The following is a 288,358-nucleotide window of genomic DNA, read 5'->3' on the forward strand; positions in this document are numbered from 1 at the left end:
AAAAATAGGGTAACATATCTAGGTATACAAATTACTAAAGATGAATGTAGGTGTTCAGCAAACTTCAAACCTATCATTACCAAAACACAAAAAAGATGCAATTGCTGGTTACAAAGAGATCTGTCCTTAAAAGGCAGAACGCTGCTCTCTAAGGCAGAGGGTCTGTCTCGTTTGGCCTATGCAGCTCAGTCTCTGTTTGTGGACAAGCCCACTTCTAAATTAATTAATGAGATCTTAATAAAATTCTTATGGAAAAATAAGTCCCATTATATGAGAAAATCAGTCATAATTCTTATAATAATGGTGGTCTGAATTTTATTGATTTTGACTCCCTCAATAATACATTTAAAATTAATTGGCTGAATCAGTACCTAACCAAACCATCTTCTATTTGGAATGTTTTTCCTCAACTGGTTTTTTCACGACTTGGTGGCATTAATTTTCTCTTAATGTGTAATTATGATATATCCAAACTCCCTATCAAACTCTCCAACTTTCATTGTCAGGTTCTCTTAGCATGGGCTTTAATTTATAAACATAATTTTTCACCACAGAGATGTTTTATTTGGAACAATAAGAACATTTTATTCAAGAATAAATCTCTATTTTATGATAATTGGTTCTGTAATGGTTTATTTCTGGTGGAGCAGTTGTTTAATAAGCAAGGTCTTTTGTTCAGATACTCTGAATTTCTTTCCGAATACCAAATACCAGAGGTGGGCTGTCAGGGCCATCAGGGCCTTCTCTGCTGGCCCTGTCAAAATCTAAAATATATATTATTTTTATTTTTTATTTTTGTGAGGCTGAGATTAATTTTCCATATGGCCCTGTTAAAACCTTTTTTTTTTTTTTTTTTTTTACGATTATATTTCCAGAAAGAATGTGGTTATTTTTTGTAAGGCTGAGCTGGATTCTCCAAATGTCATCTAAAGGCATCACAGCTCCGTGGACCAGCACTAGTAGTATAGCTAGCCTTCCGTTGAAACTGACATTTTCCATTTGATGATAACTTTGACTGACGTGTATCATTAGCCAATCAAATTTGATGTTCAGTGACAGAACGCCCCAGGGGGCCAGCGATGTGTAGGCGCTAGCCCCCGATGATGTCATCAACCGTTTGAAATTTTGGCGGGTTGTGAGGGATGTCAGTGAACTGAGTTATGGCCGTTGCCTTTATACCTCTTATCGATTCTGTTTTCGATCTCCTTCGTGTGCCTTTTTCAAGGCGTTCGTTTGGAGAGAAGAAAGATATTATTACAAAAGGAAGATTCACACCTAAGCTGGATGGGCTGACCAAGGCCGGAAAAGGTTTTGTGCGGCACTTCACTGATAGTAACTACGACCGTTATGACTGGCTAACAGCTAGCACTGAGCGGAACAAGTTATTTTGCTGGCCGTGTTTGCTTTTTAATACCTGTGCGGGAACATGGAACAGCACGGGTTTTAACAGCCTTAATAGCTTCACCAAGGCAGCTATCAAACATCAGGCATCCGAGCGTCACCTCACAGCAGTGGTACATTTAAAGACCTTTGGTGAGTCCAGGGTGGATTTGCAGCTGGATGACCAGCGGAGACGAGAGACAAGCCTGCACAATGAGAGAGTGAAGAAAAACCGGGACATACTGAAGCGTCTCATTGATTGTGTCATATTTTTGGGACAGCAAGAATTGTCTTTCAGGGGACATGACGAGGGGAATGAGTCGATGAATCGAGGTAATTACTTGGAGTTACTGTCTCTGCTATCAGAATACGATGCTGACTTGCGACACCACCTTGCCACGGCCACCGTTTTTATGGGAACATCGGGGAAAATTCAGAACGATCTCATAAATGCTGTTGCTGATGTGCTAAATGATTCCATCAAAAAAGAGATTACCAACACCAAGTTTGTCGCAGTTATGGTGGATGAGACCACCGATTGCAGCAACGCTGCACAGCTGTCATTTGTACTCCGGTATGTTACTGACATCGGAGTAAAAGAAAGATTTTTAAAGTTTGAGGATGTCACAGGAAAAAAACGAGCTCACGATCTAGCAGCTTCAGTACTTGAAGTGTTGGGCAGCTACGATTGCAAAACAAAGTTAGTGGCACAGTGTTATGACGGAGCCGCTGTAATGGCATCCGGACTGAATGGGGTACAGGCGCGCGTAAAAGAAGACATTCCTCAGGCTCTTTTTGTGCACTGTTACGCACACACATTAAATCTTGTGATGTCTCAGGGAGCATCAAAAATCAAGGATTGCAAGATTTTTTTTGCGAATCTGGGAGGATTGTCTGCATTTTTTACACGTTCTCCCAAGCGCACAAAACTGCTGGATGAGTTTTGCGAGAGGCGGCTGCCGCGGGTCTCTCAGGTGAGATGGAACTTTAACTCCAGGTTGGTGGGCACGGTCCATGACAAAAGAGCTGAGCTGGTCATGCTTTTCCAGCACATCCTCGATCACGCGGAGGATTTTGACCGTGAAACTGTACATTGTGCATCAGGACACTTGTCACAATTGAAAAGCTTTGACTTCTGTTTTTTTCTTTTTTCTTTCATCGACATTTTTGACTTTGCTGATGTGCTCTTCGGAATACTGCAAAATAAGAGCTTAGATGTGCAATTCAGTCTGTCCAGAATTGCAGATTTTTGTCTGATTCTTGAAGATGAGCGTGGAAAATTTGATGGCATCTATGAGAGGACAGCGGAGGCCGCGGGACAGCCGAGCGCAGGCAGAGGCCGAACAGACGTGCGCGCGCACTACAGAGAGCTACACACAGCACTAATCGACAGCATCATCACACAAATCAACAATCGATTTGAGGATCACAAGCGACTACTGTTTGTTGCATTGCTGGATGCACAGCTGTTTGCAAAGTTCAAGCAGACATTTCCTGAAGCAGAGCTCAGGAGCCTCGATGAGAGCTATGGCGCACAGTTTGACCTGGGCAGACTCAGAGCTGAGCTCAAAGTGATGTACAGCATGACAAACTTTCAGGGAAAGAGTCCAAGTGACCTACTGACATTTCTGAGGAGCACGGGGCTTGCAGTCAGCATGTCACAGCTGTATGCCCTCACCTGCTTGATCGTGACCATACCAGTGTCCACCGCATCAGTTGAGCGATCTTTCTCAGCTCTCAAGCGCATCAAAACGTATTCACGGAATACAACCGGACAAACACTACTCTCTGCACTAGCATCTATTGCCATTGAGAAGGAGCTGCTCATTCATCTTAAGCAGGATGCGCAACTGCACGATGAGGTCATTGAACGTTTCATCAGAAAGGATCGGAGGATGGATTTCATTTATAAGTAGGCCCAGGCCTAATGGGTGAGTGTCTCACTGTTTAGGAGAGATACAGTTATTGTGGTATTTTATACAGCATTTTTGTTATAGTTTTAACCGATTGGTATTGCTGGAGTTTGGGCTGTAGATGGTGATGCTGTGTTGATGTGCCTTAGTACTCTTCAGTACCAAGAAAAAATCATTGTGTGTGCAAGCACACTTGTCAATAAAGAAATTTTTTATTCTGATTCTGATTCTATATAGCCTACCTGTTATAATACAGTGCGAGGTGTGCGCAGAGGCGAACCAACACTGAGTGGGGGCCCCAGGCAAAATTAATCAATGAGGCCCATATATATATATATGTGTGTGTGTGTGTGTGTGTGTGTGTGTGTGTGTGTGTGTGTGTGTGTGTTTGTGTGTATGTATGTTTTATATATAATATACGTTTTTTTTTTTTGTTAATATATCTTCATTACCTAGAGATATTATTATACAAAATTCAAAAAGTCAAAACACTAACAGAACATAAGTTGTTTAATTTTTACATTAAATGTGCTTATTTTTTTAATTAACGAAATGTCAATCTTCATCTTCATAAAAGAAGATACAATAGAATAATACAACAATCTTCAAGATACAGTAAATCTTCAAATGTGTAACAGATTGTCACCTTTAATCGTTTTTATTTGGACATATCAAGGTTTGTTGACTAGTTGATCAGTGTTCCCGGTCAAAATTATGGAGTAGCCTATTTTAAGTTGTTTCCACTGTTTATAGGAAAATGCAAGTAATCGCATCGGCGCCTCCAAGGCGCAGTTCGCGCGATCCACTCTCCGCACAAACACGAAATGTTCTGATCTGCTTTTGCCTTTTATGTTTTTTTATTATACTTAAAATAAATGTGTATATTCGTTTATTTATTTATTTTATTTTAAAATAAAATGTATGACTTTTGGAAGTGCAATTTGATTACCATATGCAGTAAAGTTGAATTAACGTAACCTTCTGTATTTTAAGCAGGAATTAGACATACGATCTCTTTTCTGACACGATATCTTCAAGTTTTCTTGTAAATGGTCTGAAGAGCGAATTTTATCCTCCACAAGGGCAAGACATTTAGGCTATGTTTGATTTTGCGCTGCCAGAGAAAGAGATACTTAAATGACGCGCTTGTGTGAAACGCGGTTAATAAATAAACTTGTTAGTGAAGGCCCTGACTGAAACCCCACGGTACGCTACTGCCAAATACCAATAACCCCAAAAGAATTTGCCACAGTAATGGGAGCTATTCCTTCTGGTTTATGTATGCTTTTTAAAAACTGTAATTACGTTTCCCCAGTATCTACTGCATCCTTTCCCAAACCTTGTGATACCTCTGTTGGTCAAATCTGTTTCTCTGAGTCGAAAGCTAAAAACTATAAAATAAGATCTTTATTTCTTAAGGATTTGATTTCTGCTCCACCTGTTATTTCCTTTTGGAATAATTTGTTTGTTAACCTTAATTGGAAAAAAATCTGGTCTTTACAACAGAAATTCTTTCTTACAAATAAAGTGAAGGAAATTTCCTTTAAGCTCATACACAGGTTCTATCCTGTTAAGAAATTTTTACAAAGATTTAAATCTGACATTGAGCTAACATGCTCTTTTTGTTTGAATTCTGATGAAACAGTGGTTCACTTATTTTGGTCATGTCACTATACTCAGAAGTTCTGGAATGATATTGGTATATTTGTTAAATGTAAAATTTTGCCAGGCTTCTCAATACATATGAGGAACATTATATTTGGTTATTTTGACTCAGACCCCACAAACGAAAATAGCTGTTTTGTTATTAATTTAATCTTTTTCCTGAGCAAATTTTACATTCACAAATGCAAATTTACAAACTGTAAGCCTGTCTTCTCTGTCTTCTTAAAAGAGTTGGAAAATTATTTAAATATGATTTCAGTATCTACTAATAAGAAAGCTATAAGGACTGTTAGGATTTGCACTACCTTTGATCTCTTTATGTGAACATTTTATGTGATGTAATGGCCCTCTTCTTCTTCATTTTTTTTTTTCTCTTTCTTCTTTTTTGTGGTTGTCTCATTTATTATTGTTGTGATTGATATTATGTGATGTATACTTTCTCTTTGTATGTTCCCGTTATCAGCAAAAAAAAAAAAAAAAAAAAAAAAAAAAGGGGTTATGCGCAACATACTTCCGGGTTCTACAAATCAGATATAACTACTTCCGGTCGTCAGCTACTGAGGTAAACCTAAACACAGCGTAGGAATGGCAACCTTTTATAGCCAGTGTTTACAGGAGCTACCCATTCTATCCATTTCAGATGTACATCGTATTGCCAAACGGACTTCCAGAGCCTCGAGTACTCCGTTAGATAAAGGATTTAAGTTTTTACGCCTCCTCATTTATTCATGATTATGAAGGTATGTAAGTTAGTATATGTAGCTTTTGCTAATGGCACCCGATGTAGAGTTAGCTAACTATCAGTAAGTTAGTTTTGACTTGTATGCTATCATAGTAGTTTAACCTTTTATATTTGCTTGCAGACGATTAAAACAATCAAATGAAGACTGCATTTAATTTTTTTTATAAAAAATTCGTGACATTCTTAAGCATTCGTGACATTTCAATTAAAACATAAATAAGAATTGTATTCTAAAAAAAAGCGCAAAATAAGTTACCTCAGAGATCATCTACCGCTGCAGATGCGTATGGTAATGCAAACCGGAAATGTTTATACCTGTTTTCCGGTTCGAACGTTGGGCGTTCCGCATAACCCCTATTGTGGTTAAAAAGTATATTTTTTTGGGGGGGGGGATGACCTGTCCTTGAATAACCATCCTCCAAAGCATTCCACAAACAGTGTCTGCCTTGCAACAAGCAGATATTTGGGCAAACAAACAAAGCCCAGATAAAAAAACCGGTTAACTATATTTTACTGCTAACATACAGGAACAATTTCAAACACTGGTACTGAAAGGACTTAAAACACTGCAACCGTAAGTAATTTATTCATTTAGAATGATTCAAATCTGATCTAAACTGAAAATTATAACAAATAACACATTTAGAAATTGCGAATCATCAAATACATTATATTTCTCTAAGTATTTCTCCTATATGTGAACATTTGAGAAGTGCAATGTCTCCGTGTAATGTGCAAGGTGCACGTGCTATCTTCACTACCATTCTCTCCCAATGTTGTAAAATTACAACAAAGACATAACAAGCTAAAAATCTAATTTGATGCATGCATTCCACAATAACAAAGGAATTACATGAACGAGACATTCTAACAATCACAACAAAACACAATATTTCTGGGTTTTTACTTACTTCAATGTTGAGATATCCAGTCCAATGAAACAAGGAGATGCGCTTCCAGGAAAGTTTGTAGGTTGTATGAGTTCATGGCCTTGTGGCATGACCTATATACACATTTACTATCGATTGGCATTGCAAGGCTTAACAATAGGACCCATTGGCTATGTAAATGTGGTCTTAAAAAAAAAATAAAAAATTGTAGATGTGGTTTTGGAAGAGCTAAAAGTGATGTTGTAATTTTACAACCACGAGTCTTACAGGGTCTTGGCAGACTCATTTTTTTCAGTGTGAGTATCATACTGTATCTACATATAATCATGTCCACAAACATTTTGTATTTACAATGTCTAAATGTTTATTTCTTCATTCAACAGAGTTATCATGGGTATTAAATAGCAAAATGATCAAAACAAACAAGTAAATGAGCTATCGACGGATGTAGTGAGAACAGCTGCACAGGAAACCCAACCAATCCCAGCTTTCTGTCGAGACATCCTTCATGTTGGACAGATGAAAATCCCTGTGTCTCTCATGTGTCACTCACGATAAACTCAATATTTCATGTTCTCATAGTTTGTGAGCAGCACAAAGCCATACTGCCCAATCAGGACAAGGTTTCAATGAAAATCACCCTTCTTTGGTTTTTAGGCCTACTGGTTTATGTGTCAGGATCACTTATTTTACATTTTTGGCATTGATATTTAAACAGAAATTTAAACTCACATTTTCCTTACAAAAATCAATTCATCTTTACTTACAAAAATCAAACTAGAGATGCATCTAAATTATTTTTTACTGAAACACTGAAACTGAAGTTTTAAAACCAAAATTCTAATTTGTCTATTAGTCAATTAATTAATCAATCAATCAATCAATCAATCAAATTTATTGAACAATTAACACTCACATATAAACTGAGTTGTACATGAACATTTAAATTGCAGTTTGTCATGGCAGTTTTATATCAACTTTTTTATTGATATAATTAATGTTTATAGCCTACTCCAATTCGTTGTTAAAATATAAACATTTAAATGGTGGCTGTAATGAAAATATATCAGATTAAGTAAAAATATACAGAATATAAAATATAAAGAAGAATATTTAATATAGTGAATATATCTAGAATTATTTTTAATTCTTTATTAATTAACTGATTTATTCTTTATTTTTTACAAAGTGACTATCGATTTGATGGTCATTGAATGGCTTTTCTGAGGTAAATGTGACGTTCCGTGACATAATGTTTACAAGCTGTTTTATTGTTGTCTTTCTGCGGTTGAAACACTAATTGAGTGATTACATGAGACATGATTAAAGTTGGACTGTATCTTTCAACACTCCTTTATTCATATTTATTTGGTGCTGTAACTAGTAGTAAAGAGGAAGAGATGATCGGTTCACATACCGCCTGAACTGAGGCGCTACAGCGATCTATTAAGAGCACCAAAACCACATTTATTGTTTGAATTTCATGATAAATTTGACACAATTTGAAAGATCAGACTTTGTTTCATATCACAAGTAACATAGCACAGCACTTTCTGTGATTATTTGATGGGAGACGGGCAACAAATAATGTTTGGTGAAATTTTGTTGAAGGATCAACAGAAAACAGCACAGTGTTCTCACAGCTGACATGTTTAAAACTCATTTTCATCTAAATATTTTAGGTTGCCTAAATTTCAGTGCATCTACACAATCTACACATTTAAAGTACATGAAAGGGTTTCCTATTAAAGTTGTGTTATCAGTTTTCTTTAAACTGCTAGTATATTCTAATCCACTATACACTATAACTCCAGAGACTGATATCTCTGTGTTTACAGTATTAATAATCCTGAACATTCATTTATTCTTAAAAACAAAAAACAGTTACACAATAAAATGGACACAGAGATACTGTATATTACAAAGATAAATAAACTCTGATCTGAATGAGGCTGGAATACTGGATGCATCAGTTTGACTTAGTGAAGTTCAGTCTGACACTAGCTGCAGATCTGAGGTCAGTGTTGATCTGAGCCGGTGATGCTGATGTTAAATCATGAGGTGAGCCAATGAGGCTGCTGGATTCATTGCACGTGACCTATCTGATTTGCCTAGGTCTGTCTTTGTCCCTGGCATATGTGGCACAGCTGGAGCAGCAGAAACTGGAGTAATACTGGTTGGAGCACAGTCGCGCGTACACTATCAGCTTACAGTTCGCCAACTCAGGCTGATCCACACAGTCCGCTGGCAAGACCTGGCTCCCGTCCAAGTCTACAGAGAGAGTGAGACGCAGAATGTAACAAATTAAAATGCATTCACAAGTATAGGTGATCATAAGATGAGGATGTCCGCATAGCAACTGTTTATTATGGCAACTCTGCAAATGTGGAAAACTTGCAGAGCAGCTTTTCTTTAGCCGCGTTTCCATTACCCTTCAAATTGTGAAATTGAAATTGCGAATTAAAAATACGCCCAATGGAAACACGTCAGTAACACAAAAACCATTTATTGCAAACAAGTTTTTACGCTCACATGAGGTGGTTTTTCAGGCATTTCGAAAAAGGAATATTTCGCAAAACTGCAATGGAAACAGTTTTTGGGCGTTTACAGGTCAGCTGACGTACGTAACAGTCGATCACTCTTTAAAGATGAGACAGAGTTCTTTATTAAACTCATAAAAGACAAAAGTATCATGGGAATACTGGATCCTAAACCTCAAAGAAATGTCACAATTTATCAAGACCTTGAAGCAGAAATGAGGGAGAAACACCCAGAAACTCCTCATATGTGCCGCTCACAAGTATAAGGGTCTTTCCTTACCATTAAAGCTTGGATAACACACCTACGTCTCTTTCCATTAATAATGGCTAGTGCGGCGGCTGGGATATACATAAACCTACCAACATCCGTCGCCATGATTTTTGTAATGACTTATCGCGAGAGGAAATGACGTTTCGTCGCATAACACCGGTTAATGGAAATGCCGTCATTTCGCAGTAGTTTTTTATCGACATTTAGAAAATATCGCTAAAGTATTGAGCAAATCTGTAATGGAAACGCAGCTTTTGTCATCTCTCGTTCTCCTCACTTCACAGACCTTGTTGAGGGGATTTGGCCAGTCGCACTTCAGCCGCTGCACTGACGGAGTACGTCCCAGTGTAAGCATTGCAGGTATACGTCCCCTCATCCATCGACTGGACATTATTTAGTATGAGCGTCCCGTCTGCCGACACGTGCACACGAAGTCCGTCGGGTCGCACTGGCACACCATTCCTGTCCAGAGAGATGAGGCGCTGTCATGTTGGATGTACAATGTAGGCTTTATTCACACTTAAATACAAACCGTGTTCTCTGAACTGACCTTGACCAGCCAACCTTCACATTTTCTCCTGTTACTACACAGGGCAGTTGAGCAGTGCTGCCCTGCGGCACATTGGTGTCTGTGGGGGCTTTGGTGATCCTGAGGTCCCCTAAAGAAACAGGAAAACATTACAAGCACACTGCAGAGACCGGAAACTGAGAGTATGTTGAAGGGCTGTGTCATTGATCAAAATAGTACCAAACTCTTGATATGTATTAGTGTGTTTATTAAATCGGAGAGGTTGCGATCTAACTGAATAAATCCATGCGCTGTGTGTTTCAGAGTGAAGCGCAGCACTTCATTTACACACAAGCAGCTCATGATCTGCCAATGTTTTCAGCGTCTCGTTTCACAGTAAATGCTTTTGAGCAGAGGTGGAAGTAACGAATTACAACTACTCACGTTACTGTAATTAAGTCGTTTTTTGGGTACTTGTACTTTTTTGAGTATATTTTTAAATCTGTAATTTTACTTGTACTCAAGTACATATTAAGATAAGTAATCTACTTCGCTACTTGTAAAATCACATTTCGTTACTGAGTACAATTTGAATTGATATTCAAATCTTTGAATGGCATTTCGGTAGCCAATAAAAATATTCGATCGTAAACGGACCAATAAAACCCCTGATATTTGGACTGAATGAAAGCCGCCGCAGTCGCAGCAGGTTTTGAAGAGCTGATCATGAAGGAGGCGAGGAGCTCCTATAGGAGTGATTAATGGCTGGACTGAAAGTTTGGAACAACAAACTACATAGTAGTACTGTCAAAATATCTATATTTTGATACATATCAATACTGAAATATCTGTCAATACTCATTTTGGCCTATACACCAATACGATACCAGCTGCGCGTTCTCATTCTCTCATCTCAACGACAGCGAGTTTGACACAGCCGCCTCCCCTCAGCGCGGGATTGCAGGTAGGCCTATTACGCATAATTTTATTAATACCTGCAAGTTTCTATGGCATATTTTAATGGCAAATGTCACGAACAATATTATAACGCGAGGGCACATTCATGTAATCGCAGAAAACTGGACGCGAGCTCTCAAATGTAGGCTACGAATGAACTGGACTCGGATATTGAGTGTGCGCTCTCGGACTGTGTGTCATATCATATGTAATCGCGAATCTCTCCAAGTGGTTCTCACTGCAGACTCAAATGACGTCCAGCTCCAATCTCTCCATGCTCTTGAATTAAACGCTGTCAAAAGTTATGAAAAATCTAGTCTTTTTGCAAATTAAATTCAGTTTGAATTGAAATCAAGCTTCCTTGTGCTGTGTGTGAGCTATTGCAACAGTTCACATTACCCTATTGTAAAGACAAATACACTGAGTGAGTAAATATTAGATTATTGTAATGGTTATTGATCAATGTTTAAATATGTAAACAAAAGCCTAAATTAAAATCTCACCTTATAAAGTGGACGTGTCTCTTCAGAAGACTTGAATTAAACTTTTCCATTCAAATAGATTACTGTTACAATGAGTGTTGTGCTTTTCGATGCTTGAAAATAATGATTGCCTTGACAAAATGGATGGACAAAAATGTAGATATTAAAATATTTAGTATGTAGTAGTTTTCCCGATGGTATTAAAAATTATAGGCTAGGCCTACTGAATATTGACATATTTCAAGGTGTCATATTGAAGTTAAAAAATTCCAGTATCCACTAATTAATGTCCTTCGACAATAAGGTAAAAATGTGTTAAAAGTAGCTATTTTCTACATAAATCTATGATTTGGTTGTATATTTTTATTGGTAATGCATTAACTATCGCCAGCTAAAAAGTAATTAGTAACTAGTACTCTGAGTAGTTTTTGAGAAGAGTAATTTGTACTTTTACTTAATTACTTTTTTGACACCAGTACTTTTACTTGTAATTGAGTATTATTTCAGCAATGTAACGGTACTTGTACTTGAGTACAAATTTTCAGTACTCTTTCCACCTCTGCTTTTGAGTCACAGTTTCAGTCGATTTAATGTGCATTTGGGAACAAAACATGCACCAAACATTACATACTTGTAATGAGAAGTGCTTATCAACAAAAGAGAAGCTTTAAGGGCTCCTGCGGTTTTCCCTCAAAATAAAAGTTTAATGGTTTAATGTTTGAAAACGAAGAAATTAAGATATTTTATTTTAGAAAATAAAATTATTTTTATTAGTTTTCTTAAATACTAAAAGTAATGATAATAATAATAATAACAAAATAATAACATAAATAATAACAATATTAACTATGTAATAATAACAAAAATATGTTTTTAATGATAATAATTATTATTATTTTATAGCCAAGTTGACATAAAACCATACAATTCTGGCCCAGCAAACAATCACAACAAACCTTTTTTTTTTTAATCATATTTTAAATCAAAATTGCAATTAGATTTTCCTCCAAATCATGCAGCCCTAATATTGTGCTTATTATTCAAATACACAAAAATAGAGAATATAAAACACACCAAAAACCCTGAGCTGGATTTGACGTTCTTCAAACTTCTGGGTGTCCGTGACTGTGCAGGTGTAAACCCCTGAATCATCTGACGTCAGCTGGTTAATCATTAACGTGCCATCAGAGTGTTGAGAATGCCTGCATTAGGAGACAACACTCAACGTCTCATTAGATGTCACAGAATAATAAGTGACCACAGAGAAGGAAATCCCAGAATGCACTGCAGTGAAAAAAGTTGATAATGCATTTCCTTGAATACCACAAATTATCAGGGTTATTATCTTTAACTAAAACTAAACCCATAAAAAACATTTTTATTAACATTAACTGAAATAAAATCCAAACTAAAAAACGTACACTTACTTTATATCAAGTTGATAATTAAATAATTAAAACTAAGTTAAACTATAGTTTGAATAAAAAAAATTATAAAAATGACAAAACAACAAAATTACTAAAAATGTTACTTAAATTGAAAAGAAAACAGAAAATATAAATTTAGTTCATTAATTCAATAAATTCAATTAATCAATTAACTAATTAAAGGTATTAACAAAAACTCTAACAGTATATTAATCGTACTAATTGAAATGCAAATTATTGCAGTGTTGTTTTATTTTTATTTTTATTAAAACATATATATATTTGGGTGTTCTTTGTAGTTTTTAAGCTAATTAATATGATAACAGCGGAATCTATTAGAGCCGATTATGAACAGAGTCTCTTGTGCACTTTGCTATTTGTATGACACAGAGAGCAGCTTCATAATTTTAGCGTTCCAAGTCATTCACTTATAAGGTTCCATAAGGAGGGTAGGATGCTGCTTTAGACGGCTTTGAACAGAAATGAAGATGAAGATACCTGAGTGAGTTGAGTGGCTGTCCAGCTCTGCTCCAGTGAATGGTGACCGCATGCATGGCAGAGACCGGCAGCACTGTGCACTGCAGTTTGGCTGTCTGACCTGCTCGAGCCTCAACCAGTGACGAATGGTCAATGTTGAACCTGAAAAAACAAAACAAGGGCCATGATGAGCAATGTAAGTATGATTGAGAATATGTTCTGCATAATTGCACCAACAGTGTGTCATTTAATGATTGATGTCTTGTACCTGGAAGATGAATGTGATGTGAAAGATTGTGAAGAATCCACCTCTGATATTCCTGCACCATTTTGGGATGTTCCTGTATTTGGTAGTGAAAGAAAATATTCCTTGTGTAAGAAAAAAAAAAATCTATTGTGTTGTTGTTGTATTGTGTCAAAAGATGTTATTATCTATTATATTATCAGACACCAGGTAAAATGTTATCCAGTAAGACAAAAGCTAAGAAAAAGTAATAGCACTCTCACCATTAATGATTAATAGTTCAAGGGTTTGTTTAAATCATTGACCCTGCGATTTATAGTTATAGTGACGGTTGCAAGCATCAAATGAAGTATAAATGATAAGTAAGTAAATAAACAGATTGGATAGAGCTAACCTGAGACAGACAGGTAAATGTAGCGGTGATCTCTCTCACGGTCTTTTGTGGCCACACACAGAAACCATCCAGAGTCCTGCAATGTGATGGGACCCACCAACAGAGAGCCATCTGACTGCTGCTGATGCCTAAATTATCAATGCACAGTTTTAAGCAAGCTACTACAGGTTTGTGTGTAGTTGAGCTACAGTCTTCAATCCGAATGAATCCAATCTGATAGCAGATTCTGAAAGTTTTGTTTATATAAACATTGTAATCCTACTCTCATAGTCGATTATATGTGCATTACATGTTCCCTTTCAAGGGAACTCACGTTGCGTCTGAATTTTTGAAACTATGGGAACGCCTTGAAGCACGTGTCCAATGGAATGAAGGCGTGTCATAGGCAGTTGACGTCTTGACCAGGAAGCTATAAAGCGCACCCAGACCAAACAAAGTCAGCTTCTGTGCCTTCAGCAAGCGTTCTGTGTGAAACTGTCTGTCATATTTAGTATTGTCTGTCCAAAGAGCACTATATATATTAAAAATGGCGAGCAAACAGTCATTTAAATCGTGTGTTACTCCCTGACCTCACTACATGAGCACCTACATAGAGGTCTACACGGAACACCCGAGACCCGAGGACCCGGGATCCAACCCGGGACCTGTACGGGTTCGGGTCTATATTTTAAATGGTCAGCTGGTCCGGGTCGGGTCCCAATCTATTACTTTGGGTCCCGGGTCTGTTTAAGATTGTGTGTAATACCAGAGTCGATCGGACTCGGAGAACACCCGGCCGTGATCAGAGTCAGTCAGCACTTATTTTAGAACTTATTTCTCTACAGAGAAAGAATCTTGGTTTTTCATCGTTACAAATAAGGATAGGGGGTTGTGTCCGATTCTAAATCTGCGCCATCTAAATCACTCAGTCAAGAAGCTCAAGTTCAAGAATGTTGACTTTGAAGCAAATCGTGACTCAAATCAGGTCTGAGGACTAGTTTGTCACGATAGATCTCAAGGATGCATACTTCCATGTATCCATCCTTCCACAAGACAGGAAGTTCCTCAGGTTTGCTTTCGGGGGTGAAACATACCAGTTTTGGGTTCTTCCTTTTAACCAAGCATGGCCACCCCATACTTTCACAAAATGTGGGGATGCTGCACTGGCTTATCTGCAACTCCGGGGCTTTCGTGTGCAAAACTATATTGACGATTGGTTGATATTAGCTCACTCGTCATTCTCGCCCACATGAAAGTCTAAGGCTGAACGCCAAGAAGAGTGTTCTATCTCCAGCACAGAGAACCACCTTCCCAGGCGTACTATGGGATTCGGTGACGATGCAGGCACATCTGTCCCCTGCTTGTATCGATTAAATCCTGGGAGCCATGACCGAGTTAAAGCTAGGCCAGTCACGCACTGTCAAGCAGTTCCAAAGACTGTTGGGTTAGAAGGCAGCAGTGTCCAACGTTTGGCCTGCTGTACATGAGACCCTTACAGTGGTGGCTCAAGATGGGGGGTTTTCCCAGAGGGGCAACCTGTTCTGCACAATTAATGTTATGCGCAGATGCCTTCGTACCTTGATTATATGGAAGAAGCTCTGGTTCTTGTCCCAGGGTCCTGTGCTGGGAGCACTTTGTCATCGCAAAATGCTTACGACAGATGCTTCTCTCACATGCTGGGTAATCCTAGAGGGTCCCTCGATTCTAGGTCTGTGGAGGGGTCATCATCTCTCCTGGCACATAAACTGCCTGGAGATGATGGCTGTTTTTCTGGCACTTTCTTGTCCAGACAGACAATACATCGGTGGTCGCCAACATAAATCATCAGGGGTCTGCGGTCGTTTCCACTTGCCCTGAGGATCTCCCAGAGAGAAGCACATATCCCTGGGCACCGAAATCAGGGAGCAGACATCCTGTCGAGGCAGGAGTGGAGACTCCACCCCAAAGTGATGGATCTCATATGGAAAAGATTTGGCCAAACGGAAATGGATGTATTTGCATCGCAAGAAACAACACACTGTCTGCTACGGTTCTCTCTAATGCATGCAGCTTCGCTGGGGCTGGATGCCATGGTGCAGACGTGGCCAAGGCTGCGTCTGTATGCATTTCCCCCGATTGCTCTGCTCCCGGGAGTTCTAGAGAAAGTTTGCCAGGACAGGACCCGTCTCTTGCTAATAGCCCAATTTTGGCCGACCCGAGTGTGGTTCCTCTGGATCTTCTGTCTCAGGCAAGAGGCTTAATCCTTCACCCTCGCCTAGAGTTATGGAAGCTGTGGGTGTGGCCTCTGAGGGGGCCCAACTCATATCTCTTAACCAAGATTGTTGAGATCATTCCCCACTCCAGAGCTCCATCCACGAGGTAACTGTATGCGCCCTGAAGTGGAAAGTATAAACTTCATGGTGCGGGAATCGTCAGCTGGACCTAGTTAACTGCCCGGTTGGTACAGTGATGGAGTTCCTGCAGGATCGGTTCTCTGCAGGGTTATCCCCACTCGCCTTTAAAGGTGTATGTGGAGGTCATGGATGCTTACCACACTGCTTTAGGTGGTGTGTCTTTGGGGAGAGACCAATTGATATCTCGTTTCATCTGAGGTACTTTGAGGCTGAGGCCCACTTACAAGAGGGTGCCGGCCTGGGATTTGGCCATGGTCTTGGAAGGCCTATCAGCGGCTCCCTTTGAGCCTATTGAAGAGGTTCCAGAAAAATGTCTAACTCTGAAAGCTTTGTTTCCTCTTGCTATCACGTCTCTTAAGAGAATAGGAGACTTGCAAACCTTGTCAGTATCCCCTCTGTGTTTGGAGTTTGCATCAGGCATGGTGAAGGCCTTCCTTCACCCTAGACAAGGTTATGTTCCCAATGTTCCCACTAATGTGGCAAGATCTACTGTGTTGCAGGCATTCTGCAGGCTTGCCTTTCGGACGTCGGACTAGGAGAAGTTGAATCTGCTATGCCCAGTCAGGACATTAGATGTGTATGTCCACAGGGTTCCCAGGTCCCAGATGTTTCTGTCTAAGTTGTGCTTGCTTGATTTCACACAAGACAGGCACTTGTCAGTACAGCGGAGTGGGTATAAATGTTCCCATAGCGTCGTAAACTTCTTTGAAAGGGAACGTCTCAGGTTATGACTGTAATCATGGTTCCCTGAAGAGGGAATGAGATGCTGCGTCACCCTGCCATACTTCCGACGTGCCTGTGATTGCCTAGCTTAGTCCTATCAGAAGCTGTCATTGTTTGGTCTAGGTACATTTCACATGTGATTGCACCGTAAACTTCCAACACAGCGTCTCGTTCCCTTTTCAGGGAACCAGGATTACAAGTTGTAAACTAAAACATTTTCCAAACAAAACTTCAGCATATACGCATTGGCTTATTTGCCCTGAAAGTAACCTTGATAATATTAGTATCTCAGCGGTACTTAAAGTAAATATCTTAGAACAAACGGGTTCGGCTGACAAAAAAATTGGGGGTTCCAAGTTTGGGAAGCAATGGCAATAAACGGCCAAGGTCTTCCAGGTTTTAAATATTTTTTGACCATATTTAAGAAACAATAGTGAAGATCACTGGATATGATGAAGACATAGTATTTCACAGCTACATATCAAAATATAATAATGTAATCAATAAAAAAGTAACTGTAATCTGATTGAGCATTTTAAAACTTAATATAATCTGGTTACAATTACTTATTTTTTGGGACCTGATTATGTAATCCAGATTACATGTAATTAATTACTACCCAGCACTGTATGTGACATTTGCAAAAACGTTCTATTTAAGCAGAAATTATCTTAAATGATTGCACAATACTTTCATGTTTAACAGGTTATTTAAATTTTTTATAGTGTTTACAAGCTGCTTAAATATTAAATGATGCAGGTACTCACCTGGCGAGGTCAACTAGGACACCGTCGCGTCTCCACTCGACAACCACAGTGGAGGAGGGCCGTGGGGTCACCCTGCAGGGCAATACTACCTGCTGACCAACCAGCCCCTCCACCGTGGAGGGATCCGTCTTGTCTATACTCACACCTACAGCTGTCCAACTGAAGTAAATGAGTACAGAGAGCAAGAGGAAAAAGACACAGGTACAGAAACAGAGAATGGAGGGAACAGAGACAGAAGTGATGGGGTAGAGACAGATAGACATGCAGAAAGAAAGAAAGAAAGAAAGAAAGAAAGAAAGAAAGAAAGAAAGAAAGAAAGAAAGAGAAGAGAAGAGAAGAGAAGAGAAGAGAAGAGAAGAGAAGAGAAGAGAAGAGAACATATGACTTTATGCTGTACTATTGGGAACAGCAAAGCATTTGTTGCAGTCACCACAGCAAGCATAAAGATCAGCCTTGACCGGGCAACAGCTGGAATACAGGATCCCAAAAGAACAACACCAGTCCAGCATGCTGACAATTCAATCAAACGAGACCACAGGAAGAGGCTGGAGAACTCAAACAGTTTCCAACCTATACAGATGGAAAGGATCAACACCTAAAAATTAACCACTCACCCCGTTCACACAGATCTGCGTAAACTATTAAAAACGCTGAATTCTGCTGCCAGGCCAGTAGGTGGCAATGTCACTTTGTAAAGAAACACTAAGCGCCTATAGACTGAACACATAATACACATATGCATGAAGTCACTGTTTTCAATAATTCATGTTTTTGTAGTTTACATGGAGACGATAATGGTATAATTTTCAAAAACTTGCCCTTTGAAACCTGTTTCAAAAGTTTGCGTTTTCAGGCCCCCAAAACACCATTATGTAAACGAATGGCCAAAATTCATTAAAAAAATTCAGTTTTTAGTTGAAAACATTATCGTTTAAATGGCCCCTATATCTTCTGTCCTTACTCTCAGTTAGGAGCAAAAAAAAAAAAAAAAACGTTTCAGTTAGAGCGACAGCAAAATTATTTTTTGTGGCAAAACAGTTTTTGTGCCTTGTTTCATTTATACTGCTTAGTGTTTTTTTTTTAAATGCATAAAAATACAAACAGACGAGAAAATTAAGGTTTTAAAAGCCGGAGTAAGGTTTTTTGTAAGTTGCATCAAGTTTTAGACTCTCAGGATAAGATGGTCAGAAACAACAAAATTACTTCCTCACAGTCATTGTTTGAACCATTTGACTACTTCACCAATAGCCTTTGTGAAATGAAATCAATGGTGTTGCCTTGTGGAAGTGCTCTTCAGGGACGTAAACATGATGACTAGAATTACTTATAACATGGAAGAAATGTACTTTTTTACGTGATGCTTTATTATATTTAGGACTTGGTGTTAGCATTAGGATGGGGAAATAAATAAAATGCAGTCAACAGTTCAACATGTATTGTTGGCCCTGGAACATTCAGAGGAAATTATTTGGTTGATGAGCAAGTTGATCAGGCCCCAACGTCACCCCTAAATCTGATTGGTTGATTGGAATTTTGTTCCAGGACCAACAAGGATGTTGATCCATGAACGCTTGGCGAAATCACAGCAAGCATAAAGGCCCCGATTTACTTGCAACTTGCATGACGTCATTTCGAACAAAATCAGGCCAAAATGAAGTTCGTTTTGAGTTTGTTTCAGGAGTTCAGAGCAGCTTGCCAATGGAAACTCTCTGGAAAAGTTTGCTCTGGCTGGTAAACATATAATAGGTGGGTGTGGCTCTGAGACTCCGCCTTCTTTGAGGTGTAAACCTTCACCAGTTAATTTCTTCTGTTCAGTTCGTCAAGGTCAGATGCAAGTAAAAACATGAGCACACTGGAGAGCTGTTTTATAGTAGAAACATAAGTTGTAATACTAATTTAAAACAACACTGATTTTATACTGTAAAGTTGCTGCTTTAAAGCAGTCTATTATATAAAGTGCCCTGTAATAAATGTGATGTGACTTTACTGGAGATCTGTATTGCAGAGCTGGTGCAAACAAATCCACATCGCTATGATCAGATGCTTTCTTAACTGCTGTTTTCTCACCAATGTCATTTTTGTTTATGTATATTTTGTAATTTTGAGAGGAAAGTGTGCAGTAGGAATTTCAAGCTTCTTTTTACCCCTAAGCAAAGAACCACAAAGAACTCCATCGTAAGTATATCAGGGCCTTAAAGGTGAGGTGTTCTACTCTACAACATTCTGTTTCACACATTTACAGTCTACTTGTATCAACATACAGCTAATTTGTAAGGGCAGGATTTGGGAGAGACACAGAGAGATAGTCAAGGATGACTGGGACCCCACAGCAGATTTTATTAATCACACTAATGAAATCATGTACCACACACAGACCTGGGGATGGGAAGGGGAGGTAAACTAAAAGTAACTAAACAAAACTAAAAGCATCAGAGAAAGGAGGTTAACAGTCTGAGTCAGGGCAAACAAACCAGTCCCGAAAGCACAGCATTGTCCAACACATCACAGTGAGGGCTGTCAACTTCTATAGGGAGAGCGTATGTTGATGCAGTAGATTAGTATGATTAAGAAGCGTGAGGCAAGTCATAATACATCAAATGACATTACACTGCATTAGAATTGCCAGACAAATGTGTTTTAGATAATGTTATGAGTGTGTACATAGGGTCCAAAATTAACTCCGGTAACAAAAACTTTCTAGTTGGCCAGTGACTTTTTAGAAACTTAACATCACACCTGGTTAAAGTCGAACTTTATGAATGATAGTATAATACTCGCTGATTGCGTGTGGAGTGATTCCAATCAAAGACATACAAATATTGAAGTTTAATTGTCATACATTTATCTAGGATGCTTCAAGTTTTTCTTTATCTCCACTACTCCAAATGATGCCACATGTATGGAATATTCCTCACATTAAGCCACCAAATAAAAAAATCAGCTTCATGACCATCAAGAATATATACGATATTCTCACTCACCACTGGCAGATTGAAGTTAATTTTGGATCCTGTGTGTACATATGCTGAACTGCTGTTAGTGAAGCAATGCTCACTAAAAAAGCATATGCATTTAACACGCCTATGTAAGTCTCTGTGCATGTCCTGCGGGCTCCTCTCTTGGCTCTTCAGCAGGGTGTGAAGGGCAGACAGCAAAAGAGAACTTGCAGGGGCTTGGGATTGGGCCTGGGAGAGGAGTAGAGTGATCCAGGGCAAGTTGGATAATCTTACCTGGCAGCTGGGCTGCTCTGCTGCATGGCACTGTGGGCCAGTCGGTGAGCCCGGTGCCCATGGGTCGCACCGCTAGAACTGAGATTGATACGTGCAGGGAAGCGACGTCCACTGTGCTGCAAGACATGCGCCTGGTCCCGCTGGCTTAGCTCCGATCTCAGGCACATCTTCTGGCATTCCTCCTCCGAGGCGAAGTTGTTGCTGTTGCCATGGCAGCCACCATACCAGAAGTGCACGCATTGTGAGGCAGAGCGGTCATAGTAGTAACGGGACGCCCACTGATCGCATGGCCCAACCATATGGGGTAGGTCACAAGACAGAGAACGCTGTGCTGAGGGGCAGAGGGGTAAAAGACATATGCAATATGACAATAATCTGTTCTAAAAACGTTTGATAGGTCAGTAACTTTCCTCAAACACCAGTGTTGAGGTCCAACTAGGTCATTCAAGTCCAAGTCAGGACCAAGACCAGAAGAGTTCCTTGGCTTTGAGTATTTCAATGTCTTGGTCTTGCTCATATTTTCATGATGTTGGTCTTGGACTTTCCTTTGTTCTGGTCTTGATCTTGCCTCAGACTCAACTGAGCTGGTCTTGACTTCAACCATTGGCGAAACTTTGTTTTAAAAAGTGGGTGGGACAGGAGTGTGTGTGTGTGTGTGTGTGTGTGTGTGTGTGTGGGTGTGTGGGTGGGGTGGGGGTGGTGGTGGTGGTGGGGGGGGGACATAGAACTCATGTTTAATGTGATAGTTTCATCCTTACATCTATTGTAACCCAATATATTGTTAGTACCGAGAGCCTACGAAAATTAAAAAAATACATAGATCCTCATTTAATGTTCGTGTGTCCTAAAAGTCTGGTGGTAGAATTTTTGTTCTAAGGTTCTTGGTTCTAATCCGCCCTTGTATAGTTTTCTTAATTAATTACATTTTAAAAATTAAAGAGATGATCACTTTGTCTATATTGTGACTTACTATCGGTGGGGGTGTTCAAGCACCCCTCCCCATGAGTACCACCAGCTGCCGTCACACCATCATAGCAGCAACCGTAGGTGGATGTATGGCAGTCTGTGGTTGCAGATGGTATGGTATCTGACTTTGTAGATAAAATACAAGAAACAAAAGAAACAGACAAAGACAGGGCAAGACATTAGGGAATATCTTTCAGAGGGTAAATGTCCAAATTCAAATTCAAATGTAAACAGCATATCATAAAGTCTGAATAATAAATGTAACCCGGTAACAAAAGTAACTCACAGTTCAACAAAAGTGGTTTCCAAGCAATAGATCCATAAAGTAGTGCCAGTTAACTTTCCCAAAATAATCTTTAATAAAGAAAGAAATCTCTTAGATCTTAGAAACTTTACACTACGCAATCTAAGAGCAAGACTGTCAAGTCAGCATGACCTATTTCCTCAAAATCCCCAAACAGTGGACAGCCATCAACCTCCAGAATATGTACAAAAAATATGTACCAACAAAAATAATTACAGCCAGGGAGGGCAAGACCTCGAGGAACATACGTAGGAAGTGAAAAGTCTGATGAAAAACAAAGCTCAATCACAGACTGCTGGACATTGAAAAATAATGTGGTGAGAACATATTTGAGACCATCTTAAGGGGTAGCTTTTTGGTCTGGTGCTGATCTGTTTGGCATACAGTCAAGCTGCTTGCTTTCTTTAAAGCGACTGTCTGCCAGCCAACTTCTCTTCCAAAGACGTATATCATCACCCTGGTCATGGGCCATGTCCATCTGGGAGGTCATGTTCCCTTGCTGCACTGCCTCCAAAGTGTTCTCTGGGGGTTTGATCTCAGTAGTTCGGTGGCATATTATTTAGTTTCACTCCAAATGGGAGAGTGTACAGTTTTGCATTACTCCACTGAATTTACACCTTGATGGTTTCCTGATGGCAGCTCATTGGGATCACTTCCTGTATGGGCCTGCAGGGGATATTCTGAAAAAGGTTTAGCCATGAACTTTAGATGCAATATGATGATCTGGAGCAAGGGTTTCCAATCCTGCTTCTGAAAGGCCAACTTCCTGCAGAATTTACTTCCAACACACCTGCCTTGAAGTGTGTAGTGACTCTGATTCACTGGGCCCCTATTGTCAAGGTCCTCAGTCCATTGCTCAGGCTCCAATTCTCCCTGCATAGAGTCCAACCCATGAGTTTTGTGTTCAATGTCTCCCTCACTGGGAGAGAGATGTTGGGAAACATAGGCATGGATGCACCTTACTATTGTCTGGAGAATGCTGTTTATAACAACGTCATAAAAAAATTGTATATCAGAAACAGGATTGTGTGTCATTTAGTTAGTATATTTTACAGCATTTGTTATTTTGTGAAATTAGTTTTTTATAAACCTCTAAAGTCTGTTTATTCACCAGACCTGCTCTGTTTTACTGTTCCTTGATTTTGTCTGACATGCAATGGTGATTGTGCTTTTTCTGTTGCAGCTCCTAGACTGTGAAACGGGTTGCCATTGAAGATTGTGTAATGCTGGTACTGAGCTGTCTGGACTCAGAGAGGGCTACTCTCTGAGAAAACAAAGGACTTTTCTGGAAATTAACATTTTATAACATATCACACCTCAGTATTGTCTTATCTGCATTTCTTTCCCTTCAATCTCTCTTCCCCTCTTTCTTTTCTCCACATACTGAGATCACCCTGATCAACTGAAACTCACCCAAAAATCTATATGGTTTAATGTGAACAATTACCATAAAGCACTATACATGTTTGGTATCATTTAAAGTGTCTCAGTGCAACTGGTACAATGGACTTATCCCAATATTAGTAACCCAAATGGTACTCAAGGTTTTAAAATTTTAGAGCTACTTTGCTTACTGTGAAGGATGAGCCCTTTTCCAAGGTCTATCATGCTAATTACCTTCTGTACCCAGTAAGGTGTAGTCTACCCAGGTCTGGGACCTTGATAAATATTTATTAGTTAATTCCCTCATTTGGAGGATGTTTTGTTTTGTCTTTGTCTGAGTATTTAAAGAAATGTTGCAAAAGGCTCAGCGCGATTCTGTAGTGACTTATTGTGACTTACTTTTAAATGATTAACTTTAGTAGATTACGTTACGTCAAGAGTTAAATTGAATAATCAAAAGTCTAAATAAATGGTTATATACAGTAAGTAAGGGATAATGCACATCCAGCCGGTTGTTATCTCAGAATAAACCCTGGCAGGGTGATCAGAACTGTCTTGTCTGGGAATAACATACCGCTAGATGGCGCGATTAACCAATCAGAATCAAATATTCCACAGAACCGTGTAATAAATGGCCAAAAATCTATTCGCGTTTCAACGTAAATTTGAGGTTGTGATCAGATCAAAGTTTAATGGGAATAAAATTACTTTGAAATTTCTTTCAAATGACAGAATGCACAGGCAACTTTCAGCCACACCATTGCAGACCGTCGTTGGGCCAATTGGGTGGACCTTACAACTGAATCTGCTTGTTAACTTCATGTGCGAGTGAATGTATTATCGCGAGAGTCTACAAGAATGTATTATCGCGTGAGTCGGCGAGACTTGTTGTTTCTTCTGTGGTTTTTGCGGGAGAATAGAGTGTGTGGAGTAATAAAAAAACTTTCTGTGGAACTTCGTTGTATTTTTGGCTATTTTCAATGGTAGCAGAGGATGGTTTCCAACTACAGAGTACCGCCTAAGCTTGATGAAGCTCGACCATACGAGTGCTGGAAAAATGAAGTTAGTATGTGGAGACTTGTTACGGACTTAGAAAAGAAGAAGCAGGCACTCGCGGTGGTGCTGGGGCTCGAGGGGCGAGCCAGAGAGACCGCTATGGAAATACCCGCGAACGATCTAAACAAAGATGACGGTATGGAAACCTTGCTAGCTAAGCTGGACGCGATATTCTTGAGAGAAGAAAAAGACCGGGCTTATGAAGCATACTCTCATTTCGACTCGATTTCCAAAGACAGTGCGGTGTCCATGACGGACTACATTATAGACTTTGAGCAAAGATACAACCGCATGAAGAAATACAACATGACCCTGCCTGACGCTGTGTTAGCGTTTAAACTCCTGGACACGGCTTGTCTCGAGGAGAAGAGTAGGCAGCTAGCACTTACAGCGTGCACGGATCTGACATTCGCATCCATGAAGTCAGCGCTGAAGCGGATTTTCGGAGGAAAAACCAGTGGAGCAAGCGGCGGCAGCGAGACTCAAGATGCGGCGTTTTTCACGGAGCAGAGGCCATCGGGCAAATTCAGATGGAACAGCGGCCCGTCACAGAGCAGACAGCGGCAGCCACAGCAAGGTACAAACCCACTCGACAAATATGGTAAGAGAACAAAATGCGTCATTTGTCAGAGCACGTACCATTGGGCCAAAGACTGTCCTCATCGGAGAAATGAAGTAAAGCTAGCAGAAGATGTGGAAGAGTGTAACATTACACTATTTACAAAAGTCATGACGGACTCTGAGATCTTTCTAACTGAATCACTGGGATCAGCTATCATTGACACTGCATGCACACGTACAGTTTGTGGTGAGAAGTGGCTGGATAGTTACATGAAAGACCTGAGCCAAAGCCAAATAAACAAACTGCTGCAAACAGAATCTTCAAGCAGCAGACCTTTCAGATTTGGTGACGGTCAGATGGTACAATCCAACAGAAAGGTGAAGCTTCCTGCTAAGATCGGACAAACAAAATGTCACATTGAAACGGAAGTTGTTCCTGTTGATATTCCTTTACTGCTGAGCAAAATGTCTCTAAAGAGAGCAGGAACTGTTTTAGACATGGAGAATGACAGAGTTGTCATGTTCAAGCAACCAGTGCCTCTTGAGCTCACTAGCTCGGGACACTATTGTGTTGACATTAGAGATGATAATACTGAAGCGAACACCAATGAAAGTGAAATCCTTGTCGTCACAGCAGAGATGTCTACAAAAGAGAAGCGTAAAGTTCTCCTGAAGCTCCACAAGCAGTTTGGCCACGCCTCCGCAGACCGGCTGCAGAGGCTCATCCTCAGCTCTGGAAATACTGACAAAGACTGTCCAGTTATTCTGCAAGAGATCATCCGTGACTGTGAGGTATGTCAAAGATATAGCAGGACCAAGCCCAGGCCTGCTGTTGGTTTGCCTTTAGCCTCAGAGTACAATGAGACGGTGGCAATGGATCTACATGAGCTGGAACCTGGCGTATGGTACCTCCACATCATCGACCACTTCACACGCTTCAGTGCTGGAAACATTGTGAGAACAAAGAAAGCCTCGGAGATCGTCAACTCCTTCATTCACTCGTGGATAAGTGTTCATGGTGCCCCCAAACGAATATACACAGACAACGGTGGCGAGTTCAACAACGAGGAGATGAGAGAGATGGCAGAAAAATTCAACACTGAGATGAAGACTACAGCGGGATACAGTCCTTGGAGCAACGGGCTGCTGGAGAGACACAACATGACACTGACTGAGATCCTCCTGAAGGTGAAAAGGGAAAACGGGTGTGGCTGGCAGACTGCTCTAGACTGGGCTCTAATGGCCAAAAACAGTATGATCAATGTGCATGGTTATAGTCCACACCAGCTTGTGTTTGGTCACAGTCCTAATCTTCCCTCAGTTTTGGTTGATAAACTGCCTGCTCTAGAGAGCACTTCTATGAGTACTAGAGTAGGACAGCACCTAGCAGCATTGCATGCTTCCAGAAGAGCATTCACGGAGGTGGAATGCTCAGAAAGAATAAGAAGAGCTTTACGAAAGCAGCTCAGGCCTACAGATGAAAAGTATGAGACAGGAGACAGAGTGTACTACAAACGAGCTGACAGTACAGAGTGGAAAGGCCCTGCTGTAGTTATCGGTCAGGATGGCTCTGTAGTGTTTATCAGACATGGTGGGATTCTTGTCAGAGTACACCAATCCAGGCTGAATAAAGTCAATGCACAGGATGAGGATAAACCTGGACTACCTGATATTCCTGAAAATAGTAAAGAAAAGGAAAATGTAATACACACGGATGTGTCAGAGAATTCAGATGATGAAATGAGTGTTAATGGAGACGTGCAAATCCCTGAAAACACAGAAACAGATGATAGAGAAGACATGAGACAAAGTAATGAGACAGAGAGTGATGCTACTAATACAGTGGGTTTCACTGGTGTCAAACTGAGAATAGGTCAGACAGTGACGTTTACAAACAGAGATGATGGTACTAAGCACACTGCCAGAGTTTTAAGCAGAGCAGGAAAAGCAAAAGGGCAATATAAAAACTGGTACAATGTGCAGTATCTTGAACCAAATGGCAGCGAGGGTCAAAAAGAAGCTTTAGACATGTCACAAGTTGATGATCTTCTCACTGAATGTGATAACACCGATGCTGATGTACTCATTACCAAAGACATCTCTTTTGATGCTGCTAAACAGCAAGAGATTGAAAACTGGCAAAATAATAATGTTTACGAAGAGGTCACAGACAGGGGTCAGAAATGTATTTCTACTAGATGGGTCTGTACGTTGAAGGAGACTTCTAATGGTATTGTTCCCAAAGCTCGCCTTGTGGCGAGAGGATTTGAAGAAGTCAATAATCATGAATTACAAAAAGATTCTCCCACATGTGCATCAGAGTCACTCAGGCTGCTGTTAGCTGTTATTTGTCAAAACAAGTGGAAAGTAAATTCTATGGATATTAAGTCTGCCTTTTTGCAGGGAATGGAACTCTCAAGAGACATTTACATTCGTCCTCCACCAGAAGCAGGCGTGGACAATGCATTGTGGAAACTAAAGAAATGTGTGTATGGACTTGCAGACGCTTCTCTCTACTGGTACAACAAGGTCAAAGAACTCATGCTGAACAGTGGTGGTAAAATGTCACGGGTTGATCCTGCAGTGTTTTATTGGCAGAATGAGCAGTCTGAGGTGACAGGAGTACTGGCATGCCATGTGGATGATTTTTTTTGGGCAGGTTCAGAGCACTTTGTAACTAACGTCATCCCTGTACTTAAATCTGCATTTCACGTGGGTCGTGAAGAGCATGGCAGTTTTTCATACGTGGGGATGGACATTGCAACTGTGGGTGGTGTAGTGCAGGTGCATCAGCACAGTTACATTGAAAACCTACAACCAGTTCACTTACAAGCAGCACGTGCTGTACAGAGAGAGGCTCCACTAAACGAGAAAGAAAGAGAACAACTCAGGTCCAAAATAGGACAAATTCTGTGGGTTGCTAAACAGACAAGACCAGATGTAATGTTTGACACATGTAGCTTAGCAGCCAACATTAAGAATGCTACTGTTCAGTCCATACATGAAGTGAACAAAGTGATCCGTAAACTTAAGTCAGAGCAGGTCACACTTAAGTTTCAACACTTGGGCAACAGTGATGATTTGGGTTTGGTGGTCTTCAGTGATGCTTCACTGGGCAATCTTCCAGATGGAGGTACACAGGGAGGGGCTTTAATTGCTCTCATGGCAAAAACAGGAAAATTCTCTCCCCTGTTTTGGCAGTCTAAGAAAATCAGACGTGTGGTTAGAAGTACGCTGGCAGCAGAAACCCTTGCCATGTCAGATGGTATTGACAATGCTATGTTCTTGACTATGCTCTACTCTGAGCTTACCACTGGTAAAGCTGATCTTAATGCTCTCCCCCTTATTTGTGTTACTGATAACCATTCCCTGTTTGACGCACTTAAGTCTACAAAACAGGTCACAGAGAAGAGACTAAGATTAGAAATAAGCGGTGTCAAAGAGCTCCTACATGCTAACAAAATCAAAGAAGTGCGCTGGTCAGAAGGAAAGTCACAACTTGCTGACTGTTTGACGAAGAAAGGTGCTTCCTCACTTATGCTTCTTAAAGCGCTGTATGAGGGTGTATGGAAACTGTAATATCTGGACTATTGAGCATTTATCTTGGTACAGTTTTTTTGTTTAAATACTCAAGCTCACTTAAATGTTACTGTGTTCTGAAAATCGTTTTGTATTTGGTGACGATGTTTAATATGTCAAAATCACCTGTTCATTTTTTTATTTAAAGAAGAGAGGGAGATTGTTAACTTCATGTGCGAGTGAATGTATTATCGCGAGAGTCTACAAGAATGTATTATCGCGTGAGTCGGCGAGACTTGTTGTTTCTTCTGTGGTTTTTGCGGGAGAATAGAGTGTGTGGAGTAATAAAAAAACTTTCTGTGGAACTTCGTTGTATTTTTGGCTATTTTCACTGCTGACTCATCTGATGTTTTTAAAAGCAGTCTTAAGACATTTATTTTCATTAACATTTAAATAAGTTTATATTGGGTATGCTGATTTGGCTGGTTGGTTTTATTTTGGTCTTTCATGTAATGTTTTGTGTAATTGTTTCCTTTGCTATAAACAGCACTTTGGTTTACCTTGTGGTTTTGAAAGTGCTTTATAAATAAAGTTTGAGTTTGAGTTGATTTCACAAAGAGCAGGCAAGTGAGTTAGGACTGCACTCTGTAAGAGCCGAGCCGAATATGTTACCTCTACCATCATCCACCACTGACTATTGAGGACACATAATGCTTACTGTAATGAAAACTGAAGGAGCTTCTTAATACACTTTCTAAATGGAAACAAAATGGAACAGGCAAAAACTGGACAGGAGCAGCAGCTGGAACACTGTTCTGGATCATTCCAGCCAAATTTGATATCAGCAAATGGTATACTCACTGCTGGAGACCAGTGTGGCCAGGAATCTGGACAGCCCTCCTTGTTGGGGCCTTGGGCAATGGTCACACCATCATGACAACAGCCGTACCTGAAAGAAGTGTTGATATGCATTTGCATTACATTTCTGGTAAAACACATAGTTGTAAGCTACTAAAGTCACATTATTCCGTGTAGGACAATAAGCATTGTGCCACAATTATTGTATTGTATAGGATTGGGATTATATTGAGAAACCAGCAGATTGTTTTGTTTCAGACATATAAATGTTTCTCAATTAGTGTCTGTAATAAACTCATCCAAGTCTGTGTGTACCTGCTCCATGTGCAGGATGCTAGGCCTTGGTCCTGGGGACAGCCTTGGCGCTGAGGTCCACTGGCTGGGGTACTTCCATCAGGACAGCAGCCATAGTGAGTCTGGCTACAGTGAAGGGTGAGAGTTGTGCCATGAGGACTGTGGACTGGATTGTTTTGATGAGTTTCTGTTGTGTTGGATAATAAAAAATAACAAGGACCTTATTAAATGTTTCCTGCAGACAAAGAGCTTCTTCATAAAAACAGAAAGTGTCTGATAAAATGCATGGGTCACTTGAATGTCATCTTTTAAACACCTTATTACAGGATCCTAAACAAATTTGATCAGATTTGTCAAGTGGACAGAAGAAAAGTTTATACTTTGTAGTAATTGTGATGGTGGGAAAACCTATTGAGATTATTAACATTTAATTGGTTTTTTTGCATGTTCATAATTTCTTTGTATGACATCCTAGCCAAAAATTATGTCTGCACAATCTGCTTACAAAATCTCTAACACATTTTTATAAAATATTTTATAAAGTGAAAACATAAATTTTCCAAGGCTGGTCAACACTTTTGACCACTACTGTATGGCAGTTCATTGACTTTCCAACTGATCTTCAAACCGTGAAGCAAAGGAAAGCCGCTTTTATGAGGATTGCAAGCTTCCCTGGAGTTGTTCCCAGGAGTCTAAGACCTAAGAGTCAGTCTTAGACTTTGGTGAAAGTTGCTTTTAGCTTCTTTATAAATAGCTCCTACCCTTAAACAAGTCCTACTTTTAACTAGGAATTTTTTGACACTTAGGTCAAAGCTTAAGCCTATTCTCAAGAGCATTTTTGAGAAGTTTTATACGGCCCCAGATCAAGATCAGCCTTACAATGAGAAAAAAACAGGTTGTGTATGGATGGAAAGATGACAACTATTACAGAAACAAACCTAGTGAGGGATCCTCAAGGACATACGGCAGGAAGCCCTGAATGGTGTTATCATAACCTGTCGGGTCCTGCATGCTGGGCACCTCTGTTCATACCAATATATGAGAGAGAGAGAGAGAGAGAGAGAGAGAGAGAGAGAGAGAGAGAGAGAGAGAGAGAGAGAGAGACTTAATGAATAATCTGGATCAAACCCATTTAATCACTTTAGAGTTCTGTACATCTCTACACTAGTTGTCAAAAGTTAGGAATAAATACGATCTTTTAATGATTTTGACATCTATTTTGATTAAACATTTATTTGTTTAAACATTTAATGATTAAACATTTATTTGATCAATATATATCAATATAGTAAAAATAGTAATATTGTGAAATTATATTACAATTTAAAACAACTGCTTTCTATATTAATATATTTTAAAAGCTAAATTTTCAGCACCATTAACTCCAGTGTCAGTGTTACATGATCTTTCAGAAATAATTTTGTGAGAAACATAAAACTCTAAATAAGTCAGTAAACATTTTTTGAGATCATCATGCATCATGTGTTAGATGGTTATGCAGTAATTTATCTACTTATGTACCCAGAAGTGAGTTAAACCTGACAAAATCTTCAAAAACATCCTTTTGGGGATGTCCTCATTTGTAATAAACAGGTTTGTTTGTTTGTTTGTTTTAAGTTTTCTTTTCTTAAATTGTAAAAATGAAGAGAGTTTTCTGTTAGGGTTAGGTTATAGTATTTATAACTACCTGTATATATAAAACAATAGAAGTCTATGCAATGTCCCCATTTAGACAGCTAAGTAAATATGTGTCTGTTACCATGAGCGGAAATCTTGGGAGCATATAAAAGGCCTAAAATGAATGTGCTGAGGCGCATATGGGATATGGAGAGGTGTTGTGTACCCTGAGGCCTGTAACAAGGCTGAGCGTTGCAGCTTTCAACGGTGGGAGGTTTGGGTTTGGCCTGGCACTCCTCTACCCTGTACAGGTTTCTCTGTCTGTCTGAACAGATCACCTGCCGTTCCCGCAGCCCCGAGCCACAGCTCTTAGAGCACTTGAGAGAGAAAGAGAGAGCAGGTAAGGTTGTCATATATAATTAAGAGGGAGGGTACATGCATTTCCAAAGGTTTGTCTTTACTTAAAGGCACAATATGTAGTTTTTCACCGCTAAAGGTCGCCTATTCAAAACAAAGGCATAGTTTGATGACACCGAGATTCAGCATGGAATAATGAAAGTTGTTGTCTTCACCTCACAGCCAGTGGAAAAGAATCCGACGGGACTCGGGCAGAAATAATATTCATGGATGAGATTATTAACGTTACTGTGGTATGAAGCAGAGCAGGGCCGAGTGCTGTGGGAGTGGAACGAGGCCGCAGGAGCGATTGCTAATGAGAGGCTATGAGACACTTGTTTCACACTGCAGTAAAGCTAGATCGATATTACAATATCATATGAATAAATGCTGGATGACTTGTGTTGCTAAATGGCGTGCAATTCATTTTAAAACATACTGTATGACAGAGATAATGCTGCATTACTGTTACTAAAAATAAAGCTGTGTCTGATTATGTTATGTTAGCCACTTGACAAAATAGTGTTTTTCTCTGAGGCATGGTAAAAACACGGTACTCTGGAAAATCAAGAAAACAAGCGATTCAAACAATAAGACTGTATTGAGCTGTATAACAATTAGCTTTCTGTCGATGAATGTATCCAAACAGTTGTTCCCTTGTCTAATAAAACATATAATATATTAAAGTGTCTTTGTTTTTCCCATGGTTTCTGCAAAATATAACCGGAAATCGAGGGTAACGCAAGTATAATGTCATTGATAGGCGACGCAATGACATGGCCCGTGTACTGATTGAAATTGCGTATTTCTCTGGATTTAAACATTATTGGAAACATCTGGGATAATGTAAGTACACAAGTCAACAAAATAAATACCAGTGTTCTGGTTTTTGGATATTTTAATCCCAAAATCTGACATATTGTGCCTTTAAGGCGTGGATTATTGCTCACCAGGCCCCAGTCTCCTATATGCCAGCCAATGGGGCTCCTGCAGACGGGCATCTCACAGTCCTGTGTCCCGGGTGGCTTTGGTTGAGTCCCGCATGCATAGTCTTCCAGAGAAGCTCCGTCTGAACCCACACACACTACATCTCGCATCTGTTTCCCAGAGCCGCATGTCACAGAACACTACAAAAACATCAACATCTTTGAATTTGAAGCAATGGCATACTAGCAATGTTTTTGAAAATTAAACCTGCTTAAGAACCATTAAGATGTTTTCACATTGTGACATTCATTTTAATGATATCTAAGCACATTTTCTTTACAATTGTTATGGTATACCTTTTACAATAACGTCCCATTAGAATAGATAATGCATTACCTAATATTAACTATTAATGAGTACTACATTTGTTACAGTATTTAGTAATCTTTGTTAATGTTAGTTAATAAAAATACAACTGTTCATTTTAAGGTCATGTCAGCTAAGGTCAATTCAATAATATTAACAGATAAAACTTTTGATTTTAATATTGTATTAGTAAATGCTGAAATTAACATTAACTGAGATTAATAAATGTTGTAGATATGTTTTCATTGTTAGTTCACGTTAACTAATGTAGTTACTTAATGTTTTACTTTCAAGTTATTGGAAATTCTGGCAACACTTATTTTTCAGTGTCCTTATTGCATATGTTACACACGGAAGCCTTAATTATTTTTTCTTTCTTGTTTTCTCGTGATCACGACTTAATTTTCTTGTGATCACAACATAACAAAAGTTGTTCTTTTTACTATGACTGTTTGATTCTGAAACACTGCACCAGGAGTCTAGACTGGGTAAACCCAGCCAGATCTGCTGGCGATTTGATTTGGTTGAAGGATTATCCAATTGCGTACAGAGTCATTTGCACTATGCCTGTTGATCAGGCCTCTTGTGCAGTAGAAAATACAAAGCAGACTCCCCAGACCAATGTTCAATCTTAAAAGATTGAGCTTGATCTGGTGATAGCCAGACTACCAGGAGTCTACTGTTACTATAGTTATGAACCCCAACTCACATCTGACTGACAGTTAAACCCATAGATAAACTACATTCCCAAAAGTATTGGGACACCCCTCCAAATCATTGAATTCAGGTGTTCCAATCACTTCCATGGCCACAGTTGTATAAAATCAAGGACCTAGGCATGCAGACTGCTTCTACAAACATTTGTGAAAGTTGTGTAAAGCACGCCGCCACTGGACTCTAGAGCAGTGGAGACGTGTCCTCTGGAGTGACGAATCACGCTTCTCTGTCTGGCAATCCCATGGATGAGTCTGGGTTTGGCGGCTGCCAGGAGAACAGCACTTGCCTGACTGCATTGTGACAAGTGTTAAGTTTGGTGGAGGGGGGATTATGGTGTGGGGTTGTGTGGTGGAGGGGGATTATGGTGTTGGGTTGTGTGGTGGAGGGGGATCATGGTGTGGGGTTGTTTGGTGGAGCGGGGATCATGGTGTGGGGTTGTGTGGTGGAGCGGGGATTATGGTGTGGGGTTGTTTGGTGGAGCAGGGATCATGGTGTGGGGTTGTGTGGTGGAGGGGGGATTATGGTGTGGGGTTGTGTGGTGGAGGGGGATTATGGTGTGGGGTTGTTTGGTGGAGCGGGGATCATGGTGTGGGGTTGTTTGGTGGAGGGGGATTACGGTGTGGGGTTGTTTGGTGGAGCGGGGATTACGGTGTGGGGTTGTTTGGTGGAGCGGGTGTGGGGTTGTTTGGTGGAGGGGGATTACGGTGTGGGGTTGTTTGGTAGAGTGGGGATTACGGTGTGGGGTTGTTTGGTGGAGGGGGATTACGGTGTGGGGTTGTTTGGTGGAGCGGGGATTACGGTGTGGGGTTGTTTGGTGGAGGGGGGATTACGGTGTTGGGTTGTGTGGTGGAGGGGGGATTACGGTGTGGGGTTGTGTGGTGGAGGGGGGATTATGGTGTGGGGTTGTTTGGTGGAGGGGGATCATGGTGTGGGGTTGTTTGGTGGAGGGGGGATCATGGTGTGGGGTTGTTTGGTGGAGCGGGGATCATGGTGTGGGGTTGTTTGGTGGAGCGGGGATTACGGTGTGGGGTTGTTTGGTGGAGCGGGTGTGGGGTTGTTTGGTGGAGGGGGATTACGGTGTGGGGTTGTTTGGTAGAGTGGGGATTACGGTGTGGGGTTGTTTGGTGGAGGGGGATTACGGTGTGGGGTTGTTTGGTGGAGCGGGGATTACGGTGTGGGGTTGTTTGGTGGAGGGGGGATTACGGTGTTGGGTTGTGTGGTGGAGGGGGGATTACGGTGTGGGGTTGTGTGGTGGAGGGGGGATTACGGTGTGGGGTTGTTTGGTGGAGGGGGATCATGGTGTGGGGTTGTTTGGTGGAGGGGGGATCATGGTGTGGGGTTGTTTGGTGGAGCGGGGATCATGGTGTGGGGTTGTTTGGTGGAGCGGGGATCACGGTGTGGGGTTGTTTGGTGGAGCGGGGATCACGGTGTGGGGTTGTGTGGTGGAGCGGGGATTACGGTGTGGGGTTGTGTGGTGGAGCGGGGATTACGGTGTGGGGTTGTTTGGTGGAGCGGGGATTACGGTGTGGGGTTGTTTGGTGGAGCGGGGATTACGGTGTGGGGTTGTGTGGTGGAGGGGGATTACGGTGTGGGGTTGTTTGGTGGAGCGGGGATTATGGTGTGGGGTTGTGTGGTGGAGCGGGGATTATGGTGTGGGGTTGTTTGGTGGAGCAGGGATCATGGTGTGGGGTTGTGTGGTGGAGGGGGGATTATGGTGTGGGGTTGTGTGGTGGAGGGGGATTATGGTGTGGGGTTGTTTGGTGGAGCGGGGATCATGGTGTGGGGTTGTTTGGTGGAGGGGGATTACGGTGTGGGGTTGTTTGGTGGAGCGGGGATTACGGTGTGGGGTTGTTTGGTGGAGCGGGTGTGGGGTTGTTTGGTGGAGGGGGATTACGGTGTGGGGTTGTTTGGTAGAGTGGGGATTACGGTGTGGGGTTGTTTGGTGGAGGGGGATTACGGTGTGGGGTTGTTTGGTGGAGCGGGGATTACGGTGTGGGGTTGTTTGGTGGAGGGGGGATTACGGTGTTGGGTTGTGTGGTGGAGGGGGGATTACGGTGTGGGGTTGTGTGGTGGAGGGGGGATTATTCATTCATTCATTCAAACCTTTATTTAACCAGGATAAAAAACTCCTTGAGATTAAAAATCTCTTTTACAAGAGTGTCCTGGCAAGTGGCAGCAACACGGTTTAGATACAAAAACACTTACAGACAAATACATAGACACACTTTCACGCATCATATTCAAACAACAAAATCATTGTACAAAAAACCTGGATCCTAAATCTATTTAAAAACAGTGACAAACAGACTGCCTTTCTGCAAGGTCCTTTAAATAGCCTTTAAAAGAATAAACTGAGACCAACTCCTTCATCTGTAGTTCATTTTGAAGCTCATTCCATGCAGATGGTGCTGCAAAGTTAAAAGCCTTTTTGCCAAAGTCAGTACGGGCTTTAGGGACTGTCAATAAATACAGATCCTGTGAACGCAGTTGATATGTCCCTGCAGACCTCGGGAGGATGTAAGTGTTCAGATAAGGAGGAAGAAGTCCTAGTACTGCTTTATAAATAAAAAGATGCCAGTGCATCCAACGCCGAATGGAGAGAGAGAACCACTCGACCCGAGAATACAGCAAACAGTGATGAGTGAGAGATTTTAAGTTTGTGATGAATCTTAAGGCTCCATGAAACACTGTGTCCAAAGCATGAAGACACTGGGAGGTTGAATGCATATATAAAATATCACCATAGTCCAAGACAGACAAGAATGTTGCATTTACAAGTTGTTTTTTTTGCTTCAAAAGATAAACAAGACTTGATTCTAAAGAAAAAACCTAACTTCAACTTCAGTTTTTTAACCAAATCTTGGACATGCAATGTAAAAGACAGTGATTGATCAATGGTAATGCCCAAGTATTTGTAATGTGACACTACTTCGATTTCTGTACCAGAAAGTGTACAAATGTTTGGGACATTGTTTTTATTTGATTTTCCCCGAGTGAAAGTCATGGCTTTAGTTTTTTTAGAGTTTAGAACCAATTTTAAAGTAGCCAAATTATGTTGCAAGATGTTAAAGGCAGATTGTAAATTTGTGATTGCTTGATCTAATGTGGACCCAGAACAATAGAGAACAGTATCATCAGCATAGTAATGATAGTTTGTATTATCTATATTATTGCAGAGGTTGTTTGTATAGATAATAAAAAGAAGAGGCCCAATGACTGAGCCTTGAGGCACCCCTTTTGAAATATTTAGGGAGGCAGAAGTGAGGCCATCTACTTGCACACATTGTGTTCTCCCTAATAGGTAACTGTTGAACCATCCCACTGCCTGTTCTGAAAGTCCAACTGAGGTGAGTCTTTGAAAAAGTATTTTATGGTCCACTGTATCAAAAGCTTTTGACAAATCAATAAACAGTGCCGCACAGTGCTGTTTATTGTCCAAGATTTTTACAAGGTCATTGACAACTTTTGAAACAGCTGTTGTTGTACTATGTTGTTTCCTAAAACCAGATTGAAATTCATTCAGAATATTGTGTTTAATTAAATAGTCTTTCAATTGCATGCTGATAAATGATTCCATTAATTTGGCTAATACTGACAATTTAGAAATGGGCCTATAATTATTTATATTTGCAGGATCACCACCTTTGTGAAGGGGAAGAACATTGGCAGATTTCCAAATAGCTGGTACTTGATTCGTGGCTAAAGAAAGGTTAATTAAATATGTGACTGGATCTGCTATCAAATCTGCAGCTATTTTTAAAAAATATGGTTCCAATTTGTCTGGACCTGATGATTTGTTTTTATCTAGATCCTTCAAGGCCTTCCTTACTTCTGATACAGTTACTGTCTTGAAATAAAATGGTGGAGCTGACAGTAACTGATCAACAGGACATGCAGTGGAAGAACTGGAAATTTGATTTTGTAGTGTTTCATAAATGGAACTAGCAGCAATGAAATGATTATTGAAACTATTCAAAATTTCGTTTTTGTCAATGATTTTTTTGTCATCAACAACAATACAAGATGGTGCTTCTGTATCTGTTTTTGCTTCCGTTAATAATTTGATTGTTTTCCAGAACTTAAAAGGGTTATTTAAATTTTTCGATGTTTCAGAAAGGAAATAAGCCGATTTGGCATTACGGATTTTTACAGTACATAAATTACGTAAACGCCGAAATTTCAACCAGTCAGACTCAAGCTTTGACTTTCTAGCTTGAGCCCAGGCTTGATTTCGCTCTAGGAGAAGGTCAGACAATTCATTGCTAAACCAAACATTATTTCGCCCTTTCACTCTATGTCTTTTTAGTGGGGCATGCTTATTAACCAGGCCTGTGAAACCATCATAAAAAAATGTCCAAGCATTTTCAACATCATCAATAAGGCTAATTCTTCCCCAATCAAAATCATACAGATCATGTAAAAAGCCCTGCACTGAGAACTGCTTCATTGCCCTCTTATAGATTATACGCGGCCTTGTTTTAGGAATTTTTGTATTCCTTACAGATGCTATAAGACAATGATCGCTTATATCATTGGCAAAAACAGAGGCACAAGAGTATTTGTGAGGGACATTTGTAAGAATAAGATCAATTAGTGATGATTTTTCTGGATGTTTTAAGTTTGGTCTAGTGGGGCTATTCACAATCTGAAAAAGATTATAAGAATCACAAAATGATTTAAAATGATCAGACATTGGCAGAAGCCAGTTCCAATTAAAATCTCCTAAAAGGACAATTTCATTATAATTTAGACTTGTTAAAAACTCCCTCAAAGAAGAAAGAGTGCTACTATCAGCTGAGGGGGGTCTATAACAACCAACAACTGTGATGTGAAGACTCTTAGAAACTTCTAAGTCAAGGGCCAACAATTCAAATTGTCTGCTTATTGACTTTGAGACAATTACATTCACAAGAAATGACTTTTTCACATATATTGCAACACCTCCACCCTTTTTAGGTCGGTCTGTTCTGAATAAGTTGTACCCATCTACAGTCACATCCTTATCAGAAATAGATTTGTTGAGCCAAGTTTCACTTAAAACAAAAACATCGGCATTGGTCGAAAGTGCCCAGATACGAACCATATCTATTTTGCCAACCAGACTACGAACATTCAAATGGCAAAATCCCAGGCCCTTTCTGCATTTAAAGCTTTCAGGGGTGTCATATGACATATTTTGCTCTGGGCCTGGATTTGGGTGGACATTCCCAGAAATTAAAAGCAGCAATATAAGCAAAAGTCTCTGTTTAGGCAGTTTACAATGATAGTGATTATGGATAGCTGCCGAATTTAAAAGGGGTGCTCCTTGAGACCCCAGATGGTTTTGCAGAACCGTAAGACAGCTTAAACGTTGCACTTCTAATGTGCCAGAGGTGAATAGCAAAGGCTGGGGTTGAATGACCGCAGCCAGCTGATGGCTTGTTTCGCTCCTCCCCCGGAGTAAACAATCCGGAAATGAGAGCAACGCGTTTCCATGGCAACGAGAGGAGATTCCAATAGAGGCGCATAGCGCTGTCAAATACAGCGCAGCAAAGAACATCCACGGCTTTAAATCCATTTTAACTCAATAATTTTAATCAATATCCATTTAAAAACTCAAGATCCTCTTCTTCGAGTAGAGTGACTCTCCGCCCCCTCCGCAGCGTCCTCCCGTGACGCAATGCCGTGATGCAGGACGTGAAGCTGAATAAAATAATTTCCACGGATAAACAATGCGTTCCAAAGTTGCATCCAACTCAGAGGAGGTGAAACAGCAATGTTTATTCCCAGATAGTACTATCCTGGACCCACGAAGACCACGTCTGGAGTCAGATTACCTCCACCGCGAGGAAGTTTATATCGAAGTTGTTTTGCTCTGCGCCAATCCAGGAGAGGGATCACACAACGCGAATAGAGTAAGTTAGAAAAGTAAATCCCGGTATGCACACAGCTACGGCTTCATAACAATGTTCATTTAAAAGCACCGCACGCTTGCGTTGAGCTGATCGTGCCTGTGGCTGGTGCCTGTAGCTGGTACCCGAAACGCATCCAAAAACTTAATCAGTTTATCAATCCAATAACCCCAGAATCATCATCACAAGGGTTCAAAATAAATTAAAATTGAGTGTTTGATTCATAAAAGTAATGCCAATGTCTATAAACTCACTCACTCAAACAATCTCTCAGAGCGACAAACAAGCGTGCTGCCACTTGATGACGACGACACACCATGATCCCCCCTCCACCAAACAACCCCACACCATGATCCCCCTCCACCAAACAACCCCACACCGTAATCCCCCCTCCACCACGGTGTGGGGTTGTTTGGTGGAGCGGGGATCACGGTGTGGGGTTGTGTGGTGGAGCGGGGATTATGGTGTGGGGTTGTTTGGTGGAGGGGGATCATGGTGTGGGGTTGTTTGGTGGAGGGGGGATCATGGTGTGGGGTTGTTTGGTGGAGCGGGGATCATGGTGTGGGGTTGTTTGGTGGAGCGGGGATTACGGTGTGGGGTTGTTTGGTGGAGCGGGTGTGGGGTTGTTTGGTGGAGGGGGATTACGGTGTGGGGTTGTTTGGTAGAGTGGGGATTACGGTGTGGGGTTGTTTGGTGGAGGGGGATTACGGTGTGGGGTTGTTTGGTGGAGCGGGGATTACGGTGTGGGGTTGTTTGGTGGAGGGGGGATTACGGTGTTGGGTTGTGTGGTGGAGGGGGGATTACGGTGTGGGGTTGTGTGGTGGAGGGGGGATTACGGTGTGGGGTTGTTTGGTGGAGGGGGATCATGGTGTGGGGTTGTTTGGTGGAGGGGGGATCATGGTGTGGGGTTGTTTGGTGGAGCGGGGATCATGGTGTGGGGTTGTTTGGTGGAGCGGGGATCACGGTGTGGGGTTGTTTGGTGGAGCGGGGATCACGGTGTGGGGTTGTGTGGTGGAGCGGGGATTACGGTGTGGGGTTGTTTGGTGGAGCGGGGATTACGGTGTGGGGTTGTGTGGTGGAGCGGGGATTACGGTGTGGGGTTGTTTGGTGGAGCGGGGATTACGGTGTGGGGTTGTTTGGTGGTGCGGGGATTACGGTGTGGGGTTGTTTGGTGGAGCGGGGATTACGGTGTGGGGTTGTGTGGTGGAGCGGGGATTACGGTGTGGGGTTGTTTGGTGGAGCGGGGATTACGGTGTGGGGTTGTTTGGTGGAGCGGGGATTACGGTGTGGGGTTGTTTGGTGGAGCGGGGATTACGGTGTGGGGTTGTGTGGTGGAGGGGGATTACGGTGTGGGGTTGTTTGGTGGAGCGGGGATTATGGTGTGGGGTTGTGTGGTGGAGCGGGGATTATGGTGTGGGGTTGTTTCTCAGGGGTTGGGCTTGGCCCCTTAATTCCAGTCAAAGGAACTCTTAATGCTTCAGCATACCCAGACATTTTGGACAATTTCATGCTCCCAACTTTGTGGGAACAGTTTGGGGATGTTCCTGTTCCAACATGACTGCGCATCAGTGCACAAATCAAGGTCCATAAAGACATGGATGAGTGAGTTTGTTGTGGAGGAACTTGACTGTCCTGCACAAAGTCCTGACCTCAACCCCATGAACAGCTTTGAGATGAATAAGAGCGGAGACTGAGAGCCAGTCCTTCTCGTCCAACATCAGTGCCTGACCTCACAAATGCACTTCTAGAAGAATGGTCTAAAATTCCCATAAACACACTCCTAAACCTTGTGGAAAGCCTTCCCAGAAGAGTTGAAGCTGTTATAGCTGCAAAGGGTGGGCCAACTCCATATTAATCCCTACGGATTAAGAATGGGATGTCATTAAAGTTCATGTGCATGTAAAGGCAGGCGTCCCAAAACTTTTGGCAATATAGTGTATATATGCATATGTTTATATACTGCGTTTAAATGGTCTAACAACAGAGCATTCAACAGCTCAAGCACAGGCGGAGTGCCTTCAGAAGGATGCCAGATTTTTCCATAACTATTCTAAAATCTTTTAAAGCTGCTTGGATTCAACCCACTTTATTCATTAGTTTAAAATAAAATGATATTACGTAATTTGTTTGTGATTTGTATTCGTCATGTAGGATAGGCTGTGCCTTCTAGCCTTGCTCTTCCATTAAAAAGAGGTGCAATACTCCAGATTTCCAAAAAACAAAACTTTAATCCAATTGATATAAGTAAAAGCTTGGCATGCTGTTTGAGAAGAGTGTTTATGTGTGTGTGTGTGTGTGTGTGTGTGTGTGTGTGTGTGTGTGTGTGTGTGTGTGTGTGTGTGTGTTTCCTAAAAAGAAATGTAGCCTAGAAAATACAGGTTACAACATTGTATAACATCACTGAATAATATTATACACATCTTTATATAGGGCTAAATCATATTTTTTTATCAATATACATTGAGTGACACAGTGAGGTAAACTAATGATGCAGTTACTAAAACTGTGCTGATTAAAATGGTATCGTAAAGATGCCCAAATAAAGGTGCAAACAGAATACAGTGTACATACAGCATACGGAATACATACAGTGACATCAACGTTAGTTTTAATAAGCAAGTTGAGCATCACACCGAACGCTAAAGGGAAACTGTGATGAGTCATGCATATTGCAGAACGTAACGATAACATACACTTTCAAGCAAAATAATCATATTGATTCAAGCATTTAATATTTATTAGTAAATAACTTGTCAGTAACGCACACAATACTGCAACAATTATAGCGATCATAAAGAAGTAAGGTTTTCACTCTCTCTGTCTCAAATGCGTAGCTTTCTGGGCCAATATGAACTAACACCGTAAGGTGGATAATATATACCACAGCCCATCAATCATTCTCAGTTTTATACTTTTGTCGAGATATCGAGAAAATATTAGGTCGTGATCACGAGAAAATAACTTTTGTTTTGTCGAGATCACAAGAAAATGAAGTCGAGATCACGTGAAAACAAGAAAGAAAGATAATAATAATCCATGGCCTCTTAGAGCTTCAGTAGTTAAATGCACTTAATGTAATAATAACAGTAACTTATGAATAATTACATGCAACTAACTCTCAACCAAACCCTAATCCTAACCCTAATTACATACTAAGTACATGCTGATAACTGTGGAAGCTTGTTTCCGCCACAGAATAAAAAACAAAAAAGGTAATTGCGACTTCTTATCTCCAGTTTTCGTGACATAAAGTCGAAATTGCGTGTTATAAAGTCAGAATTATGAGGTATAAACTCGCAATTCTGAGAAATAAAGTCACAATTGTGAGATAAAAAGGCGCATTTATGTTTTAAAATGTTTTACTCTGTGGCAGAAACAAGCTTCCATAGATAATTACTATTACTCAGTACTTAAAGCTACAATATGCAAGACTTTTTGGCCTCTAGAGGGCGCTACATTCCAAACAACAACAACGGCGTAGCTTGATGACGATGTGAAGGAGCGTGGAATGATGGGAACTGTCGTTTTAAACTCCACCGTGTTTGTAAATCAGTCAGACGGGAACCGAAAAATCATGTTCATGGATGAGGCTAAGTTCTTTTTTTATAATGACATGCTTTTTGTGGCGAGGGGGGCGTGGTTCAGCGCGGTCTGTAATGGGAGAGAGAAGAGACGAGCGTGGGACGCAAGTAGGTCAAGTGCAAATGACGAACACCTGTGTCTTATTGCAGTGATCCGCGTGGAGAGGCCGCTTATAAGCCGCGCGCTGGAACGAGAGAGAGAGACTGAAGAGAAAATTGGACGCAGAGAAAGAAAACCGGTGGATCCGAGCTCTCATTTTTGAACTGTTTTGTGCCGTCGCGGTTGCCACGGTGAATGCGCGTTGTGCACGACTTTTGTTTGTTTTGCTTTATTTTAATAAAGTACGAGTCCCAGTCACGCCGACCCCTGTCTTCTTCCTTCCTGACTCTTGAACCTCATCACACTTTTATTTCATTAAAATGAATTAACCGGAAGAAAAGTAAGGTTTAATACTAAATTGGTTATCATAGATGTTACTGTATGTCGAATTCATTGTTGTGATAACGCGGCGCAGTTTTACGTGTTCTAAACAATTGTTGTAAAAGTACATTCGAACATACCCACATCATTTGCCAAAATACTGATTAATCTTTATGTATAACACATGCTATATTTATTTACATGGCCATAAACACCAGACGTGATAAACAATGTCAATAAACTAAACACAAATCTAAAGCAATATATACTTCCCTTACATAAACATAACTATTACCGAATGCTACATTTGGAAAATATAAAATTAAGCATGCTTTGTCGACAGAACCATCTGCAATCGGTAAAGAATAATTGTGTTCCATAACGACTGCACGAAACAAGCTAACGTTTGTTGCTTGATAGACGCTACAACTACAACTTCCGCATTTGTCCAGGACTCCACGCAGTACGAGCGGAAACCGAGGGTAACGCGGATATGACGCCATTGACTGTCGACTCCCAGCTCCCCCCTGCTCTAACGCCCCGTTTCCTTGGATAAAATCGCAATTTTCTCACGATTTAAAAATAGTTGGAAACATTTGGGATATTGTAAGTAATCAACTTAACAAAATATATAACACTGGCCTTGAGATTATGGGATATTTTAATGCAAAATTCTTGCATATTGTACCTTTAAATATATAATTACAGAATTTCTGTAATTCTGAATCATTTAGAATTTCTAAAGAATGTTTTTAATGGTCACAAATTTTTTATTTAATAATCTTCATTTTCTTAAACAAGTAATAATTTGTATTTATTTATTTATTTAGGTGTGAACTAAGACTAAGGCAGGTTTTGTGAGATTCAGTCAGACCGCATTACATGTAGTTTTGCATACCTGACTCCAGCCGGAGATGCTGTATTGAGCGCATTTCTGCGTGTTGCAGTTGTGTTGGCTGAGAGGTCTGGGAGCGTAAGCAGCACACTGAGAATCCTCAACCACTCGCGATCCTGCAGAGTCGTGAGACATACACTCCACTCTCCTCACCTGAAGACCCCCGCCACACGTCACCGGACACGGGCTCCACTCGCCAGTTGTCCAGCTGGCACACGGACACACACATCACCAAACAGCAAGCACAATCAGAGTGAGTCAGCATTTACTATGACAGAAGCTGCACACTTCAGCTTTGGGTCATTAACATGCATGGACTATTTGAGTATTCTAGGTTGAACACAATTTAAGATCTATTAGCACACAAATATTTTTGACTCGTCTCTCGTTTGGTAAATGCAATTGACAGTAATGCGCTTTGAATGGCAAGTGAGCCAAAGCATAATCCATCCTTTTGAGCTGGGAATGCTTTTCTAGCAGATGAACTTTTGATTATGTATTACAGAAGTAATTGCAGGATAGTTTGCTCCATGTAAACAGCACTTTAACATTCCTCCCATGTGCCATTCTGGCAAACACAGACACCGAGCGAAAGTAACTGAGTAATATGGGTTGTTATTGATTCTATCAAATTAGATTTTAATGCTAATACATGTAATATTCAAGTGTTAAGAAACTGTGTGACAGTATATATATATATATGATAGTATATATATATATAGGCTATATTACATATTAAAACCAATATACTCTCTAATAATACCATATTTGAAACATTTATTCACAAGGCTGTTGGATTCTGTTTTAAGTGCACAGATGTAAAATTGATAACCCAATTGTTACCTTTAAGACCTGTTTTTTCTCAATTTAACGCATACAAATGTATTTTGTTGGTATAAATGTATGTATTTAGGTGCATTCAGCAATATTAAATAATATTTTTGACTTGAATAAACATGTCACGCCTGTTTTGAGGTTTTGTTTAGTTCATGTGTTCATGTCTTTTATTTTGTATAATTCTCAGTCATGGTTCCTGCAAGTCTTATGCAGTCGAGCCATTGTTTTGTTCACTTTGGATTATTTTCAATAAACTGCACATGGGTTTATTTCAACTCGCCTTCAGTGGAAGTTTGTGACAAAACCACTTAATTTGGATGTTATCTTTTTTTTTTTCTTTTTTTTTTCAGTACATATTTTGGTAACACTTTACAATATGTTCTCATTAGTTAATGTTACTTGTAACTTGTAATGAAACTTACGATGGACAATAAATGTTTTTATTAATTAACAGTATTTATTAATCTTTGTTAAAATTGGTTAATAAAAATACAGCTGTTCTTTGTTCATGCCAGCTCAGGTCCATTAAATATTAACAGATACAACTTTTGAATAACGCACAAGTAAATGTTGAGATTAACATGGAACCTTATTGTAAATTGTTACCCATATTTTAGTTTTTTTTTACAACAAGACAGACAAGTCAAAATTATTTACTGTGGTAATCGATAGCATGCCACAAAAATTACATTTAACCTAGAATATTTAAGTTCAAGGACAAAAGCTGTTTTAATAGTTTACAAATAGGCCTTCACACCACTACACATACACTAAACAAACATAAAGATTTGTGCATTCTGGGAAATTAGAAGGAAAAGCAAGTGTTCTACAGAAACACTTTGCCTGTCAAAGTCAAGCAGGTGCTCCCAGAAACCTGAGGATGAGAGGAAAAATATGAAGACATGAGTCATGGGGGAAAAGCAGAAGCACATGTTCTCTGGCAGGTCGATCTGCTCACACCACAACAGTTTCAGGTTTCTGTACATAAACATCACAGGAAAATCCCAGAGGGCACCGCCATGACAAGTCAAAGGATCTTTTTGCTTTTAAAGACCAAATGCTGCTTTCTGCTTCACACGCACATATATTCAGATAAACAAGGCAAACTAAATCAAAAGAACACAGAAGACACCCAGATAGTGGACTCGTCAACAAAACTTCTATATAATACATTCAGGCCATGATTTACTAGGGTTGCATTAAAAAAAATGTCTTAGCTGATCTACTAAAGGGACTGTGTTATTCATTCATAATCATTTTTATGGGCCAGCTTTTTTCTCGCAACAGAATGGAGAATACATAAGACATTCATTCAATACATTTGCATTTATGTGACACATTTTTCTGTTGTTTTATGCACACAAAATCCTAATTGAATTTAATACGTTGCTTTCATATTACAACAAAATACAGGATAAACCTGAAGCGGTAAAGCGTGAATACATGAACGTTTTCCATTTAGCACATATTCCTTTCCTGAAAATATGTTAACTTTTCAACATTAACTGGTCGTTTTACTTTTCAGTATAAATCTGTGGTGTGCAATGGCTTGAACATGTAAATAATATCACAGTTTCTTTGTGAATTATGAATTCATCTGATATCGTCCCCCCCACTCCGCAATCATTCTGAAATTGTTTGAAGAGTGTCATATGCAGATCAACTGCAGAACGCAGACTCTCACTAAATAAGCTGATAATATTATTTCAATAGATACGTAAGGCTACTATACTGTAAAGGACAGTTATGTAAATAAATAGTATAATACATATAAATAGAGCATTTAACTTATGTACATTCAAAACTTGGGGTAGATTTTTTAATGTTTTGAAAGAAGTCTCTTGTGCTCACCAACGCTGCATTTATTTGATCAAAATACAGTAAAAACAATTATATTGTGAAATATTATGCCAATTTAAAAATATTTATTTTCTATTTTAATTTATTTTAAAATGTAATTTATTCCTATTGTCACGTTGTAGCAGGCAAAGAGCAGGCACAGCATCAGATTTATTTAATCCAAACAAAGAAGATAATCCAAGAAGGAGAGAGTAAAATCCAATAACAACGAAACAGAAAGCACATTGGCATAGACAATGACCGACAACTAAAGACTAACTCAAGAGGACTTAAACACAAAAGGGTGATAAGATAATTGGCAACTAAATGAGGCACAGGTGGATGTTAATTAGTAACTATGTAAGCAAACTAGTGACTGGAACAAAAGGAAACAGGAACTACGACAAAGGAAAACAGGAACACATAAATTAAGTCTGTAAACACATAACTGAAACTCAGGCTGAACGTTCCATTAATCCCCTCTCCCGAAAGGCGTGTCCTCACTGAGGACTTCGGAGGAGGACAGGGAGGAGACAATGGAGTGAGGATCCAAGGGGGAGATGATGGAGGGAGAAGCCAGGGGGTGCTTCTTAAAACTCAAATTGATGCTTCCTCATTTCTTAGCTCCTCCATCCTCCAGCCATCTTGAAGGACATCTCAATTGAGGAACGAGGAGTGAGGAGCTTCCAGAGGACCGATGAGCGAGGATGCACAGGTATATCCTATCTTAAGTCTTTCTTGTCAAGAAACCTGACGCACGTATAAATTCTCTAGACATTTTCTAAATAACCAAACTTTAACAACATAAGGGCAGATCCTTTAAACAGCTGATGACGCTTTGAAGTGACACTTGAGTGATCAAGAATATTCCAATATACAAATAAGCTTTCCTTCGATTCCTCCATCCTCATTTTCTTTTCTTGCAGCCTTCCCTCCCATCCTACAGGGAGTGGGGCTGAGACGCGAAGAAAGGAAGCGAGGAAAGGAAACAAGGATGCATAAATAAGAAATGAGAAGCACCGAGGGTGTACATGATGAAGGGAGGAACCAGGGAGTGACCCGAGGAGCCAATGGAGGGAGATGCCAGGCAGTAGATGATGAAGGGAGGAACCGTGGAGTGACCCAGATCAGAGATATTAGGACGAAGACCCATGGCAGAACCGATGGAGGGAGAAGCCAGGGTGAAGCCACGAGCCTGACTGACTGAGGTGGAGCTGGAAGGGGTGGAGACCCAGGTGGCGAAGAGAAGACAAAGCCCCAGGGTGACACCATAGGCCTGGAGGGAGTGAGGACAATAGCAGAACCATTAGGGCAGGAGATTTGAGGCAAAGCCAGAGGGACAAGGGAGCCCGGTGGAGCCCAAAGGGATGATGGACCACAGTGGAGCCAAGGGAGTATAGAGCCAAGGTGGAGCCGATGGGACGGAGGGCAGAGGTGGAGTCCAGGGCTCAGACGCTCGAGGTGAAGCCAAGGGATCGACAGGGCAGAGTTGGAGACCTGGAAGCCCAAGGCGAATCCGAGCAGCTGGGCGGTGCCACTGAAGGAGGAGCCGAAGGGCTGAAGGGAACCAGCGGAGGTAGAGCCGAGGAGCTGAATGGCGTTCTCAGAGAAGCAAAGAGTTGGACATTGGGCGGGACCAGTGGTCGACGGAGGAGACATGAGGTTGGGTGGAACCAGTGTCGAGGATGGAGACTTGATGTTGGGGGGACCAGCGGCGGTGAAGGAGAACTGAGGCTGGGTGGGTTCAGTGGAGGAGGGAGGGCTTGGGATATGTCAGGGACTAGCGAGTCATCTAATCCTGATGGGACCAGCATCCGTCCATCGTTCGCACCAATCCAATAAATAGATTTTTTAGAGTAGAGTCATCAAAGGTAATTAGATTTGCTAACTCACAGAAATGGCTTGAATATTCCAATAAGCGGAGGCCTTCTTGACCAGTTCTTATGAATGCTGCTGCTAGATCCATGTTTGTGGTCAGTTATTCTGTCACGTTGTTGCAGGCAAAGAGCAGATGAGGCAGAGTCTAGATGCAGCAGCAGGTTTATGTAATCCAGATGAAGAAGATAATCCAAGAAAAGGGTTTCCAAAAGGTAACAAAACAACGAAACAGAAAGCACATTGGATAGACAATAACCGACTACAGAAGACTAACTCGAGAGGGCTTAAATAGGCCTACACAAGGGTGATAAGAAAAATGGCAACAAAACAAGATACAGGTGGATGTTAATTAGGGCTGAAACAACAAATCGATTATTAAATTGATTATTATCGATAAAGAAAATAATCACAAATTTGATTATTGATTAGTTGCGCCTGTGCGCTGTGCCTGGGAAACCATCAGCCAGTCATGTCGCTTTACAGTAGTGAATAAACCAATTCTATGGACAAAACGCATATGGAAAAAGCAGAGGACACAGAGTGAGCTGCTGTGGGAAAGGTACATGATTCAAGTCGTTATTGCATCTTGCCCTGTCGTGCTCTGACAGATGCGTGTGCTGTTTAATGCCTCTGACGTGTTTTTCTCAGCGCATAACTTACATTTTATTGTTATATCCCTATCTGTAAATGTTAGAAAGTCCCGCGAGTATTTCCATTTAGCATATTCTGAAAACAAGCATCTTGTTAAACGTCACATATTTAAGTTAAGGAGCACCGATGGGTGCATGCGCGTCAAACAGAGCGCAGTAGAATAAGAGCACAATAATTCTGATTAAAATACACATTTTGCTAAAAAAATAATTGTTAGAAATTAAATGTAGGTTTAAAATTCTACATGTAACACAAGTAATCATATTTATGGGAGCAGTAACAGTAATGGCACTATTGTTGGAATATTCATGTAATAAAATTACTATGTTCAGACGAGTGAATGTTTGTGTTCTTCAAACCTCACAGAAACTACATTTTGTGCTTTTGTTGTTGTTTATTATCATTTAAATGTAGTCGTTTTAATTTCTGCTTTAAAATAGTAAGACATCAGTTGTTTTTAGATTGAGAATATAATGTTTTAACCCTTTTTTTGCTTAGAATGTAGGCCTCCAGCATAGCATACATTCACTATATTTGTTTTCATAGGCTTTGTATTACACGTTGTTTGGAGGACAGCATTGGGAAGGAAGTGGAATAACATTGTTTAAAATATTAGATTAAAATGATTTTTTATGATCTTTCAGAAATCATTTCGAATGATAGCAAACAGTTGCGTAGCTTTATATTTTTGTGGAAACTGATGCATATTTATTTTTCAGGACTCTTTGATGAATAGAAAAGAGCAGATTTTATTTTTATATAAATATTTTGTGACAATGTAAATGTCTGTCACTTTTGATCAATGTAATGCATCCTTGCTGAATCAAATAAATAAAATATATTTTTAAAATATAAATAAATAAAATATATATAAAAAAAACATATTGACCCCAATCTTTTGACTATTAATGTAAGCCTAAAAATAAATAAATAAAATATGGCATTTAGTGATGGTCGTGGCTGGTATTTGGTACACATAGCCTCTTTTAACGGATTCATCCAACCTATTTGCATGAATCATCAACTAAGTGCACTAATTATTACTCTCTGATCTTAGTAAATCAGGGCCATCATGTATATAAAATCTATATATAGAAAACAGATCTGCAATGCCCACAAAATCGACACTGAAACAGACAATACCCTACCTAGATCACAGACAGCAGCTCAGATCAGAGCTCCACAGTTCACGTGAACATCAGGAGTCAGTGGGATATTAACTGATGTGAAACTACCGCAGAGTCTATAAAGCAACAGAGAAAAACCTCCTCTGACATACGAGGGAGGATCAAAGAGACGTGAAGCTCTGAGCTGAACAGTTGCCCAAGGCCTTGGTTCATCTTCACATGTGAAGGAACAAAAGCTCACAAGACTAACAAATAAGAATCACACTAAACATGTAAAAAAAACGGGTGCAAACTGAACTCAAACACATATTAATGATGTGAACAATCTCTTAGATGTGTCAGCCAGGGTTATTATAGTTATCAAAAAAAATATTTTTTTATTAAAAAAATCCCCCAAAAAACACTTTAGTTACTCGAAATAAAGTAAAGGTTAATTGAAATAAAATACAATATAAAAGACATTTCTCATTTTCATTTAGTTTAACTTGACGTACTAAAAGACTAATGAATAAAAATGAATAAAAACGATATAAATATTTTAAAAAAGCAATAACTAATAAAAATGACAAAAACACAACAAAATTACTAAAACTTAAAATAAAAAAATAACCTATAATGCAGTGTAAAAACTGGCAACCTGCTATTGATACCTTAAAGAGCTGTGTTTTACTTGATTTAACCCTTAAATTATTTTGCTGGTATAAATTAATGCATTTATGTTGATTCAGGAATATTAAATGTATTTCTTACTTGAATAAAAACAGTTAATTTAGATGTTATAATTTTTTTCATTGTAGTGTCTCAATGATACTAAAATAAAATTGCTGCCAGCAATCCTTTTTACTTTCCAGCTGTCATTTTCAAAAGCCTTAGAGGTCTTAAAAGACATACATCAGTGTTATACTGGGGATCGGCTTTTGATATACGCACAAGGAGAGGATGGGAAAACAGTTAAAATTCTTTAGAAAATCTCATAATGTAGCCCAGAGTTTGTGACCCGGGCACATGAACCACTGAGATTCCTGAGAGATTGCATAGACTGGACACAAATGTGTGTTTGAGATCAAGCGCTGCAGTATATCAGCCTCTGAAGGCTGTTACCTGAACACTTGTACATAGACTCGTGGTGGTTCCATGGGCCTCCACAAACGCGGCTCGTACACATACGCCATCCTTACAGAACAGGAACAGTACAGCCAAAGCTGTGAGACCCAATGGTTCTCCACAAGTCAGACAGCAACCGCACAATTTTAACACATTTGTGGGCAGGAATCAGTTTCTGATAGTCAATAAAAACTGTACAGTGTGTTAAAGCACAAAACACATCTACATTACAGTTGGCTTTGAACTGAATGTGACGTGTCGATGTACCTGCGGGTTTGCGGGCACTGCTGTTCATTGCATGTGCGGTTACTGAGGGGTCGAGGGAGGGAGGCACACAGGTAATCAGAGTAGGCTTCATTATCAATGGTACAGAAGACTAGACGGGACTGGTAACCTAAAATATATGGGAGAAAAATATGTCAAATTGCAGAAGTGTTGAAATCCTCTCTAATACAAATACACCAACCATGAATAAATGCATTACAAATATGCAAAGAACACTCAATCATAACAACTTCATGTGAGACATAATATTATTAACCCTTCTCAACAGGGGGCTTCAGCAAGACGGCTTAAATTTTTTTTTTTTAAATAATACGAAAAAAAAAACAAGCATTAAAATAAGCTAAAAAAATAAAATCAAATAAAATCAAGATTAAAGATGTTTTACTTTTTTGTATTTATTTCCCCAAATAACTATTTTTTGTTAATGAACCAGGATTATCACAGTCTAGGATATACAGTATGAGGGACTTTTAAAAATGTGATTTTTTTAATGGAATTTAATGGAAAGTAATAAAATCGTAAAATCGTGAAATGACATGGATTTTTTTTTTTATGTTTTTTTTTTTTTCTAGTTATGTAAATCTATAAAAGATTTTATTGTGTAGAAATTACTGATAAATTGTGAGTATACATTTTTTAAAAATTTTTTTTTAATTTATTGGTAATAGAAAGTGCAAGAACATTTGGTTATGGAATTATGGAATTTAAATTATTTATAATTATTTTAATATATTACCACTCCTAGTTTATGTAAATAAAAAAAGTTTGAAAATGAGCAGCTTTGTCATTACAGCAGAAGTACAAGAAAATAGCAGTTTTGTCATTTGACACTTTAAATGTTCAAACTCTTTAAAGCTAGGGTAGGTAATCCTGTTCAGAAACACTTTTTTTTATACTGGGTGAAATGGTCCTTCCATCCTGAGAGTAGTCAATACATTATGTGTTCAGAAAAAGGAATGAAAACAATCAGACCTCTGTAGCAGCTGCAGGACAGTAAAAACTCTGACCAATCACTGCCACTCGGTCCGAGTGTAAAGAACCAATCAGATGCCTTCATGTCTCGTGCCCGAGCCCCACTGCGTGCGCTGCCCTGCGTGCACTCATCACATGTCACCGTTCCCGGAAATATTCAGCTCAAAGCACCTGCATATGCAGTCAGCGAAGGCAAACAAGGCAAAAACTACTTCCTCGGACCCTGCCCGCACTCTTGAACGACCTCCTCTGCTTCGCCCTCAACCCCGGACCTGTCCTCGAACCGACGATGCGGTACTTGTCTCCGGACTCGGAGTGTATGTTAGTCTTCATTAGAGTCAACAATGTTTTCATCATGGAAACTCTTACATGCAAAACACCGTATATGTTATGAATCTTACACGAAATTCACCTTCATCACAGTGTAACTGATGGTAATGGAAAAACGTGTATCAATGCAACCTGTTTTTAGTTTTGCCTTATAAATATAGCTCGTTACCTATAAATATAGCTCGTTGCCGAATCAAACTTTACCAGTATCGATATGCTTGCTTGATAGTGAGTACTAAAAGAAATCTTATTTGTTTATATTCATAGTGATAAAGTTAGGTATTTTATTACATGTGATTCTGACATGATGTCACTGTATGTACTGCGCTCCTTCCTCTCCACTCGTCTCAGGTAATAAATGCGTCTTCCAGCTGAGCCTGAGTGTTTGGCGTCGCGCGTTCATGTGTTTTGGGGGCGTGGCTTTGGAAGGAGCTCAGAAGGGAGGGGGTGGGAGTGAATGGAAATAATAAGCTGTGTTTATTGCAGATTAAAAGGTCTACAGTCACTCGATTTTTATATTCTCTTTTTCAGAGTACTTACATTTTAATTATGTATTAGTATATAAAGACAGTTTAAACAAATTTGGAATGTTTTTTTTTTAGAAAAATCCTACCTTTAAGTCGGATGGATTCTGGTTTGGCAGTCAATGTTTTTAATAATAATCAGCTGGGGGAAAAATCGTTCCGAAAGTGATTTGAATGTTATCGCTATCGTTATAGCTGTGGTGTGGACTTCCCTATCCTCACTGAATTTGTCATGATTCTGCCCTGGTGTCTTTGTATTTCTCTAGTCTTGAGGCAGGATCATGACAGACCCATGTTTTATGTGCAAGCACATGGCCTTGTGTTTGGACCATGTGCTTGTGTTGTCTCGTCACCTAGCCCCGCCCCCCTTGTTATCCTCATTTAGTCATTATTATTCAATCTGTGTCACCTGTTGTGTTATCATTAGTCTCCCTATTTAATCCCCTGGTGTCTGCTGTCCTGTGCGTGTTCATTGTGATACCTGCTGTGATATCTACCTGTGAGTACTGTGTCAGAGAATAGTCTTGTCTAAGTTTGTATCATGTATTAGCTGTTTGTGTGTAGTCTAGTCATTGTCAAAGTGTTAGTCTAGTTTAGTCTTCCCTCGTTGGTCTTGCCTTTGTTTTGCCCCCTTGTGGGTTTTGTTTTCTGTTTTATTGTCAATAAATAGTGTGTAGAGCATTCTGTCTGCACCTGGGTTCATCTCCTTAGAGATTCATAATAGAATTAAAACAATTATTAAAACATAGTTATCATCCTTTTTGTGAACACGTCTTAACAATAGGCTGCTCTATCTTAGGGCCCAGTCTTTTTCTGCTCTCCTTCTTACTAGATATTCATAAAGACTGTTATTATACGTCATTGGATTATAATGTGCATCTTATCTGAAGCCACAAAGACTAGTCCTTCCAAGCTGTGATGATATGCTTCTCAACGGCAATTTCTCCTGATGCCCCTTAGTGAAAACAACCTCCACATTGCCTAGACACTCCTGACGCGGCTGGCCTTTCATCAGAGATATGCCGGATATTAAGCATCCCCTTCAAGCTCTTCAAACAGTGCCACGTTTGAGCTTAAATGCCTCAGGATGTAGCTTTTGGCTCTGCTGTAACTGTTTGCCTTGATACACACCCTACCTGTCCTGTTCAGTCCAGTGTGTTGGTGATACAAATCTTCACTAATAAATGCATTTTTAACAGAATTCACAAAAAAAGCTAATGTAAAAAGCCTGGCTCTCTGTTTCTGGCCGTAATTCCAAATTCACAGAACTACAGCGACACACTTGTTAAGACAAGACACTATATGTGAATAGGGTAAAACTACTAATACATTTCCGGTATGTTTTTGGCCAGCTTCTGAATGGTGTGGTTCAGAACCGTCTTTTACTTATCGATGCCAGGTATTCTTGGGTCTTCCTCTCTTTCATTTACCCTCTGGTGTCCAGAAGAGGGCAGTCCGAGCAATGTCATCTTGTTCCCTCTGGATGACGTGTCCAGTCCATCTCCATCGCCTTCTCATGATGATGGTGTCCAAACTTTCTTGCTTGCACTGAGAAAGTAGAGATGGTTTTGGGCCAAAAGATTTTCAGGATTCTCCTGAGGTTGACAATTTGACACCTTTACATTGTTGAACAATGTTTGGAGGTCCTCACAGTATAGCACCCAAACTAATCTGAGACTGTACCTGCGTCCTTTAAACCCTACTTTATGGCTCTGAATGTTGGAGAAAAGACAAACAAAAAAAAACACTGAAAGGAAACTAAACAAAGCAACACATGTGACTGAAAATAACAAACTAAAAGTCCATGAAAATGAATCCAAGATCAAAATTACTGAATGTGTTCCCCTCCCAAAAGGTGCGACCTCACGCCGTAACAAAAACAAACAAAGAGTTGAGGGAGAGAGTGAGGGTGGGGGCTTTGGTGACAAGGCCGAAGAGCTGGCATGAACAGGCAGACAGCTAGATGGTGATGACGGGAGGAGTGCAGACCCAGAGCACAGTTAGGACGACAGCCCAAGGCGGAGTCTATGGAAGGAGGAGCCAAGGTGTTGACGAGCCCAACAACATCCGAGGGACGACCGACGGAGACAGAGCCAATGTTAGGGGATCCCAGGGTGCAGACGGAGAGCAGATGGACCTAAGCAACGCAGTCGGCACTGGAGACTAAGGCAGAGCTGTGGAGACGATCGTCCGAAGTGTAACCGGAGCGACTGAGGGGGAGCCGGTGCGTCAGAGGACCCAGGTGGAGCCGGAGGGAGGGCAGAACCCGCTGCAGCGCCACAAATGGCTTGTAAGTCCACAGCACAGGCATGGTGACGGCTGATCAAGGTGGAGCTGGAAGGACGAGGGAGCCTTGTGGAGCCGCAAGGCCGAGGATCTCAGGTGGAGCTGAGGATGGGAGGAGCCAAGGCAGCGCCAACAGGGCTTAGACGGAGCGAAATAGATTAATGGAAGCGATCTCCAGTTGCAGGGAACACACAATGAAGATGAAGAGTAGATATAACGTCTTTAAAAATCCACTCAGAAGATAATACAAAAGAAGATAATCAAACAAAACCAACTGCTATGCGTAAACGTAACCGGACAAATCAAGGCGAAGGGCTGCAGGAAACCAACTGAGGCAGGGCTGAAGGACTAGCTGAGCTCTGTAGTGGAGGTGGGAGAGATGATAATTCACTATTCAGGGTGACAATACAGTCATTATGCTGGGCTGAACCAGCAGCGATGACAGGCACAGATGATGATAATACAGGGATTCAGGGTGGAAAGCAGTACCTCCAGGTCCCAGTCAGTCCACAGTCTCAAGCTCCATCAATACTCCCACTGGTACGATGGTTGCCGGCTCACACCCCTGGTCAGGCTCACCTTGTGCGATGGTTGGCGCTGTCGTCACAGGCGGCTCACTCGTGGCGGGTGGATTCTCTCCATCTGCGGGGGGCTCAGGTGTCGTCATCTTTGTGGTGCTGGGTGATGGTGGGCTATGGTGGGTCTGGCTGCGAGAGGTCTGCGAGGTTTGCCTGGATGAGGCTGCTGTCATCCTCCGCTTTGCCCACTGTGAATGGTGATCCTTCTATATACAGTGCAAAAGCAATGTAAGTCTCTAGGGTCCGGTAGGGATTGCCGCGGGGCAAGATGAAGCAGAGATCTTTGTCCAGTCCACACTGAAATCCCTCCATTAAGCAGACGTCATCTCAGACAGCTCGATGGCAGGTGCTCAAAAACTCCTCCACATACTCCTCAATAGCTTGCTGTTCTGAAAAATAAAGTTGTTTGTTTCCCCTCTATGGGGAAACATTAATGGAAGCGATCTCCAGTTGCAGGGAACACACGATGAAGATTAGGTATAACGTCTTTAAAAATCCACTTAGAAGATAATACAAAAGAAGATAATCAAACGAAACCAACTGCTATGCGTAAACATAACCGGACAAATGAACACTGAAAAGACTGCAACTTAAATACAGAGCAAATGAGGGAAATAATGACAAACACCTGTGATGATTAATGAATCTCCATAGTAATGTAAGGCTGGAAAAACTGGAACAGAGGGTAACTCTCTGAGAGAACAAAGGAAATTAAAATTTTAACTCCCTCTTGTGAAACCATCACCATCATTCGAGACACGATCACACTTGAGTTGACCACCTCCCAATTTAGACATCATTCCCTTCACCCATCCCCTCCTAAATTCACCCAAGAATCTATATGGTTTAATGTGAATAATTATCATACAGTATTACACATGTTTGGTATGTCTCAGTGCGACTGGTACAAAGGTCTCATTCCCAAAGAAGTAAAACAAAAGGTAATAAGGTTTTTAAGAGTTTAGAGATAACTGGCACACAAAGGAGGGTGGGTCTCCAGGCAAACGGCAAGACCGAAACTTGACTTGAGAACAAAGGTGTAAACTCAATGTAAATTCCCATTGTTAGCAAATGTTTCCATGTAAATCAACTTCTGCCTCCAGCAAGTCTGGGACAGTGATTAATGTAAATTGCCACTGTGAACTCATGTTTACATTTGAAAAGAGGTTTTTGCCTTTGTCTATATAAAGAAATGCAACGAGAAGGATCAGCGCGATTCTGTACCTCAGATCAGCCTGTGAATGCTGAGAGTCACCGAGATCATGTATTTCCTAATGTCGGGTTTGCATCTCTTCTCTTTATTCCAGAGCATTTTAGGTTTTGTATTGATTATCTTTGAACTGATTATGTAATTGGCATGACACATTTACCTGACATAATAAATTGTAAACATTTGATTTTATTCTAACGGACTCTGACATTATTTGCAGAACACATGTGACTGAAAATAACAAACTAAAAGTCCATGAAAATGAAACTAAGATCAAAATAACAGAATGTTCATGACATTAAAGTTAGTTAATGCATTAATTAACGTAACTAATAGACCTAATTGTAAAGTATTACCCATTGATTTTGATAAAAAATGCTCTTAAAACAGTAATATTGTGAAATATTATTACAATTTATAAGAATGGTTTTCTATTGTAATACACTGTAAAATAAAACTTATTCCTGTGATGCAAAGCTAAATTTTCAGCATCAAAATCTAAAAAAATGCCTAAAAAAATAATAATGCCTGTAGTGTCTTGCATGAAATGAAACAAACACTTTCTGTGTGCTTCTACTTGGACACTGACCTGAGCCACACTCCTTGCTGCAGGCCGACCAGGAGCCATAGCTCCAGTAGTAGCCCTCAGTCAAGCGTCCGTTAGGCAGATAATACTCATACTCCACGCCCTCATTAGCATCTTGAGTGATTAGCTGTAGATAAACAAAGGCACTGATGGTCATAGTATTCAAAAAATATCTCAAAAAGGAATAAGGTGCATGCAGTATGTTTAAGTTCATTTCACTGGTGGGTTTTCTTTATTGCAGTGGTCTTGGACTTAACACAGATGCTGATTCATACATCACTCTGGATTGAAAATATTACAATACTAATATTAAAGGCTGTCTTAATTTCTTCATTTTAATATGTCAGACCATTTTTTCTTAGAAGCTCATCTTCTGTTTTATGCATTTCTCATTACAAGTTTGTGAAGATGGTTCGCACATGTTTCATTCCTAAATGCACGTTAAACGGACTCAAACTCAGAGCAGATGGAGTTCATGTTGAGCAGCATTTTCTGTGAACCGAGACGGTCTGAGAAGCTGAAAACACCGGCGGATCATGAGCTGCTAACATATGAATGAACTCAGTGCCATGCTTCACTCTGAAGCATGCAGTGCATATACTGTATATTTAATTAAATCACAGTCTGCATCTAAGCTGCATCGTGATTAATTGTGCAGCCCTACAACACACAGAAATCAAACAAGGAAAGCTCTGGTGCTCTTTGGTCATCTTTGGCCGAAACATTTTACGTTGTTTTTTTTTTTTTGTTTTTTTTTTTTTTACTTCATTGGAATGGTACAGAACTTGGTAAAGGTTTTAGCACTTGCTATGTGAACACAAAATAATCATGGACATGATTAGAAAAAGTTCAACGGTCCTGAAGAAAATAGTCACACTTGTGCTCCTCGCGGTCAAAAATGAGCGCATTGGAAATGAATGGGAGACTAATTTTATCTAGTGAAAACTTTTGGTACTGCAGGCAAACACAATCTTACTGAAAGCTAATTTTTTGAGATATCAAGCTCAAATTCTGAACACAACTTGTTTACATGTACGGCAACATGTAAACTTTTTTCACTTCGGCAATAATCTTTCAAGTGTCGTCTTTGAAAAGAGATCAAACTTAAAGCATGCTCTAAAGCATTCAAGATTTAGGACAGTTTAAGTTGGAAATTACATTTTCAGGTCTATGCTCAAAAAGTGAATAAATGGAATATAAATAGTATAGCGTAAATATAATTTAGTATAAAAAAAAATTAAATAAAAAAACATTATCAAACTAAAATATAGTACATTCATTTCATTTTGGACAGACACGCGAAGAGCACCAGAGGGTAAAACTGGCTCTCACCTCTATCACCAGAGGCTCAGTTGTCGGGCCACGGCCAGTGATTATCTCGGGGGTCTTCTCCCCTTCTGTTCCCCTCTGGTAATACAGCACGGTGCCAGCAATGGGTGCGGCTCGAGAGTAATCGATCGCCCAATGTCCATTAAGGTAGTACTCACCACGTAGGTTCTTGATTGCTATTAGAGGCAAAATGTAGTGATAAAAAGGTTGATGGTGATGATGAAAAGTTTAAGATTATGATCGTATTCACAAACACTCACCAAGGTAATTGCGTGTTGGTACAGTTTCCTTGATGCTGATAGTGGTCGCCCCAACAGGGATGATGAACATTTGATTGTAACCTGTAAGTAGGGGGTAAAACTACGTTTTTAGACATATTTGTCCATATAGTTCCAAATGCGTTGGGTCTTGGGTAAGTTTACCTTTGGGCAGGTTGCGCATTGAGAAACTGTTTTTGACTATATTGCATGACTGTCCATTCCCTCCACACTGTAAACAGGGGTCCTCCTCCTGGGGCGACTCCAGCATGTTATCACAGCCGAGACGCTGTGAGCAGACAAAGGACAAAGACAGAGCAATAGTTCTCAGAACACACCCTTCACAGTCCAGGCAAAATACAGGGACAGTGTTTTGAGGCTGTGCTTTTTAACAAAGATTCTATTGTTGAACTCCACGCCCATCTAGTTCACGAAGAAATCTCAAACAAGCAATTAAAGGCTCTTACTTTTTTTGAGGCAATAAAGAAAGTTCACGTTTTCACTGTTCCGTCTTCACGTAGGCTCACTATTGGGCGACGCTGGTCATGTGTGTGATACGTGGTGACGTGCAACACAAACGCGCTACGCTTAAACACTACGTGAAAAGACTCGAGGCCCAGAGAGAAGGAAATGAAAAGTGGAATAAAGTCGTTATTTTTGCTTGTTTTTGCGCACAAAAAGTATTCTCGTCGCTTTATAAACTTAAGATTGAGCCACTGGAGTCACTTGGACTATATTAACAATGTCTTTAATACATTTTCTGGGCCAGCAAGTTATAGTGTCTTAGAAGCCTATGGAGGAGTGATCCAGCTCTCAGATTTAATCAAAAATATCTTAATTTGTGTTCCGAAGATGAACGAAGGTCTTACGGGGTTGGAACAACATGAGGGTGAGTAATTACTGACAGAATTTTCATTTTTGGGTGAACTAACCCTTTAAGAGAATAGGGACAACCCTTTTAGACCATGCGCCAGGAGCACCGACCATTTTTCACGTCGTTAAACTAGCAAAAGTGGATTGAGACGCCCTAAGTGCACTTGTGCCGTGTGCTTTAGACCATGCGCTCCGATAGTTAAAATAGGGCCCTTTGTGTCACAAACTTGCGCTGTATCAATGCAAGAAGACGAAGGTTCAGAGTCTTAAACAGAGTTCAATAGTATCCACGATATATTCCAGGAGAATGGAGCAACACGAGTCAAACATAGACAACACCGGACAACTCCAAAGTAAAAAAAAACACTAGAACTTATGGTATATACACTGGGTAGTGAGGTGAACACAGCTGAAACAAATGACAAAATCAGATGAATAACCATGACAAAAAAAACAGAACGTAACTGTGACATTATGATAAACTAAAAACAAATTGACAAAAAAAATTGATTTGGTCAGCACTCAGGTAAGTTGCCATTGTTATTACGCTTATTTTTGGCTCTTTGATGAATGGCTATTTTTCCTCTTGTGTAAGTTGCTTTAAATAAAAGTGTCTGTTAAATGCATGAATGTAAAAGTAAGCTGGTTAAAATAGGTGTCCTGGAGGATTGCTGTGCTCACCTTGCAGAGCCCGTCCACACAGATGTGCTTCGCTCCAGGGTGGCAGGGTGTGCCGTCCACCACAGCCGGCTTCTGGCGATAGAAGAAATTCTCTCCTCTGGGAATGCAGTTCAACTCACAAGGATTCTCTCCTGAACAGACGAAAGAAGATTCAGCTTAACATCAGCACCGTCACCTGTGCACAATACTTTCACAAAGCTAAAACGGTGACACTTTACAATAAGGTTCATTAGTTAATGTATTTACTAACCTGAACAATGATCAATACATTTGTTACAGTATTTATTAATCTTTGTTAATTTTAGTTAATAAAAACCCAGCTGTTCATTGTTTGTTCATGTTAGTTCACAGTGCATTAACTAATGTTAACAAACACAACCTTTGATTTTAATAATGTATTAGTAAATGCTGAAATTAATATTAACTAAGATTAATAAATGCTGAAGAAGTATTGTTCATTCTTAGTTCATGTTAACTAAGGTAGTTAACTAATGAACCTTATTGTAAAGTGTTACAGCTAAAACATTACAAAGATAAAACACTATTTAGATCTATATGTTCTTTAAGAATGCAGACAAAATGCAACAAAAACTACATCCCATTTATTGTAAATGCTGTAGCATAAAAAGCATGGAATACAGCACACGTCACATGGGCTAGTTTTATATCAGTAATGCACTGAAATTTTGGCGAGCGAAAATGAATTTTCGGTTTCGGCTGAAATCACTGACCGAAATGGTAATGTTTAATTAGTGCTTCTCTGATGGAGTGTTTTTCATGTGTCAGTGTCTGTTTCATGAACAACGTTGATGAGCTACAACAGGTAAACATGTCAGCTGTGTTAATGATAGCAATTTCTCGCTTTTAAACAATCTTTATTTTGATGAACCGAGATCTAGATCACGAAATTCACATCCAATAATCAAAATGAGCTTTGTGTTTTGTTACTTTTTCTAGAAAAGTTTTAGCTTTCAAATTCTGTCAATTTTATCATAAAATTCAACAATAAATGTAGTTTTGTGGCTCTTCAATGTGGTGACAGATCGCTGTAGCGCCTCAGTTCAAGCATTATGTGAACTTATCATCTACTCCTCTTTACTACTAGTTACAGCAGCAAATAAATATGAATGTACAGCTTTACTGAAATGAATTATGTCTCATGTAATCGCTTAACAAGTGTTTTAACCACAGAAAACCACTTGTAAACATTACGTCCAGCAATTACAGTTACATATTCATTATATTTTTACTTAACCTGTTGTCTTCATAATTGAATGTATGTGTAATTATGTATTTAAAAAGTTTATATAAAACTGTCTTATGTGCAATTTAAATGTTTATATATGTATTTCAGTGCTGATTATTAAATACATTTGATTAATTCATTGATTATTAAATAAGGGGCTGTTTACACGACACCGTTTTCAACTAAAAATGTAAAACTTTTTATGCGTTTTGGCCGTTCATTTTCACGACGTAATGAAAATAAAAATAATTTCGGTGCGTCACTATTTTATACGGTGCGTTTGCTGATTTACAGTGCCTGGTCACTGTATAATGTCATTAGGCCTATATGGAAAAAGCAAAAAGCAGGATGAACATTCTGCTAAACCTCAAGTTGTACAACATTACATATTTTCATTTTTAGGTGAACTATCAGCCCTGACACACAAAATCACCTCCTGTCTGTACTTACCACCATAATATGGCAGCCATTTGTAGCGCTTTCCTTGAAAATCAGTGCCGTCAAACTGAGAGCACTGTTCTTCTCTGAAATCCCTGGATCCCTCGGGACAGTCCTGATAACTCACATAATTCAGATCACATGCACTACAATTCAAAGGTTTGGGGTCAGAAAGAAATTAATACTTTTAATCAGCAAACATGCATTATATTTATCGAAAGTGGGAGTAAAGACATTTATAATTCTTTTTCTATTTCAAATAAATGCTTTTTTTTTTTTTTTATCTTTTTATTTATTAAAGAATCCTTAAAAATAAAGAGTATCACAGTTTCCATAAAAAGAAATTAAGCAGCACAACCGTTTTCAACATTGATATTAATCAGAAATATTTCTTGAACAGCAAATCATCATATTAAAATGATTTCTGAAGGATCATGTGACACTGAAGACTGGAGTAATGATGCTGAAAATTCAGCTTTGATCACAGGGATAAATTAAATATTCACATAGAAAATTTTTTAAATAGTAATAATATTTCACAATTGTACAGTTTTGTATGAAATCAATACAGCCTTGGTGAGCAGAATATACTTTAAAAAAAAAATCTTACTGACCCCAAACTTTTGAACAATATAGTGTAAATATTAATGATGTCAAAAAAATAAAATAATAAATCAATATACAATGCTAAATAAGATGAAATCCTCAAATATATCAATGCCATTAAGTGATCGGGTATAAGCTTTAATTTCCTTCAGGCACAAGGGTCATTGAGCAGAAGAGCTTTCAGTGTGTACCTGGATATTACATGAGCGATAGGACTTATCTGGACCCACACAGCGGTGACCACCATCAGTCCTGTAGAGACACAGATCAAATACAGATGACATGTTTTCACTCTTAGGGGGAAAACTGTATTATGACAGTCTGATTAAACCTTCAGGTCTTCATTTTTGCATGTTTTTAAAAAAAAAATTTATATGCTTCTTATTCTCAATCTGGATAAATGCTGTCAGCTCATTTGTGTTGGTGTTTTACATTACTATAGCTCAGCATGATAACTTTTTGATGGCCGATGCTGATTTCTTAGAGAGCAGGATGGTTACACTTTATTTCGATAGTCCATTTGAAACATTCTGCAAACTATAAGTAACTTTGCAACTACATGTCAACTTATTCTAGTAACCCTAACCTAACAGACTACGAACACTCTAATGAGAATTGTTTATTGTATATTAGTTTAAACAAAACCATGAAATGTGAGCAGAAAACATATCGGCTGATGCTGGTAATTAAAAATGTAAAAATATCAGTTGATAATATTGGCCTTGTCTGTATATCGCAACATGACAACAATACGGCCACAAAATGATGCACAATATAGGTGAACCACTCCTGTAGTCTATAATTGAATCCATTAAAATTCATTTTTGATCACCAAAATTAGATATTTAAACATGTTTTCCTTGAAAACAAAATTCGTCATGCCTTAAAATATCTTGAATGTAACTCTTGTTCTATGAATATGCAAATGAGCCCCGCCTCCACTCTCACTCAGCTCAGAGATCCCCTCGTTGACGATCACACGTTGACCAGCGATTTCAAAGCGTGTTTTTGAGACTGTCTTTGGTTCACTGCAGTTTTAAGGACAAAATACTCAGCAATGGTGTCGACTTATGAATTTGCACATGCTTTGTCTTATTAAAAACAACACATAGACATATAAACAACATTAAAAGCTGGATTTTTACCACTTTAAGTGAGCCAGACTCAAAATTCCTCATTTGGACTTTAAATTTCTTTAAAGTATGAAAACACCCTACATATCACGAGACATATCAAGTGTCTCATATTATAGACTTGTCTAAGGATGCATAAAACACACACCCTCACTAAAGAAGCACACACCCACACAGACACACACATGCACAGAGATCATAACAAGTGCTTATGGGTGTGTTGAGGGCTGATGCCTCAATCTCTTCGGAGACACAACAAGGTCTGCTTCACTACACCTCAACCTGTCTGTTTCAAAGAGGAGTCATCCTGTTCTTCCATACTCATAAATAATAGCATTATTAATAAGTGGACACAGCTGCATGGAGTTTCCAGTATGTCTAGATGTTAAGTCAGCACATGACTGACAGTAATACTGCAAGAAAAAGGCAGGGTGTGGTGCCTGATTCATTCACCCGGCGAGACACTCGCACCAAGCTGGAAGAGAGATGTCTGAAAGTCCCAGAAAGATCGCCTGAGGTTGACGTTTTAGTCTTGAGCGAGAAGTGCATTTATGAGCTCAAATTTCTCGCGAGTTACTGAGTTCAATGTCAAAACTGTTTCTGGGAAACTCTGACTCTAGATTTCTCAATGCATCATGCATGCATAACAACGTCATTCAAACAAATCAGACAGAATAGATTCTGACTGGTAGGAACATGTTTGTATTGTTCAGTTTCTATAGGCATGGGCAATGTGCAAGGGTTTGTATTAGACCACAAAAGTATAATTTAACTAAATTTGGGCTGGGAAAATCATTTAAAGAGGAGTGGTAAGGTGATAGACAATCTGCCATGTTTTCATGAGCACCATTCACAGAGTAAAATGCAAGTCAGAACAAGCAGACCAGATTCCAACACCCAGATTTATGGCCAAAGCTCTCAATGTCCTGTTGAAGACTTTCCCCAGCCAAGTCCCTATCGCTCAAACACATAATTATACAATGTAACACATTCCACTTAAAGACGGTGCATACTTAACCTTGCATACTTGACTAAACCAGTGTGTGTGCCAAAGGAGACATAGCATGTTACTTTTGCTAGATGAACAGAGGATGAACTCTTCAAAATAGAGTGATTTCGCAGTGATGACATAGAAGAAGCGTTTTGAGTTCCCCAAAGAATCTTTCAGTCAATGTTCCCTTAGTGTAAAGAATATTTTAATAATCTAAAGATACTTTGTCCACTATAAAGAAACTTTTGTGGATTTGAAAGTTTCCATGAATGTTAAAGGTTCTTTATGGAAAGGTTAACTCTTTCCCCATCAGCGTTTACATTTTATTAAAGGGGTCATATAATGCCATTTTTGTACAAGTTATTATGATTCTTTAGGGTCTAAATGAAAAGTTTGTAATACACTTTAATTAAAAATTCTCATTAGTATTGTAAGAAAACACTCGTTTTACCAGGTCAAAAACAGCTCTGTTTTCAGCACGCCATTTAAGTGCATGTGTCTTTAAATGATAATGAGCTTTGCTCACCCCGCCCCTCTGTTCTGTGCGTACACCGTTTGTAATAACACAATAACCATAACGTGTTGTTCATTATAAACGTGGGATTATGAATTATATTGAGAACGTCGTACATAGAAAACATGCCGAAATGTACCCTGAGTGTAAACCTTAGCCGCATTCATTGTGAAGCGTGCTAGCGATTTGCAAAGATTAATATAAAGGTTAATAAAACATTACACTCACTTCTTCTTCTGGAGGTGCAGCAGGAACACGAATAGTTGGTACCGATCCTTTTTTCAGGAGCAGCTTCTTAGCAAAACCAGCTTCATACTGACCCTCGTTTGGTAAGAAATGATTCGCGCAAACATGAAAGCATTGACGTTGATCGTGGGGAATATTCCCTTCGAAAACAAAACTCAGCCACTGCGTCTTCAGCGGTTCGGATTTAGGAACATCAAAATTATGCTGTGTTCCTTATTACACCCAAGAACAGAACACCACAATCGCTTAGACGCCATTCTGCTCCAGCGTATCAACAATGGCGGACTATGATGACAGCTCGCTCACGCGCTCACTCATCTGTGTTGAAACGCTGCTGTCAATCAACAATCGTGGGAGGGGCGTCCGACCGTGTGACGTCACACGGTCGAACGGCTTGATTTGAGACGGGGGAAAACATATAAGGAGATTAAAAAAAGACCACTGGATGGATTTTTTTCATTATATGATGGTTGTGTACAGGCCTTGCCAACACACATTTCAGTACAATCAACTTGTAAAAGTGCATGTACCATTATATGACCCCTTTAAAAACATTACACTTTATTCTAGCTTCATTATTTTTTAACAATACCTGAATGTGCAAAAAACATACAAACAAAAAAACATTTCGAACAAGAAAACTAAGAAAATCACATTTTTGTCCAAGACTTCATCCGTATTGGATTCAGAACGATGATCAAAACATGAATTATCAGAGATCGAGTACATCAACACACCAAAACTTGCACGGTCGTAAACCTCTTTATGGGTTCAGTATTTTTCTCAGTAAAGTTAGGCTATCTTGATTTATATGCTGTTGAATGTTTGCTGATCACATCAGCTTGAGTCTAAACAGCTCCTTCTGGTTTATGCAGATCTTATTCTTCGCTTGTTTTTGGATCCGGAGATGCTGAACTGTTTTAGAAGATCCACAACAGCGCCCCCTACCTTATAGCATTGAACTCACGGATTGTCAGAATAACTCACCAATGACAGAGAAACGTTGATTCGTAAATGGCGGGGAAAGAGTTAAGAGTGTAAAACTAAGTAATATCTTAGAAAAAGAGAATAGGGATTATTTAACTAAACATCAAGAGGACAGGAATGGTTCCCGTGAGGCTTCTCTAAAAAGCAGAAAACGTATGCAAGTCACCTTCATTTATACAGCGCTTTTAACAATATAGATTGTTTGAAAGCAGCGTTACAGTGATAATAGGAAATTACAGTAACAAAGATTGTTTTGGCTTTACAGCAGCTCTAGAATAAAGTTATTGTCCTGCTAAAGTTAGTTTTGATTGATTCACTTCCGTTGCGAAGATAAAGGGTGATGATGATTTACACTTTCGACTGTGTGTTCTTCCTCACACTGGATCCTGACACAGCCTTGATCTGCCTTGACAGATTTCAACTGGATTGTCTCCTTTCCTCTATTTCAGCTACAGAAGAATAACTTCCCTCTCTCCTGTACATTTGAAGCCCTGTTTAACACATATGAACCCCTTGACATCTGTTCTACCCTTGAATACGCAAGTTAACCGTTAAACTATTCAACGACCATTGGGTGACACAAATCACGTGTTATTAGAAGTACAGTAAAGAAAAGTCTCTCACTGACACGAGGCGTTTGTGAAAATGAAGACTCACCGCTGGGTTACACATGTCCTGGTCCTCGCGGTCACCCCCCCGCCACAGCTGCGACTGCATTCACCGTACGGACTCCACTCAGCCCAGAAGTCATCAGTGGGTTGCTATTAACAGTTGGGGAAATCATATGTTTCTATCAAATAACATAAGACGGTAAAGTTGCAATGAAATAGAAGTACAGATACAGATACAGACACCGCAATCTTGAGTATCTGCTGATATTTATGCATATCCGATACTAGATCGATTTTTTTCTTGATCAGTTTAGAGTATTTATACCACATTAACTACATACTACTTCATTATAAATAAATAAAAAGTGTGTGTACCTACTTAACTATATTTTGGGGACAAATTTTTAACCAGAAATGACCAAACCCTGACAAAATATCCAAAAACCTCGCTTTAGGGACGTCCTCATTTGTAAATCTGGTATAAAAATAATCTGTTGTGTGTGTGTGTGTGTGTGTGTGTGTGTGTGTGTGTGTGTGTGTGTGTGTAAATATACGTAAAATCAAATGTCAATGTAAGTTTAGACATACTGCTACATCTGGTAAAATTGCGATTTTAAAAACTGCAATTAAAAATTACTAATTGTGTTACAAGAGTTCCAACGTTCTTCAAAATTGCATGAACATAATTGCATGCACTATAAAAAAAAGTTTCTTTTGAAATGTATGGTGCAGATTTTTTATTAGACAACAGACATGATGGATAAAACAAATAAATAGGCTACATAGTGATTAGATTTTATTGCGCAAAACTATCATAATATGAAAGGTTCCAATACAGAGCAGCACAAAAGTGTGTGTACATTTAAATGCAAATGAGCTGCTGCTCCCCGCCCCCTTTCCAGAAGAGGGCGGAGCCTTTACAGCTCATGCTTTGGATACTCGGGCAACAACAAAACTAGAGAATCTTACGCAGCTAGAATGCCAGAAATTGTCAGTAGCAGTGTTCAGCCTTATATGCTCGAACCGGAGTTGGACACTGATGGAAAGACTCCGGATGAAGTTACTGAATGGTTAGTTGATGAATTTATGTAGTTGTTGTGGAGTTAACGTTATTCAGCTTATCGATTAGCATGTTCCGTCATGATCATCTGTAAACCGTTGTACAGGGGCTCATGTGGGAACTTACCTAATTTCTTCAGCACATTCCCTTCATAAATAATGAATCCACTGTGTCTTCAGAGGCTCAGATGCTGGGAGTCTCTGGAGACTCTTATGTTCATTTGAACATCCAAAAACAGAACATTTGTAAAGTTTATGTGCTTGTCAATAGGTGCTATAGCGAGGATATAAACATGGCGGGCTATATGCGGCTCACTCACACGGCTACTACCGCCCTTAAATCTGGAACAGTGCATTTTCAGACAATGCTTCTGATTTATGTGGATTAAAAAGGAGTATGTAAATTTTTACCATTATAGGCTGGTTGTTTACACATGTAAAAGTGAATTTTGCATAATAAGTCCCCTTTTGAGTAGATAAGGTTTGTTCTCTTACACCACGTACTGGGAGTTTTCCTTTACAATTTTCTGTTTCAGGGTTCATAGCTGTAATCTACTTTACAAGTGTGATTTATTGGCTGAATCACCATTGGTTATAGTGTACTGCAGTATTTCACTCACCGTAAAAGCAGAGACCAGTAACAGCTGCAGACAGACCACGACTGACAGCATCCTGATCGCTCGATATCACTCCTCACTGAAGGGTACAGCACACAGCAGATCTGCTGAAAACACATAACAGATATCAGGCCCACATGACAAGTGTAAAACATACCTGTTTTTTGCCAATTCAATGCTCACACACACAACGTCCTGCAACAGACAATGGTGTGTGTTAGTTTTTGTTGATTTAAAAAAAAAGCCCCTGAAGCTGTGCATGCTCAAACAGACAAGACACATCCCCTCGTCTGAAAACATGAATTATAAAAAACATTATTAGGAACGCCTGCCAAACAGCCCCTTTAAAGCGTTATTTGACATTTAACATTTGCTCTCATCACCATGCAAATCAAAACTTTCATTTTGTTTATATAAAAAAAAAAACTAGGCATCAAACACTAAACGACACACTGCAAAACTTTCAAATCATTCCAAACACAACATTCGCACAGAAACAAATAAAACATGTGCTGTAAAATTGGCTCAAAATATCAAACATGTTTCATATCCTCCAACTGGATTGATTCAGTCTGAAGTAAAAAAAAAAAAAATCTGCCTATCATACACACATTTCCTGTGTAATTGGACAACTCTGATTTCCCAAATACTGTAGACTGGCTCTGAAATTTGGCAACTGACTTTAACAGACTGTACTCTCTTAAAAAATAAAGGTTCTTTATTGCCGTTGATGGTTCCATTAAGAACCTTTAATATATTTCCATTGCACAAAAGGTTCTTTAAAGTGGAGAAAGGTTCTTCAGATTATAAAGATGTTCTTCACACTAAGAAAAAAATGGTTCTTTTAAAGGCCCACTGAAATGCCTTGAAAAGTGCAACGTTTTTCAATGTGGTGATGTCATTTCCACTGAAACAGGAAGACAGGGCGAGACATATCGAGCAGCCCCTCCCCTTTTTAAAAATAGCCAATCGAATTTTGCTGATATCACAGTGTTTGACAGCTTCATGGGGGTCTAACAATATATCGTGTCACAATATATCGCAATACAAAAATGCAACAGTATGTATCGTGGATAGGGACAATATGTATTGTGTATAATTCACCCCAAATAAAAATTAATGTGTGAGAAAAAAATTCAAGTTTACAGAGTTTTAGTGTCAGCACTACATTAAACTACTATATATAATGTTGAATATAATATATAATAAAGCAATGGGGGAATATTTGTGGGTCCTGATGATGCCAAATGTCTGATGTTACCAGTAAAAAGTGGCCTATATTATTTTAAATATATTTAGTCAGTGACAGAGATCAAGCATATTCATCTACAATAATTCTGTGTTTTCAGCTTCAGAATCATGAATATTGTTATTCTGGCGTCTCTATTGTCCTGTGCTTTGGGTTTCCAGCAACAAGTCCAAGCCTGTTCATTTACACACACTATGTAATACCAAATTTAGCATTTTAATCAACAGTTATTTTTTTGTTAACCTTTTACCATATGTCTTGGAGTATCGCAATAATATCGTACCGTGCTCAGTATTGTGATATGTATCGAATCGTGACACGAGGGCATCGTTACACCCCTACAGCTTCATGACAGCCACAGTGTAATAGATTCCCCTTTTAGATTTAATATAAAGCTGTTACTAAAGCAAAACAGGGAACATAATCATGCCGAAGATGTGTAGTTTGAAAAGTGTGTAATTGATGTTAGTGCATGGCACCGTTGTTGCCTCTTCGGTTAGCGTGACACTAACATGAAACCAGACTTTATTCGCACCAATGGAAAGCATATTTACACTGACTAAATCGTTCCCTATGCCCTATATAGTGCACTAGGTGCCATTCACCTTGTAGAAAATAGTAAATGTGTGAACAAGTGACCGATTTCAGCTTCAGCGTCTATTTACAATGTAGGGGGCGGAGCTTCAGATTCTAGAGAGCATTTGATTGGACAGAAAATCTGATGAGAAGCTGAAGTGCAGAGTGATGTCATCAAAATCGTTGATCCATATCGGCTGGAGACAAGTCAGAGACCGTAAGTTTTGAACGCTTATATCTTCTAAATGTGAATTTTGTCATTGTTTTGGAGCACACTGGCTTATATATAAACGCAATGCTAACATATTCATACTAAAAGACAAAAAACTTGGGGACTTTAAGAACTGCTCACAGAAAGGATCTTTTGGGGAACCAAAAATGGTTCTTCTATTGGCTGTGATGGTCGGCCACTGGCCAATTTTGGGGTATGGGAGAGCGCCTGTCGGGCAATTTTTGTTTGCAATGGGTTCCACATGTCGGCTCAATTCGGGCCCCGCCGGTCACTGTTTGGCCGATTCAGCATGTTGAACCCACGTCCTGATTAACTGTTCAGATTAGCCAATGAGAATAAAGGAGAAAGTGATGAAAGCAAGCAAAGAGGTCAAGAGGGCACAGACAGAAGGCTGTTCTAATTTTATCTTTTCTTACCTGATCATTCCAATACACAAATATTTAACAACATAAGCCACCTGGAATTAATTTTGGTAATGGTGTTTTTGGAATTTGGAATTGCGCCTGGAATTACGTTGCTATCCGGCATTGCTGTGAAATCCCCTTTTCGGAACGTTTATTTTTAAGAGTGTAAAGTCGCATAGGCCTAAGTGTATTCCAGTCTTTAGAATTACTGTAAAAATACCTATTCAAACACTGATTAGAACTGAAGCAGCAAACAGAATGCAGTTTTGATGGGTGTATTGATTATTTTAATGGTATTGAGCACATTGCATATCAGATTATATGATGCACATCGTAACCAAGCCTTAGGCATCCATAACCTTGTTTTTGAAATTGTAATTGAAGCGCTTGCATGACTGTCATGCAAAATGTATGACACTGCCAGACTTTCAGAGGCTGAGATTTATTGTGATCGCAATTAATCAGTGAACATAACACCAAGTGCAAAGACACAAATCTGTCTCAGATGGCTAATCAGCGTTTCAGCTCAACTTTAGTTTATTTTACAAAAATATGTCCAATCAGTTGAGAAAAGAAATCAAAAACAGATTCAATTCAATTCAGTGCCTAAATCCCCATCAATCAAATTCAAATTCATCATCCTGTGTTTACTTGGATGTCACCCAAATGTCAATTCATCATTTCTGGATTAGTGTGATGTTGCAGTGATCTGAGTTCACCGAGGTTTGTTTGCAGGATCAGTGCTGAATGTGTGACACTTTTGTTTGGAGAAAATGACAGTAACTGTCAGCAAACAGTGAACAGCTTTTTAATATCCACCAACTCAGTGATGCCAATATACGTTAAACTTCTGAGTAATCAAGAAAGCCTCTCATAAAGCATGTTCTAACAGCCTGAAACAAGCTACAAATGTTCTTTAATATGAGAAAGCTGCCAGAGCATGCTGCCACCTGCCAACACCGCTTCAACATGGGACTTCTGAACTGAAGAAGCCATAGGTGGTTTTGAGCCCACAGATGTAAACTGTACTTGTATGTAATATGTCCCATTAACACACAGTCATCATATAATGTCAAAACTGCATAGACTACAGCCAAAATATACCACAACAAAAGTAAAACAAAAAATGTACTGGCATGACAGGACGATATAGCCTACTACACTGCATCTAAAACTGAACAGCATGTTGTTAATTAAATAATTTAAATTAAATAAACACCACATGACTATTGAAGGTAACTGCCAAGGGTGGTGAAAATAATGCGACATAACAAAAGCATTAATAAAGGCCATATAAAACGTATTTTGATGTATCTGAACTTGCTTAGTTTCGTTTAATGTCATCCGTTGCTCTCTTACTATTCACTTTCATCACAGTGTTTGTACGTTTTTGTTCTTTTTCTGTAAAAATGACCTCCAAATGACCGAATCCATTCAGATAAAGAAAACTGATAAGACTCGTTTTAATCAATAATCCAGTCACAGTTATACAGGATCCCACATTCATCTCCATTAGAGATCGATACAACTATTTTTCAGTTTCAGCGAGAACGTCAATAACTTTTAGTCTCAGACAGAAAACACATTGAAAGAAATGAATAGTAAGTCATATAACTCACTTTTTCCAGCTGTCGAAAGAAAACAGAGTTGATGTTCGCATCTCACGTAGATGAATCTGCTCTCTCTCTCTCTCTCTCTCTGAAGCGCGTGAGAAGACTGGTGTTAAATGTCCTCAGTGAGTCACACAGACACACACACACACACACACACACACACACACACACACACACACACACACACACACTCTCTCTCTCTCCCTCTCTCACACACACACACACACACACACACACAGAGAGAGAGAGAGAGAGAGAGAGAGAGAGAGAGAGAGAGAGAGAGAGAGAGAGAGAGAGAGAGAGAGAAAACAAAAATTCCATAATAACTAAATGCCATATAGGCCTATTCTATTGTATTGTGTTGGTTTGAGAAGACACCATACTGTTATTCTATTTAAACGTATTATTGTGATTATGTAATTATGTAATTAATAGAACTAAAATTGTTGACTGTAGAGCTACAACCACCAAACTCAGCTCAGATCTTATGTGCTTCTAATTTAATAAAAAAAGTAGCTGCAATTTACAAAACACATATTGTTCTCTGATCCAATGAAATGTGCAATACTTCACGTTTTACTACCAAATTATATGTAATATCTAATTAATTGAACTTACACTGGAAAGTGTTCCTCATTACTTTTACAATTAGCTTGCAACAGCATTTCTGCATTAATTTAGCTGACTTATAATAAATGTCATGTCATGATGAACATTTTTCTATTAATTTATTAGTCTGAATGAATTTTTGTTATTTAAAGTGCCCCTATTATGTTTTTTTCCGAATATTCCCTTTCATGCAGTGTGTAACATAGCTGTTTGTAAATGTAAATCTTCTGCAAAGTTAAATAAATATTATGCACAATAAATAAAGTTATTGTCTTCCAAATCGACACTGAACTGCCAACGAGTCGTTTTTCATTCGAATCCTGCTTTACGGTTTTACGTCACCAGAAAATACATTTGCATAATGCCCGCCTATGTTGTATGTTGTCCGCCTGCGAACAATTTGACACGCCCACAAACACAAGTCTGCTTCTCAAATCTCGAAGTTCGCGCTTGATCTGATTTGGGTCAGTACCCAGTTTATTTGGGCCAGCTTGCTGCTCAGAATCACAACCTGTAAGTATGAATAATTACTGATGTATATATTGTCTACCGGGTGTTCAAAATAGTTTTGTATTTTATATTGTGTAAGTTTCCGGCTAACCGGCTAACTCATGTTATACTGTCTTACTGAAATACTTATGCTAAGTAGCTGTGGGTGTCGATTAATACAGATCGTCTGTCGTTCTTGCTACTCTGAGTAAAGGATGGAGCAAGATTTGTTCTACAAACGTTTGTTACATCAGTCATTCACGTTAGTGCTGGGCTAATGTATGCACCGTTATTGATACAGTTCAATAAATTAGAAAAAAAACACATCGGTTTGTTGATGGACATACACTTGTTAAAGGAGAACTTGGTAACTTTTTTAACTTAATAAAACTGTCTAGAAATCATTTGGATGGTTAAACAACCTGTTCTGGTGATATTGGTGACTTTCCCCGCTCCCTCCCAGCGTTCCCAGGCGGAAAACCAACCTTGCAACTAGGGCACTACCGTCCCGGCAAGATAGAAATTGGAAGTCTCGTGAGAAGCGAGAACTAGAAGGAGAACGAGCGCGAAACACAAATTGCTTTACGGCAATTCGACATAAACACACACGCATGTATGATGTATTACCAGATTACCCACCTCGGTAGACATAGATCCAAGCGATACAGTTGGCTTGCTCTGATCAAAACAAACGCACATGAGCAGCGGTAGAGAGGGGGAGGAGGCCGTCGCAAGTGAGTTTTTTACGACTGTGTTGTGAAATATACGCCCCCCCACAGCTGTAGGGGGAGCTCGTGGGGAAAACATGCGACAACAAAAGGGAAAATCAGCGAAGAAGTGACTAGAGTTAGAGTTCGCTAGAGTTACCGAGTTCTCCTTTAATGCTGATGGTGAGGAGTTTTTGCAGCGTCTCATAATGTACATCAAACTGAGTAGCGTATCACTGAGAAACGTCCTGCTCGAGTTGTCCTTGCGATGGAGGTTTGGGTTGAATAGTTCTTCCAATGTTTCATCATCAGTCTCGAGTTCAGATTGATATGGTAAAATAGACGTCATCGTTACTGTCTTTACAGTGTGTACAATCACTGAGGACTAAGGAAGCCTCCAGATGGAGCTGATGTTCAGTTATGGTAATGGGAGTTAGCCTCCGAAACATGCGCTGTAAGCGGTAGACCAACCACCACCGACTAGGTCATCTGGCCAATCAGAGCAGAGTAGCTCGCGGAAAGGAGGCATTTAGAGATACTGATTACCTGTTGTAGGAGACCTCTAAAACTAAACCAGGAGCCTTTAAAATAGCATAATAGAGGCACTTTAATTGCGGATGTCACTCCATTACAGCGCATAAGTGCCCGTTGGTCCTCTTGGTCCCCGAACCCGTTCATACAGACAGTATTCGAACCAATACTGTTAAGGTGTACTCACACTGGGCATGGTTGCCTTGTACCCCCGCTGGCCCGAACTCACATTGCACTTAACCTTCCGTGCCGGAGCACGCTTACGTCATTTACGATGCGACTTTTTGTTTTGAAGAAAACAGGAAGAAAAGCTCTTTCGCTAATAGACTGTCTAAAAGATTTATCATTTATGCCATGCAGCAGTTTTCACTTGATTGTGCTGCATGTATCAGAAGATTATTACGGAGGCAGCTGACGTTGATGGAGGAATTTGCCGCTTTACTCGCAAACTACAATTCCTATTCATCAATAAGGTGAGAACCAGACCCGTTATAAACCCAAATACACTCGAATTAATGGAAAAGTGTATTCAAGTAGTAATAGAAGATGTTTGCTGTGGTAATGATGACAGTAGCGCACACTAAAGTAGTAGCTGTTCCATGCTCCGGCACGGTTAGCGATCACTCTAGTCAGGCCAATCACATCGTGTATAGAGTCAGTGGGCGGGCTTAACATGATGACGGCAGAGTTGCGGCGGTTCCGCGTGAATTCCCTGCTACCGTACTTAAAAAAAACAAAGAAGAGCTGCTGCTGGCGAACAGCGGTCTTTCGAATCGGCTTTGTCCGTGACTCTGGAAGACTTGGAGTTAAGCTTTTCTTTGAGAAAAGAACAAAGAACGGCACTGAAGTCATTATTAAAAAAAGAAGATGTATTCGGAGTTTTGCCGACCAGATACAGCAAAAGTTTAATCTATCAACTAGCTCCGCTGGTGGGAAAACGCTCTGGTTGGTTGTAGCGCTATCCTATTGCATGCAGAGGGAATTTGAAAGACCGTTTTACGTTTTACCGTTTTCGAATCCATTCAGCCGATCTCCGGGTCTGGGGGTCCCACTTTTAGCATAGCTTAGCATAATGAATTGAACCGGACAAGACCATTAGCATCTCTCTCAAAAAAATGAACAAAGAGTTTCGATATTTTTCCTATTTAAAACTTGACTCTTCTGTAGTTACATCGTGTACTAAGACCGACGGAAAATGAAAAGTTGCGATTTTCTAGGCTGATATGGCTAGGAACTATACTCTCATTCCTGCGTAATAATCAAGAAACTTTGCTGCAGTACCATGGCCAGTACCAGTAATGATATGACGCAGCACATGCCGCCTGATAATAGGCTACCGAGCTGGGGACTATTATCAGGCGCTGCGTCATATCATTACGCCTGCTGGACTCATGGTACTGCAGCAAAGTTTCTTGATTGTTCTCTTTAAGAACAATTTAAAGTGGTTTTGGCTAGATATTTGTGGTTTTGAGTAAAAAATTGTTTCCAGATGCTCTTGTTTAATTTAAATGTATGATTAATATTCTAGTCTAGGTTTCAGTAATGGTTTAAACTATTTTATAACTTCCAAAAATTGATATTTAACCTTTATTTCAACAAAGATGAAGATGATCTGATAATTCATTTTCATTATTCTGTGTAATCAGGAGTTCAAAGAAATGTATTTGTCCGCTGAGGTAAGATAAGTAGCTGCACCCTCTAGCTTCAAGAGCTGGTATTGACAGGATTTACCTTCATCATCTCATTTACACTGATGACAAACAGCTGAGGCACTGAGGCAGATAAGCACCATCAAATCATCCATACACCATGCTTTAAAGTTAAAGGTGCTGTCTGTAAGAATGACAGCTAGTGGTGAAAATAGGTACTGCAGTCCAAATTCAAAATATCAGAGATCGTTGTTTCCCTCCTCCTCAAACTCAATGCTCACGCCGGTTGCCAGTTTGAGGACACGCAACAGGAACCAAAGCCGAGGAGACTTAGATAAGTTAATGAGTTGATTTAATCGCGTTTTAATATGCTCTCGTTCATAGAGATTTTTAGATGGATATCGAGGCTTTTTAGGTTGTGTGGAATCTGCAATCTCTGACCCAGTTTGTTTGCTCGTTTCCAAGGCTACGATACGCTGTGTTTTCTGCCAACTGGCATCCCAGGTGTCTAAGTACTATTGGGTGAACTGGGAGTGGGCGGAGTCACACAGACCAAAACAAAAACCGACTGACAACACGGAACGTGTAAAATAAGTAAAATAACTGGCTGTAGAAGTGCAAACATATTATGGTATTTGTATGCTTTAGTAGAGTAAAAGTTACATACAGCACCTTTAACATGGGGTTCCTTTGGGTTTTCCAGTCTCATTACGGCTCATGAGGATTAGTGATATTTATTCTTTCACAATCTTTGGTGTACCTTATTATAATTTTAGAGATGATCCTCTGATAAAGGTCGGGGTGTAGTAACTTTTTATCCATTAGGAAACTACATTTCTGTCAATTTATACACATAGTCTGTTGTCAATGTAATGTTTTTAATTAGAGGACCTTTTTCCGTTTTGTTGAAATGACAATCATACATGAACACACTAAACTTTAAACAGTGTTGAACATTTGAAATGTAAATAGGCTACTGGTTTAATGCAATGATATTTTTCACAACGCTGCATAAACCAGCATATGCAGAGAATCAGCAGAGAAGCACTCTAGCATTAGAAATAATAACATACTGTGCATCACAACACTGGTCATAACATGGCAAGATTTCTGTTCAGCTGCTTATCAATGACATTCAGGGTGGTATGCAAGTGTTTTCCCACAATGCTCTGCACGTGTCTACACTTAAGTGTAATTACTTCATCCGGGATGGTACAAAGAGATTGGTGGTTTCAAAAGAATTTCTGTATGGACATATTAAGGTATGGGTCTTTGAAAAATAATGATCCAAAAGTGATATGATGAAATGATACACAGTTAAATCCACATTTTAATCTAAAATTATGATTCATTACAATATTTTACAAATTGCTGAATCAAATAAAAAAGGCATGTTTTATGTGAAACCACAGTGCCACAGTAATTCAGGATGAAGTCATTCAAAGCCATTTTGAAAATCCATGCAGATGGAAAAGCCTGATTTACTCCTTTTTTTTTTTAAAGGGATATTTTTGGATATAATCTTCGCAACTATACGGGGAACCAATACCCATGTTGGTGCAATTTATAATGTAACCATTGCCCCTTTAGGGCCCAAAAGAGTGTTTTTCCATGATGGCTTCAAAACCACTGACCTCGCACGCACAGTCTCCAGCAGGATTCAGCGAGTTCACATTCGGTTAGATAATCCTTTGTAGTCTGACCATGTGTTCAGGGGTTAATCAACTAACAGTGTGATTTTACTTTGATAAATGACAGGGGTTCACTTAACAAAACGCTTCATCATTGTCACAGTTCCACAAATATCTTCACATCTAAAATACTGGCATCTAAGTAATCTAGTACCAAGGCTTCATTTTGACCCATGTCCCTTTTTCAACCATAAAAACCTGCAGTTTTGTCCATCTTTAATTACATTAACGCCAAACATTTACACGGTGAACAAGTACATTTAAATCAACATCAGTGTTGGCATATTGGACATTGATTCACTCCTTGGTCTAAAACACCCCATTTTCCACATCCATGTAGTTTTCTTCACTTTTTTGTAACAGGTCTCTGTAATTAACAATATTCCCAATAACATGCCACATTCAACTAGTAAACGGGTCACCAGTTCGATTTTCGTCTTTCAGAGTTGTCGGCTGAGCTTCTGGGCTTGCCTCTCCTTCGCGTCAAAAGCATACTTGGTGTCCTGCAACTGCTCGATGACTTCTTTGGCCTCCTTCATGTCCTGGGCCAGCTGGCTGTACTTCTCGGTGAGCTCCTGGTTCTCCCGGCGTAGCTCCACCACTAGCTGGCTCAGCTCCTCGCTCTGCCGGCCACAGTGCAGCTTCAGTTGCTCCATCTCCACGAGCGTAACCTCCATGCGCTTCACCAGGGCTTCCAGTTTTTCCTTCGACATGGTTGTGAGAAGAAGTTACAGAGTAGCAAATAAAGAGTGGCTGTGTCCTTGGTGCCTGCGGTGTGACTTGGTCCCAGCTAATCACTTATGGCCTAATCCCTCAGCGCTGGCTTGTTTTGTGTGCCGTAGGACACTCCCTCACACTTCTGGTAATCCCCTTAGAGGAGCTATCCTTAGCCACATCTCCTGTAGTCTTGGTGGTGTAGGTGCTCCAGACTCACCTCCAGAGATTAGAGTGCCTTACAGCCTTGCATGGCCTCAAGTAAGCCATCTTAATACCTTACCAAGAAGTGAATGAACAGGCTGTCAAAAAAGTGATCAAATTTAGCTTTGCTTCCTCACACTGGGCATAAATACATTTCTTTTAAAAGACCAAACTGAATTGAACCATCTACAAGTTTGACGTAAGGTATTCTGGGTGATTGCTTATTGGCCCAACTCAAAAAGAGTCCATCCCCCAATCTCTGTGATGATCTGACATCTCATTTTATATTTTCAGATGCTTGCAATGATTTACATTTCATTCGAAGTATACCGTACATCTTATCAGATTCATGCATTCCCTGCAATCTTAGGCTAAGTTTACACGACAACGATATGCTTAAAGCAACACTAAGGAAAATTTTTTACCTTAAAATAATGTTTCCAAAATCATATCAGTGGTTCATCAAGTCGTAACAGGGTGAAAGGCACTTCTGGATTTGCTTTGCAGCCCTGTATCTGCTATAACCACACTATGCAAGTTTGCCAAACCGGGTCGCGTTTCTGTAGTTCAAATGAGACAAATAAGAAAACTACAAATTTGACTTGCTTTACGTCAAGCGTTACAATAGTCATTATTTAGTTTTTCTTTGTTTCTGATGTCGCAATATATCATACTTTCATGAAATCATGCAACATACTCTAACATGTCCGTGGACATCGTTCATTCCAGTGCCGGTGCTGGATAAACAGCGAGTGTGCGTGCGACGGTAGGCTGCGGGCGGCGAAATTATTTACGACAGCGGTAATGGACAATTCCGCTTCCAACCTGTAGGGCGACCGAAGAGGAAAAGTTCCTTAGTGTTGCTTTAAAGCAGAGAAACTTCCTTTGAGTTTTCAGCGTACAGACGACAACATTGTTAAAACGATCCCCGTTCACACGGATCAGCGAAAACGGCGAAAGACGCTGTATTCTGCTGCCAGGCCAGTAGATGGTGATGAAACACTATAGACTGAACACGTAATAGAGATTCACGTTTTTGTCGTTTACACGGAGACCGTTTTCAAAAATGTGCACTTTGAAACCCGTTTTCAAAACTTTGTGTTTTCAGGCACCCAAAACGCTTTTGTCGTTTAAATGTACAGCCAAAACACATACAAAGATTTACGTTTTTAGTTGAAAACGGTGTCGTATAAACAGCCCCTTACTCTTGCAAGAACCATGCTCTACTGTAGGGTTCCTCAAATCTGACCCTGGAGGGAAATTGTCCTCTAAACAAATACTCCTGAGCAAGCTAATTAAAGTCCTAAGAGATACTAGAACATTACAGTAAAGCCCTGCATTTCAGCCCGAGCCCGACAGGCCCCGACTTATGTACGCCCCTAGGGCCGGGCTTCGGGCCAATTTAAAAAAAATTTTTTTTCTCCACGATGCTCTGTAAGAGACTGTTCTAACTTTTCGTTTGATTGGACTTTGTTTTCGTTTAACTGTTGGAAACTACTGATGTTTTTCGTTTGATTGGACTTTCTTTCGTTTAACTGTTGGAAACTACTGGAAAAAAGATTGCTCATGTTCTGTGGTGCATTTTTGAGGTAAGATAACCTGCAAGTTTGTTTTTAATTTATTTTATTTAATTTGTTTAGATTGTAGGCTATTGCTCATTTCGTTTGCGAGCGCTGTTGCGAGCAGCCTGAGCTGCCCTCAGTATTTCAAAAAATGTTGTTTTACTCACTGTGGTTTAATAAATAAACATTTATTAAACTAACTGTCTGTGTGATATGCTTGAAGTGTTTTATATCTATGGATTTTATTGTAGCCAAGTAAAGTATTAGCGTTGATTTGAGAGGCTAAATTGATCAAACATGTTTTTGGTTGTCATTTTAAACAAAAATTGCTCCAAACATTTGTCTAAATTAATAAAGAAATGAAAAGAAACATAACTAACAAAACTGACCTATTTTAATGGCTGCAAATAGGGCAGGATGCCGCTGTGTAAAAAAAAAAAAAAAAAAAAAACGGCTCGGGTAGGACTCGGGCTGATAATTCTGATGAGCTGTCGGACACGGGTCGGGCTAGGGCCTGAGCGTCTCGGGCCAGGGCCGGGCTCGGGCCTAGATTTGAGGCCCGTGCAGGGCTCTACATTACAGGTAGATGAGTTTGATCAGGGTTTGAGCTAAACTAAAGGGTCAGATTTGAGGAACCCAGTTCTACTGTTTGACCTTGACCTTTGACCTGCTCCTGGAGGACTACCTTCCAGCAGAGTTTAGCTCTAGTCCCAATTAAACCTACATGAACCAGCTAATCAAGCGGGGCATCCCGATTCACATACTATCCATCATAAATAGTTTTCGAAAATGAAAATTAGTACGTCCCAAATCGTAGTATGTTGAAATGAGTATTAAAGATACCCGGATGGTCTACTATTTCCGGTCAGAATCCGAAGTGCAGATCCGTGCACACTATAACGGCTAATATTGCCCACAACCCATCGCGCGTTGGACGAGGATTCTACAAACACGAGTAAAAAGTGTTAAAAATACTACAGACATGGAAGATGTGCGAGTCTGACGGTTGTGTAGAGAGGTTTAGATAAAGGGGTTTGAGTGATTAATTATCAGTATCTAACCTGACGAAAATGTATTTATTCAATGTTGTCCACATTATATTGCATCTGCAGCAGCATTGTGCACTTTTGTAAAGATACGTTTAGTCATTAACGTTTAAATACATCATTATATTCAAATTGCAAACACATGAGGAGAGTCTCCGCATGAAAGACCTACTACTGGCAGATCAACGTGCTTCAACATTTCTCTCCGAAACGGTAGGAAATTTAATTATATTGAATGGAGGATTTTAACGGTGACGATGATTGACAGGGCAGTTTACGGTGACAGGATGACGTAACTAAGCGACAGAGCTGTCCGTTAAAGATGACGTAGTAGGATGTCCCAAAGCTTGCCTACTCTTCTGCTACACACTCAAAAGCATGTACTTTTTCTTCACAAAAAGAGTACATACTTTTAGGGCATAGTATAAGTAGGCGAATTGGGATGCAGTCTTCAGGATCACTAGAAACCTCAAAGGAGATGTGTTGGAGTCTGCAGGAAAGTAGCCTTCCAGGAGCAGGATTGGCCACCCTGACCAATAGGAATATGTTTAGGTCAGGGCCCTTCAAATCCAACCCTGGATGGCCAGCGTCCGAGTTTAGCTCTAACCCCAACCAAACACACCCAAACCAGCTAATCAAGAGCCCTGTTCACACCTGCTATTAAAATGCGATTTGGTCGATCGGATCGCAATTGGACTACGCTAAATACAGGTGTAAACAGGGTTTAAAAACGTTTTGAGCTTGTCCACTTTCAAGAACGCATTAGACCGGATTGCTTTTGTAGTGTGAACGCTCATGTGGTCGAATGTGTTCGAACAGCCACTAAAGACCGCCTGCTCTCCGCCTACTGACCTAACACGTAAACATTATGGGATTTACACACATTATCTAGCCAGACAAGATTTCAACTTTGTCAGCAGGAGATCCAAGTTTGGTTTGAAGACGAAAATCTGGCAAGTATGCGTACACACAAATGTGTGCATGAGTTTAAGATTTTAAGAACAAATCATGACTAACAAAAAAATTTGCAATCTATTCTAAATTTACGAAGAAATATAGGAACAACTGAAACCACACGTATGTAAAAAGCAGTTAGCCTACTCTGTATGGCCTTATAATCATGTTAAGTAGTTATATTTCATCCTAACACGATTATAATTATACTGAAGTATGTTGCATTATTGCATATATAAAATTATATAATAAAAGTATTAAATAATACAATTTCATTTCATTTTCAAGACATTCCATCATATAATACAGTTAAAGAGTAAGAAAAGCTGCGTTATAGCTTCAGTTTCTCTGAATAACGCAGATCTACGCGCATGTACAGCTGGCTAATGTCTGTAATCTGGGTCTGTATAAAAGATGTTTATTGTGAGAACTGGTGAGAATTGCACACTTGCCATTTCTCGAGGATAGAAAAAAGATTGACTAAAAAGATTTGACTAGAAATCTGAGGTATATATTTACAGACTGCCGAAAGCTATAGAACAGCAAATGGATCGCTGCAATTCATAGAAACAACTGGATCCAGGCAGAGAAAGGTGGATTTGCAGCCTTTCAAAATGCCAAATTTAGGGGTAAAATCATACCCTATATACTATATTGTCATATATTGTATTGTGCAATTATTCGTGAATAAGACCCAATGTTCTCTCATCATTCCTGATTTCTAACACACGCTCACGTGATCTTGCGTCTGTCAGAGCAGAAACAAAAACTACTGTCCTGTGTGTTTTTCTGTCGTCTCCGGTCACGTTCATGAATTGCGTGAGCTTATTTTGTCCGTTAGATCTAAAGATCTGAAAAAGCCCATACATTGACCCTCCCCTCGAAGAAATCAAAAGAAGTGGTTGAAAGTGGACAGAAGACACGGATTAAAACACCAGGTGTAAACGGGAATGTGTCTCACTCGTCTACTTGTGATCCGATTGACCAAAACACATCTTAATACCAGTAGTAAACGGGGCCAAGATGTTGAGAACTAGCAAATTACAGACAGGTGGGTTAAACTGAGATTGGTACCCAAGTCTGACAGGCATTGGCCCTCCAGGACTGGATCTGAAGAGCTGAGTACCTTCATTCCATGCAAATCAGCCATTTTATCGTCCACCAGGGAACACTCGCAAAGTCCGACAGCAATTTGAGGCATCACATATGTTTTTAAGCAAAAACACATGCCGAGCTTTGAAAACCGCCTGAGCAATAGCATTAGTGATGTGCCATTACCGTTGTGTTTTTGCTAAATAATCTCTGTTGATTAGATTTGTAGACTTCAGGTGGGACGTGAAGGCTCAGCTTGACGCTAATCGCCAAGGTCCAATCACAAAGGAGAGTGGCCATCCCAGCATGCCATGCCATGCGGTTCCCATGGAAACTACTGCTACCTCCAGGGTTTCAGGTAACATGCCAGTTCCAGAGGGTCAGGGAGCCGGTGAAGGGGGAGACGGTCCTACAACATTCAGGAATTTCTGAAATGTTCCCACCATTTCAGGCCCTTCGGCATCAGGGAGACTGAACAATAGGTCAAAAACAATGAGCCCCCACGGTGATCCACAATCACATGAGATTAGGGGATAGTCAGTCACACGCACAACGTCCTCAATATTGGAGAGTTCAGATTAACCTTACTTAACCTTATAGAATTACTACAGGTAAACAAATCTGTTAGGTAATATTGAAGTCTTTCATATAGCGTTGTACTGAATTGATGGCAACAAATTAACACAAGAATGGTTGTAAAAATGGTTCACAAATATGTCAAATAGAGCAAACATCTTCTAAAAGCAGTACGTACACAACTGAATGCTCATTGGTCAACAAACGGCGACGTCTGAGTGCATTGCAGGAATACTACATTTTCTTTTTGTGGCCTTGCCAAACGTGATGTGAGTAACTGGATCACAAAACGGTTTGGACCCCCAATGTACATGATATTTACATGATATAGGGCTGAAGAAAAAAACTAAAAACTCAATTCTAAAACTCTTTTAACAGAATATAATACAGAAGACTGAAATTTGCTCAAATGAGCAACCCCTTTATTTGTGAATCTTTCAATTTAGTTACAAAATCTTTTCTTAAAATGACAAGGTGTGGGTAGTATGAAAGTAAAAGTAACTCATAAATCATTTCGCAGGTGAATAAAAAAAAGAAGAGAAACAAAACAACAACAAAAAATTGAACAAACAAAACAGCTCCTGACATCTTGTCCAAACATGAAGGAAATTTAAAAGAGAAAGTTTATACATTCCAAAATTATGCTCCCATACTTTCCAGGAGAGCAAAACAGTAGCTTGGATCAGCACTTGATTTAATGCTAGAGTAAACCAGAACATGTGATGTTGTCTGAAATGGTCAAATGGACACTGTTGGTGATAAGAAAACACAAGGCATCAATCTTAAACTCAAAGTACCTACCTGTGTGCAAACAGTCATATCATTCAGAGGGCTTTGGGTTAATGTTCGCTAAATCAGAGCAGGAGTTAACATAATGCCAAGAGAGTGAATCCAAGATCTGGTGGACAAAGCAAGCTCTGGTCCCATTCCACACAACAGAGTTGATCCAACTCCAAATGAAGTCATCCACTAAGGGTAATGCATTCATACATGTTAGATGACTTTAGATGGTCTCTGTGTTTTCTCCCAAACAAACAAAAGATGTTACCAAAGCAAATATCAGTCACTGGAGAGGCACTGCAATTAATAAAGAGTCATTCAATGCCAAAAACAGCGAATCCAGTCGTGTCCAGAGGAAGAGGAAAGGTGTGCTAGTCTACAGGGTTCACGTTCCCTGAAAGAGGGTTCTGGGAATACGCTGTAGAGTGGAGTGTGTGAGACGTGACCTCTCTAGATGTAGAACTGATGAACAGCCAGCTGATCCATGAAGGGCCGCACGAGGTTATCGGTGGCAAAGTAAAACACCAGGCCGAAGGTTATGGAGATGGGGAGAGCTGGGAGGGCCTTTTTGAAGATCGCCAGGAGGAGAAGAGTTAGGCATAAACCCTGAGGAAAATAATAATATATATATATCAGACTATTGTAAAAAGCTAACAAATTGTGCATTTTTTGTTGCAAAAGTGATTAGGTTATTTGTATTCTTGATTAAATAATACTCTAACATCATTTGTTTGGAGATTACATGTGTGTCTAATGCTATTACATTGATAAACTTAATATAAAATGAAATGCACTTTCTTCTCGGTCCGATTGCAAACGAGCTCTGGGGCGTGAGGTGTGAAAGCCATCCGACCCAACGGACCAATGAACCAAATGATATTATAATTCATAACGGGAAATGCGCTATATGAATAGCAGGAGTGTCTGATTCTGTGAGCATCTCTTCATCTCAAAATGTTGTGTAATTGGGCTTCTCCGTGCGAGAATGCTGTCCCGATGAAGCCTTGATTCCTGCTCTAGCTGCATTCCTGTTATACGTAATGTTATACTGCATTATAACCCCCCCTCCCCTTTTTTATTCACACATTTGTATTCTAGTGTTATTATTATTACTTATCCTCGCCAAATCAATACGGCAAAACATAAGTGACCCTGGAGGATGGGTCACATGGGTCAATTTTTGGAAACTGAGATTTATACACCAATGGGAAGCTTTCAGCTTTTCATTATTATTTCAGCTTTCAGATGATGTATGGTTTGTTATAATAGGACAATATTTGGCCAAGATATTTGAAAATCTGGAATCTGAGGGTGCAAAACATTGAGAAAATCGCTTTAAAAGTTGTCCATTTATGTTGGCGATTGTGCTGCATTCACTCACAAAAATAAATGTTTTATATATTAATGGTAGGAAAATTACAAAATATCTTCATGGAACAAGTCCATACATACCCTTCTCATCTCCGTGCGTGCCGTAACTGTCTGACGCACCCACCGCTAGCCTAGCTTAGCACAAACACTGGAGGTAAATGGCTCCAGCTAGCATACTACATTTGTTTAATGTTTGTGTGTCTTGACAAGTTACATATAAAGCCACAATAAGCTTATGGGGCGAACTTGTCAATCATCTTGATGGATGACGCAGAGGAAACTCTGACCAATAAGAGGACAGTTGTACTCGCATGTGACTTGCGGGAACACATTTTGGTGCGCTCTGAAAGGTTGCCTTGTGAAAGCGAACCGAACCAAGGAGAAAATGCAACATTGTAACAAAGTCGCTCTTTTTCCAGAACAAAACAAACGTCCTCATACGCCTAAACAAACCGAACTAAGGAGAAAACGAGCCAGGTTACAAAACAAACGCTCCAAACTAGTGTTGCACGGTGCACCGATACTTCAAAAGTATCGCGATTCTCAGAAATTAAAAACGTCACGATTCTTACATTTATTAGTATCGATACTTCTAAGAATGACCGCGTTCCAGATTTATAAGGCCGGCGACACACTGGATGCGTGGTGTGTGCGTCTCAGCTGCGTGGCGTGTCCGTTTTAATATCGGCTCCCTTATTAACAGGTTAGAGCTAGCACACTGCCTGCGTGACACACGCGCGCCCGAGCCGCGCGGAAAACGCGTGCATGCTAGAAATAGAACCGACGCCTATTTTTCACGCTACATGCAAGCGTGTTTGAAGCGTTTCCAGGCCAAATAGAATAGGAAAAGATGTTTCTGTCATTTTGACACGAATACATATTAATAAATGACATTTTGATGTTTGAAAGTCTCTAGGTACCTCTCAATACAGAACGAAATATTCTGTAGCCTATTTTGCCATCAACACTGCCGACGTTGTCTTTGCTGCTATATATTTATGTTTAACATGAAGTATAGGCCTTCCACAACTCTCTCCCCATATGTCAAATATATCACCAATGAGGCTTATCATATGTTACCAATATTAAACATTGTTTAATATAATCGCTGTTCATACTTTTATTCCAAGTTCAGAATCAAGATAAAGTTATTACCGGTAACTCTTATGTTTCTTATGATAAATGAGATAATGCTGCTAAATTTATCATTTTTTTACCTTGAATGTCATTGCTCTAATTTATTTTTTATATTTTGATATTTCATATTTTGTTCAAATGTTTAATATATCTGCTGGTCATATGTTCATTTATTAGTGTGTTATATGATTAGAATGTTGTCCCGGTTTTAAAATAAAGCACAGCAATGATATTTAAGAGTGTTTCTCCCTTTTCAGGAAAAGTATCGAAATCGCAATTCTTGACTTGGTATCGGTATCGAAACAATAATTTTGGTATCGTGACAACACTACTCCAAACAAGCCAGGGGCCTGTACCATGATGGTAGTTGAATAAACTCAGGGTTGCAGGATTAGTTTCGAGTTGACAAAACCAAACCAATCCAACCAGGCTTTGTTGGTACCATGATGCTGATCATCAACTTTCTCTGTCAACTCAGGCTTTGATCCTGAGTTTAAGAGTTAGGTGTGACATAAGTAGCGAACAGCCAATCGCATGCTGAGAAATAGTGAAACTGCGAATTCATTTCTCACGAGGGAATCAGCGAAATTCACTTATTAAATAAAATAATTAGCTGTCTATAAGAGGACAACTAAAAGTAAAAGTCTCACTACTGTATATCAGTGCAAGTAAAATGTGTGAAGTTAGTTTAAATACAGTTGATAAAGGTATAGAGAGAACTGAACATGTAGTCATTTTATAGCTTCATCTACTGATTCTAAAGCGTATTTATATGACCTTTATATATGTATTAATTTAAACTCTGCATAATAATAGTAATAGATGAATTAAAATTGTACCTGTGATCGATTTAAAGTATAATAATTACATAAAAAATATTTAAATCATACAAATGTATTATTCTAAATTAGCATTACTAAAAGCCAGACGATTTTGTCTTTAAAAATCATTTGCTATGTAGTGACCTTTAATTTGGAGCAGAAACAGGTGGAGTGACTTTATCGCATCAGAAGTGTCACTTTGCTCACAGCTGATTGGTCAAACGTCAGTCTGGGATCTCGAATCCAGAACATTACATAACCTGCCCCGGAGCAGGTTAGCCGTGCAGCGTAAGATACCATGGCGACGAACTCCGATTAAAGCCAAGCTACTTTCATAGTACCTAAAACCCAGGGTTGGTGGAAACTAAACTGAAACATAGCTGGCTAGCCACCTAAACCGGCTTCATGGTATAGGCCCCAGGTGTGAAACCGTGGCTTAGGTGTGCTAATACATTTTGGGAGAGTAGTACCTGAAAAAATCCTTATTTACTGGGTTTTCTGTGGGATACTTACGATGAGAATGGCCACAAAGCAGGCTAGAGTCGTGTTCCAGTCTCCGCTGGCTGTAGCTGACGCTTTACCCACCAGCATACTGTAAAATATGAAATCTCCCAACCCCAGCTTCACACCCCCTGAAACACACACACACACACAGGTCAGCATGTGCACAGCAGCAGTCAGGGTTTTGTTCGCAGTTATCAATATTATGCAACTTCAACAACCACATTTTCAAAACGCATCCAAAATAATAGCCAACATAATTAAAAAATGTTTTTTTTTACCGCATCACATACAGGCACAGATACATAGTAAACATATATACTTCAGAGAGCAGGGACTTGATTCTCTAATCCTATTTTGCAGCGTTTCCCATTAAATACCTAGATTCTGTTGGACTGCCACAGTCTTATCTGTCCCTCCAGTTTCATAATGAACTGAAAATATTTTTCATATCACATAAAAGATCACTAACGTTGTATTTTGAGCCATCACTTTGGCAAAGAGTCTGTCAATCGAACTAAAATCGAAAGCACAATATGACCTAGTGCGCTTATCAAATCAAAAGGCTGTGATTTAATTAAATAGTTGCGTTTCAAAGCAAAGCGCAAAGTTTACTTTTCGTGATCCAGCGTTTTCAGGGTCAAGTAAAAGTGTGCCAGGGTGACACACTAACCAGGCATTGCTCATTTTACTCACAGTAAACATGACATAAATATGACTCGGGCACTGGGCTCTCAGCGCTGTTAAAATACAAGTCCCGCTTATGACTAAATGTATTTGGCTGATGCGGATAATTACAACAGAAATATCGACTGGCCATTATTTTAAACCAGTGTTCACTAGATCATTAGTGCTACAAAACACCTAGAAATGTACATAAAACAGCTGTGGCCCAACTCACACCAGGCATTAACATGCATCTCAGAATTTATGACTATATCCATCACTTGCTAATATAAGCGTGTCACGGCATGTTGAATCAGAACTATTATTTGAATGTCATCTCAGGACTAGGTGTGTGTAATACTGACAAAAGTGATATCTCGATATTTTCATATTTTGCTGAGTGTGTTTTTGTGTTTTGACTGGTTTAGGTGTGTTGTTGACAGCTGACTCCTGAAGCTTTTCATTTTCAACATATTCTGTGCAGTGAGTGGGGAGTGTACAGTAGGGACAGAAATAAACTTTTTAATTAAGGGCAAATTTTTGCCAACTTTATTGTTTTTCAAGGGCATTTTTACCTTTATAAGAGCATTTTTTTTCTAACCTTATTAGAAGTATGCAATATCTTTGATGTCAAATTCTTACGTTTAATAAATAAATTCCACTAGGATAATAAGACACTATAGAATGTTACAAATAAAATCAAATGAGTATCAAGAAAAAGCATTTTTGCACTGCAGAAGCTGCATCTAAAATCAGCATTTAGATGTATTTACACTGCAAGTACAAATGCATAAACAATGCTATTAAAATAAATGAATGATTAAACAATAAAATAATTTAAAAATAAATAAATAATACTTTAAATTTGAATCTTAAACCGCAGATTGGTCTATGAGACAAATGAGTCAATCATTCAACTGATTCATTCAAGCAGCCGATTAGTGACGGGTCATTCACGAACGTTCACCGCGTCGGTCACGTGACAAAAACCGAGTCTTTCCTTCATTTATGTTCCCTGTAAATTATCTTTGGCTGTATTATAATGATTTCTTAATTCAGAATATGATCAAGATTACATAGGTGGATGTGTTTGGGGAATTTGGCTGTTAAAAGTATAACATTTAAAGCCAGTTAAATGAAGAAAATTACACATTTTGACGAACGAGATCGAATGAGAGAGTCAGTAAAATGATCCGAACTTCTCATCACTACAGCAGATTAATTTAGGAACAAAGCAAGTCATCTTTATGAATTAACCTTTGAATGACTGATTCATTAAAAAATAGAGAATACTGTGTCTAATATGTAACACTATTAACTCCTTGTTTCACAGTTGCAGTCGTGCAGATATTGGGGAAACCCTCACACTTGCTCGTGTGATATTGGTTAAGTCTAATCGCACACCCGCACTTCTCTCGGGATGTTTTGAGCAGAAGCTGATGCTGACACTCACTCTCTTCGTCGTCTTCGGCGGGAGGTCGTGCGGAGGGCATCTCCTGGATCTCTCGTCTGGTCTCGTCGGTGGACTCCATCGGGCCGAGCTGGTGCTGCTGATGATCCACCCACGCTGGCGTGAAACCCCCATCATCCTCCGGCTGAGCTGTGGGCGCCACTGCGACTGCTGGAGACAGAGACACGCCAGGTCATACTGACAGCGCTTTACAGCAGAGTTTAAGAGCTTAACAGAATAAAACCAATGCGAATGCAGTCAGAAATGCTCATGTGACCAGCCTTTATACCATATCAAAAATTAGGATTACTAATGACCAACAGCTAGAATGATTTCTGAAGGATCATGTGACACTGAAGCCTGGAGTAATGATGCTGAAAATTCAGCTTTACATCACAGGAATAAATTACATTTTAAATTATATCACAAAAAGGTTATTTTAAATTGTAATATTTCACAATATTACTGTTTTTACTGTATCTTTGATTAAATAAATCCTTGGTGAGCAGAAGAGACTTCTTTCAAAAACATAAAAAAAATCTTAGACCCCAAATTTGAAAACAGTAGTCAATTAGTAAAGAAACACTACACGTCTGCTCACATATATATACAAACGCGCACATCTATAGACTGAACACGTAATACGCATGTGCACCGTCTGCGTTTTCACAGATCCGTGCAGAGATAACTTTTTTTCATAATTTTTCAAGACTTGCACCAGGGAACTTATATCAGGGTTTGCGTTCTCGAGCCACAGGCACTGTTGTTGTGCGGATGAGCGGACCGGAGCGCATTAAAGGGATAGTTCGGCCAAAAATGATATTTAACCCATGATTTACTCACCCTCAAGCCGTTCGAGATGCATATGTCAATCTTTTTTCAGACGAACACATTTTCAGTTATTTTAGAAAATGTCTTAGATCTTTCAGTGGTTATAATGTGAAGCTATGGGGTCCACCTCCTTCAAGTCCCAAAATGTGCATGCATCCTTCACAAAAGTAATCCATCCGGCTCCAGGGGGATAAACGAAGGCCTTCTGAGGGTAATCCGTGCGGTTTTGTCGTAAAAATATACATATTTAAAACTTTATAAATGAAAATAACTGGCTTCCGGTAGCGGTCGACACGCGTTCACGGAGATGGATGCTGGCGTATGACGTAGGACGTAGCGTAGGAAGCGTCGTGACGTAGAACGAACGTAGAGTTTTGTTTTGCTCTGCTCTCTGGCTGTGCTGTCACGTTCGTTCTACGTCACGAGGCCTTCGTTTATCCCCCTGGAGCCGGATGGATTACTTTTGTGAAGGATGCATGCACATTTTGGGACTTGAAGGAGGTGGACCCCATAGCTTCACATTATAACCACTGAAAGATCTAAGACATTTTCTAAAATAACTGAAAATGTGTTCATCTGAAAAAAGATTGACATATGCATCTCGAACGGCTTGAGGGTGAGTAAATCATGGCTTAAATATCATTTTTGGCCGAACTATCCCTTTAAGGGTTTCCTGTTAGAACGGTGTCGTGTAAGCAGTTAATAACTAATGATCTTCGCAACGGAAGTGAATCAATCAAAACTAACTTTAGATGGACAATAACTTTATTCTAGAGCTGCTGTAAAGCCAAACGATCTCTGTTACTGTAATTTCCTATTATCACTGTAAAGCTGCTTTCAAACAATCTACATTGTTAAAGCGCTGTATAAATGAAGGTGATTTGACTTGACTTCCTCTGTTTACCACTTTCCTCTGACATTCATCCAAGGCTTTCTCAGGAACTCTGGATCATGTCATCTGGCAGGAGAGGAACGACGTCTCAGACCATGTTTAGAGTCAAACCAACGAGAGCACCTTGAAAATGACACTTAACTGGCCTGAGATCAGAAAACCACAAGCCAAAACTATCTCTGTTACTTTAAGTTCCTATTATCACTGTAAAGCTGCTTTGAAACAATCTATATTGTTAAAAGCGCTGGATAAATGAAGGTGACTTGACTAGTGATTATTGGTCAGAGTTTCTCCTTACCAATGTAAAACATAGATCTGAAATGAACATTTCTTCTGTGAAGGAATCGGCTTCATGCACATTATCACCCGCAGTATGAATATAAGAGTGTGTGTGATTCTGCAGCAAAGACTCACCCTGGTTCTCCTGCTGAGGAACTGGATGGCTGGCATTATTCCTGGTCTCCGCAACGTCCGCCATATTAAACAGCCACACCATGGTCGCTGACAGATCAAAGGAGCACACATGTAAATGCGACAGGAACAACTAAATACTAAACGACAGGAACGACTAAAACACTCAGAAGGCTGAGAAGACACAAGTGCTGAGAGGTGTTTTACGTACAGGAGTAGATGAGCGCTGGGAAAATGGGTTCATTCCTCTCTTGAGCCGTTTCTACGAGGATACGCAGAGGTCCTTTTGGGCACAACACTGCCAACAGATCTACAGAAGTGCAGGAAGACAAACATCACAGCATTAGTTTACACAACATATCATTTTTATTTATGATTAAAATAATCAATATTCAAATTTGGCAGTAATAACGGCACACACTCAAACTCTTAGGATCTCGAAGTTCATTTTGAGTTAGACATGAACAGTTGAGACCGGATCATTGAGTCAGTGAGTTGTTGACTCGAGAACAGCTGCCATCATGAATCGTTCAGAGTGATTTGCGAACCAATTCAACTGGTTCTTTGAAAATAATTAGCTTATTCACGAATCACAGTACGGGTGTCAATTTCTTCAGTTTGAAATTGTTTATGAAATGCAAAAAGTATGATATTATGCACTGGAATGTATAAAAGCAAGTTTACCAAAATAAAATAATCCAATAAAGTACAGACACAGACACAAAAGTACAAAATACTGTATATTAGAGATGCACCGATATGGAAATTTTGTCCGATACCAATAACTCTTTATATTTGAAAGCCGGTGACCAATATATTGGGCGATAAATCTAAATCCAAATTTTTATATAATTTTTGAAAGCAAAATATCGAACAATTTTATATCATTTCTGAGAGCTGGTTACAAAAACAAAAGTCTCACCATTCAAATCCACGTCCCAAGCACACAATTTTAATGTTCTCATTATAATTTTATGCAGCCTATATGACTTTTTTTGTTTTTTTGTTAAGTGATTTCAATCATATTTCAAGCAATTCAAAACCATCATGTTGAGCAGGGCGCATCTGAAGCGTCTCAGCTGAAGGAAATAATCCATTATTTATCGGCTTTAATATATAGGCCAATCGGGCCGATAGCGATAACATCAAAAATGAACATATATCGGCCGATACCGATATGATGGCCGATATATCGTGCATCCCTACAGTATATGAGTAAGCAATAAGGTACGAGAGGCTGTGCTGTATCGTGAATAATGGCTGAAGGGCGTTGTTAGGCGTGTAGCGGAGGGATTGGATCTTTCATGAAGTATAATCACTAAAAGCTGGAAAAAATAGTCCCTGACCGTAAACAGCAACAGAAGTTACATGCATTATTTCGCCATTAGATGGCGTCAGTAGTGAAGCCTGTCAGTAGTGAAGACTTTTACATTGAAAGGACTCAAACTTGTGAACACGGAAAAGCAAGACGCAACTGACACATGACTAGGGCTCGGGAAAACCCCTTAACTGTTAAAAGGACAAGATATGGCAGCGGACATTCAGAATTTTTTATGATGTATATAGGACTGACCTGAAGGGAAATGCTATGTCTACTGTCAATGCAGGAACACTCGCTTACTCGATCTCTCACACACAATACTCTACTCTAGCTTCAATGAACAAAGCTATCAATGAGATCAAACATATGTTTAAGTTGCTAAGAGTGGTTGCTAGGGGTATTGTGTAGTGATACACAGAACCGTTGGGTGAAGCGGTCATAGCCGTGTTTTATCGTGAATAAAACCCAGCTGTTGACCAATCAGAATCAAGGATTGGAACTAGCCATTTTATAACTGTAAATATGAACCAGATGAACTTTCACTGACCGTAGACGGATATGGCAGCGAGGATGAGCCAGGCGGTCCACTCGGGGAGGTACTTGATGAAGACCAGGGCCATGAGAGCGCTGATCATGATCAGATACGCCTGCTGGAGCCGCAGAGGACCCTTCCAGTGGATGCAGATCATTCCCACCACACCGAAGTTCCAGATGATCAGCGCCACCGTGAAGTAGTCCATTGCCACGTTGTACGTCTTGAACACTTCCCTGGTGTGAAGAAACACAGTGCATCTGTCATCATACCATAAGATGAGCATTGGTAACTACGTTTGTACTGTTTTTACACTGGCAAAAAAAAAAAAAAAAAAAAGCCAAAACATTTTAAAATATAATTGTGACTTTTTATCTCATAATTGCGAGTTTCTCAGTGACATCTTTTCTCAGAATTGTGAGATATAAAATCGCAATGGCGAGTTATAAAGTCCAATTCTAAGAAGAAAAGAAAAAGACTGACTTTTTTCTCAGAATAGCGAGTTTATATCTCTCAACTCTTACTTTATAACACACAATTGCAACTTTATATCATGCTATTCAGAGATAAAAAGTCGGTTATCTTTTAAATTTTTTCTTCTGTGATGGAAACAATCTTCCAATCCATACAAATGCTTAAGAGTCTATGACTGCATCATTATTGAAGTGATTATTATGTTTCTAGCATGTTATATGTTTAGCAACAGCTCTTCTAACCCTAATTGATAGAGTGTGAAGCTTTTCATTTCTTAAACAATCAAACACATCATGGCCATATTCCAGGATGACAATGTCAAGATTCATCAGACTCAAACTGTGAAAGAATGGTTGTGAGGAGCATGAAGAATCATTTGCACGCATGAACTGGCACCTCTGAGTCCAGACCTTAAAGGGTTAGTTCACCCAAAAATGAAAATTCTGTCAGTATTTGCATGTGTCACACGCATCACACACATGACCAGCATCGGCCAATAGTGAGCCTACGTGTGACGTACAACACAGAAGCGCTGTGCTGTTTTACTACGTGAACTCACTCGAGGCCCAGAGAGAAGGAAATGAATAGTGGAATAAAGTCGTTTTTTTGGGGGGGGGGGGGGGGGGGGGGGGTTTGCGCACAAAAAGTATTCTCGTCACTTTATAAACTTAAGATTGAGCCACTGGAGTCACTTGGACTAAATTAACGATGTCTTTAACAACTTTTCTGGGCCATCAAGTTTCAATCCCTTAGAAGCCTATGGAGGAGTGATCCAGCTCTCAGATTTCATCAAATATCTCTTAATTTGTGTTCCGAAGATGAACGAAGGTCTTACGGGGTTGGAACAACATGAGGGTGAGTAATTACTGACAGAATTTTCATTTTTGGGTGAACTAACCCTTTAAATTCATTGAAAGTCTTTGGGATGTGCTGGACTCTTGCATTGTCAATACTAGATCTTGACCAAAAACGTATGCGCCTCTTGATGGAAACGACGTCACAACATTTAGTGTGGTTGTTTAAGAAATGTAAAGCTACTCACTCCATCAATTAGGGTTAGAAGAACTGTTGCCAAACATATAACATGCTAGAAACATAATAAACACTTCAATAATATTGAAGCCCAACGCTAGGACAAGAAACGGATCTCACCCCAAATAAATGAAGGAGAAAAAGAAGAGGAGGAGAAGGTTGGAGAAGAACAGCCAGGCTTGAATCACCTGCAAAAAAACAAACAAAAACAAGTCATGAACCTGCAGCATGAGAGCACAAATCATGAGTGTGATACTAACACCAGTGAACCGACCTTGTAGCATCTGTACTTGTAGAGCATCACCAGCACAAGCGTCATGACCACGATCACACTGATCATGATGGTGGCGTTCAGCATGGAGTTCAGAGCGCGCTGACCCACCGTCTCCGTGTCCTCGCGAAACGGGGTGTAGATCCTGCGAACACACACACACGTCATTCTCAAAACTGTCTATTGCCCGACACACTTCATTCTCAAGTAACTTTATATAAATAGAAAACAAAAGAGGGGAAATTTCAACTGTGAGAGATAATAGTGCTCTTTCACTTGAACACAGACGGGCGGCTTCCCGGATTAAGACGTGATCAGGCCTTAATCTAGAATCGTTAATCATGGCTTTCTGAAATACAGATTAAGTGCAGATTACCAACACCTGGACTATGATGAAGCCTTGAACTAAAATAAACAAGATTCGTTTAAAACCGAGTGTGCTAATCTGAATTAGCACGGCTAAAGTTGCCTATTAAACATGGAATGAACCAAGAAAAGCTTAAACTTGAGAAGCAAATTGAAGGAAAACAATGGCAGGAGAAAAAAAGACTAATTAAAAACATGAATTAAATGGAAATGAACACACATCTACAAGGAAAACACAACTTTAGGTAAGAATCGTCAGCTTGACAACAATCTCAGGGTTGACATTACAGTAGACAATACAGTTGTTGTGTAAAAAACATCACAATAAACATAAAAAATAAATGAAGTCCCAGCCCCAGCTGCGGACTCCCGATGAGAGGCGTTTAAGAGCTGCTAATGAATATACTGAGCACTTCTTGGATGAATTCCTGAGAGCTCTGGAGAACATGACAGATGATGACCATGATTTCCTGGAGGAAGAGCAGCGACTTCAGGACTAAACTGTCCTGGCTTACATTAAACCTTCCAGGAAGCAGGTTTAACTTCAGATTAATGATGTGTTTTAAAGACACACACACACACACACTCTCCCGTTAAAAAGTTTGGCATCGGTAATATTTTTTTATGTCTCTCCTGCTCACCAAGGTGGGATTTATTTGATCACAAATACAGTAAAGCTGCTTTTATTCAACATTTATTATTATTATATCATTATTGAAAACAGTAGTGTTTTTTTTATTTTTTTAAGGATTCTGAAAGTTGAATAGAATGTTATAAAGATCAGCATATCTGAAATAGAAAGCTTTTGTAACATGATAAATGTCTTTACTGTCACGTTTGATCAATTTAATTCATCCTTGCTGAATAAAAGTATTAATTTCTTTCAAAAAAAAAAAAAATCTCTTACTGACCCCAAACTTTCACAGTTCTAGTGTGTTTGGTTCTCTCTCAGACAGCGATGAGGGGTCAGTGGGACATTAGCGCAGTCTAGAGGACAGTCACTGTAACTGCATCACTGGACACTGACCAGCTTCAGACGATTCTTCTCTCATAAACCACTGAGGCACAGATGATTTAAACTACAGACGGTAAAATAGGGCATGTGGTTTATTGCTACAAAATGGTGCCAGAACAACTCGATCATTTCAGACAATCAGTCGAATCTGACAAACGAAGGTGTTTGCCGTGTAAAAAAGCTCTAATATTCTCTTGCCTCAACATACGTCTCAGGCCCTCCTTCAATGCGCATATATGGGAGTGTTTTTCACACATTTTATTATCAGCCAGACACAAATCTTAAGCCTGATCAACACAAAAATCTGCATGATTTTTTAAATTTGAAGCTGGGATGAATTATGCACAGATATTTACAGTTTTTCACATTTGCTCAGACACATTACTTGTTGAAACGTTCACTTATGTTCTCAAAACATTAAACACAAATCCAAATTTTAAAACTAAACCTCTGAATTTTCTGGCAAAGTCAAACAATCGCTTCAAAATCATTTCACCTGTACTCAAAATCAAACAATGCTTTCAGATCATACACACACGAGTCAATATTATAAACACTACAGATCATTCATTAGACACTACATCAAAAAATGGAGAACACACACAAAAATTTTTTTATATTCTATACAGTAAACATTTTTTTGCAATTGCATAAAGTATAGTAATTGCAACTGAGTAAGGTGAATATATTGTATACTGTATGCACTGCAAGTGTAGTATTGTGCTGAATATTGAATAGTAGGCCTATCGAATGTCTGTATTGTATTGAATGTCTGTATTATCTGGAAGCTTGTTTCCACCACAGAATAAAAAAAGGTAATTGCGACTTTTTATCCCACAATTCTGACTTTTTATCTCAGAATTGCGTGATATAAAGTCGCAATTGCGAGTTATAAAGTCAGAATTGTGTTATAAAGTCAGAATTATGAGATATAAACTCGCAATTCTGACTTTATAACATGCAATTGCGAGTTATAAAGTCAGTATTGTGGGATATTAAGTCGCAATTCTGACTTTATAACATGCAATTGCGAGTTATAAAGTCAGTATTGTGGGATATAAAGTCGCAATTCTGAGGAAAAAAGTCACAATTATCTTTTAAAATGTTTTATTCTGTGGCAGAAACAAGCTTCCATTGAAAATACTGCAAAAGACAAAAATGTCAAACAAAACTCTACATGAAAGCATGTTACACTACACTCAAATACTGTAAGTAATGCACCTACAAAACCAAGGTCAGTGAGAGATTTTATTCTGCTTGTGCATCATGTCTTCCTGCTGGCTCTGGCCTGAGGACTTTGTCCACATCACAAGCAATGTCGTCTCTCAGTCGACGGGAAAAACCTTCTAGCCTGACAGATCTCGCCTCGACAACACCTTCCTCGTCCTCATCCTCATCCTCTCCCTGTCAGATTGTTTCCATCTATTGTTTGTATCATCTTTCAGGGTACACTCCGAATTGGCTCATATTTCACACAGCTGGTTTGATCACACCATTAAAAATAACCGTGAACAATCTGGAGTCGTTGTGTGTAAGCGATGACAACTGTGTTTAACTTTCGCCTTGTGTTCAGTGTTTTGCGACACAAATGTATCTCAGTGTAAAATGTGTTTTAATGAATGAGAATGTGTTCAGAGATTTGCAAACAGTGTCTTAACTGCCTAAACTTTGCAGAAAGAGTGATATATTCGACATATTGGTTTGCCTATTGAGAATTTGGTTCAGAGAGTGGAGTTTAGTGTCTTAGCAATTGTGAAAAACTGTAATATTAGGTGTTATGGGTTTGTTCAATCAACTTACTTAATCCAACACTAACTATAAGCTGAAGTAATAGAGATGCTTGTGATATTCAGAGCAGGACTGTGATCATTCCTGCATTAAAGGGATAGTTCACCCAAAAATGAATATTAGCCCATGATTTACTCACCCTGAAGTCATCCTAGGTATGACTTTCTTCTTTCAGACGAATACAATCTGAGTTATTTAAAAAAATGTTCTGGCTCTTCCAAGCTTTATAATGGGAGTGAATGGGTTTTTGTTTTAGGAAGTCCATTAAAGTGCATCTATTCATGATTAAAGGGATAGTTCAGGATTTTAGACATGAATCTCTATAGCTTCCCCATAAGCAGTGTGGTGCATTGACCATGACTTACCCCCGACAGCGTCCTGTGAGCCGAGCTCCGGTCCAGTTTTGGTCAAGATGAAATTAGTCCGGCAAGTTTGCTGGGGTCACGGCAATAAAGCTTTTTTCTTCTCAAATCAATATGTGTTCAAAAGAGTGATATATTTGCAGCACAAAACCGCTGTCTATGGAGAGGTCAGACCTCGTAATGGCTTGGCACTATTTTCTTCCCCGTCATATCACTGCGCGCTGCCGCTACCTACAGCCAGCTGGGAGCCGCGCACGTGTCACTTTGTTTACAGCTCGTAAAGAGAACGATAACATGTCTGACTACAGCAGCTGATAAAGCTTCTTTTTTGCCAGTTTGGTGTTCACATTGAAGCCCAGAGCAATGAGCCAAAGTCGCCTCAGAGCAACATCTGCCACAGGAAATCTTTGAAATGTGTGAGGAGAAAGCGCCACATCTTTGTTTGTACAGTCCGGATAGTCACAATTCCGCACCATTTTCTACAAAGCTTGTACAAACTGATCGCTCTTGGTGAGTAGCTATGTTAGCTCGTTCGTGTAGCTGTTCTGAGCACGTAAACACTGCTGTAAACACTGCCGAACAACTGAAAAAGTGGTGTGCGCCTGCGCAGCTCGCAGCTGGCTGTAGGTAGCGGCAGCGCGCAGTGATATGACAGGGGAGAAAATAGTGCCAAGCCATTACGAGGTCTGACCTCTCCATAGACAACGTTTTAGTGACGCAAATATATCACTCTTTTGAACACATATTGATTTGAGAAGAAAAAAGCTTTATTGCCGTGACCCCAGCAATCTTGCCGGACTAATTTCATCTTGACCAAAACTGGACCGGAGCTCGGCTCACAGGACGCTGTCGGGGGTAAGTCATGGTCAATGCACCACACTGCTTATGGGGAAGCTATAGAGATTCATGTCTAAAATCCTGAACTATCCCTTTAAAGTGCTCGACACGGCTCTCCGGGGGTTAATAAAGGCCTTCTGAAGGGAAGCGATGCGTTCGTGTAAGAAAAATATCCATATTTAAAACTTTATCGACTAAAATAACTAGATTCCGGCAGACGGCCGTACGCATCGAAGAGTAGCGCAATAAGCAAATATGAAATGACATTCACATTAATTCACACTTTAAATTTGGAAACAATTGTTCTTAACTTGAACTTGACGCACAACGTAATGACGAACGCGGTTGACCAGCCCTGTGTGTTTGAATTGGCGTCAATTGCCGCCATTACGTTGTGCGTCAAGTTCAAGTTAAGAACAATTGTTTAAAAGTTAATGCGTGAATTAAAGGTCCATTGCGCAAGAACTATGCCCCCTTCTGGCGACACGCGAAACTGCAGCCAGAGTTGTGCATGCGGTTACGTGGAGTTTGCGTTGGGGTTTGGAATTGAACTAGAAGCCGGTCTCTTTGAATCCATCTTCTACTTTTGCAAAAGTTGCTTGAGTTGTCTTCGCTGATGCGGATAATGGCGGCGAATACACAAACCTGCCAGACATAGCCAGGTGAGCGTGAACGCGCATGACGTCACGCCCAGTCGATTCCGTCCCGAATCCCTCTTATTTATTTTACTGTACAGGATTATAGAGGCAATCGCAGTGATCATAGAAGGGCTCATTCAGCCCATCAGGCAATTGTTTAAGCATGTATGGGTTAGAAATAGGTATTAGGTATTTAGTATAGGTATTTTTAACATGAAAAGTTGCTTAATGCACCTTTAAAGTGAATGTCATTTCATATTTGCTTATTGCGCTCACTTGCGCCCTCGTGTAGACATAGGAGACAATACAGTACTTTTTTCCTCTGACTTTAAGTATTGTCTTTAGAATTAGGATATAATTCGAATTTTGATAATATTCAAGAAGCTTTTCAGCCATTTTGACAGCCCTACAACAAATATGGGGAAAACAGTGTTTTTGTAACATTCAAGCATGAAAACCTATTTTAGTGGAGCCCGAAAACAAAATCAAGCCTTTGTTAAAGTGCATAATAGGAAGATTAGATTCCAGTGATGATACTCACAGCTGCTGTCCGTCCTTTTGCGTGTAGAAACTGACCGATTTGATGGTTGCCACAACCACCACCATACACAGCGTAACGGGAATGAACAGCATGATCACATGTTTAGCCCCATATTTGAGAGTCAGCTCCTCGTCCTCGTCCTCCTCGGCGTCGGTGAGCACCTGTGGGGGTCGAGCGCTGGGCGGCTGTCCGTTCATCTCCACCTCGTTCCTGCCGGGAGTCTCCGTGTGCCGGACGATCTCCGCTCCGTCATTAGACTACAAGAGAGAGAGAGAGAAATAAAGCAGAACGAGAGTGAATGAAAGGCTTCGCTCGACTCTACCATTCAAATGTTTAGGGTTTAGTTTTTAAATTAAGTCTCTTCTGCTCACCAAGACTGCATTTACTTTATAGTAAGACAAAATTACAGTAATAACGGTAAAATTGTGAAATATATATCTACAATGAAAAATGATCTACCATATAACATTTACCAATCCCTAAAATACATAAGCAACTAATAGATAATAGTGTTTAAAATAGTCATCTAACATAAACGTTTGTAAATATATAATATGTGTGAGTGTGTGTGTGTATGAGTGTGTGTGTGTGTGTGTGTGTGTGTGTGTGTGTGTGTGTGTGTGTGTGCGTGCGTGTATATATAGATAGATAGATAGATAGATAGATAGATAGATAGATAGATAGATAGATAGATAGATAGATAGATAGATAGATAGATAGATAGATAGATAGATAGATAGATAGATAGATAGATAGTACCAGTCAAAAGTTTGGAAACATTACTATTTTTAAATTTTTTTGAAGTCTCTTCTGCTCACCAAGGCTTCATTTATTTGATCAAAAATACAGTAAGAACAGCAATATCGTAGTATATTATTACAATTTAAAAAAATGGTTTTCTATTTTAATATACTTAAAACTGTAATTTATTCCTGTGATCAAAGCTGAATTTTCAGCATCATTACTCCAGTCTTCAGAGTCACATGATCCTTCAGAAATCACTCTAATATGATGATTTGATGCTCAAGAAACACTTCTGATTATTATCAATGTTGAAAACAGCTTTTGCTCTTCATATTTTTGTGGAAACATGATACATTATTCTCAGGACTCTGATCACGATAATTGCTGACGTGGAGCTCTTTTGATAACTTATTACAACAAGAACTCTGAACCTTTACATACAATAAAATAATACACAAGAATGTATACAGTAAACAAATGCTTCAAACAGATTAAAGTGCAAAAGAACACAACTATCGAGGACAATAATTAAGAATCAGAACATTTGCATATCTTACTCCACATTAAAATTGTTTTAGTGTAAACAAATAAAAAAATAAATAGCCTATTATATCCAAGTATTTGGTGCTGTGATGAATATGAAAATCTGAATGACTGTTTGTTTCTGGTTTCCACTAGTAAGTGCCTCCAACAAATCTCTGTCAAAGATGTAATGCCATGAACCTGAGGAAACGGACATTAACATCAAGAAAACTAACAACGTGTGCTATCTGATGAATCTGCAAGAAGGATTTCAACACGCGTGTCCAAGTTCATCCCGGCAGTGACGAGGAAACGAACACATTGAAAAAGTGCCAGATTTCTCCAGCTGGACTCAGATACGTGTCGCCTGAAGCTACAAACACTGATAAATACCTCAAGCCCTCATAGCTTTATCTGACATGGGTGCGGTTCGCTCTTACACAACCTCCCTGAACACACCTCTTCTGATCTGCTCCACACACCAGTGTGTGTCATCATGGGAAATCTCAATGCAGAAACAACATGATGATCCAAACTATAAATAACATCCTCCTTACACCAGAAACCTCTCACTCTGAAGCCACAGAGGAGCAATCATTGTATCACTTTATTCAGAGAAAAAGTCGACATTATCCACTCTCTCCTATCTAGCTCCCGCCTGTTGATCCATACCGTTCTGTTGTTTATCTCACAGCGAGAGATTGAGGACATCATCGTCAGCTTGTGCCCTGGACCCTTTTCCCACAGCATTGCTGAACTCAAACCTCAGTGTCATAAGTCCCATGATCACTGAGGTCCTCCAGCTACACTGAAAACTGCTGTCATCAGAACACTTCCCAGAAAACCCACGTTGGACCCAGAAGTTATTGCCAACTACAGGCCGGTCTCCAACCTTCCCTTTCTTTCCGAAGTGCTGGGAAAGGTAGTTGCTGCGCAGCTTCAGGTCCATATAAAACAAAACCATTTGCAGTCTGGTTTCGGCTCTGGTCAGGGTCACAGACGACCCGTTGAGGACAGCAGACGCTTGCTCCCCATCTCTTCTCCTCCTAACGGACTGCAGCGTTCGACACTGCGGATCATGACATTCTCCTCCATCGACTTCATTCCACTACAGACCTTATTCACAGCAGCGCCATCTTTGATTTTTAATGGGAATGAAAGCGAGGATGAGCGGGACAGACATGCATCTCTTCAATGGGCTGTACTGTTATTTAATGTGTTTTTGGATTGTTCTGCTCATGAAACACAGGGAAAATATCTCATTTCAGTTGACAAAAAACTCCCGACGATATAAGCTGTGGAAAACTGTACGTAATCTAGGAGCTTCATCCAGCTTTTTACAGCGGATGCCACTGGAAACACGGCAAGTCTATAATCCCTCACAGCCTCACTTCACATACCTGTCGAGGCGCTGCTCTGAATAAGGTCTATTGGTTTATCAATCCCACGATTCGATGCAAGATGATTCTCGATTCTGAATCAAATTTTTATTCAATGCTAGATTTAAAATCTATGATCAAATCTAAAGTCAAATCTACGCATATATCGAAATTTGATTCAAAATCGAGAATCGAACGGCAGAGAAATGACCAGCAGCTCCTGTTAGTAGGGATGGGACGGTATGAAAATTTCATATCACGATAATAGTGACCAAAATTATCGTGATTATCAATATTATCACGAAGTTAAGAAGTTATAAGTTTTATATTTGAAAATCAACAAACAACAAATAAAACAAGCTCTATGCACTTTTTTAAGCAAGATTATATTATGCAGCATTTCCTTCCTTATAATGACCGTCGTCAATAGCAACGCATTATAACACAGCACACATCACAACGGACCATCCATAATCCATAAACTGGATTTACAGTGAGTTATTAAAATCGCGATAATCAAACACGGTTTTAATGATAATTCAATTTTAAACGCTAATAATAACCGTCAGTACATTTTATCGTGGTTTATAGAGAAACCGGTAATCGTCCCATCCCTACCTGTTAGTCTCAATCGAGCGAGAGTTATTTAGCTTAAATTATACACACCTCATAACTGCGTTCATTTAATCTAGCGTTCATATTCGCCACTTTTACATCATTAAACTGAATGAGCATCAAGCCGACAGACATATCTATGAAAGGAAGTGACTGTCATGTGGATCTGTGTTGCGTTTCTCAAAAGCATCGTAAGCCTAAGTTGATTGGTTGTAATCGTTCTACGATCAATTGAAGCATAAATGCTTAAACGACGTCTCAGACCATGTTTAGAGTCAAACCAACGAGAGCACCTCGAAAATGACACTTAACTGGCCTGAGATCAGAAAACCACAAGCCAAAACTATCTCTGTTACTTTAAGTTCCTATTATCACTGTAAAGCTGCTTTGAAACAATCACAATGAGTACAAGGTCTCTCTCCTCACACACAAGTGTATGTATGACGACACCCCCCCTTACCCCTTATATATATATATGTGTGTGTGTGTGTGTGTGTGTGTGTGTGTGTACATATACAGTACCGGTCAAAAGTTTGGAAAAAGTACTATTTTTTATGTTTTTGAAAGAAGTCTCTTCTGCTCACAAAGCCTGCATTTATTTGATCAAAAATACAGAAATATCAGTAATATTGTAAAATATTATTACAATTTCAAATAATGCTTTTCTATTTTAATATACTGTAAAATGTGATTTATTCCTGTGATCAAAGCTGAATTTTCAGCATCATTACTCCAGTCTTCAGTGTCACATGATCCCTCAGAAATCACTATAATATGATGATTTATGATCAATGTTGGAAACAGTTCTGCTGCTTAATATTTTTTTTTATAACCTGTGATACTTTTTTTCAGGAATCATTGATGAATAAAAAGTTTAAAAGAACAGCATTTCTTCAAAATAGAAATCTTATCTAACACAATAAATGTCTTTACCACTTTTTTTATTTATAAATTGAACACATCCTTGCTGAATAAAAGTATTAATTTCTTTAAAAAAGAGAAAAGAAAAACAATGACTGACCCCAAACTTCTGAACGGTACGTGTATATTGTTAGAAAATATTATTATTTTAAATAAATGCTGTTCTTTTTAATCATCAAAGAATCCTAAAATAAGCATCACATGTTATAAAAAATATTAAACGGATTTCAACATTGATCATAAATCATCATATTAGAGTGATTTCTGAAGGATCATGTGACACTGAAGACTGGAGTAATGAGGCTGAAAATTCAGATTTGATCACAGGAATAAATTACAGTTTAATGTATATTAAAATAGAAAACCAATATTTTAAATTGAAATAATATTTAACAATATTACTGTTTTTACAAAAAACATTAAAACTAGTAATGTTTCCAAACTTTTGACCGGTACTCCACATACACACATTTTTATGTCAGATGCTATAAATCGATTTGACAGCACTAGTTTAAAACAATCACAATATATGCCTCACAAATCAGACTTACCACATTATTGACCGTATTATTTTCCACATGATCGGCCATCGATGCTGTGAAGAGACCCAGGGATCATAGAAACACCAGGACCTGTGGACTGAGAACATAATAACCTCAATAACAGCTTCAGAAACTTTATGATCTCAGACTGAGTTTAAGCCTAATAACTTTCAGAAAGAAGAACTTATAGTAAGTTACCTAATATCAAGATATAATCTCTTTTCAGAAAAGCACTGTGATTGCACCAAGGGAACTTACAGTAATGATATCAGATGGCAATATTATTGTACTTTAATATAAATACAACGACTAACGTTACCATCTTCTCAGAAAGTGTGGTATTTACATAACTCTCCAGTGGTAACGTGACTTCAAAGAACACCATGGTAATACTTTAGTCAGTTTAGTGTATCTTGAACCCATGGTTTCCCCCTGGTATTAGATTTAACCACACACAGCAGAAGAGCTTCCTCAAATCTGATTCTGCGAAACCGCTTCCTTTTCCACTTCAAATCGAGTGAAACCGATTTTTCTTTTTTTATTTCCGGTGAAGAACTTTTGAATTAAATAAACGAGCAACGCTTTATTTCATTACAATGTAGCTTCAGGCTAGTTAGCGCATCTCATAGCCGTTTGATTGTCTACTGTAACTAGGAATTAGGTGTAACGTTAAGTAAAAACTTCACAACCAAAAGGAGACATCCATATAGTCGTACACCCGTTTATGTAAAATGAAGAAACGGAACTGTTCAAATAACATAATTTCTAGATGAATACCTGACCAACCTGGAGTCTGAATTCAGAATGTTAAAAGCCCAATACTGTGAAGCGCGACACGGTCAGACAGAGGCGTAGCAAAGGTCAAAACAGTTCGTTTTTCAAAATAAAGGTCGCGTTCAACGAGATAAAATTATTAGTTTCCAACACGTTGCCTGCGTCCCAATGTGCATACTATCCATCCTAAAAAGTATGTGACATTAGTAATTGTCAATACTATTTAGGGCGGATAGTATGCACATTGGGACGCAGGGGTTGTTTAACTTCTTACTAGGGTCACGCAAGTGTGACTTTTTCCCCCTCATAATTTCAAGATATAAACTCGCAATTGTGATAAGTCAGAATTGCGAGCTATGCATTTTTTTTTATTCCGAATTCTGACTTTATTTCTTAGAATTGAGAGAAACAAAGTCAGAATTGTGAGTTTATATCACACAATGAAAAGTCGCTATTACCTTTTTTTATTCAGTGGTGGAAACTTAAGGAATTTTAACTATTATTTTTTTTTTTTTTTTTTTTTTTTTTTTTTTTTTTAAAGGATTATCCAAAGTCCCATATACACAACATATACACAAATCAAAAGCAGTATTATTATAAATATTTATTTATTTATTTATTTGTTTGTTTGTTTGTTTTTTTAATCATAAGTCACTTTTATTTTGAAAACCACAAATTCCTTTCAGTGCTTTGCTTTCTGGGCTTCCGCATGTGGAATAAACCTGAGTATGATGGAGGCATGGTACATGGATGAGTCCAGTGAGGACCAGAGACTCCCTCACAGACTGAGCCCGAACCAGCCCGTGGCCCGCGAGCAGCTCCAGCACATCGGAGTTTATTACTGGAAGGTTCGGTCTGGAATCACTCAGATTAATGTTGCAAACATCACGTGATACCAGCTAAAACTGCGCTTTATGACGAATGCAAAATAGAACTGTTGTTAACCATTGAACCAATTATAATATAGGATGGCATTCAAGTACATTAAGACGCTTTTTAGAATCTTTTATTGTTTTGATGACTATTATATTTAACATAATTTAGTTTTATTGCACTAACCCTTTGCAATAAGTATTTTGGTACTATCATACAAATATACCCTGGTATTCTTTTTCAGTTACTATAATATATATATACAATATTACAATTTTACAAAATATTACAATATTACAAAATTACAATACAATATATATAAAAAATATTTCATTTATATATACAATTTTATTTCAGCTAATTTCCAAGGCAACATTTCTCAGTTGTGTTTAGTTTATGAAGTTGAAGTGCTAAAATAACTAATAATTAAAAATATAAAAAATAAATGCTAAATCAAAATATTAACAATAACGACACTCGGTTACTAACGTAACATCGGTTCTCAGAGAGGGAACGAGTGTTGTGTAAGTTTAGCTTACGCTACGGGAAAACTCTCTTTTCTCGAGAATACTGAAGCAAAAAATGATCCTTAATTTTTAGAATGTAAAACGCATTTGCTGCAGCAAGCAGACCTAGGCGAGACAACTGGCGCGCCTATTGGCTGCTCTGCGGCAACTGCTGCAACCTATCAGTGCATCAGACATGACGTCAGCGCCAATGAGAGGCTCGCCTCGCGCTACGTCATGGCCCGCCAAGATGGCTGTGGCCTTAGCCTATAAATACCCATCGCCCAGGTTGCACTATGATTTCAGTCGACTGGAAGCCAAACCATAGCGCAGCACAAGCACGGCAGGCTACGCAACACTCGTTCCCTCTCTAGAGAGAACCGAGGTTATGTCAGTAACCGAGTGTCGTTCTCTTACGAGAGTACTCTTGTGTTGCGTAAGTTTAGCTTACGCTACGGGAACCCTATGTAAAGCGCCGTGCGTGCTGAGGTTCTAACACTTATGTCCCAAGGGCAGTAGGCCGTGGCTCATGTATAAGTGGAACGGTCGCAACGGCAGAACAAGGCGGAACAACCCGGTGTTATGAGATAGTTGCATACACATATATACATATATCCACCGAATGAAACGAAAAGCTGCTCTGTTTGCCTAAAGGCAGCAGAGCGCTCCACATAAATCCTTATAGCCCTTACTGGGCAAAGGAAGTTAACCCCAACCTCACTGTCGGACGCAGGGAGGGCCGAAAGGGAAATAACTTGCGCTCTAAACGGAGTCGCAAGCACCTTCGGGACATAACCATGCCTTGGTTTGAGGATGACCTTAGAGTCATTAGGCCCAAATTTCAGGCCCGTAGCGCTCACCGAGAGCGCGTGTAGGTCACCCACCAGTTTTACTGAGGCTAGTGCCAGCAGAAAAGCGGTTTTGAATGACAGGTACTTTAGCTCCACCGCGTGTAATGGTTCGAATGGTCCACCTTTCATGGCCTCTAGGACCGTGGAAAGGTCCCAAGCTGGAACCGAGGGTGGCCGAGGAGGGTTCAGCCTCCTAGCTCCCCTGAGGAAACGGATTATGAGGTCATTCTTTCCCAGCGACTGGCCATTCACAGGCTTCGTAAAAGCCGCTATAGCCGCCACATACACCTTGAGCGTGGATGGGGTTCTCCCGCTGTCCAACAGCTCTTGTAGGAAAGAAAGCACCACTGTTACCTCACAATCTAGCGGCTTTAAGTCATGAGCTGAGCACCATTCAGTGAACACTGACCATTTAGACGCATAGAGCCGTCTAGTAGACGGAGCTCTAGCCTCTGTGATCGTGTTCAGCACTCCCTCCGGGAGGTGAAATGATGATAGTTGATCGCCCACAGCTCGGGGTATGGGTGCCAAACTGCGCCCTGGGCCTGGGACAGTAGGTCCTTTCTCAGCGGAATCGGCCATGGAGCTGTGTTCCCCAGTTCTATCAGTTCTGGGAACCAAACTTGATTCTCCCATAGCGGGGCTACCAGACTCGCTTGATTACCTGTGGTAACAAGGCGACCGGGGGAAACGCATAGAGAGGACGCCTGGGCCAGTTTAGGGCCAGCGCGTCTCTTTCTTTCGAAAAGAACATTGGGCAGTGAGCGTTGGTTTGCGACGCAAACGGGTCTACCTCTGCTCTGCCGAAAATGTCCCAGATGTTTTGCACCATCAGGGGATGCAGGGACCACTCCCCTGGGGAAAGCTTGGCCCTGGATAGCATATCTGGGCCCACGTTCAGGACGCCCGGCACATAAGCCACTTTCAGCGAGCACAGATTGTGCTGGCCCCATATGAGCCAATAGCTGCTTCTTGCAATAGCAAAACGGCTCCGGGACCTGAGGCCACCCTGCAGAACATGGTGGTTCCTTAACGCGGGGAGGAAAAACCGAAGGGCGTTTTCGACCGCTTTCATCTCTAGACAGTTTATGTGTAGATGCTTCTCCGCGTCTGACCACAGGCCCATAGAAGGTCTCCCTTCGTAAAGGCCCAACCCGTGTTGGAAGCATCTGTCGAGACTACTTTGATTTGTGAGGCGATGCCCAGGTTCACGCCGGACTGGTACCAGCCGGCTCTCATCCACGGCTTCAGAGCTGCTGCGCATGTCTGATTCACCGTGAGACGAAGCAAACCTGATGTCCACACTCGCGCTGGCACACGCCGTCTCAGCCACAGCTGAAAGGGGCGCATGTACAGTATAGCAGACCCAGCCGCAGCACCGTCGAGGCTGAGGCCATGAGACCCATCATCCTCTGAAACACTCTGAGGGGAAGATTCTTCCCTACAGTGAATGTCGCTGCTAGGCGCTGGATCGCTGCCGTGCGTTCTGGGCTGGGGGATAGAATACTTTTGGCCCAGTTGACTCTGAGACCCAGATGGGCCAACAGTAATGCTTTGTGTAACACCAGTTCCTCCTTCGACTGTGCTATAATTAGCCAGTTGTCCAGATAGTTCAGGACTCTCACGTCCCTTTGTCTGAGGGGCGCGAGCGCCGTGTCCATGCACTTCGTAAATGTACGAGGTGCTAAAGACAGGCCGAACGGAAGGACGGTGTACTGATAAGCCTGGCCCTTGAAGGCGAATCTCAAGAATGGCCTGTGACGGGCTGCTATTTGGATCTGAAAATAGGCGTCTTTCAGATCCACTGATATAAACCAGTCCCCCGGTCGAATTCGAGCGAGGATTTGTCTGGTTGTGATCATTTTGAACTCGCGTATCATCATCATCATCGCTTTGTTCAAACGTCTGAGATCTAGTATAGGGCGGAGCCCACCATCCTTCTTTGGTACTAAGAAGTAACGGCTGTAAAACCCCGACTCGCTCTCGGCCAAGGGGACGGTTTCCACTGCCCCTTTTCTCAGCAAATTCGCTATCTCGGTGCGAAGTAGGTGTGCTACTTCCTGATTCACAGAGGTTTCGACCCGGGCCGTGAAGCGCGGCGGTCTGCGAGCGAATTGTAGCGAGTAGCCCTGTTTCACTATCTTTAGCACCCATTTTGAGACCCCTGGGATCAATTCCCATGCTTTCGCGTGAATGGCCAGGGGTAGAATGAAATCTGGGCTCCGGTCGCTGGTATTCGGGGACCCGGAGACCCAGCCATGATGACGTACTTCGTTCACCATGTTCATTTTGAATGGGGCAGCCGGCACTTCGTGCAGTGGCTCTGTAACTGGCACTCCGGTCGTAGAAACGGGGAGATGTTGTATTACAGCTGTGTGGGCTCGCGGCGCGAGGCACAGAGTGCTTTTCACAAAGTGTGTGCGCTGAGAAGCAGACACGTGATCTGCACTTGAAACACTGCCAGCTCGAGCTGGGTTCATACGCTGAGGCGTTATGTGTGTGCGTAGCACAGATACAGTCGTTTTCATAGGCAGGGGTGAGCGCTGTACAACGGGCACATTTCCTACACTTAAAACATGAACGGCATGAGCTGGTTTGACTGATATGGACCCTGTGGTGGTGTGAGACACTGCGTGGGTAGTGCTTGTGTGTAGGGGTGAACACTGGGTAGTGGGCACTTTTCCTACACTTAGCGGTCGAGCGACCTGAGCCAGCTTTATTGTTTTCGACCCTGGATGAGTGTGACACACAGAGAGGGTAGTGTTTTTGTGCAGGGGTGGGCACTGGGCAGTGGGCACCTTTCCTACATTCAAAACACCTTCGGCCTGAGCCAGAATATGACCAGACATAATGCTCTTTTTGAGATTTATGTGGGTCGCCGTAAAACGGCGTTTGTGTGCAGGCGAGTGAGTTGAGGAACTGACTCGTTGGCTGCTGAATACACTCTTTGAATCGCCTCTGTTGAGGGAAATGAGAGAGCGGGTCGTGCTGATTTTGATGGCGGTCCGGCCGCAGCGGGACTTAACCATCGGCACTTTCTTAGGGGGGCTAGGAAGACTTAGGAAGCAGCTCGGCGCGAGCTTCGGCCTGGGTTCGGGCAGGGGGCGGTCTGCGGCGGCTAGTAGAGCGTGAGCGCTGACGTGCATCCCGGGCCTGGTGATGTTGCGGGGCGGGTGGAGGAGGCGGTGGGGGCGCTGTTCTTCGAGTGGGCGGCTGCTTCTTAGCGCGGCCTGCTGCAGAGCTGGAGTGCCGCGGCAAAAAGTGTCTCATAGCTTGAGACGTTTTCTGCACCTCCGAGTATCGCTCCGCGAAGCCCTTCACCGAGGGACCGAAGAGACCGGCTGGTGAAACAGGAGCATCCAGAAAGGTGGCGCGGTCGGACTCGGACATGTCGGACAGCGTTAGCCACAGGTGATGCTCTGTGACGGTGAGGGAGGCCATGTTGCGGCCAATGGCCTGGGCGGCGGCTTTAGTAGCTCTGAGAGCTAAGTCCGCTAAGTCGTGCTCCTTAGGTCCGTCACACACTCCTTCGTTGGTCCAGCCTCGTCCAGTGAACGGAGAAGGTTGGCCTGATAAATCTGCAAAACAGCCATGGCGTGTAGTGCAGATGCGGCTTGACCGGCGGTAGCGTAGGCGCGGCCAATCAACGCCGAAGTGGTCCGGCAGGCTTTGGTAGGCAGACTCGACTTGGACCACCATCCCGCAGAGAGCGGACACAAGTGCGTTGCTACGGCTTCCTCCACCGGAGGAATAGAGAGATATCCCCTGTCTTTCGCGCCGTCGACTGCGGAGAGCGTCGAAGAGACAGAGGACCTCAGCCTGGCCGAGTACGGGGCTCCCCACGACCTGGAGAGCTCATCGTGCAGCTCGGGGAGGAAGGGAGCGGGCCTCAAAACAGGTGCAGAGCAGCGTCCTGGCAGAAAAAAGCCATCCAACCTGTTGGGCGTGGGCTCCTTGGGCATAGCCCAGTCAAGGCTGAGGTCCTCCACGGCCTTCGTGAGGAGGCGGAGAAGCTCAGCGTCGACGGAAGCCCTCACGCTGGACGCTTGTGTCGACGGGGCGGGGTCAGGGATGGAACCCGACCATTCCTCGCTCCCGGTCGCGAGAAGAGAGCAGCTGTCGTCCTCCACGGCATCCCCCTCCATCTCCTTGGCCGCCGCGGGGCGCTGGCCGTCAAGGAAGGAGACGGGGGACTCCGAAAAAGAGGCTCGCGGGGACGCTGCCAGCGAGTGCTCTTTCACCGAAGCTTCTGGTGGCCTTTGTGAGCGGCGCTTCTTACGGCGTGGCCAACAGAAGGCATGGGAGAGGCGGACTTGATGACGAACAAAGCCTGTCGAGCCCGCAAGGTCGAGAGAGGCAATGACTCGCATTCACGGCAGCCACCGTCGGCGAGCGCGTGGTCTTTACCCAGGCAGGAAGTGCACAGCACGTGGCGGTCCCTGTCGCTAAGAACGGCTCTGCACGAGCCGCAGAACATGGAAGGCATTTAGAAATGCCTTTCTCTCTTTTAGAGAGAAACGTGTGTGTCGCAGCAGCAAACACACAGAGCAGTAAAAGGATATAAGCGCCGGATGGAGCAGGTACGGCGAGTGAAGGCGGCGAATATCCAGCCGGTGTCCTCAGAACTCGAGCTCGTCCCACTGATAGTGCTTTTCGACAGCGCAGCTTCTTCTCTCAGAGATCCAGCGAAGTGTAGTCACTCGCTGAAAGGAGACTAAATCATAGTGCAACCTGAGCGATGGGTAAATATAGGCTAAGGCCACACCCATCTTGGCGGGCCATGACGTAGCGCGAGGCGAGCCTCTCATTGGCGCTGACGTCATGTCTGACGCACTGATAGGTTGCAGCAGTTGCCGCAGAGCAGTCAATTGGCGCGCGAGTTGTCTCGCCTAGGTCTGCTTGCTGCAGCAAATGCGTTTTACATTCTAAAAATTAAGGATCCTTTTTTGCTTCAGTATTCTCGAGAAAAGGAGTTTTCCCGTAGCGTAAGCTAAACTTACACAACACAAGAGTACTCTCGTAAGAAAACTATAAATGTATGTCAAGCATACTAAAATAACGTTTGAATGGTTCTGCTCTTCTTCTTTTTTTCAGTTAAATGCAGATATTTATGAAAATGACCCAGAACTGCAGAAGATCCGTGAGGAAAGAGGTTATTCCTATATGGATATTATAACCATTCACCCGGATAAACTTCCTGATTATGGGAACAAAGTAGGTTATGCATATCTTCATTGATTTGGTATAAAATTAATGGTTTTCAGCATGTACTGAAATGCCTCTGTAAATCTGATTCCTGCCTTCTAGGTGAAAATGTTCTATGAAGAACACCTTCATCTTGACGACGAGATCCGTTATATTCTGGACGGGTCGTCTTACTTTGATGTGAGAGACAAAGATGACCGCTGGATCCGATTGGCCGTGTCTAAAGGTGACCTCATCACATTACCGGCGGGAATCTACCACAGATTCACCGTTGACGAAACCGTACGTGTCTTCATGATTCACTAAAGTATTTGCTTCCAGTAGTTTAGCAGACGCTGTTATCAGACGCAACGTTTTTCTCCTCAGAACTACACTAAAGCCATGCGTCTGTTCATCGGCGAGCCGGTCTGGAAGGCCTATAACCGTCCGGCTGATGACTTTGACATCCGTAAGACCTACGTCACCTCCCTGAGATCCTCCTGAGATGTTCCTGAGACGCCACATCTGATTGGTTTAGAGTTAACGAAGGACCGAATCACAGGATTGCTGACGTGATCTTTATCAGAATGAAACTCTGTAGTGCCTTTAACAAACACTTTTGACAGGGGTTGCAATCATGAGTCGTAGATCTTACGTGTCATTGCTGATGATAAACACATAATACAGTATCATTTAGTATTTTGATAGTTATGACGATAAGAGTTTAAAACTGACGTTTTGTAGCAATAATTCATTACTTTCTATTAAAAGATGTGGGGAAGAACTAGCCTACAAACTGTTGTGTTTTTTATGTTTCATGTTTCCATCTAAAGTTAAACTTATCCGAATTCAACTTTCAATGTGGAAAAATTGGAATACAACAAAATCATCACTTCCTGATAAACTAGTGCAAAATATCACTAAGAAAAATGGTTGCAAAAAAAAAAGGTGTTGGTGTTTCCATCCAGTGTTTTTTATGCAACATCCCAAAATGCACATAATAATAAGTGGATGGAAACATGATTTGCGTCATAAAATATATTTGAACACATTATTATATGGTAATACTGCGATGCAAAAACTGCACAGAACAAAGTCATTATACTGAAGACAACATTATAAAAAGTAAATAAACTGGATTATTCTTGATGTTGGTTATATGAGAATGCTGTCTGTATATTTATATGCTTGCCGTTTGTTTTGTTATTGATATCGCAACACTAAATGAGTATCAATATAGAAATATTATGCTAAAAATTATTTTAAAAGAGATGTAAAATATTATAAATTTTTCTAATTTTAATTGACAACTATATTTAATCATGACTGGCATGTTGACAAATAGGTTTTCAATATTATTGGGGTATATAGAGGTTACTTGAACATTTACTGATCTATACGCATTTCACAGATTTTATTATACATGAATTATATAAAACAGTACATCACAGTTCGACAACATAGTTATTCATTCAAGCTGATTGAATAGGGTAAAAATGTAACTAGTAAATATCACCACACTTCATCAGTTGATTGATTACATTAAGAGTAGCAAAAACAACCTTTGTTTTGCATGTTTTCTGAAATGCAGTGATTTAAATATGCAAATTAGACATTATCTAATTAAATGTCCACTCATTTGCATACATATCCAGAACAGAAATCTGACCATCGGATAAAGCCGGATTTAAAAATGTTGTTTCATTTGGTTGACATGAATAAGTCATATTGTGGATTTTGAATATCTCTTTTTATCACTCCATAAATCAGAAAATACTGTTAATAATCAGAAAACAATTAGGAATAAAATTATGTATAAATCAGGCGATTGATATATGAACAAACCTCTCAGTAAAAGCCTTCAGAATATATAGATAGGAATGTAAAGTTTGGTGTACGTAAAGTGGAGATTTCTGGTTCAGTGAATGAGAAAAAAAATAATTCAATAAATAATATTTCCACGAGTCAAATAGCCTAAAATCTCAAACCTGACCAAAGCATGATTTGTTTTTATGTATTGTTGTCAGCAGTGTCTTGCATGAATATTTCTTATTTCTTTTTTCTCGCCCGCGCCTTTGAGTTCATAAAAAGCCCAGGTGAGTAAGAACCAGTCAACAAACACGGTAATGTCTTGTCCTGTTATTGTCACCTGCGCTTCATGTCACATGTTTAGCAAAGCCTTCTCTGTCGGCAATATAGGATTTATATGTGATAAATGCAAGGAGACAGTTAGGCTGACGGAGAAGATTTCAGAACTAGAGACACGCATCCAAACTTTAATTGAGGATAGTAAGAGTGCTAGAGCTTTAGATACTGCTTTGGATGCGCCTAGCATAGTGAACTCTTTATATGATTAGGTTCCGGCTGAAGTAGTGCCTGAGCAGCAAGGCAAATGGGTGACAGTGAGGGATCGCTCTAGTCGCGGATTAAAAAAATTAACTCTTCCGTTCCGATTACCATAACAAATCGATTTGCAGTGAAACACCCACTGAGAATTCTGTTGATTGTGCCCTAGTAATTGGTGATTCTATCACACGGAACGTGAAAATAGAGACACCAGCCACCATAGTCACATGTTTGCCGGGAGCCAGAGCGCCTGACATCAAAGCAAATTTAAAACTGCTGGCTAATGCTAATTGTAAATTCTCTAAGATCATTATTCACGTCGGCACTAATGATGTTCGACTCCGCCAGTCGGAGATCACCAAAATTAATATTAAAGAGGTGTGTGAACTTGCAAGTACGATGTCAAGCACTGTAATTTGCTCTGGCCCCCTTCCTGTTCGCAGGAGTGATGAGATAGTCAGTAGATTGTGTTCACTCAATGGCTGGCTGTCGAGGTGGTGTCTGCTTAATAATATAGAATTCATAGACAATTGGAAAAGTTTTTGGGGCAAATCTGACCTGTTGAAAAGAGATGGTATTCATCCCTCCTGGGATGGTGCTGCTCTTCTCTCTAGTAATTTGGCTCATAGTCTTAGAGCTCAAACATGACAAATTGGGGCTCAGGTCAGGAAGCAGACAGACTGGCTAAACCGACTGTCTGCTAGCGGCCTCGCGTCACCAAGGTCAGATAAATCCCATCACATAGAGCCTCTTTCACCTAGATATCATCATATCGAATCTGTGTCTGTTCTCCGAATTTGGAAATCCAAAAAACGTCCAAACCCATCTAAGGTTAAAAATGTAATTGATGTTCAACAAATAAAAAACAGATATAATACAGATGAGCAAATGCTAAAGCTTGGGTTGCTGAATATTCGATCGCTTACTCCAAAAGCACTCTTTGTTAATGATATGATTACAGATTATAACCTAGATGTGCTGTGTTTGACAGAAACCTGGCTAAAACCAAACGATTACATTACTTTAAATGAGTCCACCCTGTTATAAACATGAGCCTCGTCTGAAAGGCAAAGGGGGAGGTGTTGCTGTAATTTATAGCAATATCTTCAGAATAACTGAGAAGTCTTATTTTAAATATAATTCTTTTGAAGTGTTATATCTGTCTATCTAGTGTAAATGATAAATCACGTTTGAGATTTGTGCTGGCTACTGTACACAGGCCACCAGGACACCATACAGACTTTATCAAAGAATTTGCGGACTTTCTATCAGAATTAATATTGACTGCAGATAAAGTACTAATTGTTGGTGATTTTAATATACACATCGATAATGAAAAAGATGCATTGGGTTTGGCATTTAAAGACATTCTGAACTCAATTGGAGTTAGACAACACGTGTCAGGACCCACTCATTGTTGTAATCATACTCTAGATCTAATATTATCACATGGAATAGATGTTGATGTCGTTGAAATTCTGCAGCAGAGCGATGACATCTCAGATCATTATCTAGTCTCGTGTAAATTACATTTAGCCGACTCCGTGTTATAAATATGTGAGACCTATCACTTCTGCCACTAAAGATTGCTTTATCAATAATCTTCCTAATCAGTTTCATCATCTCAGCATCCCAGATAGCTTAGAAGAACTCGATATTGCAACATAAACTTTTAACTCTCTCTTTTCCAGCACTTTAGACACAGTTGCTCCATTGCACTTAAAGAAGATGAAAGAAAATAGTCCAACGCCGTGGTACAACGAGCACACTCGGGCCCTTAAGAGAGCAGCCAGAAAAATGGAGCGCAACTGCAAGAAAACAAAACTACAGGTATTTCGGATTTCATGGAAGGAGAGCTCGATTACTTACAGAGAGGCTTTAAAAGCTGCTAGATCTGCTTATTTTTCAACCCTATTAGAAGAAAATAAACAAAACCCTAGGTATTTATTTGAAACAGTGGCTAAACTAATGAAAAAGAAAGCTTCAAGCCCAGAAGTTTCCAAGCAACACAGCAGTAATGACTTTATGAACTTCTTCACTTATAAGATTGATAATATCAGGGACAAAATTATAACTATGCAATCGTCTTCTACAGTATCGCATCAGGCAGTGCATTTTAGTCTCCCTGAGGAAAAATTTGATTCATTTATTGCTATAGGAGAGGAAGAATTTTGCAAACTCGTTAATTCATCTAAATCGACAATGTGGCGAGCAGGACGAGGCCAAGGGCCGTGAGAGAGCGGCACGAGGCCGGTGGCGTGATTACTCTGATGAGCGTGTCGACACCTGCGCGACGCACCGGTCTCGTATCTCTCACGGAGGAGCGGACGCATAAAGGAGGAGCGACAGTGAAGAGCGAGAGAGGAACAGGCCTGAGTTTGTGTTATGTTTTGTTTCTGTTTTATTGTGACAGCAGTCGTCGGTGAGGGGCTGCTGTCTTTTACTTTCGTTTTGTTGTTTTATTTTTATCATTAAAAATGTTTGAATGTTCGCCGGTTCGCGCCTCCTTCTTCCATAACATCTGAACTGTGTTACAGACAACATGTTTGTTAGACCCTATACCGACTAAGCTACTGAAAGAGATGCTTCCAGAGGTCATAGATCCTCTTCTCAATATCATTAATTCGTCTTTGTCTCTAGGATACGTACCAAAAAACTTTAAGCTGGCTATGATTAAATCGCTTGTTAAAAAAACGCAACTTGACCCTACAGAATTAGTCAATTACAGGCCGATCTCGAATCTGCCTTTTCTGTCAAAGATATTAGAAAAAGCAGTATCCTCACAACTGTGTTCCTTTCTTGAAAGAAATGATATCTGCGAGGATTTTCAGTCAGGATTTAGACCGTACCATAGTACCGAGACTGCTCTCGTTAGAGTCACAAATGATTTGCTCTTATCATCCGACCGTATCTCTCTATTAGTGTTACTCGATCTTAGTGCTGCATTTGACACCATTGACCACAACATTCTTTTAAATAGATTCAAACATTATGTTAGCATTAGTGGAATTGCATTAGCATGGTTTAAATCATACTTATCTGACCGATATCAGTTTGTAGCAGTAAATGAAGAGATGTCTTAGTTCAGTATGGCGTACCACAAGGCTCAGTACTAGGACCGCTGCTGTTCACTCTGTACATGCTACCATTAGGAGATATCATTAGGAAACATGGAATTAGCTTCCACTGTTATGCTGACGATACTCAGCTCTATATTTCTTCCAAACCTAACGAAATTTACCAATTCACAAAATTAACGGAATGCATAGCTAATATAAAAAATTGGATGACTCGTAATTTCATACTTCTAAATTCTGAAAAAAACAGAGATTCTAATTATTGGACAAAAAACATCCTCACGTAATAACCTAGAATACTGTCTAACACTTGATGGCTGCTCTGTTAAGTCTTCGTCGTCAGTTAGGAACCTGGGTGTGCTCTTTGATACCAATCTGTCATTTGAAAGTCACGTGTCTAGTATCTGTAAAACCGCATCTTTCCATCTTAAAAATATATCTAAATTATGCCATATGCTCTCATTGACAAATGCGGAACAATAATTCATGTGTTCATGACATCAAGGCTAGATTATTGTAATGCTATTATGGGTGGTTGCCCTGCACGCTTAATAAACAAACTACAGCTGGTTCAAAATGCAGCAGCTCGAGTTCTTGCCAGAACCAGGAATATGACCATATTAGCCCAGTTCTGTCAACACTGCACCCTATTAAACATCGCATCAATTTTAAAATATTGCTGATTACTTACAAAGCACTAAATGGTTTAGCTCCGCAGTACTTGAGTGAGCTCTTAACACATTATAGTCCTTCACGTCTATTGCGATCTCAAAATTCCGGCCAGTTAATAATACCTAGAATATCAGAATCGACTGCTGGCGGTAGATCCTTTTCCTATTTAGCACCAAAACTTTGGAACAGTCTTCCTAACATTGTCTGGGAAGCAGACACACTCTGTCAGTTCAAATCAAGACTAAAAACACATATCTTTGGCCTAGTATACACATAACACATTATAGACTTCTTTAATTCAACGTTAGGCTGCATAGATTAGGTCAGCCGGAACCGGGAACACTTCCCATAAATCCTGATGTACTCGTTACATCATAAGAAGAATGGTATCTACGCTAATTTTAGTGTCTTTGTTTATCCCGAGGTTTTCCCGCAGCCTGCCGGATCCAGGCCGTATCCAAATCTGACGAAGGACCTTCGCCTGGACCGATGACAACGCAGTGCTGAAGTGCCAACTAGTCTCTCCCTATGGAGGATCCCACTACCACTCCAGATAAAGCATTGTCGGGAAAATTCGTTTCGCGTACCTACCCCGAAGTGACAAAATAAAATAAAATTCTGTATCAAAATTAATAAGGAAAGACCAGTACTTTGTTTAGGCTTGGTTTGTAGGGAATTACAAACCTGCGCACATATATTCAAACGCACATAACTATAGAACCAATTCTTAATGCGCATGTGAACGCCATCAGCGTTTCTCACAGGTTCGCGTTTAAAGTCTGTGTAGAGAGAATGGTGTCATCTTAGCGGCCCCTAAGTTAATAACTAATGATCGTTGCGACGGAAGCGAATCAATCAAACCTAACTTTAGCTGGAAAATAACTTTATTAAAGAACCGCTATAAAGCCAAAACAATCTCTGTTACCTTAAATTATACGTTTATCTCTGTAAAGCTGCTTTGAAGCAATCTAGATTGTTAAAAGCGCTATATAAATGATGACTTGACTTATCCTGTGAGCTCAACTGTAGAATCACAGTTTTATTCATAAAGCACATCTCCACATCAGAACAGGTTTTCATACATTTATTCACAAGATTTAATTTTCTCATTTTCAGAAATACACAGTACAGTTGTAATTAGCTTACACTCTTTGAAAACAATCATTTAATGTGCTTAAAAGCATTTCTCTTGATTCCTGAAACAGGGGTAAAAGTGTGTAACCCTTTTTTTTCTGTCCTGTGCGGAGCAAAATATCGACATCTCAAGTTAACTTTGGTCCTGTCTGTCCACCGTAAGACTTGTAAAAGCTTTATTTTCCACGACGGCGCGCAAGTGTTGCGTTTGGTCCTCACACGAGCTTGAGGCACTGGATGTTGAAGCTGTCTCCTTCTCGACAGGCCGTGGCCTCCAGCAGAGCCTGCTTCTTCTGCGTGCTGCGGGACGACTCCAGCTCGTACATGGTGGTGAGGTTGAACAGCACGCTCTCGTGCAGGTACAGCGCGGGGTCCTTGTGCACCAGGCTCTCCAGCTGGCCCAGGGACTCCTTCAGCCGGCCCAGATACAGGAGACACACCGCTGCATTGTTGTTCGCCTGAGGAAAGAAAGCTCAAGTTGTTAGAACTGGCACATGCGTCCGATGTTCATCAGCTGCTGTTTTTCTAGTGGTAAAGTCCCCATGAGATCAAAAATGACAGTACTTGTTTTCTTTATGGAATATTACAGTATGTTTTATCTGTGCACTCATTTTTAAATTTAGAATATCTTCCCCTCCCTCTTGCAGCATCTCTTCTCTTCTCTGATGAGGAGGGCGGGGCAACCTGTCACTCACATGAGATCAGCCAATAGCAAACCACAGCCATCCAATCAGTTCCCCACAGACAAAATCAAGCCCCGCCCACAGTTGTTCTTGTTCCAGAAGCCGTTTCACTCGGATATACGGCAGAATAGAGAAGAATCGACGAGCGCAACACCCGTTTCACGCCGATTTTAAGCATCACTTGGTCATCAGTGTTCTGGAAAGAGAACGAGCACTCACCACTGGGTTCTTGGGATCAAGCTTCAAAACACTGGAGAAACACACGTGTGCGTCTGCGTAGTTATTCTGGCTCAGATAAACAAAAGCCCTGTTGACAACATCACAGTCACGTTACACAGAAGCACAGACTCTACACTACCGTTTAAGTATTACACTAAAGTTTAAGTTCTACCGTTTAAGTACTACACTAAAAGTTTGGAGTAATTATGATTTTTTTACAAAATTTTTGAAAGAAGTCTCTTTTGCTCACCAAGGCTGCACTTATTTGAATGTATACTGCAGTAAAAACAATAATATTGTGAAATATTATTACCATTTCAAATATTTTCAGCATCATTACTCCAGTCTTCAATGTCACATGATTCATATTTTTGTGGAAACCGTGAAGTTTCAGATAAGACATATATACAGTAAATATACTGTTATTATCAGCAAGGACACATTAGTTGATGAAAAGTGAATTTTATAACGTCACAAAAGATTTCTATTTCAAATTCAACACTGATGATAATAATAATTGTTATTAAATAATTGTTAAAAGAAGCAAATCATCATATTAGAGTGATTTCTGAAGGATCATGTGACACTGAAGACTGGAGTAATGATGCTAAAATTCAGCTTTACATCACAGGAATAAATTACATTTTAAAATACAGTATATTCACATAGAAAACAGTTATTTTAGATTGTAAAACTATTTCACAGTATTACAGTTTTTACAGTATTTTTGATTAAATTAGTGCATCCTCGGTGATCAGAAGAGACTTCTTTAAAAAACACAGAAAAATCATAATTATTCCAAATTTGAAAGCAGATTTCAATAAGCGACGGACATCATGCTGCTGTTATCGAGCAGAAATCAGTGTTTACCTGTTCATCAGAACTGAGGTGTCTTCATCAGGTGTTTTTCCCTTTGATTGACAGGCCTTTTCCACATCCTGAAAGTACTTCTCCGCAGTTCTTATGTCTCCAATCTAAAAATATGAACACACAGAACATTAATTACATTCTCTGTGTGAAGATAAAACATGAAGAGCAAAACAGACTCTTTGATTCTCTTCAAAAACAAGTAACTCTGCAAAGAATGGACACCGTTCACTCATCCAGTCGACTTGATGACAGTAATCACAGAAAACGGCTCAACGGCTGAGCCATTGCAAGTATCATTCATTTAAATAACTAAACATAGGTTTAATAAAAGCTGCAATAAACAAGGTGCTTTGAAACAATAAACTGATGGTTCTGTTCAATGACTCTTCTCATAGATTCATTTCCTTGTTTCTGTTTCGGATTCATTCACTTTCCCTTTCCATTTTCCCCATGTATGCATGATTGTGTGTATGTGTTTGTTTAGATTAGTTATGTGTTTGTGATTTAGTTAAATAAAACTTTTGTGCACGTTCTTGTGTGTTGATTCAGGTCCCTTCAGAAATCATTCTAATATGCCGATATTCTAGTCTGGCTATCACCAGATCAAGCTCAGTCTTTTAAGATCGAACATTAGTCTGCGGAGTCTGCTCTGTATTTTCTACTGCACAAGAGGCGTGATCAACGGGCATAGTGCAAATGACTCTGAGACTGTACGCAATTGGATAGTCCTTCAACCAATCAGACCAACGATCCGGGTGACGTACTTTGCAGCGAAAACTCCAGGCAGGAAACGTGTCAACAAACGTGTTGGTTTGGAGCATTGATGAGCGGTTTGCAGAAGCAATGGCATCCAGAGATTTTTGCAGGTTGTGCAAAAAAACAAACAAACATGAAAGTGAGTGGTATTTACATCCACTCGAGCGATTTGTTTGCTAAACTAAAGAAGCCATTGAGCATCGTCGAGAGGTTAAAAGGAATTGGATTGGATTAAACCCGCCAATAGCGCGCCAGGTGGATAAGCCAGTTTGTGATTGGTCCCCGCAGATTTGTAACGGAAGCAGGATAGAAGAATGTACGTGTGTCCAGCCTGAGCTGCAGGGCGAAATCAAATTCATTTGGTCAAATAGTTCACCCAGTCTCCCGATTTTCAGGATTCTTTGATAAATAGAAAGTTAAAAAGAACAGCATTTATTTGAAATAGCATCATTCTTAGCATTATTAATGTCTTTACTGTCACCTTTCATCAATTAAATGCATAAAAGTATTAATTTCTTTTCAAAGAAATCTCACTGAACCAAAACATGGTTTACTGAACCCAAAACAAGACACATGCTAAACTTTTCTGCTATCTAAAGCGCTGCTATTTCCTTCAGAAACTGCAGCCCTGACCTCTGTTTGGCGTATGTCATGTGATTCAGTGTCTCCTCCTGATGTCAGGTGAGTATTGTTCAGGTGTCCCTGTGTTTACACGACAGTTTCACAAGTTTTGGCCCTTTTGGCCTTCCATACCCTGTCTCTCACCTGTAGGAAAATACGTCCGATTCCACTCAGCAACTGCACGCTTTGCTCCGGCTCATACTCGATGATGGAGTGATACGTCTCCACCGCCAGAACATAATCCTTAATGTGACAGGAAGGGGAAATCATTTCAATAAAATGAGCTTTTATGAAAGGTACACTATGTAACTTTTGGGTCTTGCATGCGTCTTGTAGCCGGAGCTACTTCTCTCGGAGCTAACACTTTCATGTTTTCCTCAGTATCTTGTAGTTCCAAACCTGTATTCTGTTGAAATATACTTCTGCATGAATCTCCATTCAACAACAATTCATAATCACCATGTCTGTCAAGCTCCAAAAGAACACAAAATCACGACGAAAGTTCCATAAAAGACGCCTATCTGACTATATTCCACGTTTTCTGAAGTCATCTGATAGTGCTGTGTGAGGAACAGGCCGAATGCATCATGTCAGTTTGAACACGCGGGATGGAGGACGAGATTCGAGAGGAAGACTGTGTGAGCTAGTTCATCCAAACCATTTACGCCATTGACTTCCACAGTATGGAGAATAAGACTATGGAAGTCAATGGGGTCCATCAACTGTTCGGTAACCCACATTCTTCAAAATATCTTCTTCTGTGTTCAGCAGAAGAAAAATCATGCAGGTTTGGAACAATAAGAGGGTGAGTAAATGATGACAGAATCATAAAGCATCAGCTGACTTCAGAAGTCTTAAAATATATAGCGCACAAGGTGTACTGAATAACGTTTTTATGCATTTTTATCTTTGAGCTTGACAGATGTGGTCACTGAAAAGCATGTGTGAAGGTTCTTCACAAATTGTCCTTTTGAGTATCATAGAAAAAATACAGCATATGGATCTTGAACAACAGCGGTGAGCAAATGGCTGTTAAGGAAGTACTGTGTCTATTAATAGGTGAACCTATAGTAACATCTTCAGCTAGTCAGCTTGAGATCCTTTTCATCTGAACTGGTTATATCTCTTAAGCCATATTCTCCCGCACAGTCACGCAGAGACGAAGCACAACCGCTGGAGGGCCAAAAGTTACGCAGTGTACCTTTCATGTTAACTAATGTTAACAAAAGAAACCTTATTGTAAAGTGTTCCCATATTACACTGTAACAAGGACACCTTAAAATAAAGTGTAATCCAGCATTTTCATTTTGTGGATGAACTATTCCTATAAGGTTTCTGAGCCAGTAGGACTCAAACTATTGAAACAGAAACAGTTTTCACCTCACAAAACCCTCGTGTTGGCACTGCTAAAACTCTCAGGGAATCCATGTATGACATTTATATATATATATATATTCATTACAACAACAATTCATATTTGTGATTGTGAGTTTCTTTGTGGTGTGTCTGCTAACCAATTTCTATGCGTGTCACTACAGTCTTTAGCCAGCAGATGGCACTCATTTAACATGATAACTTGCACAAAAAAAAGAAAAAAAATATTTCAGCTAATGACAATCTAAATCTAAGCGTATACCATATAGGTATAGTATGTGTGCATAGACACGTTTTTACCAATAGAACAATGATCAGAAAACCTATTTTATCCCATTTCAATACTATCCAGTCGTCACCTGCTTGAAGGAAACCCTATGATTTATAACCCTAGATAGAGTGTGTTTGTATGCATACAGATATGATTCAGGTCAGATATAAATGTGTGACTGAGTATATGTGTGCGTATGTTTGTTCGCCCATGTACCTTCATCATTAGCAGACAGTTGGCCATGGAGTACATCACCCTGCTCAGACGTGACCTCCACAGCTGGATCGAGGCTGAAACACACACACAGAGAGAGAGAGAGAGAGAGAGAGAGAGAGAGAGAGAGAGAGAGAGAGAGAGAGAGAGAGAGAGAGAGAGAGAGAGAGAGAGAGACTGAGCAAATGGACTGGAATTGGAAATTGCAGTCTTTCCATCCTTTTCCCGGCTTCAAACCATCAATTATTTGTCTGCTGGTGGGAATTATAGTGCAGGAGGAAAAGACAGAGTGACAATCACATTTATTTCCCCCCTCTGGCTCACTGTAGACCCCCATCAGCGAGCCGATCTGATCTCAGATCTGTGTGTGTGCGCGCATGAACAGACCGATGGGTGTGAGACCGCAACTGAACAGAAGAAAGAGAGCGACACTGCATCATGCCTGCCACATAAACACACAATGATAATATGATAATATTCCTGAAGGGCATACAAATTAAAAATAGGATTGTCAATCAATTAGAACTATATGGAAGAATAGTCAGACAATTCTAGTTTTTTTTTTATGGAAAATTTGATTCTTCAGGCTTTTATTGCTCATTTGAACCATGCTGATATTTATGTGGACAGAGGATAAGATAAATTCTGATAGTTTGCAATGTAAATCATTGAGATCTTTAAAACATTATAGAAGATAATTACATAAAATGCATATAAATATTAGTCATCACTCTATATCTGCCAATAATGTGTTAGTTAGATGATATTTCAATGCTAGATATTGCAACGATCATATTTGATACACACATTTGAATGAAAAAAAAATGATGTATGGATAATCAAGTAAACCTAAGATGCTTCAGTCCAGTAAGTGTTCATCTTGAAATATTACTAACAATATAAAAGTTATTCTTATGTTTACTTTATAAAAATCAGTAATCTTTCACAGCAAAAAGACACGTGAAACACGAGCTGAAGGAGGATGTCTTTACAATTATACTAAATGGCCTTTTACTGCTTATAGCTGAATTGAACTAATTTTATAATTGATGAAATTTACAGAATTATTGAACTGGACTGAATAAACAGTGAACTAAATTGAGCTAAATAATAAAGCTATTTTCTTTTTTTTAGAGCTGCTTTAAAGCAGAATTGAATTCTGTTTGTATCTATGATAATTATTTTCCTGTTTATCACTGTAAAGCTCCTTTGAAACAATCTGTATTGTATAAAGTGCTATATATATATATATAAATGTGACTTTACTTAAAAAGAAATTCAGAGTTTCTATCACATCGTTTTGGAGTGGCTTTTGCCATTTTATCAGTATACTAAATGGAGGACAGAAAATGATATTGATTATATTGAAGATTATATTGCTTTGGACCTGAGCCACCCACAGCACTGCAAAATTTGCACTTTCGACGCACATTATAGGATGTTTGTCTTCGAACTGAACCCATCCTCCTCAGATTAACCTCTCATCCTCACCAAAAAATCCTCACACTGCCAGAGGCAAACTAGGGCAATGAACAGCCACACTAATCTCAGGGTGAGAGTAAAGGGGGTGCCAGCAGTCTGTCAGCACTTGGCAGCTCCCTCAGAGACATGTGCCCATGACGGAGGGAGTCCGTCCCGCTGAAACCACATCAGGCACACAGGCGGTGGGCCGGTGGGGGGCTTCTGAAATCACAGACTCTCCTCATAGCTATGCTGAAGCATGTATTTATCTCTGTCTTCACCAAAACAACACGTGAGCAAATCAATCGAGCATGCAAGACTTATAGAACACGTCAGCTATCTGTTCTGATGGATCGCTACCATCTACGGCTCTTTCTTGGGTTATTTGAGAGTGATTTCAAATTTTTATCTCAAATTATAAAGGTGATGGTAAATGGTGATGTAGATTTTAATTTTTTTTCCTATACATTTCAAATGTTTTCTAAATAAATATATATGTTGTGAACAGAATGCATTTGTATTTTTCACACTGAAAATAAATAAAATATATTACTAAATGTATTTCAAGGGGCAGAAAAATAATCCAGTTCAGACCTCCGTGACTGTGGCAGACACCACCGCCCCAGGGGAAGTGTGTGCAGCCCAGACACACAAAATGGTGGTAGCCATTACTGGAAGCACTGAGAAAAGGGGAAAGACCAGGACCACCAGACTTAAGACCATTGGGCTAGGGAGCGCTGAGATCAACAGAGTTGAGACCACTGGGCTAGGGAGCGCAAAGACCAACAGACTTGAGACCACTGGACTGGGGAGCACTGAGACCAACAGACTTGAGACCAATGGCTGGGGAGCACTGAGACCAACAGACTTGAGACCACTGGACTGGGGAGCAATGAGACCAACAGACTTGTGACCACTGGGCTACAGACTTAAGACCACTGGGCTAGGGAGCTCTGAGACCGACAGAGTTGAAACCACTGGGCTAGGGAGCGCTGAGACCAACAGACTTGAGACCACTGGGCTACAGACTTAAGACCACTAGGCTAGGGAGCGTAGAGACCAACAGACTTGAGACCACTGGGCTAGGGAGCGCTGAGACCGACAGAGTTGAAACCACTGGGCTAGGGAGCGCTGAGACCAACAGACTTGAGACCACTGGGCTACAGACTTAAGACCACTAGGCTAGGGAGCGCAGAGACCAACAGACATGAGGCCACTGCGCTGGGGAGCGCTGGGACCAACAGAGTTGAGACCAACAGACTTGATGCCACTGGGCTGGGGAGCGCTGAGACCAACAGACTTGGGACCACTGGGCTAGGGAGCGCTGAGACCAACAGGCTTGAGACCAGCGGACTTGAGGCCACTGGGCTGGGGAGCGCAGAGACCAACAGACTTGAGACCACTGGGCTGGGGAGCGCAGAGACCAACAGACTTGAGACCACTGGGCTAGGGGAGCGCTGAGTCCAACAGGCTTGAGACCACCGGACTTGAGGCCACTGGGCTGGGGAGCGCAGAGACCAACAGGCTTGAGACCACTGGGCTACAGACTTGAGACCACTGGGCTAGGGAGCGCTGAGACCAACAGACTTGAGATCACTGGGCTAGGGAGTGCAGAGACCAACAGGCTTGAGGCCACTGGGCCAGGGAGCGCAGAGACCAACAGGCTTGAGACCACTGGTCTTGAGGCCACTGGGCTGGGGAGTGCAGAGACCAACAGGCTTGAGACCACTGGGCTACAGACTTGAGACCACTGGGCTGGGGAGCGCTGAGACCAACAGGCTTGAGACCACCGGACTTGAGGCCACTGGGCTGGGGAGCGCAGAGACCAACAGGCTTGAGACCACTGGGCTACAGACTTGAGACCACTGGGCTGGGGAGCGCTGAGACCAACAGGCTTGAGACCACTGGGCTGGGGAGCGCAGAGACCAACAGGCTTGAGACCACTGGGCTACAGACTTGAGACCACTGGGCTGGGGAGCGCTGAGACCAACAGACTTGAGACCACCGGACTTGAGGCCACTGGGCTGGGGAGCGCAGAGACCAACAGACTTGAGACCACCGGACTTGAGGCCACTGGGCTGGGGAGCGCAGAGACCAACAGGCTTGAGACCACTGGGCTAGGGGAGCGCTGAGACCAACAGGCTTGAGACCACCGGACTTGAGGCCACTGGGCTGGGGAGCGCAGAGACCAACGGGCTTGAGACCACTGGGCTACAGACTTGAGACCACTGGGCTAGGGAGCGCTGAGACCAACAGACTTGAGACCACTGGGCTAGGGAGTGCAGAGACCAACAGGCTTGAGGCCACTGGGCCAGGGAGCGCAGAGACCAACAGGCTTGAGACCACTGGACTTGAGGCCACTGGGCTGGGGAGTGCAGAGACCAACAGGCTTGAGACCACTGGGCTACAGACTTGAGACCAATGGGCTGGGGAGCGCTGAGACCAACAGGCTTGAGACCACCGGACTTGAGGCCACTGGGCTGGGGAGCGCAGAGACCAACAGGCTTGAGACCACTGGGCTACAGACTTGAGACCACTGGGCTGGGGAGCGCTGAGACCAACAGGCTTGAGACCACTGGGCTGGGGAGCGCAGAGACCAACAGGCTTGAGACCACTGGGCTACAGACTTGAGACCACTGGGCTGGGGAGCGCTGAGACCAACAGACTTGAGACCACCGGACATGAGGCCACTGGGCTGGGGAGCGCAGAGACCAACAGACTTGAGACCACCGGACTTGAGGCCACTGGGCTGGGGAGCGCAGAGACCAACAGGCTTGAGACCACTGGGCTACAGACTTGAGACCACTGGGCTGGGGAGCGCTGAGACCAACAGACTTGAGACCACCGGACTTGAGGCCACTGGGCTGGGGAGCGCAGAGACCAACAGGCTTGAGACCACTGGGCTACAGACTTGAGACCACTGGGCTGGGGAGCGCTGAGACCAACAGGCTTAAGACCACTGGGCTGGGGAGCGCAGAGACCAACAGGCTTGAGACCACTGGGCTACAGACTTGAGACCACTGGGCTGGGGAGCGCTGAGACCAACAGACTTGAGACCACCGGACTTGAGGCCACTGGGCTGGGGAGCGCAGAGACCAACAGACTTGAGACCACCGGACTTGAGGCCACTGGGCTGGGGAGCGCAGAGACCAACAGGCTTGAGACCACTGGGCTACAGACTTGAGACCACTGGGCTGGGGAGCGCTGAGACCAACAGGCTTAAGACCACTGGGCTGGGGAGCGCAGAGACCAACAGGCTTGAGACCACTGGGCTACAGACTTGAGACCACTGGGCTGGGGAGCGCTGAGACCAACAGACTTGAGACTACCGGACTTGAGGCCACTGGGCTGGGGAGCGCAGAGACCAACAGACTTGAGACCACCGGAATTGAGGCCACTGGGCTGGGGAGCGCAGAGACCAACAGACTTGAGACCACCGGACTTGAGGCCACTGGGCTGGGGAGCGAAGAGACCAACAGGCTTGAGACCACTGGGCTGGGAAGCGCTAAGACCAACAGAGTTGAGACCACCGGACTTGAGACCACTGGGCTAGGAAGCGCAGAGACCAACAGGCTTGAGACCACTGGGCTAGGAAGCGCAGAGACCAACAGGCTTGAGACCAGTGGGCTACAGACTTGAGACCACTGGGCTAGGAAGCGCAGAGACCAACAGGCTTGAGACCACTGGGCTGGGAGAGCCGAGACCAACAGAGCTGAGACCACTGGGCTGGGGATGCCAGCTGCTCGCACTGATATTAACGGTGGATCCGCCACACTGGATGCTAGTCTTGTCCGCCCGAGACGAATACAGTGGCCAGGTTGGTACAGGCCGATGGTATATGCAGCAGCCAAGCTCTGCGGCCACCATTGCAATAGGTGCATAACCCCATAAATATATTTATATAGTTATATAAATATATTTAACAAATATATTAGTTGTTAAATGTATAGTAAATTTTTGCCATATGGGTTTTTTTGTTTATTGTACGAATATTTTGATATCAGTGATTGCAAGATAAGTCATCAAAAAGAGAAAGACTGCAGAGTCTACAAGTGTATATCTGGTAAAAGACTATAATGTAATTTAACATAACAGATACAGAATCTTACAAATAAACAATTTGAAGGGTGGTGGAAATGAGGATGAGCAAACAATGACAGATTTTTCATTCTGTTTGTATTTGACATGCACTAGGTCTAGAGGAGAGATTTCAGTGGTCTGTACCGAGTCTGTTGTCCTGTGTGAGGTTCATCATACTCCCGTCCTCAGCTAAACCCTCCTGCAGGTTACTCAGAATCTGTGAAAGGACAAGAACAGAGGTTTTACAACCCCAATTACAGCTATGCTAATTAAATTTCAGAGCTCTGCAGAGCAGGTGCAGCCAGTGAGGTGTAAAGTTCAGCTCACCTTCTGACAGACGCTCTTTATTCTGTGGAGGCGGTCCAGAGTATCCTGAGGCTTCTGCAGATACTGAGGGAGCTCGGCGTGCAAAACACGCATGGAGAACGGCACCATCGAGCCTTGACCATCCAAGAAAGAGGCATATAAAACACATTTAGGGATATTAACATGCATAGGCTATTCTCTTCTCTATCCTATGCATAGGCTAATGCATAGTCTTTCTCTTCTGCAAAAACTAACAAGCACACATTTCCCATTCTTGCTTCTTTTTCTGTCAGTAAATACACTGACGAAACAGACTCCATGCTGGTGAAACAAGCTTTGATCACACCACTCTTTGATATCAGGATGGATCCTGTAACGTAGACCTGGGTCTGAAGATCTTCACATTTCACCTGACCGACTGCAAATGTTTTTTATTGGTATGACTGGAAATAAAGCTCTGTTGGGTAATGGGCTGATATTATGATGCATTTGAGAAGTAACTAATTGCTGGATTTGCCCAATTTTGCCAAGTTCGTGGCATCCTTTGAAAGATATTTACAGTCCCATTAAAAAGTTTGGGGTCTCTACGATTTTTAAAAAGTCTCTTCTGCTCTCCAAGGATGAATGTATTTGATCGAAAACACAGTAATACTGTGAAATATTATTGCAATTTAAGATAACTGTGTATATTCACAATATAATACAACAACTTATTTGGTGCCTTTGCTTTCTCATAGAACAAACACAAAACAAAGAATTACTGTGATAACTACAAACACTAAAAACAAAACAACCTAGAACAGCTGAAGGACAAATGCATTCAAAGCAAAAATATAATTGTACAGGTAATGCTGTAACACAATACATACTTGCATTTGTATAAATTAAATAATCAGACTTTTATTACCATTATAACATAAAAATAACAATGATAATAAAAATTAAGAGGTACAAAAAAGAGATCAAGTTTATTATCCTAAATATTGCAAGCTATCTAATAAGACTTTAGGCAGAGTATTAATTACACAATCAGTGATTACAGAAAGTCACCACTTTTTAAATATGTAATTTTGGTGATCAAAGATGAGTTTTAAGGGATAAAATGATTGACTCCAGGGGGACTTTAAAATTCAGCAGCAACAGATAATACTAATATTATAATAAGTTAAATTAATTATTTATTAATAATAATAATAATAATAATAACAGAATAAAAACAGAAATCTTTAATAACACTATAAATGCCTTTACTGTCACTTTTGATCAATTTAATGCATCCTTGTTCAATAAAAGTATTAAATTCTTTAAAAACAATGTAATCAAACTGACTTGATTAAACTAATTTTACCTCGTCTTCCAGGGTAAACTGTCGGGTAATATTCATAGTAGAGGTTTGGATGGTCAAGATTCCCAAAGGGCTCAAACTCCAGTTCAGCATTCTGGAAAAGGTTGAGCTTCACCAGAAGAGCAAGACGCACAAACCACAGCTGCAGAGACAAAAGAGGAGTCTGTTTCAACATAACAATTCAACATTTTGTTCTTTCTGTAACTGAGTTGTGCAATGCTTTGTGATCTTCATGTATTCCAGACGAGCTCTTCTCTGCAGCAGTGCGTGTGGAGCTGGGTGAGGCCGCTCATCAAAGCGAGCGGGGGCTTTGACACGAGCCACAGGCCCGTCAGCGGGTTACTGTGGACTGAGTGGGAGTCGGGACGCCAGCTCAAACACTGACAGATCTGCTGCTTCACATGTATATCAGTGTGGGGAACTGAACAAAACTCTAGGGCTGGGTATCGACACAAATGTCGATTTTGATTCACAAGCTTGCTATTCATTTAAATTCTGATCTTGATTCGAAATCCAGTTATATATCAGTATATATATATATATATATATATATATATATATACACACATATACATATATATACATATATATATATATACATATATACACAAAGTTGACTAAAAAGAGGAATAAAAAATCATATTTTGGAAATTGAACTTAATGCCTTAATTAAAAAAATTAGGAAAAATCCAACCTTTAAGGACACCAATTTTCTTTGTCAATGAATAATGTATCGTAAATAAATAAATGTTCTTCCTTAAAATACATGGTGCATAAGTGAGTACACCCCTATGTTAAATTCCCATAGAGGCAGGCAGATTTTTATTTTTAAGTATTTAAAAAAAAAAAAAATTTTTTAGGATACTATGCATCCTGATAAAGTTCCCTTGGCCTTTGGAATTAAAATAGCCCCACATCATCACATAGCCTTCACCATATATATATATATAAATAACATTATAATAATAACTTTTTAATGGAAGTAAATTAATGACAAATGTCTTTGAAACATTGAAAAAAAAAATGCATTGGATTAAAAGTGCTTGCATTTTAAAGCAGTGTATTTTCAGGCTGAAATGTAATATGGTTGTACGATATATTCAAGCTGTGAATATTACAATTAAAAACATTTCAACCACAATTAGGTGAGAAGCTCAGGTGAGAGTCGACGCCTCTCGGGTCAAACACAATCTCCTCCCACATTTCTTTTTAAAAGTCTAATTTTAGACTTCTAGTTCGTGACCGGTGTTTTCTGTGCTTGCGCGTTTATCAATATGTCATGTGTCGGGTCAGAGGTCACCGGAACTAGACTAGTGTGTGGCCGCGTAAGACATTGATTATAGTTTATAAAGTTATAAATATGAATATTTTTCATACAAAAACACATGGCTTCGCTTCAGAAGGTCTTTATGAAAGGGATAGTTCACCCAAAAATGAAAATTCTGTCAGTAATTACTCACCCTCATGTTGTTCCAACCCCGTAAGACTTTCGTTCATCTTCAGAACACAAATTAAGATATTTTTGATGAAATCTGAGAGCTGTCTCACTCCTCCATAGGCTTCTATGTAATTGAAACTTGCCGGCCCAGAAAGTTAGTAAAGACAATGTTTAAAATAGTCCGAGTGACTACAGTGGCTCAACCATAAGTTTATCAAGCGACGAGAATACTTTTTGTGTGTAAAAAACTAAAATAACAACTTTATTCAACTATTCATTTTCTTCTGTGTGGGCCTCTGAGTGAGTTCACGTAGTGTAACAGTGCAGCGCTTCTGGGTTGTACGTCAGAATGGAGGCTCACTATTGGCCGACGCTGGTCGTGTGTGATGCGTGTGATGCCGGCCAATAGTGAGCCTACGTTCTGACTTTCGCAGAAGAAAATGAATAGTTGAATAAAGTCAGGTTTTTTGGGGGGTGTTTTCGCACAAAAAGTATTCTCGTCGCTTGATAAACTTAAGGTTGAGCCACTGTAGTCACTTGGAGCATTTTAACAATGTCTTTACTAACTTTTCTGGGCTGGCAGATGAAATTACCTAGCAGCCTATGGAGGAGTGATCCAACTCTCAGATTTCATCAAAAATATCTTAATTTGTGTTTAGAAGGTGAACTAAAGTCTTACGGGGTTGGAAAAACATGAGGGAGAGTAATTACTGACAGAATTTTCATTTTTGGGTGAACTGACCCTTTAACCCCCTGGAGTCGTATGGATTACTTTAATGATGGATGGATGTGCTTTTTAGAGCCCATTATAAAGCTTGAAAGAGCCAGGATATTTTTTAATATAACTCTGATTGTGTTTGGCTGAAGGAAGAAAGTCTTACACACCTAGGATGGCTTGAGGGTGAGTAAATCTTGGGGTAATTTTCATTTTTGTGTGAACTATCCCTTAAACATGGGGGTCTATGGGATTGACTCTCTTTTGGAGCTTGTCTCTAGCGGCATTTTTGGGTGAACTATCCCTTTAAGTGCTGGGCCGCGGCCCTGTAGAGAGCACAGGTTGTGCTCACCTGTAAGGAGTCAGTGGTGTGTCCGGTGGGCTGGCCGCTCTTGCCGTAGCCCTGGCCGTGAGCCGTCAGCAGTCGTCCCGTCAGATCCACGGACGCCCTCCAGTTCTTAGTGCTCTGTGGGCCGAGAGAGAAGATGAAGACATTACACAAACAGCTGCTCGCTCAGGAGGAGGTGCGAACGAGACGACAAGGTCACTGTGAGCACTCGCTTTACATGACACTGGCATTAGTCAAAGCAAGACTTTCGTTTCAAAACTTGCATATGTTGCAAAAAAAATCAAATTGACTGCAATACAAACTAGGGACGGACAAATTAGGCTTGTTCACACCAAAGTTTTCCTCACATATGCCGTACTGTAGATTTGTTTTTTGGGTGACAGGCACATTTCCCTGCAGTGGATTTGATCACTTTGCACATATATCCGATCTGATCTTCAGTGTCTGCAGTGTTATTTTGCATTGATGAAATTGTGATCCGTTTGTTCAGACAATATCAGTCAATATCCGGCCAACATCTCAGTCGGCCAAAGGTTACATTTTTACTTTTCACTGCCATACTTTTTACTATTATTGACTCATTGTTTTAGACTCAACATTGTATTCTATTAAATAGCTTATTATGACACCATATTTGTAGATCATTGAAATTTCACTATTCTGGAACCTAATTTTGATACCACAGCAAAAACTACTAGCCTGACTAATAAAAAGTTATGAAACAATATAAAAGACGAGTGAAAAGTCAGTAATAAAAAAATGTAAAAATAAAAAAAGGAACATTTTCTGTGTTTGTATTTGTCCTGAGTATTTCCTCCTTAAACTGCAGTGAATCAAAGACAGTCTCAAAAACACAGTTTGAAATCGCTGGTGTTTCTGACGTCACAAACTACCTTGTAACCAATCAGATCAACGTGTGATCGTCGTCAATGAGTGGATCTCCGAGCTGTTTGAGTGAGTGGAGGCGGGGCTCATTTGCATATTCATAGATACACGTATACTAAATGAGGCAACGGTGTAGAGTTACATTCAAGATATTTTAAGGCATGAATAATAAAAACAAATTTTTAAAAAAAAATGTAATTTTGGTGATCAAAGATGAGTTTTAAGGGATAAAATGATTGACTACAGGAGGCCTTAACAATTAACAATTAATCCTTAGGTTAATCGGTTACACTTTATTTTAAGGTAATGTAGTTACATTGTACTTAAGTACTAAATATTATTTATCTAATTGTACTTAAGTACTAAATATTATTTATCTAAATATATTATCTAAATATTATAACTGCATGCACTTATTATAGAGTTACGATTCGGATTAGGGTTTGATTTAGGGTTATTTACCTGAAATTATGCATCATTTACTGTTATTGCGTACAACTACGTGCACTATATTCCAAGACTTCTGAAGCCATTTGATAGCTTAAAGGGACACTAGGTAACTTTTTAACCTTAACTGAACAGCTTCGGAGTCAGTGGAATGGTTATATTACTCATTTCGGGTTGAATGGTGGTGGTTTCGCACCCCCCTGGTGCCCGAGAGCGGAAAAAACTCACTTGCAACTTTGGGACGCGGGTCGGTGTCAGGAAGTATCGCGTGATATCAGGTCTCGCGATGTAACGAATTGCTTGACGGCACTGCACACGTACACGCCCCTATTCAAACACCGGCGGGCTAGCTATAAGCAAAGGGCAACGATAGATTGAGTTATGGCTGAGGCTGAGCCTGTAAAAAAGAAGCAGAAAGCTAGGAAATCTTTGTCGGAGGACCAACGAAAGAGGAAACGGGAGACTGACCGAGCAAGAAGTCAGACTCGAGTAAATATATCGGACCGGCTTTTTCAGAATGGTGAGAACTGAGAGAAACAGAAGCCTGCAAAACGGATGCTGATCCTGCTGTTGCACTTGTAAGTTAAGTATCTTTGGAATAAACTGTGTTTAATATTTAAATTTCAAGTAATTGCGACCTCAGGATGTTTGCTATTGTCTGTAAAGGTTTTTATTATGATCGCTGTCTGTTAGGGGCTTACTAGTAACATTACGCTAGATACTATAACTTTGATGTTAGGCATTGTCATTAGCAAACACGTTTGATTTCTGTAGTTGTGTGGCCGTTCCTCTGTCGGTTTTATTTGTGTAACTTACACTTTTATTTTATGTCACTAAGTCAACGCGTCTGATAGTAGGCAATATCAGACGCGCAAAATGTTGCACATATCATGATCGAGCTAGAAAAAACGTTCTGATGCTTTCTTAGACAAGCAAAGGTAAACCATCATTCTACCAGATGAACTTATAGACCTTGCTAATATAACTTTAGACAAATATTAGCCTCCGATATATATATTTTTTTTATGCTCATGCCCATTCTCCCAAAAACAAACAAACAAACAAACACGAAAGCAGTAGTTCGCCTCGTTCATATCGTTCGTTCCCGGTAAAAATACTAGTATGCATGACAACACAATAAATAAAAAAATCGCCATCAGTTGGAAAGAAAGTATTGCTTTACTTGCCTCGGTAGACATAACTGGTTTTGAAATAGCCGGTTCCTCTGCTCAGCTAGGTTGACAGCTGATCAGCTGGGTTGCTCGTGGCGAGGGGGGAGGGACAACAGTTCGTTTTTACGACAGAGCGTTTGAAAGCATTATACTACCAGACACTAGGGGGAGCTCGTAGAGAAAAAACACTCAGACTTGCATAATGCCCCTTTAAAGGTGCGCTAAGCGATGTCACGCGTTTTTTAGGCCAAAACATTTTGTCACATACAGCAAACATCTCCTCACCATCCGCTAGCTGCCTGTCCCCTGAACACACTGTAAAAAAACGCGGTCTCTATAGACACCACAGGCTCCACAAATGGCAACAAAAACAAACTGGGCTCACCCGCACCACGAAACATAACAAACTGTTCCAACCAATAACCGACAAGAAGGATTTGGGGGTGGGGTTTGGGGGGGTTAGTTTGTGGATGAGGAGGAGGGAGGGTCTAGCTAGCCTCCGTTTTGTTTGACAATACTTTAAACGTCAACAAGAAGTGACGTCACCCAACATCACTTAGAGCACCTTTAATGTGAGGTACTAATGAATATTTAAGTCATTAAGTTAAAGTAAATGGAAACTCATCTCTCCTCAGTCATTCTCCATTCAGCATTCAAACAGTGCGTCGCGTTCGGGCATGACAGTCAACACGATGAAACTCATTTCAAGATCAGTGTTCCCATTATTATACTGTATTTGTAGATTAAGGCCACGGTTTTGCACTAAAGGACTTTATTTTGTTACTTGCTGTTTCTAAATCATGTCATCTTTCTACCAATTGTCTATATAATACAATATAATACACTATGCATCAATATCTCTTCCCTTTTTGCTTTGAATTTATCAATGCGAAGTGCTGCTTGCTGACTCCATGTTGCTTCAAGCGCATCATTCTGCGCAGTTTTCATATCATAATATCTTTGCACAATAAAATATTATTAACAGCCTATCTTGTTCAGTCCAATCTTTCATATGTTGCTTCCTCATTAAAAAGCTGCGATATACATTTTCATTTTATATAGTTTATATATATATATACACACTATATTGGCAAAAGTTTTGGGACGTCTGCCTTTACATGCACATGAACTTAAATTACATCCCGTTCTTAAAGGTGAACTAAGTTTTTTACCTTAACCGAACGGCTTCGGAGTCATTGGAATAGTTATATGACTTTTTTCAGGTTGAATGGTGGTCGTCGTGCAGCCCCCAAGCGCCTGTGAGCCGAAAAACCACACTTGCAACTGCATTTGTTATCAACTTATCCTGCTGTATTATCCTCTAACCTAATTTATAATATCATTTTTGCCATTTATGAATATAGCCTTCTCTTACTGTGGCAGATTAAATCTTTGGTTGGTTGTTTACATTTTTCAATTCCTCAGAAAGTGTCCTGTGTGTGAGTGCGCGTGATTCTGGGGTGGGGAGGTTTAACTACCAAGGGGGAGGGGGCGTGGTCAATGGGAAATCATCCATCATTTCCTAGAGGGAACACTGGATTAATCGACTAATTATTAGTAACAGCCCTAAAGTCTATCCCTCACAGCCTCGTTTTTTTATCCGCCTTATATTCAATATCATGTCTACCCTTACTATACAATCTAAACAATCAGGTGATGATAAAAATAAGACCAAATTCACATTGTGATTACATTCAGATTTACATTTTGACCTTGTGCAATTTGCTGGTGACTGCATGTAATTTTGACACTTTTCTACCTTTGGATTTGAGGAGAACACTGTTTTTTGGCACTTTTTGCCCATGGTGTGGACATGTGCCTTAGATGGGATGCTGTTTGTCTGTTTTGTTTTTCATTTGTGTTCATTTTCTCAGCCTGAGTTTAGTATCGCTTCTGTTTTCACAGGCATTAAAAATGCTTTCTCTTTCCCTCTGTGCTACTGCTTTCTCTCTAGAGATCCTAGAGCCTCTAAATCTTCATTAGAGGGGCAAATGAAGCTGAAAACCACTGGAAGGAAAACGGGCAAAAGCAGCAGCTGCCACTGAGATAAAACATAACAGAAGTCAATGACAGGGGAAACGAGGGTCCTCTCTGATGTACTGCACACTTGGGGACCCCAAACTCACACACACACACGACAGATCAGAGGTTCTGCTGTTTTACAGTTCCCTGTCATCATTAGGGGCTTTCGCAGTGGAGGAACGCTTTCATAGTTTCTATAACTATTGGAAGAAGTGCAGGCTTTTTGGTGTGATCGCGCCGCAGGAACTGGTAACGGTTTTAGTTTTTTGGGGGGACTAAATCAGAATCTAACCCAGCACAACAGGAACTACCAGTGATGTAAGTGTGCGTTGATTGGCCGAACGCATGCGAATACACCTGCCATTTTTATAAAAGCCATGCAAACACAGTTTATAGCCTATATATTCACTCCACAAATAAGGAAAACAGCAATAGCTGGACCAAAGTCACACTGTAACAAATAATTGTCATGATTTATCACAACTTTTTATCTATTGCCAAATCAACTGATTCAGATAACACAATATTTTGAGTTTTCTATTTATTAAACCAATCTCCTTTTATTTTAATGAACTCAAAATTTTAAAGGTATTAAGGTAACTATGTTAAACCAACAGTATTATTTTTTACAGTGGCACTTCTCAACCTGTACACTAAGCTGGAAACCCAATGCGACTTTGAAGGGACCAGGCGAACGATGATTATGTATTTCTGCTCAGCTAGCAACAACATGGCAAATGCTATAATACTTTTTTGTATACAGTTTACTTTCTTTGTTTAACATTTCTATCTATTATTACAGTATTATATAGGACTGTTAAACAGATCATAAACTAATGAAGACGGAGAATGGGAGCGCAGGTATTGGCGTTCTCAGTGCCAACAAAGTAAAAATCTGCCACACCGTCAAAATAAAAGTCCCGCACAACAACCAGAGCAGCAGGACGTTTGTGACGGCTTACGTCACTTCTAAGTTCCTATAACTACCCAGTGCAAAAGCCCCTATTTACTTATCCTCAACAAGTCATTCAAAACCTCAGTAGAACTCAAAAGGAGACATTTTTATTAATGTTCTAGCATGTGGTTCTTTCACACACAATTACTGTACAATGAAATATGCTTTTTTTTACTTTTTTATATTGCTATTTAGGTTTAATCATTTAATTTTTTAAAGATTTTTTCCCCCTCCAGTTTAGTGCTTCAACTTAAACATTTTCAGCTCAGAAAACATTTCTAATTTCCGTTTAGATTAAGTTTTTCCAACTAATATTTATATTTCATTTTATTTCAGCTTCATTTCAATTAACAGTACTGTTTTTATTATTTTTAGTTAATAACCCTGATTCAAAAAGGACACGAAATACATTTAAGTTGTTATTCACTGATAATCTTACCTGTAAGCAAGCTTTTAACTGCCTTCTGTTTTATGAAATGAACGGATCCACCGATTCATTGAGAAATCCGACTCAAAAGGCCCACAATTAATGAAGGAATCAGACACTGATACTTTTCTAATGACTGTGAAAGGAGGACTAAGGTGGAAGTAAATATCTTCAGTGAATAATGACTTAAATTTGGGTCTTTTTATTACACTTCACATTTATACTTTTGAGTGAACTATACCTTCAAGGATGTCAATATATGATGCTGTAGCTAAAACGCAATAGAAGAGAATTATTTAGATGTTATACCATGGTCTGTCTGAATACTCGATTCTGATTGGTTGGAAGGTGTGCAATAAAACGGTTTAATCCAAAGCTTAGATCCCTGGATTTTTATTAATAAAACTGAATCACTACATCATATTTTTCAGCAACGATGGGGTGGCGTAGCCGTGGTTTATCCCTATGCTTTAAGACGAGTGCACACTGAAGCCATATCAGTATTTTGAACACTTTCACCAAAGTCACTTCTGAAGCAAGACAATCATTGAAACTAGTTCTGCATTCGCGCCATATCGTAATTACCATAACCGTTTACAGCTTTACAGTCAGACTCTGACTGATGCTATGAAGATTATGGAGAGAATATTGTATATGTATGTGTATAATATCACATATAATATATAAACACCTTATTCATTGTTACTAACCCAAAAGCTACAAAGATTAATCCAAAATGGGAATAAAAACATAACAGCTCTGTAAGCGAAACGACGAAACAAGAAGCGATAATGAACCAAGGAAAAAAATAAGTAAATTAATACAATGAACGGGTAAGGAATAAACAAAAGCTGTATGGCAACAATTCAAATGGCTATTCACCAGGGAATCATACACCATTCAGAACTGAATGAAGAATGCCTTTTAAAATCCAATAAAAAAAATTAATAAAAACCTACACAGACAACGAAAGCATGTAAATTCATTTCAATAAATACGTAATAATTTTTCATTTATTCTTTACAGTGTAACAGTGATGAATTGGCTGCTATTCTCATGAAAATTGGATCTATGAGACTAAGTTCAGTAAGTTCTGTTTATTATATTGTTACAGAGACAATAGCTCCGTTTCCTGATTTTGACCCACACACTTCCCTCATTTCTGGAGAAACAAGCAACTCCGACAACAGTTATATGTTTCCTTGTTAGCTTTTCTGACCAAACAAAAGGGTCTGGCAGGAAAGCAAGCAGATCAGAGACTGAGGAAATATCACAAACTTAGTGTTGTACTGTAAAGAAGAAAGAATTCAGCAATGAGTTCAAACAACCTGCGTCACCAAAGGAGACTGCGGTATAGGCCCAGAGGTTAATTATTGAAAGCTATGCTAACCCGCAAGCGTTTTCTACATGCTGCACAGCAAGATAATGCTGTTGTCGCATTGTTATCACCTCTGGTAGAAAAGGCATCTGTTAATGTTTCAGACAAATCTGCTAATATGAAAATAAATGTTGACGTAAGGTCTATGGTGATAAACCATCAACCAAATATTCTACTTCCTCTGAAAGCCAAAGCTAATCTGAATGCAATGGAAGAACCAATTACCCAACAGGCAAGCATTAGTGCCAATGCGAGGCTGGATAATGGATTCATTCAATGCAGATGTATTCAAAAGTCCTGTTTGGACTGATGAACCAACCAGTTGAAGCAACAGCAACAGTAACACAATTAATAACACGATAAATTAGAAACACGATAAATGATCGCAAACTCGATTCAAACACCCACTCGATCTTGTTCCTAAATGACAACAATCTGGCTACGTCTATTAAACCATTGACAATTTGATCACAGAGATTCACAGAAATATTGTATCAATTACACCGTTACACCAGTAGGTGGCGACAAGTGACTGAAATGTTTTTTTTTGTCATTGAAACATTAATTCAAAAAACACTGATTCATCCAGTAATGAAACAAGCAAACTCTTTATGAGTGAGTCATTGAATCATTCATTTAAAACTATTTAATAGACTGCGGCAGTTAACACTTCGTTTGAACCTATTTGTAAATTACTTGTTATTTTGTTTAGTTGTCTGTTCAGTATTGAGGGTGATTCGTGATCTCAATTTTTTTTTAAAAATCAAAAATAAATAAATGTGATTCTCAATTTGTCCACAATCGGGCAGCTCGAGCATATTTGAAACAATCCAGTATAGTCAGTAAAATCAGATTCATTTAGTTTCTGTTAATAAGGACAATGAGGCAAATTAGGTCAGTGACTTTCTTTGGATACTTTTAATGAAATTCTTACTCATTTCAGACATTCAGAAACCATGGTCTTGCTTTTCTCTGCTGTCTTTGACAGTTTGAGACAGTAAAAGAACATCAGTATGATGGTCTGACAAAAGGACGAGGCTCATTTAAACGTTTATGTAAACACTATCAGATATTTATGGAATCGTTATTAAAAATCAAGCAATATTAAAGTCAGTCTTTATCTTGAAAACGTCATATTTTACCTGCTAAGTAAAAAAAAAAGATCTGGTGAGATTTTAATGATTTTACTGTAGGTAATTATGCTTATACTTACAGTTTCTTCAATAGATGGAGCTGAAAACCAGTTGTCGGTGAATGCTAGAGAAGTGAATGCTAGATTTGTATATATTCATACAAATTATTTTTGTATCTGACACTGTTAAGAAAAAATACAAAAATGGAGATGAAAACCAACAACCTTCAACTTTAAAATGGTTTTATTGTTAAAGGAATAGTTCACTTAAAAATTAAAATTCTGTCATCCTTTACTCGTCCTCAAGTTGTTTCAAACCTTTATGAATTTCTTTCTTCTGCTGAACACAAAAGAAGATATTTTGAAGAATGTCGGTAACCAAATAGTTGATGGACCCCATTGACTTCCAGAGTAGAGGAAAAAAAAGTCAATGGGGTCCATCAACTGTTCTTCATAAAAATCTTCCAAATATCTTCTTTTGTGTTCAGCAGAAGAAAGAAATTCATACAGGTTTGAAACAACTTGAGGTGATTTTCATTTTTAAGTGAACTATTCCTTTAAAGCTGTCTTTTGCAACTCTCTCACTCTCTACACTCACGGAATACTTATGGGCTGCACTGAGAGAGATTCAGTCCTTTGTGTCCAAGAAAATAAGATAGATAACAATATTATGAACAGCTGGAAAGGAAGTCAGGATGGTGCCGTGAGAAATAAGACCGAGATTAAGAGCCAAAAATAATCACTGGAACCCCGTATGGAGAAGACAAGAGCCAGACCAGAAGAAAAGAGAGAAATGAGCAGTCATGGGGAAACGAGGGAGGATGAGGCATCGTTCTTCTGTAGAATGAGGGATTTTCTATCAGGTTCAGATGAACGGCACATGTTGTGTTGTATCATGTATGTGAGACTTTGCTCTCTGTCTGAGCAGTTTTTACTCTGGGGATGACAGATCTGGATCAGTATGTACTTCTGCACTAGTCCCAGTTCTAGACCATTTTAACAGCTGCACAATTTTTTTAAATGAAACCACATACGATTTGACAAAGGCTGCGATTATTTTATGTGCAGCTTGTCAGTGCAGCACGGCTCTGTGATCAGTAGTAAATGCTGCTCCATCTGAAAGCCAGAGGGTGCTCTCGCGCAGACATTTGAAATATGCCCCGCAGAAGTTCGATAACGCACGTCATTCCAGGAAATCCCTATGGGCATCATACTATCGCTGTAGCTGAATAAACAAAAGATTGAAACGCTTTGATTAAACATGACTAATACAATCTATGAGTTCTTCAAGCCTTCTCTGGTATTTTCATGATAATAAAGTGTATTTATACTTTAAAGGGCACCTATTATGACCCTTTTCACAAGATGTAAAATAAGTCTCTGATGTCCTCAGAGTGTGTATGTGAAGTTTTAGCTCAAAATACCCTACAGATAATTGTTTGCAGCATGTTTAAATTGTCACTTTTTGGGGCTCAGAAAAACATGCCGTTTTAGTGTGTATCCCTTTAAATGCAAATGAGCTGCTGCTGCCGCACAGAGGGCGGAGCCTCACGAGTTCGCGCTTCAGAGCCAGGACAGTCTCATCTCACGGAATGATAATATCAAAACAGAAATTCTCAGTAGCGGTGTTCATTTCGACCCGGAGTCGGACAATAATGTCCACAGAGCCAGAGAATATATGCTGTATGGAGATAGAACAAGTATAGTTTAGTTAAATTACGGTTATAACTTATTTTTCATCTTGCTTTTATCCACTATTAGTACAAGCCTGCAGTAGCGGACCCAGTCTGAATGATGGCCAAAAATATACTGATGAGTTTAATGAAGTTTATTGTACATCACACAAAAGATGAAGCGTTAGTTTTACTCCAGAAAATCACTGTAAGAGCTGAATAAACACCGTATAAGAAGTGTGCATAAACACTTGTTACAACTAACAGTATACAAATATATACACACCTTTTCAGGAAGTGCTTAACAAACTGGTAAACTTTATATCTGTAAAACGACTCGATTAACTGTCATAAAGTGCGCGCTCTAACTTTAATTTCTGCCGTGATCAGTAACGCTAGGCCTATCGCTCCGGAGACTGTAAGCTTGATCACAAACAGTTGGTACAGATCCATCCTCGAGTAACAACGAGAGTAAATGAAGACTGCTATGTTCATTCTTACATCTAACAACAAAACACCTCAATCGATTAGAAGACATTCTTGTCTACAGCTGCTCCGGCGTCGAAACAATGGCGGACTGTGTTTAGCTCACTCAGGGCGGGTCTATGCTAATACAGCAGCGTCAGTCAACAGTCGTGGGCGGGGCTTGTGCAAAAGTACGTCACATTGCCCCGAATCTGAGAACGGCTTTTTCTGAGACAGTGCTTATGATTTATGGGGATTTAAAATAAAAAGCACTGGGTGGATTTTTATCATTATAGGGTGGTTGTGTACACACACTGCCAACACACATTTGTGTTCAAAATTAATTTCAAAGTGAATTTTGCATAATAGGTGTCCTTTAATGCAGATCAACATAGCCTTTATCACTGTAGAATACTAAGAAATAATATGTTGTGTGCCTTATTCTGTGTAAGAAAAGTTCATTTGTCCCGTCTTAACGTCGTGTTTGTGAAGTGTTTCAAGCCTGTTCTCTTTGTTGTTTTTTCTTCATGACTACTCTTTGGCAATGTTCCATGACAGAAGACAGGACCAAAGAACAAGGACTCAAATATTGATTTGCCAGCAGTACAATTGCTCTGATTAGAACAGCAAGGCAGAGCTCTCAAGGACCACACAAGGGATTTTCTACAACTGGCGTGCCTGACTTCATTTCCCAACCGTTCATTAAAGGTATATTACCACTTCAGCTTTGGGACCTTTGTGGACTTTGTAGAGTGGGTGCTGGCCACCTATGTGTCCTTGTGTCCTGAGTCTGTTCCAGTGAGAGAAATTCCCGAGTCCGTTCCAGTGAGAGAAATTCCAGTGTCCGTTCCAGTGAGAGAAATTCCTGAGTCCGTTCCAGTGAGAGAAATTCCCGAATCCATTCCAGTGAGAGAAATTCCCGAGTCCGTTCCAGTAAGAGAAATTCCAGAGTCCGATCCAGAGAGAGAAATTCCCGAGTCCGTTCCAGTGAGAGAAATTCCCATTCCCGAGTCTGTTCCAGTGAGAGAAATTCCCGAGTCTGTTCCAGTGAGAGAAATTCCCGAGTCTGTTCCAGTGAGAGAAATTCCCGAGTCTGTTCCAGTGAGAGAAATTCCCGAGTCCGTTCCAGTGAGAGAAATTCCAGAATCTGCCCTTCCTGTCTGCCCTGGTTGTATTGAAGAGGTGGTCCTTTCCTGTGTGTTTGGGCCACACACACACACCTCAGCTCCAGCCCCTGACCAGAGTCCAGTGATCGCTCCAGTTCACGAGCCCCGGTGCAGAGTCTGCTCTGGAGGCCACGGAGGCCGATCCTCCCTGGCTCCCTGAACTGCCAGCGCCTCCCTGGCTCCTGTATCGCCAGTGTCACCCTGGAGGCTTCCTAGCCTGCCGGCACAGACCAGGACACCTGCCTGTTACCTTCCCTCACTCCCTCCAGTTGGATTCTTTTTGTTGCTCTTTGCGCCTTCCGGGAGGGGGATTAATGTCAGGGTTCTGTATTTTTTTTTTTTTAATTGTGTTCACCTTCTGTTTGCTCGTTTTCAGTTGAGCATAAAGCATATTTTCTTACTTAGCATTTTTGTTTTGTTTTTCAGTACAGATATCTAAACATTCTTAAATCAAGATATATTTACTTGAGAAGTGTTGGAAACTTTTCCTTCGTCAAAGCAGAGACCAGGAGACTTGGTTCTTTCTTTTAAACAGAAGTTACTCTTTATTGAGAACACGAGCTGTCGTAGCTGCAGTCATCAAGTTTAACTAAGGCAGTGTACATTGTAGTTTATATACATTTAGAGAGCAGTGCTTAGACATGGAGACAAAGCACCTGGGTGACGACCTTAAAGGAGAACTCCGGTCAATTTTAACATTGAGCTCATTTTTTTGTACATTTGGAGTGCTGTCAGTACAGAGAACAACGACAAAAATCGGTGTTGCCTACAACGTGTTATCCTCGTTTTAAAATTTGCACCCTGTTGACTTCAATGGGGCAAGTTTTAAACCTGCTTTTAGCCTCTTAACATCCTTGATGTGTCATTACAAGTGCACAGGTCATGTGAGTGATTCCTTCAGAGTTAACACGGGTGAATCTGACTGCAGTAGATGTGAAAGAATTTAATAAAAATGATGTTTATTCAGCCAGCGCACATACCTGTATTTACATCCTGTTTTCGGTCGAAGTCCACAGTAATCGATTGTCGAGTTCACGCGCATAGGTTTAGTACCTATGATCACGCGCGTGAACTCGACAATCGACTACTGTGGACTTCGACCGAAAACAGGATGTAAATACATAGTATATCTACTGCAGTCAGATTCACCCGTGTTAACTCTGAAGGAATCACTCACATGACCTGTGCACTTGTAATGACACATCAAGGATGTTAAGAGTTATACCTCAGACTCTAAGCTTTCAAATGACATCAACTTTGTGTTAATCAAGGCAAGATTTTTGAAAAATATGGTAATGAATATTTTCGCAGCTAGGTGGCGCCTGCTGGCGGTACACTCGGTTTTAGAGGGATTACTCAGCACCCGTTAGGAGTTAATAAATGTAATTAGATGCATTAAAAAGCTGAGATCCTAAGCTTTAAAATGATATATAATGTGTTGTTCCATTCAGTGGTTGCTTAGTAATAAAAAAAAAATATTTCCGAATGGGAATAAATCAAATACATAAATAAAAAAGCCATAGGCCGCCTAAAGCTATAGGCCGCCAAAGTGCATCTTTGCACTTTGTTGGTGCAAAGATGCAAGCATTGCACCAACAATCACTTCTCACATGTGTACTGTGAGAAGTGTAAGGTGCATCTTTGCCTGAACAAAGACAGAAACTGCTATGTTTTCAAACTGTTAAAGGCATAATAGATTTTTTGTATCTAAACTCTACACGGTTGTAAGCAAAACGTTCCCCAAAAGCCTGATGTATCAAATGTGATACAAAAAATATATCATAAACAAAATGAGTTGGCAATTTTTTTGATTTTTTTTTTATTCAAGGCTTAATAAACATCTTATTTCCCAAAATATATAATTTTCTGCCATTTTTTTAATGTGTCAGGCTTTAAAGGGTTAAGCTTTGTAAATTTAAAAGTATTAAAATGAAGTGAGTTTATGTTTAAAACAAGAAAAGATACCTGTCAGTGGGGTAGGAAAAATAAACTTAATTCAGAGGGAAAACAAGATTATTTGTTCTTATCCTATTGGCAGATATTTTTCTTGTTTTTAGTATAAATTCAATTAATTTTGATGATTTTATTTTTCAGATTTATGTAACCGTTTCTCAAGTAAATGTATCTTGATTTAAGAATGTTTAGATATTTATACTGGAAATCAAGACAAAAATACAGAGTAAGAAAATATTTTTTTGCAGTATAATGACTGTATACTTTGAATGCAATGTTAGTCATTTGGATAAAAGACATATTTAAAACACATAGGATCTTTAAAGAGTGATACAATGCAGTGTCTGTGAATGTCTCACTATATACAGAGGACTAATCCTGTGTGTGTCTCAGTAAGCCTCACACGTTTCTCTTCTTGATCTGGCCTGTGAAGTCCAGGATCTGGGGATTAGAGCTCATGCTTCCACACTACAGGCTGCCTCAGCACTAACACTAGAGAAACACACACACACACACACACACACGCAGGGTATCCTTGTCATTCAGTGAAGGACGTGGGCACAGCAGGCAAGGCTGTGCGTCTCAGGCCTGTCTGCATGTGTCTGACTCTTGTGTTCAGAGGTAAATCAGTGAGGCAGTAATTTTGGGCCCCTAGGGCTACAGCTGGCACTTCATGCTGCCTGATACAGCACTGCACACACACACACTGTACAAATGGTATATTCTATCTCCTTACACTAACCCTACCCCTAAACCTACCCATCACAGAAAACTTTCTGCATTTTTACATTTCCAAATAAACTCATTCTGTATGATTTATAAGCTTGTTTACCCATGGGGACCTCTATTTAGGTCCCCACTATGGCACGACTCCCCATGAGTCTGTGTGCATTCAGGTTGAAGTCCCCACCGGGATAGAAAAACAGGTACACACACACACACACACACACACACACACACACACACACACACACACACACGTGTATAATGTGGTTTATGTGTAACTCTCCATAGGTGTACCCATCACAGAAAACATTCTGCATTATTTTGGATTTTTTTAAAACACAGTTTGGTATGCTTTTTAAGTTTTGTTAAATTTGGTTTACGAGGACACATGAAGTCTCTCATATACCATGTTTACGTTGTAATATTCATGTCATTATACACATTTGTGTCCACATAAACCATATACAAACACACACACACGCACACGTGAAACGTGTTTATTTGAAATGTGTTGTTTTTGAAACAAGTTTCTTCAGAAATATGACGAGAAAAACAGGTATTTTTGGTTTGTTTACATGTCTTTGGTCCGTGCTGTGTTCATATTTCATTCGAACTGCACCAGAGTTCGTTTGGAAGCGGATCGAAACCCATCCCCAAGCGGTCTCGGTCTGCTTGTTTGGTGGCACCAGGGTTCGGATGGCAGCGTTCACACTAATTCACTGACAGAGCAATCACACCAGAGTTCGTTTGAATCGAACCAAACATGGACAAGTTCGGTATTTTACACTTAAAGCCCTGTTTTCAGATCGTTTCTGATGAAATAGAACGGTTAAGATTGAAATTTGGACACATGCTGCTGGCCCGAGAATTTTCGGTTTCTGTGGTAGCACCCCACCGTTTTGAATTTAGAAATTTTGAATCAAATTTCAATTCGATATATGCATAGTTTTGATTTTAGATTTGATCATAGATTTTACATCTATGCATATATTGAATTGAAATTTTATTGAAAAATCGAGAATCGATTTTAAATCGAATCGTGGGATTCCCACCCCTAGTAAATATTGCTGTTTATTACTATTTGTTGGTATATTGGTTCATGTAAATGAAGGGAATAAATATATTTTTTTCCTTGCATTCATTTAGTGAAAAAAACATTGTGGAAAGCAGGCCTTGATTATTTTGAACTAGATTTTACTTCTTGATTACATCTTCATAGCTCAAGTGACTGTTGAGTTGAAAATGCTTTGGATGAACCTTTTAAGTCATTTTAGAGTAAATAAATAGATTATACATTTTAAATTAAATATTGTTAAGGATAAAAATATTAAGATAGAATTTAACTACACTGTGAAAATCTTTTTTTATAAATTGTAAATAAAATTATATTGGAGTAGCCCTACATTTTACCCCAAAAAATAAAAATAATAATAATAATAATACTATTTCAGTATTTCACCTTCAAAATCTCATGTTTAATTAAATGTGTTACTTGCTGTTTCTTTGTAATTTCTGAGTGAAAATGGTAAAATCCTACACCAGATATTTTCAGTATATATCACCAAGTTGTAATACAATATCAACAGCAAAATAGGTCAAAGCGTTTATAATGTGAGAGTCATCTACACAGCTGGGATTGCTTGATGATATTTGCACGTGGGAACGACTTAATTTCAAGCAAGAACTTGTGTGAATGTCATGTGGATGTGGTCTGGAGTGTAGAAAACTGTCACATAACTGTGAGTTACTGTCACATTCTGGTCGTTACTGGAGGTGGAATAGCAGGTCCATCAATTGCTTATTGTAAAAAGATTTAATTCAATAACTATAATTTATTATAGTTAGAACCAGCTGAATAAATAAGCTTTCCATTGATGTATGGTTTGTTAGGATAGGGCAATATTTGGCCGGGATACAACTATTTGATAATCTGGAATCTGAGGGTGCAAAAAAATCTAAACATTGAGAAAATCTCCTTTAAAAAAGTTGTTCATTTATGTAGCCGATTATGTTGCATTCACTCACAAAAATAAATGTTTTATATATTTACGGTAGGAAATTTACTAAATATCTTCATGGAACATGATCTTTACTAAATATCCTAATGATTTTTGGCATAAAAGAAAAATCAATAATTTTGACACATACAATGTATTGTTGGCTATTGCCACAAATATACCCGTGTGACATGTGACTGGTTTTGTCATCCAGGGTCACAATATGGTGAGTGACTACAATAGTACTATATTTAGATCATGAAACACTGCCACGTTGCCCAATACATTACAGTCCAAGATTTTAGCTCAGATTTTTACCCCGATTTCGAGTCCGGAGCAAATTGCCACAAGCCTTCTGCAGATTTTAAACAGTCGTAAAACTAAAAAAAGAAATGGAGATGGTGAACAAGAACACAAAGTGGAGCTCCGCCATTAATGCCACTCACCTCCAACCCTCGTTTTGAAATGTGACATGTCTGTCTCGGCTGAAATGATTAAAAAAATGGGAGCACGAGAAGGAACAATCATGATCTGCTACTCACTATTAGCCGCTTGAGTCCCAGGAAGTTCTGCTCCACTGAGTTGGCCGAGAGCACCTGTCTCTTCATCGCTGCCTGGTCACCCAGAAAACGCTGCATGAGATCTTTCACCGCGTCGCCCTGCAAATCACACAGATTCCTGTTTCAGAGCGTTCCCACACTGAGGACAAGAAACAGAGACTGACAGAGATAATTATTCACTATGTCTTCACTATTATTTACTGCAGTTTAAAGACCCTATGAAAAGGACCAGTTTGGGGTTGGTAAGTTTTTTTTGTGAGTTTTTGAAAGAAGTAAAAAAAACACAGAACACAAGAACACAAAAAAACACAATGGCCAATCAGAGACATATATGTTGAGCGCTTGAACACAATGGCCAATCACAGACATATATGTTGAGCGCTTGAACACAATGGCCAATCACAGACATATATGTTGAGCGTGTCAATACAATGGCCAATCACAGACATATATGTTGAGCGTGTGAACACAATGGCCAATCAGAGACATTTATGTTGAGAGCTTGAACACAATGGCCAATCACAGACATATATGTTGAGCGCTTGAACACAATGGCCAATCACAGACATATATGTTGAGCGTGTGAACACAATGGCCAATCAGAGACATATATGTTGAGCGTGTGAACACAATGGCCAATCAGAGACATTTATGTTGAGCGCTTGAACACAATGGCCAATCAGAGACATATATGTTGAGCGTGTCAATACAATGGCCAATCACAGACATATATATTGAGCGCTTGAACACAATGGCCAATCACAGACATATATGTTGAGCGCTTGAACACAATGGCCAATCACAGACATATATGTTGAGCGCTTGAACACAATGGCCAATCACAGACATATATGTTGAGCGCTTGAACACAATGGCCAATCACAGACATATATGTTGAGCGCTTGAACACAATGGCCAATCAGAGACATATATGTTGAGCGTGTCAATACAATGGCCAATCACAGACATATATGTTGAGCATGTCAATACAATGGCCAATCACAGACATATATGTTGAGCGCTTGAACACAATGGCCAATCACAGACATATATGTTGAGCGTGTGAACACAATGGCCAATCACAGACATATATGTTGAGCGTGTGAACACAATGGCCAATCAGAGACATATATGTTGAGCGTGTGAACACAATGGCCAATCAGAGACATTTATGTTGAGCGCTTGAACACAATGGCCAATCAGAGACATATATGTTGAGCGTGTCAATACAATGGCCAATCACAGACATATATATTGAGCGCTTGAACACAATGGCCAATCACAGACATATATGTTGAGCGCTTGAACACAATGGCCAATCACAGACATATATGTTGAGCGCTTGAACACAATGGCCAATCACAGACATATATGTTGAGCGCTTGAACACAATGGCCAATCACAGACATATATGTTGAGCGCTTGAACACAATGGCCAATCAGAGACATATATGTTGAGCGTGTCAATACAATGGCCAATCACAGACATATATGTTGAGCATGTCAATACAATGGCCAATCACAGACATATATGTTGAGCGCTTGAACACAATGGCCAATCACAGACATATATGTTGAGCGTGTGAACACAATGGCCAATCACAGACATATATGTTGAGCGAGTGAACACAATGGCCAGTCACAGACATATATGTTGAGCGCTTGAACACAATGGCCATCAGAGACATATATGTTGAGCGCTTGAACACAATGGCCATCAGAGACATATATGTTGAGCGCTTGAACACAATGGCCAATCAGAGACATATATGTTGAGCGTGTCAATACAATGGCCAATCACAGACATATATGTTGAGCGCTTGAACACAATGGCCAATCACAGACATATATGTTGAGCGCTTGAACACAATGGCCAATCACAGACATATATGTTGAGCGTGTGAACACAATGGCCAATCACAGACATATATGTTGAGCGAGTGAACACAATGGCCAATCACAGACATATATGTTGAGCGCTTGAACACAATGGCCAATCACAGACATATATGTTGAGCGCTTGAACACAATGGCCAATCAGAGACATATATGTTGAGCGTGTCAATACAATGGCCAATCACAGACATATATGTTGAGCGCGTGAACACAATGGCCAATCACAGACATATATGTTGAGCGCTTGAACACAATGGCCAATCAGAGACATATATGTTGAGCGTGTCAATACAATGGCCAATCACAGACATATATGTTGAGCGCTTGAACACAATGGCCAATCACAGACATATATGTTGAGCGCTTGAACACAATGGCCAATCAGAGACATATATGTTGAGCGTGTCAATACAATGGCCAATCACAGACATATATATTGAGCGCTTGAACACAATGGCCAATCACAGACATATATGTTGAGCGCTTGAACACAATGGCCATCAGAGACATATATGTTGAGCGTGTCAATACAATGGCCAATCACAGACATATATGTTGAGCGTGTCAATACAATGGCCAATCACAGACATATATGTTGAGCGTGTCAATACAATGGCCAATCACAGACATATATGTTGAGCGCTTGAACACAACGGCCATCAGAGACATATATGTTGAGCGCTTGAACACAATGGCCAATCAGAGACATATATGTTGAGCGATTGAACACAATGGCCAATCAGAGACATATATGTTGAGCGAGTGAACACAATGGCCAATCAGAGGTGTTTAAGAATCAGTTCAACATTGCTCAAATGCTAGAGGGAAATGCTGGTATTGTCACATTTGGTACCGAAGTCGGGTACTTTTGATAACATTATATCGCACACCCCTATGCTAGCTAGAGTAATCCTAAATGTAACATATTTGCCTATAATAAATATGGAATAAAAGGCACAAAACGCAACTTTTGAATGAATGTGGTCTTTAAATGAACACCTAGGCCTATCAAAAAATATTCTGTCATTATATACTCTTATTTCACATCAAACCTGCACCCAGGTTTTTTGCGCACCACATTCAATTTAGCAGAATGTTCAAATTAGAAATTAGAAATGTAATTTTGCGAAACTGCACTGACCTGTAGGTTGTCAAACTTGAGTCCGGGCATGGCCAGCTGCTCTCGGTCAATCTGCACAGGACTGATCTGCTGAGTGGCCACTGATATCAGAACCTTCCTGGTGTCGTCTGAGGGAAGCCAGGCGTCATAACGCTTATCCAGATCGCTGGTGATCAGGGCGCTTGCGAAAGGGTCGTCACAGCTTGAGAACACGGCCTGGAGTTTGTTCACGGGCTCCGCGGGACTTTCTTGCGGTTTCGCAGCGACCGGGGTGAAGTACGAGCTGGTCGGCACAGCTTCCTGAGGCCCGGGGCCCGACGGAGAATCTGGAGTCTTGGCTGACTCTGCGTTCGGGTTGCTGATTGATATGAAAGAGGTGGATGTGGTGAAGGAATCGAAGAAGTCCGAGGCGGGGTTGACCACGCAGTTATCCGTGAAGAACTTACTGAGGCTGGGACTGGGCTGGCACACTTGAGGGATGAGTTTGTTGGGGGTGTCTGTGTTGCCGATGGTAAAACTTGGAGATTTTACTAGCGTGGGCTGAAAGCCGTCAGGTATCAGGGCTTGTGTTTTGGGTTGCACGGCCTGGCTGAAGATAGTACACACCGGGACCGGCTCCTCTTTGGGGGACGTATCCGTATTCACCTCAAGTTCGGATTCTTGAACTTTGGGAGCCTCTGGGTTTGGGTCGTGCTGAGGAACAATTTCCCTTTTGTCATCCACCTGTGTAATCTTCTCCTCTTCGTTCTTTTCTTCCAATAAAGGCTCTGATGTGTCCTCAGGTTTAGCGATGTCGTCATCCTTTTGTTCTTCTGTCTCTTCATCCGGTGTTTTGGACAAAAGCGCTTCCTCATCTTCATTCTGCCCCAAAAGCGAGTCGATGGGAACGACGTCCTCTTCCTCGCTGTTAGGGGAGTCTGAGATCATCACGCTCTCCATCATCTGGTCATACAGCTTGTCTATTAAGCTCTCAGAGTGAATGCTGTCGTCCGGTGGGGAGACGAACGCTTCGGCGTCCAGGTCGATGCTCTCCTCTTGGAAAGACGCTTCTGTTGTGTCAGTCTGGGGCGTGACAGAGGCTTCTGGCGTCTCTGCATCTATATCCAGAGTAACAGGCCTCTGAGATGGACCTTCACTGCTGTCCATGACTCCAGCCTGGATGTTCCCTGTCAAACGAAACACACATCAATGAATAAGGCTAAATAGCTAAAAGAAAAATGATAGACACCATTGTGAATAAGATGTACACTTTAGCATTCTTATTACAGATATAATATTAACTTAAGTGTAAACTTAAATGTAATGTTCTCAGACACTTGACTGCATGATATTTACCATTTAATGAAAATGAATTAGGTATAGGTGAAATTTATTAAATGCAATTAGATGAGTGTTTTTACAAATGTATATGTAATTTCACATGCATACTCCTTTTGTCTTTAAAATAGTGCACAGCTGAATGTACTGAAAAGCATGTATGATAAACTAAAATATACTTTAATGTTCTTCATTTTTAAAGTATGTCATGAATTTAAATATATTAAATGTATATTTAAATTTTGTAATGGAACATTTATGGTTTGATAGGGTCATTTTCTTTTTCCTGAAAATGTAAGTTAATGTAATCGCATTGGAATAAAACGTGCTGACTTTGCTCACACTTCCCAATTTTTGGGGGGAGATTTTGTGAGATTTTTTCCCCCACCTTGTCACACTTGTGGTCAAAAATGACCAGCCTAAAAAAATAGCTTATAAATTTCTCATTATGCTTTATTTTCACCAAATATTCCTTTAAGTAGCCTTTGTTAAGAAACAGTAAATGAAGTGTACTCTCTTTAGGAATTTCCTTAATATTGCATTATCTACAAGTACAGTTTTTACAAAAAAAATACAATACAAAATATAGATTTGAATTACAATACAAGCACAAATGATTGTTTACATTCAATACAATTAAGCACACTTCTTTCTTTTTCACAAGGTCATTCTTACAGTGTTTCTCTGGTTTCTTCTCATATTCATATAGCACAAGAGATTTTGCTCTATATTCAATTGCTCATTTTTCGCTGGAGTTTGTGAAATAATATTTAAGTAAACATTCATTTAACGCACTACTGATAATATCAAAAGACTAAATAATAGAGGAATATTATTTGACAAATAAGTTAAGCCTTTTTCGTTTCCAAATAATACGAATTACAGAATGTCAAATGAGCTCCATTGATTAATTAAACAAATAATGATAGAAATCCAAACATTCTGGAGGTGAAAATTAGTAACTGTTACAAAATAATTACGATTAAAATACAGTTTATCAATAATATAATGTTACTGCATGCATGTCTGAAGAGCTCTTTAGCAACAACATGATGAATGTAGACTAACATACAACAACTGTTGACTTGACATTTAGGTGACCGTCATATTCATCACGATACTTACGCACAGAGAGAAAATTACATTATGAAAAAACAGTAAAAACATGATTTTACCTTCAGTGAAATGAACGCTGTGATGACAGCAGTGTAAACACACGCATGCGCACTGACGTAAGAAGAGAACCCTACGGTGTGCGAAAGGTGTCAAACATCAGCGCTACGGAGGAGACTGGTATTCTCGAACACACTTCCGTTCGCAAAACACAAAGCACGAACTCACAGAGAACAGTGTTACGTGACTTTCCGTACGCCGTTTTCGTAAGTTTCATTTTACTCTCGCGGAACTGCTGTCCATGTCATTAGTATTTGATAAACAGGAGAATGTTTTGCTCTGAATTAAATCATAAATGAATAAATGAATGACTGAAGATGGAGGATGATGCACCGGTTATTTATGGCCTGGAGTTTCAGGTATGTTTACACTTTTCATTCTTGCACACAACAATCTCATATAGATACATTATGAACTGGTACCTATGTGTTTCACTGTTGTAATATTTACATGTTTAATATAAAATGGTTATTAAACATGTTTTTATATTAAACAATATATTAAATGGAGAGATATGTTCCGTTCCTAATATCTGTCACAAACAATGTATAGGCTAAGTATGGAATCAGAAGGTAATAAACCATAAGCACTTACATATAGCCTACTATGAATGCCATATTATTATCTATCTATCTATCTATCTATCTATCTATCTATCTATCTATATATATATATATAAATATATATATACATACATGGCACATGGTTTTGGTAAATGTTTCTTTTTACGTGCTCAAGAAAACATGAGCCCATCTGTCCTATAATATCCAAAAATGCAGGTAGGTAACGTTAGGTAGCAGCTGTAGGCATTTTGTGTCAGATATGTATTGTATTTTCTTGTATTTTGGCTGTGTATGATTAATGCATGGGCTGTCATGTTTTCAGGCGCGTGCTCTGGCAGCTCAGACAGCGGAGACAGATGCCATCAGGTTTCTCGTGGGCACACAGTCACTTAAATTTGATAACCAGGTGAGTGAATGTACATTCTTTTTCCCAGTCGTCTCAATGGCAAAAAGTGTCTATATTCACCCCTATATGCAGGACTCTTTAGGACAGGTTTCTGAATGAGTCCAGTTCATATTTATTGTTAATTCATCTCATAATTCACTAACTAGGACGATACCACAGAAATACAGCACAACAAATTAAATGAATCTGTCATGGCAGGCTAGGACCAAATCACAGATTAACATGTAAGAGAAAGCGTTTATAACTTCTTGTTTTGTTACATCGGCCCTTGTTAGGACACGGTATTTCAGTGCATGTCCAGGTGTAATTCATGACTCTCCAACAACATTTCTGAAACTATATAAAACCTGTTGCGATTTTATTGTTGTTTATATCAGACTTTGATTTAATATTTGAAGAATGCACACATTTTTTGTTTTAATTTAGGCGGTTATTAGTTCTTAATAGTGACAAACTACAAATGACTGTTTGCAAACAGATTTCCCACACACTCCCCCTGTTTGAATACGATTTTTAGACTTTTCTTTTTTGCTTTCAGATTATAGAGTTGTTTTCATCATAAACTGTTTATATACTAGTGGAATTATCTTTAAGATGTTTAGCATTTATTTTAAATAAGAAGACAAAATAATAAATTAAGAAAATAATATATAAAAATAATAATATAAAGAAAGTTATAAAATAAATTATTATTAAATATAATAAATAAAATAACAAGATATAAACAAGATAATGAAATGAAGATTAGTAAGATTAATAATAAGATCATACATTAGACATTAAAAGCCAAAATCAATAATATTAATTATTATATCAATTAAGATGAATTATAAATAATTATATAAACAATAATATAATATACCTACAATACAGTAATATATAATTGCCACATTCTGTTGGTGTTTTGCTTTTAATAGGACTGTTAGATTGTTTCTCTTCAGTTACCTGTTCCCTTTGTTCTAGTTTCCTGCCAGTCATTAGTTACCATGGACATTAGCCTAATTAACGAGCACATCTGTCTGTTGTTAGTTCATCCCCATGTTCCTCATTTCCTTTCTTTCCTTGTCTGGTATTGTTTGTGTTGCTTTGTTCACATGCTGGCACGTTACCTGCTCATCTGTGGATTCATTTGGTTTGTTTGTATATAATAAATTCCTTTTTGGAACCTTTTCATTTTCCTTGGGACTAAACGTTACAATAATAAAATAATAGACAAATAAAGATTAATAATAAATAAGATCATACATTATTTGCCCCAAATAAACTGAATAACATACAGTATATTCTAGATAAAGTAGTAACTGAAATTACGCAAATGACCCTGCTCAAACATTTACATTACCTTGGTTATAAAAGGGAAAAAATTAAATATGGCAAAAATAAAAACAATGTTATAATTTAGTCACTCATGTTGTTGCACATCCAAATCTGTTTGACTTTATTTTACTGTGGAACATAAAGGAAGATATTTTGATGTTTCAACTGTTTTTGTCCATATAATGGACCTCAGTGGGGTTCAAAACATCACTGGAACCCATTGACTTTCATTCTTCAAGATGTCTTCTTTTGTGTTTCTTCTGTACAAACTTTTTGGGTGAACTAACTAATCATTTAATACTGTTTGTTGACTCCTGACTGTTTGCAGCCCTTTCTAATCATTACGTATGAGTGCTGTAAACCTTGCACTTTCATGACCTGGAGGATATTTGAGGACAAACCAGACCAGAGCTGTCATAAAAGAATATTAAGGAGGATATGTATGTCAACTGTTGAACTGCATCATTTGTGTAAATTCAGTCGTATTTTGTAAAGTGTCTGTGAAATATCATAGCTTCATCTGGGCAGGGCTGCATTTAAGTAAAAAAAAAAAAAAAAAAAATTATTGATAGCACAACAAAAAAACATTTTTTTTCATCCTTATTTTAAAAACCGACAAGTCTTTTACATATTTAGCATAAAACTTATGAGCACAACTGTGTCTTTAAGATGATATTTTCACTTGGCAGCTGCTAAATAGATAATCTTTTCTTGTTTTAAGCATATACAGTATCAAAATCATTAGTATGGTAAGGAAATGATTATTTGCTGTGATCAAAAAGACTTCGGCTTCATAAACGTACTCTTCAGCCGGTCATTTCCTTCAGCCCTCGAGCGGCACACACTGAGGCCTGTGTGTCATTACTGATACGGCACTTCGCCACCGTCCTGAGCATGAGTGAACCTAAAGTGGAGGCCATTCCCTACCTGAGCCCCTGACCCCGCCTTCACGTAATGACTACGGCAAGAGACGAGGCCCATGTGATAATTCACTCGCATTAGTACAGCACAGGCTGATAAATCACGAGCAAGTCTCTCCAACCCCAGCACTCATTACAGAACCTTCCAACGCCTCCAATTATCCTGTCCAGCCATTGGAATTTATTTGTATTGCTTCCCTCCATAAAATTATAACGTTGCCTAATAATTCTCCTTCAGTGCAGTCCAACCCAAGGTTAATGGCTTCCTTTCCAACTTTCAGCAGCCTGAGAGGCAGAGATGCCCTCACGTATGCATGCGCGCTCTCTCTCTCAGACTAACATGCTCACGCAAGTGGCCAGCAAGACTAATACCTTTTGGTCTAGTTTTGCATACAGCCAGTTAATATGCCATTCATATACTAAAATCAGTATAGGTGGAGAATCATTCTTACATCACCAATATTATATTTCTGCCATACACATCAAACACAAAATACAATATAACAACTATATAACAATGACAAAATTCTTAGTAAAATAAGACGTGAGATGCTTGAAATGTATACGTTTCAAAGTAACAGACATCTTGAAATTAGAAAGAAATTAGAGGTATGTTTTTCAGGAGAATTTGTAAAGCTGGTATTTAGAAAATGTATTCATGTTTAAACTTGCTTTCATTGAATGTATTTAGATATTTTTTAAGTGTAAACCAGGTAAAATAAAATCACTAAATCAGTAAAGTCTTTAAATATAATCGTATAGGTGTCTAATTAAATTGACTCATTTTACATTTCCTGAATCAAGCAAATCTCGATTGTTAATCTTGTTGATGTTGATGCTTTAAAATCGTGCATATATAAAATATATAATACTTGAAATGTCGCTCAATTTCTTAAAAAAAAATCTTTTATCTAAATGATTTATCTAAGCTCAAGATTATAAATGTATTTATCCAAATAAAATATTCAAGATATCTATTTATAACTTTGGCCTCCCCAGTGAATTTATCTTGTTTTAAGGATGTTTAGATATTTTTAGTGAAAAACAGGACAAAAACACAGATTGGAAGTATTTCTGATTTCGAAGGGGATTTTGTGATGTGTACACAATTACACTTTGCACATGATGGAATTTACTTAAAGGTGCAATATGTAAGATTTTTGTAGTAAAATATCCAAAAATCACTTGCACAGTGTGATGTATTTCCTGCAGTTGTGCACTTACAATATCCCAAAAGTTTCCAAAGAAATTCCAATTGTAGATAATGGCTCGTCCCTTGTCGCCTGTCAATGACGTATCAATATCCGCGTTATCCCTGGTTTCTGCTCGTACTGCCATAGTAACCATGGCGACAGATGTGGACAACTGCGTAATGTTTAGCGGCACGCTCACGCTGTTTTATATAGCTCAACATTATGAAATGTTAGAATATGATCAGTATGTTATTCTAATGTTGATCTAGCTTACTGCTAGTCTCATACAGACAAACCAACACATAGAATAACATTATAACTTTCAACTCACTCAAATGCAGCTTAGTGTGATAGTGTAGAGCAAGTGAAACAGCGCTGCGTTACCTCACAAGTTTCATTCGTCTAATAAACTGACCTGTGTGAGTATTATTCAGCACTTGCGGGTAAGTTAGTTCGGTAGAATGAAATGTCCTCATTCCTTTATATCCGCGCGACTCGCGTGTGGCGCTGATATCTGTCTCTCATTAGCACTCGCGCCCTGCTTCATACCTCAGTCATGTTAAAAGCATCAATGTATTCACTCATCCATAAACATTATTAGATCAATCATCATGCCGACAACTTCCATGATTCCTCGCTCATTTACTGTCTATCAATCTACGCCTTTGTTATTTGAAATTTTTTAAACTTTGACAAAAAAGTCATTTTTATTGTTAGAATTGTGATTTCATAATATTTAGATATGAATCCAACTGGAAAAACTTGTGAAAAGATATCTTTCAGTTAGTCAAATAGCAAATAGCATATAGTGGAGCTCTATGGCCATCTAGTGGCTAAAATTATAGTTTTTACCAAAATATGGGCAAAAATGTTACACTAAACCATGTCAAATTATCCATTTTATACCCATAAATGAAATTTAGAAATTTGGGTCTTTTATAAAGTGAATTTTACATTAAAAACTGTTTTTGTATAAAAACCTATTTTAAAAAAACATTTTTAATTTATTTATATAAATTTAAAATATATCATAAATCCTCCCAAAACTGCACAAATGTGGAGTAAAAACATTAATAAACAGAGTAAAATTACATTTGTAAAAAAAAAATATATTATTCTGTTACAAAATTACATGTTATTGCCTGGGGACCCCAAAGACCACGAGTGTCACTATTTTTTTCACGCTAACATAAAAACAGATATCATTAATATCATTTATCATTTTTTTTTTTTATTGCAGATCTAGAAAGGGTTGAGAGCTGTACAAAGTTTCATGCAATTTGGACAAAGAGATTTAAAAAAAAAAAATTCAGCAAAGACCCCGAAGACCATCAGAGGGTCAATAGACACTGCAGAATATTACCCACAGTGCTCATGTGGTCTCTCAGTAAAATAATAGCTCTTCACATGTGTGATGCTTTGCCTAACTTTTATGCATCATAATTTAACATAAGTTCAAAAGATGCAGTCACTTCAAAGTTGAAATAAAAACCTGCGAAATCAGTGTCAGGAGTGTGTGAAGTTAAAAGGTGTTTGAGATTTCCTTTCCTGTCATATTAAAGTCAATATCTGCGAGTGAAGTCCCAGCTCTTTTACCCGCCGTCAGGACGCTCTCCTCAAAGCTGTGCTTCTCTTTTTCTCTTCTGCAGATTCACATCATTGACTTTGATGATGAGAATAATATGATTAATAAGAGCGTGCTCCTGCACGATGCCGGTGAGATATGGCACATCAGCGGCAGCCCTGCAGACAAGGCGGTGCTGACCACCTGCTACAACAAGAGTGAGTCTTTCTCTTCCTCGCACAACACGTAGACACATAGTTTGTGTTTTAAGGCTGCCTATAGATGTTCACTTTGAGCAACCGATCATAGAAATGACTACACTCTTAAAAATCAAGGTTATCGGCTTCATCATTATATAATTATTTGCATCTGTGGATTCATGAAGAAAGTTTTACATCCACTAAACCTTTCAAATGATCAAAAGGTTCTTTATAGTTCTATAGATTATTACAAAGTTATTCACACTAAGAAAAACATGGTTCTTATCACAGCTGCTCTCTGAAAGTTATTTTGGGGAACCAAAAAAGTGTAGGAAAACTTGCAAGAGACAGACATTTTTGAACTCCTAAAGAGGCCATACTTTGCCCTTCTACAAAGTCTTGATTTTGTTTTTGGGCTCCACTAGGTTTTCATGCTTGAATGGAAAAAAAAAAACACACATTATTTTCCTCATATTCTCCATTGTTGCAGCTCTTCTCTTCCCAGTCTGTCAGTAACGCTCTGTTTAGTTCCTGTCTCTATGAAGCCCCTCCCTCTAAAAAGCACACTGTGCTCTGATTGGTCGGCTGGATCAGTGCGTTCTGATTGGTCGAGAGCATCAAGTGTGTTTGGGAAATGTCCCGCCCCTTACCATAACCGCCAGTTTAACACACTACAAACTAACTCAACCAGGCCCCGCCCCTTTATTCTGCGTATTAATTATTTCAATGAGGAATATTGTGATGTGTTTGTTCCCGGAGTTCAGAAACACTGACACTGATGTAGAGAATAACTCCCGCTGGAGGGACTTTGTGCTTTGTAACTTTGCAGAGCTTTTTCATGATCAAACAGCAACATTACACACTAAAGAAAGATGAACGTGTAAAAAGCATAATAGGTCCTCTTTAAATTCAAAATGAACTTTATTCACTTTTTTATGCTTTGATCAAACATGCTATCTTATATGGCAGCTTCATTTTGCTGTCTACGGTTTAGAGCAGCCTTTTTATCACAAGCATGACTGTGATGTCTTAAACTGTAATGGTTTGATTTGGATTCTGTTGTTTGGGAAGTTGTGCGCATAATGTTTCATTTACGATTCCACTGCTTTCTTCCGCTACAAGTGCTTTGTACTTAATTTTGCTTCGTGGGTGACAGTTCACAAAAGATGGTTATATGTGCTGTATATGCTGCGAGTTCACTCACACAGTCATGTCACACAGGTTGTTAATGCAATATATGACACATTCTTGCACTCGCCTCGAGGCAATTAAAAATCGTACACAAACATGACGAAACAATTGAAAGTGAACATTTTAATTAAATCCGTGTTTATAAGAGTGACGCCCGTGGCTGGTTACTGACGGTTCTCATAGGGGAGGAACATTTCTTTCCTGAGTGAAAATGGGGACTGGTTTTTTTTTTTTTTCATTTCTCCTTCGATCTTCATTATGATGAGGCCAATGTGCAAGATGTCATAGTGGAGTTCAAAAGAGGAATGTAATTACCGTGACATTCAAGCTAATGGAGTAGCCGGGCGGCACAGAGTCTGGCTCGATCATCACCCCCGCCCGCCACCTTATGCCGCGCTGAGCGCTGAATTATCTGATCTGAGAACCGCGCTGATATCGATGCGACCATATGCGTGTGCTCCACTACACCAGTGACAGGCATTTCAACAGCTTTACCAGGAGAAAAGACCTGCAGAATGAAATCTACCAAGCTTTATTGAATATTACACTATACATTAACTCTAACTGTAACTATTTACATACCAAAATGTAACTATTTTTCTAAAAATTGTGTCTTTTATTGCTGTTACAGTCATTTTAGAAAAGCAATAAGCTGTTTGTGGCTGTGCATTGCAGTGATTTTCATCACAGTTAAGCAGTGGTGGATGAAGTTCAATAATCCTGTAAATACTGAAGACAGATCTTCACTTCTTTTCATTTTGTATGTACAGTAAAACTGATCTTATGTGTAGTATCTTCATAGAATGAGGCAGCACATCATTTATTTCAATATTTCAGTACTTCATTTTGTAATAACAGCAGGTTATTGTTTTTCGGCAGTGCAGTCAAAACTAAGATAATATGCTTTAAATGTAGTGGAGTACAAGTAAAAGTTTGCTCATAATTAAATACCCCCCTGAAATTTGTTCAGAAATCTTCTATTCTTTTCACTTCATTTTTTCTTATTATTTTTGCATGTACTTTAGTAAAACTGATCTTATGTTGATTCGCCTCATATAGAACGAGGCGGGGCTGCGGATGCCATATGCCCCAAGAGCCTCTAATACAGTTTCAGTGGAACCGCTGTCCTGCCGTTGAACGAATGCAAGCATCTCAGCACGGATTAAGCACGCCCGCTGGTGAGATGTGCTGTCATGGTCCAACTCCATACCAAGAAAAGAGATACCCTGCAGGGGAAGAGTTTGCTCTTTTCCCAGTTGACCCGAAACCCCCAGATGGCTGAGGTGTCTGAGTCCCTGTGTTCGCACAACTGATCTCACGAGTGGGCCAGGATGAGCCAGTCGTTGAGATAGTTGAGGATGCGAACACCCTCCTCCTGTAGAGGGGCAAGGGTGCCAGGCTCCCAGACTCAGAGCAAGCGGGACCAGTGGGACAACAGGCGTGCCCACGGTGGGGCAGCGAGGTGGAGGACGGGGACCCGACCCGAAGGCATAGCATCCCGGAGTGAGGTCTGAGTGTGTGATGCAACACGTACCTGCTCCCCGGTCCAGTGAGGGAATGGCAGGAGACGCGTGAGAAGGCGGCGTGTCCTCGAAGCGCAGACTCCTGCCTACTGGCGATAGAAGAGTGGGCTGAGAGTAGCGAGGCATAGCGTCGCTCACTGTTAGCCGCTAGCCGTGCCCTCTTGGGACCCAGAGATTGAGGAAATTGCTCTTTTGTTGAAAATGTGGGTACCGTGGTGCTAGTGGCAGAACAAAAAAACAAACTCAACACAGGAGTCTGAGTCTCCACCCGGCCCGGTCCAGCCAGAGATTGCGCTCCTGGACCACGAGTGTGGACGTCGTCTGCCCAAAGGGACCGCACATTTTCGGGCAGAAAAGAGTGGGCTGACTTTGTGGAACACACACGTTACAAGCACGTTTATTTAGTGTCATGTAAGTTATCCTGATGGTGTTTTGTCTCTGTGCACCATCTATATATGAGACTGTTGGTCATGTTTTATCGACAGGCCACTTAAAATGAAATCATGTGGCTTTCTATTGTGCCACTTGTATCATTATCAGTACATATTAAAGTAAAAAGCAGAGTTTGGTGATGAGCAGCTGTTGAGGTCGTGTCCCGTTTTAAATACTTGCGGGTACACATCAACACCGACCTCATCTAGCACACCACCTCTGCCGGCCTAATAAAGAAGGCCCATCAACGGCTGTGCTTCTTGAGGAGGCTCAAGCGGGCTGGCCTGGGAGCAACAGTCCTCACATCATTTTACAGGTGTGGTGTGGAGAGCATCCTTACAGCACGTGTCTCTGCATGGTACGGAAACTGCTCTGCTGCAGACAGGATTGTTAAGTCTGCACAGAAGATCCCTGGCAGCTGTTTCCCAGCAGTGGAGGACATCTACATCCGCAGATGCAGGATCATTAAGGACTCTACCCACCTCACTCAGGAAGAAGGCTCCAGAAGCTGTTAGACTTAGGCTGCATTTACATTTCATGGTTTAATTCAGTTTTTTTTTTTTTCTCCCATGTGGCACAGATTGGATATGACCCACAAATGTGTAAGCAGGAAAAAAGCTGAATGGGTTTGACACTCTCAGATTGGTTTCAGGCCTCATTCATATGTGGAATTAAATCTGATGTGAATCAGATATGTGCATTTGCATCTGCCATGTAAGCGGATAGATCGGATATTCCCTATACATGACTCTTTTCAATGGCGCAATGGAGGATGAAGGCTCAACCCAATGTTTGCAGAAAGCAAAAGCTTGAACTAATTTTGTCTGAATCCATTGCAAAGCTTTTCCGGGTCAGTATGCCTACCTTGGGTTGTTTCGCCATGTGTATAGTGTAAATGCAGATATCGAATATGAGTCACTTTTAAAAGCTGGTCATCAAAAGAATCAGATATAGTCAGCAAATCGGACCTGGGCATTAAGGACTGCAACAGTAGACTCTTTTATGTTATTTATTATTTTCCGCATTATTTTCCCACACTACAAAGTTGTACAATAACACTTGAATATTTATATTCATTATTAACTTATTTACTTGTACTGTTTTAGTTTTGCCTAATTTGATATTTTATTGTGCTATTGTTTGTTTTTATTTGTTATTTTCTGCTATTTCTGCTTAGTCTTGATTTTAGTGGACCTCAGCACATATAGTTTGTTATTTTCATGTACGTCATGTCTCAGAATGACAATAATCCTCCCTTGAATCCTTGAGTATTATACAGTATCTCTTAATGAAATAAAGTTGAAAAATATAGTTTTTACAGTGAATTTATGGCAACAACTGGCAGGTATTTTTTTGTTGGTTTGTTTTTAAATTATTTACAGAGTGAGTTATAAACTTTTAAAATACTTGAGAGAATACACAAACCATATGTTGTTGTAAATGTGTAAGTATTGCCTAAAGCTTTTACCAGTAACCCACAACTAGTAGTACACTTTTTGTACACTTCTCCCAGACGAAGCAAGGGCACTGTTAGTCAGTCAGTCAGTCAAAACTAAGATACAATTCTTAAAATGTTGTTGAGTAAATGTTTCCCATGATGAAAATATCCTGATAAAGTACAGAAATGTAAAAAAAAAATGTTGTACATATTTACACTTCATCAGGGTCACATTAACACATCTGCATTTAGATTTTGCAGTTTCCTGATGAAACTTTACAATAAGATCAATTAATATTGGTTAATGCTTTAACTACTATTAACTAACAATGAGCAATTCATTTGTTACAGTTGTTAAAAAAATAAAACTGTTCACTAGTTCAGGTCAGCTGAGGTCCATTAAATAATAGTAACTGATGCAACTTTTAATTTTAAATGTTGAAATGAACTAACTAAAATTAATATTTGCTTTAAAAATATTTTTATTGTTAGGTCATGTTATCTACTGTTAACAAATCAAACCTTTTCATTTTATAATGTAATTGATTTATGGTCATTTCAATATTTCCAAATCTGTAGTTTAGTGATCAGTGTTTGTAAGAACCTAATACCTGTCAAATGTTTGGAAATATCTTCTTCTTTTTTAAAAATGTTTTGATAGATGTCTCTTCTGCTCACCAAGGCTGCATTTATTTGATCAAAATAGCCTAAAACAGTAATATTGCGAAATATCATTGCAAATCAAAATAACTTTTCTATGTGAATATATGTTAAACTGTAATTTATTCCTGTGATCAAAGCTGTATTTTCAGCATCATTACTCCAGTCTTCAGTGTCACATGATCCTTCAGAAATCACTCTATGACGATTTTCTGCTCCGAAAAGATTTATTATTATTATTGTTGAAAACAGTTGAGCTGCTTCATATTTTTGTGGATATGGTGATTCTTTTATGAATAGAAAATTCAAAAGAACAGCATTTATTTGCATTTATTACATTTATTAAAGCATTTATTAAATGGAAATCTTTTGTAACATTATAAATGAAGAATAAAAAAATATATATTTCTCTCTTTTTTTAATCTTACCACAAATGTTTGAATGGAATCGTTTCCACAAAAATGTTAAGCAACACAAAATGTTTTCAGCATTGATAATAATAGTCACCATATTAGAATGATTTCTGAAGGATCATGTGACACTGAAGACTGGAGTAATGATGCTGAAAATACAGCTTTGATCACAGGAATAAATTACAGTTTACTGTATATTCACACAGAAAACAGCTGCATGACTGCTTTTACTGTATGTTTTCTTAAATCAATGCTGCCATGGTGAGCAGAAGAGACTTCTTTCAGAAACATTAAGAAATTGTAATTTTCCAAACTTCTGACAGGTACTGTATATACACTGATCTTCACCAATCTGAAAGATGAGTGTGTGAAATGAAGAGCGCTATGAGTGATCTGGCCTCCAGAGGCAGTCTACGCTTCTTAGAGAACAAAACTGCACATCAGGGTATATGTGCTGCTGCTGGAAGACAATCCAGAGAGGCATTAGAAACAAACCATAATCATTACCTATACATTAACCTTTCCAATTTATTCACATGATTTATATGTGATTGTGTGCATTTTTTATTTCATTTTGGTTCTGCAGATTACAATTGAGCTGAAGCTGTTGTGCATGTGTTTTTAAGCGTGTTTTGTGTATATGCATGCTTATGGTATATTATGACTTATGACATGTGCTGCTGGAAGACAATCCAGAGAGGAACAATACATTAGAAATTACCCAATAGCGCATTAACCCTCCAATAAATATGATCAAATTTATTCACATGATTTATATCGGTGATGCATTTTATTTTATTTTCAGATTACAATTGAGCTGAAGCTGTCGTGCATGTGTTTTTAAGCGTGTTTTGTGTATATGCATGCTGATGTGAGACTCTGACAGTGTGTTGTGTGTGTGTGTGTGTGTGTCTCCTGTCGGGCAGCGTCTGAGAGTCGTGTGCTCACATGTGCGGCGGTGTGGAGGATGCCCCCGGAATGGGAATCAGGCAGCCACGAGTCCCCCGACGATTCATCAAACAACCCGCAGACCTTGGAGCTTCTCTGTCACCTTGACAACACGGCCCACGGCAGCGCGGCCTGGTACGCCACACGCCACACGCTATCGATTTAGCCCTGCAGCTTCCCCGTTCTCCTCCCTCTTTCCTAGCTTTGCTATCCTTCTCGTCATGGCTTTTATTTCCATTTCTCTCTCTCTCTCTCTCTGCCTCGCTTTGTCTCCGTCTCTTGCAGCATTTTGGCTCTGCCTCCCTTCAATCTATTGTTCTGTTCTTTTCTTTTCTTGACGTTACAGAAATCTGTTTGCACTGTATTTCATGCACCCATCCGTTCGGTTTTATTTTCTCAGACCCGCACGCTTTATTTCATGCACCATAATTCAAAACACAGAATAAAGACAAAAATCCTGCTTGTGTTTTGAAATGGCAGGCCATCATACTCGCATCCGTCAGATGAGGGACTTGCACATACTAATGGAATTTTGCTTCATCTCAGCTAAAATATTCAACAAATTCAAATCTGCGCCTCGCCGTATTGCAACTTAAAAGGCCAAGCATGTAAAAATTTAAATCATGTTTAAAACCCATCAGACTTTCTTTCTTCCATGATGTGATAATGACCCAGCTGCTCTTTTCCATAACACCAAAATTGGCTTTTGTTTAAAATGGACAGCAAATTCACATGTCAGAACTGATGTCTTTTGGGGCCAAACTTGGTGCAACATTTTGCAAGTTTGAATATGCATAAGCACGAATGAGGTTTGCTGCAGCCTTTTACTCTGGCCTCAAAAATTGCTTGATTGAAGATGTTCCTGGTAACCTCGTTTCCCCCATCATTCATCCGTCTGACAGGGGACAGTGGAGACCGCCCTGGGACCGTCAACAGCAGTTGCCAGATTGATTAGACAAACTGCAATGAGTGAACTATAACAGAGACGCCTTATAAAAATGCAGTGTTTGATAAACAATAGCCTGCTGATGGATCAGTGTGCCAGAATCACAATAAAGCCTAAATAACCCACATGTAGCTCTTCTAAAGTGAGACTGAAGTAATGATGGAACATTTCTTAGCCAAGGCTTTCATGACCGTGAACAACATGGCAGTTTTTTCATCTATTTTCTTATTCTTTGTTCAACTTTCAAGCATTTGATATATTGTTTCCCCGGACTACGTGTACTACATGCATGTAGGGGAGAGCGGGGCACAACCTGACACATTTTGACTTTCTCAGTTTGTGTAAATCCACTTGGGATTCAGATATTTCTTCTCCCCCCCCCCACATTAATTTCACAGATGTCTAGTACAATTACGTGGGCTTGTTTTCATTATTACAGTGTATACTTTTTACTTTATTTACCCCTAAAGAATGGAAGTGGAATGTGACAGCATGCCCCATATGTGGGGAACATTGTAACATAACCATATGACTGCTTAAAATGTTATCTGATCTAGTAAAAATATTAAAATATTTTGTCAATAAAATACAATTATTAACTTTTTCATATAAAATAATGGTGTTTTTGATAATTAAACAAACTAATTTAAAAGTTTGACAATGAACACACTGCAAAACACTGCATAGTTCAAAACAATGTAGGAAAATAGCTAGAAGAAGAAACACATTCAGAAAAGCACACCCTTCCCCTTCCTCCACACAGAACAGGACACAATAGATGAGCTAGAATGCTTCACATTTCTTACAATAATAATACCTGAACATTGAACATTGACTCTCAGTCTTTATTCTCAGCCTGTTTCTCATGGTTTCTCAATCCAATTTTTATGTTCTCACAAATTGCTAATGTCAAAGAACAGCATAGTTCTAATAGCGGGCTCGTTGAAACACTGCAATGTGCCACGCTATCAAGACTCAACATTGTGATGTCTGTCATGGCATCGTCTATCGGCCCAACCCTACTGAAAAGGCGTGGACAGGGTTATTTTTGCGGCTGACCTTATTACATATGCATTTATAGGAGTTTCCCTCTTAGACACAACATTTATGGGAGGAGAGTATTTAAATGAGTCATGCAAGGTGATTTACTAAGGTTTGCGCTCGTCAGTTTACTGGTATTTGCGGCATTATTTACTGGCCAAAAAAAAAAAACATGTCTTAAACCAGACGCTAATTTGCGCTGCTCTCGGTAGTGTTGGTCATTATGGAAATGATCCATCTGTGTTCTTTAATTTGCATGTCGTCAGTAGATCACGCGCAGAACTTTTCACTCCCATCGGCACTCTCAGGCTAATTTGAACTGTTTGGTAAAGCTGGCCCTATGTGCAAGGAATAGGCTGTAGGTTGTAGGACAGCTGAAATTAAATAATATAGAGACATCAGACACTGAGAGGACAGAAGAAAGAAAGGTGGAGGTTGGTTGTGGATGTGTGGTGTACAGAATTGCTAATGGTCATTACCTTATCAGTGAAAAAATGTGTCTAAGTCATCAGCAGTCAGATAGTTAGTGGGAAGAGAGAGGAGAATAATGTGAAGAATTTGCGGGTGTCCAAAGTGCTAATAACCTTCTTTTGGTAGTAAGTGATTTTAACAGCAGAAACCTGGAGGAGAAAGGAGAGGAGGCATTGATACTGGCTCAGATTAGATGGATATTTTGCCATTACCTCTCTGCAGCACTGAGCTTGGGCCAATGGTCACAAAGAGAATCGGTGAGCAAGGTGCTAGAGGGTGTCACACATTCTGGCCTGGAGGTAAAAAGGCAGATATTTTCAACATTAAATTGGAGTATGTATACTAGAATCATTCGCATCAAGAAAGAAGAAGTAATTAGAGGAGGAAAGGGATGCAGACACCACAGAGAAGAAAGCATGTGGAGAAAGCACAAAGGTTACAGTAAAATAAACTAGCTGTTTTCCGGCTTGGTGTCCATTTACATTTCAGTTGTAAGTAATTTATAAGTGGTTAGTTAATGATGAAGTAATCTTTTACATGATTAGCAAGTGATATACTAACATTTTATGTATGTTTTATAAATTTCATTACAAGTCATTTACAATTGATTAGTTAATGATTAACTAATCATTTACAAAACATGACTATGCGTTTCATAAATGTTTAATAAATTATGTTATTTTTTGCTCACATCAGGTGCACAGTGGTTAAAGACTCCATGTGTTTCAGAGAAGACAGCTGTCTATACCCTCACCAGTCAGCACTTACACTGCAGTACACACTACAGTGTTCAACACCTGTTATAGATGTGTAAACGCATGAATAAATCATTTACAACACTTTCTGCATCCCCTAATCTAAAATGTAAACTATTCATCACTTGTAAATGTGTTACACTGACCTGTTACAAATGATCTACGTGTATCCAAGGCATTTACAACACTTTCTGCACCCTCTAATTGCTACATACATACCAAAAAAATAACATTATTTATTAAACATTTATGAAACGCATATTCATGTTTTGTAAATGATTAGTTAATCATTTACTAATCAATTGTAAATTACTTAGAACTGAATCTACAAAAGATTTACTAATCACTTGTAAATGACTTGTAACGAAATTTTCAAAACATACATAAAATGTTAGTATATCACTTGCTAATCATTTATGAATGTTCTGTAAATGATTAGTTCATCATTAACCAACCACTTTTTAATGACTTACAACTGAACGTTATTATAAAGTGTTACCCAGTTAAAGGGTTACTTCAGGATTTAGCATTAAGCTTTGTATTAGTAGAAAACCTGTAGTATTTTCGAATTACCATGCTTTCCACCCTCATATCCCCCTGAGACAAGAGATTTATGTATTTTTTGTCTGGAAAAAATCCTCCGATGACGCAAAAATCGTCATTTTGCGTCATCGGAGGATTTTCTGGCCAGAGGCTAAAGACTACAGCCAGTAGATGGCGTTGTTCCGCATGTTTTCAGCCCGCCCATACAGGGTGGGATCTCACTCAGTCAGAATGTACACAGTGTCAGCCGTCTTTTTTTGGAAGCTAAGCTAGCAGGCTCTTGTTCTGTGGAGAAAGCTGAATAGTAGGAGAAAGCTGAGTAAGTAACCATCCTCCTTTTCCCGGACTTGTCCGGCGGGCGAGATCGTTCAAAATGTCCGGGATTCAGCTTTTGCTTTCTGCGGTCGCTATTCCTTGTTTACATGCACACCTTTTGTTTCAATCTAACTGAATTCATTCCGATTGGTGAATCTGAATGTAGTGTTTACATGAACGCTAAACAAGTGATCGTTTGATGTGCGTTTTAACATTGCTAAGAAAAATTCCCGCTCCTCCGTGAGAGATGCGAGACCCGGCGCGTCTTAGTAATGACACCACCGGCCTCGCGCTGTTCTCCCGCGGCCGTCAGCCTCGTCCTGCTCACCACAGTAAACATGATGAATGGCGACTGTAGAACGCAAAAGCCGAATCCCGGACATTTTGGACGATCTCTAAATCCCTCGCAAACTCATCACGTAGGCTAGCTTTGTTGTTTTCATCTGCGCACTCTTACCGGTAGGCGTGGCCTCCTAAGGCAGCGAAGCAAGTGCATTCTGGGAGTTGTTGTCTTTCATCCACATAAGCCAAAAATACTTTTTCTGGCTTTTCTCAGTCTAGAAAGCTCCAAATTTAAAAATTTCTTCACATTTCTTCTACTTAAATGACCTATTTTAAATACACATTCATCTTCCCAGAGGTGAAGTATCCCTTTAATCATTTAGCAGACTTTTATACAAAGCAACTTACAAATGAGGAGAGAGAGCAATAGAAGCATTTAAACTACCAATAGGACAACATGCAAGTGATGTGACCCTTCCCAGTTTAGTCTAACGCAGTCTACGTAATAAAATAAAATAAAAAAAGATATAGAATAGAAGACAAAATGAAATAAAGTGTTAGTATTAATGGATCAACTGTTGCCGAAAGATGCGTCTTCAGTCGTTTCTTGAAAATTGCTACGAACTCAGCAGCTCGGGTTGAGTTAGGCAGGTCATTCCACCAGCAGGGAACAGTCAAGGTGAAGGTCCGTGAAAGTGATTTTGTGCCTCTTTGAGATGGCACCAAAGGCGACGTTCACTTGCAGAACGTTCTGGTTGACATGTAAGTCTGGAGTAATGAGTTTAGGTAAAAGGGAGCAGAGCCAGCGGTGGTTCTGGAGGCAAGCATTAGTGCCTTGAATTTGATGCGAGCGGCAATTGGCAACCAGTGCAAGTTTGCGAGGAGAGGAGTGACGTGTGCTCTCTTCGGGCCGTTGAAGACCACTCTAGCTGCAGTATTCTGGATCAGTTGCAGAGGTTTGACAGTGCATGCTGGAAGGCCTGCCGAGATAGCATTACAATAGTCCAGTCTGGATAGAACAAGCGCTTGGACAAGGAGTTTTGTAGCATGCTCTGATAGGAAGGGCCTGATCCTCCTAATGTTGTATAAGGGAAATCTGCAGGACCGGGCAGTTCTAGCAATGTGGTCTATGAAGTTCAATTGCTCATCAATCACAACTCCAAGGTTCCTGGCTGACCTTGGTGGAGTAATGGATGATGAAACCTAGCTGAATGGAGAAGTTGTGGTGTAGTGTTTGATTGGCCAATACCACAAGCAACTTAACTTGTCTTCACAAGGTTTAGTTGAAGGTGGTGGTCCTTCATCCAGCAAGAAATATCTGTCAGGTAGGATGAGATGCACGCAGCTACCGTCGGATCCTCTGGTTGGAATGAGAGGTGGAGTTGTGTGTCGTCAGCATAACAGTGATAGGAAAAAGCATGTTTCTGAATGACAGATCCTAGTGATGACATGTAGATGGAGAAGAGAAGTGGTCCACGCACTGAGCCCTGAGGCACCCCGGTAGCTAGATGTTGCAGGTTAGACATGTCACCCCTCCACGACACCCTAAAGGACCTACATGAGAGGTAAGACTTGAACCATTGGACTGTGGTTCCTGAGATGCCCTTCATCTTTAGGATTGACAGGAGGATCTGGTGGTTAACTGTGTCAAACGCGGCAGACAGATCCAGCAGGATGAGAACTGAGGATCTGAAAGCTGCTCTTGCCAGTCTCAGAGCTTCAATAACCGAGAGCAGGGCAGTCTCAGTTGAGTGTCTGCTTTTGAAACCAGACTGGTTGTTGTCCAGGAGGTTGTTCCGTGTAAGAAAGGCAGAGATTTTGTTGAAAACAACTCTTTTAGCAACGACTGGAAGAAGAGATATCCGTCTGTAATTTTCCAGATGTGCTGGATTTAGAAAATCTATGTAAATCTATATAAAGTGTAAATCTATTCTTGTGATCCTGTAATAGAGCATGATAGGGGCCCTTTAAGAAAAGAGTGAATTATAAAGTGTTTTCAATTAGAAAACCTGTCTACCCACCTTGTCCAGTAGGACAAGGGGACTGTGTGTAAAAGTAATGGTCTTAATGGTTCTGCAGCAGCCTGAAGGCCACAACAGCAGTTCAGGCCACCTGCCACAAGCTGAAAGTTTGATTGAGAGCAGTCGACCAGTCACGTCTGCCTGGAAGGCACAAGGCCTGCATGGCATCCAAGGGTATTTTGACTGTTGTTGGCGTATGTGGTTGGGTTAGCAGGTTACTAGCTTTCACCAGAGCTATGAAGCTACGGTTGCCCTTAACATCTCTGGTGATTAAGGTAATGTAGTACAAGGACGCCAGATACCAAAAGATACCCATGCTGAGGTGGGGGAGGCTGGAGTGTGCTTCCAATTTTTAAGGGGTCTGGTGAACAGCCAGGACCAGAAACCAAGTCCTTGCATCTGTACATGACTGGCAGGTCTCAATGGATGTGACTAAAGGACTTAAGTTCATTCTTTGAAACCAGACATTCTTCTGGTCTTTGAGGCAAAGAAGAGCATCCTTCTTTTGGGTGGATCATTTGGAAGAAGCCCATGAAAATATTCAAGGGGAAGATTTGGCCAGTGACTGTTGAAAAAGGGCTGACAGGCAAAGTGTATGCTGATTTAAGTAAGTTTGTTTGGGATTTACACACCAGTTTTTCTTCAAGGCCCTCAGTGCATTGGCCATAACAAGAACCATGAGAAGGGAAAGTAATATCAAGCTGAAAACCCCTCAAGATTCAAACTTTACCTGGGTGAGGGTGAATGATGTTGATCAGAGCAACATGGCTGGGTTGTGTGGTGACAGTAATCGTTTGGCAGGATTTAATGACATTGCCAGAGAAAGTAATGGATTTAGGTCCAGTGTAGAGACCCAAATGTAATTGATGATCCAAAGGTTGGGTATAAGTCAATTTGGAGGCATTTTTATATGTGCTCAAAGCACATGTGATTTGCACCAAACTAGTCATGAAATAAAAGGAGCTGGACAAACAGCAAAATAGATAATTGGTTGTAGAAGGACTTGATTTTCCTTGCACTGTAAACCAGAAAGCAGAAGAACTATGCAGTTGCTGCAATATGGTCCACAAAGTTGATCATATTGAGGTTTATTTTATGGACCTTTATACTCACACTTAATGCATTTATATAGTCTGTACGGATTCAGGGGCCTGTCTCTTTGTGTGTAATGAGGGTCTCATAGTGTGTTTGCTGTTGTGATATCTGCTGTTTAAGATGCTTCCTCATATCCCTGATTCTCACATGGCTCTTGCTGAAAACAATAACACATTATCCTTGGTGTTTGCTTAGTCATCCAAAGACAAATCCACGCATACCTGCCCCAATATGTCAGAAAAAAGAAACTATTGTCATTGTTGGTGTACATGTTGATCAAGTAGTTAAGATTCTGATGATGTGAGACTAGTGTTAAAGTGCAGTGTAGGGAATGTTCATGCTTTTCACAAACTTTCTCTGTACTCTCTATCAAATACACATGTGCCTGTTTTGAAAACATGCCAATTTTGGCTCCCCTGAAGAAAATAGACAAAATATCAATGAAAAATGTACAAAATTGTTGTCACCTCTTGTGTTTTATGTTTGTTTTTAGTTTTTCGTCTCACAGAATAGAATCGCTTCATTGTGAAAGCTGGTGGACGCCTCTTAATCAATGCCCATTGAGCACTTTGTGGCCAATGGAGCATTTGTGAGATTTTGTGCACAGGACGTGCTGAGCGAGCAGTGATGGCAGCGTGAGACAGGCTAATGGCTGTGTGATGGGTTATCAGAGCCACCGCTGCTAGATCAATTGGAGCCTGAGTAGAAACAAAAGCAAACTGTGTTATATAGGTCAGTCAATACTTTCAGTAATGATGAAGTAATCTCTGCGATGTTCGGAGACCAGTCGATGCTTGCACACCTTTTATACTGTGGACATTTGCTACACATGGGTTCCCTGCATGGCAACACCTCTCCTCCTACTTTGCTGTCTTCCCTCAGATCAAACTTAAATCATTTACCATTTACCTAAGCATCACATATACATTTCTTCCTGGTTAGTTTTATACATGCAATGTGTTGACACAACACTTCTTGTTTTATTTTAATTAAACAACATACAAATATTTATAATTAAATTCATGTTGTCTTTATTCATTAAAATGCATAAAATCAGCGTCATATGCATACATGCAGTTACAGTTCAAGTCTTATCATAACTCGTAAAACCTGAAAGTCAAAGAAAGAAAACATCTGTATTTTATATTGTAAGTTTCTCGTAAGTATGTGAAAATGTGAGCATGTGAAAGTTTGTATATTTTTATTTTTGCAAAGGTCACTTTAGGGGCTCTGTAGTGTCTTTTCCTGTGATTAACTAAATATTTAGTTAAAAGGTGTTTTTTGTTGTTGTTTCATTAGTTGTGTTTAGCCCAAATGTACTGTATGTGTTCAACTTTGATGCAGTCACACTAATTAAGAGTCATTTCAAATATCTTCGTTATTAGCATAGCCTTTAAAGGGACCAACAGAGTTGAATCATTTAAAATTAATTTATTATATATTGGTATTATGACTCTCTATCTATGATATCTCTTTAATTAAAGTCCCCCTGTAGTCAATAATTGTATCCCTTTATCCCACTCATCTTTGATCACCAAAATGATACATTTAATCTTTTTTTCCTTCGAATTTTTTCTTTTCTTCATGCCTTAAAATAGCTTGAAGGTAACTCGACACCCTTCCCACATTTTCTATACGCGGTTCTATGAATATGCAAATGAGTCCCATCTCCACTCACTCACACAGCTCAGAGATCGACTCGTTGACGATCACACGTTGATCTGATTGGTTACAAGTTAGTTTGTGACGTCAGAAACACCAGCGATTTCAAACCGTGTTTTTGAGACTGTCTTTGGTTCACTGCAGTTTTAAGGAGAAAATACTCAGCAATGCTGTCGACTTATGAATTTACACATGATTTGTCTTAAAGGAACACGCTGACTTTTTTTGGGGGACTTTAGCTTATTCACCGTATCCCCCAGAGTTAGATAAGTCCATACATACCCTTTTCATCTCCGTGCATGCCGTAACTCTGTCTGACGCACCCACCGCTAGCTTAGCTTAGCACAAAGACTGGAGGTAAATGGCTCCAGCTAGCATACTGCTCCCAATAAGTGACAAAATAACGCCAACATTTTCCTATTTACATGTTGTGATTTGTATAGTCATCTTCTAACCGTATACATACTGGGAACTATATTCTCAGAAGGCGAAGCACTGCTACTCGGGTGGAGTGATTTACTCTGAGTGAAGTCTCTGTTCCTCACCACGGGACTTCTCAGGTGCTGCGATCAAATCACTCCGCCCAAGTAGCAGTGCTTCGCCTTCTGAGAATATAGATCCCAATATGTATACGGTTAGAAGATGGCTGTGTCTCATGTGACCTTGTTATTTGTACACGCTGTGACTATACAAATAGTATAGTCTACAGAAAATAGTAACTTCTACAGAAAGAAGCTATGTATGTATGCTTCTGGTGCTACTGGTGTGTATGGAAAGTCTTATTATAGTAAATCCAATCTTAGTGATTTATATCCATATTAAATACTCTGATTGCAGATGACATTTTAACTTGTCTTTGCCAATTGTTTTCTCTCACACAGATGTTTTCTGTGTCTCGATGTACTGCATCTGATGTCGGGATAGCTAATGATAATAGATGTGTAGACTGTGTAATTCGGTTAATTGCTCTACACCTCATAGCCTTATCAACATCATGCAAAGAGCACCATTCAATCAGTAACTTCCTTGAAATTGCTTTGAATTTGTGGTCAGCCATTGACAATGTCCTCTCTCATGTCTCCTGCAGTGTATTATGGGAGCCCATGGGTGACGGAAAGCGTGTGATATCGCTGGCTGAAAACCACGTGCTGCTCTGGGACCTTCAGGAGAGCTCCAGCAAGGCCACGGTGAGATTCATTATTTTCATAATTGCCGTGTTTTCACAGCCCTTCGTTCACAGTGCTGCAGCGATGACACTGGCACTGCATATCAATAAGAGTCATCATGCTCAGGTCCTTAACAGTGAAATTCATTTAAAGTTTGCATCTCTATGACTTTTTTCTGTGGAACACACACACACACACACACACACACACACACACACACACACACACACACACACACACACACACACACACACACACGCGCGCACACGCGCACACACACACAAACACACACACACGCACACACAAAAGAAAAACTGAAAAATGTTATGACAGTAGCTTTAAAACCATGCCAGTCTTTATCATTTCCGTCTGTGTTAGTGAAAAAAGTGAACACATGGCCATGAAAATGTTTTATGTTAAATAGCATTTGGGTTTGGAATGACAAATTTTGAATAGGTAAATGATAACACAATTTTATCAGAATTTTTACCTCAATTTTGAACTATTCATTTAAATTATGAGCTCAGACCAGTTATTTTATGTTATTTTAGTGTCATTATACTATTATACTTTTTATTAATAATTTGAATTTGTGTTTTTTTTTAAAATATTTTCCATTTTTATTTTAATTGTGGTTAAAGTTTTAGTAATTTTGTTGTGTTTTTGTCATTTTAATTAGATTTTATAGATCTCTTTAGATTTATAGATAGTCTATACATTTTGGTTCAGTTTTAGTTATTTTAGTACATCAATTTAAACATGAAAATTATAAACAGATTTTTTTATATTTTATTTCAGTTAACAAATGTATTCTTTATTTTTTTATGGTTTTAGTTCGTTAACTATAAAAACCCTGCCATGGACATACAAAGGTTGCAGACACTTAGGGGTTTCTTGTCAAAAAGAGAAAATTTATCAAATTAAGAATGAAATTTATGAAGAAAAATATTTAAAGAACTATCCCTCATTGTAAAGTAATGCATTTGATCTTTTTGCATTTTTTTTTTGTTGTTGCATTTTTTGTGCCTTTTTTTATAGGCTAAATGACTGTCCTAACCACAGTCTTGTCAAAGCCACACATTTTTCTAGTGCAGGTTCAAGGATGATAAGTGCATTTACTGAAAAGCTAGGAAATTGTAACCAAGTTCATTAAATTCATCGCAATATGCACACATTCATTCTTAATCTTATGCCTATAATGTTGAAAATGGCTCCTGTTGAGTTGTTTACATCCCTAGATATTATCATTTCTTTTGTAATACAATTGCCAAGTATTAAATGTTAAGCTACTTAAATCTTACATCTCTATTTTTAAATAAGATAATTAAAATGAATGTCTAATCATTTGAACTTATACATCTTTAACAGTTAAATATATATATATATATATATATATATATATATTTTTTTTTTTACAATAATAGTTAAGGCGAGACACTACAGGTGAATAGGGTAAAATGTTTAACTAGCAGATATCACCATGAAACTTTCCCAGTTGATTACCTACATTAAGATGAGAAAAAAATGTATTACAAGGTTTCTGTAATTTAATGTTTAAATATGCAAATTAGGCAATATCTAATTAAATATGCGCTAATGTGCATATATTTAAAAAAACGAAATCTGAGTATTGGATAAAGCCAGGTTAAAAATTATTTTTTCATTGTGTTCACATATTAGATGGGAAAAAATTACAGAGGGATTTATGGATATCTACTTTTGTTATCCTGTAAATCAGAAAATACTGTCAATAGCCTTAAAAAAAAATTTTCGCCATGTTTTTTGGAATAAATTGTTATATAAATCAGGCTAGGAATAATATATTTACAAATCCCTCTGTAAATGTCTTCATAATATACCTAGGTACAAGGCTAGGAACTATACTCTCATTTCTGCGTAATAATCAAGAAACTTTGCTGCCGTACCATGAGTCCAGCAGGCGTAATGATATGACGCAGCGCCTGAAAATAGTCCCCAGCTCTGTAACTTCCAACGTGACCGGGACTAGGTTTGTCTAACCTATTAGACCTATTTTCAGGCGCTGCGTCATATCATTACGCCTGCTGGACTCATGGTACGTAGGGCTGTGTATTGGCAAGAATCTGGCGATACGATACGTATCACGATACATGGGTCACGATTCAATATATTGCAATATATTTCGATACTATGCATAAGGCGATATATTGGGATTTTTTTAAAGTAGGACTATAATTTTAGAAAAAATAATATTTAAAAAAAGACATGATGTGCATAAAAGTCAAAAAAGTTCTTTAGGTTAGCAATTCAGTTCACAGAAAATCAGACTGCCAGTTTGGTATTGTGGTTCACAGGTTCTTAGTGAGCAAATTTTTATATTTCTCAAGTAGGCCATAATAAAAGAAAATACATAGCCCCTGTCACAATACAAAACAACAACGTGAACTGGACGAAAATGAATGAAAGGGAACAATGAATGTGTCATATAGGCCTATTGAAATCAAGTTTTTATGTGATAAAAGATTTTAAAAGAACTGGACGCGCGAATGAGGCAAATTAACGTCTGCCGCGCTAAACGCCTCATTCGCGCCACAGGACCTCCAGACGCGCGTAAACGCGTCTTTGCATTAACTTAACATTGAAATCACTCGCGCCAGACACTCTATTCGCGTTTGGTGTGAACGCAGCTTCACGGTGCGCGTGCACTACAGCGGCAAAACTACGCTCGGTGCCGCTGGCAACGCTGTAACGTCTCCGCTTTGGGGTGTGTCTGTTACGAGTGTGTTTTTTTTTTTTCAACACACGGACAGTATAATCATCATGCACGCGATTACATTTAGAAATAGACAAGCTTTGTTTCCAAATGCACCAAGTAAAGATCCTTTCAATTTTATAAACCCAGCCAATATAATAACAATAAACGCTCAACGCTTTCTCCGGTCCGCTGTCAATCCCAAAATGCACTGCTAAGCGTGAAGCTCGACTTCCATGGAATGAATTGAAAACGCTTGCTCCGCTCGCTCCGTGCCAGTGGACACGCACCGTTCGGCGAGCCTTTTAAACAACATAAACGTGAACCACCGTCTTACCATGAATATTTTTGGACGTAAAAAAAAAAAAAAAAAAATCGATATTGCGTTTTTGAAAATCGATACAGTATTGCAAAATAAAATATCGCGATACTCATGTGTATCGATTTTTTCTTACACCCCTAATGGTACGGCAGCAAAGTTTCTTGATTATTACGCAGGAATGAGAGTATAGTTCCTAGCCATATCAGCCTAGAAAATCACAACTTTACATTTTCCGTCGGTCTTAGTACACGATGTAACTACAGAAGAGTCAAGTTTTAAATAAGAAAAATATCGAAACTCTTTGTTCATTTTTTTGAGAGAGATGCTAATGGTCTTGTCCGATTCAATGATCTATGCTAAGCTATGCTAAAAGTGGTACTGCCAGACCCGGAGATCGGCTGAATGGATTCGAAAACGGTAAAACTCAACTGTTTAACTCTGGGGGAGTTGTAAAATGAGTCTATTTCCAAAAAAAAGTGGAGTATCCATTTAAATCTGATTCCTATGGCGAAATGGGCCGCTTACATAGTAGCCACGCCCATTTTAGCCACTTCGCCATAGGTTCGTGCAGTTCCCGCAGCCCAGCCAATCAGCACGCTAGACAGCTCTGCACTGTTCTGGCTGTGCAGCTGCACTGCGTTTTAAAATACAGGCTTCAATATTCTCGAGAAAAGGAGTTTTCCCATAACGTTTAGCGACGCAATACGAGTGAACCGTTCTCGAAAGGGAACCATCGGTAATCAAATGAATGCATAACACGTTTTAATTCATCTTTTAAAATGTAATCAAATGAAACTTGAATAATTCGTTGATTGTTTTGGGCAAACAAAGTGCTGCACAACAGAGGTTTACTCTTTCAATTAAAACATGGATGAAAAATTGTGTGATGTTCCTTAAAATAATGTTTTAATAAACAGTTTTATCTCTTTGAGAAGTGCGTTCTACTGTTCAGTAGTAATATATTTCTGTCATCAATAGTTTATTTGTGGTTTAATATTCACACACATTTGTCCATATCATGATTTGATTAAGTGTTCTCTGCTTTTGATTTATTCATCCAAATTCTGGCAAATTCCATGACATTCTTCATTATACAGTAAATTCCATTTTATGACTGGATTCCACAATTCTGCCTGATTTGAAATCATAGGCTCTAAAAGCCTGATAGTCTAAACGGAAGGAGGTTCACTGAGTAAGAAACAGCTTTGCACCTAATGTTCATTAATAATCCGCTGCAGTCGTTCATAATTAATGGACTGCGATGTCACAGGCCTTTGCGAACATAACCTTGACTCGACATTTGACGAGCCGTCACGTGCGAAACACTCTCGCTCCCAACGGAGGCTGGAGAAAAGGCCCGTCGATGACATCACACTGAGCCGCTCCGTGAGGTCCCGCTAATGTCAGCTTTGCATGCAAAGCGAGGGGAGGTTATCGAGTGGCAAGGCCTGCTGAGTGCAGCGTGCCCATTAAAAACCAGAGACTGGGAAAAGAGGGGGAGGCAGAAAGAGAAAGAGAGAAAGAGGATGTTCGGAAAGCTCTCGGCACAGCTAGATTCCAGCGGTGTCGTGAAGAATGCTAATCTGCCTCATGCAAATCTTCCCTTATGCCGCCCCCATCCTCACAACACACACACACACACACTCGTCAACCTCCCCCTTCCGCTCATCCCTCAATTCTTCAGAAAAGCTCAGGTTGATGTGTTTATCACCACGCTGCGTCTGCTAGTGCTGTTCTTATTCGGATATCGCTGAATAAAAGCGAGGCTCACGTCTACGTGTTTCTGGGGCGTTTTCTCCAAAGGAAAAAGCCTTCTCAAACAAATTGGCTGAGAAAATAATCAACGGTAATAACAAATATTACAAAATATGAGATCAACTGGTGTGTCTATTTTTTTCTACAGTGCAAATAATGATTTTCTTAAGGCCCCTTTCACACCAAGAACTATGACTGTAAAGATTACTTTATCAGTGTCCACACCAGCGGACGATATCGTTCTGTTTATTCTGTCGAGTGAATCTATAATTGGAGATTATATTGCATTTCAAAAAGTTAAGGAAAAAAAAAATTCACTAACAGAAATTCTTTTCAGCATCTTATTAAAACATAATCAGAATCAATTTGAATTATTCAGTGCTTGACAAACACACAAACTTCCTTTTTTAACTTTTAACAGAAAAAAAAAATTCAACTCTGTTACTGACAAATTAGGCAATGGTAACAGAGAAACAGAGTTTGACGGTAACAGAATTGACCATTTTTAACTTTTTAGTCAAAAACTCTTCTTGCTAGCATAAATGCTGAGAGCACATGGCACTAATGAAATCACGATTAAAAGACTCTTAAACAACCCACTGTGTGATCAGTGATAAATTCTCTTTTCCTTTCGGTATTGTGGTAACAATTTTGCTGTTTTACAAAATAAGATTACATTTTTAGAGTAAAATATTTTCTCAGAGAGAGCTCACATTCCTTTCAGTGCTTCAGATCTTATCAGTGAGGTAAAGTGACATCATTTCCTGTATCTTACATATTTATGGGAGATAATTCCACCAATTTAAAGGCAAAGTATGGTACGGTAACAGAATTGATGCGAGATTTATGGACGCATTTTTATAAGATAAAAGTTATTTTTAAACAATTTAATGTTGCAGAATTAGGACCTTTTATTTATTTTATTTTGGGATTTTATTAATAAAATAAATGAAATATGACCAAAAGAAAAGTCAAATCAAATATTTTGATTACACAATGATACATGATGGAAAAAAATAAACTGACTAATTCGGACAGCAAGAAATCATGATTTTCAGCTATAAGACTAAAATATTGTTATGGCCTGTAACATCTTGTGATCCATGACAATGAGTAACAAATTATTACAATTATTCTAATTGGCTGTCAATATTTTTATCGTTCATCAGACCAAAAAAAAAACTTTCTGAAATTGATTCCATCAATATCGTTCCTCAGTGCCTTTATCGTTGTAGTTGTGGTGTGGACTCTGCTTTTCTTTTATATTTCTAACAATTTTTATATGTTTTTGTCCTGGGTGCAAACAGGCTTTTAATCAGTATTTTTGTCTTGTTTTCCAGTGCAAATATCTAATCATTCCTAAATCAAGATGCATTTTCTTGAGAAACAGAACAGCTGTAAACTACTGTCAGGATTTTCTTAAAGGCATAGTTCACACAAAAATGAAAATTCTGTCATTATTTACTCACCATATGATGAACCGACTGAATTTAGGTTTTTATTCACATATAAACATTAATCAACTTGTTTGCTTGACGTGCGAGAACCAATGAGGTTCATTCTCATGTTACATGGCACGTTTGAGCTTCAGCAACAACCAATGAGGTTCATTCTCGTGTTACGCAGCACGCTTGAGCTTCAGCAAGAGGTTTGTTCTTGCACGTCAAGCGTGTTCGGTTAAGTTTCTGTTTATGTTCGCTGATCAATGTTTATATGTAAATAAAAGACAATTCAATCCGTTCATCATATAAAGTGTCTATCCAGACAATTTTGTACTAAACCACCAAATTCACAAATATTTATGAACCTTTTGAAGAGTCAAAGTGGTAGTTGCGTATTTGTCAACGGAGGGACAGAAAGCTCTCAGATTTCATCAAAAGGGTCTTGATTTGTGTTCCGAAAATGAACGAAAGTTTTGCGGGTTTGTAACGACATAAGGGTGAGTAATCAATGACAGAGTTTTCATTTTTGGTGAACTAACCCTTCAAGGCATGCAGTGAAAAATTAGCGCTGAAAAGTTGTGGACGGTTATTTTTGCACCTGACCTTAATGGAAATGCATTTGTAGGAGTTTACCTTTCAGAAATTTATGGTAGGTATGCAGTAGTCAGTTTATGATATTTGCTGAATTATTAATTGGCCAAAAAGCATGTCGTTCTAACCCATAAGTACCCATTAGTAAACCACAGTCACCTGATTATCATCAGCTCTGCTTGTTTGTGACCTTACGTGAAGATTTGCGACTCTTGGTAGATTGCGTTGGTCATTATGGAAATGATCCGTGTTTGTGTTCTTTAATGTGTGCATTGTCAGTCTATCAGCCTCAGAATATTACACTCCCATCAGTGCTTTTATGGGATTGAACTTGAATGCTGATTTGCCCAGGTAATCTGGCCACAAGACTTGTTTTCTGGAAAATGTGTAATATTTTTGTTTAAAACAAGAAAAAAATATCTTCAAACATGATAAGAAAAATAATTCAAAAATTTTTTTTCACATTGAGTGTGTTTAAAATGCTGTCGAGGTTGCCAGATGATCAAAAAGTGGATCAGTTGTTCAGTTGTTGTGTTATTGTTCAGGAGCTCAGGCTGCTGCTTGTGCTGTAATATTGAGTCTGTTTTCTGGTCAATTGAGCGACAAATCCTGAAAAATTAGCGGTAGAGGTTCAAAGAGCGGGAAAATCTGCTTCTCTTACAGCATTCACAACTGAGCACAAGTAACAAAGCAATCAATCAATCTGTGATATTAGATAAAGGACCAGTTTTGATTCATTTAGAGTTGTCAGCTTTGTCAGTGTTTTCCATTGACATTTCAGATATTTGCGTCAAGTATATTCTGGTTTTATCTTAGCTCTCATCTTAAAACGTGCCTCTACCTACAGTATATTGTTGCAAAACTCCAAAATACATACAGTATGTACCCATACATGCAGTTTCCATCTGAAAATAAACACTAAGGCAGTAAATCACCAACAACGTTTTTACAAAACTTCTGATTATATGGGGAGATTATTGATTAATAAAGACTTATTTTTGTGCGGTACTATGTTATGACCTCAAAACACTTTTAACATTAGTGCATGATTTGCTTTGGCTTTTCTGATTACGTAAACTTATGCATTTAACATTGCATTTATGATGTGGAGCATCCGGGTACAAGTCCTGTGAAACACGAATCACGTTAAAAGAGCTCATCAGTGGGTGGTGCATTATTTTCAAACGCGATACAGCTTTAAACCCTTTAGCGTCACTCACTGGACATTTCGTTCTCGAACTGCCACAATACGCACAATGACCAACATTATAAAATGTTGCCAGATTCACCTTCAAACAAAACTGAACACGCCTTTAGCACCACTCACTGGACATTTGTGAACCTGGATCACAAAACCAGTCACAAGTCGCACGGGTATATTTGTGGCAATAGCCAACAATACATTGTATGAGTCAAAATTATCGATTTTTCTTTTATGCCAAAAATCATTAGGATATTTAGTAAAGATCATGTTCCATCAAGATATTTAGTAAATTTCCTACCGTAAAGATATAAAACATTTATTTTTGTGAGTGAATGCAGCACAATCGCGAACATAAATGGACAACTTTAAAGGCGATTTTGTTTTGGATTGGATTTGTTTCGATTTTTTTGCACCCTCAGATTCCAGATTTTCTAATAGTCGTATCTCGGCCAAATATTGGCCTATCCTAACAAACCATACATCAATGGAAAGCTTATTTATTCAGCTTTCATATGATATATAAATCTCAATTTCAGAAAATTTACCCATGTAACTGGTTTTTGGTCCAGGGTCACATTTCACTTTCACTTTCACTTTGTCACGAAAGGCAAAAAAAACAACAACACGATCTAAAATATCGTTTTGCAGAAATGTCGCCACATGCACATTTTTCAAATGCGTCTGAGTTGCATTTGCTCCATATAGGAGAATTGATAAAAAAGAGAGCAACAAGGTTGTTAAAGCTACAATATGCAAGAATTTTTGGCCTCTAGAGGGCGCTACATTACAAACAACAACAACGGCGTAGCTTGATGACGATATGAAGGAGCGTGGAATGATGGGAACTGTCGTTTTAAACTCCACCGTGGATGTAAATCAGTCAGACGGGAACCGAAAAATCATGTTCATGGATGAGGCTAAGTTCTTTTTTTATAATGACATGCTTTTTGTGGCGAGGGGGGCGTGGTTCAGCGCGGTCTGTAATGGGAGAGAGCAGAGACGAGCAAGTAGGTCAAGTGCAAATGATGAACACCTGTGTCTTATTGCTGTGATCCGCGTGGAGAGACCGCTTTTAATCCGCGCGCTGGAACGAGAGAGAGACTGAAGAGAAAATTGGACGCAGAGAAAGAAAACCGGTGGATCCGAGCTCTCATTTTTTAACTGTTTTGTGCCGTCGCGGTTGCCACGGTGAATGCGCGTTGTGTGCGACTTTTGTTTGTTTTGCTTTATTTTAATAAAGTACGAGTCACGCCGACCTGTCTTCTTCCTTCCTGACTCTTGAACCTCATCACACTTTTATTTCATTAAAATGAATTAACCGCAAGAAAAGTAAGGTTTAATACTAAATTGGTTATCATTGATGTTACTGTATGTCGAATTCATCGTTGTGATAACTGCTGCGCAGTTTTACGTGTTCTAAACAATTGTTGTAAAAGTACATTCGAACATACCCACATCATTTGCCAAAATACTGATTAATCTTTATGTATAACACATGCTATATTTATTTACATGGCCATAAACACCAGACGTGATAAACAATGTCAATAAACTAAACACAAATCTAAAGCAATAATACTTCCCTTACATAAACATAACTATTACCGAATGCTACATTTGGAAAATATAAAATTAAGCATGCTTTGTCGACAGAACCAGCTGCAATCGGTAAAGAATAATTGTGTTCCATAACGACTGCACGAAACAAGCTAACGTTTGTTGCTTGATAGACGCTACAACTACAACTTCCGCATTTGTCCAGGACTCCACGCAGTACGAGCGGAAACCGAGGATAACGCCGATATGACGCCATTGACTGTCGACTCCCAGCTCCCCCCTGCTCTAACGCCCCGTTTCCTTGGTTAAAATCGCAATTTTCTCACGATTTAAAAATAGTTGGAAACATTTGGGATATTGTAAGTAATCAACTTAACAAAATATATAACACTGGCCTTGAGATTATGGGATATTTTAATGCAAAATTCTTGCATATTGTACCTTTAATTGATGGTAAATGCTTTTGTTTAAGCCATCAGTTTCCATTATTTTAACGTATTTTTTAGATAGTGGTGAAAACTACTATTTTCCTGGTGAAAACTACATTACCAATGATTTTGTAATCATTGTCGACTTCATTCAAAGTACTGTCAAACAAAACGGAGGCTAGCTCGACCCTCCCTCCTCCTCATCCCGTCCCCTCCCCCGATGTAAATTCGGGACTTTGCGCGTTCCTTCTACCTTTTCCCTCTTCTTTTCTATTTGTTCATCGGAACGTCGTCTCTTTGGTCGTGTGTCGGCTATATCAAAATTCAAGAGAATATAATTTTAACGTTAGTCGTTGTCATTGTCTAGGACATCTCTCCTCTAGCTAACTTCCCTCTTCATGCTTCTCTCTCCTCCACTGCTCCCAACCCCCCCTTCATGTGCACGCGCACTAACCCCCCCACCCCCACCCCCAAATCATTCTTGTCGGTTACTGGCTGGAACACTGTTTGTTATGTTTCGTGGTCCAGGCTGGGCCAGTTTGTTTTTCTTGCCGTTTGTGGAGCCTGGGCTGTCTACAGAGACCGCGTTTGTTTACAGTGTGTTCAGGGGACAGGCAGCTAGCAGATAGTGAGGAGATGTTGGTTGTATGTGACAAAAAAAATTCAGCCTAAAAAAAGCGTGACATCGCTTAGAGCACCTTTAACACAATAAATAAATCAGAAACAAACAAGAACATCAAGTTTGCATTCTCTGATATAGTCGAGCACCAATGGACTGTCATGAGTTGCAGATGTTTTTGTTTTCTCAGAAGTTTCTTCATTCTGAACGATCCAGAAAACAGCAAGGTCTTCCCAGGCCGAGGGCACCCTTTGCATTGAACTCCCAGTATAAACAGTGCACTAGATTGCTGGTGAATATGCAGCCATTGATTGAGATGTATTGAGATGGATCGATTCTCCTCCCACAGATCTCGAGCAGTGCCACCCTGGAGGGAAAAGGGCAGCTGAAGTTCACCGCAGGCAAGTGGAGCCCACATCACAACAGCACCCAGCTGGCCACAGCCAATGACACCGCCATCCGGGGCTGGGACCTGCGCAGCATGAGGTGAGACGAGACGAGCGCTAAGCCTGGTTTATGGACGAGGCGTTAATACTTGATGGACGAGGCGTTAATACTTGAAGCGCCTGCCGTTGTACTATTATGTGAAACAACAGGGGGCGACTCGGAGTAATTGTCCTCTAAACCATCAGGAATCAGCGTTGAGAAGAAGTAAGGTACACACGTGAATGTTTATTTTAGTACACTTCACTAAAACCACACTACAAAAGAATCGTGTAAAGCAGTAAACCCTGAGATTATTACTCGTGACATTAGAACAAAATATATAGATATGAGAACGTAGCCTATACAACTAAATTAACGATATCTGACATATTTTCTAATTTGACTAAACATTTTCATTTAGTTTTGTGAACATTTTTATAAAACATAGACGTACATGCTCGGCCAGATTCGGCTCAAAGTCGTGCATCAAAAAATAATGCTGTGCACACCGCCACGTGAAATGGGGTCTCGCGCACTCAACGCGCACGACCTCCCACACCGCGATGGCGTCACCTTCGCGCTTGTGCGGACGCGGCGAGTATAAACCAAGCTTCATTTGGATGAACTGTGCATGGCTACTTTTTTTTGGTAATATCTCAAACATCTACTGTACAAACTTGGGCTTGGTTTGTTTCAAAATCCCAATCATCAGACCAAATATTCCAACTGCACAAACATAAAATACTGTACCAGACTGAACAGGAATGTGTTTTTGTTAACAACAGCTGAGAGCGGCTGTGTGCACGATTCTCTTTGAATATGTAGATTAAAGGGTTTGTTCACCCTAAAATTAAAACTTTATCATCACCTTCTCACTCTAAAGTTGTTCCAAACCTGCATGAGTTTGTTTCTTCTGCTGAACACTAAAGAAGATATTTTGAGGAATAGTGGAAAGTTGACGTTAGTCATTGACTTCCATTGAATTTTTTTTTCCTACAGTGGAAGTCAGTTGAGTCTGTCTACTGTCTGGTTACCAATATTGTTTAAAATATCTTGTTTTGTGTTCAGCAGAAGACAGAAACTCAACAGTTTTGGAACAACTTGAGGAGTGAGCAAATGATGAGAAAATTCTCATTTTTGGGTGAACTATCCCTTTAAGCTTGTGATGGAAAATGGGCAAAAAAAAGAAGTAAACTGCTAATGGAAGGCTGTCTTTTGCAATGCCCCAGAACGTCCTATCAATCACAACAAAACTACATTATACAATAGCTTTTAGATCTCTCTTCAACTGCCCAGCATGAAACTGAAGTTGCTACCATCTTTTCTTCCATATTGTGACGTATATTCATGTGAAACGGCTTCTGGAACAAGAACAAATGTGGGCGGGGCTTGATTTTGTCTGTGAGGAATTGATTGGATGGTTTGCTATTGGCTGATGAATCAAAAATACAAAAATGGTGTGCACATCCCAAACACCCAGATTGGGCGCAGGTGCAGGACAACTAAATGATATAGACAAAATAAAGAAGTGTGAAGTCCGCACACTGAAAATTACTGCTCCAAAAGAGTTTATTCAAGCAACGTTTCGACCCTCAGGTCTCAGATCAGGCTCAGATTCTTTATTTTGCTATTGGCTGATCTCATGTGAGTGACAGGTTGTGCCGCCCTCATCATCAGAGAAGAGAAGAGATGCTGCAGGAGGGAGGGGAAGTTACTTTGATTAAATATTACCAGGCACATGGATTAAAAAAATAATGTGCACACATTTATAATAAATACTGCAATATAAAAAATTGAAGAAGAAAAAAAAACGGGCTATTTTAATTTCATGGTGACTTCACACCACACAAGACTCATAACATGTAAACTTAATATCTCTTTAAAGTTTCTCTGTTTGAAAGTTTAAAAGACTAAAATATATTTTGTTTCTCCTTCTAAAAATAAATTCTGTGGTGGTACCATGGTACTATGTTACATTATTACCATATATACCACAGATGGCCTTTACAGTATAGTTTAAACTTTTGGGGTCGATAAAATTAAAAGATTTTGGAGAAAGAAAATGAATACTTTATTGAGCAAGGATGCTTAAAATTGATCAAAAGTGACAATAAAGACATTTTAATAGATTCTAATTGAAATAAATGCTGTTCTTTTGAACATATTGGTATTTTGAACATGTCTTCCTCTTCTGCAGCTTCACTCCTCATCCTCACTCTTGCATGTGTGTTTTTCTCGTTTTCTGTACGTCGACACAAGCTCTGTTCTGTGCATCTCAGTCTTCATCTTCTGGTCTTCATTTCTCTCTTCTGCTTCTTCTCTCTCTCATCTCACCTCATCAGGTCAGACTGTTATCCCGGGATCAATAGCACTGTGATTATTATTCCTCCAGCAGAGCTCACATGAACAGTCATTTCACTCGGCACACACATTCTAGCTTCCCGCTCACACACGCCGGATCATGACAATCTGAACTCTACAAACATTGAGGAACAGATCACTTTGTCGAAACTAAGAAACATTCCTTCAAAGTGTGATGTTTGAAAATGCATTATTAGTGTTGAGAGTGAAGCACTTTATTTCTTTATTCAGTGAAAGCACATTATTTCTAATCCAGCTGCAATCTCTCTAGATGAATGCAAAAGAGTACCAAAACTTACCATTGAAATACTATTACCATAATGTTTTTTTTTTATGTTTTTTTTATTACATTGACCATGATTATAACATGGGTTTCAAAGTACCTTGGAGCACCATAACATATGAATTACCACTTTTACTACCGTTCAAACATGTGGGAACTTGTTTTTGAGAGAAGTCTCTTCTGCTCACCAAGGCTGCATTTATTTGGTCAAAAATGCAGTAAAAACAGTAATATTGTGAAATATTATGTAATATAATATAATATATGTTTTCTATGTGAATATTTTGTAAACTGTAATTTATTCCTGTGATCAAAGCTGGATTTTCAACATTATTACTCCAGTCTTCAGTGTCACATGATCCTTCAGAATCATTCTAATATGATTATTTTCTGCTCAGGGAACATTTATGATTATTATCAATGTTGAAAAAAAAAAAAATCTTCTTTTTTTGTGGAAACTGTGATACATTCAAAAGTTTAGGGTAGGTAAGATTAACATAAAATGATAATAATACTTCTATTCAGTAAGGACACATTCAATTGATCAAAAGTGACAGTAAAGACTTATTATTTATTATCTTACAAAATATTTTACTTCAAATAAATGATGTTAAACTTTCAATTCAAAGAATCTTGAAAAAAAAGTTTCCACAAAAATATCAAGGATATGTTTTCAACATTGATAACAATAAGGACCATTTTAATAACTGGTCACCAGTTTTAATTATTAGTAATTAAGGATCAAATCAGCATATTAGAGTGATTTCTGAAGGATCATGTGACACTGAAGACTGGAGTAATGATGCTGAAAATACAGCTTTGATCTCAGAAATAATATTTCACAACATTACTGTTTTTACTGTATTTCTTCTGATCAAATAAATGCCTTGGTGAGCAGAAGAGAATTGCTTTAACGACAGTACGATACAATGCGTATTTAGAGTTTGCACATGCATACAAGCTTTTAATGAATACATTCACACACATTTGTGTTTAAGCATCAGTTAGTGCAGAATGTGCGGCTGAACATGCTTTAGTTCACGGAATTGATAATTGATTCCATCATTACTTTTCCAGACCATGTACACATAAACATGCCGATGACTCTGCATTTTTTTTTTTATATTCAAAAAAGTTGCGTATTTCTCTGTAAATGATGAAAAGTTTCAGCATAAATGCTTTTTTTCCCAGAATAATGTTAATTATGCCCAAAGGTATATTCATACTTTTCTCTTGACAGTGATGAACATTGTCTTCCAGGTAAAGATTTTAAAGGGTCATAAATAAATATATGCACTGCACATGATAGAAGCCAGTGCAAGCCAATATTACTGTAGCATTTGATATTTTTCATATTAGGTGAATTAACTTTTTAGTTTTTTTTACTTTATGTTGCTTTAACAACCAATACTGGGGTCAAACAAAAGAAAATCCATTTAATTTACAAATTTCATTAGATTACAGATTGACTGTGATTATTGACCAAACTGTTTGCCTACTTGAAATTACAGCTTTTATCTGTTTATCTTGCTGCTGTAGCTAAAACAAAATAATAGTTTTATGAATAAATCATGCAAAATAATTAATGGATGAATTAAAAAAAAATATATCTTAGAATTAAAATTAAATTAAAATGAAAAGCATAATTTATTTTTATATATAATTTCACTTCCCGTTTTTTTTTTTTTTTCATTGGTTTTTTTTTTTCAGATCCTGCAAGCATAATGTCATAATGTCTATACTGCCAAATATGGCAATAATTTAATCTCCATCGATCCTCCTTATTTTTCACGTAAGAGTGAACGTGGCTATTTGTCAATTGAATGCGTCTGGCTTCCAGTGTCGTCCGCTTCTGCTTATTTTTAGCTGTACAAAACAGCTCATTATGCTGCTTAATATCGCAAACTTGTATTTCTAACCATATTATTTTAATGTATTGTCATAACTATGAACACATTGTTTTTTAGCGCACGTTTAATGCACTATTCTTCCCGTTATATCTATTGAATCGGAAGTCTCGCACACTCACAGAAAACAGTTCACTTCCGCATTGTAAAATAAGGTGTGTATCAGTGCAGGTTATCAGGTGTTTGTATGAGAGTCAGTGTTTCTCCGCTGTCAGGCTGCATACATCCACACACTGTCTCCTGACCTTTTAACTTCCCTGCGGTCCGTCTAATAACCCATAGCTTTAGAAAGTGCCATTTCCTACAGAGCTGCTTGAAATCCGCATGCTTTTAAACGGCCTTCCTTGTGGACCGAGGCAGAAATCAGGCCTTCCATTCGGCATGTCTTAGATCTCCGTGATGTTGCCATGGAAACAACGGTCCGACTTGGTGAGCATTTGGGAAACGCAGCCCAAGCGGATCGCTCATGCAAGTCCATTTATCAGCCGTGCCGTGCGGAACAGGGGCTTCGTAATGACTTCTGTGACCAGGAAAAGAGCGTTGGGAAGGGGACGCGAATTGACCCGCACCGTGTCCGCAGGCTTACGGATCAGCTAATCTCTCTCCGATTTGGTGTGGCGTGTGCCGTGTGCTCACCGGATCCCAATTTCACATTTACAAGCATGAAGGGCTCAGGAGCAGCGCCGCTAACCTCATTTCTTACTCCATTTCGGTGCTGGCTGTGTCTCGGGACGCTTCCCGGCTCCTTAAACGGGATGAAGTTCACAGCCCCTCCGTCTGCTAGAGGTCTCCTCTGGTGTGTCTGCTCGCTTTCAGAAGGCCAAGCTACAGATATGTCTCATGATTCCTGTCTTGTGTGGACTTATGATATTGTTCTGTGCCATGTTTTGTAGTCCTTTTGTAGTTTTTCTTGTTGATTAGTTCCTGATTGTTCCCAGGTGAGTCTTGCAGCGCCTCATCAACTGTATGCCAAAGCGGAAAAGTGTGAGTTTTCCTTCCTCGGTTACATCATCAGTCCTGAAGGAGTGTCTATGGATGAGGGAAAGGTACGAGCTACAGTAAAAAAAAAAAACTACAAAGGACTACAAAACATGGCACAGAACAGGACATAACATAAGTCCACACAAGACAGGAATCATGACGATATGATTATCGGCGTAAAGTCTGGTGCGTTTATCAAGATCTGAGCAACCTGTAAAACTGCAGTTTGGTTAGTTTTAGCTGATGTTTAGGGGACATTAAAGTCCTTGTGTTAAATGATTTCATTAAACTGCAGGTACATTTTATTATCCCTGTCACAGGACAAATTACCAATAGGGAGTGTCGGCCACTTAAAAAAAGGATAGTTCATCCAAAAACTTACTTACTCTTACTCTAGTTTCTTTCTTCTGTGGAGAAGAATGTTGATAACCAGTTGACGGTAGCCATTGACTTCCATAGTAGGAAAAAAAATACTATGGAAGTTAATGGCTATTGTCAGTTGTTTTATTAACAACATTCTTCAAAATATCTTCTTTTGTGTTCAACAGAAGAAAGAAACTCGTGCAGGTTTGGAACAACATGAGGGTGAGTAAGTGATGACAGCATTTTCATGTTTGGGTCTGTCTCTTTAAAACAGGTTATGATCAGGGCCAATTATGTCCTGTCAATCAAAACGTGTCAGACTGCATCCCATAGTGTGTGCAAAAAAAATGAATTTAGGGCTGTCTATGTGACAATAATGCATTAACAGTTAAAAATGTTATGTTAAAGCAGGCTGTATGTGAGCCTATGAATCACCTGTAGTTTCAGCCAGGATTGCCAGATCTACTGTTCTTCCCCACATCAATCATCATTTGTAGCGTCTCCCGTCCAATAATCAGGAAGAGCTTTGTGCTCTGTTACGTCTGATAAGAAACAAAGTCTCAGCTTTAATATTATCTCCATTTTATCATGAAAGTCAAACAATAAGTGCCGTTTTGACGCTCTTAAATGTGAGTCATCTCTTCCAATTTAATACAAGTTGTTACAGCACAAAATAAACATGAATGAACATCAGAAGGTATGTTGAAAGAAACCGTACAACTTACTGAAATGTCTCATGTAATCGCTCAATCAGTGTTTCAACCGCGGAAAGACGTCAATAAAACAGCTTGAGAACAATGTGTCACTTAACGTTGCATTCAAAGCTATAAAAAACACACTATAGAGGAGCTTATTTACTGTTAATGATATATGTATGTTCCAATACACATATATATGTACACAACTGAGTTGTATACAAGCATTTCATTTTTTTATTTGAGTGTAATTATTAGCCTATATCTGAAAAATAGCAGTTGAATGTAATAGTTTGTGCTCTGTTGTTATTTTAACCTCTAATATTATAGTTATGGACCAAATGAGAGGATTCCCTGTATAGTTTACAGCATTAATTTGAAGGGATTGTTTCACTAAAGAAAAGCAAATTATGTGTGTTATATATAGTCGGCTAGCGTATCGGCGGAAAATCTTTAATTATTAACACATTGTGTATTATTCTGTAGGATTCCTTTGATCACTATGTCACACTTATCCAAAATAAAGTTTGTTTTTACTTGAATCAACTGATCATTTCATTTTTAATGTCATGCTTTTATAATTGTCAATGGAGAGAAAAACACATATTTCTGTAAATTTCAACTCAATAACACAAATTGTATCTAAACACTGTCACAATATTCTGACAGATATTTTTCCTTGTAGACCAAGGGCCCTATCTTGCACCCAGCACAATTGACTTTGTACACGGACGCATGTATCATTCCTATTTTGCACTCGCGCAAAGCGGACTTTTCCCTCCACAGACGCACGTCGGTTAACTAAGAAATACACTTGCGCTCCCCGGGGCGTTTCAGCGCAAAGAGGAGGCGTGTTCCGGCGCAAACGTTCCCTCATGCTATTTTGCAGGTTTAGAAAACAATTCCGCCACTGACCGAAAAAAACTAGTTTAAAGTAGGCCTAAGTGGCGTGTTGTGCATGATATTATATGCTATTAATCAATGTAGCGTGTGCATAACGTGCATACACTTCGATTCTCTCATCTACACAGAGGCAGCAGTTTTCATTTTTGCAAATCATACATTATTACGATAGATAGATAGATAGATAGATAGATAGATAGATAGATAGATAGACAGACAGACAGACAGACAGACAGACAGACAGACAGACAGACAGATAGATAGATAGATAGATAGATAGATAGATAGATAGATAGATAGATAGATAGATAGATAGATAGTTTATTATAAAAGCATATATACATCTAGCTTACACATTTACCCAAATTATCATACGCCTGTTTAACCGAAGCTAATTTGGGTGTGTTTCTCCATCCCCAACGTCACTTCTCTGTGTTCCCTGACGAGAACGTCGGTATCCTCGGCTGTGAACCGCTCCTGGCGCGCGCCCGGAAAATCCGCCGTTATAATAGCAATCCGCCATGGAACAAGCGTGCCTGCTTTTAAAGGGAATGTGAGATGATGCTCTGATTGGTTTATTTCACCTTACGCCCAAACCACACCTATGAATAATGAAGCTACTTCAGACCAACCCATTTTAGATTTGCGTCGGGCGCAAGAGTCATTTATCCCGCCGGTATAATAGCAACAGCGCCCGAGATCCGCCCACAAAGTTACTTGCGTTTCGCGCTTGATACTTGCGTTTCAGATCGTTAAAATAGGGCCCCAAGAGTCTTGTGTTATTAGTGAGTCTCCAAGTTATGTCTCAAGTCTATGACAGCTTTTCTGCTTTTCAAAAAAGGGAATTGCACATTTTTATCTCACAATTCTGACTTTATACACAGTTGTGAGTTTATACCTCAGAATTTTGCATCTCACAGTTGTATTATTTTTTTAGACATCTGACCGGACCACATGCACGTGCACAATTCTGAGGAAGAAAGTCTGAAATGTGAGATAGATATAAACATAAAATTTTGAGGGGGAAAAAAACTCCTTTTGATATTATTATTCTGTGGTGGAAACGAGCTTCCATACAAATCAGTTTGATTGTCAGTTGTCAAGTCAACTTTTAAGCACAAAACGATCTTTGTTCCTGGTTGACTGATCCAAATCTGTGCACCTCAACTCTGGAAACTTATTTTACAGTCTGATAATCTGAGCATGTCATTTTCACTGGTACTTTTGTGCAAATTGCATTAGACAGACAGAGTGAACAGACCGAGGCTGTGCTGAAAAATGCCTCTACATACAGTATTGCAATAAGAGGATCAAATTAAAGCTACAACAACTGATCTATAATGATAGTCAACAATAAATTGCATGACTAATTAGTTGGGTCTGTGTACTATTGCATAGAGAACCTTCACTAGTAATGAAAATAAACTCATTTCCATTGGAAAAAAAACTCCTTAAAAAAAAAGGCCATGAACAAGCAGATTTTTTTTTTTAATTAAGTTGTCTATAACGTTTATAATAAATGCATCAATGAGGGTAATAAACAGTTTCATGAGGCTGTGTTGTTGGTTATTGTTGGCCATATTGAGGCCAATTAATGTGATTAATTCGTGATATCATAATGAGTTTTGCCATTACTGAATAGCATACTAGCATAGAAAAATATGAGAGAAAAATGACGAGTCATACGCTATGCTATTTTAAATTTCGCTGCTAGAAAATGGACATGAATGTTGACAGAAATGTTGATTAAAGTTTGTTGTTGAGCAGTAAAATTACCATATTTAATTGAAAATACATAAAACAACCTACATAAAATAAAAATATATATATTTCTAAGGTGTAGAATAACATGTTTCTCTCATAAAATAAGGATATATATATATATATTACAATTTGACTGCTGATTGTTTTTAATTAATTGAAGGAAATAGTTGATTGTCAGATTAATCAGTTCCCAAAATAGTTAGTTGCAACCCTAGAAAAGGCTGAAAAAGTTATAGTAACAACATATTTTTCATAAAATAAGGAAATATATATTTTTTAAATCTGACCACTGAAGATTTTCTAAAACCTATTGAAAGAAATAATAGTCAGATTAATCAAATAGTTGTTAGTTGCATCCCTAGATGGAATATTAGCATTGTCTGCTATCGATTTAATATTCCCACTCCATAAAACAGGACTCTCAATGTTAATATCGGTCTCCAGCGGCTGTGTCAGACTCGACATGAATGGAGACTTAATTGAAGCTCAATGCACTCTCTCATGTCAAATATTTCACTTCCTGTTTTAATGAGATTTTTAATTAGCATGTTAATTGTCTAATGAGTGTGTGGCAAGATAGCCGGCTAATGGGGGTAGAGAAATCCAGACGTGATGGTGTAGTAATACGTCTGAACTGTGTTTAGTCCATACAGATGAGCCTGAGGTCGCCTAAAGCACACACACACACACACACACACACACACACAGATCTGAGGAAGTCTTCACCTTGCGAAGGACGCGAGCAGCCTGTGCTTTATGGCTTGTCACACTTTTATACGGCGCGTGATGGAGGTGTGACCTTCAGACCCAGACGCTCCATCCTTATCTCTCGCTTTCCCACTCTGTCTTTTGTTCCCGTTCTCTTCTCTCCATCACTCAGTCTCTGAGTTCATTACATTGGTCTGTTGTTTTTGTCGTTCACAGTCAGATCTACTGCATTGAGAACGCTCACGGGCAGCTGGTGCGTGACTTGGACTTCAACCCGAACAAGCAGTATTACCTGTCCAGCTGTGGAGACGACTGTAAAGTCAAGTTCTGGGACGTGCGTCACATCAACGAGCCCGTCAAGAGTCTGGAGGAGCACTCGCACTGGTTAGACTCACAGAAACACACTCACACACACTACAACACTGCACTTAACTACAACACAACACTTAATACCAGTCAGAAGTTTGGAATAATTAAGATTAATTAAGAATTAATATTATAATATTTATATATTGAAGCTGTGATCAAAGCTGAATTTTCAGCATCATTACTCCAGTCTTCAGTGTCACATGATCCTTCAGAAATCACTCTAATATGATGATTTAGTGCCGAATTTTTTTTTTTTTTTTTTTGGAAACCGTGATACTTTTTTGGTGGGGATTCTTTGATAAATAGTAAATTCAAAAGAACTTCTTATTAAATGTTGAAAACAGTTTTTGCTCCTTAATATTTTTGTTTCTTGAGCTCCAAATCAGCATTTAAGAATGATTTCTGAAAGAAAAAAAAAAAAATAATAATAATTATACATATATTTTCAGAATTACTTTTCTTCTTCTTCTTCTTCTTCTTCTTCTTCAAAAAAATTATATATATATATATATATATATATACATATAATATTTCTTATTAAATACATAAAATACACTACCATTCAACAGTTTTGGGTCAGTTTTTTTCTTTTTTTAAGAAAGAAGTTAATCAGCAAGGATGCATTAAACTGATAAAAATTGACAGTAAAGACATTTATAATATTACAAAATGTTTCTATTTCAAATAAATGCAGGGTTTTTTTTCCAACTTTCTATTCATCAAAGAATCTAAAATATTCTAGTAACCAAATAAAAAAAAATAAACAGCACTAAATCATCATATTAGAATAATTTCTGAAGGATCATGTGACACTGAAGACTGGAGTAATGATGCTGAAAATACAGCTTTGATCACAGGAATAAATTATTAAAGAAAAAAGGAAATCTTACCGACCTCAAAATGGTAGTGTATTTATTTGATAAAAAAAAAAGTGTGTATATATATATATATATATATACACGTATATAAAATGTATTTTGTTTTATACACTAAACAGAATCAAATCTGTCAACAAATGAGATTGTTCAGATTTATTGTTTGAAATGCCTCAGGCTGCTTTTAAAACTCGCATGTCAAGGTCTGTGTGTGAGATCTCTATTAATTAGCTGTTGATCTATCTTATGTGACTTACCTTTGCAGCCACATTCATAACTGTATTTCAGTCACATCAAAGATAATCGTCTTTTTCATCAGCTTTGAGGCTTGTGTTAGTACGATCTTTCACATCTCGCTTGAAACCGGCCAGTCAAAGCCTGCCATCCTGTGCTGTTTTATCAGGTTTCAACATGGTTATCTTCAATGTAAAAGACAGTATTTTAATTAGTGTGTGTATATCTAAGCTCTTACATCTTGCTGATGCTGTAGTTGTGTGTTATAGTGCTCAAGGGTGTGTTAGCGTAGCTCGTTTTAGCTCACTGCGGATCTATTTCAGTGTGTGTGTGATTGTGCGAGAGTATCTGCTCGTAGGTGTGACTCACTGGATATAATTGCCTCAGAATCAAACGTATCACTTTCTACACACACACACACACACACACACACACACACACACACACACACACACACACACACACACACACACACACACACACACACACACATCAAGGCATGATAGCATGTCAGCCACAGGATGCTATCTCTTAAAGATAGAGGCATGGAATCAATCAGAGATGTTTTGATCCTATTTAGATAGGTAAGATCCACAACAACAACGTCCCGCATGTTCCTCATTTCTTGTGTTTGCCGCGACAGGGGTTCTGCTAAGCCTCGGGCTGGGAGGTATTAGAGAATATTTTGGGATCGGAGACAGATTAGTTAAGGAGAAGTCTTGACTGAGCCAGATTTTTACTGCTGACAGCTGAGTTATTCTCCCACAATCCCTGGCTATGAGGCTCGGATCCTCTTCTGTGCCCGAGGCTGATATAGACGGAGGAGGAGAAAAGAGAAGTAAGTCTGTGGGCCCTATCTTACAGCCGGTGCAATGCAGCACCAGGCGCGACGCAAGCATTATTCGCTAGTTTCAGCCCGACGCAGTTTTCATTTTCACATCCTGCGCCACGCTGTTTAAATAGCAAATGCATTTGTGTGTTCAGGCGCATTGTTGGCGCGTTGCTATTTTGAGGCAACAGAAATAGACTGCGCCATTGACCAACTGAAACCTGGTCTAAAGTCAATGCCGCAATCTTTTTGTTATTTAAAGAGCGTGTTAGTAATGTGCGCCTATAGGCGAGTCCACAACGTGCTGTACACTCTGCTTATAACACAAAGAGGGACGCACAGCAGCACACAACATGCCAAATATTTAAAAGAAAAGTATTACAATGTAAAAGATTAATATTGTGTACATTAAGATATGGGGCCCTATTTTAACGATCTGAAACGCAAGTATCAAACGCGAAACGCAAGTAACTTTGTGGGTGGATCTCGCAAATCTAAAATGGGTTGGTCTGAAGTAGCTTCATTACTCATAGGTGTGGTTTGGGCGTAACGTGAAATAAACCAATCAGAGCGTCATCTCACATTCCCTTTAAGAGCAGGCACGCTTGTTCCATGGCGGATTGCTATTATAACGGCGGATTTGCCAGGAGCGGTTCACAGCCGAGGAGACCGACATTCTCGTCAGGGACGTAAAACACAGAGAAGTGACATTGTATGGGGATGAAGAAACACACCCAAATTAGCTTCGGTTAAACATGCGTATAATAATTTGGGTAAATGTGTAAGCTAGATTTATGCCTATTTTTTCACATCTTCATGGACACAACAATGATTTCCCTCGTGTGTTAATATTCTTCCTTTTAATAATGTAGCCTATGATTTGCAAAAATTAAAACTGCTACTTTCTGTGTAGATGAGAGAAGCAAAGTGCATGCGCGTTGTGCACACGCTACATTATGGCCAAGCGTGCGCCCTCAAAATAGCATTTGAATAACATGTGCAACGCGCCACTGACTTTAGACTAGGTTTTTCCTGGTCTGTGGCGGAATTGTTTTCTGAAACTGCAAAATAGCACCAGGGAACGTTTGCGCCGGAACACGCCTCCTCTTTTCGCTGAACCGCCCCCGGGAGCGCAATTTCATTCCCTAATTTACAGACGTGCGTCTGTGGAGGGAAAAGTCTTAACCTCTCACACGCACACGCACAGCTTTAACCTCGCGCACAAGCAGATCCGCTTCGTCTCTGGAGAAGCGTTCAGTTTTTCCGCTTGCAAATTCCGCCATGTAAATAGCGAATCCGCCATAGCGCAAGCACAAGTTGCTTTTAAAGGGATTTGGAGATGAGACTCTGATTGGTTTATTGCACGTTATGCCCAAAACACACCCATTACTCATTAAGAGAATAGGGACAACCCTTTTAGACCATGCGCCGGGAGCGCCAACCATTTTTCCCGTCGTTAAACTAGCAAAAGTGGATTCAGACGCCCTAAGTGCACTTGCGCCGTGCGCTTTAGACCATGCGCTCCGATAGTTAAAATTGGGCCCTTAGTGTCGTGGGTGAGGTGGAAACGCAGAGGAAGAAGCAGCCGTGTTTGAAGATGAGTGTGTCACGCTGTGGTGTGTGCTGTGCTGGTGTTTCAGGGTGTGGAGTGTGAGGTATAATCACTCTCATGACCAGCTGTTGCTCACGGGCAGCAGTGACAGCAGAGTGATCCTGTCCAACATGGTGTCCATCTCCTCCGAGCCGTTCGGACACCTGGTGGACGACGACGACCTCAGCGACACCGAGGAGAGCCAGCAGGAGGACAAGTACTCGTCCCTTTCTCATACTCTACCTTACAGCTGATTTTTCTATACTGAATTGTATTTATGTAATTAATTCAGTTAAATTCAGTTTAGTTCAGTAGTTTTGAGCCCAGTTTAATTCAATAAAATCAAATGAACTACATTTGTTCTTTTCAGTTTAGTTCAGCACACTTCTGGTCATTTCAATCCAGTTCAATATTGGTCAGTTCAGTTGAATCTAGCTCAGTATATTTCAGTCCAGTTTGATTCAGTTAAATTCCATGAAATTCATTTAGCTTTTCAATTGAGTTCAGTACAATTCTATTCATTTTAACCCAGTTCAAAATAGTTTAGATCAGGTCAGTTCAGTTGAATCTAACTCAGTGTTTTTCAGTTCATCTTGATTGTTAAATTCCTGGAAATACATTTGTTCTTTTGAATCGAGTTCAGTACAATTCTATTCAATTCTGTTCATTTCAATCCAGTTCAGTACAATTTAGATCAGGTCAGTTCAGTTGAATCTAGCTCAGTGTCTTTCAGTCCAGTTTGATTCAGTTAAATTTCATAAAATGCATTTGTTCATTTCTATTGAGTTGAGTACAATTCTATTATTATAATTTTCCATTTCAATCCAGTTCAGAACAATTTCAGTCCAGTTTGATTCAGTTAAATTCCAGGAAATACATTTGTTATTTTCGATTGAGTTTGGTACAATTCTATTAAATTCTATTCATGTCAATCCAGTTCAATATAGTTTAGTTCTGGGCAATTCAGTTCAGTCTAGCTCAGTAATTTTCAGTCCAGTTTGATTTAGTCAAATTTCACGAAATACATTTATTTTCAATTTATTTCAGTACAATTCAGTTAATTTTTTTCATTTCAGTCCAGTACAATACAATTCCAGTCCAGTTTGATTAAGTTAAATTCCATGAAATCTATTTGTTCTTTTCATTTGAGTTCAGACCAATTCTATTAATTTCAGTCCAGGTCAGTACAATATAGTTCAGGTAAGCTCAGTATTTTTCAGTCCAGTTTGATTCAGTTAAATTCCAAACAATACATTTGTTCTTTTCATTTGAATTCTATTTAGTTCAGTTTATTTCAATAAAGTTTTTTTCAAGTCAATTCAGTATCTTTCAGTCCAGTTTGGTTCATTTCAATTGAACAAAATGCGTTTCTGTTCATTTCAGTTCAGTCAATCCATTTAAATACAATTAAGTATACATTTGAAATACATTTGTTATTTTCGATTGAGTCCATTACAATTCTGTTGAATTCAATTAATTTCAATCCAGTTCAATCCAGCACAATATATTTCAGTCCAGTTTGATTCAGTTAAATTCCATGAAATTCATTAGCTTTTCAATTGAGTTCAGTACAATTATATTCTATTCATATTAACCCAGTTCAGTATATTTTAGATCAGGTCAGGTCAGTTGAGTCTATATCTGTATTTTTCAGTACAGTTATATTCAGTTAAATTCCAATTAAATAACACATAATAAATAATAATTTAATCCATTAAATAATCCATTAAAAGCATACATTTTTATAGAATTTAATGCTATTCACTACATTCCAATTCAGTTGAGTTTGTTTCAATTGCATTCAGTTTATGTGTCACGGCACAAGTACAGCAAAATGTTAACAGTATCAGTTTTTTATTTGATTTATTAGACAACAAAAAGTGAAAAGGATCACAATAAAGTTAAAAAGTTGTTTCCATTGCGGTCCTTGATGTAAAGCACAAACTTCACTCAAAGTGACAGGTTACTTTGGCATTGCATACTATTATAAATACAAAGCTACAATAGGTTTCCACATTTGCAAAGTTTACAATCACAATTAAACATCCACACAATACACTAATACAAATTCATCTCTAAAACAACCTATCTAATAACCAACTTGTAACATTCACACTAAAACCAACCTTATTAGAAATACTTTTGATATCAAGAGGCAACGAATTCCACAATTGAGCCCCTGAGTACTCAAAAGACCAATGACCATACATAGTTTTAAACCGATATAATGTAATATCCATGAGACTTTGACTAGTATTATAAAGATGTCTCTCACTTACCCTAGAGAAATATGTGTTAAAATGTGTAGGATCTGTTTTATTGATTCCCCTGCTGATGTTTGTTGTGTGTAGGGGGAAAGAGCCCCTGCAGGACAGCATCATCTCCACATACGAGGAGCACGAGGACAGTGTGTATGCGGTGGAGTGGTCCGCTGCGGACCCCTGGCTCTTCGCCTCGCTCAGTTACGACGGCCGGCTGGTGATTAACAGAGTTCCTCGAGCCCTTAAATACCGAATCCTTCTGTAGAGCCGGTGAGTGACGGGCGCTTGAAAACAGGGACATTATTCACACTATTCAACAATGAGTGTGTGTAAGAAATAACTGCAAGACGTTTTGGTAACACTTTACAATAAGGTTCATTACCGTAGTTAACATGAACTAAGAATGAACAATATTTCTACAGCATTTATTCATCTTAGTTCAAATTAGTTTCAACATTTACTAATGTTGTTAAAATCAAAGGTTGTATTTGTTGACATTAGTTAATGCACTGTGAACTTACAGTAACACTTTATTTTACAGTGTCCTTGTTACATATGTTACATGTACTTACCATAGTTACATGCAACTAACCCTCAATCAGACCCTAATCATATCCTAACCCTATAGTAAGTACATGTAGTTGCTTAATGTTACTCAGTACTTAAATATAGAATTACACTGACACCTTAAAATAAAGTGTAATACATTAACTAATGTTAACTAATGTTAAAACGCCCTAATTGTAAAGCGTTACTGACATTTTTTTCTCTTTCTTTTCCCAGAATGAACTCACATTCCCAGCTTCTGCACGAGTGAAATCCTGCTTTATCTTCGTACTGGACTGTTTGAGTAAAGTAACGTGAGACGTCGCTCTCTGCTGTATGTTTGTGTCATGATTTCTATACACCTGATGATTTATTGGGCTGGTTTACCGTGAATTAGTTGATATGAATGCAGATATGGGTGTTTTTGTGTGTACTGTTTGGTGCTGTGAGAAATCAGAACCTTGAAGATTAATTATGATTATGTGTCTTATCATGTACGCTGTAACAAAAGCAATGCTCTCAGGAGCTGTCAGAGAGAGCCTAATTACCCCTGTATGTTTCCCATAAAACAGCTTTAATTAAAGAGCAAGATTTGATGTCCTTCTCTCGTTCTTATCGGCGTGAGCGTTCATTAAAGCTCCTCCAGTGACAGCCTGTTTTAATTGCAGCTTGACTCTCCACATCTCGGGCTGTCAAGGGACGGCCCCGGTCCGATCCGTCAATACCAGGGCCGGGGAACGAGTCTCTGAATGCATAATGTCACGCCGGATCCTTTACGAACCGCCGTCTGTTGGCAGGGATGCTGGGAGGTTAAATGGGTTTGGAGTTTAGGGATTTTCACACTCTCGCTCTGAATGGGTCTGTCACAAGCCCCGCTGCCTCTGTTCTTCTGTTCTTCTGTGTCGGATGTTAGTGCTCATGGAGACATTCGACTGTCCCACCTGAAGGGTTGAATATGTCTTATGCGTTCTCATCCTCCTGGAAAGTTCATATTTACATGTTCAAAATTCCTAATAGAGCACAGCTGTCAAGTTCTGGAAGTCAAATTTCATTAATTTTCCACATATAGATTGAAAAACATTTAAACACAGACCAGCTGTGTGCTCTGAGATCATTCAGTGATGATATAGCATAAGGAATTCCGGGTGAAGAACTACACTACCCATAATCCCAAAGAGAAATCCACCAATCAGAGACGGCGCTGTTACTATGGGAGCAGAATTGAGACAAGAGCTCAGCGGCATCCACTCAGTGCTATGAAAGGTGGTCATGTTGGTCTCCATACACTGTGAAATTGTCAGAAATTCACCAATAATCTGCTTATAACTACCATTATAATACAGATGGCACAATAGAAAAACACATGATAAAGCAGAGATATTCATAAAACATGGCCAATGCTCGTACTGTAGATAGATTGTGCACAGAGTCATAAACACAAAGACAAAACCATCAGGATAACACACACAATAATGCAATTGTAACACAAAACACCCTATTGAACATTACTGATAATAAATATAAGAAGAAACTAAATTATTTAAATTAAATAAACATTTTATTTGAAATATTTTACTGTTTTTAATGGTAATTCATAGTTTTAACATGTAAGATTCATACATTTTACAGTATTTCACAGAAAAATGACATATTATGTCTTGCTAAATAACTTGCAATTTACACCGTTATCTGGACTCGTTCATCTTTAGTTCCACTTTCATGGATTTTCAGTTTGTTTTCATCCGTCACGTGTCTCATGAGTTCCCATGGACACCAGTCCTCCAGCACAGCTGCTCATCATTGGTTATCTCTGTGTATTTAGTTCCTCAGTCTTTGGTTGTCGGTTGGTGTTTGTGTATTGAAGTGTTTATGTTACGCTCCTGTACACACTCTTACTCCTGTCTGCCTTCTTGTACTTAAAAACCTGTTTATATTTGATAACCTCGTCTTCATCATCTTCCTCATCTTGTGACAAATACATGTATATATTAAAATATATGTTTTTTTTTTTTACTAGTCAATAGTTTTGCCACCGTTTTTCATTTGATACAGCAATGGTTCATGGGTTATTCACTCATAAAGGAGATATTCCACCCAAAACACTAATACAGGGTTTGACTTTCATTCTTCAGATGAACTCAAACAAAGATTTTGTGTAAAATGATCCATCCCTGTGAGCTGGTGCCCAAATGCTAATGCACCAAAAAGCACATCCAGCCATCGTGACGATAATCCATGCGACCCCAGTGGATGAATGCGTGTCTTCTGAAACCAAACGGTATGTGTGTGTGTAAGAAAAATACTCATTTATAAACCATTACGCCCAGCCATCTCTCCACAACGAACTGGAAACTTAAAAGTACTGCTGAAAAAGTATTCAGTCGCTCTTTTCTCTGAGCAGCTCAGTCTGCGATCAGTGCAAAGATCTGTGTCACAATGCCATCTGCCATTCATCTGTGTGTTATTGTTCTGTGATATAATTATTCGAGTACTATCTCTGTCTGTTTGGATCTCTCATGTGTTTCCAGTGGTTTATATTTGTATCTGTCGTATTTAAATACTGTTAAATCTATTGAATACGTTCAATATTAAAACCACGGGGTCACTGCAGTTCCCAGAGGGCCTAGCCAAAAATGGATTTCAGCCGCTCGCAAATGAATTAAATGAAATTAGATTTGATTTAATAATTTATTTCTGTCTCTTGTGAAGGAGAACGGCCCTGGGGAGCCCAGGTGATGATTACCTTCACAAGAGCTCTGATTAGCATTCAGAATAAACCCCAGCAAATGAAAAGAGCCCATAAACAGAGGGAACGATCGGAGCGATGGAAAAGGACTTGGTTGGGAATGACCTTGGGAATGTTTCTGTGTTTGTGGAAACCTCATGGGGAAGAGTCTTTCATATAACTCTCGCTGCGTGGCTGCTTTTCTCAGCTTTTCAGATTATTTGCATTTCACATGTGTTGAATGTGTTTGAATCCACTGCACAAGTTGACACGTGTCCTACTGTGTTCGGATAATGGTTCTGGCTCAGAATCGCTTAATGGCATTTTTCTAATATGTTGCACAGCTTCACCACTTCAACAGTTTGGGGTCGGTAAGATTTGTGAAAGTCTCTGAAAGGCTGAATTTATTTGATCAAAAATACTGTGATATTGTGAAACATTATTACAATTTAAAGTAACTTTTTTTACTTTAATATATTTTAAAATGTAATTTATTTCTGTGATGCAAAGCTGAATTTTCTGCATCAGAAAGACTTTCAAAGAGAAATTGTTGCCATGGTCTATTTGAACGTTTTATACCCTATACTTCGTCTTCGAGTGTTCTTAAATCCATTGCATTTTTGTTAGTTTAAATGGTCAGCTGAACAAAAGCACGACACACACACACACACACTGGCTGTCTATCTCTTCATGAGTGAAGGACAACCCAGTGCAGACGAGTAATGAGAGCAGGAACTAGTGTCATTAAATCACTGTCTCGTGTCTCGTCGGTGCTTTCAGGCTAAAAGGAGGTGAAGCGCGAACTGTTTGGGAAATAACCTTCTCCAATCTGAGTTTCATGTGAGTTTGGGGCAGGACTATCTGTTTAACAGGGCCACGGGGAGTGGTTTGAGTGTTTTGGAAAACCAGTTTGGATTAAAATTGAATTAATTTTGCAATTCCATTTGATGCCAATAGTGGAGCTGAAATGACTTTAAAAAAAAAAAAAGCTTGTAATGAAACTTTAAAAAATGAGGCTTTCCCCAAATTCCTAAGTTGTCTATGAAAGCCTGCAGACTGATTTTTATGTGAAGGACTCGGGTGGTTTTCACATGAAACGAGCTCTTATACAACGAGCTATTCTGTTCTGTAATGTCAGTGTGTCATGAAAAGAAAAGGGATTCATTCAAACTATAGTCTCACATAGCCAGATCTATATAGTCTCAAATATATCATAACAGTGTAATGTTAATGAACTCATCTGTCGTCATGATGCCAGTGAATGTCAGAGCTGCTGCAAACATTTCCACATCACTATGATCAGATGCTTTCTGAACTGCTCTTTTCTCACGGCTGTCATTTTTGTGTAGTGTTTTTTTTGTTTTTGTTTTTTATTGGGAGGAAAGTTTGCAGCACGTTTACATATTCATCTTTATCACTGCAAAGGTATTTCCATCTTCTTTTTACTTCTAAGCGAAGAATGAAAAGAACTTCGCCGTAAGTACGCTGGGTCATTGAATCGTGTTGAGTCTCGTGTGTGTTACGTGTGCACTAGTGCTGCTGCAGTTCACTTAACAGCCACCGGTGTCGCTAATAACAAGGGTTTCTGAATTCTGCATATAGTCCCTTTGGTGGCAGTAAATGATTTAGCATATTTGTATTCATACCAGATCTGCAACTTTGGCTGTTTCTCTGCAGTAAATGTGGGCAGCTTCTTTGAGTGACAAACGACACACAGATGTGGAGAGACTGCCGACGTAGACGCCACACGCTTCTGTGATAAAGCCTATCAAGTGTTAATCAGAGCTCATGCTGCTTGGTCTATTACTCCATTGTTGCATGAAACCAACAGGTATTGAAATATGTGTGCTCTTTACTCTGCACATTGTGGAGGGAAAATTCTTCATTAGAATAATGACTTGATGCCTCATGTTGCTGTTATGTTATTTTTGTACATTTGGATATATGCTGAAATGTACAAGATTGTTTGGAATATGGCTTAATTATTTTGTGTTTTGGAGCTTCTGCTCTGGACTTTTGTTTTATATAAAAGCACAGAGAAGATTCTACAAAGTATTTCCTCAAAATATATATATTATTTTTTTATATTTTTTTTTATTTAAATAAAGAATCGGTTTCATATCGTTGCACCAGTCGTTCTTAAATTGGACCGTAGTCCACACTAGAGGCTTAGTAACTAGTTATAGCTACTAGCTACTCCGTAATCTACTCTACACCATTTCATCTTAAGGCCTGTGGTAGATTTGTCCCCTACTTAGGTTGAACCGAGTGTCTTTGACACCTGAAAATATTATACTCAGTTGAGTTCACCTCTGAATGTGCGGGTTGACGTCTAAGAGTAGCTATTCTTACCGCTTAAATAAAATGCCTAAGAATTATAGTTACCTGACCGCAATCTAACCCCGCCTAAGAGTCGAACGACGTCTCGCCCCCTTTCGACACTATCACTCGGGAATAAGGTCTTTAGTGTCTCACTAACCTGTAACCTGTAACTTGTTCCACTAACTAACTTGCTGCACAGCAATAATAACCAGACAGAATTCAGACAATGCCTTCGGATATGCTTTAATCACGGCCGGAGGATCTCAGACCAATATCAGAGAGAATCCCACCAGCATAAAGAATACAACAGTTTTTATACAATACGAGCATGGCAAAAGTGAAAAAGTGACATGATACATTACATAATTTCCCTACAATCTGATTGGTTCTTCATATGCAAACACTTCTGTTACTAGGTAGGAGCAAATTTAGATCTCAAATCATCAGAAAAATGGAAAAGGTTAGAAATTCAGTTTATTACTCAATATGTCATGATTCTATTCTAGACAGTATATTTTATATTGTCTGGTCACCAACATTTTTCAGAGTACATTTTGTTCGAGTGTTTAGAATGTTAGGCCTAAAAGAGAAGTAAGTTTAGATGTTAGAATTATGATTAGTTAAAAAATCCATCACAGGCTGGACGCTAGAAGGTCATAAGCTTTTCGTAAAGTAATGCGTAGATGCATACAATTACATTTACCTTCTGTGATCCAGTAGCAGCCTTGTAATTTATAAAAAGTTGTTAAAAAGCCGTGAATTTTCTCTCAAATATGATACTTAATTGTGAAATAACGTAATAAGTATTTTTGTATCTAAATAACATTAAAAAACTGTCTTTGAAATGAACAGCAATAAATTAATACTGATTCAAAAAACATAAGAAATGGTATTTCGTAAACATTTAGTTTATACATACCATTACATTGAATGGCGCAATGCAAATATATTCAGTATTAGTATAACTTAGTGCCCCTTTACGCCACAACTAAGCTAAGTTGTCTTACAGTTTGCTTCTAATGCACATAATTTGCTCTTAAAGGAGTAGTTCACTTTAAAATGAAAATTAGCCCATGATTTACTCACCCTCAAGCCATCCTAGGTGTATATGACATGACAATCTAAGTTGTATTAATAAACACCCTGACGCTTCCGAGCTTTATAATGGCAGTGGATTGCAACCAACAGATTGAAGCTCAAAAAAGTGCATCCATCCATGATTAAAGTGCTCAATGCATCTCCAGGGTTAATAAAGGCCTTCTGAAGCAAAGCCATGAGTTTGTGTAAGAAAAATATCCATATTTAACATGTTACTAAGTAAAATTCTAGCATTGCCACTGCCATTCTAAAGCTCAGAGCGTCACGGTGTTTATTAATATATCCGGAGCAGCATTTGTTGCAACTTTGTGTAACATCTTTCATGCTGTAACAACAAAAGTGCACTTTGTGTTGCTCACCGTGACTTGTGGACACAACGGGCAAGAATATGAACACGCCACATGCCTTTGTCTCACATGAACTTCATTGTGGCAATTAAAATGTATGAAGTGTGATATTATTTATGGGCTTTTGCCAACACATCAGACATATAATTGGTTCTGGAATGGCGTAATTGCGTTCATTCCTCATGTCCGTTGTGGCCGGCGATATGCCCTCTGAGGAATGAGTTAGATCGAGAGCTCTTCTTCTGGGTTACAGCCATTGATTGCTTTCGAACAGAAGCCATTTCTGTCCTGACAGTGCCCAAAGTCGTCCCAGGCCTCTGCAGAAACATTCCTCATCTGGTAACCTCGAGGTCCAGTGTGTTCAGAGGTCTAATGAAGACAGCTGAGGCATTTCTCCTCGTTCTGTCCGTGTTGATGCTAAGAAAGATGCAGTTCTGCCATTTACCCATATTACACTGCAGATAGACTTCTGTACATGTCATGTGTGACAAAAAAACAGACCAACAGCAAATAACTTTCTCTCTGGAGAGTCTGTCGATTTTCACCAACCAGTAAGGTTGAGCTTATGAAAAAGAAGTACTCTTTCGGCACACTTTTAAAAGAGTATTTATTACGGAAATAATAATGTAAAAGAATGTACTTAATTGTGAGCAATTGTTATTTACAATGACATGATAATATGTTATAGTTTAAATTTATTTTAAATGCAGTTAGTTGAACTTTTGACCCAAAAAGTAACTTACTTACTTACTGTAAGTAGGACCTCACTACAACTTTACTGTATATGTCATTTTTTAATTACTCCTACTGTCTTTGAAATATTTTTTTAAAGTGCACTGCCGGATGTAATGACATACTGACATGGCATTTTATGTTAAAGCTGCAGTCCGTAACTTTTTTGGGTTAAAAATGATCCAAAATAGATTTTTGAGCAAGTACATCACCAGCCAGTGTTCAAAACTCTCTGCTTGCCGTAGCTCGACTCAAAACGGTAAGCTTGTAATAATGTTTTAACTCCAGTGGTACTGGTGGATTTCCGCGGGAAATTCGAGCATGTCTTTGCGTCATTACGTCACATCTGTACACATAAAGAAGAGTCTCGGCTGGTAGGCGATGAGTGTGAGGATGTTGGAGGTGGAGATTTATAGCCTTTTCTCACAGCACTTTATATAATTAAACTTATCAATTTGATGGCGGATCCAGAAAGGTTCAAACGACAATCACCAGTGACAACTGGAGATTCACCCGTTGTAAAACGCAAAAGACTTCGGACTTCGGAGTGGCTACAGAAAAAAAGAGACTGCAACCGGATCATGTGAAAACAAGGATAAATAGCGGAAGGGCATTAAATGTAGTCACGCAATGCTGATGTTGTTAACATTAACAATTTGAGAACAAAGTATAATTTGCACGGTTTGACGTGAGATGATAAGCGATCGTTGGATTTAATCAGCACGATTTACTGCAATGCTTTTTTCCCCTTAGTTGCTCAGAACAAAAGTGGAGGTTACTTACTTGTTCAGACGACATTTTCCGGTGAAAATTCTTATGTTGGTTGTACTTCCAGAAAGTAGAATCTGTGATTGCGAATGCCAGTATCCACACCGACTGACAGCCACACATTCTCCTCAAAACACTGGATTCATCCGCGCTGTGCCGTGCCGAGGCACAACCCACGTAAAGTTGATAATTCCGCGAATAACTGCAATTGCAGATTTCGAACAGAGATGGCGACAAAGAGGAAAAATGACGGACTGCAGCTAAACTAAAATATACTTTGACATTTTTATTGAAAATTGAATGTCACTTAAATATATTTGTAATAATGAATCTGCAATTTAGTACATTTTAAATATATTAACTTTAAAAGTAATATTAATTAAAACTACCTTTTAAATTATAATCTAGAACTCTACATGTGCTTTAGTATGTTAGTCAACACATTAAATGTGTATTTTAAAGCATCTAAAAATATTATTAAAACTGATGTAAAATGTTCTTAATTGAAAATTTTTTTTTTTACCTTTTATTACAAAGTGCAAAGTTAGTTTGCACTTTGTAATAATGTGTAATAATACACTTTGTAATAATTTGCACTTTGTTAATAGTGTGTTAATAAACATAGTCATGAGAGTGTACTTTCTTTAAAAACACTATAGTGGCCTTTTATTTTATTCATATTTTAATATCTATAAGTACTTTTTAAAAAAAATATGCTTCTAAGATTTGAAGAACACTACAAGTGCACATTCATTACATTTAAGCACACGTCTGTCAATGTTTCAAGCTCATATTAGCAATGTTTCAAGTGTGATCATAGCCTGGTTGAACTCTTATTTAACTGGGAGAATTCAAAGGGTAGACATTTATTGGATACTCTCTGAGGAGACAATCATTAAAGGACAAGTTCGGTATTTTACACTTAAAACCCTGTTTTCAGATCGTTTCTGATGAAATAGAACGGTTAAGATTGAAATTTGGACACATGCTGCTGGCCCGAGAATTTTCGGTTTCTGTGGTAGCACCCCCCCACCTCCACAATGGCTGCATAGATGCACTGGAACAATCCTTCCTAAAACGCATTAAACTTTCGTTTACAAAGACGTGAAACTCACCGAGTGGTCAGGGGTGTTCACTGATATGCTCACACAAAAATCGCTGCAAAAGATGCTTTCCAACAGGTTTTATCGTAGTTTTTGTCCAACTCCATTGACTTGTATTGGATGTGCTGTGAGGTACGGTATTACTCCGCCACCGGAAACGGAAACGGGGTTGTTTGTGGGCTGGAGTGTCTATTATTCAAGCTCTCAACGGAAGAATGTACGGGTGTGAGGCGTTTGGAAAAATAGGTCCACAGTTTTACAACGAATGGTAAAACACCTGTTGGAAAGCATCTTTTGCAGCGATTTTTGTGTGAGCATATCAGTGAACACCCCTGACCACTCGGTGAGTTTCACGTCTTTGTAAACGAAAGTTTAATGCGTTTTAGGAAGGATTGTTCCAGTGCACCTATGCTGCCATTGTGGAGGTGGGGGGGTGCTACCACAGAACCGAACATTCTCGGGCCAGCAGCATGTGTCCAAATTTCAATCTTAACCGTTCTATTTCATCAGAAACGATCTGAAAACAGGGTTTTAAGTGTAAAATACCGAACTTGTCCTTTAACAATAGTTCTCATTCACTAACTGTGCATATAGACATGAATCTGTGCGTAAAAGTCTGCATGCGAATGTTTTCACACAGAAATCTTGATTCACTTGTAAATTTGCACTTAAATGTATTCTAAATTTAGAAACAACTGAACCCACATGTACCCAAAATTCACATATCCACAAACATATATACATATATACAGTATATAGACATACTGTGTGAATTTTCAATTTTTAGAATTAAGAAGACATTCTTAACATTCTACATACATTTCATTTTTCTATTTTCTAAATGCATGTTATATGCAGATTACCTGCACATTGTCACTCATTTAGAACATTTGGAATTAACATTAGAACAAGGTTAATAACAAATTTATGTGCGTATGCATTAAATCTTATACATTTTCAGTGAGTAGTTCTTCTGTGTATTAAATATATATATTGTGAATGAGACCCAATGTCTGTACTGTACCTTTAATTTTACCTATACTATACTGTACTCACTTACTAGCATTTTAATTATTTATTTATGCAGTGGTATTTCTAACGGTGCACATGTTATTGCTATCCTTTACTTTACAGCAATAGTGGACTGCATTATCCTGCTTCACTTTTGTCCATGTATTTTATCACTGGACACCAAAATACGATTATTTGGTCAAGAAGCTGAAGTTTACGGATCCATTTAAGGATCAGTTTGCTCCCATGCAAGATGCAAGTAATTTTTAAGTCATTATTACTGTTTTATGCACAGCAATTATTGGAATGTGTTTTCATGTTGTTGTTGTTATTACCAGTCTTGGCAATGCAAATGTAATTGAACACTGTAATTATTCAAACACATCTACAGCCTGAGCAGTGTATGAATATTCCTCCCACTCTCACGATGTAGCGGAGAGGAGTTATTTCAGGGAGCGTGTGTGTCGCGGTAGACCATTTCCCAGTGGTGTTTTCAGCCTCCTCCTTCCTCTGGAGGAGAAAACATCCATCCTCTCTCAGTGGTTTGTTATTACCTCTATCTAAGCCACTGGGCCCATGATTTGAGAATAAGTAAGCCTGCTTTACAGGCTGAAGCTGTTTTATCTGCTGTGTGTTTGTGTGCTATAATAAGAATTTGTGCCTCTTCCTTTTTCCTGTGAGTTGGAGGAAGTGACCTACATAACCACCACCTCACTGTTTCAGGGCTGAATTTTGCATTCAGGAGAGGATGAAAATCACGACTGCTCGCCAAACACGATGCGATGTAATACGGTTTAGTGGCGCTGTGGGAAACAAATGCTGAAGAGGATAGAAAGCTTCTTTCTGCTGTGGTTGTTTCTGTTTTTGTTCCTTTGTCAGGCTGCTAATGTTGAGAGAGATTTCAGCTGAACTTATTAATTCATGAGAAAATAAATACAGTTTTTTTGGACTTGAAGGTGTGGGTGGACAATCATAACAAACATTCACATAAGAGATACCAGCACTTATATCACAGTCTGTTTTTTAAGAGTCTCACAGCATGAGCACTGCATTTTTATAATGCCATGTCAAGTTAAAAATAGATTTCAGATAGGTATCTTGTACGGAGCCCCTAAAAACCATAGAGATGAAAAAAATTGAGATGGGAGGAAAAAATATATCAATGCTTTTGTGTTCTCTTGCAAATGTTTTGCGTTCCCCAGAGAAAATTCGTTATCACTCATTAAATGTTTCCAGTTCCCACGAGAAAATTCTGAGTTGTACATGCAAAGTTTCTCATGGGGAACACTAAAGTTTTGTGTGCAAATGCAAATATTTTGAAATATTTCATAATTTGAAATATTTTTCCCCAACACCATGTCTTTTTAGGGGCTCTGTAATATTGAGAGCCCTGCATTCTGGAGATAGATTTTTTTTTTATTTTTTTTTAGACCAATTTCTCTGCTTTCCCAGTTCTCAAATTTTTGGAGAAATTATTTGTACACAGGCTTGGTAATTTCATAGATAAACAAAATGTATTGAGTAAACATCAATATGGCTTTAGAGTAAATTGGTCTGGTAGAAGAGATTTCCACTGCAGTGGATAATAATCAATATGTGTGTTCGTTCCTAGATAAAAAAAAAAAAAAAAAAAAAAAAACCTACTGATCACAGCTTATTAATGATGAAACTGAAGAGTATAAGAGGGAAAGCCTACTCTTGGTTAAGAAGTTGATGATAGATGTCAATTTTTACAAATAAATAATTGTTAAGAGCCCATGCTTGTTCTCTTGTTTTCTCTTTTTTTTTTTTTGGAGCACATTACCAATTGGATGGGGGTGGAGCCTCATTATTCCTGACACCTGCGACCTCTGCCAGTTTAACTGCTGGTGGCACTACACCTTGACCTACCTCAGGAAACCTATTGTTGGTGGGTTTTAGAATTAGTTTTTCCTTTTCTTTTGTACAGGATGGTGAGTTTTGTTTGTTTAGTTATATTAGAATGGAAGGAAAGCATAAGTAAGCTGACCCGGAAGTCTGTAGTTTAGATTAGTTAGCTCACAAGTCCTGATTTGAGTGTTGTATGCTTTTATGTTCCTTTGTATTATTTTGTTACTTTTACTGCCAATAAATTGTATCTTTTTCTTGCCCTGGCCATTGCGATTTGTTTGTAACGGTTTTTATATTGGTCCCTAATCTGGCTTGTAACATAAATTGGGGGCTCGGCCGGGATTGGTCTGGCCTGCCTTTGTGTGCGTGAACTTGAGCTGTGATTGTGCGCTTTGTGATTTTTGTTATGCTTTTTTTGTTTTTGTTTATTTATATTTTGGGTTATCAGCTTTGATAGTGTGTTATGATTATAATGTGAAACCAAATTACTTTGCTGTCCTATTTCTTTATTATTGAGAGCATTAACACTGTTTGTGGGCTGGATAGAGGAAAAGGGTAAGTTCTGTCACGTGATATACATTGTGCACACTTACAAACTGTTTTATTTGTTTTAGACACACTAGATTTTTGGGACATGTGCCATTTGTTGTAATTTTTGTTTTGATAGATAGAGCAGGGAAGGGAAGGTACGACGTCTTGGACATTGAAGAATTTTCTTTCTGCATTTTTTCTTTTGTATTAGGTAAGTTTAGTTTAAACGGGTTAGATTCTATTTGTTTTATACTTTTCTTTGTGTTGGCATTGTCCAGTTTCCCTTTGTTCTCCCCAGGTCCTGTGTATCATAATTTTGCCGTTATGTATTTTCTTTTTGCAAATTATTTTGACTTGATTGTAAATAATAAATGTCTTTTTTTTTTTTTTTTTACATATTTTTATTGAAAAACATGAAGCATAACAAGAACATTTCCAAAAAACAAAGCATTTTATATATATTAACTATCTTCCCACCCCCACCCACCCCCACCCTCAGCATCCAAAAATTCAGTTACACAGGTATAGAAGTAATTATACAAAGGCTAAGACAGACATGTCCAAATATTTTCAAATACAAAAGCACATCATATATACACATATCAATCAGTTGAGTGAGAGGTATCTAATATTGCCTGTATCGATATTTGGTTATTTTCCAGAAAATGTATAAAAAGATCCCATATTTTATGGTAATCTTTTAGTTTGCCCTTTATACTGTAGGTTATTCTTTCCAATGCAATACAATGTGACAGATCTTTTAACCAATGATCAATGGATGGACCTTCTATGTTCTTCCAGTAAAATGCTACTAAACGTCTTGCAAGAACTAGACAAATGTCAATCATTTTAGTGTGATAACCTGATAATGGTAGACTTACAGGAATTAAACCCAAAGCACATATTTCAGGGGTCATTGGAATTGGTTTTGAAATAATTGAAGAAATTAATGCTGTCACTTTTTGCCAGAATGTCTTTATCACCTCACATTCCCAGATACAATGGAAGAATGTTCCCTTATGTTTTTGGCATTTAAAACAGATATCTGGGATTTCCGGGTTAAACCTGTTTAACTTTTCAGGGGTGACATATGTACGCATTACCCAGTTGTATTGGATCAGCTTAAATCTAGTGTTAATTGACAAATTCTGGGCTTTAACACATATCTGGCTCCATTCTGAATCTGGAAGGTCATATTGCAAATCTATACCCCAAGCAATTCTCATGGAATCAGATGATTCCTTAGAACTGTTTACAAATGTGCAATAAAACAGTGAAATTTGGTTTGTACTAAGTTCCTCATAAAACATAGCCTTTTCTAGTTCTGTTGGTATAGGTCTAGATAGTGAATGATTTTGCTTGTCATTGATATAACTGCGAATTTGCAAGTATTTAAAAAAGTGTTTCATTGGGATTCCAAATTTTTCATTAAGATCTTTAAAGGGCATCAATGTATCTCCCTCAAACAAATCCCCAACCTTACGAATGCCCTTTAGTGCCCACTGTTTAAAGCCAGAGTCATTTTCCCCTGGTCTGAAGTCCCTATTTCCCCAAATAGGAGAAAAGTAAGAGAGAGTTGGGACTTCTCCCAATGTGTGCTGAACATCATTCCATACTATCAGAGTATTTTTAACAAAGGGATTTTTGGTAGCCTTTTTTAGATTTTTATACAAGTCAGAGTACAAATACATATCCATCCCTATACCTTTTGCAACTATAGATTCTGTTTCTACCCAGGGTAATTTCGGCTGCAAGGAGAACCAATAGGTGGCACAAGCCAACTGGGCAGACCAATAGTACCACTGCAAATTGGGTAAACGTAAACCTCCTCTGTCATAAGGGAGATATAACAATGTTAGGCGAAGCCTTGCACGTTTATTATTCCAGATGAATTTGGTAAAAAAAAAAATCATATTAGAGAAAAAGCCTATGGAGGGGAGAGTGGAATAGAGCGAAATAAATATAAAAATTTGGGAAGAATGTTCATTTTTAAAATGTTTATACGACCAATTAATGAGATTGGTAGGGAGGACCATCTGTCTACAGTTTCACAGACTTTGGTTATAACTGGGTTGTAATTGGCAGGAACTAACTTGTCAATTGTGGGAGTAATAACTATGCCTAAATATTTGAAGCCATTAATTGCGTTTATAAATGGATGCCCAACCGGTGGTTGATGCCTTTCTTGGGTATTTAAAAACAGTATTGATGATTTGGTCTTATTCATTTTATAGCCAGAAAACTTTCCAAATCTATCAATCAGTTGGAGCAGTGCTGGAACGGATCTCTCAAGCCTTGTTAGAAAAAGAATAGTGTCATCTGCATATAGTGCTATTCGGTGAAAATTTCTTTTTTTCTTATATATATCTTGGCCGATCATTGCACGTAATGAATTTGTTTACATGTTCTACTGCTTTTCGGTCTTATTCACTCTCCCAGTATTTTAATGGTAGCAATTGCTTAAGGGTGGCCTAATGTTCCCCTTCCCTTTCAGACGGTCTCGGTCAACGTACGTCGTTGATGTATTGGGAACGCGTCAGAGAGCCCCGATCATCTTTGAGTGTAAACAGAACGAGCCAATACATATTGGCGTGTGAGATATGCATCTCGCGCTCTGCCCAGCAGCGCGGGTATAAATAAAGCGGATGCAAGCACCAGTTGTCTTTCGCTTCGGAGCCGAACAGATCATTCTATATGCAGTCTCTGAGAGTGGTACTACAGTCAACGAGTGTGTCAAGTGTTCTTCGGGAAGCAGCCTCTCTAGCAGTGTTGGTGTTACGGCGTGTGCAGCGGTGGTCTTCTACAAGTTAGTGCTTCACTGTGCGGGCTGCACCAACCCCTCCCAGTGTCGCTGCGGCCATTTCCCCTGTGTGCTTCAGCACTGAGAGAACTAATTCCTGAAAGAGCAAACACGGGTGTGACTGCGTCTTTTTCAAGATGTCATATCACCTGTCTGTTTCTGGATGCAATCCTTCCCTGGCGCAGGCTGACTGTCACGAACACTGCATCCCGTGTCTGGGCATTCAGCACGCTGAGGCAGCGTTTGTGGATGACTCGTGTTCCCAATGCGGGAACATGACCATCTCGGTGTTACGGTCGAGACTCCTATATCTCATACAAGGTGGGGTCCCCTTACCTATGCCTCGATCTAGTTCCTCTTTTGGCCAACCCCATAAAAGAATTACTTCGACGAATAGCCAGGGTGACTTGAGGATCACAGTGAGGGCTTCCCCGCCCGGTAGCCAATCCCTGTGTGCCCCTCACTCCTCTCAAACACCGCAAGATGTGGAACTTCCAATTGATCACACTGGCCCCTCTCACGACCAGTCAGCCGTTTCATTTGGAGCTCCCCTTGCTGATCAGATGTCGATTGCAGCATTGGAGGTTAAGCTTGAATCTGGAGATGAAGACTCAGCTGCGCTAAAATTTCTGTGCATGAATTTGGCTCCCTGCTAAACACGACTCCCTGCTGCGAATCGTGTCTTTCCCTTGGTAGAGTCTGCGCTTTTGTCTCTGAGCAGTGTTGTCTCCCCCCTGATATAGGCCGGAACCACCTCAGTGACATTCCATATGTGTCACTTCCACATGATAACTCCCTACGGGCAGGATGTGACTTCCGCAGCATTCCTCTCTCCCGGGAAGGGCACGCTTTCCCAGTGTTATCCAATAGTCTGAATAAATGGGTCATGCGGAACAGCAGGAAGGCTTCCTCTGCGTAAGCCCTGTCCCATCTTCTGCCCCAAGGTGTGGATCAGGAAGCTCGCGCTGGGCTCTGGAAGGTGACCGCAATAGGTGGTGTTTTACTCGGGATTCCAATACTTCGGTGTGCCTATGTACGTTGAACATGACAGACTGAAAGGGAACGTCTCGTTTATGTATGTAACCCTCGTTCCCTGAAAGAGGGAACAGAGACATACGTCCCATACCCACATTTACTGGACCACCGCTGATGCCGGGCTCCTGCATGGATGTGGAATGGAGGAAGATCAGGGGGAGGGTTGGGTGGCCAAATCCATGAAGTGGAAGGGGAACTGGAGATGAAAGCAGAGCAGACAGCCAGGGCAGAGCTGGAGGAACTGACCAGGCAGGCTCCATCACATCTGGAGTTCCGGCAGAGGACCATGGCATTGCCAGAGGGACGGACAAGGCGGGCTCTGTTGCATCTTGGGTCCTGGCAGAGGACCATGGAGCTTGACTGGTTCCAGCTGAGCAGAAAGCTTGAGTGGGATCAGCAGATCAAGGGACTTGAGTGGGGCAGGCATGATGTGAAGAAACTCAGGCTTGACAGGCATGACGTGAAGAAACTCAGGCTTGACAGGCATGGCGTGAAGACTCTCTGGCTTGACAGACATCAAGGGCGATGCTGGCAGGGCAAGGAGCGTGGGCGGAGTCAAGACGGACTCTGGGAAGGGCTCTGGGACAGTCTCCAGGCCGGCAGTGGGCTCTGGGACGGTCTCCAGGCCGGCAGCGGGCTCTGGGCCTTGAGGGATGGAGGAACCCTTCCTCCTCTATTTGGAAGGGTGAGGTGGTGGCATGGCGGCTGGAAGCTCTGGCGCAGAAGCCATCTTGTCTGGAAGCTCTGGCGTGGCGGCCATCTTGGTTTAAGACTCTGGTTCGGCGGTCATTCTGGCTGGAGACCCTGGAATGGCGGCGGCCATCTTGGGACTAGGCTCTGGAATGGCGGTGGCCACCTTGGGACGAGGCTCTGGAATAGCGGCGGCCATCTTGAGACTAGGCTCTGGAACGGTGGCGGCCATCTTGGGAATAGGCTCCACCGGACCAGGAGTAACAACTTGACTTCAATATTGAAGTCAATGAAGCCTCAAAAACCCAGAGCTTTAAGTTCCTCCATCTCCCACAGAGGCAATGGGTAGTCCAGGCATCCATTAAAAACAACTATTACTCCAGCCCCACAGCTAGGGACCAAAATAGATGAGCAAATCCACCTACCCTGCACCCCTGCTGACGCAGGGCAGTCAATGCTTGACGTTGTGCCCTCCACTCCTTCTTAGTGGCTGGAGGAAGAATCCGAATTCTCATGCTGCTGGATCTGAGGTGATCAAGGTTTTTGTCACGGATTGCTCAGAGACAAGTTAGATCCAAGTGCAGCTTTATTGGAAAATCCAGAATCATAGTCATGCCAGACAAACAATCCACAAAAAATACAAGCGACAACGGAGAGTGCTCAGACATGCAGTGTGACTATTACAAAACCTCAATAAGAAATGACAGAGAGAACATGGTATAAGTAGTGTGAGACAAACAATGTAATGACAAACAGGTGAATGCAATAATTCATGATAAGTCCGGGCAAAGGATTATGGGGACTGAAGTTCATGGCTGAGTGGCAACGGTCAGAGAAGGACTGCCCTCTAGTGGTCAACCTGGGCACACCAGCTGGTGACTGTGACAGAACCCACATATAAATAATGTAAAAACAAAAATGTCTAAATCCATTGCAATATTATATAAAACAAAATACATTTTTAATCAAAACTCATTATATATTGCATTGTTCACTCATAGTACCATACATTACTTACTGTGTGGAGATATGGGGTCACAGATATAAAACCAACTTAAATCCAAAATACAGTATGTTACAAAAGAGAGCAATAAACATTGTAAATCAGGTTGACTATTACAAACCAACAAATTTATTTAGTAAATTGTATGGTTTAAAATTTGTTGATTTAGTTGATGTTACAAATGTATAAATCATTATAGTAATTATTTACTACCTAATTGTATTTGGAGGCTGTTTGAAATGAGAAACAGTCAGTATAAACTAAGGCAAATGTACATGTTTTAAAAATAAGGACAATAATTAAACAAAAACAATAGATGTATGTCTGTCAATGGGGTTATTCTATGGAATAACTATGACAAGGAATAAAACGTGTAGTTCACTTTATAAATTCAAAAAATGTCTCACAATAATGTGGAAAATAGTAACCAAAATTAATCATTTGTGTGTGGTTTAAACAGTTGCATTAATGTTTAAAATGTGTACTTTTGTAGTTATATATGCATGTGATAATGTAAATCCGTGTTGCAGATTGTAGCTTTTTTTAAATACAATAATGGCTCCTGAATGTGTGCAGCAAAGCCAATATTTGTATCTGTGCCAGTGGCAAAATGATTTGTATCTGTATTTTAATCAGTGTTATTTTAGCAACATTGACACTAAATTGATCGGCCACACTGCTTATTAAGATATAGGCATTAGCCATCAAAAAATCCATATCGGTCGACCAGAAGCGATGTATGAAGCACAGCTCACACACAAATCTATTTTAACCCAAGCAGGTTTCTGTAGGTCAGTGCGTAAAAGAGCTAAATCTGCAAGGGAAACTTTTCAGCCTCAAACGTGAAACTCCCGATCATGTGTTTTTCCATCGGCATGTCTGGATTAAGTATGCAATTAAGGCAGTTGGTTCTGCTGGTCTCCAATCAGATCTGTTGGTCTAGCAGTCTGGTTAACTATTAATAAAGGGTCGTGTCCCTGCAAAACATTTGAGGACTCTGCCAGCACACAAAGAAATCCCATAAACACAGCAAGGGCACTCGTCTAATCCTGTGTGTCCTAAACAACAGCCTGCTTTCCATAAATTGAGTGTCTCTTTATCCCTGTGAATGTATCTGCATATTGGAGGCATTTTCATACACACGTGTGCCGTGTTTAGCAATTGGCATCACTTTGCCGTGGATTAATAAGACTCAAGTTTTATGACGGGTTCTGTCGGGTAAATGAGCTTAGAGCTAAGCTAACTGAATAGGATTCATATGAATTTTAATAGGAGATCCGATAGTATGTGAAATGAGTGAAGGCTATAGTGTAGGCTGCACACAAGCAACCAAAAACCACCAGAGTCATTGTGTTAATTCCACATAATAAACAGGAAATCATGAAATATTCATGCGAATGTTTGTGGGTGAAAGCCATTCGTATTCCTCTCCCAACCACGCACTTTGAAGCGAAGGGCTTAATGGAATAATTTTTCAGATCTTTGACATGTACAGTACTGTCTCGCTTTATGTTTTCACATCAGTAGCAAATGAGCAGCGGCTCTGTAAATGGCTTTGGGACATCAGTGAAAAGTTTCAGTCATATAACACATCACCCAGAAACTTTCATGACACTGTACTCAATCACGCAAGTTTAAAAGGCAATACTCGTATTTATAGCTGATTCCACATTGAGCACGTCTTTGTATTTCTATTGAATGGCATATCAACTCAACCCAGGGGAAACATGTGATCCGGGTTCAGGTGATTTTGTCAGTGTGTTTGTTCATAAGGCAAGAAACTACAGGTAAAAAAAAAATAAAAAATAAAAACCTTACCATACTTCCCCAGTTATAATCACAGTACATTAAGACAAAAGACAAAAGGAGTCTTTAATAGTAAATTCCACTAGGAACATAAAGGGAAGAAGCTCAGGAAATAACCACACTTCACATAAACAAAACCGGTTAAAGGTACAATATGTACAATTTTTGCATTAAAATATCCCATAATCTCAAGGCCAGTGTTATATATTTTGTAAAGTTGATTACTTACAATATCCCAAATGTTTCCAACTATTTTTAAATCGTGAGAAAATTGCGATTTTAACCAAGGAAACGGGGCGTTAGAGCAGGGGGGAGCTGGGAGTCGCCAGTCAATGGCGTCATATCGGCGTTATCCTCGGTTTCCGCTCGTACTGCGTGGAGTCCTGGACAAATGCGGAAGTTGTAGTTGTAGCGTCTATCAAGCAACAAACGTTAGCTTGTTTCGTGCAGTCGTTATGGAACACAATTATTCTTTACCGATTGCAGCTGGTTCTGTCGACAAAGACAAGTCCCATCAACTTCAACGTACAGGTATTATTGCTTTAGGTTTGTGTTTAGTTTATTGACAATGTTTATCACGTCTGGTGTTTATGGCCATGTAAATAAATATAGTGTGGCGAGCAGGACAAGGCCGAGGGCTGTGAGAGAGCGGCACGAGACCGGTGGCGTGATTACTGATGAGCAACATCTCGTATCTCTCACGGAGGAGCGGAAGCATAAAGGGGGAGCGACGACAGTGAAGAGCGAGAGAGGACAGGCCTGAACTTGTGTTGTGTTTTGTTTTATTGTGACAGCAGTCGTCCGTGAGGGGCTGCTGTCTTTTACTTTCGTTTTGTATTTGTTTTATTTTTATCATTAAAATGTGTCATGAATGTTCGCCGGTTCCCGCCTCCTTCTTCCCATAACATCTGAACTTCGTTACATATAGCATGTGTTATACATAAAGATTAATCAGTATTTTGGCAAATGATGTGGGTTTATTCGAATGTACTTTTACAACAATTGTTTAGAACACGTAAAACGGCCAACAATGAATTCGACAAATACAGTAACATCTATGATAACCAATTTAATTCAACTGTAACAAAATTCAAATTCAAGGAAGGAAGAGGACAGGGTCGGCTTGCGGAGCTGTGGGCGTATTTATTTATAAATGAAAGAAAACCAACAACAAACAGTCGTGCACACAGTGCTGTAGCAGCAAAGTCCAAAGTCCAATATAACAGCGATCGTGTCCTTGCGCTTCGCGCACTCGCGCTCTCAGCCCACAGATCTCCGCATGTCTCTCTCCATGAATGAGGTTTCCCTGTCCCTTATATGCCATCTCTCCACGCCAATCACTGAAACAAGACACAGGTGTTTGTCATTTGCACTTGACCCACTTACGCCGCACCTGTCTCCCGATCCTCTCTCCCGTTACAGACTTCGCTAGATCACGCCCCCCTTGCCACATAAACCTTACTTTTCTTGTGGTTAATTAATTTGAATGAAATAAAAGCATGTCATTAAACGCAACATTTATAGAAATAGAACTTTACCTCATCCATGAACATGATTTTTCGATTCCCGTTTGACTGATTTTTATCCACGGTGGAGTTAAAAATGACAGCTCCCATCATTCCACGCTCCTTCACGTCATCAAGCTACGCCATTGTTGTTGTTTGGAATGTAGCGCCCTCTAGCGGCAGAAAATCTTGCATATTGTACCTTTAATGAAACAAAGAAAACAGAGAGCTTACATACAAGCAAGAGTAATCAACTGAACAGAAAGAGGTGCGTATAACTAATTAACAACCAAGAAGGTAAACTAGGGAACACAGGCAAACCAGAACAGGGAATACAGAACCAAAACACAATAAAATGAATCCAAAACAGAACATACATGTTATGATGTCAAAATAAATATGCACTTATTTGCATACATTTCCAGAACAGAAATCTGAACATTGGATAAAGCCAGGTTCAAAATTCTTGCTTCGTTTTGTTGTTAACGGTTTTTACAGAGGGGATTTTGAATTTCTATTTTTATCACTCCATGAATACAAAAATAACTAAATTTTTAGAAATAAAATCATCTGAATGCTCTATAAACAGAACTATAAAGTTGTATTGTATGTAAGAGCTTCTGAAGTGGTGATTTCTAAATGAAATTAATAAGAAAAACTCATTTAGAGAAAATGGCTTTTAAAGATATGTATTGTTGTTGAAATCCTCAGATGGAAATAGATAAAGTGCAATAAAATAAACACTTAAATGTGTATTTTGGATAATTTCTTTCCACTACTCTGAAAGAAAACATGTTATGGAAGCTAAATAACCCCAAAATCTCGAGATGGACCAGTACATGGAAAATAATGTAATGTCTTGCCTTAAACTTGTTGCTTTAAGTGGCTGGACTTAGTGTAATTTAACGAACCAGTTAGGGTGCAGTGAAAGCAGTGATGTGGCTTTGATATTCAACAGTATGGCAGCATTTTCTCCAATCATATTGAAGTTGAATCTTGTGACTTGTGTCAAATAACCATATAGCAATGCATTAACAAATAGTAAAAAAAAAAAAAAAAAAATTGGAAAAAGTTCATCCCATTACTCATTATTTATGTTTACATGCACTGAATTTCATCAGCCATAAGGAATCCAATCCAATTTCAGAACCTGACATTTCTGTATATAATTAATAACACTAAACATTGTAATCCGATTCACATATTTGTGAATTACATGTATTCCGAACAAAACAAAATAATGTTTAACAAAAAATTTCCTGGCAGGCCTAGACTCTCAAAATCTAGATCTGTTAGAATTTATTCACCTTCATGTCATTACAAACCTGCAAGACTTTCTTCTGTGGAACATAAAAGGATCACTTTTGTATCATGTACTGAATGCTATTTTTCATGCAATTTCAGAATATTAGGGCTTTTAAGCTTCAAAAAGGGGTCATTGCAAGAGGGGTCATAAAAGTGGTCAATACAGCTTGTAGGTCTTCTGAAGTCATATGGTTTGCATGCTCGTGAGAGTTCATGGGAGAAGTAAGTGAATCATTTTGGGTTGGATCAATGATTCTTTTTTTGTGAATAACAACAGACATTTCAGTCTGTTTTCATTACACAAAGCTTTCATAGGGCTTTCTAGATGACTCAAGAGAAAAATAGTCTTCAGAATTTCTCCTTTTGTGTTCAACAATGGAAAAGGTTTGGAGTAAACGCTGACAGAATTGTTTAATACTGCAGCTGTGATCTGCCCATGTTCTTCTAGCATATATTCAGCAGCACTAGCAGTTGTTGTGCTTGAGTTGGTTTAATGCAGAGAGGGGAACTGGAGGACAGAAGCATCTGTGTGTGGTCTCTGCAGGCCCTTCAGAGGATTTCAATAGTTTTATCTGACAGACAGCACTGAGGAGTGGACTAAACTTTGCGCCTGTAGTGCACATTTGGTCTGTGGAAAATCAGAATGTCCCTGAGGTGACCATATGTGTGAGAGATAACACAGCCATTCCAGACTTTCACTGCTAGTTTGGCTGGCAAAAAATGAATAAATACATAAATAAAAATAAAACACACATTAAAAGCCCGTTCACTTCAAGGATAATAACTATAATAATAATGAAAAAAAAATCTAAATTTAAAATAATAGTCACCACAATACAACCAATACCTGCACAGAGAAATGACATAGTTGGAATCACATTCAGAACGATTTTTTCCAACTCATGAATGATAAAAACATTGACATCCTGCTTTAAAGCGCTCTAGCATTTAAAGCGGCAGATGACAAAACAGTTATCATTCTTGGAGTGAATGGGCCTTAAAAAGATTAAATGTTTTGTTATACCATTTGTTTACCTGCATGTTATTCATAAACCGTGAACATGCCAATGTGTTGTTAAATTATTCAAATATTATTAACTAGGGGCCACACTAAAAGGTTCAACAAACCTCACATACTGTACACTCAAAGCGGGGCCCGAAGTTCTCACCGCATATCATTGAAAAATGCTGTACAATGAATGGGGTGCTTTTAAAAAAAATCCCAAACCAGTTAAGCATTTTTGTTGTAATCAGATCCAGCCGTGAATCCATGAAGCCTGAACTTTTCTTGACAGTTTACTGTGTGATTGATTTGACCAATGAAATGGGTTTAAATGTTGATTAGATGTTAGAAGACTTTTTCAGTAAATTCTTCTGAGAAAAGAATTGTTGAATTGCATTTTTTTTCAAGGTTCAAGGCATCACGATTCAAAAAAAAAAAAAAAGGTTTTGTAAGAAGCACAAATGGCTAGCTCTTGTTTTAATGTTTGCCAACAAATCCTTTGAGCGCATCTGCATATTGCGCTTTGAGCGACTCACTGAAATATTCAGTGTTTATTACTTCTGGATGGAGGGGAACAAAGTTTGTTGCGGAATAACTTACGATATGTGCCAGACTTTGTTCAAATGGTTAAATGTCTGGCTCGTGAGATAATGGGATATAACTCTGGAAGCCTTGTGGATTACTGGTATACTCCAGGATATCTTTACATAGTTGCAACAATGTGTTTTGAAACAAAACTATTGGAAATCATACACAGATTTGATGCTGCAAATCTCACAAACTTTAGCAAATCCAGCAACTCTATGTTTCTGAGAAGCATTCGTTGTTACAGCTTGTTACTATGACTTTGACTAAGGAAGCTCTTGCCATTTTTGTGTGCAATATCAGAGGGTCCATACATGTGGTAGAATCATCAGCAGAATGAATGTATTTCAAAGCATTTTGTTCATCAACACTCTTAAAAATAAAAGTTCTTTATTGGCATTGATGGTTCCAGAACCTTAAACATCCATGGAATCTTTCCATTCCATAAAATGTTCTTCTTTATAGTGGAAAAGAAGTTCTTTAGATTATTAAAAAGTTCACACTAAGAAAAAAAGTGTTCTTTTAAGAACGGTTCCATTAAAAGATTCTTTGGGAAACTAAATGGTTTTTAATGGCACTGCTGCAAAAACACCCTTTGGGAACCTTTATTTTGAATAGTGAACCTTCATTTGGTGTCCCTATAAGAATAACTTTCCGAATGCTAAAAAACTTATGAGTGAAAGATATTTCTTTCATAAGGAGAATGTAAGTTATCTATCTTTCACCCGTAGGGGACAGCTGGTAGCTCATGTAGACAAAGAGAAGAAGTGATTTGATAACAGAGTACAAGACAAACTAATCAGGATGAATCTACACATTTTTACAGATGTCTAAAGGGCCGTTCTGTCTCAATCGAGACTCCTGCAGCTTATATAAGACTATCCCTCCAAACTGTGCCATCTATCACCCTGTACATTGTTTCTTTCCTATTCTCGTCTTCTCTGTTCTCTGCATTTCCTCAGGAGGGGGGCAGAATGGTAAATTATCACGGGACTCGGCATGCAGGTTTCTTTCTTCAAGGTGCAAATAAACCAGCCCTTCTTTTCCTTCACCCCCCCCCATGTTTCTCTTCTTCATTCCTTCCTTCTTTCCATCTCTCTCCGTCTGTCCTTTACTATTTCTACAGTTTCGCTTTCATCCTGCTGCTAGTGGACGCATGCTGCGCTCTCATTATAGCGGGTGATAATTACGCGAGAGACAAAAGGAAACTGAATGAGCCGCCCACTCAGAGCCGTCAGCCGCGGAGCAGGAGAGAGTTCATTTCACACTTACAGCATGCTTTAATTAAAGAAAAAAGAAAGGTAAACACCCCTGTCATTGTGTGTGTGTGTGTTTGTGTCATAGCCTGTAAGGTGCATCTGTGTGCGTCAGGTTTGTGCACGGGTATGTTACACTCCCTTAATCCTGCTTTATTTTGAAGGCTCGATAATGGATTTGATTGTCATGCTCATTAGCAGAGTGCTGATATATTCGCTGTGGCTACTACTCCTTGTGGTTTAAAGTGAAAACTCTACATACAGTATCAGTAGCTATCAAGCTGTACAGTGTACCACATTGTAAATTAGCATCTTTTGGAATGGGCGCTAATGGATACAGTCAAAAACCCATTTAGCTATATGATTCGCAGATAAGTTTTGAAAAATTGGCTCTCGATTACTGATATGGGTTTGTTAATTAAGGCTAGAGACATTGTCTACACAAAAGCTGACGTAAAAGCATGATCGCACATAGCTAGCATGTGAATCATAGTCTTAAAAGTCACCATGAAATCAAAATTGGTAAGTCTTTTTAATGGAATATTGCTTATAAATGACTTATCCATTTATCCATTCATTTTGTTCTAAGAACGTTTTCCAAACATTCTGTTTTGGTGTTGGCAACGTTAAAAGGTCCAGTTTTCTTAAAGGTACACTGTGTAGGAAATTGTATTTTGCATTCAAACATAGTGCTCTCTAGCGCCTCGCTTTTTCAAATGCGTGTTGCAACTACGGTAGCCGTTATGTACCAAGAAGCTATGACAACATGTCTTCCTATAGCACTTCATCGAGTTTAACTATATATGTTCTACTGTTATGCTGCCTATATAATGAATTACACAACCAAGCAATGAAAAAAGCTTGTAATTTAGACCGTAACATTGACTTACCTGTCGAGAAGAAAGCAGGCAACTTCAGTGTCCCTTTCAAAGTCTTTCTCCTTCATTAGCTCTCCCGGCATTTACCCTTGTCTTTTGAATTCGCCGGTCACGTTTCCTTTTAAATTATTATTTTTTGCTTTTTTGGCGATGAGGATTCCTTCTGTGGCTCGGCATAAGTATGATCCTGCATTATGAAGTACCGTGCAGTGCAGCCTTTCAAATTTACCGGGGCAGTGACAAGCGCCTCTCACTGATCTCCTTGTCCGTTTCAGCTGGTTTCAGTCACGTGATGCTGGCTCTGTTTCAAAACGTTTCAAAACTGGTAAAAAAATTTGTTGAGTAATATGTAACTTGATTTACTACCTCTGTATATATTTTTTCCCCCTCTCTATTGTATTCTTACTTAATTCGTATTTACTGTCTCCCTTTATTTTATTTATGCTGTCATCCACTGCCACTTCATTGTTGTAAATGTTCAATTATTCTTATATTTGTAATTTGGTTGTACATAAAAAAAAAAAAAAAAAACTGACAATTGACGCCATGTTACAACACTACCCGGTCTGTACGAATTCATGTGTGAGTCTTGAAGCTGACTTCTGCTGGTGAAACCACAAACTATCTTCAGTAAAACTTTAATTTATTATAATTCTGACTCCGGGTCTTCATTCATCATATCTGGTTCTGGGTCTTTGACTGTAAAGCCCCTTACAGTTATGGTGTACATGATGTATTCTGATTGGCTAAGAGAACATAAAGTCTATACAATTTTACACATGTGGATAGATAGGAGGGTAAGTCGACATTAATAAAGATAGTTGTCATCCGAGTCCAAGATTTAATCCAGAAATGACCTCGGAGGTCGTAGAAAGGCATCTCGGGGTCTGATGTGGCATCTGCTGTGACCTCACTGTCGATAAAAAGTACATTTTTTTTTTCCTATAACAGTTTCATGAGTTCACACGTACATGGAATCTGATGTAGTATTTATGCGTATTTGGCTTGCTGTCCAGGGGAGGGCTCCGAGCTCGGAATTTGGCCCGAACCCAGAGTACTCCCTCCTTATACTGGGGTAGACCCAGCCGAGTGTGAGGTGATGGGGTGGTGGAGGGATGCTGAGAAACTTGTCGTGAGACTGAAGGTGAGGAAAGGCTTTATTTATACCAGCTTCCTCTTGTGCTGATTGGTTGATTACCTGAACGTGCTCCTCCCGAACTTTGTTACATGAAACTTGAACTAAAAAAAAAAAAAAAAAACTTTGAAATTTCAATGGTTCACCGCTGGGGGCGATGATCTCCGTCAACCCATGAATCATGAGGAGTCACTGGAATGAACAAGTGTCTGTGGGTTTTACCTGATCTCTGATCAGTTTTAAACATTTGTAGACATTTTAATTAGACATCATTATAATTAGAACCATTCATAGAACAAACATCTCGGTTACATATGTAATCCTCATTCCCTGAAGGAGGGAACGGAGATGTAATCGGACGTACCGTACTGATTGGGATCACGCTTAGGGAGCCTGTCATCTGCGAGTATTGATAAAACGAGCCAATGCACATTGGCGTGCAAGATTTGCATCTCGGGCTCCGCCCCGCAGCACGGGTATAAATATGGAAGCGGATGCACGCACAATTTATTTTTCGCTGAGGAGCCGAGCGGAGACCAGAGTCAGTAGTGGCGACGGGACGCATGTCTCCATTCCCTCCTTTAGGGAACGAGGGTTACATACGTAACCGAGACGTTCCCTTTCATTTCTATCACGTTCTACATAGTTGGACGTACCGTACTGATTGGGATCCCAATTAAAACTCCACTTAGTGCTGCAACCTTCCAGCAGCTAGCGAAAGCCTCCTGACCCCCCCCCCCCCCCCCCCCCCCCCCCGCATTTATTGAGGCGGAGATGGGACAGGGCTTAGGCCAGAGAAGTCCACTGATGTTCTGCATGACCCACTCAGACAGACTTGGATAACACTGGGAAAGCGTGCCCTTTCGGTGGAAAGGGAGACGCTGGGGAAGCCACATCATGCCCGTTGGGAGGTATCATGTGGACTGGGTGGATGACCGGGCAGTACAACATATGGAATATCATGGAGGTGGCTCCGGCCTATAGCAGGGTGGGACAACACCGGTCAGAGACGGCAGAGGGAGCTCTGCCAAGGGAAAGAGACGGGCTCGCCGCAAGGAGCCATACCGTGGAAGATTACACATATGGGATCACCGTAGGGATCACAACATATGGGACCCAGCCTAGCACAGGTTTCACCAATGCATACGAGTGTTAGGCCTGGCATCAGATGCTTCGCCACGTCCATTTGCTGAGGGGTGTGGAGGAACTCAACAGGGTTCGGCTAAAGAGGAACTTTACTGGAGCAAGAATGGCGCACTTATCCAGTCCATAGGAGGGGAATGGCAGCAATCCAACACTTCAAGCACGGCTTACATCTATGTGAAGAGAGCACACGGGAAGCTACCGGCTCGATACGAAGGCTATAGAATCTAGCGAATGTGTTTGGTGTCGCCCAGCCCGCAGCGCTACAAATATCTGTCAGCGAGGCACCCTGTGCCAGCACCCAGGAGGAAGCTACACTCCGAGTGGAGTGGGCTCGCAACCCGGGGGGGGCATGGTGCGTCTTGGGATTGATACGCCAAGACGATGGCATCCACTATCCAGAGGGCCAATCTCTGCTTGGAGACAGCCTTTCACTTCTGCTGGCCTCCGTAACAGACAAAGACCTGATTTGAGGTCCTGAGGCTTTGTGTTCTGTCCACATACAGGCGCAGAGCGCGGATGGGACAAAGAAAAGCCAGGGCTGGGTCTGCCTCCTCTGGGGGGCAGTGCTAGCAGGTTCACCACCAGGTCCCGAAAGGGAGTGGTAGGAACCTTGGGGACATATCCAGGCCAGGGTCTCAGAATTACATGGGAGTCGGCCGGCCCGAATTCCAGCCACGATTCGTCGACCGAAAATGCGTGCAGGTGCCCAACCCTCTTGATAGAAGCCAAAGCAAGCAGGAGAACTGTTTTTATAGACAGGACTTTTAACTCTGCTGCCTGGACTGGCTCAAAGGGAGGTTTCTGCAGTGCCGTCAACTGAGTGGCGGAGGCGGATTCAGTCTCCTCGCGCCCCTCAGGAACCTGACGATCAGGTCGTGCTTCCCCACGGATCTACCATCAACTGCATCGGCAATAGAGGCAACAGAGGCAACATACTGTTGTGTGAGGCATGTGAGGCAATAGAGGCAACATACACTTTGAGGGTGGAGGGAGACAGCCCTCGCTCCAATCCATCTTTTAGGAAGGAAAGCACAGTACCGATCGAACATCTTTGGGGGTCTTCTCGGTGAGAAGAACACCACTCAACGAACAGGTTCCACTTTAGGGCGTAAGCATGCCTCGTAGAGGGTGCTCTTGCAGAAGTGATGATTTCTACGACAGCTTGTGGTAGATCACGTAGAACCTCCACGTTCTGACACCATCACTTCTGACACGTTGCAGGTCCTTCATATGATCTGGATACGGCCCGGATCTGGCTGACTACATCATACGTTGTGGTCGTGTCTAGGCGCAGGTCCACATCTGATCTGGATATGGCCCAGATCCGGCTGACTACAGTAAACCTCGGAATAAACAGAGAGACTAACATTAGTGTAGATGCCATTCTTCTTATGATATAACGAGTACATTGGGTGTTATAGGAAGTGTTCCCAGTACTGGCTGACCTAGTTTATGCAGCCTAACGATCTTTTGACTGATTTAAATAATAGAAATATATAATGTTCTATGTGTATGCCAGGTTAAAGAGATGTGTTTTTAGTCTAGATTTAAACAGACAGAGTGTGTCTGCTTCTCGAACAATGCTATGATGACTATTCCAAAGTTTAGGTTCTAAATAGGAAAAGGATCTACCGCCTGCAGTTGATTTTCGATATTCTAGGCAAACATGGATAAGATAATCACACACAGGTGGCAGGAATCTGAATATAATGAGTCCAGGCAATGAATCATGGGACATGCAATTAATAATAATAATAATAATAAATTGTATTTATATTGCGCTTTGCAGTACAATACAAAAGTAGATCCATCTTTTTTTTTTTTTTAAATGTAACAACAGGTGGAATTCAATATACATCCAGTGTCTCCAATTAAGACACAAACACTATCTTAAAAATATGGGTTTTTAACTGTTTCTTAAAACTACTTAATGTTGGGGCATTCCTAACAGTTAAAGGAAGTGCATTCTACAACCTAGGGTCTGCCACAGAGAAGGCTCTTTCACCCATAGTTTTTAGTCTGCAAGAAAGCTGTTTAAGGAGAAAAGAGTTGGCGGAGCGGAGGGATCGAGAGGGCAAATATAGCGTTATTAAATCACATATATATGATGGTGCAGTTCCTTGTACATCATTATAGGTTAAAACTAGATGTACCGCATGGCGGTACAAAATATGACCGCCGCTCAGGCCTGCACTGGCTTTCCACAAAAATAAATGACGTGGAGCAATTTGGCTGTATTGCGTGTTTATGTATATACCTAAAAAAAGTAGTAGTATGTGCATGTCTGTCTGTGTGTGTGTGTATGTGTGTGTGTTTGTGTGTGCGCATGTGTGTTTGTGTGTGTGTGTCTGTGCATGTGGATTTGTATGTGTGTGTATGGGTGTGTGTCTGTGCGTGTGGATGTCAGTGTGTGTGCATGCTTGCGTTTGTTTGTATTCCTGCATGTGTGTGTGTGACAGTATCATCCTAAACCAGCAACCCTTCGCTCAACAGCACCATCTACAGGCCGATGAGTGTACAGTCACTAAATGTGCACATAAATGAATTTATTTTATACCCCCCATGGATGAAATTCTACGAAACTTAGCATACCCCCAGAGGATGTCAAGTTAATCATACACATGAAATATGGTGCAGTTCTGAACATCTCCACTGAAGATAGGGGCGATTAAAGCAGAATAATATTGCAGTTTCATTTTTTATGGGAGGGGCGCAAATCACAAATGAGTGATTATGGGCTAGGTTGATGTGGGCCCTTAAGACCAACATACCATAAAATTTCTTCATCCTTGGTTCCACGGTTCAAGTAGTTATTTAGGAAAAACTGCATTTTTTGGGTTTGGGGGGGCCCAGCGCGGGGGGGGGGGGGGAGTGGCCCCCGGGGACCAAACGAAATTTTCCGTAAAAGTCAAGTGGGGCTACATGCCCACCAAATTTCATGTTCCCGGGTGTTTTGGTGTCCCTGGTATCGTTGACGGAAAATTCAGTAGATTGACGGGAAAAAAAAAAACAAAAAAAACTTGGACAATCCCTATATGACCGCTTTCGCTAGCTACGCTAGCGGCGGTCATAATAAGATGCAGGCATGTACCGGAAGCCAATGCAGGTTCCTAAGCACCCCAGAGATATGCTGACGAGAAGGAGTATGTGTAAGAACACGTGCAGCTGAGTTCTGTATGTGTTGCTGGCGCTTAATAGACTTTGCAGGTAGGCCAAGATAAAGGGCATTACAATAATCAACCCTAGAGGTAACGAGTGCATGGACAAGCCTTTCTGCATCAGGCAATGAAATAAAAGGCCTAATCCTTGCAATATTCCTGAGATGAAAAAATGCAGATTTTGAAATGCTCTTGATATGTGCTTCAAGTCTCAAATGAGAGTCAAAAATAACACCAAGATTGTGAACTTGAGATGATGGGAATACTACATTATTTTCAAGGTGTAAACTGAAATTTCTACAATTACAGTACAGGCAACTGCAGGGGTACCAACTAAAAGGACCTCTGACTTTACCATTCAATTTAAGAAAATTGTGGTACATCCATAATTTAATTTCCTGCAGACAGTCAGAGACTTGCTATACCTATGATATTAGTTTTCGTGTGAATATAAATTTTGGTATCATCAGCAAAAAAGTGGAATCTCAATCCATGCTTTCTAATAATCTGCCCTAAAGGAAGCATGTAAATATTAAAAAGTATTGGGCCAAGGACAGACCCCCGAGGAACATCATGACCTGTCCGACGTTAGATTTCTAACGTTTTCTAAAACAACAGCAAAGAATCTCAGCAAAGCAAAGAATCTCAGAAACTTATTGCACTGCTGCACAGAGGAACAAATAAGTGAATTGGTAGGTTTAAGGAGTTTGTTGATTACCTTCAACATCTTATTTGGATTTGCAGTACCATCATTAATAACTTGAGAGTAGTATTCAGTTCTTGCTATTTTTAGGGCATCACTGTACTGAACCAGATGCTCATTGTACATAAGTTTATGGACAGTGAGACCTGATTTTTTATATTGTCATTCCAGCTGCCTGTTCTTAGCTTTAAGAGCCCTGACCTCAATAGTAAACCAGGGTGATGATTTCATAAATTAAACAATACGTTCCTTCCTGGGGGGTCAGCACATCTAAAGTTGATGATAAAATTATAGTTATATGGATCAGTGTTGAACAGTATTACCTCTAGGAATATCATTGATCATTCATGAAAACTGATTGAGATCAATATTTGTAAGATTTCTAAAACTAATAACCCTCTTTTGTAGTTTTTGTAGACGAGCAGATAAATTAAAACTCAAGAGCTGATGGTCACTAATACACAAATCTTTGCCTTCAAGCTGATTAATATCAGCACCAGCTGTACACACCAAATCAAGGGTATGACCTTTTTTATGAGTAGGAAAGTTGACAGCAAATGTTGTATCAGGTTAAAACAATCCAGAATCTCCATAAAATTGGCAGTATGATTACAACTAGGATTATCAACATGAATGTAAATTTCTCCAATAAAAATCATAGATGGACAAAGGGAATTTACAAATGCAAGTAGCTCTGTGAGTTCATCAAGAAACAGAGGGTTATGTTTCGGTGATCGATAAATAAACAAGATCAGAACAGGAGAAACACCACTAACTTTAAAAACAATACTCTCAAATGATAAAACAGAAGGAACAGCAATTTCAGTAACAGAGATCTCTGCGCTGTACACAACAGCAAGGCCACCCCCTTTACCCTTTGCTCTGGGTTTGTCAAGATATGTAAATCCCGGTGGAATACACAGATTGAGATTTAAAAAGTTATTTTGTTGGTGCCAAGTTTCAGAAATACAGAAGACATTACGTTTTTTTGTCCAAGATGATGTCATAGAGTAAATCGGTCTTTTTGTTTAATGAACGTACATTAAGGTGCGCAAACCTGATGAATTCAGGACACCTTTGTCAGAGTGTATAGTAGACACTTGTGGATAGCATAAGTTTGCAGGGCAAACACCACAAGAGATATTTTGTTTAATATCAGTACACGTGGGATGGGAACATAAGATGTTAATATCAGTCCCTGTGATGTTAAAGTTCCGCTGTGATCCCCTATGAACATATTTAGATCGGCGTAGAAGGTGAAGTGATCGCAAAGTTTCACGGACACGTATGTTGAGCAACAAATGGTGTTTCTGTGAAAGCAGTTCAGGCAGAGAATACCTTATCATGACGTGGTCCAGGTGTTCGAGGATCCGCTCTCCACAGCGTTATGATAAAACTGAACTTCTGACACGCTGTTGTACAGGAACACGGAGAGCACAAAGGAGTGAGAAATCCAGTAGAGTACACAGGCACAGCAAAGAGTCTTGTCCGATCCCAGTCCATGAATGTAGAAGCACGACCAAATAACAAGGAATCCAACAATAACGTATAGTAGTAAATAAACAATAGAGAATTAAAAATACAGAGTGAAGAAGCGGCATCCAAACGTGCCAGCGTTCTCTCCACCGGACGTAATTGTTTTGTGTGATCAATCCATGATACGATCAAGGAGACAGGAGGAATGCCCTCTGGTGGCTATCATCGACACTTAAGCTGACAGCCATGACATCTCCAACACCACAGAAGAGCAGACTGGTCTGAAGATCACTAAAAATCCCAGGATGTCCTTTGAAAAAAGAGTAGGGGTGAAACCCCAGTATCCTGGCCAAATTCCTTCCATTTGCCCTTTACCAATCATGGCTTCCAAATAATCCCCATGCACTGAATTGGCTCGATCACTCTCTCTCCTCTCCACCTATAACTGGTGTGTTGCACATGCACCGTTGTTCTATGGCTGTCGTCGCATCATTTAAGTGGATGCTGCACACTGGTGGTGGTTGAGGGCAGACCCCTGACATGATCGTAAAGTGCTTTGGGTGTACAGCAGTACATAGAAAATGCACTATACAAATACCTAATTTATTCCTTCATCCCTTCATTCAAGACCCTAGGCGTAGCTGAGGACCACGACTGTGGAGTAGATGGGACTGGGAACCACCAAGGCTTAGTAGACGGAACTGGAACAAAAAGCACAAAGAGGTTAGGGTTGGCCCCTGGAGCTGTGACAAGACATGAAGAGAGTTCAGTAGCAGCCTCCGTGACCATAACAAGGTGAGCAGAGTGTTTGATCGTGGTTTTCTTGGACTAGATTTGGGAACTTAGAACGGCCTCTCTGGCCAAGACGAGAAAGGAAGTTCAAGGGCAACCTCCATGGTCATATCTAGGCAGACAAGAAGCTCAGAGCAGACATGAAACTCAGGGGCGACAGGGAGTTTACAGCCAACCACTGTGGTCGTAACAGAACAGGCAGGAATTTCACTCATGGATGGAGAAACAGAGTTTATCTGTGGTTTTCTTGACCATGGCAGGACAGACATAGTGGCCCAGACATAGAATGGCCATTGTCATGACAGCTGAAGACTCTGGCGTGGCGGCCATCTTGTGACGAGGCTCTAGCGGGTATGACATGACAACTGAGGACTCTGGACTTGGGATTACCGGACTCGGCAGAGTTGTGAGCATAGGGCTTGTAATCATTAGACTAGGGCTGCGTCCAAAATCGCATACTCTCTTGAATAGGTACTTATTTTGAATAAGAAATTACTCTACAACCGCTAAAAAAAGCTATGTTTTAAAAAAAGGTTTGTTACATATAGTATGAATGTGTGTACCATTAATGTAATCCTGACGTACTACATTTGCCATATTGTCATTATCACGTGACATACCAGTGTTAGTTACGTCGCTTCACAACCATTCACAAATCAATGGTATATAAAATTGTACAAATGTAAAATGAAAAGTATTACAGTCCCAGATCACAAAGACTTACACCTTCAGTAATCTTTAAAATAATTGAAAGACATTTTTATTGTTTTCTGCATGCACTCTTTTCATTCTGCATTTAAAAAGGGAAACGATTCTTAAAAAGAATCAATTTCACACCACTGAGTTTCTCCTCTGATTGAGATGCAAGTGTCTTTAGTTAATTTATTTAGAGCTTATCTTATCATGTGGTAATTACATTTAATGTTTGCTGATGATGCATCACATGATGCATCACAGAACAAGCTCCCAGTTCTGTTAACGATCAACAATCAAATGGCATGCTTTAATTATAGGTTATAATTCATTTGGAACGGGGTGAAATAGACAATGATTTAATAAGATGTATGTGCATCATGATCTTGTCCAACTATTTATTTGTGAAATTCTAATACTCTTGCTTTTTATAGACATGGGTTGGTGTAGGCCTGCAATCAATACAAAATACATTTTACATTTCCATGACAACCTTACAAGCCTCCATTCATTCTTCAACACCATAGGATTTATTAGCTATAATTATTATAATAATTAGGGTGCTTAAGCATCCACAGAAATGGCCGAGCACCCACAGAAAAACCTGATATATTCTCCATTCATTGTAACCAATCAAAATATTGGGATTCGAGGCACCTCTCTGATTGGTGGATCTCACATCAGGTCCCGGCTATATATATAATAGCCTATGTGTTTTTGTTTGGTTGGTAATGTATTAGCTGTCCGTGTGTTTAAGAAACAAATAACTTTTGTGTAATGAATTCATCAAGTGCACCATTGCACAGAGAAAAAGACAACTAAAAACGAACACCAAGTTGCCTTGACATAAGTGTGGCATAGACATAATTTGCAGGTGGGACAAGTGGGACATGTCCCCACCACTTTTTGCCTGAATCTATCTTGTCCCCACCACTTTTTTAAACATCTAGTGGCACAGATGTACTTAATACAAAGGAAACATCTCCAGTTGACTAGAGTATTAATTTCGTTCATTTGTGATAAATAAGAGTCGATCTGGTGCTGGAATGTGTTTTTGAAATCATGCAGAGTGCTTGTTGCCAGGGCAAGATTAAAATATTAAGATATAGATTCATATAACTTGCTGCATGTAACTTTTTCACTTTACTAAAGCATAAAAATACCATAATATGTTTGCAGATATTTAGGAAACATGCTGAGTTCACATACTATTTTCTCTGAAAAACACTTCTACAGCCAGTTATGTTGGAATGTCTGTTTTTGTTTTGGTCTCTGTGATCTCGCCCACTGCCAGTTCACCCAATAGTATTTCGACACCCCGGGATGCCAGTTGGCAGGAAACACAGCGTATCGCAGCCAGTAAACAAACTGGGTCAGAGATTGCAGATTCTACCCAACCTAAAAAGCCTTGGTATCCATCTAAAAATCGATATGAACGAGAGCATATTAAAACACAGATAAATCAACTCATCAACTTACAGTGTTGTAAGTCTCCACGGCTTTCATTGTCAATTTGACTGTTTGCAAAGACCCGCCCCATTTAGTTACTGTTTAGTTACTACGTCCGACAAGCCATGCCGCTCTCACGCCACACCATGTTCTCACACAGTGAAAAATACATTGCGGAGCAGAGAGGACACTGTCAATGCGCTAACAGACAGGACACAACAGGTTACTTTTGAGATGAAACAAAGTCTCAACTTTCAAATATGGTCATTTTTAAAAGAAATTTAAACAAATATCGGTTTGTGGCTCTTTAATATGTCGTGACAGATTGCTGTAAAGCCTCAGTTAAAGCTGCTCGTGAACCGATCATCTCTTCCTTCTAGTTAATTTATAGCATCAAATAAACATGAATGAACATCACAAGGAATGTTTTTTCAACCGCGGAAAGACGTCAGTACACACTGTTTTTCAAGTTCAAGTCCACCGACGTTAATCTACTAACTCTCCTGACTGCTTTGTCGGACAAAAATGGCGGATTCGACGGATGGCTGATTACGATTAGTCAGATCGATTGTCAACCAAACTCCCTGCGAAGGGTGAATTGCGCTCGTTCCTGTTGCGTGTCCTCAAACTGGCAACCCGCGTAAGCTTCGAGTCTGAGGGGGCGGGGGCGGGGGAAACAACGATCTCTGATATTTTGAATTTGGACAGCAGTACCTATTTCAACCACTAGCTGTCATTCTTACAGACTGCACCTTTAACACACAGGCTATCATGTGCTGAAGCCCAGGAGCCTTCACTGGGGAGGGGCCTAATGGCTTGACGGAAATTATAAATTTCAAATAATTATTTGTATAGGAGTTTGAAAGCAGTGACAACAGCATGGTGTAAACAAACTCACACACTCGTACATTTTCAGGACTCGCAACTGCATTTTCTGTGAAGCCCCGCTGTGAATCAGCTCAGAGTTTCCTGTTCCACCACTGATCCCACCCAGCTCAGAGTTTCCTATGCCAGCTCAGAGTTTAATTTTCCAATGAAGTGCACGATCACGAGGAACAGAACAAAAACGTTTTTAATCATAATCCAACTATGGAACATGCAGGAGATAAGCAGGGTATAATTCAGATCAAAAAGATAATGACGCAGAACACAGAACCGAGGAAACTAAGAACATAAATACTCAGACAGAGAAATCAAGGTAAAACAGTACAGGTGTAGAGCTAATTAACAACCAAGGAGACTAACTAGGAACACAGACTGCCAGCCAGACAGGAAAAACCAAAACCAAAAGACAGAATACACGTTACAAGTTATAATTAAAGATGCACTTTTTAAGTCCTTCTTAAAGGCTGCTTGTGTCAGTGTTTTAGTCACTGACTTTAGCTAGCTTCTTTGCACGAAGAACAACATAGTGACAAAACGCGTTTGTCTGTTTAGGGCCACTGTAGAAACATGTCGATGTAAGGGGCCCCGCGGTGCATGTAGATAGAAATGGCTCATTCTAAGGTAATAAAAACATTACGATTCATTATGTAAGTTCCCTTTCAGTCGCTCACGTTCTACGTAGTCGACGTGTTGACTGACTGGGATCGTGCTTAGGGAGCCTGTCATCTTCGAGTATTGTTAAAATGAGCCAATGCAGATTGGCGTGCATGGATTGCATCTCGCGCTCCTCCCCGCAGCGCGGATATAAATACGGAAGCGGATGCACGCACCACTTGTCTTTCGCTTCGGAGCCGATCGGTGTCGATGTCTCTGAAGAGTGTTGTTGTTTACAACGAGTGAGTGTGTTGGTGTTCTTCTAGGAAAACTATCTCAGTGCTGGTGGTTCTACAGCGCGAGTGCAGCGGTGATCGCGAGCTTTGAGCTCTCAACTACTGTTTTAACAGCATCACATTTCTGTGTTTGTTGACGGCTGGTTAGAGGGCGCAAAAGTGAGTGCTTCACTGTTTCAATTCACTGTTCAGTGTTGCCAAGGTCATTCCCCTGTGAGCTCCGGCATTGGTGATGGGTCCCATTTCCTGAAAGAGCAACAGGGTTCGTTTGCATCTTAAAAAAAAAAAAAAAAAGCCATTCCACCCGTGCGTTTCTGGATGCGATCGTTCCCTGTCCCCCGAAATGTCCCCCTCCCAGTCACAATGGTTGTATCACGTGTTTGTGTGATATATGTATGTGTGTGTGTATATATATATATATATATATATATATATATATATATATATATATATATAAATGTGTGTATACAGCACGTTGAGGCAGCTTTTGTGGATGGTCCATATTCTCATTGCGAGAATATGACTATCGCGGTTTTGAGATCGAGACTCGCCTTTATGCGTAAAGGTGGAGTCCTCATTACCATGCCCTACTACGGTGCCGTGGGATGGGAGATCAGAGGATCACAGTGAGGCTTCCTCGCCTGTAACAAATCCCTTTGGGCCCCTCACTCCTCTATCACATCGCAGCAGGTGGAGCCCCCCATTGAGCGCGCTGGTCCGTCTGTAATGGACCGACCATCCGTTTCTTGCTGACCTCTGGAAATTATGACTCGGCTGCGTTATCTCCCACTGGGAGTGTAACGTTGCCTGAGCCAGATCCAGAAACATCAGCTATGCTGAAACGGGCCGCCAAGGCTGTCGGGCTCGAGTGGAATCCTCCACCGTGTCCCGAACAGTCTTGGTTGGATGATTGGTATCTTGGGACAGGCCGCGCTGGTTCTCAGCTCGCCTCCCCTGTACCTTTCTTTCCCGAAGTGCATGGAGAGCTTACCAGGTAGTGGACGGCACCTTTCTCTGCCAGAAATTACCCGAGCAGCTTTCCCTCCTCACTACCCTTGATGGAGGAGCGGCTGAGGGGCCACGTATAAAGGGCATGCAGTAGCACAGGTCTGGGCGGCCCTCTGACTGCATTGGCATCCATTGCCTCGAGTTGCTTGCAGTTCACCTCGCTTTGAGACATCGCTGCTCAGCGAGCATGTACTGGTCTGAAAAGACAACATTGCGACCGTTGAGCTACACACCCCTCGCATGTTGCAACTCGCCCGCCACCTCCTCCTCGGAGTCAGAAGCTTCTCTCTGTCCGTCCGCTCCATTGCGGTTATAAGTGCTCAGAATGCAAAGCCTGGACCTCAGACCAGCTCTTGTCTGTTACGGAGATCAGCAGAAGGGAAGGCTGTTTCCAAGCAAAGGTTGGTCCACCACATGTGGTTGCCTTCATCTTGGTGAGAAAGTTTCCCAAGATGCATGTGCCCTCCTGGGTGGTGAGCTCCTCCTAAGTGAGAGTATTTCTCCCTCCTAGGCATTGACACAGAGTACCTCGCTGAACAGATGTTAAATAGAGTTGGGGGCTGGGCCTATCACCTATCACGTTCGCTAGAGAACTAGCCTATGTGTCGAACCGCTGCTCCCTGTGGGCTCCCTTCACATGAAGCAAGTTTCACTGTAAGCCCGGTTCGAAGTGTCGGCTTGCTGTGCCATTCTCCTCCTATGGACTGGATAAGTGCGCAATTCTTGCTCCAGTAGAGTTCCTCTTATTAGCCGAACCCTGTCGAGTTCCTCCATACCCCTCGGCAATGGACGTGGCGGAACGTCCGAAGCCAGGCCTATCACTCGTATGCACTGGTGGAACCTGTGTTAGGCTGAGTCCATATGTTGTGATCCCTACGGCGATCCCATATGTGTATTCTTCGACGGTACGGCTCCCTGCGGCGAGCCCGTGTCTTCCCTTTGCAGAGCCTGCTCTGCCGTCACTGTCCGGTTGAGTCTCCCCCCTGTCATAGGCTGGAGCCACCCCAGTGACATTCCAAATGTTGTACTGCCCGGTCATCCGCCCAGTCCATATATGTATTCTCCACATGTTACCTCCCTTCGGGCAGGATGTGGCTTCCGCAGCGTCCCTTCCTTCCATTGATAGGGCACGCTTCCCAGTGGTCCTGTTGAACAGCAGTGATTTCCCTGGCCTAAGCCCTGTCCCATCTCCGCCTCAAAAGACTGCGGGGCGATCAGGAGGCTTCTGTCTAGGCGCTGGAAGGTGGCAGCACTAGTGGCGTTTTAATAGGGGTCCCAATCAGTCGACATGCCGACTGCGTCGAACGTGAGCAATTGAAAAGGAATGTCTCGGTTACGTATGTAACCCTCGTTCACTGAAGGAGGGAACGGAGACATAGGGCCTGTCCCCATACCTCCCCTTACCCTAGATTTTTGCCCTAACCCTTGTTTTTGCGCGTTCTCGTGTAGGGGTAGGGTGTCCCAATACTCTAAAGAGCAAGGGGGAGTGCTATTCTCCCCTTAAAATCAACCCTCAAAACATAGTGCGGTCCGATGCAGGCTTAAAACGAAGTGGAAGATGAAATTACCCAGGATACCTTGCGGACTCAGCAAGCCGGTAAATTTTTTTAAACAAGATGGCGGACACCGCTGGAAAGGAACAATTGAATTGTAGATATATTTTCGCAAATAAGCATGTTAAAATTTCTAAATATGTTAGATGTATAACACTAATGTTAGAAAATATTTCACGAAGCTATCTATACGATGTTGATGATATCTGCCGAGTGCTTCGAGAGAGTCTGCCCATCAAATATACATCTGATCTGGGTAGTTCATCTAATTTTATTTTCGATTTTGGCTTCCAAGAATTATAAAAAGAAGATGTGAGGTAAAACTATCAAAAACTAGCCGCATTCGTCTAGTGCTTCATCTTTTTCTTCACAGCGCGTTGTCACTTTTCCCTAACGTTAAACCCAAACAGCACTGAGCACAATCAGTGATTGTTGTAAAATGCAGTGTCTGCTGATTCTAAATTGCGGGAGGTGTTTGATTGTAAAAAGAGCTATTATAAGCACAATGATCCGCGCAAGAGACGTTGACCCTGTTCCCATGGCGGCGCGCGTTCGGAAACGGACTGCAACTAGACAAGCAAACTATACTTTGGGTTTCATGTGCGCGTCTAAACGATCAAATACAAAAATATGGCTAAATGACCGGTTTGGAGATTCACTTTAACACAGTTTATGTCTTAAATGGGAGTTAGTTGTGGAATAGTTGGGAGAAAATGTGTATTATTAGATCTGCATTTGGTCTTAAAGTGGCAGCGTCTAAATTTTCTGAATGAAAATAGTAGTAATAGTAGACACGTCGACGCTGCGCGTGACGTAGTGAGGTTTGCTGTGCATGATGTAGTGACAGGAAATTATTTTTTTCCTTTCTAAAAAAAGGAACAAATTTGCCGCGCTAATTTGCATATAGTGGTGTCCCATTTCATAGGGAAAGATCTTCAACTCCACTTCAGTGAGGGGACTTTACTTTTGAGGGCACTCAAAACCAAGTGGAAGTTTTAAGGGGGGAGAACACACTCCCTAAGCGTGATCCCAATCAGTCGACACGTCGACTACGTCTCCGTTCCCTCCTTCAGTGAACGAGGGTTACATACATAACCGAGACGGTCTTTATACACCACTCAAAACATAGTTATGTAGATGATATTGCATTTCTGTCAACAGATCCTCCTAAATATTACACAATGCCTTTAAGTGGGTCAAAAAAACAAGTTCAACTACTTGCATTTAATATAAATGTAAAATATAATACATTTTTATTTAATTGCAAAAAACATGCCAAAGTGTCCGAAAACATTACATTCAGACAGTATTTTTTCCTTTTTAAAAGTATGCAGAAGTTTACTTTTCCGAATGGGGTGGTATGATTAATTTGTTGAGTTTGTTGTCTCTGTAGCAATGTCTGTCACATTCTGAATTTTTACTGGAGGTACATCCACAATCTGTTGTAAAATGTATGATTTGTCTCATTCTTTCCAAGGGCAAACTTTGCTGAAATACAGAATATATTTCATTAGAATGTAAAGCATTTTGTTTTGTTTTGGAAAGTGTCAAGTGTATGCCGTGCTGAAACAGATACATTTCATATACAGTTAGGTCCATATATATTTGGACAGAATAAAATTAATGAAACAATCGAGATTAATCTGAAGTGCAGTCTTTCAGCTTTAATTCTAAGGGTTGAACAAAAATATCAAGTAAATATTTTAGACTGGGTTTCCTGCTTTGTGATGCTTTGCAGTTGTTGTTTGTTCATGGGTCTTTCTGCCTTTAGTTTTGCCTTCAGCAAGTGAAATGCATGCTCGATCGGGTTGAGATCAGGTGATTGACTTGGCCATTGCAGAATATTCCACTTCTTTTCCTTAAAAAAACTCCTGGGTTGCTTTTGCAGTGTGTTTTGGATCATTGTCCATCTGTACCGTGAAGCGCCATCCAATAAACTTTGCTGCATTCGGCTTAATCTGGGCAGGCAGTATATTCCTATGCACTTCAGAATCCATCCGGCTGCTTCTTGTCTTCTGTCACATCATTAAAAAACACCAGTTATCCAGTGCCACTGGAAGTCATGCATGCCCATGCCATCACACTGCCTCCACCATGTTTTACAGATGACATACTTTGGATCATGAGCTGTTCCAAGCCTTCTCCATACTTTTTTCTTCCTGTCATTTTGGTACAGGTTGATCTTAGTTTCATCCGTCCAAAGAATGCTTTCCCAGAACTGGTCCGGCTTTTTTAGATGTTTTTTTTTGGCAAAGTCTAATCTGGCCTTTCTATTCTTGATGCTTATGAATCGTTTGCACCTGTGGTGAACCCTCTGTATTTGCTCTCTAGAAGTCTCCTCTTGATTGTAGACTTTGACAATGGCACACCTACCTCCTGGAGAGTCTCCTTCACTTGGCTGGATGTTGTGAATTAATTAATTTTCTTTACCATGGATCCTTCCTGCGATCATCTACCACTGTTGTCTTCGGTGGACACCCAAGCCTTTTTATGTTGCTGAGCTCACCAGTGCATTCTTTTTTACTCAGAATGTACTAAACTGTTGATTTGGCCACTCCTAATGTTCCTGCTATCTCTCGGATGGATTTGTTTTGTTTTTGAAGCCTAATGATGGCCTGTTTGACTTGCATGGAGAGCTCCTTTGAATGTGTAGCGGGACGGCCGCTCAAGGGGAGGTGCTCGCTTGACTACCTCTACATATGCACGACTACGCCACCCTGTTTAACAGGGAAACATTAAAGGTGCATTGCGCAACTTTTCATGTTAAAAATACCCGTTTTCTAACCCATACATGCTTAAACAATTGCCTGATGGGCTGAATGAGCCCTTCTCTGATCACTGCGATTGCCTCTATAATCCTGTACAGTAAAATAAATTAGAGGGATTCGGGTCGGAATCTGAGACTGGGCGTGACGTCATGCGCGTTCACGGCACGCTCATATGTCTGGCAGGTTTGTGTATGCGCCGACGCCGCCATTCTCCGTAGAAAATGGATTCTAAGAGACCGGCTTGTAGTTCATTTCAAACACCAACGCAAACTCCACGTCAGATTAAAAAAAGAGAACTTTTGTCTAGTGCAACCAAAAGGTCCAAATTGGAGTCAGACAGGCGTCGGGGTAAGACGAGAGTAAACATAGGGAAGGCTTTCAACAAATGGAGAGATCTCCGGTCTGCTCTAGGGCTCAAACGGGATCCTCAGTTGGCTTTTTTCTTGATAAAAAAGGTAAGATATATCCCATTCTCTAATGTCTGATACGGCCAATAATGACAATAAATGACGATCCATAAAATGTGTAATGCTTTAGCGTAAGCTAGATAAATGTACAATCGGAATAGGTTTTACTAACTTACCATTGTCAGTGATCAGGTTCAGAATGATTGTGATATAAAATGCTGATATATAAGTTAGATACTTAGACACAAATTTTGAGCAAATTACTGCTTAATTACGATGTATTGCTATTGGAATATGCTACTTAGCTGATCAATAAAACAGGCTAAACCCCCGCAAATCTTCGGCGGATTAAGTTAGCCTATTTGGCTTTTATGGTAACGTCATAGTGCCACTTGATTGTTTATTATCTTGAGACATTTGGGTGTACTTTGTTGACCGACTGTGTATGGTATGGTATCATGATTACTATTTTGAGCTTTTACAAAGTAATAACTTATATTGTTCATGAACGTGTTTCCATAATAATAGTCATAAGTGGATACAGTAAACACATAACACAGTTCAACATGGAGATAGATGGGAATAAAAAACGAAGTTTTCTACTACCCCCATTTTTTCCCTCACACATAAGTGTGTTATTTACTCAATTGCCTTTCCTTTCACATATTTTAAATTACTTGCAGATTTAAAACTTTATTACCTCTGAAGACATTATGATTGTAAACAAAAAATTTGTGCGGCTGATGCTCCTTGGGTTATGACCAGCTCGTGCTCGTGCAAGCGTGCGTGTGCGTGTGGTCCGTGAGCGTGCACACCTCTGGTTGCAGTTTCGCTTGCCGCCAGAGGGGGCGTAGTTCTGCGAAAACTCAGACTTTTGCGCAATGCACCTTTAATACTCATAAATCTAATAACCCACCAAAAGGACACACAGGAACGTTGTTATCGAGGAAGGGCCAGAGACGTGGATACAAAAACTTTATTGTAGTCAGCAACAATCTTAAGACCACATTAAAAGACTGGGGTCATCATGCAACACTCACGAAATCAAGGAGGAAGCCGAGGCTTAACAATGGCAGGTACACTACTTTAGTGAGCACAAGGCTCCTATAATCACTCTTACCACCCTGTGCACAAGTATCACACCCACACTCAATACGGTCAAGCATGAACGCACAGCACTTGGTGACAAAACCTCCACCACAGCATGTGAGGGCCTACTAGCGGCCTGCCTTGAAGCCTCGGCTCCTGTAATGAGAGCAGAAATTACTGCACCGGTCTCAATATACAAAGACACTAACTACAAAAGAAAACACAAATAATAGACACTTAAAATCAACAAACCAGAAGACAATACACAATACTTTCAAAAGCAAAACAGACATAAACAAACCAAAACATTCATAAATAGATACAGAAAAATATATACAACAAATCACACAATTTGAAAGACTATAGTTCGACTATAGGGGGGTCGCTACTCTCAAGAGCTGCAATTTTGAAACCCTTCTTCCAATTTGGATGTAAATACCCTCAAATTAAACCTGAGAGTGTGCACTTTTAGCCTATATCCATTATATAAATATAGTTTGAACATGTTTTGGTAAAAACCTGAAAAAATCAAAAATTGTGCCTGTGTCCAAATATATATGGACCTAACTGTAGATAACAATAATGTTTTATGCTATGCTTGAAATATAGGTACAGAAGAGTTGTGTTCTGCCTGAGAGAAAATACATTAAAAAATGTATTTAGCGACTGCTTTTATTGACAAAGTATGATGGCGTAATATGCCCCCTTTGCTTCAAGTTATTCTTGATAAATGTTGGCAAATACATGGCAAAACATTTTGACTGGAGACATTTGTCATTTCACTCCCCAACAGTATAGAAGAACTGGGCCATTTGTGCTGAATATGTGACTTGTTGAGAACAGATAATATAATATAATATAATATCTGTTCTCTCTGGTGAAAATACAGTTCATATAATAAACTTTCTGCTATTTACAGTATAATTTATGATGATTATAAGTCAATATGACTCATTTATGGGACTATTTAGGTTGTGTTTCTCCACTAAAGTCTGTTTTATGAAGTTGTGTAGAGCGTATTGGGATGGTGATGTGAAGCAGCATGGACTGATGGGTAAAACAGCATGCTGAGCTGTAGCAGGAGCACACTGATGTAGCGTGGGAGGAGGCAAGAAACTGCAGTATTGCCTGAGATGCAAAAGGCCATAGGGTCACTGCCGACAGAATTAATTTTTAAAGACCTCAGATGGAGGGAGAGTTGGGGAGAGCGTGGATAGTAGAGGAGAGTCAGAAACGGCAGCATGAATTCACTGGACACCTAATATATAATGTGTGTGTCTTCAAATTTTTAATATTGTGTGCGCTTAAATTAAAAAAGGTAATGCATATTTCAATAGTAATGTCAAAATATTTCATCATCAAAAAATGGCTTCTTGATCGCAGTCTCTATAAAATGGTTTTAATTTTTTTGATCAACTGAGAAAAAACAAGAAAATGAATTCACAAGGGCAGACACTACCAATAGTAAGACCATGAAAAGCATACTACATTAGGTGATTTTTTAAATTATTTCCAACACAAATGCATGCATGAGCTGAGGTCATCAATCAAAACCATCATGCGTATGTTGGATGCATGAAAGCAGAAAACTACTGCAAATTAGACGACTGATTTGCCAGTGTCACGGTTGCTGGTCAGCAGTCACGGAGACAAAGGAGATTCAACAGATTTATACCAAATACTCAGGAGAGCACAGGATAAACGGAAACCAAACAATGCCTTAACGAGAAGCAACAGAGAACTGAACAGAACCAGGGGTATAAATACACAGAAGGTAACAAGAGAACTCAATTAGACATTTGCGAATAAAGCAGTGTTTCCATCTCATGTGTACAAGAGAACAAAATTGTCACTTCCTGGGAAAGTGGCACAAAATTTCACATGGAAGTTGCCGTAATTGGGGAAGAAACTATGGATCTTTTTTCTGCGCCAGAAATGACTTGCATTTCAAAGAGTGTGGACAAAACGCAATAAACACTGTCATGTTATCTTGCATTCGGGTGCTGGTGTTTGGGAATGCGCGAGTTCTTGGAGGGAATTAAACCAAAGGCCTCAGTGCCTGAGGACCGAGGTGGAGCCGGAGGGAAGGCATGGCCAGACGGAGAGCAGCGATGGCTCGGAAGTCCACGGTGCAGGCAGGGAGAGGTCTCACTAAGGCTGATCCGGAGAGACGAGGGAGCCTTGCGCAGCCGTAAGGACGATGGTCTCTGGTGGAGCCAAGGGAGCGAGGAGACCGACAGGTCGACGGACTGAGGTGGAGGTATGGGATAAGTGGTTGGAGGTGGAGTCAGGGGATCCACTTGCCTAGGTGATGCTGGAGGACTGAAGACTTGTGGCAAATCCACACAATGGAGTGATGTCAGAGGAGGAGCCAAGGGGCTGAAGTGAACCAGCGGAAGCGGGACTGACGGACTGGCTGAGTTTGAAAGAGGAGGCGGGAGATGGAGGCTGGGCGGGAATTTAGGAGACACAAGATACTTTGTGCTGGACGGGACCAGTGGGGGCACAGGAGACTTTGTGCTGGAGCAGTGGGGACGAGAGAGACAGGAAATTATCCTCTTTCAAATCAAAATATTTCCCAGAGGCCAGGCACAACACATCCACAGCAGTGGGGGTGTGGGTGGGGCTTCCATACGTACCCTTCGAACTCCACAAAAAAACCCACAGGGACGGACAATGTAGCCAGCTCACGCACGTGGTCAGACGTTTCGCGAGGCTCGGGCTCCAGGGTGATGGTTGGCTCGGTCCTCCTTTGAGGCTCCAGCTCGTGCATCATGGCAGACTCAAGCCCTCTGTCTGCAGTGGGCTCTGGCATTCACTCCATGCAGTGGGGTGATGGCTGGCTGGGCTCTGGATCTGGAGTCCTCCTCGGTGGGGCAGATGGTGTTCAGGGACCCACAGTACACCAGCACCCGCTCCACAAACTCGCCGAAAGTTCCCCAAGGACAACACCCGGAAGGGTTCAAGCTGGCATTAAAGAATGTGCACAATGAGCGGTCGGCAGGTTTGGTTTGGCTCACCAGATGGAGAAATCCGCGGGTGTGGACCTGCCCAACACTGCTCTTTCAGCTAAAGGCAAAGCAGCTGGACTGTAGGTAAGTCGTTTTTATTACTCAGTTTTGAGGGTCCGATATTCTGTAATGACGTGGGTGTTGTGAATGCGCAAAATGAAGGAATTGAAATCAAAATAGTCTTTAATTACTCTAAACAGAACACTCAGAAAAAAATAAAAATAAATAAAATAAACAGAACCACAAACTGAGTTTCAACTAAATCTAAACAGATTTATAAATAAAATTATATCAATGTGAACGACTTCAGATGCACTGTAAAAAAAGATTTTTAAGTAAATAAATAAAATATAAGTAAATAAATAAAACAAATAAAATAAAATAAAGACTGAGTGCATCTTTCAAGAAATACTACTTCAGTCCTTTTACTTCAAAATTTCACATTTAATTCAATGTGTTACTTGCCATTTCTTTGCAATATTTGTGAAATTATAATTTGTGAAATTCTAAATATAATACAGTTATACAGAAAGATAAGGTGTGTTTGTAGGCGCTGAAAACAAGATCTATTGATTCATTCCAGTGGTTCAATCCATGATGCAAGCAGCTGGAATGGTTTCAGAGTCTGGCATTTCAGCAGCCAACGTTCACTGAGAATGTAGACATGTGAGACATGTGAGGATATACAGCGGACATAAAAAATTGCACATAATAAAAAAATAAAATAATCATGTGTCTCGTAATCTTCATTCAGAATAACTTCCCCTCCCTCTTGCAGTGACATCTCTTCACTTTTCTGATGACGTGTTTACTAGCGTGAGGGTGGGGCAACCTGTCACTCACATGAGATCCACCAATAGCAAACCACAAGTTCTTGTTCAAGAAGCCATTTCACTTGGATATCCAGTACGTCACAACAGGGAAGAAAAGTTCTTGCCGACTTTAAGAAAAAACAAGAACATTTAAAGACATAACCTGGTTCAATTAGTTTGCACCCCCTTTTATAATGGGGCATGTTGTGTTTGGAATTAACCAATCACATTCAAATTCTAACTCGAAAGTAATTTGTATCCCCCACTCATATAAATGATTCTGATTAACCACAAACAACAAGATGTTTCCATAGAAAAAAATATAGGGGTGTGTATGCCTTATATCCACTGGATGTTGATCCTTTTCACACTCTTCTAGCTATGGTCTGATTTGTTCATCCTGTCAGCAGTGAGCCACGGTCAGGCATCTCCTCCTCATGAGACAACCACTGGCAGCGGAAATAAATACACGCTTGTAGTTTCAAAGAATGCTTCACTTTTTGAGTCAGATTTACCAATTAGCACACACCATGTCCTGGGTTTCTCAGCCTCTCTTCCTCAGCAACGTCCTACACAAATATCTAAAGGAAAACACTTTCATCCATACTAATCACCTAAAGTCACTTAAAAAAACAAACAGAAAAAAAAAAAAAACAGTCTGGTTTATGTGTTTATTAGCCAGTATAGCACATAAACAAAGTTCCTTAATGGTCACTCCATATTCAGAAGTAATATAATTTAAACAGGCATTTAAAGCAGGACAAATTTATCTGCCCAAACAATTTTAAAAGGTTGTGTGGATAAAAAATCCTTAAAATAACACTAAGAAGGACACAACACTAAGGTAACACCCTGACAAACAAAATAAATTTTTGGATGAACTATTCTTTTTACTCTACGTGCTCACAACAATGTACAAAATCAGTTTAAAAGTTGTAATGTACTGTAAATCAACTGCTGAAATTAACATACTGTAGCATTGTTACATACAGCTGTGTATTGGTGATGATAATCATTAAGTGTTCATGTTGACAGTCTATCTTTCATTATCAACAGGTTGTTCGCTGCAGTTGTTTGAATTTTTTTACTTGCTAACTAAAATAAGCATAAGCAATACTTTTCAGTATGTTACTGTAGACTCTTGAGTAGATGATCACCTCCTTTCAAAAACTAAATACCTTTTGTCACCATGAATTTTCATTTTAATCATCACCTTCATCACCATCATTATTATAATTATCACCATCATAATAATGGTAATTATAGGTTAATGGTACATGGAGAGATTTCAAAGCTTTTTTTCTATCACTTATATATTCTCAATTCTAAACTGTGCACATCCAAGAAACAAGTCAAGTCAAATTTAGTTGTATAGCACATTTTCACAATACACATTGTGTTAAAGCAGCTTTATTGTCACATGTAGTTCTGTTGTGGTTTTGTTTTCTGTGTTCTGTTCCTGGGTTCCCTTTGCTACTTTGTTTCCATGGTAATTCATTGAGTTCTCATGTGTTCCTAATTACGTTCATCATCACCTGTCTATATAAGCCACTCGAGTTCTTTGTCCTGTATCATCAATGTTAGTTTGGTTGTTTTCTCCTGAGATTCGTCAGCCCCACCTCCGCTGGGTCTTCCAGTCATCAGCTGCGCCCGGTCAAGGGATTTCCTCGGCTCCTCCTCCAGCCTTGGCCTGTCACCCTGGCTCCTCCCTCCCTCAGCTCCACCTGGGACCATCGTCCTTGCGGCTCCACCAGGACCATCCGGCTCCTCCTTGTTTGGACGTCGCCTTGACTGCACCACGGGCTTGCGAGCTGTCTGTTGTGCTCTGCCTCTCTACCCCTAAGATTGTGTCTGGCTCCGCCCTCCATTCCTCCCTCAATCTCCAGCATAGCTCCTCCCTCCCTTGACTGCACCATTGGGCATCATCCTGGCTGGACTCTGGGTCACTATCTGGATCGTCCTGCTCCTGTCTCCGCCCAGGCTCCTCCCAACTTCTTCGGCATTAAAAGGCACATAACACACACAGCTTCTGCCAATCTAATGTTAATATTGAGTACCTGTAGAGTAGTATTGCATCCTTCATATCGATTTAGACAGATACGCTGTACCGATTCTTTACGAAAACAGCCGAGCTCCTGGAGGTATGCGGTGGGCGGAGCTAAAGAGTCACGCACTATCCCTGGATAACTTTTGATTCACTATATGTTCGTGTTGTTTACATTATATGCACTTGTGCAGCGATTTCCAACAAAACAGACATTTGATATTACTTACCGCCTGCAATTCCAAGTCATGACCGGGATATTTTATTGCTGGGACCGCTCCATCTTTCAGTTTCAATCGATCTGCAAATCCAGCGTCGAACTGGGCCTTGTTTATAAAACATTCGTCACCAAAATGCCGGGGACAAACAAACACACTTTCACAACTCCGTTGCTGCCCCAGAGAAACTAACTGCATCCACTGTTGCCCTAACACTGGGTTCTTTGGGAAGCTGACCAAGGTTATCTTTCCCTCACAACCAAAAACACACTTCTTTGGTGACATTGTTAATTTCGTGGTCTAAAAACATAATGACAGCACTGCCGACGGCTCCTGTAACCCGAACAAAGTATGTTGATGGGCGATGCTCTCGTTCTAGTTGATGTGTGTGTACGCGGTCTTCCGGGAGAAGTACCTATATAAGGAATTCCGGCCTTTATGATGTCATACAGGGCCATACTCGAAAAACAAAACAAAAAAACTTTACGAAACTTAGACGAGTCCTGAAGAAGTGGCACAGAAATACTCTGTCATCTGTCCAACTCCTTTTTTTAAACTTTGGCCATGTTCAGCATGAGAATCCAACTATTTAACCGTGTAAATAAGTCAGAATGCATGAAATAGCATTAGACATCCCCTTTAAAGACCTCTGAATCTCCAGCATTGTGCAATCTATACAGCCAGACTGGTACTGTTAGGAAATCCACTGGAGGCAAGCTGGTTGAGAACCCAAACGCAACTTTAATTACAAAACAATTCAAAAACAAGATCAAACATTTAACAAAAACATGGCGTGGCATTAAACTAGAAAACAAGAAACCGGATCTGGGACATAGAACAAACAATACCCTACCAGGACACAGGGCAAACATGAGGGCTTAAATACAAGACAAGGATCACCTGTGAACAATGATCAGATGATTAACCAATGACAAGACACATGGCAGGATCACATGACAAACAGGGAATCACATCACAAGACAGAAACATGACAATGACAAGAAAACTCAAACCGTGACAGGTACATGCATGATGTTATTGTTTATAAATTCTCCATGCATTATAGTCGCATTTAGCAGATTAGAGCTGTGTAATAATATAGTTACATTTTGTGACATACAGTATATTGCTCTATGTGAGTAGATGTATGCAGATAAAGATATATACTTGTATATCCAACTTTATATAAAGTTTAAGGGTGACAATATAGTTTACATTTTGCAACGATATGATCACCAGACTTTGTATTTGCTGTCAACTCCCGTGAAATGTTTTTTTGTCCAGTTTGCCTGCATGAGGAGGTGTTCTCCAGGACGGGCAGCACCCCTGGCCGGCAGTAAATGAGAGGCTGAGGAAAGAAACTGGCCTAGCTTTGACTTCCCTTGTGAGTGTGTGTGTGTGGAGCTCGGGGTTCATTAGAGGGCTTCCTTCAGCAGATGCTGCGAGGCAGGGGTCAGTGAGGCGTGCCACACATCCCAGCGCTGCGGCCGTTTCGAGGACACGCTGGGGGTTCTGGGTAGTCAACATCTGAGTGGCAACATCAGCCCAAAGTGCAGGGTTGATTATTTACTTTCACTAAAATCATGTTTTTTTTCTTCTTTCCTTCTGCTGAATGTGAGTATGGTGCAAAATGCAGTCCTTCAAAACATGAAAGTGTCTTGCAGCGCCGTGTGCATGAAGAATCCAGGCTGTTACACCCATCTACTGCAACCATCCATTTTCCTGTTCTGGCTGATGAAACGCTTTAATTGGACGATGCTGAGAGCCTGCAAAATGCTGTTTGTTTACTCAGCTGCATCAGAGCAAACAAACAAACACGGGCCAGCCGAAGAACATGGCAATCTAAAACAGACAGATTTATTTGCACAACCTTTCTATATGTGCTATATTACTGACTTTCTAAAGTGCTAATTTATCAACTTGCTTGATGTTGCTAATGATTATCAGCTAGTTTTCCAAAGCATTAGGTCTACTTCTTGTAGAAACTTGTATCAACAATTGTATTATGATTCCCACAAAAATATAAAGCAGCACAACTTTTTTTTGTAACACTGATAATAATCAGAAATGTTTCTTGAGCATCAAATCAGCATATTAGAATGATTTCTGAAGGATCATGTGACACTGAAGACTGGAGTAATGATGCTGAAAATTCAGCTTTGATCACAGGAATAAATGACATTTTTCAAATATATTCACCTAGAAAACAGTTCTTTTAAATTCTATCCACCTTATTCCTACGCCACATGACGCTTTGCGCGAATTATGGGTGTAACTTCCGTTAAACTGTGAAACGCTCGCTCTGTGAGCGCAATACGTTAAAAAAGTGTCACAATGAGACGACATTAATCTACTCACCCTTCAACCATCGAACATTAAAAGGAAATTTAAAAGTGTAAAAGCATCAACAAGGTATTTCAACAGACCAAATAACCACAAAAGCGCGAGTCTTTCCACAGCAATAACGGACGGGTTAAATATCACTGTAGTAATATATACAGTGGGTACGGAAAGTATTCAGACCCCCTTCAATTTTTCACTCTTTGTTATATTGCAGCCATTTGCTAAAATCATTTCAGTTCATTTTTTTCCCTCATTATTGTACACACAGCACCCCATATTGACAGAAAAACACAGAATTGTTGACATTTTTGCACATTTATTAAAAAAGAAAAACTGAAATATCACATGGTCGTAAGTATTCAGACCCTTTGCTGTGACACTCATATATTTAACTCAGGTGCTGTCCATTTCTTCTGATCATCCTTGAGATGGTTCTACACCTTCATTTGAGTCCAGCTGTGTTTGATTATACTTAGCTCCAGAGATGCAGTCGGGAGATGGGAGAAAGTTGTAGTAAGTCAACCATCACTGCAGCCATCCACCAGTCGGGGCTTTATGGCAGAGTGGCCCGACGGAAGCCTCTCCTCAGTGCAAGACACATGAGAGCACACCTGAAGGACTCCAAGATGGTGATAAATAAGATTCTCTGGTCTGATGAGACCAAGATATAACTTTTTGGCCTTAATTCTAAGCGGTATGTGTGGAGAAAACCAGGCACTGCTCATCACCTGTCCAATACAGTCTCAACAGTGAAGCATGGTGGTGGCAGCATCATGCTGTGGGGGTGTTTTTCAGCTGCAGGGACAGGACGACTGGTTGCAATCGAGGGAAAGATGATTGCGGCCAAGTACAGGGATATCCTGGACGAAAACCTTCTGCAGAGTGCTCTGGACCTCAGACTGGGCCAAAGGTTCACCTTCCAACAAGACAATGACCCTAAGCACACAGCTAAAATAACGAAGGAGTGGCTTCACAACAACTCTGTGACTGTTCTTGAATGGCCCAGCCAGAGCCCTGACCCAATTGAGCATCTCTGGAGAGACCTGAAAATGGCTGTCCACCAACGTTTACCATCCAACCTGACAGAACTGGAGAGGATCTGCAAGGAGGAATGGCAGAGGATACCCAAATCCAGGTGTGAAAAACTTGTTGCATCTTTCCCAAAAAGACTCATGGCTGTATTAGATCAAAAGGGTGCTTCTACTAAATACTGAGCAAAGGGTCTGAATACTTAGGACCATGTGATATTTCAGTTTTTCTTTTTTAATAAATGTGCAAAAATGTCAACAATTCTGTGTTTTTCTGTCAATATGGGGTGCTGTGTGTACAATAATGAGGAAAAAAAATGAACTTAAATGATTTTAGCAAATGGCTGCAATATAACAAAGAGTGAAAAATGTAAGGGGGTCTGAATACTTTCCGTACCCACTGTATGTCTGTATTATGTAACTTATGTTGCCTTAATCAAAAATGTTCATTAACTTCAGCATTACGTGATACTGTTTCAAAGTGATTTCCGTCATTTTGTCAGATTATAAATTGCTTTACCTGTGAAAACAAACCTGGAAAGAGATTTGAGGAGAATAACGAGAGATTATTTGTGCATTCCAGTGAATTATTAATTGAATATATCGTAAATTAAATTCGGAAAAACAGACCACAAATGTGCAGTATATGTTGTCCTTTCTCATACTTTTACAGCGGATTGCAAACGGAAAAAAGAAAATAATCACGAGGAAAAGAAAACAGCGACTGAAAAGAGCTCTTGCCATAGATATTCTTGTTATAACATGTCACGTTAAAATACCAAGTATAACGTTATTCTCATGATGTCTGAAAATAAATCATGAAGGAAAATTGACAGCTCATCCAGTCAAACTGACGATCAGCTTTATTTGTAGGGCAACCTCATGAAACCCGTTTCAGCCTTTTTGAATGGAAGTTCCCCAAACCGGAAGTGCCACCAATAATTCAAAACGCAGTAAGGTCGGCAGGTGGATAGTATAGTATTATACACACATATAATGTATTTTTGCATGACTGAGGGTTTTCTCTAGCCTGACGTCGTCATACTCAATTCTAGTCAGAATGTGAGTCTGATACTTTTCCATAGAGATTTGATTATGGGGCGTGTCTCAACCAAACCAGGAAAAAAAAAACTCTGCACTCAATTGGATAGACCTACAACCAATCAGAGCAACGGAGTAAATGACGCATGTTCTTCATTCATATTTTCAACCAACAAAATGTCGCGGCTCTCTGTTCCTCTTTTAAAATGAATGCGCTGTCGATATCTTCTATAACAGACGCGATGGCGGAATCTACACATGATGTTTCATAAACAAAGTTCGGGAGGAGCACGTACAAATAATCAATCCAATATAAACTTGTCATCAAACAATACCATGTCTAACGTTACCCTATCTATCAGCATGAGGAAGCATATTCACTCTGTAAACTTACCTTACACTCCTTGACAGTTTTTCAGCATCCCTCCACCACCCCGAATCCTCACTCTTGTCTTGACTTGTTCTCTCACAACCAGGAATACTAGGGGGAGTATGGCTACCAAGCCCACAGCCCTCTCCTCGGACAGCACGTCATATACGCATTTATTCTATCGACTTATTTGTGTGAAATCTTATAAACGCATTTATTCTATCTGACTTATTTGTAAATGTGAACTCGTGAAATCTCAATTCTCCAGCTGCAGTCGTCTTTGTTGTAAACTAATTCAAATCAAGCGCTCTTTGGTGACGTGGACGATTACGTTGCATTGCTCATCTGTCCATCATCGTATAAAGCCCGCCCTGACAATTTGATTGGTCCGAACAATTTTTGTTCGGGCATAATAGCTCCTCAACGGAGCGAGTCCAGACCGAACTTCCCGACCAAAAAATATTGTGGGCGGGGTTCGGGCTGGCACCCAGGCTAGGTTTTCTCAATATTAGATACAAAAAGCTTTGCATATGGCTTTTTACACAACTAAGAATATTTTGTTTTCATTGTTATTTGATGTCGATACTTACTATTGTTGGACTGCTTTATATAGTTCCTTAAATAATTTGTTCAATAAGACATGCAATTTATGGTTTTATATCAGGAGTAACACATTCACTGCAGCCTTTTGGTTGTTTGACATAATAAAATGCACCTATATGAAATATTTTATCTCCTGGAAAGTTTTTGAATACACTTTCTTATTTTAGGCTTTTCATTCTATTTGTTTCATTCTTCTTCTCATTCATCTGGAGTTCTGGAGCTCGCAGCTTCTGAAAGCAGTGTTAGGCTTGTAAACAGCCGTCGCTCTGCTCTCGTCACCTGATGTGCTCTTCTCCAGAAACAGCTTGGGAAGACATCCATCTTGTCTCCCTCAGGGTTAGTCAGCCAGTGTTGAGGAATGTTGAATCTTCTCCTCCAGCTGATTCTCACCTATACCTGCAATCAAGCTAAAGACTTCAAATAACAAACACAGCACAACCGGTGTAGTGCAATTCACAAACATATGAATTGTTAAATTATGTGATTTGCATTAAAAAAAAGAAAAGAAAAAGCAAATAAATAAATAAAATGTAAGCACTGCCACAATACTCCATCATTCATCTTGTATTTGGCAGAGACCTGGTAGAGGAAAAGATAGCGTATAAGATTAACAAAAAGAAACTATAAGAGGAACATAGAAAGGCTTGTTTTTTTTTTTCTCTCTCTCTCTCTCTTTTATCATATATTTTTCTCTATGACATCGTCTTTTTTTCTATTTGTTTAAAGGGATAGTTCACTTTGAAATTAATTTTTGATATGTTTTAGCTTACCTCAAGGGCATCCAAGATGTAGGTGTCTTTGTTTCCGCAGTAGTTTAAATTTTGATATTTTTAGGTCAAACCGTTCTTGTCTGTCAGTCATATAATGCAGGTCGATGGTCACTGGCTCAAAACACAAGCACAGAGTCCAAATTAAAACAATTCCCCATCGTCCAAATTAAACAATTCCCCATCGTAAGTACACATTGATGGCCTAAGACACGAAACGAGCGGTTTGTGTGTATAGATGTATACACTAGATGTCGCTTGGCTACGGTTTCGTTCCAATGAACTGCAGTAGCCAAGGCGACATCTATGTATATATCTATACCCGCCCGCGCCGTCAGATCATTTGGACGTGTGCTGTTTTCAAGAGATAACAACGATATAAATACTGTTCGTTTTCTCACACAAACCGCTCGTTTCGTGTCTTAGGCCATCAATGTGTACTTACGATGGGGAATTGTTTAATTTGGACGATGGGGAATTGTTTTAATTTGGACTCTGTGCTTGTGTTTTGAGCCAGTGACCATCGACCTGCATTATATGACTGACAGACAAGAACGGTTTGACCTAAAAATATAAAAATTGAAACTACTGCGGAAAAAAAGACACCTACATCTTGGATGCCCTTGAGGTAAGCTAAAACATATCAAAATTTTATTTCAAAGTGAACTATCCCTTTAAATGCCGTACAGGCTCGTATGCAGCTGTAATGTAACATTCGGTGTAAGTATCCAGTGTGAGCGCATCCTCTCAGCTGTGCTGGCAGACACATCAGGGAGCACTGCATTATGGGTATTTATCCCTCTCTTTATTCTTCCCTCAATGGAAGAGTGAATGCATTATTTACAGGAGCGGTTAAATATGACACAGAAGCCTTCATGGATGCCCATCTGGGGGTGTTTTCTCACACGTCTTACACACTCTGTCATTTACCAGCATTCTTAGGTTGCACATTATTGATGTATGGAAAATAATTGCTGGCCCTGAAAAGGAGAGAGAGATCTATATTCTGTCTGTCTGTCTATCTATCCATCTATCCATCCATCCATCTTATTTAATTTGCATGACTATGACTATTTTCACAACTATTTTTACTTTATTTATTTATTGAAATTCTCATTTTTCATTTATCATTATTTAAAAAAAAGAAACTAGACATGAGAAAGAGGGAAAATTGTGCTTCTAAAAGTAATCTTTATTTTCTTTATATAAAAATATGCATATAAATAAATGATATATGTATAAAACATGCAATATTCCTTTTATCTGATTTTCATTTTACTCGACAATTTTGTGAGAATCCCCTTAAAACCCATCAATACTATTGAGACTGTTGTTCTGTTTTCCCCGTGTGTTTTTCTCACACTATTCAAATGCTTGTGTTTTGCATTTTTCCTTCATCCTCTCTCGGTCTCTTCCTGCAGCGCGTCCTCTTTGACTCCTGTAGTTTGTTTTATGTACTATTCTTCAGACTTTCTCTCGTCACTTTTTTTGTGGCTTCATTTGTGATTCCTCATGCCTGACTGTCAAACATCCCACAGTAAATCATTTGTTCTCCCCTTCATTGCCCACTCTGTCCCAGTGTCTGAGCCAGGCTGTAATGGTGCAGGTTAGGTAATGTAATGCTGGAGACAGACTGGCAGACATATGCGTCACTCCATCAGCCTCATCAGCAAATCGCTGATTCATCCCACAGGAAGTGATGCGAGCGCTGGGCACGACAGAAGAGCGTGAGCAGGTAGGGGGCAGTAGGGACTTGCTTATTGCATTAATCCTAGGAAGGAATTGATGGGAATCATATATGATGCATTATATATGGTTATATTTCTTTAACACTGAAATGAACTACACTGCTACTCTTAACTAGTAAACCTAAGTGAGCAGACTTCACTAGCATCACTTAGTTCACTCATTCAAACACTTGAATACACTGATGTTTGAGTGTCATACATTAAAGTGAGAAAACAGAAACACTTTATCAGAAGTTGTTGTTAACACTGTCAGTTAGTTCTTCGTAATGAGTTTATGGTAACACTTTACAATAGGGTTCATTTATTAGATATTAGTTAATGTATTAACTAACATGAACTTACCATGAGCAATACATTTGCTGGTGTATTAGTTCATCTTTGTTAACGTTAATTAGTTAATAAAAAGCAGCTGTTCATTGTTTGTTCATGTTAGTGCATTAACTAATGTTAACAAGATTTTAATAAAGTATTAGTAAATGTTGAAATTAACATTAACAAAGATTAACAAATGCTGTATAAATGCAGTTCATTATTAGTTAATGTTAACTAATGTAGTTAACTAATGTTAACTAATTAACCTTATTGTAAAGTGTTACAGAATTTATTAATCAGTCAGTTCAATATTGGAGCTTCATGATTATTATAATTATTATTATAATTATTATTATTTTTTAAATCAGTTAGTCATATTATCACAAGTACATGTTATACTAAAGTTTTGAAAATTGTATTCATACTAAAATTTTACAGCCAAAAAAAAAAGAAAAAAAAAAGCATTTGTTTCATAATTGATTAATTGTTCAACATCAAGGGCCAGAAAAGAACACAGACCAGCCGGATCATTTCCATAATGACCAACACAGTCTACCAAGAGCATCTGGTTTAAGACATTTTTGGCCGTTAAATAATGGCACAAATACAGTAAAGTGACGAGCCCAAACCGTAGTAAATCACCTTGCATGACTAAATAAATACTGCGTCTGAAAGGGAAACTCCATATGCAATAAGATCAGCTGCAAAAATAACCCAGTCCACGTCTTTTCAGCGCTAGTTTTTCACTGCGTGTCTTTAGTAAATCCTGACAGTAGTTTTTAACACCAAAAGAGGGTTTGTGCTGGCTCAAGCTGAAATCTGGCCTTAAAACTCTTATGTTCCTGTTTATTCACGTGAAGCTGCTTTATAAATAAATGTGACTTGGCTTGATTTAAGAAAAACGTCTTCAGTATCGTCAGTAGCATCAGACAAGATGTTGTATGGCTGAACTAAAAGTGAGGCATCTGAAGTACCGTGGTAAACTTGCGAGGGTTTCCCCGGCTTAGGCTTTGATTAGCAGGACTGACAACCTTATTATGCGCCGTACTTGTTATTGATATTACTCTGGGCTCCGTTGCCATGACCACCGCACAAGAGACATTTAATTTTCTCTCCTCCATCATCATTATCTATGAGACCATCTGTTGTGCAAAATGAATTCAGCCTCATTTGCATGACTGATAAGCGCATTCTTTATCTATTTAACAGAAGGTCATATGCCACGGGTTTGGAGGCAGCAAAGGAGAGAGACAGAGAGGTTGTGCTCGCGTGTTTGTTTAGGGGGCTGGACGAGTAGGTGTGTGAAACATTATTAGCACAGATGTTTATTTTGGGGAGTTCACACTCGCAGTGTGTCACTGTGCTTTGGAACAGTCTGCATGCTTTATTATACCGTCACCTAACAACGGTTAGCATGAGGGTTAAACGGGGGCCTTCATCCCAGTAAAATATACTGTAAAAACATTTGGCTATAAGTTATGAAAACATTATTCTGAATGTTCTTGTCTTGCTTTTATCGTAGTTTTGTTTTCACGGACTTTGTATATCATTTGTTTCCTGGTTTCCTTTGTTTGATTTTCCCGCCACTCCTTTGTTACCATGGTTACTGATATGATTAGTTATTTTAGTTCAGCTGTGTATCATAATTAACCTTGTTTCTAACACTACTTAAGTTCCTTTGGTTTCTTGGTTCATTGTCAGTTGTTGTTTGTGTTGGACACACTGTTATTCTGTGTGGATTATGTCATTAAATTACTTAATCTTTGGAAGTGTGACAGTTCAGAACGTTCAATGCATCCAGTTTTTAAATATTTTTATATTAGTTGAAGATATTTACTGTTACCAACATTCTTCAAAATATCATCTTTTGTGTTCAGCAGAAGAAATAAAATCATACAGGTTTGAAACAACTTAAGGGTGAGTAAATGATGACAGAATTTTCATTTTGAAGTGAACTATTCCTTTAAGGGAACATTTTGAATATTTTCTAAATGTTCTGAAACAAGAAGTAACAATGAAGAAAAAAAAGTCCACCTAAAATATTCCAGAGAAAGTGTATAAATAACATTTTGCGAACACTATTAAAGACCAGACTTACCGTTACTGAAATGATGTAACATTGAGAGAATCTTGCCAGACCACGAGCCAAAGTTAGCTGTATTTCACTATAGAAACACACTTGTTTCAGAAACCTGGTGTGTGCATGAAACTCTCAGTCTGTATCAAATCAGCCATGCTTGCATGAAAAGCATTGAATTTAAATACATTTTTATTATTCATTCAATCCCGAAATAGAACGCTGAAGTAAACGCTTGCATGCTCGCTTGTAATGCAAAAGTCGAAATAAGGGAATTATTCTGGATTTCTGATTGCCAGTCTTGAAATTAACTGCTTGTTATTTCAGTACTTTGCATCCCCCAGTTACTGTGAGCATGAAACCACTTAATCATCTTTGCTATGGTGAATTTACGTTCCGAATCCGGTAACGTTCGATTCACTAATCTTTGGCAGGCGTATTTGATTTCAGCTGTAAGTGGTACGAATGTCATGTGAACTAAATGTCTATTTCTGCTCGCTGTCTGTTGTGTGGTGCGCTATAAAACCTGACCTAGTTCCTAAAATATTAGTGTGCTGTAGCTGTACAGCCCCTCTCATTTCAAAGCCAGAATTCCTCGCTCCTTCAAAACACAAACCTATTTACAGTCATCTCCTCTATTTCTCACAATCTCCAACTTCCAGCTGCGCTTCAGCTATTTTTCAGCGTAATATTGGTGATAAGATGTCAGAACATGGGCTGATGTTCCTTCACCCAGGGCTGCTCCTCTCACAGCTCTGGGCTTGTAGTCGCTGTCCACTCCTCTGCGTGCCAAAGCATTGCTTTCTATCAGAAACAACTGGCGTCAATGCAAAAGGGATGTGAGAAGAATGAAAGTGACAGTTTTTTTTTAACCACTAAACAATAAAATGAAAATAAGTTGTACATTTTTATTTTTGGCAAAATGCGGATGTGCATGTGTACTGTATGTAGTTGGTGTAACAACTTAAATTCTGTGAGAGAACTTGTGGAAATATATATGCTTTTAGAAAATAGGAAAATGCTTATTGTCAGTATTTAGCACTAGTGTTGCTACTAGTAACAAAGATATTACTGTACTTAAATTACAATTTGCAGTAGAGGTGCTGCCACTGCTATTTATTAAATCCTGTAGCAGAGCAATGTTGAATATAATGCTATATATGTTGTAATGTAATGTAAATTTTATATACACTCACAGACTGTCCACTTTATTAAGTATACCTTAGTGCTGGGTTGGACCCGCTTTGCCTTCAACGCTTCAGCCTTCAGATCTGTCTTAATTCTTCATAGCATAGATTCAGCAAGGTGCTGGAATCATTCCTCAGAGATTGTGGTCCATATTGACATGATAATATCACACAGTCGCTGCAGATTTGTTGGCTGAACATTCATGATGCGAATCTCCCGTTCCATCACATCCACCACATTTGAGATTTGAGTAATGGTGTGTTCTCCTGCTGGAAGTACTCATCAGAAGATGGTACACTGTGGTCATGAAGGGATGGTCATGGTCAGCAACGATACTCAGGTAGGCTGTGGCGTTTCAACGATGCTCAGTACTAAGGGGTCAAAAACGTGCCAAGAAAATATCCAACACACCATTAAACCACCAACACCAGCAGCCTGAACCGTTGATACAAGGCAAAATGGACCCAAGCTTTCATGTTGTTTACGTCAGATTCTGAGCCTACCATCTGAACGAGACTCAAGTTACTGTTGTCTTTCTATCAGCTCGAACCAGTCCGGCCATTCTCCTTGGCTTTATAGCCCACAACGTTTGAACAGTAGTATAATTTATTCAATACAGAACTGTTAATAAAAAATAATCAAATGTATTATTTTACACGATATTTGAGAATGTTTTGTATTTTCATGCTTACAATATCACTAACAAAGTCACAGGAACAAAAACACTCAGAAACCAAACATAACCCTGACAGTACTCCTCCTCACACACGGCGTGTCCTAATGACGTACATTTTGTTCCTGTGACTTTGTTACTTGAGTTTCATTTCAGTTTGACCTTATTACTCTGTTAGTCGCTTTAGTTTTCAATTAGCTCCACATGTGTCTCTATCTATCTATCTATCTATCTATCTATCTATCTATCTATCTATCTATCTATCTATCTATCTATCTATCTATCTATCTATCTATCTATCTATCTATCTATCTATCTATCTATCTATCTATCTATCTATCTATCTATCTCACATTGTTAGCGTAGCAATATGTAATGATATCTATTACTGAATCCATTCTCAAAACCTCTAAATCTGATGTTTAGAAAAAAAAAAAGAGCATGCTCACATACTGTTGTGAATGCATTCTTGTGTCAGTAAGACACGGGGAATGCTTGCCGTCTTCTGACTGATGAGCAGAGCTCATGCACACGTGTTTCACAGTTTCCACACAACTTACTGTCAGGAAGACGAACAGCTCAGTGATCATCCACGCACAACCACTCCATCTCACGCAAAACCAAGCACTTTATCTTTAATCACTTCCCTGTCATTTTATGTCATGTGTTCACGGATATCATATTTTCTAATCACCTTCTAATCTCATTTAATCATTTTTCTTTTCAGCATCAGTAGATTAAAGATAAATAAACTGCATTGTCGGAAGCAAAAATAAATTCTTAAATTGAACAAAGGCATTTAAAGCATTAATAATTGAAACTCATAATCTGTTCAAAAGTTTAATGGTTTTGAAAGAAGGCTGCATTTATTTAGTCAAACATACAGTACAATTATGATATATTATTAGAATTTAAATAACTGTTTTTTATGTGAATCTATTTTAAAATGTAATTTATTCCTGTTATCAAAGCTGAATTTTCAGCATCATTACTTCAGTCTTCAGTGTCACATGATCCTTCAGAAGTCATTCTGATATGCTGTTTTAATTTGCTGCTCAGGAAACATTTATGATTATTATCAATGCTGAAAATCAATGATCATATTTTTGTGGAAACTGTGAAACATTTTTTTTTTCTGGAATATTTGATGAATAGAAAGTTCAAAAGAACAGCATTTATTTTAAGTAACTATTTGAAACATTATAAATGTCACTTTTGATCAATTGAATGCATCCTGGCTGAATAATAATAAAAAAAGCCTGAACTTTTGAGCGGTAGTAAAGAGATTGTAATTGTCAATCCTCTTATATTATCCACCATCTTGTTTTTTTTTTTTTTTTTGCATAGAATACATACAGGCCTTAGAATTTGGCCAAAACAGAGAAATGAGAAGGGTTTTTATTAGTTATGAAGGAAATAACAGTAGAATTGAAATCTACTGAGAGAAAATATTCATATATTTGTGTAATAATATTCATTATAGGATAGTCTTTAGTTTACATGTAGCAGACAAGTGCCACACATGCTGAAAATCTAGATTTGTGTATCACTAAAACATATTTAATTTTTAACCAATCATTTTTAACCAAAAACAAAATTCTAATATTTGCAAACAAATTTGTCTTGATGCTGTCATGAAATAAAGAGTTACAGTGCAATTCTTTCCTGTAGTAAACCACCGTCTTTTCCTCTGCCCTCCTTTAAAATGAAGAATGGCCTAAAATTAAATGAGCAGCATCCCAGCTAACAGGGAACGTTCTCAGGACGTTCTGGCAAGGTTCTCTCAGAGTTATTAACAAACGTTCTTCCAAAAATCGAAAAGATACCTGGTCTCAAAACGTTAGCACAAAAGCATTCAAGGAATGTTGTTTTTTTCCTGAAAGTTTATCTGGACGCTTGTCTAACGTTTTTAAAAACCTTTTGTTTCAAAACATTCAGAGAACGTTCAAAAGTAACGTTCTCGTAACTTTTGCGAAATCACAAAATGGAACATTCCATAAATAAGCAATTTAAACGTTTTGAATGATCCGAGAACATTCAGAAATACTATTGCATTACTTAATGGGAACATTATCATAACATGTTTTTGTTAGCAGGGATATCACTTACCAGCCCAACACATGGACTCGTGGTGAATGTGCGTGGAGCGGATGCATGGATAGCATGGCTTTTGTCTGGGAGGAGACGGATATATCTGCCGGAGCAGAGGACGTTGGCTGGCGGTGTGAATTGGCTGCTTCTTAAGCCAGTTATCTTCGCGCTCCACACTGCTGGTGCTCTGCCAGCGCTCACAGTCCTGAGTGAGGAGGACATTAATGAGTCGTGGAGGGCTGAGACGGGCTACACCGCGGCACTCTCTCTCTTCTGCAGGAAAATGATGTGTTTTTGAGATTCCCTGATACTAGTCCAAATAAAGCATGAACCCATGTTCCAAGAACCTTCTGCCAATGTTCTTATTAAGTTATATTAAAGGAATAATAACATTCATTCAGTCATTAATTACTCACTCTCATGTCGTTTCAAACCCGTAAGACTTTCGTTCATCTTCAGAGCATAAATGAAGATCTGAGAGATTTCTGTCCCTCCATTTACACAACTGACACAAGTTCATGAAGAGATTGTAAAACTAATCCATATGACTTGAGCGATTTAGTCCAAATTTTCTGAAGAGACCCGATCGCTTTATATGATGAATAGATTTAATAGGCTTTTATTCACATTCATCACATTTAAACATTCATCAGTTGTGGTAAACAGAAGTTCAAGTTCGCTTGACGTGCGAGAACCAATGAGGTTCATTCTCGCGCTACACAGCATGTTTGAGCTTCAGAAAGAGGTTTGGTTGAGCTTCTGTTTATGTTCGTTGATCAATGTTTATTAAAGCAGCATATTTTTTGTACAGCTAAAAATAACTGGAAGTGACGCCAGAAGCCAGACACATTAAAGTTCCCCTGTAGTCAATAATTGCATCCCTTAAAACTCATCTTTGATTTAAGGCATGAAGAATTTTCTTCATGCCTTAAAATATCTTGAATGTAACTCTACACCATTGCCTCATTTAGTATACGCGGTTCTATGAATATGCAAATGAGCCCCGCCTCCACTCACTCACTCAGCTCAGAGATCCACTCGTTGACGATCACACGTTGATCAGGGGTGCGTTTCCCGAAAGCATCGTTAGCCGACTATGGTCGCAAGTTCTGTCGTTATCAGCATAGTTCAACGAGTCCGTGTTTCCCGAAACCATCGTTCCAACGAACATTCGCAAACAGCATCGCAAAGTTGTGTGACAGCTCTCGACCTGTGTTAGAAGCAGAGTTTCTTGTTTTTATAACATGTGGGCTTAATAAATCATTATCTTGAGCCAAATAAGCAAGCTGACATTCAGTACAATCTATATATTTTATTTATAAGACATACAAATGTCCTTTACGTCTTTTAGTTTGTCAAGAGATTTAAAGCACCGTTTTTGAAGAGTGCGCATGTGCCAACGTGCTCTAGTGCGAAAGAACGAGCCTATGATGATTGAATCTGGAAATAAAGCAAATAACTGAGAAAAATCAGAGATAGTGACTCAGAAGACATGTCCGTAATTTATAGCAAAATATCTAGCATTAATTCGATCTCAAACAGATTCATTAAAAGTAGTTATTACACCACCACGACCACGTGCGTGGCATCATTAACCAATGTGGTTGAACAACCAATTTGCGACAGTATGGTTTCGGGAAACAGTCATGATAGCAAGTTGATTTCTTCAACAATGCATTGTACTATGGTAGCAAAGCAGCAAGTTATGTCGTTGTACGGAAACGCACCAGATTGGTTACAAGGTAGTTTGTGACGTCAGAAACACCAGCGATTTCAAAGCGTGTTTTTGAGACTGTCTTTGGTTCACTGCAGTTTAAGGAGGAAATACTCAGCAATGGTGTCGACTTATGAATTTACACATGGTTTGTCTTAAAGCACATTAAGCTTGGACTTTAGGATTTTAACAAATGGCCGAGTTCACTCTTAGCCTAGCCTACATTAAAAATAAGCTGGTAATGTTTACAAAATAAAAACGGAATGCTACTTTACCGTTTGCATAAAAATAAAATAAAAAAAACGTTTAGAGAACAATAGCTTAATTAACGGTTTCTTGACCGTTAGCAACACATTCTTAGAGCATATTTGTGTTAGCTTGGAAGAGCACAAGGCCTATGGGAGGCAGTGATGCTCGAGAATACAGTCTGCGGCTCGACACACACACACACACACACACACACACACACACACACAGCGAGGAAGAGAGACAATTTAGTCCACGAGACAGAGAAGGGAAACGCATCCGAAACGCTCTCATTCGCTCAGCCTCCAATCTTTTTCTCTCTCTCTCACTCTCACACACACACACACACACACACACAAACGCGCGTGTTCTGGTACCAGGAGGCTCGCGCTGTATTGTTTCGGCGGATGGGTGGAGGAGTACACACACACACACACACACACACACAGAGCTGAGGATACAGGCATCACGCTGAGGGTAAGCGCTCCACATCTCGACTCTGACTCACACACAGCTGATTTTTTCTCTCTTCCTTTCTCTATGGCGGCGTCCTTTCGCTCCTCCTCATTGGTGCTACCCCCCCATCTCTCTCTCTCTCTCTCTCTCTCTCTCTCTCTCTCTCTCTCTCTCTCGCCCGAGCTCCAGGCCAATTGGTTGCCTGCCTTCAACTGCTCTCTTCCTTCTCCTTCTGTCTGTCTGTCTGTCTGTCTCTCCTCTTCCTCCGTCTTCCTTCATCGTGTGAAGAATGATTAGCATACAGGAGGCGAGAGGAACTTTCCAGCGCGAGTGAACAGGAGAACAAGTGAGCGAAGGGATCGTGGGAACATACAATCAGGAGCGAGTGGAAAGTTTGAGCGAAGGCAGCATTTCCATACTGGTGGGTCACTCGTGGTTTTATCTTTCTGGCTGGGTTGAGCTCGTACACTGTGTGTTTTATTTCAAGTTTTATTTACAGTGCACGTGTTACCGCCAGGAGCTGTTTAGGCTATTATAGGCTACTGGATCTTAAGATAATTAGCCTATAATAATATAATTATTCTAAAAACAAAGAGAGGGAAACATGTCGTGCTTTGTTAGATTAACAAAATGTAATCAGGTTGATTTAGTCATAATTCATAAAAAAACCGAATAACACCTTTAACTTGATAATTGAGATGTTTAGGACAAAACATTTTTACAGTGTAATGATTTTCTTACTCAGAATTTCTGTCTTGTATTCCAGTACAAATATCTAACAATTCTTAAGTCAAGAAGATACATTTACTTGAGAAGCAAAATTACGTATTTAGTCTTCTTTTCTGAGAAATGTCAAATTTAAGTGATATATATATATTTATATGCCAGCAGGGTACGGATCATAATTTATTTTTTCTTTGAATCCCATTTATTTTTCTTACCCTTTATTTTGATAAACTTGATACATTTTTAAACAGGACGTAATATCTTATGTCATTTTTCTTTTCATGTAAATGTATAAATGTTTATATATTTGTCCTACTGGAAAACAAGACCAAAATATTGAGTAAGAAAATATTTGTTTTCTTGCAGTAGAAGTGATAGAATGTACGGTACGGTTAAATGAGCACATTTGAAAGAGTGAAGTTCAGTTCAGAAGATTATTTCTAGTAATTTTTCCTAATGCACTGCAGTTGATTTGATCATACTGTCTGACTGTGTGTTGGACGTCTCTCTGCACATGCTGCTGGAATATCTGTGGTTAATGTAAGTGGATGTTGTGAGTGAGAGGTAAACATGTCTCTCAGGTCACGAGCTGTTGGGCTTTTCCTCCAGAAGCTTCTGTGGGCTAAGGCTTGGTTTCTTGTTTGAAATGGCACTACAGTAGAGTCCATATGCTTCTGGGTTGGACTTACTGTAAGGCTTGGCTATTCGACTTCCTCATTGCTAAGAGAGTTGTAGAGATAACTGTGCGCTGCTGGGAAACTTCTGTTTTCTGGAGATGACTGCAGATAAGCTGTATTACATGATGAATGCACAGATATGCCTTCAGAAGAAAGTGATTTTAAATGCAGTGGCCATTTTTCCTTCATTAAACATCATTTGTATATGAGCGTTCCCCACCCCTGCCTATATATTTTGAGTTGCATATTTGGTTTTTATACTTTTGTTTCTTTATCTTAATCATGTGTCAACATCAAACTCTGAAATAACATTAGTTGATCCTGATATTTATAAGAAACTGCGGTAACACTTTATTTTACAGTGTCCATGTTACACGTTACATGTAGTTACTGTATAAATGATGCATAATTACATGCAACTAACCCCAAACCAAACCCCAATCCTAATCCTAACCCTATAGTAAGTACATGTAGTTAATTATTATTACACAGTGCTTTAATGTATAATTACACTGTAACACGGAAACCTTCAAATAAAGCATAACCGAAACTGCACATGAGAAGGACAGAAAATGTAACAACACAAAAATGGGTAACACTTTATTTTACAGTGTCCTTATTACATGTTACATGTACTTACCATAGTAATAACAGTAAATTATGCATAATTACATGCAACTAACCCTCAACCAAATCCTACCCTAACCCTATAGTAAGTACATGTGGTTGCTTAATATTACTCAGCACTTAAATATAGAATTAATGACACCTTAAAATAAAGTGCAACCCAAAAATGTTTAAGAGCGTTTTGCTATTGTTCCAATTAAGTTATGAAAACGTTTCTGAATGTTCTCTAGACGTTCAAAACGTTCTGTTATTCAAATGTTTTAAAGCATATGTTTCTTGGTTATACAGACATTAAGGAAACATTTTGGGAATGTTCTCTGAATGTTCTGAAACAAGTAGTAAGAAAATGTTAGAAGAACATCCAACTAAAACATTTAAGAAAAAACGCTTAATTAACAATGTATAATTAATGTTTTTATGTGAATGTTTTGAGAACATTGCCAGAACATTAGCTAAAGTAATATCATTATCACACCGTGTTTATGAATCAGGGGAATCTTTTTTATAATGTTACTTAAAGACAAACCAAATAGTAGCCAAAAATGTTGTCAGATTAGCAGCAAGATAAACAACAGTCCAACTACTTTAAGTTATGTGAAGCAAACTCTCTTTTTCGTTGCATGTACACAGACTCTTCTCAACACTGTACTGTAGTGTAGAACTGAGACAAAGTGCACTTTATATTGTGTTAATTAATGATCTATATTGTAAGACCCACACATTCTACGCTGTGAGTGAAAGCCCAATGGATCTGATGTACTAATATAGAAATAGTGGAAACACACATTGCTTTCTTGTACAGAGATTGACATGCATATTCTATTCTATATTGAACATTCTATTCTATATTGAGCCAATTAAGAATTCAATTCACCCTAAACAATTTCATAACTGTGTCCATAATTGAGTTTACTGTATATCTATATTACTGAATACTCAATAACTTGAACAAGAATATTTTAACTATATATTATATTATATTTGAGAAGAGCGTATCTGCAATCATCTGTGTTTATGGAAATTCTAAATAAATGTGATAATTAAGGCCAATAATAAATGATCTACGAATGACCAGAACATGTTTGCATATTGTACAGTATAATATATTATGTTTACTTTGATATGAAAATGATTGAAATCAAGTCTTACGTCATGCATGTGCAGTGTCTCTGGTAGGATAGAGATTACTGTATAGTTAGCACATCCAGTATATGTATCCAAGTATAGATTTTGTGTAAGGCAGAGAGAGCACGAGGCGTGTGCATAATACAACTCAGTGTGTGGACTGTGATTGAATTGAGGAAAGAGCCTTCATCTGATTCCCATTATGCTTTGTATGAAATACTGTTTTAATTGCTGCAGGTGATCAGTTCATACATTTCAGCGAGAATATGAAACGTTCACTCCTATGTAAATTCTGGCATTATTTGCCATGACTCTTATCGTTTCACACCCAGATGCTGTTCAATTTTCAAAGGAATATTAAAGTCTTTGTGCAATTCAGTTTCACACAGTATTTGGAGGGACAGATCATCAATGCATAATGACGTAAATACTGCTCACTTAAATCTGTCTACAAAGATTGATGAATCGACTACACTGTTATGGTGTTTTCATTGACAGATGTGGTCACTATGAACCATCACTGAAACACTTCAGTATGTCTTAAAGATCTCAAATAACAATCCCCATAGAACAAAAGTAAAAGCAATTTAGTTTAAATGGTATTTTCATTGTGTGCAGAACACATGCAGACTTGCTTTACTGACTGCATATTCTGCATTCTCATTTTTTTTAGTACATAAAAGAAAATATGATGCATATTTTAAAAAGACTTCCCAATAAACATTAAGGTCTCTTCGGTGGTGGTGTAAAGTATTTGAGTAAATGTAATCAGTTACTATACTCAAGTAGTAGAAGTTAAAAATAACTTTTTGGCTACTTTGTAGTTGTGCTGAGTATCAAAGATACTAGCAACTTTTACTCTCTACTTGACTACATTTTTGAATAAGTATATGTACTCTTAATGCAATTGCTCATTACGTTTTGCATGGCACCTAACTTTTTCTGCAGCAGTTTATTCCTGCTAGAAAAGAAGTGATATCGCCATCTTCAGGGGATTGAAGGTACTACTTGTGCGTTTTGCCGTCAAGTCGGGTTCACGCTGTACGATTTTGGTCACGATTTGGCCGTCTGAGACAAATTTTGCAAATCCTAAAAGATTCCTCTGATCCTAGGCGAAAATCTGAAGTCTTTGATCGTTAGTTTGACATGTTCACCGTTTCAATAAAATTTTACCTCCGACGAAATTCTGTCAGTGTCAGAAGATTTGACTCTCAGTCCTGCAGTGTGACTTCTACGACGACCGTCAAATTGTCTTCATTTTTCACAACAAGCCATGACCAAAATGAACTTTAGAGATTTCTTTGTAGCCACCATTTCAATCTCTCATGTAATGCAGCTCACTGCACTGGCACTGGCCATTATTATTAATCGAAGGAGACGTATGTGTGTTATCCGAGCATTAATGGTACGGAAAGACCCTTATACTTGTGAGCGGCACATATGAGGTGTTTCTGGGTGTTTCTCCCTCATTTCTGCTTCGAGGTCTTGGTTGTGCCATTTCTTTGAGGTTTAGAATCCAGTATTCCTGTAATTCTTCTGTCTTTTATGAATTTAATAAAGAACTCTGTCTCGTATTAAGTCCAAACACACCGCGTCATCTACGTCAGCTGACCTGTAAATGCGCAAAAACTGTTTCCATTGCAGTTTTGCAAAATATTTCTTTTTCGAATTGCCTGAAAAACCACCTCATGCGAGCGGAAAAACTTTTTTGCGATAAATGGGAGTTTTTGCGAAATTGACGTGTTTCCATTGGGCGTATTTTCAATTCGCGCAATTTGAAGGGTAATCTAAACGCGGCTAGTGTGACATGGCTTACAGCGAGAATCATGTTCGTACAGTCTGACAAGCAGCAATCGTAAAGGACTATTATAAATGTGCATCTGGCTTTACTCACCCAAACTTATGCACAACGCTACTTTACTTGAATGTGAGTGCATTAGCAGGTAGTTGCTGAATCACAGGTGTTTCATATATAAGATGAGGACATGAGGACAAACCAGCATGACTATTGAATTTCATCAACATTATTTAATTTATCCGTCATACTGAAGAGACCTTTCTGGCTATTGAAAGGTAGAGGCAGACTGTGGTAAACTCATTTCAAAATAGATGAATTTCACACTGTTATTGAACTGAACTGAATAAATACACTTGTCTTTTTACAGCTGCTTTGCAGAATTTGAATTTGTCTCATACTTGAAGTTTGCATTATTGATCATTGTAATCCTGTTTATTACTGTGAAGCTGCTTTGAAACAATCCGCATTGTATAAGATGCTTATAAATAAAGGTGACTTGACTTGAATAACGTCACCATTTACGGTATTTACGGTTCTGCTGTTGGACCGATGGCTGATCTTTATTAGGCGTGAAGGCCACGTAAGTAATTTGATCATGATTGATACGTGTGACGTTCATGCGTTCTGCGCGAGAAAGAGCCTTCCCCATCATCATCCATATCAAAGCATGATCTGTATCTAAACAGTGAGGCCAATTAAAAACCCATCTCGACTGGAGCGAGTCTGTAACCGAGAGTGTGGAGTGTGAAGCACGAGTGATTGATACCGTCGCTCACCTACAGACACAACATTCATCTCCTCACCTGATGGCACCACAGTCCCAGCGTGTCAGAAACACAAGGATCTGCATGAGTTATGTGCTCTGCAGCCGTAGGGTTAGTCATCGCTGTTCTCCAGAAGAGGAAGAGGAGGAGGAGGAGGAGGAGGATTACCGCTGCCTGTCTTTGAGGACTCCAGCGTCTTTTGACCAGGATTAGTGGTGCACTGCTTTAAGAGAGGATGCATCCTGATGTTATTCTCTTCTGTGTGAGAATTGTGTCAGAGTTGGAACTGAAAGCATTGTGAATGTAGGAGCGGGGCGTCATTTGGTTTGATTTCACTTGAACGATGAGGTGAGACAATTAACTGAAGCTAGGGATCTTTTAAACAGTTTAGATATATGACATTAAACAATATGGATCTACTTGGAATGACATTAGAAACCGAACATCAAGAAAGACGCATGAGGCACTTCTTTTATTTAATATATTGTACATTTACATTTGAAATCTGAAATATGTTGATCCAGGAACATGTCTTACTTGGCAAAATCACTGTGGATGATGGATGGATGAATGGATAGATGGATTGATAGATAGATTAGATAGATAGATAGATAGATAGATAGATAGATAGATAGATAGATAGATAGATAGATAGATAGATAGATAGATAGATAGACAAATATCAGATAGATAGAACATTGAATCTGTTTTTAACCTTACAGAAATGGTCAGAGTAAAAAATCAGAGTAAAAAAATAATAATAATTCAGATTCCATGTGGATTGTGCTGTTCACAAAAAAGTCGCATATGACCAAAATAATCAGATTTGGGCCACTTTTGCCTGCAGTCTGAATGCCATGCACTAAATACTGCTGTTACCCGCTAGTATGGAATAAACATGACTGTTCAGCACAAAGGTAAACACAATTTAACATTTGTAATGTTATAATAAAGTTACCTGTTTCAACACTGATAATAATCATAAATGTTTCTTGATCAGCAAATCCTCATATTAGAGTGATTTCTGAAGGATCATGTGACACTGAAGACTGGAGTAATGATGCTGAAAATTCAGCTTTGATAACAGGAATAAATTACATTTAATACAAAATGAAATATGGCTGTGTTTACAGTTGCCATTAACATCAGCCAATCAGGACGTGGCGTTTACATTTGTTCACATCAAGTGGTCTCTGTATCTGAATAACTGGATTTCTGTTTCCTGCGGGATATTTGAATTAGGTCTGTAATAGGCCTTTACCACGACGCAGAAGCTTCAAATGACCTGAAAACTACTTTCATTTCGCTTCTTCTATTGGCAGTGCCCATATAGCACGGGATTTTTGTGGTTTATTCATGTACAATCGATCACAAATAGGGTATTTGATCTACCAACTTAAGTTTCCCAACATTAATCTTGTATGATGAGACAAAGAAACATTTTATTCCGACGCATTTCATGATTGAAAAGAGAGCGCGCAAGCATTTATATAGTCTACTGTATGTGTAGTATGCAGAAAACGTCACATTAAAGAGCATTATATTAGAACTAAACAAGGGTAGACTAGACGACACAAAACCTTATTGGTAAAGATGGTAGAAATGAAACAATGCTCTCATTGCTTTCATTCACTTACTTTACTTTCTGAGACAGTCTTAGATCAAATTGATTGAAGGAATATTTGATTATTTACGAATAACTGATCATGTTAAATCCGGGTTTAAGTGCAAAGATTATAGTGTGCAAAGAATAGGCTATATTGTAGACAGAAATGGGAGATTATTTATAATAAACA

At 39.6% G+C, this 288,358-nt stretch overlaps 6 protein-coding genes across 16 annotated transcripts in view; 3 read left to right on the forward strand and 3 right to left on the reverse strand.

Moving 5' to 3' along the window:
* Nucleotides 1-7,915: 7,915 nt before the first annotated feature.
* Nucleotides 7,916-74,708, reverse strand: paplna (papilin a, proteoglycan-like sulfated glycoprotein). Of its 4 annotated transcripts, none has more exons than XM_084392851.1 (28): nt 74,610-74,708; nt 70,533-70,633; nt 68,900-69,003; nt 64,563-64,623; nt 63,778-63,880; nt 62,082-62,212; nt 60,693-60,816; nt 60,531-60,611; nt 60,274-60,446; nt 58,945-59,068; nt 52,438-52,564; nt 52,168-52,239; nt 44,738-44,942; nt 32,887-33,063; nt 31,767-31,917; nt 30,862-30,945; nt 29,945-30,110; nt 29,633-29,720; nt 21,953-22,073; nt 20,983-21,313; nt 17,753-17,911; nt 13,891-14,018; nt 13,521-13,593; nt 13,274-13,414; nt 12,423-12,550; nt 9,952-10,060; nt 9,688-9,863; nt 7,916-8,861 (listed from the first exon to the last, which is right to left on the reverse strand). In XM_084392851.1, the coding sequence occupies exons 2-28, from the start codon at nt 70,581-70,583 to the stop codon at nt 8,689-8,691; spliced, it is 3,561 nt and encodes a 1,186-aa protein (XP_084248977.1). In that variant the 5' UTR covers nt 70,584-70,633; nt 74,610-74,708; the 3' UTR covers nt 7,916-8,688. The 4 variants fall into 4 exon arrangements, with proteins under 4 accessions (XP_084248977.1, XP_084248976.1, XP_084248979.1 ...); XM_084392850.1 differs by having other exon boundaries at nt 70,533-70,636; nt 74,610-74,690; XM_084392853.1 differs by lacking the exon at nt 52,168-52,239.
* Nucleotides 74,709-86,822: 12,114 nt separating this feature from the next.
* Nucleotides 86,823-110,160, reverse strand: psen1 (presenilin 1). 3 transcript variants are annotated; one of them, XM_084392917.1, is made up of 11 exons: nt 109,974-110,160; nt 109,197-109,284; nt 104,465-104,721; nt 98,921-99,062; nt 98,767-98,834; nt 97,156-97,376; nt 95,499-95,597; nt 95,291-95,377; nt 93,157-93,324; nt 91,050-91,168; nt 86,823-87,813 (listed from the first exon to the last, which is right to left on the reverse strand). In XM_084392917.1, exons 2-11 carry the CDS (start codon nt 109,233-109,235, stop codon nt 87,658-87,660), a joined length of 1,356 nt encoding a protein of 451 aa, XP_084249043.1. In that variant the 5' UTR covers nt 109,236-109,284; nt 109,974-110,160; the 3' UTR covers nt 86,823-87,657. The 3 variants fall into 3 exon arrangements, with proteins under 3 accessions (XP_084249043.1, XP_084249044.1, XP_084249045.1); XM_084392918.1 differs by having other exon boundaries at nt 109,965-110,015; XM_084392919.1 differs by lacking the exon at nt 109,974-110,160 and adding an exon at nt 109,386-109,970.
* A 483-nt stretch (nt 110,161-110,643) lies between these two features.
* Nucleotides 110,644-118,626, forward strand: adi1 (acireductone dioxygenase 1). The gene is made up of 4 exons (XM_084393072.1): nt 110,644-110,809; nt 117,286-117,405; nt 117,499-117,678; nt 117,763-118,626. The coding sequence occupies exons 1-4, from the start codon at nt 110,690-110,692 to the stop codon at nt 117,877-117,879; spliced, it is 537 nt and encodes a 178-aa protein (XP_084249198.1). The 5' UTR covers nt 110,644-110,689; the 3' UTR covers nt 117,880-118,626.
* Nucleotides 118,627-124,539: 5,913 nt separating this feature from the next.
* Nucleotides 124,540-161,875, reverse strand: trappc12 (trafficking protein particle complex subunit 12). The gene is made up of 12 exons (XM_084392724.1): nt 161,772-161,875; nt 159,301-160,445; nt 156,246-156,362; nt 139,309-139,422; nt 136,807-136,945; nt 135,480-135,592; nt 135,297-135,369; nt 129,615-129,688; nt 127,898-127,996; nt 126,377-126,480; nt 125,507-125,594; nt 124,540-125,062 (listed from the first exon to the last, which is right to left on the reverse strand). The coding sequence occupies exons 2-12, from the start codon at nt 160,423-160,425 to the stop codon at nt 124,820-124,822; spliced, it is 2,289 nt and encodes a 762-aa protein (XP_084248850.1). The 5' UTR covers nt 160,426-160,445; nt 161,772-161,875; the 3' UTR covers nt 124,540-124,819.
* A 60-nt stretch (nt 161,876-161,935) lies between these two features.
* On the forward strand, nt 161,936-213,175 carry eipr1 (EARP complex and GARP complex interacting protein 1). The gene is made up of 10 exons (XM_084393866.1): nt 161,936-162,128; nt 162,655-162,738; nt 167,818-167,950; nt 174,516-174,672; nt 184,756-184,855; nt 195,833-195,969; nt 206,091-206,258; nt 209,822-209,989; nt 212,124-212,303; nt 212,817-213,175. Exons 1-9 carry the CDS (start codon nt 162,087-162,089, stop codon nt 212,296-212,298), a joined length of 1,164 nt encoding a protein of 387 aa, XP_084249992.1. The 5' UTR covers nt 161,936-162,086; the 3' UTR covers nt 212,299-212,303; nt 212,817-213,175.
* A 67,392-nt stretch (nt 213,176-280,567) lies between these two features.
* Nucleotides 280,568-288,358, forward strand: part of myt1lb (myelin transcription factor 1-like, b) — a 139,216-nt gene continuing 131,425 nt past the window's right edge. For 5 of the 6 annotated variants that reach the window (XM_084393875.1, XM_084393874.1, XM_084393877.1 and 2 more), the window contains exon 1: nt 281,015-281,266. The gene's annotated coding sequence lies outside the window, so the exon portion shown is untranslated. Of the gene's footprint in view, nt 280,867-281,014; nt 281,267-288,358 lie in introns of those variants that run through there. The other variant, XM_084393872.1, reaches the window with a different exon arrangement.

Source organism: Rutilus rutilus, assembly GCF_951802725.1.
Source record: "Rutilus rutilus genome assembly, chromosome: 21".
Taxonomy (NCBI): Eukaryota; Metazoa; Chordata; class Actinopteri; order Cypriniformes; family Leuciscidae; genus Rutilus; species Rutilus rutilus.

Excerpts from the sequence above, each read along its gene's own strand:
- paplna (XM_084392851.1), bottom strand. The coding sequence starts at position 70,583 with ATGCTGTCAGTCGTGGTCTGTCTGCAGCTGTTACTGGTCTCTGCTTTT. Across the intron at positions 60,612-60,692 it reads AATGCGCAACCTGCCCAAAG|GTTACAATCAAATGTTCATC; the intron begins GTAAACTTACCC and ends CCCTACTTACAG. Across the intron at positions 44,943-52,167 it reads GTCTATGTACAAGTGTTCAG|CTGGACAACTGGCGAGTGGA; the intron begins GTAACAGCCTTC and ends TCCGTGTGCCAG.
- psen1 (XM_084392917.1), bottom strand. The coding sequence starts at position 109,235 with ATGGCCGATCATGTGGAAAATAATACGGTCAATAATGTG. Across the intron at positions 98,835-98,920 it reads ACAAGTACAGATGCTACAAG|GTGATTCAAGCCTGGCTGTT; the intron begins GTCGGTTCACTG and ends GTTTTTTTGCAG. Across the intron at positions 97,377-98,766 it reads TTCTCCTTCATTTATTTGGG|GGAAGTGTTCAAGACGTACA; the intron begins GTGAGATCCGTT and ends TCTTCACACCAG.
- adi1 (XM_084393072.1), top strand. The coding sequence starts at position 110,690 with ATGATGGAGGCATGGTACATGGATGAGTCCAGTGAGGACCAGAGACTC. Across the intron at positions 117,406-117,498 it reads TTCCTGATTATGGGAACAAA|GTGAAAATGTTCTATGAAGA; the intron begins GTAGGTTATGCA and ends CCTGCCTTCTAG. Across the intron at positions 117,679-117,762 it reads GATTCACCGTTGACGAAACC|AACTACACTAAAGCCATGCG; the intron begins GTACGTGTCTTC and ends TTTTCTCCTCAG.
- trappc12 (XM_084392724.1), bottom strand. The coding sequence starts at position 160,425 with ATGGACAGCAGTGAAGGTCCATCTCAGAGGCCTGTTACTCTGGATATA. Across the intron at positions 129,689-135,296 it reads CACACAGGACAACAGACTCG|CCTCGATCCAGCTGTGGAGG; the intron begins GTACAGACCACT and ends TGTGTGTTTCAG. Across the intron at positions 127,997-129,614 it reads ACTGTCTGCTAATGATGAAG|GATTATGTTCTGGCGGTGGA; the intron begins GTACATGGGCGA and ends TGTCACATTAAG.
- eipr1 (XM_084393866.1), top strand. The coding sequence starts at position 162,087 with ATGGAGGATGATGCACCGGTTATTTATGGCCTGGAGTTTCAG. Across the intron at positions 162,739-167,817 it reads CACTTAAATTTGATAACCAG|ATTCACATCATTGACTTTGA; the intron begins GTGAGTGAATGT and ends TCTCTTCTGCAG. Across the intron at positions 184,856-195,832 it reads AGAGCTCCAGCAAGGCCACG|ATCTCGAGCAGTGCCACCCT; the intron begins GTGAGATTCATT and ends CTCCTCCCACAG.